Source organism: Panthera onca, chromosome A3, assembly GCF_046562875.1.
Source record: "Panthera onca isolate mPanOnc1 chromosome A3, mPanOnc1 haplotype 2, whole genome shotgun sequence".
Classification (NCBI taxonomy): Eukaryota; Metazoa; Chordata; class Mammalia; order Carnivora; family Felidae; genus Panthera; species Panthera onca.
Window position 1 is genome coordinate 135506537 of NC_138341.1, and position 281664 is coordinate 135788200.

Sequence of the window (281664 nt, forward strand, 5' to 3'; positions counted from 1 at the left end):
GACCCTGGGAACGGCTGACTTTGCCCAGCGAGACCGGTGTTGGGCTTCTGACCTCTAGGACTATGGGATATTAGATCCGTGTTGTTCTAAGCCACTAAGCGGGTGGTAGTTGGTTACGGCAGCTTGGCTCCAGCCCTGAATACCGGTGTGATCCCGGGCGAGCATCTGGCCAGCGTCGGCGACCTCGTATAGAAACAGTTTCTACCTCATAAGGTGGTCCATTGACTCACGTCCTATTTCTGGGTGCCGGCACCTCTGTGTCCCACGTCCGACCCGAGGAGCAACTCAGTGCGTGGTTACGACTGGCACGGCTGGAACCCGGTCCCTGCCACGGCAGGCCCTGCTGACAAGTCTGCTCCTTTGGTCTTGCTACGGAGGTGGGGGTGGTGGGTGGGGTCTGTGTCCCCTGAGCGTCAGCGAGAAAGGCGGAAGTGTCCCTGGGTCACGTGGGCGCTCCATTTGATTGGGCGTGGATGGACACACGCGCTTCTCTCTCCAGGACTTGAGGGCAGCCTTCGCCCAGTCGGGGGTGGAACCCACGGGACCGGGTTCTTGGTGATCTCGCGGGTTTGGTGACTTCTCTTCCTTCCCCCTCCTTTCCTTTTCCTTCCCTTTTCCCGCCCCTCCTCCTCTCCCCTCTCACTGTCTGTCTTCCGCGAGTAGGGGCTGCTTCGGGAGTGTGTGTGTTTTCTGTGTGTGCTTACGTGTGAGTGTGAAAGCCTATGTGTGAGTGTGGGCGCTTGCGGGTCAGTGTGAGAGCGTTATGTGTGTGCGCGCTTCTCTTTAGTAAACCTGGCACCTAAACCACCCACTCCTGGGTGGTCCCGGAGATGACCCCCCAAACCCTGTAGTATCCGGGAGCAAGAACAATCCCAACAGACAGTGAGCCCGTTTTGACAAGCCATCTCGCGGGGTGGACTTGGGGCCCTGAGGCCTCCCCGCCGAGGGCCTCTCCTCCTTGTTAGGGTCCTGTTCCCCCCTCCCTCCCCGGTCCTGGGGAGGCCAGATGGGTAGAGCTTGGGGCAGAGACCCAGGGCTTCCCAGAACCCTGCAGGAAGCCTTTGTCACGCCTTCTGGTTTCACAAGGTGGTCTTGGACTGCTGACTAGACCCACCGGGTTGGAGCCCAAGAAAACGGAGACTGGGTCCCCACGCGGGTCTGACCTCGGTGTAGAGTTTCATTCTGTTGGCCCGGGCGCGCCATGGTAAACACTTTCCAAAACTCTGGGGGCTCCCGCCATGGGCTAAAACCTCACAGCTGCCATGGAAACCACAGTCCTGGACCCCGGCCTCCCGACCCCACCCCTGGCTCCCATTCCACCTCCTCCAGAAGCCCCCATCACCGTCTCATTATGGGGTCCCCGTCAGAGACCCCCGGCCCACCTGCTGCACTTGGTTGATGGCTAGTGATGTCTGGATAGATCGGCAAAGAGGCGAAGGCGTTCATCTGACTTCAGCACAGAACTCGAGTCTCTTACGAACATACAATTTTGTCAATTCCCTCGCAAAAATCAAGCCCCCTGTGGTGCGTTTCATTGTCCCCCCCCCCCCCCGACAGATACATGCACCCAGATCCTTATTTGCGACCTTGTTGGGCATGAGGATCTTCACAGATGTGACTAAGGTGAGGGTCTGGAGGTGAGATCCTCCTGGATTAGGGAGGACCCTGGGTCTACTGACATGACTCCTCCTGTCAGACAGAGAGGAGACACACAGACACAGAGGAGGCAGCTCTGTGACGACGACGGCAGGGAGCGGGGCGAGGCGTCTCACGCAAACGATCGCCAGGGGTTGCTGACGGCCACCAGGAGCTGGGAGAGAGCCTGGAACAGACCGTTCCCCACAGACCTCAGAGGAACAGAGCCCTGCCAACGACACCTTGACTTTGGACTTCTGACCTCCAGAACTGTGGGAGAATACATTTCCGTCGTTTAAAGCCTTTGGGTTGTGGTCATTTGGCAGGCCCTCGGAATCCTATCCTCCTTACGGGCTCCAATGCCCCGCCCCGAGGAACGCCATCAACTCACCACAGACCCCCACCCCTCATCCGCCTTGAGGTCCAGTCTTTCACTGGGGATGTGGCCTGCCTCCATCTTCCCGGGGCCCCCCACCCACCCCCCTTGCTCTCAGCTGTCCTCTGTCTGCTTTCTGTGGCCCCTTGGAGAGCAGGCTTTGTTGTTCCACTGCTGCGGAAGGAGGACAATGTCTGGCCCAGCGTCTTCCCCCCTTCTTCCGGCTCTGGCGCCTTGGATTTCTTTTGGGGGGCTACCCCTCTCCGATTTTCAACCTGAGAGGTCGGCACAGAGCCCGTGACCCCAGGCTGGTCAGTTAGAGTATCTACCTTGTGGCCACTCTGGCTCATTTAGAGTTGGGTACCTAAGCCAGGGGGTCAAAGAGATGCAATCGTGCGGCTCTGAGTGTGGCTCTAATGAAGCAAGTCCTCTCCTTGGGTTGCCCGATCCGGGAGGCTGTGAAACAGGACCCACCATGAGCCACAGGCAGGGAGAGCCTGCCTAGGCATGCGACCAATGTGGAGGAAACCAGAGCCCAGGACGGAGCAAGATGCTGATAGTAGGTTTAACGTCCCTGGATCTTGCCATGCCTGAAATCCGCCCTATCGATCTAGATACGCGCTTTCTTGAATCAGTGTCGTCCCACAATGTGCCTTGAGCCACATTAAACTGGGTTTCGGCTCTTGTCAACCAAAAGAGCATCGTCGATAGAAGAAGGCATCCCGGACCTCCCTGCAGAGACGAACAAAAATAAGGGGCACAGGGAGAGTGTGTTCTTTCCAGCCAGCCCCAGTCATTTTGGGGTTCCTCTGGCCAAAGGCCACTTCCCTGGCTCTTGAGTCCCTACCGACCCCTCTCCCCCTGCTACTGTCTGTAGGGGTAACCAAACCGACCAGCGCTGATCCGGGAGTCATCCCCCCACCGCCACCCCACCCCCGGCCTCAGTCCTGCCTCCAGATCGCTGCTACGGTTTTCTGTCCTCAGAATCTAAGCCTGCTGTGTCCCACCCCCACCCCACTCGGTTCCCGGCTCCGTAGCTGCCTTCCTGCCTTGCTTGTGATTCGGTTGTTTACCTGCCGTCTCTGCTCCCAGACCTTGTGCCTGGGGAGGATTGTGGGCACAGACTGGGCACCCAGTGGATGCTGGCTGGATGCAGGACTCCACCAATGACCCTAGCTTCGGGGGCCCAGACCCACCCAGGGCGCCTGTGACGATGAGTCAGGCCTCATTGCAAGCACTTTGCATGGAACTTCATCAAGGAGGTGGCGTGAATGGCCTCCGTGCCCTGCAGACCAGGGCACGAGGGACCAGGCCGGGGAGGGGGGGACATTTGTATGCGGTCACAGACGGCTGGGATGTGGTGGGCTGGGGTGTGACGGCCGGGTTTCAAAACCCACGTTCTTAACAGGAAGAGAGGGGGAGGGAGAATGGGGGGGGGCGGGGAGAGAGAAAACGGAGAGAAGGTGGCTGCGTGGGTGTGTGCGTGAATTTGAGTGTCTGTGTGTGTATGGGGGGGGTTATGAGTGTGCACAGAGAGATGCGTGTGTGAATACGCGTGTGTACCCTCGAGGGTGTGTGTGTGTGTGTGTGTGTGTGTGTGTGTGTGGCATCGTCCAGGGCTGCCTGCCGGCTCGCCCGTTACCAGTGTGCATTTTTAATGCCGGTCTCATCAGCATGCGGCCGAGCTGACTCACCCCCACTCGCCGGGTGAGTCACCCCTCGTCTGAATGCAGACGTGGGGGCCGCGCCGGCACCGAATCCCCCGCTGGCCTCCGTTCTCGGCTGAAGCCCCCGCCGATCGCCCACACCCACGCCTGTGCTGCCCTTGTGTTGAAAGGGCCACTTCTTGAGGCGGGAGGAGAGATTGACAGGCTCGGAGGCCGTGGACGCGCTCCCTGGCCAGACACGAGACGGCGGAGGGCGAGCAGACGCGCCGCCCGGGCCGCCCCCGCCCCAGAGGCCCCCCGGGCGCGTCGTCCCCCGAGTGGGCAGCGGGGGCAGGGCCGGGAACACGGCAGCCCCGGCCCAGCGGGAGGGACCGACAGCAGACGGACAGACACACAACGAGACGCAGACAGATGGTGACAGGCGCTGCCCATGCTCCTCCGTAGCTGTTGGGACCACAGGAAATAGGTCCACGTTTATTTGTGTCCCGGGACACACGCCCCGCCCCTCCGGTCAGGGCCGCCCACTGCACCTGCGGGAGCTTTAACGTCAGGCCTGGCCTGCCTCCCCTGGTGGCCCCAGATGGGGAGGAGGCGGGGGGCAGGGGCAGAGTGGGGGGTGGAGGCCGCCCCGACCGCCCCCCGAAGATTCGCCTGCCACCCTACTCTCCATTCACCCCACTCCGGGAGGCCGCAGAGGTGAGCACGGTCTGTCACCCGGGTCCAAACGCCCAGACTGGCAGGGAGCGATACGATCACCCGTTTCCCCAATGAGCTTGACTTCGGGGGGCTGGAGGAACGATCTGTAGCACTTTTAAAGCCTTTTATAGGTCGGTCTGTTACCGCTGATGACAGAGAAAGAAATCACGCTATTAGGCGGCCAGAGCTCTAAAAGGTTGGGGTATTGGGTGTTTCTGATCAGAATGCTGTGCTGGGAATAAATGCCCGCGCCTGTCCTCGAGGGGCCGCGAGCTAAAGCCGCATCAAGGCACCTTGTGCCCTCGGCCCGAGGATGCACTTGACTGAGAACCTCGGCAGTTGTCTCTCCTGTGGCTGGGCCCGGGCCTGCCGAGGGCCCAGCTGGGGGATGGCCCACGTTTGGGATCAGAGACGGGTCTCCTGGGCAGGGGGGGACCCGCAAGATGGTAGCGCTGACACAACTGAAGGTCGTTCCGTCTCTCTTGATTGCCTCACGTGTCTCCCTTTCACCATCTTGTTCTCACTGCCTCGTCCTGGTGTCTCTGCTTTTCACCCCCACCTCCCTTCTCCTCTTACGCTCTTCCCTCCTCCAACTCCGCTCCTCTTTCCCTTCCTCTTCTGCACTGACTCCAACTCCACAGGCCTGACAAGAGCAGACGCTGCGGGTTCCTGGCCTTGCTGGTCCTGCCTCAGACTGAGAATCGGGTTCCTTCAGAAGACGTGTTGCGTCTGTTGAAGCTGGTTTTCTGGAAAGGCCTGTGGCGTATACATGGGCGACCACACGGTGGTACCCACCCTGGGTCACGAGGCTCATGTGATTCCCAGATGCGACCAACCACGTATAGGTTGGGGGGCGTCTCACTTCCCCGGGAGGAAGCCAGACATGGTCCCAGGTGGCATGGGTGCATGGCAGAGGGTGGCACGGCCCGTGGCAGAGCCCAGGAGAGAAGCCCAGACCCGGGTGGGGAGCCAAGATGGCCCTGAGCGGACGTGCAGAGGAACGGGTGGGCAGAGGGGCGGTGCCCCCAAGCATCACAGCGGAGCTGGCGTCGTGCTGGGCCTCTGGGCCCTGGAGCCATTCAGTCCGCCATGTTTTCCACCTCCCAGGTGAGGGGCTCCAGAACCAGGCCCTGGGTTTGCACTTTCCCTGGCAGGATGGGGGGCGGACAGACGGCAGGCCCTGGAAGTTTCTGTACCGGGCACGGCTCAGTCTCATCACGGCGGGCCAGTGGGGTGAAGGACCTCGGGGCTGCCAAGCGGTAGCTATTGTTCCTGTTTCTGGGAACTTCTCTCGCGCCAGCCTTGTCGCTGGGAGCATCCGGTCTAGGGTCTCTGGAAGGCTCTCCTCCGCTTCCTTCCTTCCAGCCTCATGTCCCGACAGCACCATGTGCCAGGGGGGCTCACGGAATATTGTTTTCCTTCAATAGCTCAAGCAGCCGATGAAATATTTGGTGACAGGTTCTTCACAAGGCCTGGCCCTCGGAAAGCCTGTCTTCAAATGACTGCCAGGGCCTTCAGTGCTGAGGCTGCCTTCCTTGGGGACCATCAGCATATGGAACTTATTTTTAATGTAATAGAACAACAGACTCCCCCTTCCTCTCCTCCCCCTGCCTCCTGCCATCGTTCCCGGCTGCCCCATAAACACGGGGCTGTTGCTACCTCTGGGGCTTTGTTGCTGCGTCCAGCCTGGAAAATCTCCTCCTCCCCGCCCCCACCCGCCCCCGGTTGGCTTGGCCAAACGTTCCCATGCCTCAGGGGCTATGCCAAGGCCCTGGCCGGACTAGGAAAGCTCCACAGATACGCTGACCCTTCCCATCTCCCCCTGTGGAGGGAACACCCAAGGGAACTTGCTCTCTCGGTGACAGGACCACCCTGGTCAGGCCTCGTGCTGCCATCATCGCCCCCACCTTGGCTGGTTCTCCACAGGATGCTTTATGTGATGTCCTCCCCGCCGCAAGGCCGTTTTCTTTTTCAGCTGTTTTTTTTTTTTTTTTTTTAATGTCTATTTATTTTTGAGAGAGAAAGAGAGCGCAAGCAGGGGGGATGGGCAGAGGGAGAAAGGGACAGAGGATCTGAAGCAGGCTCTGTGCTGACAGCAGAGAGCCTGATGTGGGGCTCGAACTCACAAACCCTGAGACCATGTCCTGAGCTGAAGTCGGACGCTTAACTGAGCCACCCAGACGCCCCGGCTCGTTTTACAGGCAAGGAAGCCGAGAGGCTGGCCCCCAGCGGAGTGGTGCAGTGGGGCCTCGACCCCAGTTCTGGCCCCACGGCCTGCCTCCTGCAGCCTCCGTGGGACCTCTCATCAAGGTTCTGTCACAGCTGCCTTTAAGACACAGCTGGGGGAGGGGCCGCACCAGTGGCTTTGCACCAGTGACAAGATTCGTCTTTGCAGATAGTAGCTTTTTCATGAGGGATTCAAGTCAGTTAGGTTCAAGGGGGGAGAGAAAAAGAGAGGGGAGGGCGGGGCATTGTGGCTAATTCAGTGCTCGGTGCATTTCTTCTCTCTGGGCCTCTCCCGGCTCCAGAAGCCCCCTCCCCAGCTGTGACGTCGCCGGCCAGCCCCTGCAGATGACAGTCTGTGATTCATGATCGGCCATCTGCTTTCTCACTGCCGGGGACAGCCAGAGCCCAGAGCGGGGGCCCACCCGGGCTAAAGGGTAGCTGCACCCTGACCCAGCACAGCCCTGGAAGGGCGGCAGACCTTTCTGGATTGTTTGCATCTTTGGAAATGCTGGCTGTCTCACCCAAGTCTGCAGATAGAGGCATCTCACCAGTCCGGGTTGGAGTTTCTAAACAGTCAGATAACCTTGCTCCCAGAGAAACAGCCTGAATGCCATTTATAGATAGCGACACGATTTAATGAGATAAAGCCTTGGGCATCCACGAACCAATTTATGGTGCTAGCCATGATGAAATGGCTGTTTTCTTAATAGATACCCAAACCGAACACAATCCAGAGCTCTAGAAGCTTCAGAGAAACTTCTCAGCTCTTGCCTCTTGAAATCTCGGGCAAAATCCAAACACTTGTCAATCCTATCACAGCCGTGAAAATGATGTGTTTTTGGAAGATTATGTGGGACCCATTTGCCAGGGGGGGAAATGCCCCAGCTGCTTTCGGGGCTCGAAGCCAGCGTCTTCGCCCTGGTTTCCCATAATGCAAACACCAGATTCCAATACCTCCTCCAGAGGGGAGATTTCAGATGAGTGGCTTGTCCTGGAGAAGCTTAAGCCCCTGGAGGAACAATAAATATCAACCTTCCACTGGTTCCCCATTTCCTTGAACTTGCTGGTTTTCTAAAGACACCCACGGGGGTTGACCATAGTAAGTGGGCAACTGAATGTCAGTCGCTCCTTAAAAATAACACTCTCCCCAGAACTCCTACCATCACGGGTCCCCCAGACAACAGCCCTTGTAGACCACACCTCCACCAGCCCCCTTTGAAAGGGCACAGTCACCCCCATGGTGTCTGTTCTGGCCAGCTTGAAAAAAAAAAAAAAATGGCTCCCTCCCCTGAGTTCCTAAAACATTAATCATCCCTACGATTCTCCGGGCAATTAATCATGTAATGTCTTGAATATCTCTTCTATTGTTGTATTGAACGGCTGTTTAACCCTTATCAGCAGTGAGGTTTTCGATACTTGTCTTTCTAACTAGACATGAACTTCCAGAGGCCTGGGCAGATCTCTCCCCTGCCCCTAGCCCAAATGTGCCCGGTCTTGCCACCGTCTGGGTTAGGCGTGCGTCTTCTTGTTAAGGATAAAGTGTTCCGGGGCGCCTGGGTGGCTCAGTCAGTTAAGCGTTCGACTCTTGGTTTCCACGCAGGTCACAATCTCATGGTTCATGAGTTTGAGCCCCACATCGGGCCGTGTGCTGACAGCATGGAGCCTACTTGGATTCTCCCTCTCTCTCTCTCTCTCTCTCTCTCTGCCCCTCCCCTGATCGCTTGCTCTCAAAATAAATGAATAAACTTAAAAAACATAAATAAATAAAGTGCTCCGCACAGAGATTGGTTCCTCATAAGTGCCCAATAAGGGCCACTGATAATTAGCATGATGATTAATGTTTTTGCTATTTGGCCTTCTCGCATAGTTATCAAGCACCTTTCCTGTGCCCGGCATTATGCCAGGTGCTTCAGAAGCCACCTGACAGTGGTGCCCATGGATTTGCTTGGAGAGTTCTGGAATCCAGGTGGACACTCCAGGCATCTTCCCTACTGAGGGATGCATTTATTCCCTGGCGAGAACGTTTTCTTTCCTCCAAGGCCCTCGGCCCTGTCAAGGACCCTTCAAATCTGGGCAAAGTTGGTTGTTTTTTGGTCTCAAGAGCTGTGTGTGGCTTTCAAAGAATAGAGGGTTTGTAGGCAGAAATGCGCATCAACTTCTCCCCCAAAAGAAGTCAGGAACCGCCAGCAGGGAGGTGGTGAGCCAGTGGGGTTCCGCGGGTCTGGGGTAGCTCAGAGAGGCCCTGAGTGGTGGCGGGAGGGGGTGGGGAGGGCACTGCTCACTGCAAGGTGGAGAAGACCTTCATTCTCAACAACTGCCCTTGGCCAAGACGGGAGGGAGATCCAGATAGACTCCAAGGGTCATACACATATATAATAAATACATATTTGTACAGTATATAGTATATATAAAATATATAAATATATTTTTAAAAATCTAAAACCCCTGTCATTTGCAATAATATAGTTATTACTGGACCATCTGATAGAGCTCCACCTATCAGATTTTTAAACGCTTCCTCTGGATGCTGTGTGGAGAAGCTTTGGGGGTGCTGGGTGTACCCCGGGAGCTCAGTGCCGGGGGGGGCGCTCCATAAGGGCAGAGGCTTTGGCTTCTCTGCCTGCTGAGCACACAGGTCATTATGTTTCTTTCCTGGTTCAGTTCTTTGCAGTAATCCCATCTGTGGGCTTTGTTACAGCAATCCAGGCCTGAAGTAAGAGGCTTATCTCCCAGGCTGTATATTATTCCATTCAAATCCTCACATTTTAAACCATGCTTCATTCCTGCCTGGGGTTTATGACTCTCCCGGGGTCCATTCTGCAGCCCACTTCCCAGCAAATCCGGATTCGGGGACAGCTGAGACCAGCCCCAGGCCCCAGAAGGAGAGAGACTGACATCTCCCCAGAGGGCCCCCGGCCCTAAGGACAATGGATCCTCTGTCAGCCTGTGGCAAACATTACAAGGACCTAAAGACGCTTTCCTGGCCCCAGTGCGCCTTTTAAGAAATGAAACAAGTTAAACACACACACACACACACACACACACACACACACCAAAAACAAAGCAAAAATTGGTGGTGATGATGATGATGATGGTGAAATCAAGGTGACCTTATCTCCATCTGGCCCCTAAAGAAAAGAAGGCAACGCAGGCCCTTTCTGAAGCCTCCCTGGAGAACGGGGTATGTGCAGACTCCACTGTGAGAGAGCCCCACTCTTAGGGGAGTGATGCCCACGGGGATAGTGAGCACGGGGAGCCCTGGCTGCTGATGTTACCCTCTCTTCCGGGGCATCTCGATCTGACGGCCGCCCTGGATGCTCAGGGATCCCCGCCCACAGCCGGCCACTGTCCTAAGGACCCCTGTAGTGGACCGAGTGGTGCCCCCGCAAATTTCACATCCACCTGGGACCTCAGCGACCTTATTTGGGAATAGGGCCGTTGCAGGTGTATTTAGTTAAGGATGTTGGGATGAAATTATCCTGGACAATCTAGGTGGGCCCTAAAGTCAATGACTGGTGTCCTTATTAGAAGAGGAGAGGACACCAAGGCACAGAAGGAAGAAGCCGGTGTGAAGATGGGGGCAGAGACTGATGGGATGGGGCCACAAGCTAAGGAACACCAGGAGCCACCAGAGTCTGGAAGAGACCAGGAAGGACCCTCCCTTGGGAGCCTGCAGAGGGCATGTGGCCCTGTCTACAAACTGATTTCATTAAAAAAAAGTTTTTTAATGTTTATTTATTTTTGAGAGAGAGAGAAACAGAGAGAGGGAGGGGGGAGGGGCAGAGAGAGAGAAGGAGACGCAGAATCCGAAGCAGGCTCCAGGCTCCGAGCTGTCAGCACGGAGCTTGATGTGGGGCTCAAACCCACGAACCATGAGATCATGACCTGATCCGAAGTCAGATGCTTAACCGACTGAGTCCCCCAGGCGCCCCACACCTTGATTTCAGACATCTGTCCTCCGGGACTGTGAGAGAGTAAATCCCTACTGTTGTCAGCCGCCCAGTTTATGGCACTCCGTGATAGCAGCCACACGAAACTAATATAACCCAGAGGAATCTGAAGTTGAACCTCTTTGGGAGAAGGTGGCAGAGAGCTGAGACCCTGGAGCCCGGCGCCGGTCCCGGCTAGGAAGCTGCAAAGGGGAGGGTGGACCCGTCTGTGGAGGGGACTGTTCCAGGCTGTGTGGGGCTCCGATAGCCAGCGACACTGGGGAAAATGGATGGCCCAGAGAACATTCCAAACAGCAGCCGAGGGCCCCCAGAACTTGGTCCCGATGCGGGCTGGGCTCCTAGTGTGTCCCCCATTGCTTCCTACTTGGGACCAGAGGTCCTGGAATGGTGGTGGCCAGAAGTCTCCCCGAGGAGCAGCGGCCGACCTTCCTGACCAAGCGAGAACCCCTCAGCTCTGAGCCCACGTGTGGGCTCAGCTCTCACCTGCCTCCCCCTCGGAGACCCTCTGCTAGAGGGACTCACTGAAATGTACCAGGCCCTAAGAGGGTCATGCAGTCTGGGTTTGAGTTCTGGCTCTCTTGCCCCCTAGCTGTGTGGCCTTGAACAAGGGACTTCCCTTCTCCGAGCTCCCTTTCCCCCTTTGTGAAATGATGGCTAAGCGCTCCGAGCCTCAGTTTCCCCCCCCTATCAAATGGAGATAAGAGTAACGCCTACCTCCTCAGGTAGACGGTCTACGGGGGTTTCGTGCAGGGGCTGCTGGTGGTGTTAACCCCACGTTCGGCGTGCCTGATTCCGGCACTCACCTGGAGGGAGCTGAGCCCCCACTGCATTCAGGCGGCCGGACACACGCAGAGGACCAGTGACGCACCGCAGGGGGACGCGGGTCGCTGCGAGAGTTCTGCCGTGTGAGAGTGACGGCAGCTTCAGCGTAGCGACCGGGGCTGCGTGAAATACGTAACGTAATTAGCTGTTCTGTGGAGAGGCTTTGCAAAGACCCCATCGTCCCCAGTCCCATCTGGGCTTTATTTCTTCTTCATTCTTTGCACCTCCAGGCAGTCTTTCAGGGTGGCCTTGGTGCAGGTGAGTGGCAACACGGCAGAAAGCCTAGGCCTGGCTCCCTGACCTGGCTGTCATCACCTGTGTCGTTGCCTCTCACGGTGCTTTGTATACAAGGGGTGGGTTTCTAATCCTCCCAAGACATGCAGAAGAGGACAGCATGATGTCTGTTATTCCACTGATCGCCAGGATTGATGGGATGCCTCTGGCTGGTCAAGCAGGTGACCCCTCATCTCCCAGAGTCTATGTCCTAATAGACCTTCCCAAGGAGGAACACCACCCCCCCCCCACCAGGGGCCCAGTGTCAAACAGAGAATTGGGGAGTTACACACACAGTGATCGATTGGCAATGTCTGCTCGGAGCACGGGAGGCGCGAGTGGGCACTGGCGTGCCATGTTTTTGCCATCATTCATAGCTGAGAACCTCATTCCCCCTCCCCAAAGCCCCATACATTTTCTAGGTCTTAACCCAGTGGCACGCACATGATGGATGCTAAAAATATTTGTTATTTGATCGATAGTTTATTCAGCAGCCGTTTTAGAGCCCGGTGACTGCAGGCTGGCTGAAGGGGGCGGGGGACACGAGAGGGCGGTGTTAGAAGCATCTGGCTGCCAGAGAGGATTCGGGCAATGTGCCCGACACAAAGGTCAACCGTCTTGCCAATCTGGGCACCGGGAGCCATTCCTCCTTTGCCTGGGAAGCTTCCCTGCTCAGGAAGGCACCTTTGCGGTCTCTGATTTCGTGAACTTGGTGCAAAGAAGCCGTGCTCGCCTCCCTCGAAGGCCCCGGAGTGCATGGCTCCTGCCCTCCCAGTGGAGGGAAAAAGGGATTCAGGTTCCGTTTGATAAACACTCTTATAAAAGCAGCCCTCAGCAGGCAGGAGAAAGGCCCTATTTAATGGGGCCTTGTCGGAGAGTCTGGAGCTTAAATTCGCTTCTTGAGAAAAGGAAAAATACCATATAGACCCATACCCACAAATTCATAAACGTGGGCGTGATTTATGAGCCCACATGTCAACCGGTGTTTTCTCGCAGTAACTGTGAAATCTTTCCTCCTCTCTGACCAAGACGTCAACAGTATGGTCCCTGTATACGGTTTCCCACTTTTTCCAGAGCCAAGAACCAGGAAAAAAAATTTTAAATGCGAGCGTACGAAAAGTAAAGGTCAGGCCATACCCAGCCAGTTTGGGGAGGCACATAGGGGAGCTTCGTCGAGGAGCCGCTGGGCCCCAACCAGGGCCACTAGTTCCTGACTGTGGGTGATCCCCGCCCCCCCCCCACGTTCCCGCAGCCTGTCCCTCTCCCTGCGGCTGGCGCTCATGAACACTCATCACGCTCCTGTAGGACACGGGGGAGCGTCCAGCAGGCTTCTCTGCAGCCCGGTTGCCTTTCCGAGCATCCACAGGAGGTGATATCCCTTCCGAAAACCAAGAGACAGGCGACCTGGTCGATGACACAGTCAGGTCCGGGCGGGTCCACCGCGTGTCTCCCAGGTTCCTCACAGTGTCCACGTGCGTGATCCAGCCCCTGAGTCACCGTCACATGGAGACGGTGACCAGCCACGGGGCCACCATCTAGAGCCCGAGGCGTGACAAGCAGGAAGATTCACCTGTACCGCCCCCCCGCCCCCCCACTGCGTCTTCATTCTCTTTCCTACTCTCCTCAAGGGTGGGTGGCCTGTGACACCTTTAAAAATAAAAGCGAGCGGAGAGAGAGTGCCAAAAGCGTTCCTGCAGCCTTTTCCACCAGAGCAAAGGGAGTTAGGCCAAGTGGAGAACCATGGTGGTTGAGAGGCCCGAAGAGTCAGAAAGAAGGAAATGTTCTCGGTGGTGACTCTTCCTGTCTCAGGAATTTCGGGAGAAGGGCCTCGGAATCCTCATCTCCTAGGCGGTAGCAAGGGCAGGCGACCACAGGGAGGGGGTAGTGAGACCACCCTGACCCCCCCCCCCACCCCCCCCGCCCCGCTCAGAACCTTCTCCGTGGAGATGTAGTTTGGAAGGCCTGAATGAACGCTTCCGTCCAGAGGGAGTGCTGCTAACCTCAGCCGTCAGGGGCACTGAACCTTCCCCACCTCAAGAGGACCCACTCGTACAGACCCCAGGGGTCGCCAAGAGCCTCATTAGATTCAGCCAGACCCACGGTCCTTCCCACAGCCTCTCAGGCTCTGCATCACCTTCTGGTCCCTGCTGTGTTTCTTCCCCATGCCCTCCCCCTCCCCCGCTTTTTTGTGAGTGCATCAGCCAGGCTCCCGCCCTCCTACTGTTCCCTCTCTAGGCGACACTCTTCCAGGATGGTCTCTCTGCTCCAACGTTACCCCCTCCTGGAGGCCTTCCCAGATCACCCTTCATGGGAATCTCCCGTCTGCCCAGAGGCAGGGCCCCTGGGTCACGCTGGCCGAAGCATCCCCAGCCATCAGCTCTGTGCCGGGCATGTAGCGGGTACTCTGTCAATGTCTGTTGACGACTGGGTCGCACGCTCCTGTTCCTGGGGACTTTGCGGAGGTTTGACCTCGGAGGACTTTCTTACAAGGTGCTCTCAGCTGAGTGGGTTGACGAATGTCATGGGTGACGTTAGTAGATCCCCTTCCCCCGGTTAATAGTGTGATCGAGGGGCTGGGTGTGGGCTCTGGAACCAGTCAGACCTGGGTTTCAGCCTGGCTCTACGTCTCTGTGACCTCAGGTCAGTCACATACAACCGCTTCTTTGTCTGCGGAATGGGGAGGCCTAGCGGCCCTGGCTTCCCCGTTGTGGGAGGCGATTCGTTTCAGGTGCTGAACTTAATTGTGGCTACAGCAGACACACACACACACACACACACACACACACCAGAAGGAACCTGTTTAGGCAGAGTTTCTTGAAAACCGGGATGCTGTTTCTCAATGAGCTGAGAGCCTGGGGTGTTCCTTTACCAGTATGCCCTTTGGGGGGGCCTCCAAATTGGGTGGCCCTCCAGGCGCCTCTCATTTTAAAAGATCAAGGAGCAATGAAAAAGCCTCTCCCTCCACACGGGGAACTCAGGCATAGGATTTGCGTGAAAAGCATCCCAAGGCATCCTTGTTTTGCCTTCAGACGCTCTCAGCCCCTCCCCTCCCCTTCCTATATGGTAAATGCTCAAGATTGTCCATTAGAACTTCCTTAACCGGAAACTAAAGAATTACAGGTTCGGTCACAGTTACATCTGCCCAGCACTGCCGTCAGGAGCCCGGAGAGCCCCACGCGGGCCAGGCCAGCCTCCGGGGAGGCCACGCTGCCCCGTCATCTGGTCATCTCGTGTTTCAGGCCTCCCGCAGCCCATCCCCCAGCTCGGGGAAAAAATGTCTGTCAATGATTCTCCCTTCTGGGCTCAGCTTTCAAGGAGCAAGGAAATTATCACGCCCGGGGGCTCTCTCCTATCACTCCGGATCCATCTGTTACCTGGAAAGTTCCTCCACGACCAGGGCCACTGGCCAAGGCGGACGCATTTGAGGAGAGATCCCCTCATTTCACACCACACCGCACCCTAAGCCCCTAGACCCGCCACCAGCTTGCCAGCGTGCGTGGCCTCGCGCCGAACTTCAGGCCCAAGTGCCCTTGGCAGGGATGCGACCCGGCCTCCGTAGCCCTGCACACGCTCTCCACACGGCCTGGGCTTCCGGACTGGCTCCCAGGCCAGGCCCGCTGAGCGTGGGGCCCGGCCATTCCCCGCAGCTCTGGTCGGGGCCCCGCTTTTCTCCCATCGTGAGGACGGCCTTTGCTCTCAGGAGGTTCATTCATTCATTTGCTATTCATTTATTCTTTCATTCGCTCAGCAAATATTTACAAAGCCCTCACTCTGCTTGAGCATAATATAGAAGTGAATTGGGTATACGAGGTCCCACGGCCCTTTGTGGCTCTGGGAGGGAGATAAGGAAATCCTTGCTTTTCAGCCTGTGGGGCTCTCCGCTCCTTGCCTGCCCGGCGTCTACTTCTCCTTCTTCGGGTAGGAAATTGTGATTTTCTTCGGGAAAGCATCCCCCCACCTCTGCCCCAGTCGGTGTGCTGGGGGAGAGGGCCCACCTCTGGCTCTCTCATGAGTAGGCGAACCAGGCTGGGCCGGATGGAGCCTCATTCTCCTGGTGAGAGCAACTAATTGGGTTGTGTGGCCGAAGTCAGGCCAATGAGACTCAGTTCTGGAACCTTTCCCGGAATGACCAATGAGTCCAGAAACACTAGTCAAGGCCAAAGAATCCATTCATTCTCCCATCAATCCGAGAAGACTTCCTGAAGGTAGAGTTTTAGGTCTTTAAATGACGGGAGACAAGTGAGGATGGCCAGCACCCCCACCAGGTGGTCAGTCACCTACTGACCCATCCACCCAACATCAGTCGGGGATGCACTGTGTACCAGACGGTTCCCAGAAAAGCTGGATGTGTTCTAAGTGTGTGTGGCCTGGCAAGAGGGCCTGAACCCTTTTACCAGCACGTAAATGGTTCCCTGCTTCCGTTCCCTCTGACCTGCACACCTCACCCGAACCCTTGCTTCTGAACTGGATAAGTGATTGCATCTCCAAAGTGAGAAATGGCGCCCATCCTTCCTGAGAGCCACACGCAAGAGATACTGGGCTTCGTAGAGGACTTTGGGAAGGCACTAAGTTGTCTCTGAGGGACAGGATAGTGCACTAAAGGGCTGCTCTGGGAGTTGAGCTGGGTTCAAGGCCAATGCTGGCACTGGGCAGCTGTGTGGCCTTGGACAAATGGCTTCACTTCTCTGGCCTGCATGGTCTCTGGGCGTCCATCGCATAACATTCGTTATTTCCAAATCAATTAGAAATGCTATGGCCAGGAGGCTTGGAACAGGAGCCAGAGTATGTGGGGCTGACCAGTGACCCCTTGGGAAGATGGCTGCCATCTGTCTTGTTTGAAGAGACGCTCCCTCTGCTGGACTTCCCCAAGGCCACCTCTCCCAAGCCAACCTCCCGACACCATGTCCTCCTTCCTGTTTTTCCTCTGTTCCAGGTGGAACAGGGTAGGAAAGTCTGTCAAATAAAGAGGTGATGTGGCTAATGGCATCCCAGGGAAATGAGGCATAAAACCACACGAGTTATTTGGCTTCACATAATTCTTTTATCAGGGGCCCTGGAAAGAACTCCTTAGAGGGAAGAAGTCTGATTTCTTTGGAAAGATGGAATTCTGGTGAAACGAGAAGGCAGTCGGGCCCTCCTAGCACTGATGCAGGATGGAAAGGACTGCAGGTTGGCCTGAGACAAAGACCAAGGATGTGAAATTCTCTCCTCCCCCCGCCCCCCGACACATCCACCCACACGCACCACGACCGTGTTTCTTCCCCACTTTTCTAAAAGTCACATGTGGGCCTTTACTTGGCCAACGTTGAAAGAGGCCTTGACCCCAGGATGCTCTTAGAGCAAAATCCAGTCTCCTGACTTTGACCTCCAAGGTCAACAGGGAGACCCGCGGCTCTGATCTCACCCAGCATGCTACGTGCCAGCCCACCGCACTCCTTCCTGTTCCTATGAGACTCGGGGCTCATCCTGCCTCCAAGCCTGTGACCTCAACATTCCCTCAGTGTGAGTGCTGTCTACGTGGTGGGTCCTGCTGCCCATCAGGGCGCAGGTCAACGCCACACGTTCCCAGAGGCCCTCCTGAAATATCCTGGTCTACACCCGCCGCTTACCCTTTGGTTTCCTCCTGGCACTTCTCAGTCTCTGAGTTCACGTTTTTTATTTTTTGCTTATTCTCTGCTTCCTCCTCCTAGAAAAGGGACCGTGGGAAGGCACCACCACCCCAAGCTGGCAACAGCACCTTCCAAATCTTGCAGGCATCTCCTTGTAGCCCAGACTCACTGTCAACAAGCAAGGAAGGAAATTCTAGGAAATACAATTCAGCGTGGCCACGCCCCTGGGATCTGAACGCCCCCACAGATTCGGTTGTTGAAATCTGAACCCCCCCAAAGTGATGGTGTTAGGAACTGGGGCCTTTGGGAGGAGATTAGGTTATGAGGGTGGAGTCCTCATGAATGGGATCAGCGCCCTTCCTTATAAAAGAGACCCCACAGAGCTCCGTGGCTTTAGCCACCGGAACATGACTGTGCAGGCACCTTGATCTGGGACCTCCAGCCTCCAGAACTGTGAGGAATAGATTTCTGTGGTTTACGAGCCCCCCCAGTCTGGGGTATTCTGTTACAACAGCATGGCCAGACTGAGACCACAAGTTCACACATTCAAAAGCCATCATCCTAGGTCCACATGATGCTGGCTGATGGGTGAGTGAGTGAGTGGTGTTGGAACCAAGTGTGAACTCAGCCCAGCACCTCATTCTCTGTGTGGTCCAGGCTTTGCTGACCCCACAGCTGCCTGTCCCAAGAGAACCTTCCTCCCAACCCTCCCCTGCGGTCTATCAACACCCTAGGCTGTCCACTCCACGCAGAAGACTATTTCTCTACCATCCACCTGGGTGGCCTTCAGCGCCTTTTAAAATTCAAACTTCGAGCCCTGCCTCCTTGTGGAGTCACTTCTCGCCAAGCCTGAGTGACAGCCTTCTTCTCTGTCTTCTTCTCCCTTCCCCTCCCTGGGAACCATCCAGCATTCCATGTTTCTTGTGCCTCTTTCCAGAGACAGCCTAGTCATTTACCAATGAAATTTATGTGTTTCTCACATGAAAGATGGCAAACAATATTTTTCTGGATCTTGCAATTTTTTTCTTTCTTTTTTTTAAGTTCCTTTATTTATAAATAAATATATAAATATATAAATATTTATATATTTATTTATATAAATATTTATTTATTTATTTATTCATAATAAGGTGGGGAGGGGCAGAGAGAGACGGAGAGAGGGAATCCCAAGCAGGCCTCATACTCATTGCAGAGCTCAATGCGGGGCTCAGTCCCATGAACCGTGAGATCATGACCTGAGCCAAAATCAGGAGTCGGATGCTCAACGAACTGAGCCACCCAGGTGCCCCTGCCATTTTTTTTTTTCTTAACACTGTATCTTGGAGACCTTTCCAAATCAATATATACTGAGCTGCTTTTTTTTTTTTTTTTTAACTGCTCCATGGGATTCCTTCTGGATGGACCATAATTTATTTAACTGGCCACTTTTTGTTGGAAATTCAGATCGATTCCATGTTTTTGCTCTGATAAACAACACTGCAGTGAACATCTTTGGACGTGCCCAGATCATGCCTCTGCCCCTTCGACATCCTGCCGATTTCTAGCGCTCCATGAGAAACCCTCCAAGAAGCTTGCTTAAATCTTTACTGAGTTGGGGGCTCCTGGGCGGCTGGGTCGGTTAAGCCTCTGACCTCAGCTCGGGTCATGATTTCACAGTTCGTGAGTTCGAGCCCCGCACCAGGCCCTGTGCTGACAGCTTGGAACCTGGAGCCTGCTTCCGATTCTGTGTCTCCCTCTCTCTCTTCCCCTTCCCCACTCACACTCTGTCTCTCTCTCTCCCTCTCTCTCTCTCTTTCTAAAATAAACATTAAATTTTTTTTTTTTTAAAAAAAGATCTTCCCCGAGCTGGGCTGGCTGCTCCCCTTTGGTCTCCGTGCACCTGGGGCGTCTGTCCACGGTAGCACTTACTATGAGATATTCCTGTGTCTGACTCTCCTTGGGTCTTGTGCATTCCTGAATCTCCAGCACCGTTCTCAGTGGCCAGCACCCAGCAGGCACACAGTAAGCGTTTGTGAACTGAGTAAACATCAAAATTCAAGCCTTGACTTCCAGGGCCCTCCAGATCTCGCTCTGCCATATTTTAGGTGTGCGTCCTCCTCCCCTCTCCCCACCTCGGGGTTCACCCGGCTCAGGCAGGCTCCCCTTTGTGCCATGCCCTCCCATTTCTGAAGCCTCTTCCCGTCCTTCAAGGCATAGGTTTTCCTCTACCTCCTTCATGAAGGAGGCCTCTGCTGAAATTATCAATCTCTCCCTTTTCTGAACCGTCGCTGCCTTTATAGTCACTTTGGCATATTTTTTCAAGCTCCATCGCTCACTAATTGTTTCCCGTCTGTTGGCTTTGTGTCCCCAGCTAGGCTGTGAGTTCTTTGAGAGCAGAGTATGTTACACAGACAGCTCTAACATCTCCCGCAGTGCTGGGCTCGTGGTAGGTGTTCAGTTCTTCCACATTGGTAAAGCGATTGGTCCCTTCACTGATTGACTCAGATCTTAATAACCGATTGCTGGAAATGGTCCTCGGGGCAACAAGGAGGCGCTAAACATCCTGATCCTGATAACCTTTGTCGTAGGAGATAGCACCCATGCAGAGGAGTCCGGGGGCGCTCGGCTTCTCTCCAGACCTACCCTAGCCTTCCCCACCCTCCTTGGAGTGGGCCTTGCGCGCGAGTGGCCCGCGGGTACCTCGAGGTGCACCACCCACTTCCCTGGCTCCTCCTGAGAAATGGAGCGTCCAGAGACAATCGAACGAGCCTCACCCAGACCCCACGTCCAGTCATATTTCCAGAGATAATTTGACACGAGTCCGACTCAATCAGCCTTTATTTCCATCAAGAAGACACGAATCGGGCTGTCGATGCCATCAGGGGAGAAGAGTGAAGTCACATCTAATACAGCCAAAGGAAACATTTAACTAGGTTTGCTACTGAACTTTGGAAAGAAAAAAAAGAGGAAGAGGGTACCAGGGACATGTGTTTATCACCGACAATCCAACCTTGAGACTCAAATTGATTTAGACGGCCAGCTGACGATGAGCTGGCCTTTCGAAGGGAGGAGGAGAAGTGCCAGTTGGAGACACAAAATTTAGCTGGATTTTTCCCCTCTGTCCCTTTCATCACAACCTTCTCGTTAGCCCAAATACCCCTTGAGGCCTTTGGGCTTACGGATGGCTCCCGATTACAGGTAGCAGACCCCGAAGACATCTGCCTGGACTCCGCTTGGCCCAGCCTCACAAACCTCACACCCTGACCCCTGGGCTGTGGTTGTAAAGAAGGATGCGTCTTCCTACTGTGATGCTTTTGATGCCTCCCAGCCCCCTCTGACCCCGGCGGGCCCACCTCGCCCCCCACCCCCCCATTCAGGATGTTCACATGTCATTCATTAGGTCATGCGCGATGTGTGAGTGCTTCCGCTGGCAGGCACTGGAGACTCAGAGGTGTGTAGGCCAGTGCCTGCCCTCCCCGAATCCCTGGCTAGTGGAGGCGACAGATGAGAGGACCCAAGACAAGATGGCATCTCCTGCAGGCCATGAATGAACGTGGTGCTTTGTGCTCCAAGAAGTGAAAGTGACTGATGTCCCCTGGCATGGCGGCATCTGGTTAGGAGTGGTATACTGGCTCGGGCAAAGAGGAGTTGCCTGCGGCGGATGGTGACAAAGGGGACCGAATCTACCTATGGGGACCAAATGACGAGTAGTGCCATTGATGGAGATCTGCAACAGAGGAGGAGCACCCCTAGATGGGAAGCCGGGGTTCCCCGTCGTGCCCTCAGGGGAGAATAGCGAAGTCACATCTAATAGAGAGCCAAAGAAAACTCTTCTCTAGGTCTGCTCCCGAACTTTGGAGAGAAAGCAAGACATAGAGGCGCCAGGGACTGGTGTGGCCTCTGTAGGACACCCAGGCAGCTTTGTGCGGCCGGAATGTGTTCAGAATGAGCCTACAGGTAGCCAGCACCTGAAACCACAGCAGGTTGATAGGACAAGAAAAGCAAGGACAGGGCGCCCGAGTGGCTCAGTCGATTGGGCGTCCAGCTCTGGATTTCGGCTCAGGTCATGATCCCGGGGTGGTGGGTTTGAGCCTTGTGTGGGGCTTCACGCTGAGTGTAGAGCCTGCTTGGGATTCTTTCTCTCTCCCTCTGTCCCTCCCCTGCTTGCTCGCAGGCTCTCTCTCTTTCCGAAAAAATAAATAAATAAAATAAGTAACTGAAAAAGGAAAGAAAGAAAGAAAAGCAAGGACAAAAGACTGGGGGCAAATCAGCATTCGGGGGCTGGGTGACAGAGGGATTGTGGAGGAGAACCAGTCACGCCCAAAGTTCTGGAAGTCAGGGGAGTGAGTTTCAAGGAAAGGCAGATGGTGATGTGTAAAGGGCACAGAGCAAGGATGGAAAACTGGCCTAAGGCAGAAATCTGTTGCATTTGAGCACCCAATATCCCTTTTCTTGGGTGCAACACACTGATCCCAAAAAAGGCAAATGTGTACTGTGTTGTGTTTGAGCGGCTCTGACCCTGACACCCTCACCTTCCTGAGTCCAGACGCGGTCACATGACTCAGGCCTGACTGATCAGATGATCGCTGCTTTCTGGCCTCAGTTGAGGGTTTAGGGTCTAGAGATAAGGATGTGACTCAGGACAGGTCAGTGAGAGTTAATTCTAGAACTTCTGCTGGACTCATTAGGGAAAAGTAGTGTCCTTCCTCTGGGGTTGCTATGCTGTGAGATACCAGAGCAGAGCTTCAAGATATCAATTTGCTACCTCCTGGGGAGAGCCAGCCTGAGCATGAAACCAACACAGAGGAAGGAAGGGCTGAGAGAGAGAGGGAGAGAGAGAGAGAGAGAGAGAGAGACGGCATCTGGAGAGGACTACAGCCCAGCTCTGTACTCGCCCATCACACAGCATACAACAAACAGGTCAGTGGCTACAGCCATGGGAAAAAACTAGAAATGGACGAGCCCTCTGTGTCTCAATACCTGTTACCATGAAAACACAATGATTTCCTTTATATTTTTCAAGGGTTGAGTCATGCAGGTCAGTCCTGCTTTGGCACATCGACTTATTGTTCCTGCCAAGGGAGATGGTTAAGATGAGAAGGTTGATTTATTTGAGTACATATGTGTCAACATTGTCCTGGAAAAAAAAAAGAGAGAGACAGAGAGAGACAGAGAGAGAGAGGAGTGCCGAAGATACGCTTTGCTGGTCTGAGCTACTATCAGAGAGGTCTCTTCCTCGGCCTCAAAGACCAAAAGCCATGAGGTTAGACGTTGATTGAGTCTTGAAGTTGACGGAGTGTGGGTACATGGTGTGATGGGCCTAGGGCCCTGGGAGAGGCCAGTCCTTTCCCAAGGACACGGGCAAGTAGTCGGGGGGGCTACTTTATACGGGGTGGGCTGGGACCTGACTCGTGAGAAGGAGCCAAGTCACATGGAGAGCCCAGGTGAGAGGGGCCAGCCCGTGGTAAGGTTTGAGGTAAGAAGGTCAGTGTGGCTGGAGTCACAGCCAGTGTTGGGGAGCGGGGCGGGGGGGGGGGGGGGGGGAGACAGGGTCACTGTACTCTCTATCTATGCCGCCCATTTAGGGTACCGACCGCCTGGTACTCTTGGGTACTTCAAACATTTAGTCTCGTCTTTCTCTCAATGCACCGATTCCCCCAAACATTTGTTACACCAGGCAACAGAGGGGACTAAATCTTGAAGGAAGAGTCAGCCAAGCCGACGGGGGAGACTTGAAATCCAGGCCCCGGAAAGCTTAGCCCCCCGGGGGGGGGCCTGTTGAGAAGGGCCTCGAATGCCAGGCCTCCATCCCAGGGGACGCGCCACCGTGTCGAGAAGGCACTTCAGCTACAGGCAGAACACAAGGAAATGTTGATATGTGAAAAAAAAAAAAAAAAGTAATGAAATCCGGAATTCTGGACCAATCAGCTACAGTCTGGTAGTACAGTAGAGCCAGGGGGTAATACGGTCCAAAGGCTTAAGAAGAGTGAGGAAAGTAACACCTAAAACGGACGCTATTCCATCAATTAACTTCATTTTTTTTTTTTTTTTCTCTGCCAACCACGAAAAGACCATCATTAGTTACTATTAGTGAGGGCCTGGCTTAGAGGGCACCTGTTTTCTGCTGAGCGTCGCTGGTGTGGGCCAGAGGGAGCCGTTCCGGGGCCTCAATCAGGCAGTGACATGATGAGCTCTGTGCTTTGGAAAGGTCACCGCGGCCGCAGCGTGGAAGCCGGCTGTAAGAACCGGCGTGTGCGGGTGGAGTCGGGGCACACAGCAAATCCCTTGAAGGCCAGGGTTTTGCTCCGTTTCACCCCTTCTGGCGGCGCCTGGCAAGAGCTAGACCCGGCCGCTGCCAGGTTTGTGGAAATGCCCACTGCACTGAACCGTCTGGTCTCAAAACCTGGTAAAATGGAGTCGGGACAAAACAGGACCGTTGCCTCTATCTGGAGCTCTTCTGCTTGGGAGAGGCGTCGTGGCTGAGGACAGAGCTAGGGGGAGTTCTCGGAGGTTGGAAACACTCAAGGTTTCGAGGAGCTGTTTGGGGAGACGGAACATCAAGTTCCTGTTTCCTAAATCTGGCCAGAACCTGCCTGTTATGCCAGATCTGTACAAACAGGGTATGTAGCAGGCTTTTGCTGTTCATCTTGATTAAAAAACAAAACAAAACAAAAAAAATGACCATCTGTCTTTCGATAGGCGCTAAAAAGGTCAAAGTCAAAAGGTGTCCACGTGAGACTGTTTAAACAGTCTCAAACATGAGAGTACATTATAGACACATCTGGATTCCCAAGCCACAGAACAGGAATCTTGCAAATGTGCTCGGAGCGTGCCCAGTTCCCACCGCGATGCCCTGCACTTTGGGGACGCTGCCTTCCGGGGAGAGCAGAGCCTGCGTGAGCAGGGCCTTCTGCGTGTCAGCAAGGCGGCTGCTGTCACAAACCGCGTTGCCCATTTGTGGAGCACTCACGCGATGCCGGGGCCACATAAGGGCTTCACCGGCCTCGTCGCCCCTACAACTTCTTCACCAGAGCGTCAGTCTCGCACTGCTGACCCACATCGTCTGACCACGAACTCGTCAGCGCTTGAAAACCTTCTCCGGCCCCTGCCGTCCTCTGGCTTCGGCCGGGAAATTCCATGTTTCTGGTTCCCTTCCACACTGATGAAGATGACAGGAACACAATAAAACACTTGTCTCCAAAAGTGACTTCTTGGATCCACTGGCAAAATGCTAGAAAGTGGGTATGAACGGAGCCCAAGAAACAGGACACCCAGGCTCTTTGAGCTCGGGGAGTATTACAGAATCCTATCCCGGGCCAAGAATGAGTCACAATGAAAGCTTTTAAAATATAAAACCATCAACCCAGATTTCAATTCCAAGGAAACACATACTTGGCCATGAGGGAATGCTTAAAAAAAAAAAAAAAAATCAGGCTTAAGCCACTTGACAGGAAAATTAAACAGCCAAGGAACATTCAAATAGAATGATTTACATCCTCCCCCCACCCCACCCCCCACTTCCAATACGGGTCACGGCATACATGGATACAGTCTCTGCCAGTGTGCCTGTCCCCTCCCGGGCCCTCTTCTTTTCACTTAACACTGTTTCATGCACACAATCCCGTGCCTGGCTGCGGCTGGCTTATAGCTGCACGGCATTGCCCTTGCCAATCTCTTGGATTCTTCATGATCCCCGTGCCGTTGGGCTCTTGGGCTGCTTGGGGTGGCTGTTTTGGGAATACGAGGATTTTTCTTCCATTATTTATGTGTGCGAGCACTGTTCATTTCTCTCAAACAAATGGAAGCCTGATTGATTTCCTAAGTGTAAGAACGAGATTGGCCCGCAATAAATATTTAAGACTGACCAGGAAGGGCGACCACCGTCTGCTGAAAAACAAGCCCGGGAATTACTTTGTTAAAAGCTTTCCCAGCGAAGGGGATGAATGAATAACCATCCTATATGGTATTTGCTCAGCATCTGATGGTTTACAGAGGTTTTCACCTATCTCACTTGATGTTCACAATAGCCCCAGAGAGGTAGACAGGGCACGGATTACAAGGATTATTAAAGCCCCACATTCCCCCCCTCGGCCCCCCCCCCCTTCTTAACAGATAAGGGCGCTAAAGGCTTAAAGTCATTCGACGGAGGTCAGACAGTTTGGGGACTAAAACGCGGGGCTCTCGTTCATTCATACGCATATTTAATAAATATCGATCCAGAGCCTCTTCCAAGCCAGGTGCGATGGCGGTGGGTACAAAGATGAATAAAACACGGCCCCTGCCAGGAGGCAGCCCGCGCTCTAGCCCCGGGGACAGAGAGCCTGTTGAAGTAAACAAGGGCCTGCTTTGCAAGGTGATGAGTGTGCTCAAGAGAAAGGAACAGCGTGCGGACCACATTTCTAATCTGATGTTCCGACCGAAACACCGGCTCGGTTGTTTATTCACAATATGTGTTCTCCGAGGGCGGACGGAGAGGGGGGCTTGACCGTGCGCCGGGAGGGGGGACCGGCGCGGGGGGGTGGATCACATCGCCGGGGGGCTGGTGGGGGACCAAACGAGCAAATAATTTTCGGGGTGCAGCCCGGCTCCCCGAATGGCCCCCGCACGAGCTAAGTCAGGGTCGGCGACCCCCCCCCCCTCCCGCCGCCGCCTCGCGCAGGGCGGGCGGCGGCGTGCGGGGTCGCGGGGTCCGCCGTCGCCCGGTTCCGCAAGCCGCAGCCCCTTCCCCGGCCCGGCTCTTCGGCGCTCCCGCTTCCTTCGCTTTGATGCATTTTTCTGGTTCCCCAAGGTCTTCCTGACGTTCATTTTTAGTTTCACGAGCGACACGTAGGAACGTGGTCCTTTAGAGCAGGGCGAGGACGTGAGGGGCGCCCCGGCCCGGGCCCCCCGCGGACGCGCCCCCGGCAGGTGTGGGCCGCGCGGCCGCCTCGGCGCCGCTGCCCCGGGAGCCGGCCCGGCCTCCGCTCCCCGCCGCGCTCGGCACGAGGAAACGCTCGCCACACACACGCGTGTGCCGAGTTGGGGCGACGCGGGAGCGGGTGCGGGCGTGAGGGCCCGCAGCCGGGGTCGGGGCGGCTTCGCGCGGCGGAGAGACCCCGCTGCCGCGACCCCCCGCCCGCGTGTCCTCCCCGCCGCCGCGCGGCTCCGCGACCCGGGCCCGCTGCCCCCCACGCCCCAGCCCACGTCCCCGCCGCGGCGCCCGGCTCGGGCCTCGGCCCCGGGTCACACGCCCGGCGGGGCTCGGGCCTCTCGGTACCCCGCGGGGCCCCTGCCCGGACACCCTCCCACCCCCAGCCCTGCCCCGGGCCGGCCGGACAGCGGGGCGCGCGGGGAGACCGTCGGGGCGACGGTGGGGCGCGGGGCCCGGGCCCCTCCGCGCAGGGAAACGGCGTTCGGGGAAGGAGGGTGGGGGGCCGTCAAAGTTTCGGGGAACTTTCCCACTCGAGATTGCACAACCCTGCAGTGCCCCCTACAGAAAGCGGCGGCCGGGGAGGGAGGGCGGGCGCCCCCCACGACCCCCGACTGCCGGCGGCGGCTCGGCCCCGGGCGGCCTGCAGCTCTGGCTTGGCTTTTTTTTTTTTTTTTTTTCCTCCTGGTTGTTTTTCGGATACATCTTTTTCTTTTTTTTTTTTTCACAGAATTGAAAAAAAAAGAAAGAAAAAAAAAAAAAAAAAAGCGAGCCGGAGCCGCCGCCTGCAGTGGAGCGTGCTCGGCCTCCAGAGGCAGTCGTCTCCAACTTTTCCTCTCCCGCCCCAACTCCGAGCGCGCCTCAAACTTCGCCCGTGTCGGCGCCCAAATTTGCCTGCCGCTCAACTCCACTCTAATGCGCGCGCCAAGGCCCCCGGCGGCGCTCTGCAGCCCCGGGGGCCGCGCTCCGGAGGCTCGGGCCCGCCCGCTGGCGCGCCCCCCGAGCCCCGGGCCCGGTGCGGGCAGGGGGAAAGCGGGCGCCCCGGGAGCACCCCGGGAGAGGGCGGAGCGCTCCCGTGCCCCGGGGCAGGGCTGGGGCAGGGAGCTCCCGCGCCCGGAACGTTGCGAGCAGGCCTTGCGAACGTCGCAGGGGGGCACTCGCGAGGGACGGACAGGAAGAGGGCCAGGGGGGACGCCAGAACCCGGGACCACAGCACGGAAACGGCCCGGGGCTGAGCTGCAGTCAGATCCGGGGATGGAGGGAGCCGGAGAAGAGGAGTGAGGAGGCCGGGGAGGCAGGCCCTGCTGCCCTCCTGGAGGCCGGCAGGCCGCTGTGGCAGTGGAGGACCGGGCCGCCCAGAGAGGGACGGGGTCAGGAGGTCGGGCCCGGGCCTCAGCAGGCCCAGACGAGGCCCAAGAAGGGAGTACCGGGCGCCCTGGAGTTCAGGGCCCAGGCCTTGCCTCGGCTTGTCCAAAGGAGGCCCCGGCCAGGCCTCTGGTGGGGAAACTGAGTCACAGGCAGCCCCCCCCCCCCCCTCCCCTTCCAGGGCACGGCCTGGACGCGTGTGAGCCAAGTTAGGGGTAGGGGGCCCAGCCCCTGGGGGGGTCTCCGAGACTAAGGGGGGTAGGGGGCTTCAGGGCCTCCCAGTCCACCGCCGGATTGGCGAGTGAGACGCTTGTAGATCCAAGGTTGGATTGGGGTGGGGTCTCTGGGACGTTGGCTAGCGAGGCGAGGATTGGGGGGATTTAAGTGCTTAGAGATCGAAGGCAGGCCTTGAGTAGGGGGAGTCAGACAATTGGAAAGCCGAGGTGGTTATTTGGGGAGGGGTCTCGAGCCCGCCTGGCTCGAGGCCTTGTCCAGGCAGGTGTCTGTGAAGGGTGGGCCCGACCCGGCCAGGCCAAGAGCAAGAAAAGTGAACAAACCAGGAGTGCTAAGTGGGCGGGGGGCCCCTGAGCGGGGGGTCACAAAGGGTGAGACATGGCCACCAGGCGTTTAACCGACGCTTTCTTGTTGTTGCGGAATAATTCCATCCAAAACCGGCAGCTGTTAGCCGAGCAAGTGAGTAGTCACACCACCTCCAGCCCTCTGCATTCACGTAGCGTTGCTGCGGTGAGTCTCCCGGCGGCCTCCGACACACGCACCGTGTGCACAGCGGCTCTGCCTGTCTGTCTGTCTCTTGTCTGTCTCTCTGTTTGAAAAAAAAAGAGAAGAAGAAGAATAAGACTAAGACTAATCGGAAGTGGAAGGTCTCTGGGCGAGGGGCCGGGGACGTGTATAACCCTGGATGGGGAAGAAAAAGCAAAAACAAAAACAGTTTCAGGCCCCTGCTCCACCTCTGCCTTTGCCCTCTCTCTCTCTCTCTCTTCACTTCCGCAGCCCTCCTCCCCCGCCTCCCTCCCGCCCCGGGCGTCACTGCCCGACCGGCCGCCTCCGATTTACATGTGCTTTAACCCGGAGATTTGGAAAAATTGGGGCCTTCCGGAAGCCTTTTTGTCTCGTTTTGTGTTTAAGCCCCCGCCCTCCCCCCCTCCCATACGGAGCCTCACTTTGGGTTGCAAGATCGCCGAGCCCGTATCTTTGCAAATGCACGACACCCTCCCCCAAATGAGGAAGCAGTTGGGGTGTGGGGGTGTGGGTGTGTGTGTGTGTGTGTGTGTGTGTGTGTGTGTTGTTGTTGTTTCACCCGTTTTCTTTTAATGGCCTCGCGGCCCTGTGTGGGGCCCTGTTCCCTAGGAATAATTGCTTCACTGTTTTTCCTGGGGGCTCCTGTTTGGGAGACTAAGGTGCTGGGTTCTTCGTTTTCCATTTCCCAGACAGGAAATTAAGCTTCTCCCTCCATTCGAACTTTAAAAAAAAAAAACCAAACATGTATGTATGTGAAAATTAACCTTCAGAATAGCACATGCTTTTTGATTTAATTAACCTGAACCTTTCTTTAGCGCAGCGGTAGGATCTTTTAGAGGGAGGGCCTGGGAAGATTGCCGAGGGGCTTTTTTTTGTTTGTTTTTGTCGAGGTCTACTTACCTTTTCTGAGCTTCAGTTTCTGGCTCTTTCTTGCTCTGGTAAATCAGGGCCCGGGCTGCATGGTCTGTCCAAGACAGTGATTAGCTCTGGAAGATCTTAAATTGAAAAGTGAAGTTAGGAAACTAGTTTGTAGTGGGGGGGGGGGGGGGTGCTCCTTGCTATAAACAGGCTAGGTTTGAATAGAAGCAGCCTTGGAGGATGAAGGAAATAAAGTCACCCCCAAACCAGACTCTGAGGGACTATACTTGAAATATCCAGCGCTGGGGACCTCACAGTTATTTCACCTATTAGGGACTGTATTACCTTTTATTTTTTTTCCTTTATGGCCTTACTGAATGCTTCAGAAAAATCATGCCATGTGTCTTGATGAGTGACAAAGACAGTTTTTCCTTTTTGTAACTCACAAGTGGAAAATGTCTTTGGCCATATTGCTTCTATGGAAAAGCTGTTGTAAGCCGCGTGTGCAGTTTCAGGAATAAAATCGTGCAAATTCAGGTCAAAAGGCGTAGAAAACAGGGACGGAGTATGTTTAGATTTGTATTTACTTAAGAATTTGAAGTTGTTTTTTGCATTTATAAACTGAAGAAGAAATTGTATTGTACCGAATGAAAACGGGCTAATTCCAGTGCTGATTTTTTGAAAAGAATGCTCTGAAATAAGCCAAGAATTAGGGAGTAGAAATTGAATTAATAAAATTCCTCAGTGGAACTTTAGTTTTATCAAATAAGATGTAAAAATTGCATATTCCTCAAATGCTTGGTTTTATGCTACCTGATGGGGGGGCGGGGTGGGGGGTGAACAACAGAACCAAAACTCGGGTTAATGTTTCTAAGGTATCGGTTTTAATTTATTGAAACAACGTTGTTTGCTTTTAAATTTTTCATCGTATAAAGTTCAAAACACCCTGAACTGTTGGGTAACATGAGACTTTTATTATCATTATTATTAATCATTAAGTCAGACAGTTTAAAAACCTGGTGTCTGAGCCGGGCAGCTTTTTAAAAGTGCATCTCTGAGTCAGACCGATTTTTAAATTGGTTTTCTAAGGTAGGCCATTAGAAAATACATGTATAAGCTAAGTCAAATAATTAAACATGGATGGCTAAAGTCTATAATTTGGAAAATTAGATATGTCAAAGAAGGTATAGATATATTTAGCTAACTCAGGCAATTTCTGGAAAATAGGTTTCTGAATCAAACTATACATATCTAAGTCAGAACATTAGAACGATATTTTCTGTATGTTTCACCATTTAAAATGTTACATAATGATATTAGTCTCTGAAATTTTTCTCAGCCTATAAGCAATCAGATCATTTAAAATATCCTTGTAGTCAATTCAGACTATCTAAAAAATAGAATTTGCAAGTAAACAAAAATGGTTTGCTTAAGTTAGAATTAAAAAGCCCCACCTAGTAATATTTTTAATTGTGTGCATTAAGAAAACACATGGCATGTCAAATTTTTCTCAAGTGTTCAGGGGTGAAGTAACACATCTTCAGTCTGCTTACAATCAATTCACCAGAAACTGTTCTGCACACACACACACACACACACAAAATCAAACATGACAAGATGTTAACATGACTAAGTAGAGGTATGATTTTTTCAACTTTTCTGGAAGTTGGAAAAGTGCTATAAGCATTTGGGTGGGGGGGGGGGGGGAGCCATGTCTAACACAATTTTTTAAAACTTTATCCAGTAACTTCTGCAGCATTTTTCACTGCATGTCTAGCTCATAGAAAATTTAACACCTCATTTCTGAATTGCAAATTTCAAAACCATGTAGCAAATCAAACAAAATCAAAGTTATTAAATTTGAATATGGACTGGGTCTTAGGTGACATTAAGAAATAATTAGTTAATTAAGCTAATCATAATTCATCAAATTTGTTAATTTTATTAGAGATACCTACTGAAATGTTGAGTAGTGAAATGAATAAAATGCCACTTTGTATATTTAACCCCCCACAAATGAAACAAATAAGGCAAAATGTTACTGGTTGTTAAGTCTACTGATGAATATGTGGGGTGACGTTATACATACATTTTACATATTTTTCAGTATGTTTGAAAAATTATAAATGAAAACTTAAAAGATATATACAGGGCATATTAAAAACGTGAGCAAAATAATTAAAAGGAGGCAGTTTGTAAATATCTGATAAAACTCAGATTCATGAAAAGGGAAGCAGCTAAATTCTAGAGTTTAATTTAAAAAAATCATAACCTGAAATTTCTAGTTCCCAGTTAGAAGAAAAAGCTGCAGAAGTAGATTTCCATGTGTGTTTGTTACCTCACACACAACCCAAAATAAATCAAAAAATCACATCGAACTGCTAGTTTGGGGGAGGGGGGTTAGGGGGGTTTTGTTTTCAAGTTTTAAAGCTGAATTTTCACATCCTTATTGAAGGAAAAGGCTGTGATTTTTTTGATTTGATTAGAAGGTTGTGTGCACGTGTGTACCTCACACACCTCAAAACACAGGACACCCAAAGCCATATCGTTCAAGAAACTTAAACATGCATTTCACTGCATCCTAGTTTAAGGGGAAAAAACCCAGAAGTTCTCGGGTGGCGACGGTGGGCTTGCCCTGTGCGCCCGTACACACGCATGCTGAAACAGGTTGATGCAGCATTCAGGCAAATATGTCACAGCTAAGCAGGAATTTAAGGAGGATGTGCAGCGACAAAGCAAGCCGAGTCCCCAGGGCCAGCAGAGACCTAAAGATCCTTGACCCGACATCCCAGCTGTGATAACCCTTATGCCTCCCTTCCTCGACCACATTCTGTGATGGCTACAGGGGAACCCAGCAGCCAGTCAGTCCCAAACAGCCTTTGCCTGCATGAACCCCAAGTCTGTACCTTGTATCCTGTGGTCCTAGCCCTGGTTCTGGCCCTCAGGGTCTCTGACACGGGAAGCCTCTTCCTTCTTCTGCCTGGTAACCCTGCAGCCTTCTCCTCGCCGAGAGCTTTCTCTATCCAGCTCAGCAGCCCCGGCTGACACAGCCTGGTTAAGTTTCTTGCCTGTGAATGAAATCTAGTTTTTCTCTATGCCTTTGAAAGTTTAGCAGCCAGAGCTGAACCAAATTCTCCTTAATTGTGGTTTTGCTTGTATTGGTATTGGTAAAACTAATTGTTAGAAACGGACAGGGGTTGATTTTGTTTGTTTTGTTTTGTTTTGTTTTTTAGACTTGCAGCAAAATGCAGTTGTTGGCGTTTCTCACTCATTGTGTTTGGGCCTCGGTCCTAGACCCCCCATCATTGTTGTGCCTCACGGCAGTGGGAAATAAAGGAAAAGAGCACTGGACTCTGAGTCTGGCAATTTAGGGTTAAGTCTCACTCTGTGGCTGACTCTCAGAATGTGTCTTTAGGCTCCTCGGTCTCTTCCGACATCTTTTGCCTTATTTATAAGTTGGGGGGTTTGAGTTAGGCGATTCCCGAGGGCCGTATGGATTCAACAATGCCTTCTTGAGTTCTGGTCCAGTGCGCGGTTTCCCCTGACCGAGGCACACAGCCCTAGGAGCCCTAGCTTCAATTTGAAAAGGAGAAGTAGTCAACAACGTCGCTGTGCCCGCTAGGCCAGCGTCGTGCAAAAATCCTTGGAAGTGGCTCCAGTACGTCGCTGACCTAACTTTGACGTTGTATCAGCCAAGCGCAGGGTTGAAGGCACCGCCTCACTCAAGCAGTTACAGGCAGCTTGGCTTTAAGGAGCTCAAATGAATTTACAAAGTAACATAATCATTCAGGAAAATGTGTGAAGTCTCAAACGAATGAATGAAAAGTAGTTGTTGAGTTGCTGTTCTGATCTTGATGAGGTGCCATATGACGCCTTTGGTCTGGAATGGGTCTAAGAGAGGGTTTGGAGCCACTTGGTTAGTGGTGACTTGCCTGATCTATCCTGTGCTTTAAGATAATGCGTAATCTATCAATGGAAGCTGGAGTTAATTGGTCTTAGATTAGTTTGAAACCACATTATTTTCAATAAAACATGGTGTGCTTTAGGGGGAGAAAAGATACTGAGGATTAACTAAGGTAATAAGAAACCTGGAGTCCTTCAGTCTTGACTGTAACGTTAAGCCGAGATTTATTGAGAGCTTACTATGTGCCTGGCTCTGGGCTCCGGGCATGTGGGCACCTTCTGTATGCAGCCTCACAGAGCTCTTGTCACACGGGTGTTGTTGTTTTTCTCACGATACAGATGAGGGAACTAAGGTTTGGAGGGCGTTAGGGAGCTTGTCCAGTGCCCCCCACCTAGAGAGTCCGGGAGCTGGGTGGGGCCTCGGGCCAACCTGGCCCCCGAGCCCTGTGCTAACCCACTGGGCTGCAGTACTGTTTGTCGCTGCACATCCCAGAATGTGGAAGGACCCATTGTTTAAGTCTTGGGGGTGTTTCTTCCTTACAGTAGGATAGCATCTTTCTGTGTCTTGCTTTCCAGCCACGCATAACTGCGTTTTTACTAGCATATTGAAGGTTCTAGTCCACACTGAGTCTGTTGGAAAATTAGTCCTCTGTCTTTAGAATCCAAGTATGAAATCATTGTATATTTCTCTTTAGAGCTGTTTGCTTTCCTGCCTCTAAAGATTCCCTTTGAGCAGCGAGGCTTACTTGAGAATAAGGGTACTTTGTTGGATAAAAGAGAAGCAAACTTTTATTTTGGCAGGAACGGAAATAAAGTAAATATCACGATAGCATAGACCTGTACTTCCAAGTCATTTTGCTCAACTTTTCCAGACTTCCTGAGTAAACACAGATGGGTTTCCACTTATTTTTCAGTTTTATGTAGAAAGTTCGTTAGACTATAAATTCCACATGCTACTTGGAGTTTTCAATATTTGCTTGGTTATATGCCATTGGCAGGGCAAAAACCTAGATTTAGACATTGTAAAGATTTAGAAGGTGGTGATGTGTAGTAACGTGTTTTCATTTGGCTGTATTTTGGTTTTTCCTCATGGTAATTCTAAATGTTTTAATTTGTTTCTTGACCAGATTTTCTGGTAATTTGATGGCAGGGGGAGTTTTGAACACCCTCTATTTTTAAGTAGCAAAACGGTGGGGGGGGGGGGGGGTAGGTGGGGACTCTTTGGGAAGCTGACCTCTGAATTTAATTCCCGATGTGTTACGGTAGTAGCTGACTATCACTAATAATTTCCTGAATTATTAATAAAATTAGAGATGCTGGGGGGGGGGGGGGCGGGGAAGAGGCCTGAACACCTGGGTCTGTCGTCCTCTTCTGAGCCATAAAGCTCTGTGGCGCTGGGAAAATGGATTTATACATTCTGCAGCTTAGTTTTCTTACTTACAACAAAAAGAGGCTTTATCTAGTCCGTGATTCTGATTTCACCTCTTATCAGCCAGTAATTGTAAAAACCGAAAGATCAGGGTGTGTGCTGGGTTAATAATCCAAGAGGACAGGCTCACGTGTAGCAGAGACCTTACCCGAGGCTCGCAGTGGTACTTTGTTCGAAGATTCGATGCCAAGTAGCCACTGCAGAAGGGACAGAGGTACAGGCTGAGATACCGAACTTAGGGGTTCTGCCCTCTGTCCTGTTCTATTAATAAAAACAATGCAGTGCTTTCTGCATGAAAATGTTAAGCTCTTAAAAAATAAGAACATTGTCTTTTTTTCTTCTTAAAGCAAAAGGTAATTAAATCAGATTTCCATTTGACACTGTCTTCTCTATTAAAATTTTCTAGTACTCCTGTTATGGCAGGGTGTGTATATAAATATCATTCTCTTTGTTCTCGTGGCAAGTTATGGAAGGAATGAAGACGACTTGCAGCTTTATAATGTCAGCTAATTGAATTTTTACGTGGAGGAATACTGCTTGATTACACTTTTTATTACTGTCATTGTTTAATAATATTTTGGTCCTGACAGACCAGTTTCATTTGCACTACTAATTTTTAAATAAGGAACTTACGTTTTTCAATTTTCTAAATTTACTGCTGAACATAAAAAAAAAACACAGTTGGTGATTGAAATTTACCACAAATTATTTCAGTGATCAATAACACAAAAAAGTAAAAAAAAAAAAGACCTAGTTCTTCAGATTATCTGTCATTGGTAAATATCTGTTCAGAAGCTAGAGTTCCGTGTCGATCTAAAAAAGAACCTTTAGTTTTCAACTGAAACTTAATCCTCTGGCTGCGGGTGCTTCTTCCTCCCTGTTCCCCCCTCAGGAAAATCTCTCGTTCTCGTTTTGTTTTGTCTTGTTTACTCGCTTCGATAATAGCTTTACCAATAACTGTGTGCTTTCTAGACTAATAATAATAAATGGCAAGCAAATGGGGAGAGTTTTTCTTTTCTCTTACCACCTGTGTCTCTCTCCGGGGAAGAAGGGTTTCTCGGCTGGCTTATTACCGCGGATAAAGCCGCGTCTGCGGGATTGAATTTGTAGAGACCTTACACGTGTGGTCACTCCAATATGATCTGAACGCAGCCATAGACCATTTCTGTGGGTTGTCCATTTGCTAATTCTGCTGCATTTGCAGGGCTCATTTACATGCTGAAACATACACTTATTTGACCCGGTAAAACTGCATTTTAGCTTTGCTCTCAAATTATTGTATCTTCCTAAGGGAAATTTAGAATATTGTATGTGGTATTTGATACTGATCGAACAGATTAGCATTATATTGTTGTGAGACTAAAGCAAGTGTATTTTATTTGCTTTATGGTATTTTAATTTTTACAACTGCTTATTGTTTCCTATCTCATTCACCGAAACAGCAATCACGGTAAATAAAAAAAAAATACATGTGTATTGATGTAGCTTTTTTTCTTTTTTTTTTAAAGGAGCAATCAAAAGGGGGAGATTTTTTAAATGCCTTGGTTAGTGGATCTTTATTTTTAGTCAACTTTAGAGCTGTTTAAAATCAAAGTGTTTCTCAACTGACCATGCCTTATCTGTCTGTCCCCATCCTTCTTTCTTTTTTGCTATCCCTAACTGGATGGGACTGATGGGAACAACATGTCTCTTCAGGAGCTGGACGAGGTATTGTGTTTTGAATATTTCTGTATGTTAGTTAATAAAATTATGTCTTTTTTTTTTTTTTAAGTCTTTGGTCATATACAGAATACTAACAGAGCTGATATACATTTTAGCGTTTCTTTTGATTACTCATAATTGTTGTGTTTATCAATTTGATCTTCAGGATGTCTTAATATATTTTCACCCCAGGTAAATTGGTGGCTTAGAGAAGAGTTTAAGGAACAATTATTTGCTACGCTTGGGAAAGTGTCTCAACTTGAGAAATAAATAGTAAAGGTTGAGTGAGCCTTTTCTTGAACTTACAAAAAGCCAGATCGTTTTTAGGATTGTGTGTATAACCCCCTGCTTTCTGCGAAGCGTGCTGCTTGCTTTCTGCGAAGCAAGGCTGCTCAGGTAGAGTGTGGAGGACATGGTGTCTGTCTGGCGAGAGCCGCAAGGAAGCGGGCTCACAACCTGGGGGCCCGCCGGGGAGGCTTCACGGTCACGGTCACGGTCACGTGCCGGGGCGAGGCCGGCGACCCTGTGTGTGTGCTCGTCATTGCGGGGTCCCCTCTTTGCCCCCTTCCCTTCCCAGCAGCGCACGTTCGGCCTTTTCAAGACTTAACCAGCAACTCACCGAGAAGTCGGACAGGGTGCACGTTCCTAGCACTGTAGTCTAGAGGCGCTAATGAAAGGGTCGAGGTAAAAGGGGATTGAACTGTGGCTGTCAGTCTTGTGTCTCTCTGACCCATTTCCGCTGTGGAAGGATAAAAATATTTTTTCCTGAGGGTAGACCTTTTAAAAAGTAACAGAGAGGAGGTATTTTGGGGTTTTGTTTATTGCGATTCGGATAGGACCACTGAGGTGGGATTCGGGTGACTGTCGTCAGCACCAGTTGGAGCTCCTAACTAGTAGATGAAGATCCCCCTGTACGTTCTACACGCTGTTTTAACGAGTCAGTAGTAGGAACACATGGGGAACAACCTGCTGCTGCATAGCCTTCGTCGAGAGCTGGTTAAAGAAATTGGATAGCATCCTGATTCCCTGTACCTCGAAGAGTGCGGTCCATCCGTGGGGCCGCAGCCTACTGAGCTCCGGGACGCATCACTGAGTGGGAAGGAGCCTGATGCAAACTAGCGTGGAAGCTGCGGTTCCCGCTCTTCTGGGTTTTGTTTTTGAGAAGAGCAACTCCCATTCACACTCGGGTGTGCTTAGAAATCTCTGAACAAAGTAAACAGTTAACAGTGGATCCCTTCCAGGAAAAGTCTGGGATGGAAGAGAAACTTCCTCTCTATCGCATACCCTTTTCTTAGGTTGGATATCTGCTTTTAAAACCTGTGCGTGCGCTACTTCTGCCGTTAAAAAACAACTAGTATTTGGGGCGCCCGGGTGGCTCCGTCGGTTGAGCGTCCGACTTCGGCTCAGGTCATGATCTCACGGTCCGTGGGTTCGAGCCCCGCGTCAGACTCTGTGCTGACAGCTCAGAGCCCGGAGCCTGCTTCCGATTCCGTGTCCCCTCCACCCCCCACCCCCACCCCGCTCTCTGCCCCTCCCCTTCTCACACTCTGTCTCTAAAAAATGAATAAATGTTTAAAAAAATATATTAAAACAAAACAGAAAAAACCCTACTATTTAAAAACAGCTACCCTTAAGCGAGTAGCTCATTGATCCCGGTGTCTTGGCCTCCCTGCCAGCACCGGGCCCGGGCCGGGGCCCCAGCCCTGGAGAGCTAGGAAGTGGCTGCAGCTCCCCGACAGTGGAGTTAAGCGTCTCTGGGGCACGGTGGACAGGATGTGCCTGGGTTTGCCGACCAGACTTGAAAGGCATGAAGGCCTGGGGCTGAGAGCGGAGGCCTTTTAGATTAGATGCAGCCCCTTCTTGAACAGTTGGGGGCTACGGCTCCCAGAAGGAAGTGTGAGATGGGGGATAGGTAACAAACCACAGAAGAACAGAAGTCAAAGAAACACTGGCCACTTTCCATGTGAGGAGCACATCTACGGTCATGTCACTTAGGGGTCTGCCCCGGGAGCCGAGTTCCAGTCTTGCCTCCCTCTTCAGAAACTGGCTACCCACAGTGGGAACCAGCAGGCCCTTCTGCTTTTCTTCTTAGCTTCTGGGTGTTTAAAGGGGGTCTCCACATCCTGTCACCAGAGACGCCGCCCGGAGGGCCACTTGGCCCCACGCGACTCCCGTGCTGTTGGGATTCTCTAGACTCAGTCAGCCTTCATTCTGGGTCCACATGGCCACCTCGTCCTCGTGAGCACTTCACTTGGCCCTTCTTGTCCTCTGTCCGGGACCGTTGTATCTTTTGTGAAGTTAGCTTCCAGAATCGTACGTGACCTGCGTTTTGTCTACTTCGTTCATTGCTTGTGTTTGTTGTTGACCCAGCTAATTACAGTGGCACATTTCTTACCGTTCCGCTCCAGGTGCCGGGTTAGGAGCTGGGGGCGTTGGGGCTCGGTGTCTGGAACCCTGCTTCACCACAACTGCCCCAGGGCTTGGGGTCGGCGTCTTCTGGGGATAGTGAGAGTGACACACGGGTTCTGGGCGTGAGTTAGAAGCCCACCCCTCTGGAGTTGAGGCCTGAGCAGAATTTCCTGACCGCAGCCCTTGGGTCTCCCAGAGTGAAGCCATCTGGTGGCACCTTACAGGGTGCCCACGGTAGACTGTCATTCTGCCCGGATCAACTTGAAAATCTGCGCCCTGGGGATCCCGCTCTGCGTCTTTCTCCACAAGTAGCAGTGGGGTGTCCCTAAGGAGGAAGCACACCCGCCGTTTACTTTCTTACCCAGAGAAGTGTCTGGCCCTCTGCTTCGTTCCCTGCTCTCATCTACTTCTCTTCCTATAACAAAGTCGTCTCCCAAGCCGTTGGGTCTTTATCCTGGGCAGGGCACGGTGACATAGTGGGGACATGGGGGCCGCAGGCTGGGCCCGCCGGTCACCTGCTTGGAAAGTCTCTACCCAGGGGGGCGGGCTTAGTGTCCATGTTTGTACAACAGGGGGCAGTCCCCTCCGAAGGCTTGTTGTTGGGATACAGGGCTCCAGTCAGGGGAAGGACGGCACCGACAGCACAGGCCATCATTGCTGCCTGAGTTTTTAAGGGTGTGAACGATAGTTGAGAGAAAAGGAAAATCCGTGAAACCAGCAGCATTTATATCTGGGTGGTAGGATTCTCTGATCTTTGTTTTTGTTCTCTTTTCTTTTTGTATCTTTCTGTTGTTTATTTTTCACACACTTAAAAATTAAGTGTCTCTTTTGGACATTTAGTGTCTCACAACCAGAAAAATTAGTCACTATTTAAATGATCACAGATTGAAAAATCAGACACACTGCAGTGCTGACACCCCCTGATTCTTTTTTATCCACGTGCTTTTTTACTCCCTCAAAAACCTGAGGTCTCTGAAGCCTAACCATCTGTGAGCAAAGTCCCCCAGCCATCTCGAGCCCAGCGAGTCGCGCTTGTGGTCTGACTTCATCATACACACCCCTGGGTTGTCTCACGTGGAGGCGAGAGCGGCCAGGCTGTGAGTTTCAGCGTCCCTTCAGGACTTGCTAAGTGCCCGCTGCCACAAACCATCCAGAATTGTCAGTATTGTTTCTCGTTACCAATCCATGATGACGGAACTTAGTTTATTTTATTTGTGTTCAGATAGGGGGTGGGGGGGGGGCATACGTCAGACTTTGCTAATCTCTGCAGAGGCTTTGCTATGTCCTTAATCTTACGGTACACCAAATCAGCCTTCTTGTAAAGGCAGGGTTTCCAAAGAGTAGAAAGGCTCTAGATTTGCGGCAGCCGGATTTATAAGAAGAGGATGCGTGTGTGCGCGTTCCTTCCGTAGATCGGGAACTTGTCCGTGCTGCCTGGTGCTCTTTAAGGGACAAGTGTCGGCATCTAAAGTGGACCAAGGGCAAAGGTGACTGTAGGGAAACCAGCAAGGAGCCCTGTGGGCGTGCGGTTTTGAACATCTGTTGGAATTTTCCTGCATCGATGACCCCGGGTCCAGCGCACCCCCAAATCAGAGCCCCAAATCAAAGACAAGAATTCTGAAATTCTCCTCAGAATTTTTACTGATTTTTTTTTTATTTAAAAAATACAGAAAAGTTTTTGTTTTTGTTTTTATCTCAGAAGCACAAGTTCATTTTAGAAAAGCTTTATAGACCAGGATCATCATATATTCAGAGAGGGGACTAAGTTGAAATTCAGCAAGGATAAGCAAGGAGAATAAAAAATCTGGCAGTTTTTTAAAAAGCCTGTCTTGACCGAAAGGGCAACTTGAAAACTGACAGGATCATCCTGGATCTTAAGAAAATAAGAAAACATGTTTTCAAATGTGAAGTGAGGTTGAAAGGGAGTGATTGTCTTGCATGTAACATAGATTTTGTTAATGTTCATATTTGTTTCTATTTCAAGTAGTTGACATTTCTCTTCAATTATGTTTTTCCCTTCTCAAAACGATGTGGGTTTTTTTTTTCATTTTGAATTCATACTGGTAAAATAAAGGACACATTTCATCTGAGTACTGCTGAATTTCTTTATCAGGACGAGCTATGGCTATAGACTATATGAGGAAAGGGACAATTTTTCCAATATTTAAAGTTTGCAGCCCCAAAGACTGCATAGACTATCTTACTGGCAAAATCCTGATCCAATGTGGGGAAGCCAGGGCCAGCTTTTTGAGCTGGGATCTGTCATTTTCGGGTAAGGATCTCCTAATTAGCAAGCTTCCTCAGAGCGTTGAAAGAGAACGTGTTGGCCCCAGTTTTAACTTATACGCATTTGGGGGGGGGGGGGGGCGGACACAACTCTTGGGTAAAACCGGGTACCGCTTAAAAGAGGTGGGTCCACTTCAGCTGACTTCACGTGTGATCGAAGTTTCAGAAGAGTTGATTTGTTTCGGAAAAGTCGATGCTGATTACCACGCAGGTAAATTTAGATGAATACCACCTCTGTATCTTTTTTAGTTTAATGTATTTTTATAAACAGTAAAAACAGTACAAAAAAGGTCATGAGCTTAAGAGCCTACATAAAGTATTACTCTATTGAAAACGATATACTGATAAAATATGGTCGATTAGATACTAAGCCAGCATCGAGGAAATCCTGTGACCCATGAAGAGGTGCCTTAGCAGTTTTGGGGTTTGCTCTGTATAAACAGCTGGAGGTTTGAGTTCGGGTTCTGCTCCAGGAGACCCACAGCTCCGTGTCCCGCGCGAGTTGGCCGTGTGGCCTGTCCCTCCTGCCTTGGTCAGTGTGTGCTGTGCAGAGATGCATACCTTTCCGTGACTTCAGAGCAGGAGTCTGAGGAATAAACAGCTCGGCTCCTCCCGGTCTCTCCCTGCTCTGTGTACGATGAGGTCTGAGCCCCGTTGCTGAACCCGCAGGTGGTCGGTGAGAGAGGCCGCTTTATGTTGAGACTCTTGTGCTCAGTGGGAGCTGGTCCTCTCTCCCGGGTACGGTTCGGCGGGGGGTGGATCCGGGACTGTGTTTTGTGGTGGTGTTTCAGTCTGAGGGCTGGCTCTCCCGATTCGTTTTCTTAGCAGATTGCAATTCTATTTCACGGGCCTGCCAAAATGAGTGGCAGCCCGTGGGGGAGATGGGGCCTCTGGAGTCATTGGACCCAGTTTTAATCTGTCACATAATAGCTCTGTGACCTTGGGCAAGCTACTTAACTTTTCTGAGTTTCAATTTCCTCATTTATAGATGGGAATAACAGTTCCTAGCTCATCTAGTTTCCGTGAGGATTAAAACAATAAAAAGAATATAAGATTCCTATTGGTGAACTCTTGAAAACAAACAGGGTGGCTGTGGTTGAGAATTGCCACTTTATGGACCCAGCGCCCCAGATTGTGCAGGTCGGATGCCACACAGTTTGTCTGTGACCTGAGATGACTCTGTGGTCCTGTAGGGTCCACGCGGTGGCGGGATGCTGGTGACTTAATCACGACTCAGAGACGCTCAGGGAGCAGTTACGAGGGTTCTGGTGTCTTCGGTGTGGTCATTGCACGCGGTGTGATCCGGGAACACACAGAATGTCCTAAGCCCGTGGGGGCAGGGCCTGGCAGGGGCGGGGATGGGGGGGGGGCAGCTGCGAGATGCCAATTTGCTTGTAGGAATTTTTCTGTAAACGGTTTAGCATAGAAGAATTAGGATATAAGAATTCTTTGTAGGTTTTTGCTTATGTCACATTTTTTCCCTTTATCTGTTGATTTTTAAATTTTGTCTTGTTTCTTTATTAGAAAAGCAAACAAGTATTTGCTGAATGAATGAAAGCATAACTTTAGGTACATGCAAGGAAGGGGGGAGAGAAAAGCAACATAAATTCTTCACCCAATTCCACAGTATGGTTTAGGGCATTTACAAAGTATTACCTGTAAAAGACTTTTATATTACTGTTTTCCATTATTTTTCAATCATCATTTGGATCTTTGGAAACTGGCATTTATAAATTCTGAACTCCGGAGGGCACCTCCAGATGGCTCTCAACCCGTTCACTGCCTCAAGGCAGGCCAGCGGCTTAACTCAGCCAGGCCCGGCCTTCCCTCCCCGGGCCTTCGGGGTTTTCGAAGCCCGTGTCTGAGACCCGGGAAAAGGACCAGAGCTCTGGGTATCATTTCAAAACAAGTGAAAACACCGTGTGCGGACCCTGAACTGAAGAAAGGAGGCGACGGGCAGACTCGCGTTGAGATTTTTGAGGGTTGCTTTTGCATGGCGGGTGATTCGCCGATCGTTTCAGGCGGTTCTTTGATACATTTTATCTCGTGGTTAATGACCTTGTGACCAAGGTGACTGGCTCAGTCCCGTTTCCAAAAGAAGCGAAACGTGTGTAAGTAAACCTTGCTCCTACTGAACATTTCGTGTGAGTTCCGTTTGTAGCCTCGTATTTTTTTTTTTTTTAACTTGTATCCGCTCGCATTAATTGTCGAGGTTCATGCCATCCTGTCCGTACGTAGTACTGGTAATGAGAGGTCTTTGTGTTAAGGCTCTTCTGTTGATTTTTTTTATTACATCTCTATAGCCAGATCAAGTCAAATTCATGTTCACAAGTATGTCCGAGAAAATTAAGAACTGGTGCATGAAAAGATAGGAAAACAATCCCAAATGCTAGCAGTACCAAAGCAAGCTTGTGACACAGGCAAGTGCACTTACTCCTACATTTCTTGGTCTTCTCAGGGAGTGACATTTAAAAGGGTGTGAGAGTGTGCTTATCAAAATGGAACCTGAGTAACTTTTTTCCCATGTCCCTTTCTCTCCCTGTAGCTTGCCGACGACCGTATGGCTCTGGTGTCGGGCATTAGCTTAGATCCAGAAGCAGCAGTCGGCGTGACAAAGCGGTCGCCCCCTAAATGGGTGGACGGAGTGGACGAAGTAAGTGGAATGTTAGTTTCACACGATCCTATTTTTTTAAGTAATGGTATGACGCCGACACGTGTAAAGGTGCTTTTGCCGTAAGAAGCGTGACGACACGGTGAACGCAGGCACCTGGAAGTAATCCCGCCTTCGGGTCGCTCGCCTTACACCCCACCGGAAAAGGGGGTGTGAGCCGGCGGTTTGGGCTCCAGTGGGAATGGCCTGGATTAGAGAGAGAGAGAGACTCGAGCACCATGTCATGAGCAGTGGGGTTTGAATTCCGATAACCTGAATGCAAAGTCGCTCACACGTCGGTGAGACTACAAGTTGGCTGAAGCCCGGACCCTGTGCTCTAGAGTGTAGCTGATCGTCTCAGAGGCAGACAGATGCCTGGCAGGCGGCCCTGCAGTTTTGGTGGTTTCGTTTGCGTAGATACAGTACGACGTTGGCCGCATCAAACAGAAAATGAAGGAATTAGCCAGCCTTCACGACCAGCATTTAAACAGGCCCACCCTGGACGACAGCAGTGAGCAGGAACACGCCATTGAAATCACCGCCCAAGAGATCACTCAGGTGAGGGTGGGACTGGGTCCCCAGGCCGGAGTGGGCAGTTCCTGGCCCCCTCAGAGGCCGGAGCGTGGCACAGCTCTCAGATCGCACCTCCCTTCCCCAGACTTACGCTTCCCAGCCCACAGCCCACCAAGAGACTTGAGACCCCGGGCTCCCCCAGGTTATCAGCCCGTGTCTCAGACGAGTGGGGACTGTTTCCCCAGTTGTCGGCACCTGCCACCGTGAGCTGATTTAAAAATAAACTCAGAGCATTGCCGAGTTCAGTCACTTGATCTAGAGATGTATACCTTCTTATGTTAGTGCTTACAAATTGTTCATGTTACAAAATGGTCCTCGTAATCGGAAAAGATTGGGAACTTGCGCTGCCCGAGGCTGGAGTGTGTTAGCATCTTCAAGAAACTTAGCACCCTAGAAACATTCCTTGTAAAATGTTAAATTTGAGCAATTAAAAAAAGTGTGTATTTATTTGAGAGAGAGAGAGAGAGAGACTGACTGAGCAGGAGAGGGACAGGGAGAGAGAGAGAGAGAGAGGGAGACACAGAATCCGCAGCAGGCTCCAGGCTCCGAGCTGTCAGCACAGAGCCCGACATGGGGCTCCCACCCACGAACCGTGAGATCATGACCTACGCCCAAGTGGGACGCTTAACCGACTGAGCCACCCAGGCGCCCCAAATTTGAGTACTTTTTAAATAATCTGAGCAGTGGGGAAACCTTAGTGTTTACATCGTTTACTTGTTTAAATCCCCTGGCGCTCAGAGGTTCTGGGCGCTGGGATGTTTGGGTCCTGGCTCTTCGCAGGGGGTCCGTGCCACGGCTCCCCTTCGCTCCCTTTGCTCCCTCTGCCTCCCGGTGTTCTCGTCGGCAAAGCGGGAACAGTAACAGTAACTGCAGCCTCGGGGTGGTGGCGGGGGCCTGGGGAGAGGACCGTAGTCCCAGAGCGGTGCGTGGCCGGGCGAAGGGCCGGAGGGGGTGTGTGCCCCGCCCCGCCCACAGCGTTTGGCCACGCCTGGGAGCCTCGGAGCCTCGGGTTGCTTTGGCCTGTGCGCCTTGGGTGACGCCGGCCTGTGCGAACAGAGCCTCTCCCGGCTCTCAGACCCGCGAGCGCAGCGGCAGTGGCACTCAGGCCCCTCCTCCACGGCTCGCTGGGAGCCGTGGCCTCCTTCTCCCAGCTCTTCCACAGGTGCCAGCGCGCCGTGCAGGCTCTGCCCGGCCGGGCCCACAGGGCCCGCTCCGACCAGGAGGAGCGGCTCCTTCGCAACGTCGTGGCCTCCCTGGCCCAGGCCCTGCAGGAGCTGTCGGCCAGCTTCCGGCACGCGCAGTCGGGCTACCTCAGACGTGAGTGTCCCCGGGAGTCATGGACGGGATTTCGAGGCATGAAAGTTCCAGCACTAGGACCGCTTTTTGTCTCCATCCTTCCTTTTGGCCGCTAGTTCTCCATTTCGTCCCGAGCCCTCCATCGCCACCCCTTGAGCACGTTTCACAGCTTATGCAACGAAAGGGACCCCCCCACCCCCAACACACACACACCGTGTGAAATGATGCCCGGACCGAGGCCGAGGACGGGGTGTCAGAACAGTTCACATGCAGCAAAAACAAAACTTACTCTTTGCCAAGCTCGAACAATGTGAAAAGCATTCTAGCACGTTGGCGAGGCCCGTAGCTTCCCAGATGTGGGGTTGGAGGACAGTGCGAACGCGGAGGTAAAAAGTTGCAATCACGCGGAAGCTTCATATTTGCAAAACAACTAAAGTATTCGAGTGCCTGAAAATCTTTTCTGGGAGTGGGTGAAATGCTGGCTGCTGGCTGTCCTGGCCAGTGATCCTCTCAGCCTGCCCTGCCCTTTCTTCCTGAACAGTGGGAAGTCTGGTGTCAGCCACGTCCGCGTTCGAATTACCTCATAAACTAGGTTTTTCCATATTACCACTGTAATCAGTAATATCCCCACATACTCAAAAAAAAAAACCGAAAAACCTAGTTCCCCCTCCATCTGACAACTGGCATATTTGTATTTTAATTTTATTACTTCTAAAACTTGATTAGGGCCATTTGGAATTGTTACTAGAGATGCTTCTGGAGAGAAATACGATTTTTTTAAAAAAATGTTTTGTAACAGCAGTGAGATTAAATATTTCTGCCTCACTTAGAGATGCTCAGATGGTTTCAGTGTCCTTTTGTCACTCACTTGGCGTCGAGTGAATGGTACCCATTTGCAGTGTGATTTTCGTCTTGAAAAACGCCAAATGCTTGCATATTGTTTTATGTTTATAATCTTTACTCTCCCCCCTCCCCCCCACCTCTGTTGGAGATAGGCTTCTTTTAAAGCTGCTGAGAGTATCTCCATTTTGACTGTTGAGTTTCACTCCAGATTTCCCCTTTTTAATGGCGGAGCAGTAACCAGGACGGTTTACGTATTCCAGTAAAGTGAATTCCTATCTATGATAGGCATGAAGAACCGAGAGGAAAGATCCCAGCATTTTTTTGATACAGCAGTACCACTAATGGATGATGGAGACGATAATACTCTCTATGACCGGGTACGTGAAGGGGCTGCAGAACTGACTGCTCCACGCCCGCGCTCCGCTCTGTTCCTTCTCTTCATAGACCGTTGGCTTGTGTGCGGTGAGATGGGTCAGCGCTGCTTCAGGTAGAGTCTGTGCAGCAGTTGGAGGAGCGGTCGTGGGGGCCGTACTGCTTCTCCCTCTGCAGAGGCTACGAGGAGACCTTGCGGTCTTGCCTTCCGGAACCTCCAGGAAAGCAGTCTGCCCACCCCCCTTGGGGAAGAACCCAGAGAAGCGCAGGGTTCATCCCGCCGGTTTTGCTCCTCGGCCCTTGCGGAGCGGCCCACGTGGGTTCACCCGCGTCCCCTGCTCGGGCCGGTCGTGCTTTAGACCCTGCGGCGTGTTTTAGGAGTTTGGATCTTGCCTGTCAGGGAAAAATCAGTGCTTGTGTGTTGTTTACCTGCTTTGTGGAAGTGTTTCCAGAATTCGTTCTTTGAATTACGTCTAACATCACACACCATCCCTTTCTGGAGGCGGGGCGGGGGGCGGGGGCGGACCCTAACGTACAAATCCTGTGTGTTTTGTTTCGCTAGGGTTTCACAGATGACCAGTTACTGCTGGTGGAACAGAACACGCTGATGGTGGAGGAGAGGGAGCGGGAGATACGCCAGATCGTGCAGTCCATTTCGGACCTGAATGAAATCTTTAGGGACTTAGGAGCGATGATCGTGGAGCAGGTACGCGGTTTAGCTCCCTCGTCATTGAGTTTTCCTGCCGTACCTCGGGTCCTTCTTCAGACTTCTGGTTCTGCATTCCCGTCGGGGAACAGAATTTGCCCCTCTCCCCCCACGTGTGCACGTATGTACACGTGTGCGTGCACGTTTACACAGGTACGCGTGCAGATTACGTACACGTGCTAACGTCACTCCCCATAAAAATACTGAGAGCTTTGTTTCTTTCTTTTTTTTTTTTTTGAAGTAAAAAACAAATATCAAAAGGTCTCCTATTCTCCCACCGAACTCCGAGGATGCTCAGGGGACCACCCCGCTTTGGGGGTCTGGTGCCCCCCACTCAGCAATGATTCTGGCAGTAGATAAAGTTTCCCTTCTAATTTTGGCAGGTTACTGCGTAATGGCAACGGGAACCACTAGCTTTCAAGTAGAATTAAATTGTTTGTTCGCTGTTACAATCTGATTACGGGGTTTTATTATCTTGCCAGCGGGGATTTGGGTCCTGATCCCCCTGCCACCAGCTGCAGAATGGAGTGTTGAGGCTGTGGAAGATCTAGTTACAATAATTACTCCCGTGGTTCCCAAGGAACTGCTCTTGCTATCTCTACTGATACAGCGTGTTCCATTAAGAGCCCTGTTCTTGCATGTAGCCTGGTGTTCCCTCCTTTCTGTGTGAACCGAGAGATTACACAATTAAAACCAGAATTCTCCTGGAGGCAAAGGTGTAATTTGACGCGGCGGATTGGAGCTCACTGTCTTTGCTCCGACCCACGGAAGCCTGCGTTGACGTGTGTAGACGTGATCGGCAATTTCCAGGCCTAATCATGGCTGGGTCTAGTTTAACCCGCGTTCTCTGCTTACCCGCATCCAAGTATTTATGCAGCGGATGGGCACAGAAGTCAGCCCTTCGCCTCTCAGAGCCTATTTCCACTGAACCGTGTGTTTGTTAAAGCCCCAGTAAGTCTGAATGTGGCATATCTTAGAGTGGCTAAATCCAAAAAAGAAATCTCAGTGTGTCAGTATTTCTGTCTCACCAGGTAGACTTTATTGTAACTAACACAGCACTCTGCCATTGAGTGCCTAATATCGCTTGGGGATGGATTCCAGAGCTTTCCATGTGCACCTTTACCACCCGGTGAAGTAAAACAGATAATCCTGTGCGTAACGACGTCTGCAGTGTGCCTTTCTCATTTTTGAAGTTCCGTTTTTCCCGTTGGGGTTGTTGATGGTCTGTAACTGTCATTTCTTACTCAGGGTACAGTCCTTGATAGAATTGACTATAATGTCGAGCAGTCCTGCATCAAAACCAAAGACGGCCTGAAGCAGCTTCACAAGGTAATGTCGGATGTTTCAGTAACCTAGAACTCGAGGAACTGTTCTCAGACACCAAGGCTTCCCAGGAGGACCCTCCGTGTAGCAGCACAGGGACGCACACCAGCGGCTTGTGTGGGGCCGGCCGTGGCGGTCGTTGCCCTTGCCCGGCAGGAAACGGTTCGAGGTGCACCTGACACGTGGGCCTGACGTTGCTGAGAACTCCCTCCCGTGACAGGAAATTATAAAGCAGTTGGGCTTTTCTTTCTGTCAGAAAGCATCTCGCTCTTTGACTCTCGTTTCAGGAAGTCAGGGGAACGGGCATCTGTTCGACGCGCGTCGAACATTCTGTTGGCTCGTTGGTGCTGACTCGGGGCTCTCTTGTTGTGACGCCCTTCTGATGGATTGCTGCTGGAGGGTCGTTCTGGAGCAGATAAAGTCTCATTCTCCCTTCTAGTTGCCACGGTGTCTCTGTGTGCTACCTTGAGAAAAGAGTCGTTTGTTGACGTGAGGCTAGCTCCCTTACTCTCTGCTGGGAAGGTAGCTCTTTCGGGAAGATCTTTCATGATACTTGTTAAAAATAAACGGGAAGCGTCTTCGAAGCCTGGTCGTCAGTGATGAGAAACACACACGTGCAGCCGAGTGGATCTCGTGTGTGACTAGGGGCCTGTGTGCTTTGAGAGGGACGAGGACGCTTCACAAAGGAGATAGATTTCTGTCCGTTTCCTTGTATCTTTGAGACCCAGTGACATTTGGAGCCACAGCATGAGCATTTTTCCAGTCCACTAACGTACCGCGCCGTCGCTTTGCGGAAGCTGGCTGCTCCCCGGCCGGGCGGTGTCGGGTGCACAGAAGGGGACGCCTGCCGAGGTCTGAGCAGAAGCCCTTGGCGCTCGCTGCCGCGGCAGGGTGGGAGTGAGACTCCCGGCACCTGGCGGGAACAAGAGGCCCGCCTCAGACGGGCCGAGGGCTCGAAGCTTGCGGACTCGTTTTGCCGCCAGCCTCGCGTACGGGGGTGACTGCCGACTCTGTGATACCCGGCTTCTGATACGCTGTTGTTAGAGTTTGTTCAATAAAAACTAGTGAAACGTGTCCTCTGATAGAACACAGACCACGGGCAAAGCTTTCTCCGCAGGAGCGTACAGATCCAGGGGGAACTAAGAACGTTGTTTCAGGGTCTACTTCATGAATCATTTTGAGAGGTTTTCAAGTCCCGTGCGGCATCCCTGGCGTTCCGGGTTCCTTGTCAGAGAAGTGAGCCAGCCCCGTGTTCCCTCTCCCGTCACGTTCTGTCAGCAGCGTGGCTGGCCGTTAGCCGGCCGTCACCTCCTCCGGGGCCGATGGAGCCTCGGGGGTGGCCGCGCACGGGCCCGACCGTCAAGACGGGCTGACCCGTCTAGGCCGCGGTTTCCTCCTGGTGGACGAGTGGCTCCCAGGGGGTAGGTGGGTTCACTTAGGAAGCAGAACTACCAGTCAGAAGGTTGGCGGGGAACATGGAAGTAAGACAGAAGGGGCCGGATCTTCTGGGCAGACGTGGCCATCAAGCTGCCGCCTTCTTGTCCTTCCCTGTGAAGTAGCCACCCCCCCCAGCTGCCCCCGGGGAAGCGCAGGGCGTGCTCTTCCTTTCTCTGGGCCAGTCCCCGAGAAGCCGAGGCGGGCCGCGCTTGGGTTTGTGCGCGGCAGGGGAGGTGTGACGGCCGGCGTGTCCGCCCCCTCTCCCGGCCTCCAGGCTGACGTGTGCGGGTAGGGTGTGTGCAGGGGGGTGCGGGGCTCGGCAGGCGCCTGCCTGTGGTGCCGGCAGAAGCACGGGGAGGGGGGACCGCGGGGGCGGGGGGGGGGGGTCTCTCTCTGCACTTGCTACCCGTGGCTCACTCCTTCCCATTCCCGGCTCAAAGGAGGGGTGTGCTCTTGTTTCCAAAGTCAGGGGAGGCGGAAAACACCCTCTGGGGGGCCGTCAGTCCCACGGGGGAACCGTAGCCAGTTGTCGGGCGTCATGGTGAAGGAGGTGCACGTCCGTCCGAGGAACCGTGTCCAGGAACGGGAGGCTCGGGTGGAAAGAGTGGCTCGTCGCCGACGGTGGGAGCAGGCGGGGAAGCGGGTCGGCCCGGCCCTGAGGCAGAGCCGTGGACTCCTCCTGCCAGCCTTTGCGTGACGGCGGATCCCGGGCCCGGGCTCTGGGGCAACCCCGGGGGAGATGGGTGGCTCCGGGACCGTGGCACTCGTCCACTCGTGTCGATTAATTGTGCCGGAATTGGCGGGCGGGATTCTGCTGACGTAGCCCGTGGCGGAGACGCCGGTTAGGCAGACGGACCCGCGAGCCCAGAACCGGAGGCGGGCGGGCTTGCTATTTGGCCTTTCGGGGAAATGACGGCCTCTCTCCCCTCCTCTTTCCGTAGGCAGAGCAGTATCAGAAGAAGAACCGGAAGATGCTTGTGATTTTAATATTATTTGTCATCATCATCGTCCTCATTGTTGTCCTGATCAGCGTGAAGTCTCGCTAGGCGGCCGTGCGGCCACGTGGGCCACCCGTGTGCGCTCCCGGGCACGAGGGGTCGGCCGCCCTGCGGGCACAGCGGAGGCGCGGGCTGCGGACCCCGTGGGGGCGGCGAGCGCCTGCCCGGACCCCTCGTCACGGTCGTGCTCCAGCAGGGGGATGAGCTGCTGTTTCTCCTTCATTGTCAAGAATTTAAGGACCTTTGATGCTGCTGCAGAATAGAGATTGAGTTCTGTCGTCGGTTATAATATATATTTTTTTTAGAAAGAGAAAATGAGTTGAATGTTTACAGGCACTCCGCAAGCTGTTCGATGTTGTATGTGCATATGCTATTTTTTTAGCAGTCATGTCTGAGCAGCATGTAGAAATAATTTTTGGAAACGTTTTTTAAAAACCATCTGGTTTTTAAGAAATTTGGTACCAAAAATTTATGAGTAGAGGCAAAAATGCCTCTTCATCTTTCTCTGTATATTTTCCAGTTGAAAACAAACTGAGAAGTCCTTTAAGAATTTATAATCCGTTCCCCATTAACTTAATTTAGCTTTTCCATCACTGTTAATGATCAGAGTAACAAAGTGTGAAAAATAAGAAACCATCATTGATGTTAATTAACACATTTAGATGGGCCAGTTAAAACAGCTTCATAAGTTTAAATTAATCGTAAATGGACTATTCCTCATTTAGAGTCTGTGCACTGCATTTTCTACTGTAAACCAAAAGGGGTTACCAAACAAAACCACCTAAATTTAAAAGTTGGTGATTTGAAGCAACCTCACCTGAAAACATGAAAAAGGGAAGCTTGGCCGTGTCATGAAAGTCGCCAGAATCAGCCAGTGTGCCCCTGTCCTCGTCCCCAGCCATCCTTGCTCAATCCATTACTTATGCACTAACTACATAATGACCTGTTCAAACTAGCCACCATTTAATGAACTGTGAATTTACACAGAGGCCATTCTAAATGGGTCACCCCATTTAGGATTAGCGGATCTCAAATTATTAACCAAACATCACTCCATTTCAAAGTAAAATATTCCACCAGGGGTATGATTTATCGGCTCTTGCGTTGCTACTTAACATGCCCAGAAAGTAAGCACGTTCCGACAGATGGTGAAAATCTTGATTAGAAGTCCCTCATTCGTGCGAGCATGAATCAGATCGCCAGAGTGGGACTTTGCCGTTTTCTTACCTATTATCACTATGGTGCTCGAATATATTCCCGGAACTGTAGAACAATGTGGAAAGCGATGATAGCTTTGAAAGCTCAACTTGTTCATGTTTTTACTTGGTCTTGAGACGCCAGTATAGTTCTAATGGTCTTTGTATAATTTTCGATGGCTTTTCCATTGTTTTGTACCTCTCCTGAGAAGTTTGTGAAGAGCGTGACCTCATTAAATGTGCTATGTTTTATTTGGATCAGTCACATAAAATGTGTCTTTAGAAGTGACTTTGAAGTCGTTTCCAGAAACTTAAATGCAAGTCCAGAGGTTCGGGTTGTCCACGCAGATCATGGTCTTAGCACCCACACCCATGCCCCAGCCTTCCCCTTCCCAAGTTCCCGGCCACCACTGGTTTTCTCACGACCGATGTGGCTGTAGGACGATCCGAAGGTGCCCCTGGCGTTTCAGGAAATCGCCTGGTATTCCCTGACCAACCATTATGTATTAGGCAAAAAGGTCAGGAAGTAAGAACCCACCTCCTTGATCACCCCTGACTTGTGGGGCTTCTGCAGATCTTGAGAAGAGCCGTAGGCATTTTCTAGTCACAGCGGGTTTTAATCCGGTGGGGCGAGTCGAGATGTTCCTCTAGACCGACTGCTCCCAGGAGCGGGGGGCCGTTCAAGGTCACGGGGCTTCCCTCCCCAGCGGTGGACAGTGGCGACAGGAGGCTCGGTGGTCTTAACGTGCAAGGCAAGGGACCCTTTAAGAAAGGATCGCCAGAAAAAAAAAAAAAAAAAAAGAAAGGATCACCATTTATTTATATTTATTTTCAGTTAACAGGGTGATCGGGGTTGGTTTTTGCCCCCCTCACCCACCAGGGTAAAGTAACGGACTGACAGAAGTGATCTTGAGGATCTCGAGTGAACTGAGAAAGCAGTGCAGTGCCACAGAAAGCCCCCCCCCGCTGTCTGCTGCCATCACCTTGTCCCCAGGCCACCTTGTCCCCAGGCGGGGAAGCGGCCCCAGGGCGCGTGCTCCTCAAAACACTGTATTTTTCTTTTGAGCCTTTACTTAGGGAAAGATCAGCAGCCTTGGGGGAAGTAAGAGTAGATTGGTCCTGGGGCCCTGGTACCTCAGGGTAACGGGTGATTCTCTGCCTCTGAAGGAGACGGGCTCCTTTTGCTCCAGACGGCCGTTGTCCCAGGGAGGGCCGGGCCATTCAGCTCTGTCGGGCTCTGGTGGTAATGATCGCCAGCCCGGTCTCTCCCCGCGCCTGGGACACGACCGACCGGAGAAAGGGGGTGGGGGGGAGGGGGAGGCTCCCTCTGGGCAGCCCTGGGCTCGGCCCCTGGACACCTGCCCCCTTGAACGTGTCCGGGGGTGGCTCCGTTGACGGGGCCGGAGAGGAGATAAGGAAACGTTTACCGTCAGGTCTCCAAAGCTCCTGATCTTTCCTGCGATTGTAACAAGTCTACTGTCTCTTGTTGTATTAATTTGGGGGTGGGGGGTGCTGGCTTCGCCATGGGCGTGAAGCGGTGTGTGTCTCTAATTTAACAGATTTACCGCTTTCTCTGCTAATTGAGAGAGCATTATTTATTTGTTTTGACATAAGTGCTTTCAGTGTTTTATCCTAGCTAATGGCTTCTTAAAGGTAATAAAACCCTTCCAACCTAATTGGTCAGATAAGACTTTTTTCCTTGTGTGCTTAAATAAAGCAATTAGTGAAGCGCTTCTATCCAAAATGACTTTTTTTTTTTTGTCCTTTTTTAAAACTAATTCACTGTTACTGGAAACTTTTTGTACAATAAAGCAATCATGCGGATTAAAGAGCATCCTGCCGTCCTAGTATTAATTTTAACGATGGGGCTCGTGTTTTCTTCCAATGCATCTGTGTTACAGGAGGGCCTCATCCGTTCTGTGATCGCTTGGGCCGATGACTATTTGTTCTGTGTCGGAGGCCTTGCCTCAGTGTCTGAAAGTCCATCCATCTGCCTAATGGACGCTCGCAAAGGGACCAATCTGTCTGCCATCCAGTAGACTAAAGGGAAGGTGCCGTAGAGGCAGATAATTATTTTCCTTATGAAAATGTATGCTTTATATACATACCAAGAAACATTAGGAGACCTTCAAATGAAATTGTGGTGTGTGCGCCTCGTCGAGAAGTAATTCTTACAGCTGGGCTCCGGGAGACTTGCATTTCTCAGTGACTGTGAATGTTTCCTATTCTGCTCCACTGAAAACTTGAGAGCGAGGCTTTGCCAGCTGAGCTCAAAGCCAGGACCTCGTTTCCCATCGAATGTGTTGTGTCCCGGGCTCCTCCTCAAAGGCCGGGCTGGGTCTTTGTCACCCAAGCGTTGTCTTACACGTCATCGAGGCATGATGGGGTGAGTCTTTTTCTTTTTAAGTTAAACGCCAGAGTCTGCACGGGAGCGGTCTGGCCCAGCAGTCCCCTTGGCCAACGAGGCATTCAGTCCTGGGCTGTTGCTGTTGCTTGTGACGATTAGTTGCCTTCAGAGCCTGTCGATGAACCACCCAAAAGAAGCAACCTTCTCTTGTGCCCTCACCTTGTGTTTTGGCTAGGAATTCTATCTCCCCAACTTGTTCAAAAGCCATTGGCTCTGTCCAAGAATCAAAGCCACCTCCCAAAGGGTAGACATTTGCCGTAGGCTTCAAGAACATTCTGACCAGCGATAACAACCTTGAAGAAACCCTCCACTTTGACGGGGACAGCCGTGTAGGTGGCAACGCTTGGGAACGCTCTGTAGGCTCCGCAGGGAGCCTTAGGAGAACGGGCTTCAGGAGCTCTGATCATCACCCAAAATGTGAGCAACCTCGAATTCTTCCCCGTTCTCCTGGAGCTGCAGTAAAATGACTTACCCAGCCCGGCATCACGGGTAGGATAGTGTGTTACTCTAACGTGCTGCCTTAACTTTGATCATCGGGCTCCCCTAGTCTCGTCAAAACCTGCGGGAACCAGATGGAGAGGCCCAGGTCACGTCTTCCCAGAAGGAACGTCTGATAGGCGGGTGTAGGGAGGTTAGGACAGAGCTGCCGTGTTGCTACTTCAACTGACTCGTGTAGCACGAGTTCCCGTGTCAGATTCTGAGATTCGGGCCGGGCCGACGTGGCTCGTTTGCCGTTAGCTACCTTCGAAACCTAGCAGCGCGGGTACCTGTAAATGTGGCTTCAGGTTGTTTGTCTCTGTGTGTGTTAGCCCTTAGAAACTCCTCATTTCCTCTCTCCAGATGGCCCCGACCACCCAGATGCCACCTCTGACCTCGTTGCCTGATGTTTTCGTTTAGTTTGGTTTTGGAATTGAGGTCAGTGATGGGCGTTCGTTCAGGTGACCTGATGGGGATGCGGGGTGGGCCCTGCTCAGAGGCTTCCAGCTCGTCTGAAAACGATCCAGATGTGGCACTCCGAGCCGGACGGCGGGCACGAGCTGTGTGCTTCACGCGTCTCGGCCTGACCGCACACCACCCTCAACTTCCTCCTACCGGTCTCCGGCGCGGCCTCCTGACGCCACAAAAGGACATTCCGCAGGGTCGAGTGGCAGAGACTCGTGCACAATTACCCGGTCAGTTGAGGCAAAAGAAAATGATCATTTGTCCAGTTGTCCGGGTGAGCTCTCTGGACCGTCCCGGATGCTCGGGATAGTCGTGTGGGCCCTCACTTCAGCTCCGTGATCTGGCTCAAAGGGACCCTTCGAATGAGATGCCATTCGATACGATGTACATTTGCATCAGACGTCGTGAAGATAGACCATTGGGTTGAGTGTCTTCTGCTTGTCAACTATTCTTATAGAATTGTTTGTAGCTTAATCATCCCAAGTGTGCCATTAGTGATCACCATTTCTCTCATTTTGTAGATGTAACGGAGGCAAAAGGGGCTCCAGTTTGGGTCACGTGGTCCCTCTTGGAGGAAGCGCTGAGGGAGTCACGTGGTTTTTTAACTTGACCTTCTGACTCGGGACCCCGTGGTGGACCTCCATTTTCATTGCCAGTTAGGCAGAGAGACCGTCTTCCTCTCCTCCCCCAACCAGCCCCCTTTCCCAGGTGGGGAAACCGAGACCCCCCCCCCCCCCCCCGCAAGAGGGCTCCTCAAGGTCACATGCCTAGTACAACCCAGGGCTGGAACTAGGATGTTCAGCGTTCTCATTTGCACACCCGGGTGCCACTTCTGCTTGTGCCATCTGGATTGTTCGTTTCTTTCCATAAAATCAAATGACCGTCTACGAGAAAGACTTAATGGCCAAGATGTGATGTGGTAAAGGCTTCCTCAAGGATTTTTTTCCTTATTACAAAGATCAGACCAGACTGAGGCTAAGAGAGATTTGCAAACAGCGGTATCTCATTATCCCTAGTTCAGTTTTTCGTGTAATTGGCGCGGAGAGATTACCGCTGATGTCTAAGCCGGCTGCCGAACAGAAAATAATGATTTTTCTGTGACATGACTCGGTGTGCACACGTGTGTGTACTTGGCGGTGTTTACGAAAGGTATATGTGTACATAAAATGCTTACCAAGATGGGTGATGTCATTTTAGAGTTGTAAATAACAAGAAATAGGCTTGAGCAAAACTGATCTTACAATTGCCTGAGAATGTAACACTTCATTTCCGCACTATGAAATGGCTAGAAATTGATTTTTTTTTTTTTAAATCCAATTAAGCCTCAAGGTTGGTTATCCATTTAAAAGGTCGGCTGAGTTAAACAATGACAGTACCGTCAGTTCATGCTAATAATTAAATTGACACAGAACTTGAGCGCTTTCCGTCGTGCCTCGTGGAGGCAGACATCCTGTGTGTTGCACAAAAATGTAAGGCAGAAGTCACCCCCCCACCCCCACCCCGTCCCCACCGGGGTGCCCGCACGCCAGCCGACCGTGAACCCTGACCGGGTCAGTCCGCAGGCCCCGGCCGCCTTCCCTGTGGCTTCTTCCCCTGGGATTCCCACAGAACACCCTGGAACGCCCTGGTGCCCACTCACCTCCCATCTCCCCCTTCTTCCGGCCCCGGGGCTGTTGGGAGGCGGAAAGTAACCTCTTTCAAAGAGAAAAAAGAGGGGTCTCTTAGCGCGTGTACCCTTGGTGTACCCACGAAACGACTCGATTTCACGCGCTGCCGAGTTTCTAATGGGACAAATAAATCACGTCTTAAAAATAGTACTTTACGGTGCGTATTGACCCTGTGTTCCCAATGTGTTAAGGAAAAGACTTCAGAATGTCTTTTTATGGTGCTCATAGGTGATGTTCAAGTATTTGAATTTATGAAGGTGTGAGGCGAGCCAGGAACCTGATTGGAACACTCTTTACCCTGTTGGGGCTGTAACGTCACTCTTGTTTTGTAAATTGCCGAGAAGGGATAAGTGGTCTTATTTCAAACCTAGCATTTTAACCTGCATCGTAATGTGAGTAAGGTTGCATCCGTTCAGTACTTTCCATCCGTAACTATGAGCCACCCTGAAAGATGGAACCTTCCAGAGTTAGTGAGAAAAAAAATGTATTGAAGTTCCCTCTCGGGGCCCTTAAGGCTAACAATTCCCGCTTAGTATTTCGTCCCCCACCACACTCCCTGCCTCACACTCCTCAGCTGCCAAAATCCTCAGGGACAGATGTGTGCTCCTGTCTTACTTTCCCAAAGATCCACGGTTAGCTAATGCCGATAGACGTGTTGCTCCACACAAGAGTGTTTCTGAGGAAAAAATGGGACTCAGGGTTTTCTTTTTTTTTTTTTTTTTTAAATTTTTGTACTTTTATTTATTTATTTATTTATTTATTTATTTATTTTAACGTTTATTTATTTTTGAGACAGAGACAGAGCATGAACGGGAGAGGGGCAGAGAGAGAGGGAGACACAGAATCGGAAGCAGGCTCCAGGCTCTGAGCCATCAGCCCAGAGCCCGACACGGGGCTCGAACTCACGGACCGTGAGATCGTGACCTGAGCCGAAGTCGGACGCCCAACCGACTGAGCCACCCAGGCGCCCCAGGACTCAGGGTTTTCAATATTGAATCATTTCTTTTTATTAAAAAATATATTTTTTTTTTTATGTTTATAAATGAGACAGAGAGAGACAGAACATGAGCGGGGGAGGGGCAGAGAGAGAGGGAGACACAGAGTCTGAAGCAGGGTCCCGGCTCCGAGCCGTCAGCACCGAGCCCGATGCGGGACTCGAACTCACGAATTGCGAGATCATGACCTACCTGAGCCGAAGTCGGAGGCTTAACCGACTTGAGCCACCCTGGCACCCCGAGATTGAATCATTTCTGATGCACTAGAGAAACATGCTACTTAAAAGGATCCTATAAGTGAAGGTTCTCCTAAAGAAAAGATTTCTTGATCAAAATAAACATTTACCCAACCTCATTTTGCTTTTCTGTACACCTTCTTTCCCATGTGCTAAGTTGCTTCAAGGGATGTGGAGCCACGCCCGGCCTGTTAATTACTTCTCGATTCCTTCCTGCGGGGTCACCCCGTCCCCAGGTCCCAGGTCTTCCATGTGCCCTTGAAGACTTCCGCGGCGACGGAAATAATTTTGCCGGTGTTCAGAGTAAATAAGAATGTGGTCCCCGAGACAGGAGGGTTATTACTGTCCGACCCCGCGGCCTCCCTGGGAGGATAATTTAGGCCCAGAGCAGCCAGCTCAGACCCTCATTTTCTGGAAAATTCCTAAAAACTGATGTTAGAAGGAATGCTTTTTGTTGTTAATAAGCGGTGCCTCTGGTACATTTTTATGAACGTTCTCTCATCCCACTGACACCAGAAGGTAAGAAGCGCTTTAGAGGAGATTGCAGAATGTGCTTTTTGAACAGAGTGCAAAAAGTACGTGCAGGATGCTGTCCTTTGTATAGATCCGTGAATACGTATAAACGCGTTTTGTTTTGTTTTGTTTTGTTTCAAAAAGAAACAGGAAGGATAAACCAACACCCGATAAAAATGGTCACCTCTGGGGGGAGGGGGGAGGGGAAAAGGAGTAGAAGGGACAGGGAACATCTTTGAGCACTCCTTCATGCGGTTTCAACACTTGAACCACATAAATGTTGTTCGTGGGGCGCCTGGGTGGCGCAGTCGGTTGAGCGACCACCTTCGGCTCAGGTCACTATCTCACGGTTCATGAGTTCGAGACCCGCGTCGGGCTCTGTGCCGACAGCTCACGGAGCCTGGAGCCCGCTGCGGATTCTGTGTCTCCCTCTCTCTCTGCCCCTCCCCCGCTCATGCTCTGTCTCTCTCTGTCTCAGAAATAAATATTAAAAATAAAGGAATAAATAATTGCTGTTCGTATTCAAAAAAGAAAATGAAAAAAATGAAAACAGCAAGCCCTTCAGTTCAATACAAACAGAGGCACAGTGACGAAGGAATGAGGTGAACACACACACAAAAGCCAAGTCAAGTGTTGCCCATCCCAGTGGGGTAATGCTGAGAACAAAAAGAAAGAACTCTCCAACTTGAGGCGGTGGGTTTGTTGCCACGAATGCTATGGAAAGAACACTCCAGTAGCCACAGAAGGGTGACCGGGGCCTCGGGGCCTCACTGTGGGAGAAGGAAGTACAAACATAGGGTGGGGCACGTGAGGACGAGCCCAGTAACACGGGCTTCGAATCGGAGGGATCCGTGTGAACCCACAATGTTAAAAAAAAAACAAACAAACCCAAATCCTCCTTCTGTCTACCAAAAGGATCGGGAACAGCGACAGCTGAGGAGCACTGAGCACACTTCCCACGCAGCACTGGGTTTCCAGATGGGAATCTAAACGGCCATTCCCCCGATTTCAAGAAGACAGGGCTCCCATGAGGCCTGGCAGACTCTTGATTTGGGGCAGGGAAGGAGCAGAGGGAGCCTGGGCATCATCAGCTCCTTCCAAAGAGGACAGAAGTCCTCAAAGACGGAATAGTGACACGTGGAAAAGACACGGGGGAGGGGCACCCGCGTGGCTCCGCGGGCTCAGGTCATCATCTCGCAGCTCGTGAGTTCGAGCCCCGCGTCTGGCTCTGTGCCGACAGCTCAGAGCCTGGAGCCTGGTTTGGATCCTGTGTCTCCCTCTCCCCCTCTGCCTCTCCCTCACTCACGCTCTTTCTAAAATAAATAAACACTAAAAAAAAAAAAAAAAAAAAAAGACACGGGGGGCTGGTGTGATGGGGCCCTGGCTGGCCTGAGTGGGGACAGTGACCGTGAAAAATCCAGACATACAGGATTATGTGAACTGGTCCTGGGGACAAGGGGAGGCCGGGAGGTCGCTACTCAAGACTTCCAGGTGGCAGGTGTGGGAGGGATGATCCAGCTAGAAAAATCGCCGTGTTGCAACCAATACTTGATTGACGCAGAGATCGTCACTGGCTGTGAAAGCTTTGGGGGGGGAGGTCGGGAAACAGAAGAGGTCACAGTCTCAGAGCGTCCATGCACTTTGAAGAGGAAACCGAGTTGAGCGCTATTAATTACGAAGAGGGAAATGGACCTTTACCGTGAAGAGATCTGGTCAACCCCGCTTATACCCAACAACCCACCTTGACTAGTAACAGGAGACACCTGGGTTACGTGGTTCCTGATGAGGCGCAGTGGGAAACACGACGTGTTTGACGCGAATCTAATCGTAAGGAAACACTCCTACGGATCCAGGCCGTGGGTCCCTCTATGAAACGTGTTAATGTCGGGAAACACAAAGGCAGGGATTGTTCGGGATTCAAGGAGACCAAAGAGAATGGACAACCAGGCGGAAGGCCTCGTCTTTATTTGGGTTCTGGATTTTAAAAAGGCAATGAAGGACATTTTGGGGACAATTAAACGCATTTCGGTGTGGACTGTAATAGTATAGCTTCAGTGTTCATTTTCCATGGGTACGATCAGGATATTATCGTGATTATATGGGCTCGTGTCCTTGTTCCTAAGAGATACACGCTGACATATTTAGTGTGTTTAGCGTATGCAACCAACTTTAAATAGTACAGGAAAAGACATATGTCCATGGACACACACACACACACACACACACACACATACATCATATGATCCAGGTAAAGGGTAAACAAGTGTTCACTATTTGTTTTTCAACTTTTCCAGAAGTTAGTGCATTTTTCAGAATTTCTAGAGAAATGTGATTTTCATGGCTATTAGTTCATTTTCAATCCTTCAGGGAACATTTGGCACAAATCTTCTGGGTGCCGTGCCTGACGCAGGATTTACAAAGGGTAACTGAGGTGCTCCCTGACACCCAGGCACTTACGGTGTGGCGAAGGAAGACGCAGACACGCACAGCACAGACCACGTTCTGCGAGGTCACGCGGGTGTCACCGTCTGTCCGTTCACTGGGGGCTCACCGCCCCACCGGCTGCTCCTGGAGCCAATCCTGCCTCCCTTCTGTCTGGGCGTGTGAAGCAGACCGTTGTCCACCAGGAATGAACCCTACCTTGCTTTCATGTTAGTCTTGACTGAGGCACTTCCACTGGCTCTGTGAGCCGCGAGTTCAAGTTCAAACAACGTGGCTCAGCGTACTTCTCACGCACGCTTTATGTGTGCACGTGAGCTTTTGACGGTTCTGAATGGACCGTGCTCTTCTGAACTGTGAACCCTCGCATGAACAAACCCCTTACCGGGGATCAGACTGCCTGGGACACCTCGGTTTGTCCTTGGCCGTCTCATCCCAGCTCAGTCTTCCCCAGGGACTGGATTTCTGAGTTTTACCACCCTCTTTGCTCCCGCAGCTCTGCACACACGCACGCGTGCACATCCCCACGCCCCACCGCTGCCACACATACCCACGTGCCATTGGACCCCCAAAGCCTGACCAGGCCTGGAGCCCTTGGGAACTGATGTTCAGTAAGTATCTGTTTGGACGAGCGACGATACTAGAAAGAACCAACAAGCGCTCCGAGGGGAATGAGTATTTCTCACATCAGAATAATGGAATCTGGGAATCTCGTGGCAATCAGTCTAAGCAGGCATCAGAGGGGGTTTACTACAGGCGTGAAATTAACAGATAAATGCGCATTTCATACCCCCAGAGCCATCTTACAGGGCATGAGCTCAGAAACGTGTTTTAGGATGTGAACGGCACCAAAAGCTTCCTCCGGAGTCCTGGGAATTTCATTCGGATTTCTTCCAGTTTTAGGGCTTGTTTCCCCAGCTGCTAAAGCCTGAACGCCCGGTTGAATTCGGGATGAGTCACACCCCATCAAAAACATACGTTACTTCTCGGGTTGCGTTAAAGATCTGGTAAGTTGTTTTAAATTTTTCATTCTTTCGAAGAAAATGAAGTTGAGGTGCATTTTTCATTGACAGTGAAATATATACTAAGCTGTGGATTAATACCTTCGTAAAAATGTATCTAAACAAAGCGCTGCCTGCCTTATTTATGTTGGAGTCCGTCCAGTCTGCGGTGCAAAGGGTAAGTACTTTCCTGGAATATATTTGTATCTGTCACAAGCTACATCTTGAGGAAACTGGCAGGCATTTGAAGTGAAATAACTCCTTAGCGGTCTGTTTAGTTTGGATTTCTTCGACTCGGGGTGGGGGGAGGGGACGCTTGGAAGGCAAAATCCGGACTATCTGCTCCTAACAAGCATCTAGCATTTTCCCTGGCTCTGTGTATCGCGAGTGTTCTCTAAACGCCTGTTGGGTTGGGTAATCTTGTTCATCCTGTCTTGGGGCTGTTGGGGTTATTCTCCTCTTAGATATGAAAGAATTCTCAAAGGAAAGAGTCTCTAGAATGATCTCTCTGCCAGCAGTTTCTCTCCCCCTCCAACTCCCTGCACTCAAACCTGCCAGAGCCGGCTTGCTAAAAGCGTGGCTTGGATCCTTCCGCGGGCAGAAGTCTCTGGAGTGAATCCCCGGCTTACAACCGCAGCCCTCTCCTTCCCGGTTCCCTGGGACCCTCTCCTCTCCCCCCGCCCCTCCCCCACCCCCGGGATTCAGAGCCCGGTGGACACGTGGCCACTCTGGGTCTGGGCTGCTCCTCCCGGGTTTCTCCCCCCTCAACGCCTTCCCGGCCCTGTTTGTGTGTGCCATTTCACCCTCCAGGACAAAGCCCCCGGCCCTCCCCCTCGGAGAAGATCCCCCTCAGCCTTCCCCCCCACTGCTGGAGTGCCCCGTGCCTCTCTGCAACGTATTTGCAAACAGAAAAAAACAGCCATAGATCTTCATACGGAGCTCTTCTCGTACCCTTTACAACGTGTGAAAACATTCAGCTGCTGTAAAACCTTTGGAGGAAAATAAGATCCAATTAGCGTCGACTTTCATGTGGGGAAAGCTGAGGGTTTTCGAAGGAATCCCTTTCGCTGATTCAACAACTGTTTTTCTTTCGGCACCTGCTCTGTGCTGGGCCCTGGAGCAAAGAGACTCAAGTCTCCAGAATGCTGATGCTCCGGTCTGGAGGGACCACCGGGGACCCTGCACCAGGGACCGTGACTCAAAACTGACAGGGACGACGAAGCTGTGGCTCGCGGGGGGCCTGGCCAGCAGCCGAGAGCCTTGGATGCCGAGCTAGGGGAGATGGCTTGGGTAATTTTGAAGGTTGATAATGAAAGAAACTCAACAGGGGAAAGGTGGCACATGAAACTAGCGTGCGGTAACAGAGAGGGGTGCCAACGGGCCCTTGAGCAATCAGGATGTGGGCAGGAGCCTAATTTTTAAATGAGCGTGGGTAGCGCTTCCTCATCCGGGTCATCACTCCCTGAGCCTTGTATCTGAGCTGCAGCGGGAGCTAAGACCCTTCCCAACCAGACACCCACCATCCACCCCATACCCCGGGGCCCCTCCACCACCCCACCACATGCCCCCCAGGCACTCTCCAGGTGTACCCCCCCCCCCCTTGCCTAGCCTTCCCTCCTCAATGAGGGGTGGCTCGGGTGCCGTCCTGGAAACCACCCGCTGCCCCTCCTCTGGTCTCGTCGCCTCCTCTCTCCCCAGGCGGGGTGGGAGGCTGTCAGATGACCCTTCCCGCCAAGGGGGTGGGCTGAAGAAGGGCCCTCCAGGGGACAGGGCCACGCCTGAGTTTATAACTGGCCATCCCAGAAGCAGTAACCTGGATGGAAACCCACATAATGACAGCCTACTCACATCCAGGACGCTGCCTGGAAAATAGTGGGGAGCCGATCAACGAACCCATCAAGCGAGGAGGAAGGAACCGATACTGCCCAGCAGGCCAGGCAGTGGGGCCTTGTCTAAGTCAGGGGCTGGCAGGGGTCCAGGCATCACCCGCGAGTGCAAACCTGACAGGTTGGGGGGGGGGGGGCGTGGGAAGGGCACGCACCCGCCAGCCTAGGATCACCCAGGACCACCGCTGGCAGCTGGGCCTGCTTAGGGCTCATCCAGACTGTGGTCCAGTGGGAGCTGCGTGGGTGGACTTGAGGTTGGGCCTGGGTCGTTTCAGGATATGCTGGAGGTCAGGGCCACCAGGGTGTGCTGGGGCTGGAGGCCAGGGCCTCTCCCTGGAAAAGCTATCCCGAGAGCTCTGTTTCCCTCACTTTGAAGGCAGGACCCACTGGGGGGCCTGTGGGGCTCAGGGCCTGCCTCGGCCGCCGCGGGGCCTGCTCGGCGGCGGTGGGGGCAGGGAAGGGGTGGCCCGCCGGGCTTCGGGGCCCGCCCCGGGATCGGGGCTGCTGGGTTTTCGGGCCCGCCCCGGGGATCCGGGCCTGCCCGGGGGCCTGCAGCCCGCCGGCATCTGGGGCCTACCCCGGGCCCGGGGCCGGGCTGCCGGTCGGGCGCCTGCCAGGCCGGGCCTGCAGGTCGGGGCCCGCCCCGGGGTCAGGGCGGCCCGCTCCGCCCCGCCGGCCCGGCGCCCCCTCGCGCCCCGGGCGGGCCCTGCACGTCTCGCGAGCGGCCCCGGAGCGGCGGGGGGAGGCGGGGCCGGGCAGGGCCGGGCAGGGCCGGGGCGGCGCCGAGGCCGGGGCCGGAGCGGAGCCCGAGCGGAGCGGGGCGGCGGCCGGGCCGGGCCGGGCCGGGTCTGGGGGGGGGGGGCGGGGTGGGGGCCCGCGGGCCGGCGGAAGATGGCGAACGTGGGGCTGCAGTTCCAGGCGAGCGCCGGGGACGCGGACCCGCAGAGCCGGCCGCTGCTGCTGCTCGGCCAGCTGCACCACCTGCACCGCGTGCCCTGGAGCCACGTCCGCGGGAAGCTGCAGCCCCGGGTCACCGAGGAGGTGAGCGGGCCGCGCGGCCGCCCGGAGGCCCCGCCCGGCGCCCGCAGGGGCGCGAGGCCAGCCCGGCGGCGCTGGGCGCCCCCCCCCACCTCGCCCCCCCTCCCCCCGCCCCGGGAGCCGCCTCCAGGGCGCCGCCGCCTTCGAGGGGCGCGCGCGGCCCCGCGGGGGAGGAGCCGGCCGCCCGCTTCCGGAAGTCCTCGCGGCGGCACCTGGCCGGGCCCACCCCGGTGCGGGCTGGCAGCTCGAAGCCAGGCGGCCCCCACGCCGGCCTTTTAAATCCCCAGCGTGTAATCCCACAAGGGTGGAATCGTGCCAGCAGACACACACACACGCACGCACGCACGCACGCTTAGCTCCAGCGAGATGCCACACATCTTAATTACGGATCGTGGGTGCCCCGGGGAAGCTGCAAAAGGGCCCTTTTGGCGACGCAAGCGCCCGCATGCAGGGCCGGGCTCCCGGCATGCGGGCTGTTTGAAGTCTGGTGTCTGTCTCTTGTCTCTCCCCTTCTGATCCAGCTCTGGCAGGCCGCGCTAAGCACGCTCAACCCCAACCCCACGGACAGCTGTCCCCTCTACCTGAACTATGCCACCGTGGCCGCCCTGCCCTCCAGGGTGAGCCGGCACAACAGCCCTTCCGCTGCCCACTTCGTCACCCGACTTGTGCGGACCTGCCTGCCGCCCGGGACCCATCGGTGCATCCTGGTGAGTGCCGGAGGCCATCCGCCTACCATCGGGGAGCGTGTGTCATGCCTGCTGGGCACCCAGGCTCGCGGTACCTCCCAGGTGGACATGGGGCCACAACCCAGGACACTGTAACCCCTGCTCACAGAAGGGAAGCTGAGGCCAGAGAGACTAGGCCATTTACCCCAGACCATTTTCGGTGGCAAATCTGAGACTCCTGAACCCATTCCCCTCGGCGTCCTCCTCTCCTGTCTCGGAGACGGTCCACATCTGGTGGCCGACGTGTCCCTTTCTCACGCAGTGAGGAAGTGGCTCCGGGCAGGCCCCTGCGCGGTGGCTGTGTTGGGGCCCCTCTGTCCACATTGTACCCACAGTGGCCTCTGGCCCAGCTTCGAGGCCCCAGCACTGCCTGAGTGCAGTCCCCGTGGGTTTGCCCCTCCTCACGGCTCTGCCTCTCTGTGCCGCAGATGGTGTGCGAGCGGTCGGACGCCTTCGCCTCCGCGTGCGCCCTGGCCCGGGCCTTCCCCCTCTTCACCCACCGCTCGGGGGCCTCGAGACGCACGGAGAAGAAGACAGTCACCGTGGAGTTTTTCCTGGTGGGACAAGACAACGGGCCAGTGGAGGTGTCCACTTTGCAAGTGGGTGTCTGCAGGCTCGGGCTGTGTCCCCTGGGCCTGTGCGAGCTGGGGGCAGCTGGAAGGGGAGTTGGGGAGCTCTGTGTCTCCCCCGCCTCCGTGGGGGGGGGGGGTGATGTGGCGCTGGGCTGCTGCAGCAGTTTCCCAGAAGGCCCCCGAGGCCTTTCCAGAGCCAGGCAGCTGCCCCCTCTCTGGGTGGGCTTCCTTTTCAGGATTCAGTCTGTTCGACCCGTATTTACCAAGCACCTAACCAGTGCCAGGCACTTTCACATTTCATACTAAGAATCCTGTCCGCGTGATTGCATTGGATCTTCAGAAGAATCCTTTTTTCTTTATAAAGTTTATTTATTCTTGAGATGGGGGAGGGGCAGAGAGAGAGGGGGAGAGAGAGAATCCCAAGCAGGCCCCACGCCCAGTGTGGAGCCGGAACTCCCGGCTCGATCCCACAAACCCTGAGATCGTGACCCGAGCGGAAATCAAAAGTCGGATGCTTCACCGACTGAGGCACCCAGGCGCCCGCAGGATAATCCTTTTTTGAGGTGAGGCAAGGCTGGGAGAGATGCTAAGTCAGAAGTCCTTGTGTGGGGGTTGGGTTCCTTTCCCGTGGCCTCACCCTCCTCGTCCCCGGCCAGACCGGGCTGTGCTTCCCACCCCCACCCTTCACTTCTGTCCCAGGCCAGCACCCCTCACCCTCCACCTGGATTCTCTGCTCCAGGAGGAGAGGCCATGCTTCCGTCTCCACCGTCTCGTAACAGCTCCTTTCCTTTCCTTCCATTCATCTCCAGACGTTGAAAACACACGGGCTCATTGTTTTGCCTTTCTGAACTCCCTTTTCCCCCTCAGCCCACCGAGTGGAGTTTCCACCCCACTTCCTGACATTGTTTTTTTAAGGGCCCTGTCTGCCGGACTGGGACCTTTGTCATCCCGTTTGTCATCCCTCCTGGAAGGGTCTGCCCCACCCAGGAGTCGTGCCTCCTTCCCACGTCCCCTGCGGCCTACAGCCATATCTTTATCCCTTTCCCGACCGTCCGGCATTCCCATCTCTGGGTTCCCGTAGGCCTGTGAGCTCATCCCTCAGACGGGCACCGATGACCACCTTCCCCTGCAGCTGCGGGGATCCCTTTGGAGTTCGGGCCTCTCTCCACCAGACCCCGGGGCTGCGAGCCTGAGCAGCACCCTGGACCCCCCCTCCCCCACTCCCCGACTCCTCCAAGCACTTCTCCCTCCCTCCCTGCCAGCCGGTGGGCTGACTTCCTGCTGGGCCTATGCCCTGCCAGGCTCCTACCTCCTCCTCAGCTTCCCTGTCCAGGTCCTTCCTGCTCTGGACCTGCCTGGTCTCGGTCCAGATTCTGCCCTCGTCCCTTCCCCCCGGGGCGGGGGCCTGGCCATCTGGCTGACATGGCCTCCCTCACAGTCAGGCCCTCTGCCTGCTGAGTGCGAGCACCATCCCACCTCGTGTGATACATCTTTGCTCAGCCTCTGTGCCCCACGTTGGGATGGAAGCTTCCAGAAGCTTCCGGTCTGTGGCCCCAGCACGGCCCGACCCGTGACGAGGGCCGCTGGGCTGGTGGGTCTCCTTGACCCCCGTCCAGGGCACCTTGCTCTGCCCACTGCCACTGCCACGGGGAACCCCCCCCCCCCCGCCCCCGCACCCCACTGCTCTCCTGGACCATTGCGGCAGCCTCCTCGCTGGTCTTGCTGCCTCCAGACGCTCGTCCTTCCTCTGGCCGCGTGAGCGCAGAGTTTTCCAGGGCTTGTCAGGTAGCAGGAACTGCTCTTAGCGCATGCACACCCGTGCTTAATCCTCTCGACAGCCTGTCTTGGGGCCTGTCCTTAATCCCATTGTAGAGCTGGGTAAACTGAGGCTTTGCAACATCAGGTGACTTAAGGGGGCCCCACCAGCAAGGGGCAGAGCCAGGTCTTAACCGCGGCCACCGTCTGTCAGTCCTCTGTCCCGTCTGTCTTGGATCATGAGCACAGGAGCTTCTGATAACCCGTGTGGCCCTTTCTATACCCTGGGGCCCCCCTCGACTCCCCTCCAGGTCCTCTTCCCGTCCGGGCTCCTGTGGCCTCTCCTCCCCTGTAGCGTTTAACCGAGTGGGGTGTTGCGATTTTCTGCTGGACCGGAGTACCGTGGACACGTTCAAATTCCCAGGGTTTAGTGTGGAGCCTGCCGCACAGCGGGAGCTCCCAGAAACGTGGGTGGAATGAAATGAATGAATGAATGAATGAACGCTTGATCCTGCTTTTGTGATGGGGAGGCTGAGGCACGAGGAGGCGCAGGCTCTTCACGAGGCTCTGGGGTGCCGGAGGGCGCCCGGAGCCTCCCCGGCCTCCCCCGCAGGTGCCGTCGGCCCTCTCGCCCGGCCGCGCCGCACCAGGAGCTCTGAGCTCGCGGGGGCCTGCTGGCCGAGCGCCTGGCCTCCTTCGAGACGAGTTCTGGGGCACTGACGCGCTTCCCAGACAGCAGCCCCGGGCTGCGTCACAGATGAGCAATGGTCTCTGCGACAGCCGCGGACAGGGACCCTCGGCCTCCCAGAGGAGAGCCCGCTGTCAGGCGGCGGGGACCACACGGTCACATCTCCTATCTGAGCTGTCCGGTCCTGCGTCTCTGCCTTTGAGGCTTTGGGGTGTAATTACCTGGGGATGGCAGGAGCTCTCTGAGCCATTCGGCAGGGCCTAGGAGGTGGCTGGGCAGGTGCCGTCGCCCCCGAGCCTGGCCTCCCCGACGCTGTGGGGCTGGGGAGGGCAATGACACGCTCCAGCTGTCTGTACCCCCGCTGCACCTGTGCCGTCGCTCTTCTGATCATGCCCCTTCCCTGCGCGCTGATGGAGGCAGCCGGCCAGCCCAGTGTCTGAAGCATGGGGTGGTGGTGGGGGGCGCGGGGTGGGGCAGGGGGCGCCGTGGGTGACAGCCAGGTGGAGACGAATGAGAAGGCAAAGAACTTCCAGGGTCGGTGTTAAAGCGAGAGCAGGACAGATGCTCTTGGCAGAAGTTAGAGGCAGGGCCTGGAGGGGTGGCTGGTGGCGGGGGCGGGCAGCGTCCGCATCGGAGCGCAGACACCCGTCTAGAGGGCGTCCCCCGTGCCGGGCTGAGTTTGGTGGACGGTGTCGGGTCCCTGCTCCCTCCTGGGCTCTGGGCCAACGTGTGAGCCGCACGAGGCAGGGTGGGGACCCCGTGCCCAGAGTGGTGTGGCATTGGATGGCCAGGAAGACAGGGCAGGGAGTCTGTGACACATTCACCTGGGGCTCAGGTGAGAAAAACGCCACCCTGATGGCCGGAGGGCCGGAAGGAGGGCCAGCGGGTCCAGGGGCACAGGGCAAAGAATACTTTTACTCTTTTGGGAAGGTCCAGAGAAGCTTCTGGGGGACACGGCCTTCAAGAGGCGCCACAAAGGATGGCCAGGGCCTTGACCAGAGGAGAGGGGAGGGTGTATTACAGCTCAGGCCGCAACAGGCCATGGGTGGCGTCTTTACAGATAGGTACTCCTCACAGTTGTGGGGGCTGGATGTCTGAGGTCAGGGTGGGGTGTGGTGGAGACTTCCTGATTGGTAGGTGGTCACCTTCTCGCCACGCCCTCCCTCTTCCTACTGAGGACTCTACTTCCACGGTGGGCCCCACCCTCCCGACCTCATGGCAACCTGATCCCCTCTCAAAGACTTCCTAATAGCATCACGTTGGGGGTTAGGGCCTCGAGGTACCAGTCTGGGGGCGACGCAGACGTTCGTTCAGTCAGGAGCAAAGGACAGCACTTCTCCCCAGCAGGGGACGTGGGATTGGCAGGTGCCAGGGGCGGGGATGCCCAGCGTGTGCTCAGGGCCAGGCCCAGGGGCCGCCTGCCCCCAGGATGAGGGGGTAAGCAGCAGAGGAGTCTTGGCAAGGAAGGTGGGTCCCACTGACGGCCGGCCGGGACGCCAGGCTGCAGGGCTATTGTGTCATCTGTGTTGGAGGCGAGGTACAGAGTCGCGCTGAACTTTCTGAAGGCTGCTGGATGGGTCACAGGCACTGGAGAGCAACAGCGGGCAGCGTGACCTGCCCCTCGAGGCCCTGTCAGCAGCCCCGAAACCTCCCCTCGGTGCTGCCGGTGCCTTTGGTCCCTGGGGGAACAGAGAGGGAGGGACAGCCTTTGCTGCCTGGTCCCAGGTCCCCGGTGACAGCCTCTGGTTTTCTTCCCCAGTGTTTAACAAACGCCACGGAAGGCGTGCGGCTGGCTGCCCGTATTGTGGACACTCCGTGTAATGAGATGAACACAGACACGTTCCTCGAGGTTCGTGGCCCAGGGGAGTCAGTCGTGCCAAGGTGGGGCCAGGGTGGGAGAAGCATTGGTGGACCCCGAGGAAGCCAGAGGAAACCCGAGGCCAGAGGGGACGGTGTCCGTAGTCACTGCACCTCGCCCAAGGAAGCGTGGGGCGGCTGTGGACGGGGTCCTGCTGTCCATCCAGCTGCGAGGGGCCAGCAGGCCTCGGCGGAGGGCGGAGGGGGGACAGAGCCTCCTCCATGAGGCCCCTCTGCAGGACTGCAGCCGTGAACCTGCAGGAAGTTGTAGTTTGGAGGCTGGGCCTTCTGTCCTGGATTTGATCACGCCCAAAGCCGAGAGAGCTGGGGCCCTGGCTCCCCTCCGCCACGCGGGCGTCGGCTCATCCCTGGCCCAGAGCCACGGCCTCGTCCTGATTGAAGCCATTTTCACGTGTCTTTGTGTTGCTTTTTCCATGATCGTGTCCAGGAGATTAAGAAAGTTGGAAAAGACCTGGGGATCACCCCAACGATCATCCGGGATGAGGAGCTGAAGACGAGAGGATTTGGAGGTGGGTAGAGCTGGGCCTCGAAGGCCGTGGCCTCAGGCCGGTCCTGGGTGCTGGGGGGCGAGGGTGGCGGTGGGTGGCACCGTGGGTCGCTTCAAGCTTCCCCTGAAAGAGGCCAGCCTGCGTCCAACCCCAAGGCCAGACCCCGGGAAGCGGACCGTCTCTGGGGGAGAAATGAGGCACTGATTCAGGTTCTGGTTTGGATTCTGGAAGCCACGGTGTCCGAGTCCTTCCGTGGCCTGCTCCCTGTCCACAAAGGCTACTGTCCTGGCTCCCTGGGCCAGCTCAGCAGGACCTTTCTGCTCCTCGAGTGCACAGGCCCACGTTCGCATCAGGGCCTCGTCTTTTTTTTTTTTTTAATTTTTTTTTTTTTAATTTACATCCAAGTTAGTTAGCATCTAGTGCGACGATGGTTTCAGGAGTAGATGCCTCAGTGCCCCTCCCCCATTTGGCCCATCCCCCCTCCCACAGCCCCTCCAGCAGCCCTCAGTTTGTTCTCCATATTTGTGAGTCTCTTCTGTTTCGTCCCCCTCCCTGTTTTTATATGATTTTTGTTTCCCTTCCCTTATGTTCCTCGGTTTTGTCTCTTAAAGTCCTCATACAAGTGAAGTCATAGGATTTTTGTCTTTCTCTGACTAATTTCACTTAGCATAATACCCTCCAGTTCCATCCACGAAGTTGCCAATGGCAGGATTTCATTCTTTTTGATTGCCGAGTAATACTCCATTGTATATATAGACCACATCTTCTTTCTCCATTCATCCATCGATGGACATTTGGGCTCTTTCCATACTTTGGCTACTGTTGATCGTGCTGCTATAAACATGGGGGTGCATGTGTCCCTTGGAAACGGCACCCCTGTATCCCTTGGATAAATGCCTAGTGGTGCAATTGCTGGGTCGTAGGGTAGTTCTATTTTTAATTTTTTGAGGAACCTCCATACTGTTTCCAGAGGGGCTGCACCAGCTCGCATTCCCAGCATTAGGGCCTCATCTTTACAGCTCTCTTTCTCTGAGTACTTCCCCGAGATGCTGTCATGGCAGGGCCATCATACCCTGCACACCTTGAGTGGAAGCCACCTTCTCAGAGGGCCTTTCCTAGCGGCCAGGCCCATCCTCCCCGCCCCCCAGGCACTAGGACAAGGTCCTCTCAGTCTCGCTGGGGGAGGGGCACTGTACTCTTGATATGTGGCTGCCAAACAAATGATTCCAGAAGGAAGGGCCACGCGGTCCTGTGGGCAGGGAATCGGGCACGGTTGAGCCGGGTGCTGGGTGCAGGGTCTCTCCTGGGCAGAGACCCAACATGTTGACTGGGGCGGCCATCATCTGAAGGCTCGACCGGGGCCGATGATGTGCTCTCTGTCACCGGGCCTCGGGTCTTTGCTGGCTGTCCCTTGTCACGAGGGCCTCTCCTTGAGCTGAGCTCACAGGCAGCAGCCGTTTCCCTCAAAGCACAGCTTCTGGGCGAGGAAGCGCGAACAGGCGAGGAAGAGCCAAGGTCTCTTTTTGTAACCCAGTCTCAGAAGTGGTATCTCGTCACTTCTGCTGAGTCCAGAACAAGTGGGACCTGAGGTTCTGTCCACACGTAGCGGGAGGGGCCCCACGTGCTCAAGAACGCCCGGAGGTGAGGGGCCCAGGGGGCTCTCTTGGAGGTGCCCACCACAAGACACACAAACCATCCACACAGGTGGAGGGAGAGGCTGCTCCTCTCGGGGAAGAATCTTCACAGAGGAGAGGACGTTTGCAGCGGGTCTTACAGGATGTGTAGGACTTTGTCCGGCAGCCATTATCAGCTGTCGTCTTGGTTTTCATGATTGTTCGGTCCGGTTCCTGGGGGACTTCGAGGCATGGTCTCTGCCCACGACAGGCTTTCTTGAGAAGATAGGAAATGGCATGGCTGCAGCGAGGCTGTGGTGGGAGTGAGCTTTGGAAAGGGTGGAGGGCTCGGGGTGGGAGAATGAGCGTGGGCTGGAGTGGCCTTGAAGCGTTATCCAAAAATCATTTCATTCTGCAATCGTGTTCTTTTCTTTCTGGGAATGATACAGGTTTTTTTCCCCTCAGTGGATTTTTTTTTTTTTTTTTTTTTTTTTTTTTTTTTTTTGCCTAACGATACTTCGCATAGAATTCATTTGCAGCCCCAGAGCTTTGGAACTAATTTGCATTCCCAATCCCACGCTGGCCAGGGGGCAGGAGAGGGGGCAGGTCGCTCGGGCTAGGACTGCACATGCTCCGGGAGAAATATCCACACGCCAGCGGCTGTATCCTGGGAGAGAGCTGGTGTTTCTGGGGGAGGGGGAGGGGGGGTGCTGCCGGGAGGTCTCTGCTCAGTTCGACCCGAGCCCAACTGACCCTGCCCCCGTGCTTTCTGTAGGAATCTACGGTGTTGGCAAAGCCGCCCTGCACCCCCCCGCACTTGCCGTCCTCAGCCACACCCCAGAAGGAGCCACCCAGACCATTGCGTGGGTGGGCAAAGGGATCGTCTACGACACCGGGGGTCTCAGCATCAAAGGGAAGGTGAGGTGCCGGGGGCCAGCGCTTGGACAGGGCCCGGGGGGGAGGAGGGTTGTAGGCAGGCCCATCACCTCTCAGGGGCGCCGGAGGAAGGCAGCAAGCGAGGTTTCTGGGACCTTGGCCTTGGGGCGTGCCTCTGGGGAGCCAAGTTCGGGAAGAATCGGCCGGGCTGATTCCTCTTCTGAGGGGGAGACGGTTTCGTGTCCACACTTCAAACAAAAAAATCTGGACGGGATCCAGAGAAAAGCCGCAGAAACAATGAAAAGGCTGGAAAACTAACCCAAGGAGGCAAGGTTTAAGGAATCGGTGGTTCCATCTGAAAAGAAGGGCGTGGGGTGGTGCCCACTGTCCCCACGACCATCCAGGGTTTCCACAGAACGCTTAGTGGGGGTCTGGGCGAGCCTGTGCGGAGGATAGGCCCCCTGGAGAAGGCCGGAGGGGTTTGGATCCCCAGGCAAGCCGCCTGCAGGTGTTCTGGTGAGGCCAGGTCTCAGAAGTCTGTCCTGTGGGCGGCCTTCAGGCGTGGCCGTGTCCGGAGGCCTGGGCACCCGTCGTGGCTCCGTCTCCCTCCTCCGCACCCGGCGCGTTCAGGCCTGCTGTGCACCGCGAGGCGAGGTGGCACCAGGAAGAGGAGGAGGGACACGTCTTCATCTGCTCACGTCACACACGCGCATTGAGCAACTACTGGGCACCCGGCCTGGGCTGGGCCCTCCAGCGCCAAGACCCAGAAGGCCTGGGAAGGAGCAGGCATGTGAAATCGGTGCCCCGGGAGACCTGGAAAAGGAGAGCCAACCTTCCCAGAGAGGACGCTTTAGAAGAGACGGGACAGGCCAAGCTCACGCCGAGCAGACACGGAGAGCTGGCAGCCGGCGGGGCTCGCAGATGTGTCCTGTTGGCCCAAGCGCCGGTCTATAATCTGAGTGAGTTACCAACGTGTACAAAACAGGAAGATTGTCACAGAAGGCGGGCTATTCGACCTTTGGTAAACTCAGCGGAACTGGCGGGACGGGTCCTCTGTCTCCCCCTGGCAGCCCTGGCTGGAGCCGGGAGGCGCCGCCCCGCGGATGAGGCGCGCACGGTGGGGTTCACCGCTGCTCCGGCGCTTTCTGACCTGAACCCCAGTGCTGGGCGCTATTTCGGTTAGCGGCTGTGTGCTGCCCTCCGCACCGACCGCTGGTCCGTCTAGTGCATTTGGTACCCAGAGTGGATGGCCTTTTTTTTTTTTTTAACATTTGTTTTTGAGAGACGGAGACAGAGCCCGAGCGGGAGAGGGGCAGAGAGAGAGAGGGAGACACAGAATCCGAAGTGGGCTCCAGGCCCTGCCCGACACGGGGCTCGAACCCAGGAGCCGTGAGATCGTGACCTGAGCCTGAGTCGGACACTTAACCGACTAAGCCCCCCAGGCGCCCCTGTTTTTTGTTTTTTGGTTTTTTGGTAACGTCCCTCCTCCTGTAAACAGCATTATTTTCAAGACTAATCAGGAAATGATCCAATAATAAAGGTTAAAAAAACCAAACACCTTCCATATGTATTATCATGCCAGTAAAAAATTGAAGTAAGTATTATAGGGCCGCTTGACTGGCTCAGTGGGTGAAGCGTGTGACTGTTGATCTCGGAGCTGTGAGGTCGAGCCCCATGCTGGGTGTAGAGATTACTTGAAAATAAACAAAGTGTAGGGGCGCCTGGGTGGCTCAGTCGGTTGAGCGACCGACTTCAGTTCGGGTCATGATCTCACAGTTTGTGAGTTCGAGCCCCGCGTCGGGCTCTGTGCTGACAGCTCAGAGCCCGGAGCCTGCTTCGGATTCTGTGTCTCCCCCTCTCTCTGCCCCTCCCCCACTCGTGCTCTGTCTCTCTGTGTCTCAGAAATAAATAAACATTAAAAAGGTTTTTTTTTGATAAATAAAGGGATAAATATTACAGTACACGTAAAGAAGACAGTAATACATCGACACTTTTAAATAACACTAACATGATGTTTTAGACAGAAAATAGCATATGTCTCCCTTGTGGTCTGTCGTGGTAACAGATGTTAGCATGACGGTGTCTGTTTTCAGGCCTTCGCTTCTGCAGATTTGTCTGGGATTTTATCCAAAGTGATCTTTTCCACATCTTTATGTCCATTGCCTGGACAGAGGTACCAGATTTGTGAGACTGTCTTCACTCGTGCTTGGTCCAAATCGGTCCAAAACCACGATCAATTTTAATTTTGAAGAGTTTCTCTTGCATGAAGCGGTCAATACACAGATACCCCATTTCCCACGAAACCCCAGAAATTGTGATATTGTCCATGTTTTCAGCCCTTCGAGATGGATTCTAGCGGCCTTCAAAGGTCTGCGGAGTGAAAACGTTTTAAACAAGTCCGGTGGTTCCCATAGACGGCGGGAGGCTGAAAGTCCCAGGCTCCCTGCACTCTTGGGTTCGCTTGGAGCCCACGGTTGCGGGCAGGACGCGTGGCACCGTGGGTGCCGACCCCACCTCCGTTCTCTGGTAGAGGGCACGTCGCGGAGTCTGTCCTGGTCAGGCCAGCTGTGCACCTGGCAGTTATTAGCATCCATGTAGAATGAGGTTTCTAAAAGGACACGTAATTACCATGGGTGGGTTCAAACCTTTTAATTGACACGATTAAAACTCACTTCAAGCCACGGATTTTTCGGGAGAAATATTTTACCACTGATGACAACAGGCAAACCGACTTTTAGTCTGTAAATTATTATTTTCAGACTCCAAAGACCGTGTCTCTCAGCCGTGACACTGGCTCTTGCCCTGGAGGCAGCTCAGTGCCAGCGGGGAGAATTGCAAGCTCCTTTCTCCTGGGATCAGATGCTTATTTGGGATGCTGGTTTGGTGGAGGGCCAGAGTGAGAAGCAGGGGCTGCTGAAGAATGAGGCATACGTTGCTGGGGGCACTGTCTCCAAAGACTTCAAAGGTAAATCAGGATCAGTGTGAATTTAGGTCTCAAATGTGTTAGTCTCAGAACCCCTTCCCCTCTCAAAAAGTATTGATCCTAAGGAGATTCTTTTAGAAGAGTGATGTCGGTTGATACTTACCCTACTAGAAATTAAAATTGGGGAGAGATCGTTGTTTATTTTAAAGTAACAGTGTAAACCCATTGCATGTTCATGTAAATATTTTACGAAAATAGCTGCATTTCCCCAAATGAAAAGAAGTCATTGAGAAGAGTGGCATTATGTGACATTTTGCCAGTCTCGTTCGCGTCTGCCTTACTAGAAGGCAGCCATGATCTTGTAGCTGCCTCTGCATTTAGTCTATCGTGATCTGTTGTTTTAGTTGAAATATAAAAAGAAAGTCTGGCCTCACTCATTTTGTAGTTGGAAAAGGGAGAAATATTTTAGTGCCCGTTACAAACACCCAAGGGCATTTTTCTTTGCTATTATTACACCAAAACTCGTCGAGGGAGAGCGTCTGTAAGCTTAGCGCTCGTGCGGGATCAGAAACCGTGGCAGTGTCTCTGTGCACTCTGTTATTACGGTCTGCCTCGAAGTCTGCATGATCTTGTGGCATCATGCATGGGCATTCAGAAGACACTGTCCCCGGAGTTATGCAGAACCTCCGAATTTTGACACAACATATACTATTTTAAAAAGTCACACTTGGTTCCACCACCCATGTCGTTGTATTTCTAAAAAATTTTAAGGAAATGTTTATTCATTTATTTGAGAGAGAGAGATGGAGAGTGAGCAGGGGAGGGGTACAGAGAGACAGAGTGAGAGAATCCTGAGCAGGCTCCACACTGTCAGCACAGAACCCGATGCGGGGCTCAAACCCACAAACGGTGAGACCATGACCTGAGCCAAAACCAAGAGTCAGACGTTCAGCCAAGTGAACCACCCAGGTGCCCCAACGTACGATATTTTTAAAAGCCACACTTGGTCCCACCATCCATCTCATTTTTAAAAATCGCTATTAAGAAGCTGTCACAGAGACAGATACAAGTTTTTCAAAATCATTATTTTTGCTTGAAAGCTCAGATTTTACCACCGGCAGCGACTACTGTCGGCTCTTCTGGAAGTGAGAGTTTCACTTTGTTCTTTTTTAAGAAAACATCTGCCATGGGGCGCCTGGGTGGCTCAGTCGGTTAAGCGTCCGACTTCAGCTCAGGTCGTGATCTCGCAGTTTGTGGGTTCAAGCCCCGCGTCGGGCTCTGTGCTGACAGCTCGGAGCCTGGAGCCTGCTTCGGATTCTGTGTCTCCCCCTCTCTCTGCCCCACCCCCGCTCGCACTCTGTCTCTCTCAATAATAAATAAAAAGTAAAAAAAAAAAAAAAAGAAAACATCTGCCAGACACCTAAGTCTGAATAAACCGGCACACGTCAGTGGTTCCTTGAGTCAAGCTCGGTGTTCAGGAGCGAAGTTCTCTAGCCGAGCAGAGAACTCGGCGACCGTCCCCAGCCCCGGCCCTGACCGCCCGGCGAGCGTCTGGCGAGAACAGGACCGCTCCACACGCACCTTCCATTCCATCACATGGAACATGGAAAACAGCTACACTCGGCAGTGGAGACTTGGAAAAGTTAATCATGTATCTGCATCGGCGAGGTGACAAGGGAGCTGGCCCCGCCATGCTTCTCTGCGGGACGGAGGCGAGTCCCGCGGCGGTCCGTGTCGTGGCCGCGGCCCAATGTTGCTTTGCCGCATCGTGTGACAGCCCCATGAGTGTCCCGGGCGGATGACATCTTCCTGCTACTCTGGGAAGCATCTCTTTTCTAAAACCAGGAAGAACGCGGTGGGGGACGGTCTGCAAAGCTCACGCAGTCAATTGAGGTGCATTTGCCACCTGGTGCTCCTTGTCTGTGGTCGGGAGGCCGCCCTGGTGACAGGGAGACACAATTTCAGAGACCATCTGGAGCTATCCTGTGCGGGCCGTTTTGCGAGTGGTTTGATTCCAGATCTGAGGCCCCGGTTTTTCCGTTTAAACAATCCTGTGCTTTCTCGCCGATTAGGTCAAAGAGACAGCTTATTTTCAATAGTGCTAGCCGGGTCATCTTCACTCAACTTAATTGTAAAAGCAGCTCAGTTTATGTCTAAAAATGCTTTCCATTAAAACCCGAGGCTTGTGTAATCCGATAAGGGTTCAAAAAAATCACCCGGTACGTTTCCGACCCATATCCTGCATCTGATGGCCTGTTGCGAATTTAAAGTATGAACTTGTCAATTAGAGCTGGGAGCCCATCAAATGGAAAAACGTGTAACCGCTCTCAGCCGGTTTGTAGAGAAATCACAGTTTCTCACAGTTACTTCTGCAGCATGAGGGCACCTGTGCCTGGCACGCCCCCCCCCCCCCCCCCCCCCCCCGCCTCCCCGTTAGATGTCGACAGAGCGGGCGGTGGGGTTGGGGACTGGTGACAGTGACCTTGGGGATGAGTTCGCGTTAACCTGAGCGCATTGTTGGAGACATTGATGTCGGGGAGCAGAGGGAGCTGGGGCCAGGTGGTGACAGGTGCAGGGAAGCCTGCCCCACAGCCCAGCAGCCCTGCCCGGACACCTCAAGCAAGCCTCGGAGGCCCCAGACCTCAGCTTCTTCCTCAAAAATTGGGCAGAGACACGGACAGAGAGAGCTGTTGCAGACAGACCCCAGGGGAACTTGGCAGCCTGGGGGTGGGTGGCCGGGTCGTAGGAGCCAGGCCACGGCCCACGTGGCAGGTCTGGGCAGCTCCCCGGCTCCCCTCCCTCCCACCTCTGGTTCATCAGGTGACCCCCAAAGCTCTGCTCCGGCAAAAGGGTCCCATCCCCTTTGGCCATTATGTCCCATCGCTTGTGGGGAACAGCTGCGTGACCGGCGGAGGGGGGGGGGGGGCGTTTCTTGGATTCTGTGTGAGCTCAGGGGACCTGGCACCAGGTCCTACAGGTCTGAGGGAGCCGCTCTGGGGTCCTAGTGTGCCAGGCAGGGGTGGGGCACTGCTGATGGCAGGCCAGCACCCACTCGTGCTCACTGCTGTCCTGGCCCCTTTGTGCCCCCTCCAGACCACCATGCCGGGGATGAAGAGGGACTGTGGGGGTGCTGCGGCTGTGCTGGGGGCCTTCAGAGCTGCCATCAAGCAGGTGAGTGTGGCCCCACCGTCTGCAGTCCTCGAGGAGGGGGACTCCCTGGGGGCGGGCTTGCTTTCCTCCCCCACCCCCCCACCCCTGAGACCCCACAGCTCGACACCTCTCTCCCTGCTCTGCGGGGGCTTCCTGCCTGCTGCTGGGGCCCCTCTGCCTGAGTGTCACCTGTCCTGAGTGCCACCTCTCCATAGAGTGTCACCTGTCCTGTCACCTGTCCTGAGAGTACCTCTACCTGAGTGTCACCTCTCCTGAGAGTGTCATTTGTCCTGAGAGTGTCACTTCTGCCTGAGTGTCACCTGTCCTGAGTGCCACCTCCCCATAGAGTGTCACCTCTGCCTGAGGGGCATGTCTGCCTGGGCACATTGCCTTTTCCTGAGTGTGTCCACCCATGCCCACCACTCAGGGTCTGGCTTGTGTCAGGCACCCCATGAGCGTGTGTTCGGTGAAGAAGCCCGACCTAAAACCACATGGCACGGACAGGGCCCTGTGCCGAGCTCATGAGCACCGGCCTTCCTGGGTGCCCCTCCTGCCACGACCCATCTGTGGGTCACATCATGAGAGTGCTGTCTGAGCCGGTGGGGACCCGGGGCCACTCTCTCCACAGAGAGACGGGCCATCTGGGTCCCTCACGGCCAGGAGGAGGACTGCCCTCTGGGATGGGGAGGGCCGCTCTGGAGCCGCCCCACCCGGCCTGCCTGCCCGCTCTCAGGGCCTGGGGTCAGGGTAGGGGTCTGGGGGGGGTGCCCAGCTGGCATTGGTGAGCCATGACCAGGTAGAATGGGACTGGATCTGCCTCGGGAATAGCCTGGGTGACCGCTTTGAGCAGAGACATCCGGGGGAGCAGAGGGGCCCCCAGCGCCCCCCCCCCCACCCCATACAACTGAGGTCGCTGAGCCCAGCTCACCCGCCAAGTGGGAGATCTTCCCGTCCGGGACACGTGCAGCCTCACGGAGCCCAACCATTGGGACCAGATTCCTGAGCAAGGGACCAGCCGGCTGTGGCTGTTCCTCCTGCGTCTGCCCCGAGGACGTGGCAGGCACCCACCTGTTGAAGGCCGTTCAGGAGGCCACCCCCGAGAGCACAGGCCCCTCAGGTGTTCCCAGGCATCGAGGCCTCGTCCCCAGGCACACAGGCAGCCACTCTTACGGGTGCATCACCTCATCCTGGCTGGTCTGCACCCATCAGAGGCCAGAGGCTCTAAAATGAGAGGAAGGACGGACTCCAGGGAGGCCTCAGGTGATGTCCTTCGGAGCCTAAAGTCCCCACGCCATAAAAAGTGTTTGTTCAACAGGGGCATGGGGTGCCCCGACCACCATGGCAGCTCACCTCCTTCAGGCTCCTTCTATGGGGCCTGGCCTTCACCTCACCACATACCAGACTTTCTTTCTCCTTCAAATGAAAACAAAAACAAAAAGGTCTTGGCAGAGTTTCCAATTCCGGCTGGTCAGGAGTCCAGCCCGTTGCCCGAGACGAGCAGACATCCCCTTGGCAGTGGGCGAGGGCGGGGGGGGTTCTCTGGGGGAAACAGTGCTCCCCTCCCCGGGTTACTTATTCATTCAACACTTTGTTCCCACTTATGGATGTGCAGATTCTTAGTTCACCCTGTGGGTTATAAGCCAGCATCACCATTACGTATTTTGTGGCTCACATCGAGGCCCACAAAAACTGGGGTTGAGGGTGGAGCCTCTAGGCCGTGGCCCGCGGCCTGAGAACCTCAAACCTCGGCCGCCTGCGGGTTTTCAGTCCCCCCCGCCCCCGGGGATCCCAAGACCCATGTGTCTCACCCCCCTCCCCAGTGCCCGGTAATACGAGCCCAAGGCCCTCAGCACCTCTAAGCTGGCCTTCCCCGTGGCGACCCCACACCAGAAGCAGCAGCACACCAGACCTTCTGAACGCAAAACTGGGTGGGAGGGCATCCGACAGGGTCAAGTTGGGGGCCGTGGTCTCTCCGCACCGCCCTGCTGTCCTGCTGTGCAGACTCCTCTCCGGGCCCAGACCCGACATGGCTCGCTCTGGGAAGACTTCAGGGCCCCCCCTCCCTCCGCGGCGGGATCCATTTCTCTAGCTTCGGAGCCCCTGGGGCCACCCTGTTGTCTCGAGGCCGCACGTTGTCACACTTGATTTGATCCCAGCCCCTCACTCCCACGGGGACGAGGACAGCTGGAGACGGGGGCACAGCCAGGCCGCAGGCCCCACGTGCTGGGAGGACGTCCGTGGTTAGGGGTCTTAGGGAGCTCTGAGCGGGTGGGGCGGGGGGGCTGGGACCGAGACTCTGGAAGCCGCGAACACTCATCCTCACACAGCCTGGCCGTGAGTGTGGTCCCAGCTGCTTCGGGGTCTTCGAGCCGACGGGCCGCCCCACGGTTTCGGCCCCAGGACGAGAGTGGGGTGCTCTCCCCAGGCACCGTGTTTTGGGTTCAGGCTCCACGCTGTCCCGGCCCGGTGCCACGGCCCCTGCCTGCCACAGGCCCGCGTTTACCTTCGATGGGGGTTCGGCACCTGTAGCGTGACACCTGCTCCGGAGAGCCCCAGCTGCCCCCCAGGCGAGGGGTTTTCTGGGGCAGGCTCAGGGCCCGTGTGGGGCAGAAACTGACTCAGCCTGTTCTGTGCACGTTTCTCTGCGTGCACACGTCACGTTTTGGCATCAGAAAACTAACTTCACGCCGAAACTTGGGCGAGGCAAGCTCTCCCCAACCCCCCATGCGCGCATCTGTGTGTAGCTTGCTCTTGTACGCCGATGCAGAGCTCAGAGGGTTTGTGCAGTGGGAGACATTGATCGCTGACCATGCGTTGTGGACGGGAGGCAGGGGCTGAGCCACCTGCCCGGCTCGTGCCCTGGGTAAGTGGGAGAGCCAGGAGGAAAGCCAGCAGCCCCGCTCCCGGGCTCATTCTCGAATTGCGTGGGCTCTGACAGGGGTGGCGAGACTCTCCCAGATGGGGTGCAGCCAGGACTGCCTGGGAGTGACGGGACAGTGCTCTCTGCTCCCCGGGGCTCCGTCTGTCTGCTGTCCACAGGGGTCAGAAAACTCTGGCCAGTTCTGTCTGTTCCACGCACTGCTAGCCGGTGTGACTGGAGCCTCTGCCCATGTTCCCTGCAGGGTTTCAAAGACAACCTCCACGCTGTGTTCTGCTTGGCCGAGAACTCAGTGGGTCCCAACGCTACGAGGCCAGACGATATCCACCTGCTGTACTCAGGAAAGTAAGGCTGGTTCCTTCACCCCCTGGCTGCCCTCTGGGCATGTGGGCCCTGCTGGACCTCGTGGGGGGCGGGGAGGGGCTCTCTTGCTGGACCTCGTGGTGGTGGGTGGGGGGCCTCTCCTTGCCAGGGCCAGGCTGGTCAGCCCTGACCCACGGCCGTCCTGGAGGCAGATTTCACCCTGCTTCTCCAGCCAGAGGCACATCCTGTGGGGAGGACGCCCTGTCACAGGAGCCCCTGGCCAGCAGGCTGCTTGCTCCCAGGGGTCCGGGGGCAGGTGGCGGGTCACATCGCTAGATGAGGTGTTGGGCTCCCTCAGGGTGCCTGGCTCAGGATCCACCCTGCCTTAGGGGGATGCGCCCTTCCCAACCTTTAGGCTTAACGTTCTTTGTGTGCCTGGAGCCCTGTCCCAACCCCACCCCCCACTCCACCTCCAGACCTCCTACTTGAGGGCTCTCCCTGCACTTCCCCCTTGGGATCGGCCCTCGAACTGCTTCCCAGTTGCAAAGGACACACTGAGAAGTCAGTGGGCAGCAGCTGAAGGAGCAGGTGGTCTAGATTCGCAATAGGAGAGTCTGCTCACCGCCCCGTACACGGGCGCCTGTCTGTAGGGTGACCCCCGGAGGGGCTCCCCCTTTTGTGTTTACCTAGTGCCAGGCTGTGTGGGCCCAGGGCTGGCCCAGTGCACGTCAGGCTACCCGCACAACCCTGTTCTCCCATCTTACGGACGAAGAAACCAAGGCACAGGGGGCTGCGTGGGGTTCCCTGGCTCACAGCTGGAGAGCAGTGGGGTGGGACTGACCCTGGCGTTACATCGCTGTAGGGGTGGGAGCGGCCCTGCCTTCCGGGGAGGGAAGCGGGCTCTAATGGGGTCCCCCCAGTTCCAAAGGGACTCTGTCCCAGTGCCCCAGGGAGCACCGTCCCTGAGCAGGGGTCTCTGCGGCATCCCAGGACTGTGGAAATCAACAACACTGACGCTGAGGGCAGGCTGGTCCTGGCGGATGGGGTGTCCTACGCCTGCAAGGACCTGGGTGCGGACATCATCCTGGACATAGCCACGCTGACCGGAGCGCAGGTGGGCCACCTCGACTCCTGGTACTGTCCCCCCCCCGCCGCCCCGCCCCGTCCTTGCAGCCCAGGGAGAGGTTGGGAGCTCGTCCCTGGCACCCAGTGGGAGGCAGGTGGCAAGGCCCATGGGCTGGGTCCCAGCGTCAGGACAGCTTAGGAACCGTCCTCCCTGGCGGCTCACGTGGCTCCCGGTTCTTTCTTTCTTTGCTCCTCGCTGCCCCTCTTGGCTTCTGTGTGCGCCCCGGGCCCCTGCTCTCCCGCGCGTGGCCGCTCCCCTGCGCTCCGCCCCTCCCTCTGCCCCGGCCACCCTCCCAGGGCATTGCCACGGGCAAGTACCACGCTGCGGTGCTCACCAACAGCGCGGAGTGGGAGGCGGCCTGCGTGAAGGCTGGGACGAGGTGCGGAGACCTGGTGCACCCACTGGTCTACTGCCCCGAGCTGCACTTCAGCGAGTTCACCTCGGCCGTAGCTGACATGAAGAACTCCGTGGCGGTAGGTGTGCGGTCCTCCCCCCTGCCCGGCCAGGTGGGGTGGGGCGGACCGAGGCCCAGGTGACCCCAGGACCCAGCAGCAGTGTGGACAAGGGCCCCCCAGGTGGGCCCCAGATCCGTGCTCAGGGTGGCAGCATCTGGAACGCGGTATGCACCTCTCCCTGGTCGCCCTGCCTCGGGTCCGTGCCAGAAGTTCCCTCCCCGCTCTGGGGTCTGCCTCCTCCATCAGCTCTTTCGCTGGCTCCGCAGCTCCCCGGGGTGAAGGCAGAACCCTTAATCCACACACGCGCAAAGCCCTTGGGGTCCCTCTCTGCAGTCCCCCACGCTGGGCACCCCTGCACCCCAAGCCCCCTCGTGCAGACACCAGGGGAGGCAGTGGCTGAGGAAGATGTGGTCCAGGGGGCATGGTGGGGGGGGGGGGGCATCCTCAGCGGGTCCGAGTGAACCCTGAACTCGCTTTGGTGGAGCCCCTCCCCCACACCCCCGCTGCTGGCAGCAGAAAGGTCACCGTTTATCCTTCTGTCCCCCTAGGACCGGGACAACAGCCCCAGCTCCTGTGCTGGCCTTTTCATCGCCTCACACATTGGCTTTGACTGGCCTGGGGTCTGGGTCCACCTGGACATCGCCGCGCCCGTGCACGCCGTGAGTCCAGGCTCCCCCGGGGTGTCCTCTCCCCGCCTGCCCCCCACACCCCCACCTGCACATACCGCACGCCGGCTTGGCCACTCCCACCCTCTCGTGCACCCAGAACCCCTCTCTGTCTCCGGGCTGAGCTCATCAGCAGCATTTCTGTGTGGAGGGTCACACTGCCTGTGGCCCGACCTCGGCCAGCCGTGCCCCTGGTCTCTGGTCTCCTCATCCCCGGAAATAGAGTGGCTGCTGCGCACGGCCCTTCTCCTCGGCTGGAGACCCCGGGCCTTCGGCTCACCCTTTATCCCACCCAAGAAGACCCCGGGGGTGGGGGCCAGAGGGCAAAGAGCCATCCCACCGCCTGACTCGGCTCTGAGTGTGGCAGGGTGGCAGGAGGGGGGCCACGGGCCGAGCGGGGGGTGGACGCCCTCACCCTGGCCCGGGAACCCCTTCCTGCACGGGTGGGCTTGCCGAGGGGGTCTGGCTCAGCCTGGCGGAGGGCTTCCAGCCTGCCCTTTGCCCACAGGGGGAGCGTGCCACGGGCTTTGGCGTGGCTCTCCTGCTGGCACTCTTCGGCCGGGCCTCTGAGGACCCTCTGCTGAACCTGGTGTCCCCACTTGGCTGTGAAGCGGATGCCCCGGAGGCCGACGCGGAGAGGGACTCCAAGAGGCGCAGGCTCGTGTGAGGCCGGCCGCTCCCCGGCCCCCTTGTGACACAAGGCTCTTTACCTCACTTTGCACTGATTAATTTTAAGCAATTGGAAGATTATACCTTAAGATAGGCTTTGGTTTGTTTTTATCTTTAGTTGTCACAGTGATAGAAACAGCTCCTTCGTTAAGACAGCTCAGGGTCTGGGGGATGGCCCGGGGGGGCGCTGGGGCTTGCGGCTGTTTGAGTTACCTGCCAGGCCTCCTGCCGGCTTCTGCACACGCTCCTCCCTGCAGGGGCCTCCGCACGCACGACCTTGAGGCTCCGGGATGCACAGATGACCCTGCCGCCTTGGCCAGGTGGCCTTTGGGCCTCCTGTCCCTGCTCGGTGCCCGCAGGGGGTGCCCGTGGCCTTATCCTTGGCCCCCAGCCCCCTCACATGGCATCCACGTCATGGAGAGCCCAGGCCGTGCTCCAGCCAGGGCAGCCGCTGCCTCCAGGCAGCCCACCCCTTTGAAAGGACGGAAGTAACTTGTTTCAGGGACCCAATTTTACGGAAGCAAGAGGAGCCTCTGGGCCCTTAGGAGTCCCTGGAGGGTGAAGTAAATATGGCCGCATCACATTACACCTATGTCTCTGCCTCGTCTTTCTCTCACCCTGGTTGGGAAACCCACCCTGAGGCCTGCCCGTGGCTCTGAGGCTCCCGGCCCTCCCGCCTTCTCAAAAACCGGTATCCAGCATCGAGATGCAGTGCGGCAACCTCGCTCTGGCCGATGAGAGCCCCGGGGTGTGGGAAGAGGACGGGGGTGGGGCCAGAGTCCTGGGTCGGTGCCCGCACAGCCCAGGCTGGTTGGTTTTCTGAGGTTTCACGGTGTGGGCTCCCAACGGGAGGCCCCTGGGGCTTTCTGGGACTCTCCCATGGTCCTGTGGTCTGCAGGGAGGGCTGTGCTCGCCCTACGTACATCACGAGGCGAGTACCATACTGAGTCGATCATAGGTGCTGAAGGACAGGCTGTCAGGAGACTCCCTCCCCCCACCAGCACCCTGTGTGGCAGGTGAGGCAGGACCTTTGTCCCCTCTTATGCTCTACCCCGGTGGGCTGCCTGAGCCCAGAGGAAGGCATCGGGGACTCTGGCACCACCTGGCATGGAGGAAGGGGCCACATTTCCTCGGGTGGGGACTGAGGGGGAGAATGTGGCTGTGGGACACAAGTCACCAGGCTGTGCCCTGGCCCCCTGACCACCTCATCCCTGCCCAAGGGTCCCTAGGCTCCCAAGTCCCTTCCCCAGCTCTGAATATCAAGGTGACTCTCTCTGGGCATAATCCCAAGCTAATATTTATCAACAGCCTGCTGTGTGCACAGTCCCAGCCGGGCCCGGAAAAGGCCGGGAGCAGCTCTGAGGTCCCAGCCCTGTCTGGGAAAGCCCTCACCCGACACGTGAACTCACAAATAGCAGTCACAAGGTGGTAGGTGGGCTCCATGAGGGGAGGGGAGGCGTGGTGGGTGGCCAGAAGGGCCGGGAGCCTTCACGGTTCATTAGCCTGCTTAATGGCCTCGAAATAGGGCAGCTCTCTCCAGCTTCCCTGAGATGCCCTGGAGGAGGCAGGGGTCACCGAGGTGGCCTTGCTCCTTCTCCGGGCAGCTGGCACTGTCCACTCCCCCCACCAGGGGGCTGCAGGATGCAGGGTCAAGGAGCAGGGGATGAACTGAGTCTCCCTTGTGCAAGCACAAAGGCAGCCTCAGGGCCAGGGACCCAGCTGGGGACCAGCTGCATGCCCGGCGTCAGGGGGACCGTGGGGGTGAGCCGATGGCTTCACTTTCCCAAGAGCCAAAGGGGCTTAGGACACGACGGCCGCTTCCTCTGGCCGCACCAGAGCCTCAGCAGCAGGGTCTGGGGGTGGCCAGTGGCGGGGGGCAGGCGGGCCCTGACGGAGCCACCCGATCGCGGTCTCCAGCAAACGGCACAAGAAGACGGAGCCTGGCAAAGGCCTGCTGTCCCAGCGTCCAGCTGACCCAGCGCACGGACCGGAAGATGGGGGTGCAGAGTCTGGGTGCCCCGGCCACACCAAGCGGCTCGAAGCACCTGCGTGCCCGAGAGGTGCTCTGTCACCGCCCACCCTGAGAGCCTGCCAAATGGGGGGGGAGGCCTGCAGGTGTCAGCACCCCCGTCCCAAGAGAGGAGGCCGCAGCCCTGCTCCGTGGGGTGGGACAGAGGAGCAAGCGCAGGCCCTCGTAGGCCAGGAGGCATCCTGCAGGTGGGTCTGGGAGGGGCTGCCTGGCCTGGAGCAGAGCACAGGTCACCTAGCAGGCAGGAATGAAGGAGGAGAGGCAGGAAATGTCTCTTTTGGTGGAGAGAATTCCCAGCTTCCTGCTGGGAACCAGCCAGCTTCTCCAGGGCTTGGCAAGCAGGTGGGGGGACAGCAAGACCCCACTCTGCTCTGTATCAGAGGACCTGGCCCAGATTCGGTCGTGAGTGCCTTGTGTAACGATAAAGCACAGGGCACACAGGCCTCTTGCCCTCCACCTCCCAGGGCGGTTCTGGGGAGCAGGGCGAGCAGGGGCCTGAGAGTGCTGAAAAACCCAGGGCTCGGGCAGGCTCTCAGGGCTGGGGGAGGCTGATGGGGCCCCCCCAGGAAGCCTCGGCGAGAGAGGATTTCTCAGCCCCGCTGCCTCTGCACTGGGCTCCCGGAAGCGGGGCTGCAGCCGGGAGGAACCGCAGGCTGACGTCGCGTCCTTGGGCACGCACAGACCGCGGGCCCGGGGCCGGGAGGGCCCCCCACCCCCTTGGCCCAGGTTGGAGGCGGCTGGTGCAGCGACTGCCCCTCCTGTCCGGCCTGGGTCACGAGAACCTGCCTGACCCCCAGACACCCACACGCGTTTGCACCCGTCACTTCCCATTCCCGTGCCACCAAAAATAGGGGGAGCGGACCTAATTCAGAGAAGTGGTTGAAACAGAATGATATCATTGCCATTCAGGGAATGCTGATCGTTCAGTCGTTCCAGAAAATCCCACCCCACCTCACAGCCCCACTTTAATTACCCACCCTCTGGCCAGGGCTGGCAATGCTCCCAGGAGACCTCTCGTGCTCCCCCCACAGGCAGTGCAGCCTCCGCTCGGGCACAGCATGGCCGGATGCCCCAGTGCAACCCGTCTTCTTGCTCTGTGCGGGGACTCCCTCCCCAGACCCCCTTCCTGTGGCACCTCCCGAGGGCCCTGTGTTTGCAGTCGGCCTGGAAGGGTCAACCTTGTCCCCTGGGGCACACTGGCGTGCCCCCTAAAACTCTCGGGCAGCCCCTGACGAGCACATCTGTGGCCCCAGCAGCCCCCTCCCCCGGTAGATGCTTATGGAGTTTGAATTTGCTACGTGATTCTCTGCCCAGAGCCCCTGTTCAGGCTGTGTTCCCTGGTGAACCGATGTTCCGCATTTTTGTTTATTTGTTTGTTCTTTAACAAAAGGTTGTTTTGGTTTGAAATTCAGCAAAAACACACGCTGTATTCGGCTTCCTCTCCATTCAGAATTCAGTAAATTAGTTGTTTTCCAGTCTGCTTCGAGTCCTTGCCTCAAATGAGCCTCCAACAAGATAATGCATTTAAAAGCCCTTGGAAAAGTACCAGGCCCCACGCACATGTGACACATTGTCATCATGCGAGCGGTTCGCTCAGCCCTGCGCCCCTCACCCCCCAGAGCTCAGCTCTGGAGAACGCTGGCCAGGCGGGGGTCCCTGCACCCACCCCGTGGATAGGGCTCCGGAGGGGACGCCCCCGGGGCCCGGGCCTGCTCTCCCTCCTGACGGCCCCTGGTTCTCTCTTCCCATCTGGGGGGCAGGGGGACAGGGACGTGAGGGCAGGAGCATCCGGGAAGCCAGTGCTCCCTCAAGACGTGCAACAGGTCCTTACGGACTTCCCACTGGGGGGCTGTTTTTGCTTGAGTTCCCACTGGGGTCCTGAGGGCTTTGGGGATGAGTCCAGGGAGGGAGCATTCTTCAGTCAGGAAAACAAAATGAAAAGCAAAACCCCCAGGTTGGAAAGCTCTGAGGCCTGATTTACATTCACCATGAGCACAGTGAGAACACTCACTGTGGGGGAGCCTCCGCCGCCTCGCCCTGCCCCCACCGGGCTGGGGGTGTAGGAGGCCTCCGCTCAGTCACAACTACAGGCCTCTTCTTAATGCGACGCTCTCCCTTTCTTCCGGCGGGGTTTCAGTGGATTTCCGCGGATTTTCTTCCAGTGGATTTCTGCGGTGTCCCCCAGCGTGCTTGGTGCAGGGTGGTGACGGACAGCTTCCTCATCCAGGGGTATCTATGCAGTGCCACCTGTATACAACCCCTGAAAAGCTCACCCCTCTTGTGGGAACCCTGCTCTGGGCCACGGTGGTTCCCAGCGGCCTCAAAGGGGGAGCCAGCCCTGAGGGAGGCTGGACGCAGACCACGCCCCCAGCACCCAGGGGGTTGGGGCTGAGTGAGGCAGGGTGCCGGAAGGATCCCGCAGGCCCACCTCAAATGCTCACTTTCTTGTACCAACCAGGGGGGCGTTCCTAGCAACCCCTGGAAGGGTTTCGTAAGCAGTGTGCCTAGCACACAGCGGGTTATCCTACGTCCACCCAGGGTGTGGGGTGTGGAAGCTAGTACCTGCTGGGAGGGGCTGGGGACCCTCCACCCAGGCGGCCCCTGCCCTGCACCTGATCGCTGCCTGCGGCCACACCTGTGTATCCTTAGCGGCAGGCGAGAGGGCAGCTGGGGGCAGGCTCCCAGCTGCCGGAAGGAAGGCCGGTGGGCCGAGCTCAGCACGGGGAGGGGGCGGGCGCCCGAGGACGCACGGTGCCCACACGGGGCGGTGGGAGCCCGGCTTGTCACCACCCCACGCTTGTCACCAGTTGCCCTGGAAAGCGTGCTGGCAAGGTTCTGAGGGCAGGCAGGCCACAGAGAGCTTTTGTTTGGGGGTTTTTTGTTTTGTTTTGGTTTGGTTTTTTTGTTTTGGAGCTTTTCAGGGACCTGTTAAACTCGGTTCACATGTAATGGGCCTCAGGTCAGAAGGGCCTGGTGAACACAGTCCTGGCAGCCTCCTGGGCCCCCAAGGAAGGGCCATTTCCTCCTGTGGATGCAAGACAGCGCAGTCCCATTTCCTCCCCAGCTCTGGTAAGAAAACTCACTATAAATAAACAGCCCACAGGCGGCAGTTGAACAGAGGGGACTATCCAGCAAGGGAGAGGGCTTGGGGAGAGGGCCAGCCGGGAAAACCTTTCTCAGGGAAACGAGATCTGAACTGAGATTGTAAGGATGAATGAGTTTTAAATGATGCGGAACATGGAAGAATAAAATCAGGCAGAGGGAGCTGCGTGCGTGCAAAGGCCCTGGGGTGGGAGCGGCCGTGGCAAGCTAGAGGCACAGAACCGAAGCCAGGTGGCTGGAAAGGAGAAACGGGCGCAGGGAGAGGCCGGGGTGGGTGGTGAGGTGGGGGTGATGAGCAGAGCTGGGGCGCACACCATCTTGCGGGACACTGGCGGGAGTGGTTTTCATTCCAAGAGCCGTGGGAGCCATTGAGGAGTTTGGAGCTGACAAGGGACAGGTTGAATCCATACCTTTCAGAGACCCTCTGTCTGGAGCTCAGCAGGGGCCTGCCCCCCAACACACACCCAACGGGGGACCTTCCTCCACACTCCGTTGTAGCTGGGGTAAATTCAAGCTGCAGTGAAGGAAGGCCCGAGCCTCTAAGGAGGGCCCGTGAGAGCAAACGCGGGAGGGGCTGCAGTTCCTAGGTCTCTGACCCCAAAGCCACATCCACCTCTCGGTGGGTGCCTCCACATCCCCACCTCCCACAGTGCAGGGGAAGCCGTGGCCCTCTGCTGCTCCCTGCACCTGCTCTGGTCAGGTGACCGAATCGCCCTGGGCGTCAGCCGCATCGTCATCGGGGAAAGGAGAGCGCGGTACCCACATCCACCCCGCAGGGGGCTGTAGAGGAAAAACAGTGTTGGCGGTCACGGAAAAGCCCATGGAGAGCGAGTGTAAACTCTTGACGAGACTAAAACACGACTGTTGGGGAGGCACCGATGAGCGGCCAGCAGTAACGTAAGGGGTCAGGCCTTGAAAGAAGGGGCGCACGTGGGAGAGACGCATGCTTCGGCGACTCCCTCCCCGAGGATGCCCCAGCCCTGCGCTCAGGGCGGCTGGAAGTCCCGCAGGGAGAGGGCCGGAGGGGGTTGGGGGGGGGGGAGCTCCGGGCTGCCGGGCAGAGGAACATCCTGGTGATGGGGGCCAGGGGGTGTCCTGCAGGGAAAGAAGCAAGGTCTGTGCTTAACATCCCCTTAAAGCTTGGCGTGATCGTTTCCAGCCATGATAGCGTAGAGGCCCTGGATTTGCCCTCCCGCCGTAAACAGGAAAAGCAGACATATGCAGAAAGCAGTGGGTTTTCAGACGCCAGGAAGCGGGCAGCACAAGAGCGTTCTCTCCGGGAGAACGGACGAGAATGCGGGGAGCCCTCCAGCTGCCCCAGCAGACGGCCCGCAGGGACTTGCGGGCCGTCCAGGGAGCAGGAGTCCACTCCGAGCCCAGTGGTCCTCCTGGGTTGGAGGGAGAGAGTCAGACATGCAGGAAGGACCGGGTGCCAGAGCACTGGATGCTGGAAGGCAGGTCGCCACCCGGAGAGAAAGCCATCGGGAGCTCTGCAGGGGCTCCCGACTCTCCACTGAGTCCTGCCCTACCCACAGCCGGGGCAGAGGGTGCCACGAGGGCTCCCGCAAGAGGGGCCTCCCCCCTGCAGTCCCACCCTGGCCTCCGAGCCGGCGGGATGTTCACTGGGCGCTTGCGGACAGCTCGCCGGGGCCCGGGAGGCCGAACGGACAGAGGAAGCACGGCCGCAGAAGGCAAGAAGGAGGTGGCACCCTGGACCCAGCTGGGTACACCGCCTGCTAACACAGAAGGGCGGGAGGGGAGCCGAGGGAGAAAAGCAACATCCTCCAGGGCATCTTTGACGGGATCCAGTCTCCCCACGTAACAAAAGCAAACAAAATGTCCAGGATGACAATCAGCATTACTCAGCATAGCAAGAACCAGGAAAATCTGACCAAGTCTCCAGGGAAAAGGCAATCAAGAGATGACATCCCTAAGGTGACCCAGATGTTGGAATTATTGGACAAAGACTCAGCAGCAGCTGTTCTAATTAGCCTTCACGAGGTAAAGCGGAACAGTCTGGAAATGAAGGGGAAAACCGGACATTCTGGCACAGAAAGACAAGCTCTAACAAAGAATCGCCAAATATGATGTGGCCTCCTGGGCCGAACCTTGGGACGAAGAAAAGGACGTTCGTGTAAAAACTGGCGGAAGCCGAATAAAGTCTGGGGTGTAGTTAGCAGGAACGTACCAAAGTTGGCGGCTTAGTTTTGGCAAACAGGCCACAGTACCCGGCAACGTAAGACACCAGCATTAGGGAAAACTGGGGGGAGGGGTATTTGGACACACTCGGTGTTTTTGAAGCCTTTCTGTAGATGTAAATATTGTTGAAAGAAAAGTTAATTTAAAACGAATCTGGGGCGCCTGGATGGCTCAGTCGGTTGAGCGTCTGACTTCGGCCCAGGTCGTGATTTCAGGGTTCGAAATCACGGGTTCGAAATTCAGGGTTCACGGGTTCAAGCCCCGCGTTGGGTTCGGTGCTGACAGCTCGGAGCCTGGAGTCCGCTTCAGATTCTGTGTCTCCCTCTCTCTCTGCCCCTCCCCACTGCTCGTGCTCCTTCTGTCTCAAAAATAAACATTAAAAATATATATATATATGAATCCAATCAAAATTTTAGAGCAGGGAAACAAAGTATCTGATATAAAAAATTTCACAGGGGATGGCCTAATAGAATGAGAATGACAGGAAGTTTGGAAACAAGATTCACAGATCTTGTCTCATCCGAAGAACTGAGAGAAAAAAACAAAACCTGAGCGTCTTGGGGACTAATTGACACTCTCACTGTTGAAATCCCTGAAAGGGAAGAGATTGGTGCAGAAAAAAAATTGAACTACTTTGTTGAGGTATGATTGACACAGAAAAAGCTATAGATATTTAATGCATTGAATTATAGATGTATAATCTATAAATTACAAAAGATTATATTTTAAGTTATAAACTATAGATAATTGGTGTGTTTGGAGTGGAGAATACACCTGTGATGTCATTGTCACTATCAATGACGTCCTTCCCCTGCCACCTGTAAGTCTCCCCCGCTTTCTCTGTCCTCTCTTGTGGTGAGAGCACCTGATAAGATCCACCCTTTTAGCAAGTTTTTAAAAGTATACAATGTGGTATTTTCTAAACTTTTTTTTTTTTTAAGTTTATTTACTTTGAGAGAGAGAGAGGGAGGAGCAGAGAGAAAGGGAGAGAGAGAATCCCAAGCAGGCTCCGTGCTGTCAGCGCAGAGCCCGACTCAGGGCTCGATCCCACAAACCGTGAGATCATGACCTGAGCTGAAATCAGGAGTCAGACCCTTAACCGACTGAGCCACCCCGGTGCCTCTATGGTATTCTTCATCGTAGGCCCTATATATTATTGGGCATCTCCACAATGTCTTTATTTTGAATGGCCCCCAAATTTGTAGTTTCTACTGAAATCCAAAAAAAATTTTTTTGAAAGAATAATGGCCAAACTTTCCCAAATAGATCAAAAAACCTAAATTTCCAGGTTCAAGAGGCTTACAGAATTCCAAACAGGATACACTCAAAGAACCCCCCCTACCACCCGCCGCCCCCCCCCACACACACACACATCAGAATGAAGTCACTGAAAACCAAAGATACAGAAAAATATTGAAGGTGGCCAGAGAAGAGGCATACGTTACATGGAGGGAAATAATGACTGAAGATTTCTCATCAGAAACAGTGGGGAAACAAAACAACATCTTTAAAAATAGGTGACTAAAGACCTGGCAACTGAGAATTGAAATCCAGCGAAGGCATTTTTCAAGAATGGAGGCAAAATAAAGACACACCCAGAAGAAAAACAACTTTGGAATTCATTCGCGGGGAGACCGGCTCTAAGAGAAATGCGGGAGAACGTTCCCCAGACAAGAAGAAAATGATACAGTGTAAGACTCACAGCATCAGCAATGAAGGAAGGGCAGCATTAGCAAAGGTGAATATTTGGGCAAATTGACTATTTTTTCTTTTTCCTCCGAAGCACTTTAAACTACATATGACATTAAAAAGCCACCGTGATGTTGGGAGAGTCAATGTCTGTAGATACAATGCACAGGACAGCTATGACAGAGGAGGCGAGGGGAGATAGCCTGGAGAAGGTAGAGGTTAATCTGTGAGTACATTTTACATGCAGTGGTAAAACATCAAATCTAAACAGACTGTGAAAAGTGAGGTACGTATACCCAAAGCAACAACTAAAAAGTAACAGAAAGAGAGCTAGCCAAAAGCCGTAGACAAAAAATAAATGAAACAAGGTTTCATTTATTTTGTTGAAAACAAGTTTTCAAATATTTCAAAAGGCAGAAAAGGCAACATGGGGGGAAAATGAGAAAGGTAGGAAAATCATAAAATGTTAAGATCTGACTTCAACTACAGCAATATTTGCATTAAATGTGAATGATCTAAACACAGGGATTAAAAACAGACATGACCAGATTGGATCCAAAAAAAAAGACCCAGTTAGATGTGGTCTATAAGAAATACACCTTAAATATAATTGTATAGGGACCGGCAAACTGGCCCATAGGCCACATGCAACCTATGCCCTGTTTTAAAAAACGGTTTTCACAAGTTTTAAGGGTTACAAAGGAGAGGAGGAGGAGGAAGAAACAGAAACCATAGCTCCCTCTCTCTCTGCCCCTCCCCCGTTCATGCTCTGTCTCTCTCTGTCTCAAAAATAAATAAACGTTAAAAAAAAAAAAAAATTAAAAAAAAAAAAGAAACCATAGGTGACCACAAAACCAAAAATATGTATTTACTGGCTCTTTACGGGAAAGGTTTGCGGGCTCATATTGATGGATTAAACATAAAGGAATGGAAAACAATATACCAAATTAATCCTAATCAAAATAAAGCAGAAGTGGCTACATTCATGTCAGAAAGAGAGGACTTCAAAGAAAACTACCAGGTCAAAATAAGGCTACTACGTGATGAGAGAAGACTCCGTTTCCAAAGACCCAACACTCCCAAATGTGGACGTCCCCGATGGCAGAGCCCCAAACCACGTGGGACAAAATCGGACTGAACTGAAAGAAGAAATAGACAACTCCACAATTATATTTGTGGACTTAATCGCTTCATTCTCAGTAATCAATGGCATAAGACAGAACATCAGCAAAAATATGAAAGATCTGGGTAATGTATCGGTTTGGTTCAGTTGATAGTTCTAGACCGCTGCAGCCAAGAGTAACAGAATACTTATTCCGTCCAAGTGCAAATGGGGCATTTATTAAAATAAGTCATATTCTGGGTCATGAAAAAACGAACCTTAACTTAGTTTTAGGAATCCAAATGAAAAGGAATTAAAATATTCTCTGACCATAACGGACGTAAACTGGAAATCAATCAAAGATATCTGGAAAATCCACAAACGTTGGGAAATTGAACAACATACATCTAAATAACCCATGGATCACATAGGAAGTATCAAGGAAATAATCTAGGATCCCACTGTAGAAACTGGAAAAAGAGCAAATTAAACCCAAGGAAAGAAGGAAAGAAATAATATATAGGAGCAGAAACCCATATAATTAAAAATAGAAAAATAGAGGAAGTAAGTGAACCCAAAAGTTATTTGAAAAGATCAGTACACTGGATGACTTTCTAGACAATCTGACCAAAATAAAGATATAAATTGTAAATATCCAAAAAAAAAAAAAAAAATGAAAGATGGCCTATCCCTGCAGGTGCTACAGATATTAAAAAGATAATAAGGTGATCTCTCTATGCCATAAATTCAATTTAGAAGATGTGGACGAGCTAATTGAAAGACACAAAACACCAAAACTCATTCAAGAAGAAAGAGATAACCTGGATATGCCTATATCTATTAAAGAAATTGAATTTTTAGTGTAAAATCTTCCAACAGCAAAAACTCCGGGCCCAGCTTATTTCCAAGGCAAGTCCTCCTCATCGTTTCATGAAGTAATAATATCAGTTCTGCTGAAGCTCTTCCAGAGACTAGAAGAGGGGAGAACACTTTCCAGCTCATTTTATGAGGCCAGCATTACCTTGATGTTACAACCAAAGATATTAGAAGGAAACCAAAGATCAACACACCTCATGAACGTGTACGCAGAAAGCATCAACAAAATATCGGTGAACCAAAAAAATACTGGTGAATCAAATCCAGCAACATACAAAATGGCAACGCGCGTCATTACCAAATGGGGTTTACTTGGTACGACACGGTACTTGACAAAATTGAACATCCACTTACGATAAAGATTCTCTAAACGAGGAACAAAAGGGTCCTTCCGTAACCTGGTGAAGGGCACCTACAAAACAAAACGGCAGCTAATATTGCACTTGATGGTGAAAGACAGAGTTTCTGTCTTAGCAGATGAAGAGGGTCCTGAAGGTGGATGGCAATGGTAGTACGTTAAGAATGTATTTAATACCACTGAAAGTATGCACTTAAAAACGATTGCATGGTAAATTTTTTATTTGTGTATTTTACCACAAATTTTTTTTTAAACGGGGGGAAAAAGTGCATTGTATAATCCCTGGTATGAACATTAAAAACAAAGCGTAGGGGTGCCTGGGTGGCTCAGTCGGTTGAGCATCCGACTTCGGCTCAGGTCACGATCTCACAGTTTGCGAGTTTGAGCCCCGCGTCAGGCTGTGTGCTGACAGCTCGGAGCCTGGAGCCTGGAGCCTGCTTTAGATCCTGTGTCTCCTTCTCTCTCTCTCTCAATAAATAAATAAATAAATAAATAAATAAATGTAAAAAAAAAAAAACAAACAAAGTGTAAAAGTGCATATTTTAAACAATAGCAAGGAACTGAAATGGACTATGAGAAATTAAAAAAAAAAAAATTTGTCAACCCAAGAGAAGGCAAAAAGCAGAGAAGAAAAAAAAAAAAGACACATTAAAAACACAGAGCAAAGGGTAGGCTTAAACCGACCTTATCAATCATTCTATTAAAATACAGATGGGCTAAACAACTCCAATTAAAAGGCAAATCTTGTCCAATTAGATTTAAAAATGCAAGCTCCAAGTATGTGTAATCTATAAGAAATAATTAAAACATAAAGACATAGTGGGTTAAAAGTAAAAGGATGGAGAAAAATAGACTATGCAAACAGCGAGCACAATTAAGTTGGTCTGGTTACACTAATATCACACAAAAAGTAGACTGTAAGAAGTATTACCAGAGATAAAACGCAATGTTTCATGATGGTAATGAAACCATTTTGCAGTCCATCAGGAAAGCATCACAATCACACATGTATACGTACTTAGTACCAAAATTTCAAAATACACGAAGTAAAACTTCGGTCGAGCCAAAGGGATAGAGAAATTCACAGTCATGAATGGATTTTTAACACGTCCTCTCTGAAACCAATAGTAACGCTAGACCCAAAAAATCAGCCTATAGAAGATTCTAGCGACGTTGTCAAGCACCTCTCCTTAGGGACCTTTGTGGAACACCAGACCCAGTAACTGTAGCATATCCCTTCTTTCATGTAAACGTGGAAAGACCTACGTGGCAAGGTCTGTGCATCAGGATAGACCGTATGCTGGGCCACAGAATGTCTGAGTACATTTCAAACGATTGAAAACTTGCAGAGGTGTTTTATCTTTCTATGAACACAGCGGAATTAAATTAGAAATCAATAAAAGAGATATACAGAAAAGCTCCCAAATACTTGGAAATTACACAACACGTGTTTAAATAACACATGGATCAAAGAGGAAATCACAAAGGAAATCTTAAACACTAAACCGAATCATCGCGAAAGTTCAACGTGCCAAAACTCATCAGATGCCGTTGAAGCAGTGGTGGAGGTCTACCTGTTGTTTTCGTTTGTAGTGGAAAAGAGAGAAAGGTTTCGAACTCGGTGATACAATTTGCCTTTCAGCAAATTAGCAAATTACGAGAGTGAAGAAACTAATAACGATAAAAGCAGAAACCCGTAAGGTAAAAACAAGCCACAGATAAGACGGGGGTGCCTGGGTGCCATACTCGATGCCTCACGCGTTGCGACATCTTCGCACCGCGGGTCTCGAGAGTCCAGACGGTTGCCGGCCCAGCGTGAGCTCCAGGCAATGGTCTCCCTGTTGGCTTCTCGAGGTGTTTTCCCGCTACCTCGATAGATTCCTTGGCCACATGTGGTGATCACCACTCAGGTAGCCTCAAGGGGAACCCTCTGCCAGTTGTCTAGTGTCTTCTCTGCGTTCGGCTTTCTCTCCTTTCCCTGACTCACAGGTCCTCACCGCTTGGCTTCCCCGAACCCCAAACTCTGCTCAGTTCATGGAGACCAGGACTCTGTTTGCATTGCCAGTCCCTGCGCTGTGGCCTTGAGACTCTCCAGCCACAAGGAAAAAAGAAAAAAAGAGGAAACGGAAAACAGATGGGAGATAGGAAAGCATGCGACAAGATCACTTAAACTCAACCGTATCCCTTCTCACATTAGCCGCAAATAGTCTAGACGCGCCAGTTAAAAAGAAGAGATTGCGGCCCTGGATGTAAAAAATAATACCCAACTCTGTGCTGCCCACCAGACACTCACTACAAGATTTATGAGGAGGAGTGAAAAGGTAGAGCGAGATATAATTCGAATGCTTCCAGAAAGAAGGCTGGAGCCTCTCGGCTGAATGCGACAAAGTGGGTTTACGGGTGAAGAATATTACAGGGCTAAAGAGGACCATTTCGTAGTGCTAAAGGGGACTGTTTATCAAGAGAACCTAATCGTCCTGAATATGCACACACCAAGTAATAGGGCTTCAAAAGCTGACAGATTTCAAAGGAGAAATAGACAAGTCCAGAGTTAATTGGGGTTTTCGGCAGCCTTCTCTTGATAATTGGTAAAACAGACAGAAAGTCAGGGAAGATATAGAACACTGTACCGTGAATGACCACAGTAGGAGACACGTTCTGTTCAAGGGCACCGAAAACATTCGTCACAATAGATCATACTGTGGACCGTAAAACAACGTGCAATAAATTCAGAAAGATTGAAATTATGCACATAATATTCTCTGAATGCAGCGGACTTAAATTAGAAATCCATATCAAAATATCTGGAAAATTGCAAACACGTAACACCAAAGTGTATACTTCTAAATAATCCATCAGTTAAAGAAGAAATCACAATAGAAAGGATGAAATATTTGAACTGACAAAAAATTGAAACACGGCTTCCAATTTGTGGGTTCAGAAGGAAACTTCAGACCGTAAAATACATATGTTAGAAAAGTAGGAAAAAACTTGAGTGACCTAAACTTCCACCTTAAAAAACAACAAGGAAAGGAAAGTGAACCCCAAATACAGGCGAAAGGTGAAAAACAATGCAGAAAACTCAGTAAAATCAAAAGCTTATTTTTTGAGAATGTCAGTAAAATTGGTAAATTTCTGTTCAGATTGATCAAGGAGAAAAAAGAAGATAGATATAAACTGCCAATAACAGAATTAGAGACCATCATTGAAGACCCAGTAGGATGAAAAGGGTATTAAGTGAATATTATGAACAAGGTCTGGTCGGTAAATTCAGTAACTGAGATCAAATGCACAAATTCCTTAAAAGCCACAGGCTACCGAACTCACTCAAGATGAAACGTATAACCTGAACAGTCCTATAACTGTTAAAAGAAATTGAATTTGAACTTTAAAACCTTTTCGCAAAGACAACTCCAAGCCCAAATAGCTTTGCTAGTGAATTCTCCTGAACATTTAAGGAAGAAATAATACCAATTCCATGCAAACTCATCCAGAAAATAGAAGTGAAGAGTACCCTTCAAAACTCATTTACAAAAGCCAGCACTGCTCTGAGATCAGAACCAGACAAACACGTTATAATAGTAGAAAGCGACAGAACAGTACCCCTCATGCACATAGATGCAAACCACCTCCAGAAGATCCTTGCGAATTGAATCCACGTATATGCGTGTAATATCTCATAACGAGGTGAGATTTATCTCGGGAACTCAGACCGGCTTAATATTAGAAGATAAATCAACGTAATTCCTATCTACAGACCAGAGACGAAAACCAGATGATCATCTCAACAGGTACAAAATTCAATATCCATCCACAGTAAAAACTCTCAGCGAGCTAGGAGTAGAAGGGATATTAACCCAATGATGAGCAACTACAGAAATCTTTAGCTAACGTCATAATTTACAATAAAGGATGGGATACTTTCTTAAGATTAACGTAATGCTGGGAGTTGAAGCTACCGTAATAAGGCAAGGCAAGGAAATAAAAGGCACACAGAGACTGCCAAGTATGGATAAAGCTGTCTCTATCTGCACGTGACTTGATGGTCTACGTATAACATTCGCATCAACTCCAAACCCCACCCCCCCACCGCCCAAACCTCCTACCAGTAATAAATGTTCAGCAAGGTTGCAAAACAGAAGATCTACGCGCAAACATCAATTGCATTTGTATCTGCTGGCAAAGAACGCGTGGAAACCAACATTTAAAACAGAATGCTGGGCTTCTGGTTTCCAGTCTGGCACAGAAGAAGCTAGAAGTTGCCGCTCTGTCCTGAAAGCAAGCACAAGCATGAACAGACTGAAAAAAATTGACAGGCTGTCTCAGGTCTGTCAGAGTGAGGTCACAGGGCAAACAGCAACTTGAAGAGACCAACAGGGAAAAACAGTGCATCACAACTCGCCGGGGCGGAAACCCACCCCCACGGACCTCTGGGGAGCCAGCGACCAGGTAGGGAAAACCAAAGTCTTAAATTGACAAACTGTGGGAGGCTTGGCGTGGACAAGTCAGAGAGACTCCAAGGGGACCCAGTCGCTGGGAGGCCCCATACGTTTGTGTATTTTACCTCTACAAGGTCGGCCAGACCCTCCCAGTGAGTATCAGAGAAAGATTCCCTCATCCTCCTGGCAGGGGCAGGAACCATTTTGAAATAAGACCGAGCACTGTGTTCTTGATAAGGTGTGACCTCTGAGAAACGGTTTAACCAGAGACTAACTTGCTAGGGTTTCATCTGCACCTTACTGACCGGGAGGAGGGAAATGCCAAACTCCAGCCCATAATAGCCATCCTGCCCCACCTAAGGAGTTGGGGGGAAATGAGAAGCATGTCTAAAGTTCACGGAAGGATGATCCATGAAAAGAAAAGTGACAGGCTATATTTCATCAAAATTAAAAATTTCTGCACTGTGAAAGACACTGTCAAAAAAAAAAAAAAAAAAAAGAAAAGAAAAGATAAGCCAAAGGCTGGGAGAAAATATATGCAAAAGGCATGTCTGATAAAGGAACTGTGCTCCCAAATATATGAGACTCTTGTTTCTAAATTTTTTAAATGTTTATTCATTTTTGGGAGACAGAGTGAGTGGGGGAGGGTCAGAGAGAGAGAGAGAGGGAGAGAGAGAGGGAGACACAGAATCGGAAGCAGGCTCCAGGCTCCGTGCTGTCAGCACAGAGCCTGCCGTGGGGCTCGAACTCACAGGCCGCGAGATCATGACCTGAGCCGAAGTCGGACGCTTGACCTACTGAGCCACCCAGGCGTCCCTGTAAGAGACTCTTAAAGCTCAACAACAAGAAAACAAACAGCTTGATTTCAAAATGGGCCAAAGACTGTAAGCAAAGACACCTCGTGCATGATATAAATATGGCAACTCAGCATATGAAGACCTGCCCCACGTCACGTCATCCAGGAAATGCAAACTGAAACAGGGAGATACCAGTACTCACCTCTTAGACCAAAACCCAGAGTACCAAAAACGCCGAATACGGGCGCGGGTGTGGAGGAGCAGGAACCCTCATTCATTGCCGGTGGGAACGCAAAATGGCGCGGCTACTTGGGGAGACTTGTTGGCAGTTCCTTCGGAAACTAAATGTGGTCCTACTAGGCCGACCCAGCAGTCGTGCTCCTTGGTTTTTACCCGAAGGAGTTGAAAATCCATGTTCACACAAAACTTGCACACGGATATTTGTAGCAGCTTTGTTGATAGTTACCAAAACAACCAAGATGTCCTTCAGCAGGTGAATGGATAAATGACCTGTAGTACATCCAAACAACAGAACATTATTCAGGGCCAAAAGGATATGAGCTCTCAAGCTACGAAGAAGAAATTTAAACGCATATTACTAAATGAAAAGAGCCGATCTGAAAAGGCTACATCCAATTATACGACGTTCTGGAGAAGGCAAAACTATGGAGACCGTAGAAAGAGCAGAGGTTGTGGGGCTAGGGGGGTAGGGAGGGGTGAGCAGGGGGAGCACAGAGGATTTTTAGGGCAGTGAAACCACCCTGGATGATACTATAATGGTGGGTACATATCATTGTACATTTGCCTGAACACCGCACCAAGAGTGAACCCTTCTGTAAACTATAGATTCTGGGTGATAAGGCTTGCTCGGTGTAGGTCATCAATTGTATCAAGTGACCCCCTCTTGGGGGGAGATACTGATAATGAAGGAGGATGTGCCCGTGGCCAGGGGGCATGTGGGAACTCTCTATGCCTTCTGCTCCGTTTGGCTGTGCCCCAAAAACTGCTCCCCAAAAAAAGTATTTTCAATGCAGCAGTATTTACAATTGCTCCAAGGAAAACAACGTACTTAGTGGCAACTTAAAAGACAAACAAACAAACAAGAAACCTGTGCAGAATCTAAATGCTGAAAATTATAAAATACTGAAGAACTGGAGATCTAACCAAATGGAGAAACGTGCCATTATTTATGGATTAGAAGATTCAATAGAAGAAAGATGTCGATTCACCCCAGACTGGTCTATGCGTTTAATGCAATTCCAATCCAAGTCCGAGTGTTGTTGTGGACATGGGAAAGGATATTCTAAAACGTACAGGGGCACTGGCCCTAAGACAGCTAAAACACGAAGAGCCAAGTAGGAAGAATGGCTTTACCTGACGTTAAGGCTTATTCTGGAGCTACAGGACTCCAGACAAGTGTGGGATTGGTGGAGGAGGACGAAGAACCCGGACACGGACCCACACGCACAGGCCTGACTGACTTCTGACAAAGGCGTGAGAGCTATTTCACAGAGGAAGGACGGCCTTTCCACTAGCGGTGCTGGAGGAGGAATTCGATCTCCATTGGCAAAATAACGAACCTTGAGCCAAATACTACACATCAAACATTTGGAAGAATACAAAAGGGAAAACCTTCAGAGTGTAGCACCAGGCAAAGAATTCTTCCGCTCGTTCTCCAAAGCATGATCTGTGGAAGGAAACACTGATAAAGTGAGCCCCATCACAATTTGAAAACTCTCCTCTGCCGAAGACTCTGTTAAGAAGACAAAAGGGCTACGAACTGTAAAAAAAAAAAAAATCTGCAAACCACATATCCAACAAACGACTTATGTCTAGAAGGCATAAGGAATCCTTGGAACTCTGAAAAGTCATAATACGGGCAAAAGATATGAATAGACATCTCACTGAAGGGGGTGTTGTAGAGAGCAAATAAACACACGCAGAGTTGTTCATCATCCTTAGCCATTAGGGAAATGCAAATGAAAACCCTAATGAGCCATCACGGTATGTCTATCAGAATGGCTTAAAAAACGGTGATAATATCAAATGCTGGCAAGGATGTAGAGAAACAGTTTATTTTTATTTATTTTGTTTTAATTTAATGTTGTATTTATTTTTGAGAGAGAGAGACAGAGTATGAGCAGGGAAGGGCGGGGAGAGAGGAAGACACAGAATCCGAAGCAGGCTCCAGGCTTCAAGCTGTCAGCACAGAGCTGACGTGGGGCTCGAACCCATGAACCGTGAGATCGTGACCTGAGCCAAAGTCAGACGCTCAACCAACTGAGCTACCCAGGCGCCCTGAGAAAGTTTATTGAACCATGCACCCAGCGACGCTCATCTGTATTGGTCCTTTTTTGTCTGTTATTTAGACAGAATGGCTTACAAAATGGTGATAATATCCAATGCCGGCAAGGATGTAAAGAAACCGGTTCACGTGTGCACTGATGGTGGGAGCGTGAAATGGCACAGCCAGTCTGGAAAACAACGTGGCGGCTTCTTATGAACCACAATTGCAACATGACCTAACAATTGCACACGTGGGCATTCATCCAGAGAAATGGAAACCTAACGCTTATATGGAAACCTGTACAAAAGGTTCACGGCGTCTTTATTCATAAGAGACAAAAAGGATGGGGCCCCTGGGTGGCTCAGTCGGTTGAGCATCCGACTTCGGCTCAGGTCACGATCTCACAGTTCGTGAGTTCGAGCCCCGCGTCAGGCTCGTTGCTGTCAGTGCAGAGCCTTCTTGGGATCGTCTGTCCACCCCCTCTCTCCACATACCCCCTCTGCTTGCACTCTCTCTCAAAAATAAAAAATAAACATTAAAAAAATATTTTAAAAATAATAGACAAAAAAACAATACAGATGAGCGTCACTGGGTGCATGGTTCAATAAACTATGGTATATCCATACCATGAAATACTACTCAGCAGCGAAAAGGAACTAATTGTTGACATATACCACAACTTGAATCGTGAGAGAATTATGTTGGGTGGGCCTCATCACAATGTAAAAAAAAAATTTTTTTAATTTTTTAAAATAAAAATTTTTTTTCAATGTTTTCCCAAAGGCACCGTTAAGAAAAGACGAAGGCAAGCCATGACCTGGGGGAGAAATATTTGCAAAACAGATAATTGACAAAAAGGCTTTTGTCCACAATATATAAAGACTTCTTACAATGCTTCAAAGAGAAGACAAAAAAAATTTTTCTAATGGCCTTAAGATTTGAACACATGTTTCACCAAAGAAGATACACAGATTGCAAATAAACACATGAAAAGATGTTCAATATCATCTGTCAGTCAGTAACTGCACATTGAAACTATAGTGTAAAATTTAAACTACAATAGAAAAACTATTACAGGATAAGGGTCCGTTAGAATGTCTACGTTTTTAAAAATTAGCCATGGAATGTTGGAGAAGGTAGAGAACAACTAGAATTCTCATTCAGTGCTGATAAGAACATAAAATTATATGATTACTTTGGAAAACAGTTTAAAAATTTCTTAAAAAGTTTAGGAAAACCTTACTATACAATCTCATTCTAGGGAGAGACATGAAATCATATAACCGTGCGAGGGTTTATACATAAATGTGGAGAGTAGTTTCATTGATTATGGGCAAAAACTGGAAACCACGTCAATGTTTATCACCAGGTGAACGAAGAAATACATTCTGGCATTTCTTTTTTTCTTTTTTAATTTTTTATTTATTTTTGAGAGAGACAGAGACGGAGCTTGAGCGGGGGAGGGGCAGAGAGAGAGGGAGGCACAGAATCGGAAGCAGGCTCCAGGCTCCGAGCGGTCAGCACAGAGCCCGATGCGGGGCTCGAACCCACAAGCTGTGAGATCATGACCTGAGCCGAGGTCAGACGCTCAACTGACTGAGCCACCCAGGCGCCATTTTGGCATTTCTTTAGAACATTATATTATTTAGCCGTAAAGAAGAACGAACTTGTGATGCGTGCAATAGTATGAATAAATCTCAAAGTCATGCCGAGTGAATTTGTCTATATATACTTCTGGAAAATGCAAACGAATTGATAGCTACAAAGTGCAGATCAGTGTTTGTATGGAAACGAGGGTAGAGACGGGAAAAGAGCTACTGTGGTGAGGCATGAGCAAACTTTAATGGGTGATGGCAATATTCGTTATCTCGATTGTGGCGAAGGTTTTACAGAGGTATGCGTGTGTCAGCACTCGTCAAATTGTAAACTTTAAGCATGTGCAGTTTATTATATGTCGATCCTAGTTCAATAAATCTCTTAAAATCCCTAGCAGAACTGATCTAGAAAGAATAAGGGGGGAAACTCACAAACTACCAGTATCTGAAATGAAACCTAAAACAAAAGAAACATAGGGGCGCCTGCGCGGCTCAGTCAGGCAGGCAGGCTGCCTTTGGCTCAGGACATGATCTCACAATTTGTGAGTTCGAGCCCCGTATCGGGCTCTCTGCTGACAGCGCAGGGCCCGCTTCAGATCCTCTGTTCCCCTTTCTCTCTGCCCGTCCCTGGCTTGCACACACACACACTCTCCCTCTCTCTCAAAGGTAAACGAAAGCTTTTTTAAAATGAAAATCAATTTAAAAATGTACCCCAAAAAGCCAAAACGAACGTAAAAGACATAAAGCGTAGGGTAGATATTATGAGAAACTCTATGACGATACATTCAACGACTTATATGAAGTGGATAAATCCCTTGAAAGACATTACTTACCCAAACTGATACAACCTGAAATAGACACTCTCAATTGTGCGATGCCTATTAACGGATTTGGATTTACTATTGGTTTCTTTTCACAAGGAAATTCGAGGCCCACAGTGTTTTACTGGCGAGTACTATTCAATACACAAAGAAAAAATAATAATGCAACTTTTACCCAAACTGTTAGAAAACCGAGAAGGAAGTATTTGTCAAATCGTCTTACGAAGTCAGCATAATCCTGACACCGGAAGCTGACAGAGGCATTATTAGAAAACTATAGACCAGTGTTCTTCATGAAACAGACTCGAAAATCCCTAACATAACATTAGCAAAATGAATTCAATGGTAGGAAAAATGATGCTGCATCGTAATTAAGGAGAGTTTTTTCAAGGAATGTAAAGGTCATGTAACATTTAAAATCAACCAATTCTAACTCACCATATTAATAAAATAAACAGGCAAAACCATATGGTCATTTCAAAGGTACAGAAAAGGTATCTGACAAAATTCAGTGCTTATTCATGACCAAAGCTGTCAGCAAACTTGGACAGAAGAGAACTTTTTCAATCTGATAAGGGATGTACGTATATGAAAATCCTAGTTCACGGTATGGCCACAGACCACCCCATAACAACAGAAACGAGCCAATCAAAAAGGAATGACTAGGCATATAGAGCTACCTAGCCAATAAGGGTAGAACCTGAGAAGAAACAAGGGAGAAGAAAGTGGGGGGCGGGGGCGACCCAAACCTTATAAAACAAAGACCCTAACCTGTGTCACAGGCATTCACTTTTGAATGCCTCCTCTCTGTAAAGAGAGCTTTCATACTATTCTTCCTTTCTGACCTTGTACTCTAATAAACTTTTGCCTAGAAAGAAAGAAAGAAAGAAAGAAAGAAAGAAAGAAAGAGGAAAAGAAGGAAGGAAGGGAAAGAAAGAAAAGAAAAAAGAAAAGAGAGAAAGAAAAGGAAAAGAAGGATAGAAAAGAGAAGGAAGGAAAGAAAAGAAAAGAAAAAAGAAAAGAAAAGGAAAAGAAGGAAAGAAGAGAGAAGGAAGGAAAGAAAAGGAAAAGAAAAGAAAAAAGAAAAGGAAAAGAAGGAAAGAAGAGAGAAGGAAGGAAAGAAAAGGAAAAGAAAAAAAAGAAAAGGAAAAGAAGGAAAGAAAAGAAGGAAAAGAAAAGAAAAAAAAGAAAGAAAGGAAAAGAAGGAAAGAAAAGAGAAGAGAAGGAAGGAAAGAAAAGAAGGAAAAGAAAAGAAAAGAAAAAAGAAAATAAATCCTAGTTGACATCTTATTTGTTTCCGAAACACCGAAGGCTTTTCCCCTAAAATTGGGAACAAGAAAAGAAAGTCCACCCTCACCACTATAATAAAGCAATAAAAATAAAAGTTGTATAGATTAGAAAGAAAACACGAGCCTCACCATGCAGATAGATGCTCTAACTCAAGGAAAATCTTAAAGAATATAGAAAAATAACCACTGCGACCAATAAGTACTGTTAATAAGGTCATTGGATAAAACATAGAAATCAATTCTTTTATTCTAGCAGCAACTAGTTGGAAATGAAATTTTGAAACGATTCCCCTGATAATAGCACCAAAAAACATGAAACACTTAATAATTTTAAAGGTGTGCACGACCTGCATATTAAAAAGTAAGAAACAGGGGCACCTGGGGGGCTCAGTCAGTTGAACGTCTGACTTCGGCTCAGGTCATGATCTCGCGGTCCGTGAGTTCGAGCCCCATGTCAGGCTCACTGCCATCAGCCTGTCAGCGCAGAGGCTACTTCAGAGCCTCTGCCCCCGTCTCTCTGCCCCTCCTCCACTTTCACTCTCCCAAAAATAAAATAAATATTTTAAAAAATAAAAAGTAGGAAACGATGCTAAGAGAAATGAAGGGTCTAAATGGATAAGTCATGGGGGTGGCCTGGAGCCTCAGTGTTGCTAAGGTGCGATTTCTTCCAAACCAAACTATGGATGTTTATCCTTTCAACACAATTCCAATCTGAGTATCAGTGAGACATTTTGTGGAACTGACAAATTGTTTCTCCAATTTAAAGGGAGATGCGAAGGACCTAGAATAGCCAAAACAGTCATGAAAATAAACAACCAAGATGGAGGACACACACTTCCTGCTTTCGAAACCCATCGAAAGCTACTGTAATCAAGCTGGTGTGGTATTGACAGAATCACAGAAATAGATCAATGGATCGTAATGAAGAATCCAGAGATAGATTTATATGCGTTCCGTCAATTGATTTTTCACAAAGGTGTCAAGGCAATGGCACCTTCAGTGAGAAAGAAATGTTTTTGCAGCAAATGGACTGGGAAAAGTAGGAAAACGTATGGGAAAAAATGAGCCTTGACCTCCACTTCACATCACACACAAAATTTAATTTGAGGTAGATCAGAGACCTAAATACACAAGCTAGAACTATGAAGTTTCTAGCAGAATACATATAGGAGTGCCTCCATAAACTTGAGGCAGGCAGATTTCTTAGGTCCCAGAAAACACTAGCCACAGAAAAGAAATATTGACAAATCGGACGTCTTCAAAATTAAAAATACCCCTGCTCATCAAAAGTCAACATTGAGTACATAAAAAGGCAGGTCACAGATAAGAAGAAAATATTTGCCGTACATGTATCTGATAAAGAACTTCTGTATCCAGAATATTGAAGGAATCCCGAAAATTCAATAAGAAACAAACAGAGAGCAAGACTTGAGTCGACCCTTCGCGAGGAAGACGCACACACGGACGACAAGCCCATGTAAAGTTGCTTAGTGTCATCAGTCGCCACGGAAACACACAAGCACAGTGAGATACCACTCACATCCATCAGAATGGTCAACATTCAAGAGATGAGTCCTGTCCTTTGCTGGCAAGGTTGTAGGGCGACTAGAACTCTCGGCGATGAAAGACGACACACCCACTTTGGAGACTGCATCGAAGCTTCATAAACAGCTAAACACCCAACCTTCCTCCCACGAAACCATTTCGTTCACTCAAGAGAAAAGAGAACACATGTCCATAAAAATGGGCACGACCAGAACGTCTACTAACACCAGAACGAACCAATTGTATAGATTTATACAATGAAGCACTGAGTAGGAAAGAAGAATAAACTGACACAGGCAACAATATGGGTGAATCTCAAAAGCTAACGAGCACCCATTCTCTGATTACACGTGGACGCGGTTCGTGAGCCGGGAGAATGCATCTACGCAAGGAGAACAATGGTTGCCGTGGGTATGGACCGGAAGGTCCACGAGGGCACTTTCTGGGACAATAGAAATGTTCTCTGTCTTGCTGGGAGTGGTGGTTGCATGGGTATGTCCGTTGCTCAAAACTCATTAAATTGTACACTTATCTGTGGATTTACTGCACGCAAATTTGGCCGCAATAAAAGAACGATCACGAATACATACTGCTGTCCAACCCTCAGCCAGCATCCCCCACCCTCGTCCACCCCCTTTAATGTTCCAAATTCACTCCTCAAAAACTCTGCCGCAAAGCACAAAATCACAAAGCAGAAAGATAATAAAAAGCCTGTTAACATAAGGCCAACGTATTTTGGGGACAAGTAACATATTGTCTGTCCCTCAGAAGGTCCACTTTTAAAACACGTTCTTTCTAGCCATGTAATTAAAAAGAAAACAAATGTCATTCTGTCTCACAAAATAAAACAAAGCAAACCATAGTGACTGATTTCTTTCTTTCTTTTTTTTTTTTTTAAGCAGGCAACCCTAATCTGTGTCGTCAGCAGTCAGGGCCGTGGCTTCTGCCGGGAGGGGTGGGTAGCCCCTGAGGGGGACGTGAGGGGCTTCCAGGCTACGGCCCATTTCTGTTTCTGGGTCTGGGTGCAGGTTATGATGGGTGTTCTGTTTGTGGAAAACGCATCATGCGTTGCACTTTATGTATGTTTGTGTACAGGTACGTATAGACGCTTTCCTCGATGTTTCTCGATTACACTTTCAGAGAATTAAAAACAAAAACAAATTAATCCCCAAAAGTCGATCGTGGCGAAAGGTTGGCAAACGATGGATCGACTCAAAATAGACATTGTTTTTTGAAAGCAGGAAGAGAAGAGGAGAGAGAAAGGATGGACGGACGGACACAGCGTCTCACACCCACACGGCCCTCTTCCAAGGTCAGTCATTCCGATTATCGTTGACACGTGGGCTCAGAACTTCTCATGCTCACTTGTGACGTCCCGCCCGCGGCTGGGGAGTCACGGCAGGGCCGAGGGTCCGGGTGGCGCCCGATTGTCTCTGACTGGTCCGGAAGGTGCTGGTGTGGATGGGATCACGTGGGACGCCTGCCCACGGCTGCTCAGTGGGCGGGGCCAATGGCAGGCTGGTGCGATTTGCGACGTTGGCAAGAACGATGTCCTCGGATCCGCAATTTGCTGGAAACTGCGCGGCGGGCTGGGGGCAAAGCGAGAGGCAGGGAACCTGCGTCGGGACCCGGTGCCGCCTCTTTTACCGTCACCTGGGTTCATCTTTGTGCTCTTGTTGCGTTGACGTGACTCCCCTTTCCCGTGCCAGGTTCGTTCTGTCTTCACAGCCGTGGCCTCACGGAATGTAAATATCTGGTAGGGATCTGGAAGACAGAGATGCGCACATGAGAACTGGTGCGTGGGGGCTTCTCCGGGAGACACTCACAGGATGGGGGCTGGCATCGCCGGGTCAGCGGGTCATAGTCCGCATCCGAGAAGGGGACCAGGCTCTGCCGCTGAGAGCCCACGGAGAAAGGAGCACGATCGGGGGCGTTTCGGGAAGCTGGGCGCGTTGTGCTGTCCTCCCTGGGTGGTGACGTGTGTCAGAACCAAGAACAGCAGAAATGAGTGGAGATGCCAGGAGGCCAGACTTGGCAAAGGGAAATCTCTTCTCTTTTGAGACTGGCAGGGAGAGAAGAGGGGAAGGGTCCATCTGGGGAGTGGCACAGCGAGAACAAAAGCTCAGAGGCTGGCGTGAGCGCTAAACCCACCTCTAGGACCGTAGCTGGGGAGGCGAGGGTTTCGGGCTGGGAGGCAGATGCCCGACCGCCCAGCCCCCTTCACCACCAACCCCGGGGACCCCCTTCCTCTCCACTTCGCCACCTCACAACCACCGATGGTGATCTGGACAGACAGATAACCTCCCAGGGACGCCGGGCAGGAGGAGGAGTGAGAAGTGGGTGCTGAGGTCGGGGGAACCCGGAAGTAGATGAGCTCCATTGCTTCGGGCACCTTGTCCTCCAAGGGGACTCGGCCATGTCAGGCTAAGTGTTTCTACCAGGGTGAGAAAAATGGCTCAGGGGGTGGGCCGTGCCTTAGCAGTGGACACATGGCCAAGTGTGACTTCCTGTCCCCAGCCCTTCCCCTTCTCACACCCCTCTGCCACTTCAGGAGATGTCGCCTTCTTAGCCTGGATTTTGGAGGCCCCATAGCCTCCAATTCCTTCTGGTCTCCCCCTATTAGTCTCCATACGCACGGGCCCCTCCTTTGCCCCCTGGAAACCCTTGGGGGATCCATTGCTCGTGCCCTCTCCTGCTCTTGTGCACTCTCTCTGCCTCTTACTTGGCCCTCAAGGCTTTATTCTAGTGTCTCCTGACTCCTGAAAACCCCCTGACCTTTCCCGTCCTGTCTCCAAGCAGAGTGGTCAGCCGTTGTGTGCCCCAGGACCCTGACCGGCCTCATGGTTCTGGGGGTCTGGATGTTCTCCAGCATGGACTATTGGCACGTTGTTCCCAGACACGTGCCCCCTTTCCTCGGTCCAGTGTTCAGTCCCTTGAGGGCTGGGCTGCCTCTGACACTTCCCTGAACCCCAAGACACACAGCAGGACATAGCCCCCGAGATCCGAAGCTGGAGGGGACTCTGCTGTCACTGTCACTGCCCCCTTGCCCTCTGGCCGCTGAGCACAGGCAGCCTGGAGGGTGCCACAAGCAGTCGGGTCTCTTCCGCCAGCCCCGCTCTGGCCAGCCGACGCCCCCGGTTCTTGGGGTGAGGGCCCAGGCTCGGATGGGTTCTCAAGGGAGGCCAGAAGCCCTGGACCAAGAGGAGGTGGCAGTTGTGGGGTCCCTAAAGAAGCCCACGTGGCCAACTCAGCTAAGGTGCCTCACAGTTCAGCCCCAGCCCCGTCTGTGTCTGGCTTTCACCTTAATTAGTAAGAGCTTTTCAGAGAAACAATCAAAGGACGACATAGCAACTTGGACAGGGCAGGGAAGGCAAGAGCCATTTTGGTAATGGAGTCCGTGGAATTACTATTCGAAAGAGAGACGGGGTGGAGGGGGTTGGAGAGAGAGAGAGACCACTCTCTGCTATTAAGAAAGCCAACGGCAAAGCGGTACTGCCATCCGCTCGGTTATTAAAGATCACTGATGGCCACCCCGCCCCCAGGAACAGAGCGAGATTGCACCTCCACGAACCCAGAGTTCCGGACACTTGTTCCCAGAAAACCAAAGTGCTGAGCTCAGCGGTCTGGGGAGAAATGTGCGGGCCCAGGGCTTGCTGGCTCACCCCAAAGGCCCAGGAGCCAAAGAGGATGATGGCGAAGCCGAGTGCCTCCACCAGGAGCGTGAGGACATACACACGGCACACCAGGCTGGTTGACAGGTGGGAGAGTTGAGGACAACACACAGATTCACTTTCCCAAAACCTGTATCTGCAAAGAACACGGAAGGAAGCCGCTCGGGCATTCAGGGACTGACCTCTGAGCAAACGCTAGGCTTCTTTCTCTCAACACCTTCATTTCCACCTCCAAGGGGACTGGTTGCTCATGGTCAAACCTCATAACTAACCCAACCACAAAACCTCCAGGGTTTCACCCAAAGGCAGGTCAGATGCAGACTGGCATGGTAGAATGGTCAGGTTCTAATCTTTACTGCTTGAAACAAAGCAAGTTGTTCTATTTCTAAGCCATAGGCTCCTCACCTGCTAAAGGGGATGATGAGCCCCGATCTGACTATGCCATGGGGTAGCTATAAGGCTAAAATGTTGGAGTGGATGCCAAACAGCACTGGAAATGAGAAAATACAGTGTACATGTTATTATCTGTAATATACTGGGAATCCTATGGACGAGCAAGAAGGCGGCAGGCAGGGAAGTGAATGGGTGTATGGGTAGGTGGGTGGGTGAGTAGATGGATGGATGATGGATGGATGGATGGATGGATGGATGGATGGATGGATGGATAAGTGGATGGATGGATAAGTGGGTGAGCGGGTGGATGGATGGGTAAGTGGATGGGTGGATGGGTGGGCAGGTGGGTGGATAGATGGATAAGTGGATGGATGGACGGACGGATGGATGGATGGATGGATGAGTGGGCAGGTGGGTGGATAGATGGATAAGTGGATGGATGGACGGATGGATGGACGGACGGATGGATGGATGGATGGATGGATGGATGGATGGATGGATGAGTGGGCGGGTGGGTGGGTGGATGGTTGGATGAATAGATGTGTTGGTGCGTTGGTGGATAGGTGGGAAGGCAGGTGGGTGGGTGGATGGTTGGATGAATAGATGTGTTGGTGCGTTGGTGGGTAGGTGGGAAGGCAGGTGGGTGGGCCCATGGATGGGAGATGGATAGATAGGTGGGTACATGGGAAGAAGGAAGGAAGGGTGGTTGGATACAGAGATGCTAGATCAATGGAAGAGAGGAGGCATGAAAAGATGGAAGGAAGGTGGTTGGCTAGATCAAAGATGGTTAGACGATGAATGATCGGACAGACAAAAGGAGACAAGTGTGAATTGCCAAAGGCCTGGACAAAAGCAAGGATGAACAAGTGACCTCCTGCAGTCCTACAGAGGGACCAGCGAGACAGAAGGATGGGTGTTCTCAGTAAAAGCAGGTGCCAGCCCAGCATCTGACTCCCACGTGTGCTCTTCCTGTGGCCTGGCCCCAGCTCCCAAGACCCGAGGGCCCAGGTCTTCCTCCCAGGGGCACATGGCTGCATAGCAACTGTGGACCCCTGCTTTTCAGGCCAGTTCTACCTCAGCCAGGGGGTTGTGAGCAAGGGGGAGACTCCCAGCTCATCGGCTTCCTCTCGGACTCTCTCACTACTACTCCCACTACTCCTGAATGAACTTCCTCATCACCTGTTAATGGCCAGCTTCCTGCTTTCTCCAGCGGCTTCTTCATCGTCCTTCCACTGAGTTCCTTTTCCCCGAGTGGGAACTCCCTGATGGGGCTCCCCCTCTTCCTGGATCCTGGGTCTTGCGGAACCCCTGGCAAGACACAATGACAGAGGCCTTTCCCCTTGACCTCTTCTTTCAGCAGCTATTTTAGCTGGGACCACCCTGCCCCCCACCTCGAGGCCAAGAGAGAAGGACCCAGTGCCACGTGGTTTCCACAAGTGGCTGAGCTTGGGCCGGGGGCTTGCTCTGTTGTCTCCCCTGATCTCAAGGGGTCAGGTCTGGACCCCAGGCTAGAGAGAGGGAAGCCTGGGGGGTGGCAGGGCGGGGGGGGGGGGGGGAACTTGGCGGGGAGGCACGTGCATGGGGCAAGGAGGAAGGCTGTGGTGGCCCTGGAAACAATGACCAACAGACCCGCTCCCAACCCAGGGATTTGGGGGCCCCAACGGCCCACGCTTTCCCAGACTCTGCAACTGGGTTGAGATGAATGAGTGTTTTCCCTTGGGCCAGACCTTGAAGGGCTGGGGCCCCGGGCAGGTGGAGGGCAGCCTCCATCTGCCTCCCGCTGTGCACTGTCCTCTCCAGAAGGCCTAGCGGGCTGGCAGTGACGGCTCCTGGGACCAGGGGTTCAGCTTGGCCTGTGTCTGGAGGTAGCCACCACCTGGAGCCCCTCCACCAGCTTCTTTTCTCTTCCTCCTGCTCTTTTCGGTTCTTCGCGATGGCCCTGGTCGGACGGCGGCCAGTCCCACAGCACCGAGCCCTGGTGGCAGGGGTGAGGCAAGCAGCGGAGAGCCACCCCCACCATCCCTGTGCGGCTCGCCGACAACACGCGCCTGCTCCCAGAGCCAGCGGGAGGCCGGGGCCACGTGAGGGACACACAGGGGAGTCTGCAGGAGGGAGGGCAAAGGACCAGGAGAAAGCGGACACTGCCTCCCAAGGGCAGGGCATCCCTTGCTGAAGCAGACCTCGCAAGGCAGGGGGGCCAGCACGCGGGCCTCAGCCTTGGGGCTCGGGGATGGGGGCCATAGAGCCCAGCCCCCTCTCTGCTCTAGCCACCCACACAGCCAGCCCACATCGGTCTGATGGTCGGCAAGGGCTCTAGCAGTCTTCTAAAAACATCCATCCGGGGGCTACTCCCAAACCAGAGGGGACGCGGCCACGGGAGGGTCCCCGGCAGGGGAACAGGGCACGAGGCATGCAGGTTCTCCCTGTACTCCTGGGACCCGACACTGGGATCCCGGCACCCTAAGAGCAGAGGTTGTGTTGTGGGCACGGCCACGTGCCCGGCACCTAAGATGGGCACCTGCACGGAGGAGCTGGCCAGGGGGGTGCCTGGGAAGAAGAGGAAGACCAGAAAGCAAGCCAGGAAGGGGGAGGCCCGGCAGCAAGAGGACGCTTCTCCAGGCTGCCTGGGAAAAGGGGGATGCACAGCCTTCTGTGAAACGGGGTGACCTCTCAGGCTGGCCTGGCTCAGCGTCCCATCCAGCCTTCCAGGGGAGGGAGCAGGGCATGAGGAAAGAGAGGCAGAGGGGCATGAAATAGGTCCCTGGCAGGAGGGTGCAAAGGGGCCTCCAGGGAAGGATAGGAAGGGGGGCAGATCAGGGAGCAAGGGACCCTGGAGGCCAGTAGAGCAGGCACCCCAGGGTGCAAGGACAGCTCCCAGGGCTGCGCACTAGGCAAGTGCTGCGTAAGATGCATAAGGTGAGCCACTCAGACTCCTGTGGGTGGGGGCCAGGGAAGAGGAAAGCCTCAAACCAAATGATTTCAAACTCCCCTGAAAAGAGAAGACTCTGGAATGGGGAACCGCGCCCCAGAGCAACCAGAGGGTGAAGCGGGCATATAGAGCACAGGGACCAGTGTCCACGGCCATGGCTCTGGGGCAGGGGCGGACCGCATCGGATCGAGGTCGCGGCTTCCTCCTCTGTAGCACGGTGACCATCCCTCTGGCCTCAGCCCGTCCACCTCGCTCCACAATGACCAGCAGATGACATCCTGCGAGGAAGGGAGCCCCCACGCCTTGGCCCCTGGTCTGAGGCCACCGTGCCTTCCCAGGGCCGGGGCGGGGGCTGCGGAGAGCAGGCCTGGCACCCGCAGCGGGGCCGCCCCCCCAGCCCCAATCAGATCTGGCAGAGACAATAGCTTCTGCCTAGCGATGCCAGCATATTGTTTTGTGGTCCAGGGAAAGAATCCAAAGCGTGAAAAATGTCTGGCCACAACAATGGCCTAACGAAGGCAAGAAGAAAGCGAGACATTCGTGGCAAACGGCCTGATGCAAACGCACGCGGGCAGACACACGCCACCTCGAAGCGAGCGCCCGGGAAAGCACCTGGTAAATGAGCACGGGCTTCGTGAACGTAAGGGATTGTTCTGGACGGCGGCAGAGGCTAGAGATTAAAAGGAAATAAAGAACCAGAAACCACCGTGAATACAGAAGTCGGCCCCATGCAACACTGCTGAAGGCTGGTCAACCTTCTTTAATTTCTTTGAGCTATTACCCCCTTTCTAATTTCTCCTGACATTTGTTGCCTACTAAATCAGTGTGATGCATGGTGGGCAGATTAAGAAGGTTCTCCCAGCCTGTCCCCTCGCCCAAGTGAGTCTCAGGGTAGTGATTTTGAGATTGTCTTTTTCTGCTGAAAATGCTCAAAAGTGGTTTTATTTCCTTTGGCAAAAGGAAAAGGTCACCCCAAGTTCCCAACCTTTTAATGCTGCTGGATTATCAAGCATCTCGGGGAGGGAAAGCGGTTATTCAGCCCAAACCAGGGAAGGAAAAAGCCGCATATGGAACGTCAGGGGGGTTGTTTAATGCTCCGGTTTCAGAAACTTCTAGAAGTACATGTTCTTTCAGCCAGGCTCATGCTTGGGGGGGGCGCCCGCCGGGAGGGGGTGGAGAGCGCCTCCAGCCCCCTGGGGGCGGGCAGGGGTGGCCACCACAGAGCTGTGCGGGGTGGGTAGCACTGTGGGCGGAAAAGCCCCTGTTCCGGGTGGGGTCAGGCCCTCATCTGAAATCCTGCCTGGGGCCCAACGCCCTCTCGGTTTCCTTGTCTGTAGAATTAGAGGGTTGGTCTAGACGGTCTTGAAAGCACTTTCCAATGTGACCCTCTGTCATTCTTTAAGCAGAAACACGTAGTTTTGCTAGTGAGTCTGAATGGGGAAGGAGAATCAGCCCCCAAGGTGAAAGCGTGAATGTAAAAAGCTACAGCCGTCTGTACCCGTGAAACCCTGGGAAGGATCACAGCCGGAAAAGTCCGGACGTGGTGTCCACGGTTCCCTCTGCATCGACGCCCTGTTCTGTGCTATGTTATCAGAAGCCCCTGCAGACAGTAGCCGAAGCTTCCCGAGCCTTGGGCAGGAACAGGTGGGTTTCACCCTGAGAACCACCTCAGGTTCAGCAGGAGTCAGGGGGGGACTCGTCCCGTGGGGGGGTCAGGAAGAGGCCACACGTATGTTAAAGAGTATTGTCCTCTCCTGGCCTAGAGCAGCTGTCGATAAGCGTGGAGGCAGGACATGTGGGCCCCAGTCGATGACCTTAGCCATGTCATTCGAAGCTCTCTGTCCCCGCTCTTAACAACCCGGGACCAAGCCTGACTTGCCTTCCAACCCCCCCGTCCAGAGACCCCAACGGAACGAAGGACAAGAAGGGAGATTAAACCATGCAGATTTGCCAGACGAAGCCCTTCCAGTGTGCGATGACATGAACTAAAAGTCAAATATTATACGAGTACTTGTAGGTGAATTAGATTTTATTGGAATCAGCTATAAGCAGTAAATCAAAATAGATCTGTTTCATTGGTAATTAGGAGGATCTATTTCTATACCAAAAAATGTGGCATGGGCTTTTCAAAGAATATTCCTTCCAGTGGATTGATTAAATATTCTTTATGATGGCATTTATTCGGTTTTTTTATTAAATGTTTTTCTAATGTTTATTTTGAGAGAGAGGGAGAGACAGAGTGCGAGCAAGGGAAGGGGCAGAGAGAGAGGGAGACACAGAATCCGGAACAGGCTCCAGGCTCTGAGCCGTCAGCACAGAGCCCAACACAGGGCTCGAACCCCCAAATGGTGAGATCGTGCCCTGAGCCGAAGTTGGCTGCTTAACCGACTGAGCCACCCAGGTGCCCCTATTAGTTTTAGGGGGGTTTTCTTGGTTTTTTTTTTTTTGTTTGTTTGTTTGTTTTAACACAAATCTGTCTTCTTCCCTCATCCAGTGCTAGGATACCAGAGGGTAGGGAGCCGGACTGGACAAGCCGAGGCCAGTAGCCCCTCCTGCAGGGGTGTGTTCAGTGATTCTGAAGGAGGAGACCCAGATCCAGGAAGCTCCCCTCCCTCCCCGTCCAGGCCTCTTGGGGGCAGGGAAGCAATAGTTCATTCAGACGGGCTTCTAAAAATGATGTGATGGGAGAAAGCACCTCGTGGCTGGTACTTAACTTTTGCTCTAATTAATTTCACGGACAGGCTGTCTTTCGAGTTTACAAATGTTGTGTCTGAGTCAGAAAGTGCATCAGAGGGAAAGAGCTCGTGGTGAATTATGTCCAAGATGCCAAAAAATGAAACTAAATTAAAATAATAGAAACACACACTGCCAGAGCCTACTGGGATAGACCCACGCGTGCTTGCTGTGCACCTACTATGTGTAAGGTGCCATAGGAGCACATCAACCACTTCCTTCTGACTCCTGCAAGCAAAGAGCGGAAGCACCAGAGGGTTCCGTTCTCTGGCTTCTCCCCACCCCAACGGCACGAGACACACAGCAAAGGCGTGCGGAGTGTTTGGGACGCTGGTAGGTGGGGTGCTTAGTCTGTTGGCAGGAGCTGTGTCTTCAAGGGGACCTCCCCTCGGCACCTACCTGTGTAAGAGGTCACTGCCATCCAAAAGCGTCTGCAAGGGCCTTGGGGTTGAGAGCCTGGCCCGCGGGGCAGACAAGTGGGGAGAGACGGAGAGAGGACAGAAGCCGAGAGCCTGCAACTCAGAACCGTCACAAAATAGCACAGCATCTTGGGCTTGGACACGGCCACCTGGAGCAAGGAGTCCCCAGCTAAGGGGCCCATGGCCCTAGATGGGGCGGGCGTGGCCCCTCCTTGAGAAACCCCAACATGTAAACTTCATTTTCCCAGTTCTCTAAATGGATCGGCTGTCACAGGAAGGTCGTCCATTATCAGGGGGCCTCATAGACTTGCTGGCCCCCTGTCTGCGAGAGACATCCTCCTCATCTTCCTGCTTATGCCTCCCCCCACAGCCCAGCGAGCCCCCGCAGCTGGGCACAACCACCTCTGTGGCCTCTCTAGACCCGGAAGACATCAGTTTTTAAAACCTTTGATGACCAATCAATTGCCTGTGCGTCCAAGGGCGTTCTAAAAGTTTTAAAGGCTTCTAGACTCTCTCATCTGGAATTTGCAATCGCTTGGGACGGGCTGAGGTTTACTTCTGCATTAGCAGCAGAGATTGCATGGCCTGCTTTAACAAGTCTCTTTGCTGATCCTGTGAGGCCGTTGTGTCCTAGACCCTGAACTGCCCAGCGAGAGGCCAACACAGCAGGTCCCTGTCCTCGCAGGTTCTCTCGTAGAGAGCAGAGGTGTCCCAGGGAGGGGCGTCTGGGGCACAGGGTCTGGATGAAAGCCCCTTCTGAGACGGCGGGGAATTTCAAAGGAGGACAGAGAGCCGGGAGGCTCCCCAGAGGGGCAGCTCGGTTGTCTGGAAGGATGGGTGGAAAGCCCTCCAGGCAGAGAGGCCTGGAGAAGGGACATTCCAAGCACGAGTTAAGCCATGTGCAACTCGGGGCACCAGGCTGGCTCAGTTGTAGAGCATGAGACTCTTGATCTCAAGGTTGTGAGTTTGAGCCCTGTGTTGGGTGTAGAGATTACCTAACATCTTTAAAAAAAAAAAAAAAAAAAAAAAATCACGTGCAATTCAAAGAACAGGGAACTCTGGGAATAAGACACCGCTCGGATCACCAAGGGCTCATGAGCCAGCTGAAGGTTGGGTTCATCGTGAAGGAGAGAGGAAAGCCTTGGAAGGGTTAAGAGAGGGGCAACAAGGGCAGGTGAGGGATGAATTGGGGTCAGGGCACAGAGGGCATCGGCTTGAGGAGCTGGTGGCAAGGAGAATTCGCTGATGGCACAGGCAAGAAATAATGGCAGTCTGGTTCAGGGCAGCAACCCGGGATGGGGGAGATAGGGCTGGAACCAGGAAACATTTCCAAACCAGCGCCCCGCCCCCCCGCCCTGATGTGACGAGTGAAGAAGAGAAACACACTAGCCATCATCCCCAGGACTGTACGCCCGGAGCTGGCTGGCCGGCTGGCTGCTGAGGACTTCGCGTGAGACCTGGGATTGGACTTTCATCGGCAAAGACCACACTGGGAGCAGCGAGAGAACCGGTTCGTGGTGGGGGAAGAAGATCGTGAACTTGGTTTCTTCAAGATGAGGGATGACGCCTACACAGGTAGGGACAGAAGCTCGGGACACGCACTGAACAAGAGATGCCGAGGACCCGGGAACGGTGTGGCAGGAGCCGGAGAGGAGTCTGAGTGAGCCAGCCTGTCACACGTCTGCGGGGGGGGGGACAGCTGGGACAGGACGCATGGCAACCCGGCCCAGGAGAGGGTGGCTGTGCCTGAGGACAAGAAGCCACTGCTCCGGGACACAGGACAGGGTCCCGGGGAAGGATTTGGGGGAGGAGAAATGGGTGTGCCTCCTGGGATGGGAGAGAACAAGCAGGTTGGTGAGACGGTGAGGGGACTGGGGGGTCGAGCGGGAGCTTGGGTTCAGATGGGCCGCCCGGGACCACCTGAGGCCGTGTTTCGACCGCGCAGCCCTGAGTTTCCCAGGCAGCGGGAAGGAGCGGTTCTTCCCAGAGGCCTTGGGCACCAGGTGGTGGACGGGCTGGGGTCTGGGGGCAGCTCAGGAGTGAGTCCACAGCACCTGGACGTCCACACCCACAGCGGCACCCGGCAGCGGAGCGTGGTGGCAGTGTGACCTCAGGCAAGCCACATGATGCTGTCTGGCCTCAGTTTCCTCTGGTGTCAAATGGGGATAATGTTATCCCCTCCCTGCCAGGCTCCTGCCCTGCCCACACGCCTGTCTCCCCATCCAGCTTGGGCTCCCAGCGGCCAGGTGTCTGTCGTTGTGTCCCCCCCGTCCATCCCACGCTGCCTCGGGCACACACAGCCACAGGAGAACAGAGGGAGGGTTCTAAGACAGGCTGGCTCAGAACTGTGACCGTGTGGCCCTCCTGGGCACTCCATTACCATTAGGCGGGCACACGGCACCTGCTCCATTCAGCCTTCCCAGGTGACTTTTTTGAAGGGGCCCATTTACAAAGTTCCAGCTCCTGTTTGCACCAGTTAAAGTGCACAGAAAAAGGGACCCCATCAACATCAACTGGGCTGCTTCCAACTTCTCTAAAAGCCCGATTTCCCATTCGACAGAAATTACTCCTGGTCCTGCCGTGGACCACTGTTATTCGACTCAGAGTATAATTTCACGGCATTAGCAAAAATGATCCCTTTTACAGGTCTATAAACGCCCTTGGCCCACAAAACAGTCTTGACCTTCAGAGAGACAGAGATTTCACGGTGTGTATGGGGGGGGGGCGGCGGGGCCTCTCACCTGAGACCCTCCCGGGGCAGGGAGGCTCCTTGGGGTGGAGGGCAATCTGCAGTGACCTTCGGGGCCCCCTCGCTGGGGGCCCGCCGGAAGCTGTGTGTGTTTCTGCGTTGATCTTCTATCGCAACGTACTTTTCCATTTGGTCAGGCAATCATCGGGTGTCTTCCTGGAGCAGGTGTTGAGACCCAGGTAACCCTTGGCTACCTGGGCGCCCCTCCTGCCGCTCCTCCTGACCGGGGCTGTCTGTGGGGTCTCCTGAAGGTGGTGGGGGTGGGTAGCAGCATCTCAGAGTGCTTTCTGGGGTGGCCTTTTTCCCTTCGGAGAAATTTCGTAGCTTCACCACCTTAAGGGAAAACGTGGAGGGAAGCCAGTGAGGGTAAGGAGGGGAAAGATGGGGGGACGTCTCCTTTTCATCGCAGGGACAGATTCCCGCCCCCCTCCTCCCCAGGGAGGTCCCCAAGGCTCGGCCAGGAGGTCTGGACGCAGGCTACTGTCTGCGTGCGCGGGGAGGGCGCACAGAGCAGGAGGCTCAGGCGGCGGAGGCCTTCGGCAGTCATTGCCAGGAGCTAATGCGAGGCATAAATCATCTGTCAGCTTACGGAGTGACTTTCAAAGTTGTTGGAATGGAATAATTAAAAGAAATTGATATCGTAAGAGAAAGCCACGTCCGCCGTCGCAAGGCCTTGCCTCGCTGACAGCTCGTTGCCACGCGCACTGCATTACCAGCAAGGCCGCGGGACGCGGTGCTCCCTCTGCTCGGCACTCAGGGCTCTGGCGACGCCCTCCCGAGGCACCTTCCCCAGCGCCCGGGAGAGCTGGGCCGCACCGGCCGCGGCCTGTGGGCAGGCTTCCCGCGGGTGGGCAGCAAGAGGAGTGGAGAAAGCCTCCCGTGGCTCATCAGCTCGCCACCACCAGGGACAGACCTAACCCCACCCAGGTGATCGGTGATGACCGATGAACCCCGGCCCCCAAACCCGCCACCACGTCTTTTCGTCAGCTTGCCTCTTGGAGACGTAGAAATGAAGTCCATCCGGGCCACCGGCTCAATAGCCAGGAGCTGCTGGACGGGAGCCCCCTGTGCTGTCCAAAGTGGGAGCTACAGGGTAAGCCAGTGGGCGCCAGGGCAGAACTGAGAGAGACCTTCTCTCTCTGAGCGCCCCCAGCCAGCCTCACCCCTCCTTCCACGCGAGGAGAGGGTGGCCTTGTTAAGGTCTGCTCTATACCAGGCACTGGTGTGGTTCCGTTTTGACCCATTAATCTTGCAGCAACCCTCTCCCTTAGCTTCTCTTATGAAGCCTCCTGGAGCAGATGGGGAAACTGAGGTCCAGAGAATTCAGTAACCAGATCAAGTTCACACCAGCCAGAGAGGGTAGAAGTGGACCTGATCCGAGGCCGCCCGAACTTGCCCCGAAGGACGGGTCATAGGAGACCACGAAGGGCGAATGCTCCGGAAAAGCTAACCTGCAGATGGGCAGGGATGAACCAGAAGAAGGGCGTGTCCGTCAGGAGGCCCCGCCTTGGTGCTGAGGTCGTCCCAGCTCTGATCCTGGATCCGGCACTTTCCAGCTGAGGGGCCTGGAGCCGGGTACTTGACCGCTTGATCGCCATCCTTAGCTGGACGTCCGATTCGGGGTTGTCGACATTGTGCCCGGCCTCCAGCCAGCCCTTGGTGAGCCCAGGTGCTGGGACGATGGCCGCCCTCTTGGCGTAAGGATGCCCCAGCCTCCCTCAAGCCCGGGGACCCAGGCGTATTCCGCCTTCTCTCTCCGGGTCTTGCAAGTGGGAGAAGCCCTCTGGGGGAGCCAGGGCGCACCCTGGCTCTCCCAGAAACGAGGCCCACTTCACGCTGGGATGAGCTGGGTGCCCCTTTCTTCCCTTACTTTGCAAACGCTACGCCGCGCTCCAAGCGTCTCTCGGAAAACTCAGCAGTTTCTTATTTAGGGTCGGGCTTGACTTGGTTCTTGCGTCTCTGAACTGTGACTAGCCGGTCGCCTCCCCAGGGGACTCTGCCAGCTGCCCTCACGGGCTGCTTTTTCTTCTGTGGCCTTGTTTTCCGTCTTGAACATGGCTCCTGGGTCCGCCTGGATTCTCTGCTCCGGGCCTCAACTCTGGCCTCGCCTGCTGAATCACACCAAAGAGAAACAAAATAGGTGGCCGTTGAGAATTCCGTCTGTCTTCGATTCACATTTTTATAAACGTATCTGTGCGTCCAGGGCAGGCGTGTCGATGGGCCGTGGAAATGAAGGTCCCCCTCAAACGCACATAACACCGCGGGCACTTTTGGGGAGTCGCTGGTACCCTACAGGCATTACCCTTGAATCCCGTGATCTTCGCTGCAGACGCTAAGAAGAGCAGGTCCGCCTAAAGAGCAAAGCCTCTCGAATTTGTATTGGCTCCTGTCTACCAGTTGTCAGGGTCCAGGGTTGAAGTCCGGTAAATGCCTCACTCGGGAAACCTTGGACACTCGGCAGACCATTTATTTATCTCTGGGCCTGACCCATGCGTTCCAAAGCTCAAGCCGTTGGGGAAAACAGGCTTGGAAAAATGCATATCCCACCCGCCCCCAATATCTCAGGCTAACAAGTTGGCCCTTCAGCAAGTATCCCATTGTCCAAATCGTGCGGACACCTCCATGATGCTCCCCCTTCATCGGCGCGTATAAAACATCCCCTATGCTTCCTATATGCGCCCATGACCTCATCTTTCCTGCACAGTCCACTTGCTTTCAATGGACCCAGTCACAAGCCGGAACCGTTTGACTCCAGCGTTTCCTAGCGGACCATCTGTTGGTCGCAATCAGCGCGCAAGCCCCGCTTTGCCGGTGGCGGTACCTCCACAGCGGCACCGCCCGCCGCCCTGGTCCCCCCGCACCTCTCCCCTTCCCTCCTCTGCCGTCCTCACCCCGGGAGCTCCCGCGAGTGCCCTGTGGGAGCTGCCGGGAGACGGTCATAAACCCGGCTCTGTTCTCCGGCAGTTTCAGGCCCAGCCGGGCCCAGACCCGCCTTTTCTTCCTTAAAGGTCACAAAATCTAATTAGAACGATTGCTAACTGTATATTCTCGTTGTCGGTAAGCCTCAAATAATAAAAATCAGACCAAATGAGACTAATCAAGGGAGATGGAAAATCGATGTCATATTTGTTCCAAGTAATTTCCTTTTAGAAGAGAAAGGGCTCTTAGGAGTGGTTTGCGAATTTAAAAGATGTTTACGGTTGCATCTAGACATCGGAACATCAAAGTCAACCCCAAACGGAATTTCGCTGGATGATCTCTCTCTTTATTCCCGGAAAAGCCAGGGCGGTGTGGTATAAAGGCTAAAACGGGGCGACAGCCTTTCTTGGGTCTGCTTTAAGTAGTTCTGGCTTTGCCAAAAACAAAAAAAAAAAAAAAATTGAAAAAGGGATCCCTTAAGACAGGAGCAAAAGGTCGGTAATACATGAAATTCTTTTCCCTTTCTTCAATATTTTTCTGAGTAGTTGCTTTCAACTGAATGCACACTTAAGAAAAAGCCCTAAATAATAAGAGAACAGAGATAAGCAAGGCATAGCAAAGAAGAGAACCGAAATCGTTCTTCAAATAACATATCCTTTTGCCCAGGATCCCCCTCGAGATAGTGGTTAATGACACCAGATAAGCACCCCGTTCTCCATTTGGTTCTGCGTATGCGTTCATGACAATGGGAGGGATCTGTACCAAGACGACCCGGTTGATCTGCTTTGCCGTGATTCCTTCGCACTTCCCCAAGAGCCGGAAAGGAGCCCCCTTAGAGGCGAGGCATCCTTAGCATCACACCCCGATCACAAGTAAACAAGCACCAGGCACCCACGGTGGCCAGCCTCCAGAGCAACAGCTGTCCCTCTTATAATTAGAAATTCCCCAGTGGAATCCAAATAGACCCAGGCTAAAGTTAAGTTCTTGGCCTCTTGTTCTGCAAAGTCTGACCTACCGCGTGTGGATCCAATCATGCCTTGGGCACACACGTCTTCTGTTGGCACGGAATGGGGGGCACGCTCCCTCACCCGTTGCCCCTCAAACCACGGGAGACATCCACTGGATGCGCATAGATCCTTGAGTCCATTTCAGAGAAAAGTTACCTGTTTGGGGCTTTGGCCAATTGTCTTTTATTTCTGCCTCAGTCCATCTGGATGATTCTTCTTCTTCACTGTTGGTCTCAGAGAGGCCGTAGCTACGCCATCTTGGATCGCCTGGAAACATATCCACAGAAAGCTTGGAACGCACGCCCTCCTGCCCCTTGGCCCACAGACCTCACGACAAGTCCGGCCCTGCCTGAGACATGTTTGCTATTTCGATGACACGGTGGGCGTGTTGTTTTTTGCATCATGAGATTTCCTCCCTTCTGGCAGGTTCTACCGCAGAAGGGAGCACTGTCGAAACAGGTTTACCTGTTCCCCTAACTGGATCTCAATTATGTATTCGCATGGACAGTTCATAGTTAGACCCCTGTGGATTTCTGTTCCCCTTTACTATCAATCCACCTCGTTAGCCACGGAATTTCCAAGCTCCAGTCTCTGCTACATATGCTCAGAGCCACTGAGCTCACATCGCTCATGGTAGGAGAGCACTCTGCCCCTGCTAGGTGGAGTGGGTCCTGCTTCTCCAGTGTCCCAAAGGGTACACGCTTAACTTCTCCTTTCTAATAGCTCTGGTGGGGCGGCAAGTGTGAGCCATCTGTCTGCCTCCTGGCCACATCCTTGCGTAAAATGACAGGCATTTCCTAGAGAGTGGGTCCTTTTTAGGGAACCCTGGCACTGGCAACCACCTGGCCCAACTGGCCCCCGATCCTCGGTCGTTGGAAGGGCTCTGCTCCAGGCAGCTGTGACCACTCCCCATCTTACTGGGAGGATGCTTCACCCAAGGCTGCCGCCATATTTCCTCTTTGTCATCCTCCACCGTGCCGAGATCATGAGGATGAGCATGATCCTGAACTGGAGCAAAGTTTATTCTTCTACTGAAGAAGTCAGAATCAACACCGTGGAACCTGTTAACCACCCCTCCACCTACCGCCCACCTTACAAAGGTATTCACTCGGACAAATTAATTAGTGCAAATAAAATGTGGAAACCGCCTAAATCTTTCCTTTCTTTCAAGAAAAGTCCCAGGGAGACTTTACTGGGCAACACGTTGGAAGACCAGTTCTAATGGCTTCACGAACTTGAAAGTACTAAAATGGAATATTTTTTTTCTTAAAAGCACCATAATTCAGTCTTGTCACTAATTCAGACAGTGTGTCCCCCAATTAGGAAGGTTAAACCATACATCACACTCTGCATATAAATTGCCAGATAAAACAGAATCATCTGGGTGGTTGGTAGCCAAGAGATGACATTATTTTCTTCAACTTGTTCAACCGAAAGAAAGAGAAAATCCAGTCCAATTTAAAAGTAACAACTTTTGAAAGAGATTTTATTTATTTCGTGACCAATAAAAAATGAAACGCCTTTCTTCTTTAGCCACCTGGCCCTTTGGGGAAATCGTGTTTCTGCAAAACCTCAAAACTGAAAGGCAGAAAATGTTATTTAATCCACAGATTTCCAGAGAACCAGGGATCAACCAGAAAGAACACTTCTGCACCGGGGGGTGGTTATTTTGCCGATGGGGAGGGGTCCCTCCTGCGACTTGAGGTTGGATTCGGAATTTTCCATCAAGGCACGATCCCAAATCTGAGCCCTTGAGATGTGTCAGACAGAAGGGTACTTCCATTACTGCTGTTCTCAAGGGAGAAATCCATGTTCTTGTTGGCTCCCAGAGGGGATGAGGGGGTCTGGGGGCCGGTGGTGGGTGGATCACTGTAATGTCCTTGTTTCAAGACCACTGGGGGGGCAGGTCACCTTTGACGCAAACCCTTCTCTCGGCTTCCTCTGTGGCCAGGCAGCTCATGCTAACCGCCAAGGCGTCAGGACTCCTGCGGGCTCACTGCAGAGCAGCAATTTTCTTTTGCTTTGCTTTGATTTTCTCCATCCTGGCAATTGAAGACAAACCAAGAAAGCCATTTTCTTCTCCACCAGTCAAAACACCTTTGCCATTTTGTCAGTTTCTGTGCTTGCCTTTTCCCCCCGATCCCAAGGTGGGGCAAGAGATGCCCAGACTTCCACCTCCACGTTCCCCTTCACTAAAAGGAGCCACGTCAACGCCCTACACCCAACAGCCAACACTTCATGCACCCGTGTGGACCGGGTGGTGTTCTAGGTGCTGTGCGGGGGGCCAGTGGTGGGAGAGACGAGAGAGCCAGGCTGCTCTCCGCTCCAGAAGACGGGGCACACGTTACAGGTGGGGTTTGGTAACCTCAGATCGGGAGGAGGGCTCAGGGTTGGGGAGTCTTTGCGAACTTACTTTGGGAATTCGCACTTAAGCCGGCAAGAAAGTACTTCCCAGCCCGCTCCCCAACTTCAGTCACGTGCACGCTGTGATTTTCCCCGTATCTTTTAATGTTTAAAGTTGACTAAAGTCATTTCACTTTTACTTTTAAGTTTATTTATTTATTTTGACAGAGTGCCAGTGGTGGGGGGCAGGGTGGAGGGGCAGAGACAGAGGAAGAGAGAGAGAATCCCAAGCAGGCTCCACACTGTCAGCACAGAGCCCGACGTGGGGCTCGAGCTCACCAACCGGGAGATCATGACCTGAGCCCGAGTCAGACGCTTAGCCGACGGAGCCACCCAGGTGCCCCAAAATCAATTCACTTTTTAAACTTGGCCTCATCCTAAGCAATAATATCCTTGAAATCGCTCCCCAGATGGCCTAGATATTCCTCCCTAACACGCGTTAAGATTAGCCTAACCTTTAAGCAAAAATACACTCACACGTGTTCCACCTAAAACCTTCCTGGGCAGCGCTCGGGGCGTGTGCATCACGGAGCACTGGAGGACAGAGCACGGTCCCGGCCAACTGGAGTAGCAGTAGCTTCTCTTAGCCTGGGACAGCTTGAACTCGGGCTCAGACCCAGGAAAGCAAGTGGCCTTTTGGGGGACAGTGAGTTTCACCAAAGCCGGGAGTCTGAGCTGCTAAGGGCTCAAAGCCTCCCCTCCTCATCTAAGAATGACATCAGGGGACAGATCATCTGGGGGAAACTCACGTTCCCATCCCACTCAAGACCCCTGCCTTTGTCTTCCCAGCTGGAAGAATCAGCCCTGCGATTTCTGCCCCTCTGCCCACTGACTGACCCACATTTACAGCTCGTTAGTGCCCCACACTCCGACCCTGGCACATTTCTGTTCTCGTGCAGTCTCTTCCTCTTGGTGGAATTCAAAGACAAGAGAAGGAAAGCAAAACGGGGAAGTCTGTCTCAAAGAAAGAAATAAGCAGTAAGAAATGGCCGATTCCTTGGGAGGACTGCCCTCCCAGGGAGGAGAAAGAAAAGCCGACTTAACCGGTCCCCGGCGACCGGTTGGGACCTCGTTGTCCCCCAGCCTTGCCTAAAGACAGCTCCAACAACACCCCTCTGTGTGCAGTGAATAAATAAATAAATCAGAGGAATCATCTTAGCCTCGACGACATCTCTGTGGTAACTTCTTTGTTGGTAAAATGTCACCATCAGTTTGTGCACTAAAATTCAAGATGAATCGCGTCGCTCATTCGTGTAACAAGCTAGGTCTAGCTGGCTGCTCGAAAGGAATCCTTTTTTTCCTTTTCTTCCCCCAAAAGCATAAACCTGCAGAGCACGAAGACCGAGTCTGGCTCAACAGACTGGGGACAGAACACTCAACAAACCATGGAAACTCTGTAGGGGAATACACTCTTGCAAGGTGCCGAAAACCTGGCCATGCTGGGCAGGATCTCAGCGTGAGAGGCTGTGGGGCTCGAAGGGACAGTTTGCTGGGTGTGCTGGGTGACATATCTGAATCCTGGAATGTCGGTCCGCGCCACCAAAACGGACGGTGGAACTGATTCTGCCCCTTCCCTTCGGCACAGTGTTAAAGCACAGCTCGAGGGCTTTCTCCAGGCTGTTGCTTCCATCAATGAAGGAGAAGGGACCCAGGGCTGTTAGATGATCAGGTTAGTAACAGATGAATAATCTGTCACTGTCAGGCTGTCTGGAAAGCCGGCCAAGCAGACACTGGAACAGGATGCGAGCCTTAGGCGGGGTGGAGAGGAGGTGCCCAGAGTTGTCCTGCGCCCCTGGAACCCTGCAGGGCCAGGCTGATTCTGCCCAGAAGTTACCCAGGCTCCCCTTTTGACGCTCAGCTGAACGTGTCCCCCATGGCCATGGAGTCACTACCGCTCCCCCAAAGATTGGCAAAGAGAGCCATCTTTGGCCCTCGCCCTTCCTCTGTGTTCAAAGATAGTATTGCCCAAGATCTCATGGCGCTACACCGTTTGAGGCCCCAAGGAGATAAGAGGACTGAGCCCCAGACTCGGGAGGAAGCAGCAGGTGCTGCAGAGGCGCTGGGAGGAAGGGCTGGAGTCAGTCCCGCTCTGCACCCTGCCCGCCCAGCTGCCCCCGGCCCGTGACTTGCTCCGAGCTTCTCTCCTCCTCCGCGGAGGGGAGCGGGGGGATGAGGCGATCTGAGGTTCCTGTGATTCCTAAAGGGTTGTGATTCTTTGACCCTTTGACTGAAGACTCCTTCTTGTCCAGCTGAGCCCCTGAGGTCCGGCGTCTCTATCCTTGGTTTCCCAGTACCTGGACGCCAAGACTTTGGTGGCCTCCAGATCCACTACCAGTAAGGGTGCCAATAGCTCGGGGAGGTCTGCCGCTGGATTAGCAGAAGGGCAAAATGCACAGCATCCCGAAGGATCCCCGCTTCCTCTTCCGGAGCTTCACGGGGCACATCCTTGGGGATGTCTGCACGGAAGACGGGAGAAACCGGGATTCTCGCGGCTGTGCCCGATGAGGCCACCACCCTGTATGGGAAGAGCCAGGGTTCCTTTGGGCAAACTTTTCGGGCTCCTGTGTTCTTTGCTCTCCTCCCTGCCCAGATGGTGAGTTTGCTGGGGGAATAAGTTGAGGCCTCTGTCCACACCTCCCTGGAGCCTGGGCCCACCCCCTCCCGGTTCCTTGACGCGATTCATGCTGAGAGCCGCCCTGGCGTCCCCTGTGGGGTAAATAGCGGAGGTGATTGACAGGGGTGAGACATGTAATCCGTGGGCTTGAGAACTTTCCATCACAGCACCACGCTGCGGTGCTCAGAAACCTACCCCCCGTGGCCCTAGCCCTAAGCCCCGGGGCTCGGTACCTTGTCTGTGAGGGATGAGATGTGATGTCACATATTTTCTTAACAAACCGAGAGAGAGGGGGAGAGAGGGAGAACCCAGCCCAGGATGTCACTCAGAGGCAAGAGTTCAAATAAACACATTTCTCCTTTTCCTTCATTCATAAAAGGAAGCCAGTTACAGCTCCAGTCGGGCAGAACCCAGGGTTCCGCCCTCGCCAAACAGGCCAGCAGCCTGGGAATTAGCGGGATGGCTGGAGTTTCACCAAATCTGCGGAAGAGCTGTTGGCCCCGGGTGAGAGTATCCCCGAAGGCCAGAGGCTGTTGGCTGGAGAGCACTGCCGCCCTTGACCTGACCTTGGGTCTCAGGGCAGACTCTGAGGTTGTGTTCTCTCTTTCCTTTTTGTTTGGTCCTGGACTCTCCCCGGAGAGAATGAACATGTCCCCATTTTTACTAGGGCTTTCCTCGATGTCCATTTAAAGAATAGTCTGGCGAGGGGCGCCTGGGTGGCTCAGTCGGTTGGGTGACCGACTTCACTTGGGTCATGATCTCATAGGTTGTGAGTTCGAGCTCCACGTCGGGCTCTGTGCGGACGGCTCGGAGCCTGGAGCCTGCTTCGGGTTCTGCGTCTCCCTCTCTCTCTGCCCCTCCCCCGCTCACGTTCTGTCTCTCTCCTTCAAAAATAACCATTAAAAAATCCTTTGAAAGAAAATAAAGAATAGTCTGGCGAAAGAGGCAAACGTAGCACGTGACCTGGGATCACATCCTGGGCCCAGTTGCTAGTAATCATGACGTGGCGGTCCTCAACGGTCTGGGGACAGCCACATCTGTCCCACATTTGGGCTACAGATTAGATGATACCAGGGATTGGAGTCAACTTTCGGAGGGTGTGCCGATGATCACGGGGTCAGGGAGGAGAATGCCTGTGTGTCTGTCTGCTCCTTCCCTTCCAGTGATTTTGCAAACACACGCACAAGTACAGATAAAGCAACATGGTAAAACAAACAACAGTCAATCTCGGGATGAGGATGTGGGTGACCATCAACTTTTCTGGGCGTTTGGCCTTATTTTCCTAATAAATCAGGTGGGCTTTGCATTAGCTGCTCCCCGGGGCCACGCCCATGCTGAGCTGGTGAACATTCTAGGGGCGGGCTCACCTACTTGGTTCTGGTACTGCAGAGTACAAGCCTAAGCCATGCACCAGCCACCAGTGGGGAACAGGAAACACCTTCAGGGATGCACACGCCCCTGCCCGCAGCAGAGAAGGCGGAAAAGACTCACCAGCTCTTGGTTTGCAACCTCCCCGGCGTGGCGTCACCAGCCAGCACCATCTACACTCGCCTCTGTCACCACAGCCTCGAGTATGCTCGTCGCCCAAGGTCTAATTACGCTCCTTCCCAAGAACATGATGAGGCGCTAACCCGGGGCCTGTGGAAGAATCTCATACGTTGAGAAGGACTAAGCATAAGAAATGGAGAGGCCACGAGACAGTCGCTGCCTTTCTCATCTCCTGTGTCCAGTGTTCTCGTCTGCAAAGCCACTCTGTCATCTCTGAGGTCTCCTTCCCGCTCTCACGACCTGTGATTTTTATCTAGGGAGACCTGTTGGCCATTAGAAGGATCCAGTCCTGAGATGCATGACACTAAGAGACGCTGTGGTGTCTCCACCCACGGAGATGCGACCAGATAAATTGGTAATACGAACGTCGCCATTACAGTAAAAGCTAGTTTACCTGACAGGCACTCACGCAGAAGTTTCAGGCCAAGGAGGGCCGGTATTCTGAGGGGTGACCCGAGGCTTCGAAACCTCCAAAGAATGACCCCATTATGCTGAGTGGGGTCCTGACGTGCGTCCGAGTTGGAGGTTGTGCGTGGGGCATGGCAGGTCAGACAGAGAATCAGCCCTGGGCGTCTGGAGATGGGAGCCCAGTGTCTCCTGGACGAGCCGACGGGGCTGGGCTGTCTCCATCTCTCGGAAACGTAAAGGCTTTACCCACCCAAGATGGGGGCAGGGGAGGGAGGCACCGAATAATCTCCTACAGTCCCTCCCGGTTTTCAGACCCATAGCTCCTCTAGCCTTCGGTCTGCTGGATTAATCCTCTTGGTTCCACGTAAGTCAGATGTGACTGGGCTTCAAGAGACCCCAGGCTAACAGGGCGCACTCTGGTACCGTGAACAAACATCAGACTCACGGGGCCATCGTCCCGGGTCATCAGCTGGATCAGAAAGCATGCTTTCTCTCGCGTTTCCTTCTGCCTCTTGGTTTCCTTTAAGCTCACGGCTCTTCAACATCAAAAGCTACTCCCAAAGCTGATCATTTTACATTTGTCCACCTTCGGCAAACATCTTTGCAAAAGGCCTTTTAAGATGACTGTTGGTTTTGGTAGTACCTTTCGTAGGGTATTAAGACCGTCAGGCTAGGAAAACAAAGAGCGACCTTGAAGGATGGGCTATCCCATACCAGCAGGAAGGTCTTAGTAGAAACCGCCAGTACCCGGGAAGCGACCGGGCGGCCCAGTGGCCGTGACCTTCCCAGGCTTTGGGAGAAGGAGGCTTCCGTGCAGCATGGAATATCCGAGGGCTGTCAGGTGCCCAACAGCCAAGACGTGGTTCCATGGGACTCCTGCAAGAAACGCCATTCCTGCACAAACTTTCACCGTGTCCCAACAGGACCTGGGGGACTGAAGAGGGAAGTGAAAAGCACAGACACAAACGTCCCCCCGCCCCAGGTCATCTGAAAAGAGAGGCACACGTACATCAGGAGAGGCAGCAAAACGCAGCGAGCAGCGGACCTCCAGAGACTCAGGACATGCCCACGAGATGGGAAGCTGCGTGAGGCCAGGGTCTTTCATAAAGTCAGGCTCCCGGAGGTACGAGTTGCCTTCAGTAAAACTCCCCATTTTTAGGTGTGTACTTCTTTGAGTTTTGGCAAATGCATACAGTCCCGTTCCCACCACCACAATCAAGACGTAGAAGATTTCTGTCATCCTCAACGTTTCCCGTGCCCTCTCTAGCCAACCCCCTCTGGGCAACCCGTGATCTGGTTTCTGCCCCTATGGCTTGCCTCGCCCCAAAGAGCACGTAAGTGGCACCAGTGTGCCCCCCCTTTTGTGTCTGGCGTGACGCTTCCGAGGGCCTTCCACATCACTGCACGCGTGAGCGATCCACTCCTTTTTATCGCTGAGCACCATTCGCCAGCCGCGCCATGATTCGCCCGCTCACTAGTGAATGGACGTTTGGGCTGCTTCCGTTTGTTCAGCGATGATGAGCGAACGTTCAGGTACAGGTTTTTGTGTGGAACTAAGTTTCCATCTCATCGGGGTGGAAGAGCTGGCAGGAGGATGGCTGGGTCAGGTGGTGAGCGAACACGTGACGTTCGAGGAAACCGGCCGGCTGTCCTCCAAAGTGGCTCTACCGTTTTGCCTTCCCAGTAGCGATGACTGAGAGTAGGGTTGCTCTTTCCAGCAACACGGCCCCTGGTATTAAGTTTCCGGTGTTTTGGTTTTAAATCTTAGCTATTCTAATGAGTGTGTAGTGACATCTCATTTTCATTTTTAATTTGAATTTCCCTAATGACTAATGATGTTGGACATCTTTTCAAAATGTGCTTATGGTCTCATTATCTTTTTTGATTAAGAGTCCGTTCAAATCTTTTGCCCATTTAAACACTTGTGTTGTTTTCTTCTTGAGCTGTAAAAATTCTTTATATATTCTGGATTCGAGCCCTTTAGTGGCCACGTAAATCTCTTCTTCCAGCCTGGGGCTTATCTTTGCGTGATTTTAACGGCGTCTTTCCAAGAACAGAAGCTTCTATATTTTGATGAACTCTAACTGATCAACTGTTTTCTACCATGGCTCATGCGTTTTGTGTCCTATTTAAATAATCTGCCTCCAATCCAAGGTCGCAAAGAATTTCTCCTATTTTTTTTCTCTCAAAGACGTTTTATAGTTTGGGGTTTCACATGTAGGTCTGCAATCCATTTCAAGTGAATTTTTGTACATAGTAAGAAGTATAGGTAAAGGTGGCTTTTTTGTGTGTGCTTTAGGGGTTTGAGGGGTTTGGGGACGTATCCAAAAACGTTCTGGCACTACTTGTAGAAATGCCGTCTTTTCCAAACTATGTGTTCCATCGATCCGGGAATCTGTTCGTCCACCAGCGACACACAATCTCGGTGACCGTGTTTCACAGTAAGACTTGAAATCAGGTAGTATTAGTGCTCCAGCCCTATGCTTCTTTTTTCAAAATCGTCTTGGTGCTTGGTCCTTCGCGTCTGTATACATTTGTCAATTTCTTTGGAAAAAAACCAAAAGCCTGCCAGGATAAGGGCAAGAGTCTTTTGTTCCTGTTGAATTCCTAGCGCCTCGAACAGTGCCTGGCACATATCGGTAAACGAGAAACATTTTGGAATGTAAGAAGGAGTGGATAGAACACGGGGAGGGGGGGACCCAGTCAACATATGGTACATATAGGAGGGGAGGCATTCAGAAGGTCATAGAAGATGGTAGAACTACTTTGGCAAACGCTCTGGCAGTTTCTTAAAGCAATGGATGTGCGTGTACCCCATGACCCAGCAATTCCACTCCTAGGCGTTTCTCCGGGGGAATGAAAACATATGTGCACAAAAACCCTGAGCCAGAATGTTCCTGGAAGGTTTATTCACATTAGCTCCAAGCTGGAGACCACCCAGATGTTCATCAACTCATCGGCGGGTAGCCCAAACGTGGAATAGTCACACCGTGGAATACTACTCAACAATAAAAAGAGACGATGTACGGAAACACACTACCAAATGGTTAGGTCTCAAAAACATCATGGCGAGCAAAAGAAGGCAGACGCCAAAACGTGCATACCATATGCTCCCACTTAGATGAGATTCTAAAATAGGTAAAACCAACCTATGATGCAGAAATCAGGTCAGTGGCCGCCTCCGGGAAGAAGTGACTGAGAAAAGGAACGAGGGAAATTTCTGGGATGACGGAAGCGTTCCGTGTCTTGTTCCGCACCCTTGGAAACAGGCTGAGATCGCTGAGATGTAAACATTTCACTGCATGTAAGTTGACGCACCGACTGAAATTTTTTAACTAAAAAAAAAAAAAAAAATCGCGGTAATTTCTTCTCCAAAGGAAGCAATTCCGGAGCCCACAGGGCTGAGAGGGAGCAAAGACTGGTCACCCACCAGAGTGCCGCGAACCAGGATCTCAGTTCTGAGCGGCAGAAACTACAGCTGGGGACGGGGTGGAGAGGGGCGAGGTCTTCTGGGCTTAGCTCCTGGCTGACCTCGCCGTTGTCCCCTGCCCACATACTCACGATGCTCTGTTCTCCTCCACAAACACTTGCCACCGCAGGGAGGCCGCCAGGAGAAGCCAGAGGTCAACTAGAAAGATCCCAATAAGGGGTCACGGTTCTTGGCAGTAGCCCAGTGGCCGTGAGCGTCCGAACGTTAACCTCATGAGTATCTACGTGCAAGGCGCTGCCATGGCAGCGGGAGCCCCTGGGGTGCGCTCAGGGTGCCTGTTTCATCCCGGCACAGTACAGGGGGGGCTTCCCTCGTCAGCCATCTCCTTGGACGGGGGCGCGGGACAGCAGTGCCGCGTGAGCATCCAGGAGTCGTGAGCAGCCCTGAAGCGTCACAAAGCCTGCAGGGCCCGCTCAGCGTGTGGGTCCAGAACCACAGAGCTTCCTGGTCCGCACGGAACGTGGCCGGCGCTCGCTTCTCAGGTAGGTGAAGGGCACACAGTGCGAGATGACCGGCATCTGATGGATAGAGGCGGATCAATGAAAAACTGGATTGGGCCTGGGACAGAATTCAGGGGAAAAGGTAAGAGGCGGAGGAAGGGTGAACGTGGATTACGTCCACGGTCCACAGCTCTGTCTTCTCACATGGGACGCAGCCGGCTTTCAAGAAGATGGATATTTTTGAGGCTAAGTGAGAAGGGCAAACCCCGAGGAGAACACAGAGGACCCACGTTTGGGTAGGTAAGCGCTGACTCCCCAAACCCAAGTTTGGGAAGGCCTTCGCTCGAGATGATATTTGGAAATCACATTCGCAAATCAGCTGTCCGCTTTTCATTTAGTATCTTACTAAGTCTCTGGATTTAAAACCTACTGAAAAGCCTACCCCCCACCCAGCACGCCATCGGAATAACGCGTATGAATTAAGATTCTCTCCAACGCAAGCATTTTTTAATTAGATTGAGACCTTGGAACCTGGTGACTGTATTTCTTCTCTGAGTGCCGTCTGGGTGATTACAAGAAGCTGAAATGGAGAAATATTGGAAAGAAGATTGGCAAAGAAGGAAGACTGAGATGGCCCTTGGCACGTCCTAGGTTCTCAACTGCCCGCCCGATCTGAAGTTCCCAAAGTGAAGAAGCTCTCAGACCCCCCTGAGTTCTCACAGAGTAACAACTTGGCATCCGGCTTCTTGGCAAAGTCCGAGAGATACAACCACTTAATGAGATTTGAATGTATTTCTGTACTTGTGATTCTCCATGGGTAATCTGTAAAGGAAGGAGCAATTTTCTTTTCGTCTTCATTATTTTTTGAAAGATCATTGAGTCTATGTTCTATTAAAGCTTCTTTCAAATCACAGGGCATGTCTAAGATGTCAGATAAGATTTCAAGGTCAAGAGAAGGACTTCTTCTTTTTTTTTTTTGGACACACTGAGAGGATGCTGGGAACGTCTTCAGAACCCTGAGGACTGAGCGGCCTGGGGAACCTGGCACTTCACCAGGACACCTGCCCGGGGGCCCCTTCGCCGTGGTCCTCAGAGGCGCCAGGTGGCACTCTGCAAGGGGGTACCGAAGTGGAGAGCGAGAGGGAGAAGCCAGCAAGAAGAGAGAAGCACAAAGAAAGGAAGGAAAAGGCGAGCGGAGAGTTTGGGGGAGGCTAGGAGAGAAGGGATGGCAGGAAGGGCCAGGCAGGCGGGAGGCAGGGGGGTGGAAAGCCAGAGCAGCTCCGGGAAGGAAACGCAATGGAGGCTGCAGAGACGGTCATGGAAACTCAGCCACCAACAGAACTGCATTTACTGGTTCTGGCGAACTGGGACCCGAGAGGAGGACAGAGGTTTTCAGTCTGACTCCAGACGAGATTTTTGAGTCTTCACTGTGTTGGGACAAGACAATCCAAGGAAAAGGCTACCCAGGTCCCCGTCCATGGACCCCGGCCCCTTTGGCCTGTGCCACCAAGGAGCTGTGAACCTCGATCGAGAACTGGCAACACCCTTTGTTTCCACCCCACCCCCCCCCCGCCCGGGGATGGCGGTGTCTGGCTGACTTAACCCAGCGGGACTGCCACCGCCCCGCCACCGCCACCGGGGACAGAGGCGGGCAGCGTTGGGGAAGCAGTGCACGCAGGTGGAAGGGGGCATGGCGCTTCCCCACCTCCTGCCCCTTTCATTTGAATTTGCTTTTTAGGACAGAGTCGCACCAACCGCTCCCCCAGGGGCAAGCCTGGGTCAGCTCGTGGGGCCTGCGTCTGCCCTCAGACCGAGTCGGTCTTAGAACAGGACGCCCCAGGGGTTGGGCCAAATCATTTCCAAAGCCCGATCGTTCCTCAATGCAGCGACTCTTTTGTAAAAAGGAATTGAGACAGAGGAGCCCCAGCCCCACCCCCACTCAAGGGAACCTCAGACATCCCGGGCAGAGTCAGCCTTTGCCAAAACTCAGCACTTCCCCCAGAAAGGTGCGTGGGTGACCGCGTTGTCTGGCTCACCTTTGCAGAGAGCAGGAGGCAGCCTGAGACACAGAAAACACTGAAAGGTCATAAGACTGACGAGAACAGCACAGTATCTGGGCCAGACCTCAGAGCAATTGCTTTTCTCCGCTGAAGATTCAACAAATAAATCAGCCAGATGACAATGGATGGAGGGAGCAGAAATCCATGCGCCGCCCTGTGGCATCGGGGGCGGCCACAGAACGCAGCCGAAATGCAGGATGAAAGACGCGAGACCAATAGCCACGAACGCCAACAAGTGCAGGGCCGGGGCGGGAATGGCCATCTTGGTCCCTGGGACAAGAAGGCTTGGGGGTTTGGGGACGGTGGGGAGTGGGGTCCGTGAATGCGTCCGTGCGTTACCGCTGCTTGTGCGAAGCACCCCACGGCCCAGAAATTCATTACAACCATTTGATGTATTAGCAAATTGGATAAATAACAAGACACGATTTGTTAAAGACTGTCCAGACAGAAAACGATTTGTTAAAGACTGTCCAGAGAGAAAACGAAGCAGAGTCAGTCAACCACAAGGTGATAAGAAGGCAGGCAGCGCTCTGACTCCACCGAGCTCTCAACGGGCCGGAGGTTTCGAAGGAAGGGAAAAGGGTGGAACCTGTGAGAAAGGTCGCTGGCTGTAAAACCGAGGGGTCCCCTCGGGCCGAAGACCCAGGCAGTCTGAGCACGGATGGGTCAACGGCTGCCTGCCGAAGATTTGAAACGTTGAAAATTCGCTGGCCGCCTTGGGAGAGGCCTACGAACCCGCCCCCCTGTTGTGAAAAATCAAGCATTTTTCTTGCCTTGCTGTTTTTTAAATAAGAACTGTTTCTCGGGGAAATTGAATCGTTGATGAGGGAGTGTTTCTCTTCATAGCAGTCCTTCAGTTAATTAATAAAGAAGACACAGTGGGCCTAGAATATCACCATTTGCAATGAAGCCCTGGGGACACCGTCAGCAACCTCGAGACTGCAAAAAATTCCGCAGCCGTGGACCAGGTTCCTTCAACCCACAAACTGCAGGGACGGAGAATCTATAGATTAAGAGCTTACATGCTGTATCGACCAAGCAACCCATCACGATGCGTGGACCTTATTTGGATCCTGGCTTGAACCGGCTGTCTTCTAAAGTTACGGGCTGATGAGGAAAATCTGGACACGCCCTGGGTATTTGAGGAGTTGCTCATTTTTTAGGTGCGCCGATGGTATCGGGGTCACGGTTTTCGAGGAGGTACACGGAAATATCCACGATGTTTGGCGTTTCCTTCAAAATAATCCGTGGGTGGGAGAACGGGTGGCGGGGAGATGAAAACAAGATGGGCCATGAGTCGGTAATTGCTGGAGATGGTGAGGGCTCCGTGGGGGGTTGTGACACTCTTCCCTCTGCTTGCGCATGTGACTGGTACTTACCTTGTTAAAATAAAGAAATAAAACAATCTAGGAAGTGGGGACGCGTACGGTGAGGTCACCTCACGCCCGAAACTTGTAAAATCCGCGGTTGGTTAAACACTGCCAACTGCTCGGTAGTCAAGACGTGCTTGAGTGATGGTGTCGGGACAGTGAGGGTCCCGGCAGGCCGTTCCGAAGGCGGTGGGCCTCTGATGCCGCCCGCTGTCCCCCACAAAGTCCCGGGGGCCAAGATGGCGAGCCGCCCCACCGAGCCAAGCCAGCCTGCGTCCGCGCCCACGGGAGTGGTGGCAAAGCCTCACCGCACACAGCTGCTGGTGTGCAAAGAGCTGAAATTTGCACCCAGACTCGCCGTCCTCGATTCCCCAGGAAAACCGTGGTTTGGAGGATCAAAGCCTTTTCCCAACCCAGCCAGCCCGCTGGCTCCTGGGAGTCAGCCCTCGTGCCGGCCCCGGCTCTGGCAAAGATGAGTGGCTGCTTGGAGACCCGGGCTGTCAGGACGACTAAATCATACCCCCCACGTTTCCCAAACACTTCCTTTCGTTTCTTCCTATCAGGGATGCTCTCCACAAATACCAAGGTATTGATTTTCCAATTGATCGGGGTAGAGAATGCCTCATACAGTTATGACTCTTGACAAGCTGGGAATAAAAAGCCGATCATAATGAGTTCATTTACTTTGCTTGATTATATTACTTTATAACACAATGTGTATACCATCACCCTTTCAAGGACGCCTCCCCTCTAAGCAGCCAGCTCTTAATAATGCTGCTGGTTAATGCTGAAATCCATCTTGCCGCATGATGTGTGAATTTAAAAATCATCCTTAGTGGGCCTCTCTCTCTCTCTCTCTCTTTTTAAATGCCATTGCCATGCTATGGAATCTTTCCTGCACCGAGGACGACTTGATTGATAGAATGAGAACCACTCAGATTCGGGTATAGGGTTTATAGAGGGTGTTTGTTGATGAATGATGGAGGGCGGGCGGGGGGGGGGGGGAATGCAGTGAAAGCCTAATTGTGGGTTATAAATATGCTGTATTTTCCCTATTGATTATATGACACAGAAATGAAAAGGATTACCTTATTAGGTCATATTTAGCCATAAGTGCGTCCTGTGTGCTTCAGCTTGGGACACTTGCGAGAGACTGACTAATTATTTGAGATGAAGAGTGAGGTCTGTTCGGGGCTCCAGACGGTCCAAGCACTGTCCCCGTTCCTACGCAGATGCCTTTCATGAGCCCTCATAGAGATTCTCTGTTCTGCCCAGCCCCCGATGGCTGTGCAGAGACCCTCCTGTGCGTTCTCTCAGCAAATTAGGGCATGAAGACTAAATAGTCTTCTGTCTGAGGAGCTGCACGGCTGGCTCATCCTTTTCCATAAGTTTTTGGGGGCAAGGTCTGGAGTCGAGTGGTAACCAACGGAGGCTGACGCTTCTTAAATTAAAACGCCTCACAAGGAAACTGCAGCTCCCCAGGACTCCCCGGGGAAATGAATCGGGGCTGGGGGCGGGGGCTCCGGGTGTCGCTCGCGGTGACCCGGAGGACCGCAGAGCGTGGCCCCGTGGAGCACCACAGAGGTTTGTTGTTAATCTTCTTGGGTAACTCGTTTACCAGAACGGATCGTGCCCTCGCAGTGTATATCGAACGCGGTCAGTTCTTCCCTGATGAGTGAGGTCGGCCTTCCGCCTCCTTCTGGGGCCCGGTGCCCCCCTGAGCTGCTTGTGTCTCACTCTGACCAGCATGGTCGGCCTCTTCCTCCATGACCGTGGCTCGGTGGCCCGAGGCCCCCGCATGGAACAGCACCCTGCCGACGCGTGTTCTCCTGGGAGAGCCAGAGCGAGCGGTCAAGGGGCCGATGCCAGGGTCGTGCCGGGAAGGTGCCAGGGAAGGGGGGTCCAGGACATAGGTGGTAGCAGCTTTTTATCACTACCAGCCGGTTTCCTGCACCTGAGATCTCTGGCCGGCCTCGCTCGCTCCCTCTGTGCCTAGACAGCCACGTGGGCTTCCTTTGATTTGCCGCTGAATTCCTCCTCTCTGTTCTAGACCGAGGCCCGGGAGTGCCCGACGGACCGGAGCGAGGGGAGCATATGTGGCCCGCTCTGCCGCACCTGCCGTCACTCCCCTCCGTCCTCTTCCCGGGGGACAGGTCGGCGGGGCGGGGGGTGGGCTTCTGTGCCTCGTGCTCCTCGGGTGCGACCTGGCCAAATCAGCTGTGCCAGCGGCCAAGTGGCGACCCTGAGACGGGGGGGGGGGGGGGGGGTCTCATTCTGGCCCGGCCATTCCTTCTCCGTGCGACCCTGCACGTCACATTCTCCGCCTCTTGGAGCCTCAGTATCCACCTCTGGCCTACGGGGCCGCAGCCCTTACTCCACACGAGTTGGGGTCAAAAGAGAGAGACCCTTGCAAACTCAGCACTTCTGGAAGGGGCTCCGGAAGGGGAGCGATCTGTCCTCCCGCTCATATGGGCGAGGCGCTACCGGGCTTCGATTTTGGCCGAGGTGTTTAATGGTCACTTCTGCTAACGGCCTGCCTTTAACGTCCCCTCTGTCCTTATTCATCCCTGGCTTTCCGAGCTGCCACGGAAACCTCTCTAGGCAAAACAGTAAACGTGAATGATAAGTCGGAGCCAGGTTCGTTCTCAGTAACATATAACTTGGCCACAAAAGCAATTACTTAATGCAGTGCTCCCGGGAGGGGCGGGGTGGGGTGGGGGGGTGGCGAGCTCACCAGGGAGGCGACTGTGTGCCAGGCCCGAGGCGGGCACTTCATCTTCTCGCTGGTGCGCGTGGATCCCAGAGGTGCGCAGTCTCCTCCACCCCGTTCGTCTGCACCTGCAAGTCACGGGCCCTTATTTCATCCCCCCGCCGTAGACAAGGCCACCGTTGGCCGTCACACCTCCTTGGGGCTCTGAGCCTCTCTGCCAGTGGCCACAGGTGGAGGATGGATTCTTCGGCAAACTTGGCCAGTGGGCGTGTCCTGTTTACCTGCTGCACCGTGGGGTCGACAGAAAATGGTGCCAGGGTACTTGGTGGGGTGTGTCCGGCCCATCCGTGGGCCGCAGAAGGGACCCAAGCCGCAAGATGGCCCGGGAAGGGCCTCTGGCTCTGACCCAGGCAGAACCCCGGGCCGTGTGGAAGGACCGGAAGACCCTTGTGGCACCTCGGCTCTTCTTTGCAAGGCCTCGAGGCCTCCTGCCTGTCTGCCTCCCCCAGCCTAGAGGGGAGGGCCAGTGAAGGAGCCCCCTGTGCGGAATGGGCCCACCTTTTCAAAGTCCCTTCCAGCTCCATCACCCCTCCGGGCTCGCCGGGCCTTGGACCAGGCTGGAGCTGCAGAGGGGTGACAGGACACAGTCTGCCAGCGGCCACAGCTGCCCCCGCCCCGGCCCCCCAACATTTGGGAAAGGAATAGATGGACGGAACGTGGCTCTTGGGCCAGTCCTCTGCGCCCCTCCTACCCAAGTCTCATCCCTGAAACGGCAGAGATTACGCCAGACGTTCTTTCCCCGGATCACTATGTTCTAGTGGTTCATGCAGCAACTCGCCTTCGAGAAGACTCCGCGAAGCCAGACGCTGGGAAAATTGAGACCCAGCCGTGCTCCAGCTCGGACAGAGCTCCTCTGGGCCACCACCTGGAGGGCATGACGCAGGGGACTCATCAGACAAACCGACAAGGCAAAGCGTTGGAGTCTGCGGGCCCCTTGGCTGGGTTCTACTCCCTGGGTGTGACCGGAGCATTTCAAATTAGGGGGGGAAATAAATGGGAGTTAAAAACATACCCACCGGACCCTCAATAACAGGAGGTCAGTGCTATGCAGAAGAAAGGGCACACAGGCCCCAAAACCTGACTCTGTGCCTCCCAGACGTGACAGGACCTGGTCCTCCTGAAAGGCCACAGGCCTCCTGCAGCGTGTGCCAGATGACTTGTGGGGACGCGAATCTAATGACGTGTGCTTCCAAGCCGTGCCACGGAAACACTTGAGTTCCATTAACCATTTCTAGAAGCTTCGGAAAAGCAGCCGGCAGCTTGCCGACTGCTGAGTCCCAATCACTCGTTCCCTCCTCTGGGGGGGGGGGGGGACAGAAAGGCTTTAACCGGCTGCCCCCGGGGATGCTGCGGGGTCCGGTTCTGCATTTGAGAGAGAGCCAGAACAAAGCACGGGGAACTAGGAAGTAGGTGGTGGTGGTGGTGTTTAAAGGATGCTATTTTCCGGTAATACTAACTGCCTATGGCACGGCCCTTCCATCCCCTCCACCGTAACACAGTCCTCCCGTGTTCCAAATGTCTGTGAACCCTCCCATCCCCCTCCAGAGGGGGGTGAGCAAACCGTTTCTACAAAAGGCCACATGGCACAGAGTGTGGACACGGGGTCATCCAGGCTCTGTCACGACTCAGCTCTACTCTTTTTCTTTTAATTTTTTTAATGTTTATTTATTTTTGAGAGAGAGAGACAGAGCACGAGCGGGGGAGGGGCAGAGAGAGAGGGAGACACAGAATCGGAAGCGGGCTCCAGGCTCCGAGCTGTCAGCGCAGAGCCCGACGCGGGGCTCGAACCCCCAAACCGCGAGATCATGACTTGAGCCCGAGTGGGATGCTTAACCGACTGAGCCACCCAGGCGCCCCGCAACTCAGCTCTGCTCTCGAGGCAAGAAAGCGGCCACAGGCAGTGGGTACGTGAGTGTGGCTTTATCTACAAACAGGAGGGTAGGATTTGGCACAGGGCCCACGGCGTGCTGACATGTATGAAGCACTTGGAATATGGCAGGCACCACGTCTTACGTTTCTTCTTTGGATCCCAAGCACAAGCTAAATCAAAGACACGCATGGGCTCAAATCATCTGTAAGCAGCTGGTTCCCCAACTAAGTAACACGGACTCCAGGAACCTCTGCCACTTTTAATTTGCAAATTGTGTTTTATTTTTTTCTCTGTTTTTATTTACATTTATGTATTTATTTTTGAGAGAGAGCGACAGAGAGAGAGAGTGTGTGTCAGCAGGAGAAGAGGAGGTGCAGAGAGAGAGAGGGAGAGAGAGAATCCCAAGCAGGATTCAGCGTGGAGCCCGACAGGGGGCTCGATCCCATGAACCAAGAGATCAGGACCTGAGCTGAAACCAAGAGTCTGAGGCTTAACCAACTGAGCCACCCGGGGGGGCCCACGAATGATGTTTTCATTGAAAGTGCAGAGGCATTCACCCACCATCCTGAATGTGCGGGTCCAGCTGATGTGAACTGCCCCCCCTCCGCCCCCCCATCTGGAGAGGGAAGGAAGACACGGCTGCTTGGGCCACAGCAAGTAGGCAGATGGCAGGTGGACGACTTCCCAGCCACCCCACATCTGGGACGGTTTGCACAAAATGTGAGAGTATGCTGACGCCGTGTTGAATCAGAGAATCAGGTCAGCAAGCTTGGTAGATTCTTTTTCCAATGCGTTAACTCTTTGCCTATATGCCCAGGATTCTTGGCAACACCAGAGAGCAACCCAGACGGCATCACGCAGAATCTTGGGGGGAAACGGCATCTCTAACCTGCTGATGCCTCCCCCCGCCCCAGGTTTCCATCCTCCCCTGTTCCCATTCATCCTGGACCACGCTGCTTGCTTTGTCTGCAGAGGCCTGAGCTCCCACCCCTCCCCCACCAGGTCCGAGGCTAAAAACCAAAGGCAGACCCTAACCCTTAGGCAGTTAAACGTAGGGAATCAAGTCCCAACTGCTGAGCCTATTTTATCGAAGCTCAGGCATGAAATGGGTCCAAGGCACAAGGCAATATGAGGAGGGGGTAGAGTCAAGGCCTTGGTCATTGGAAAAGTCCTCTGCGTGGCCTGGTCTGTTCCACACTGGTAAGCGTCACACGAATGCTTTTCTCGGGCATCGCGGACTCCAGGAGTCAAGCTGGAAGGAAGCGTTTGCCTTCCCGATTCAGTTCTTAATGCTTCCGAAGTTCCCACGGCGTCGCCTGGAGCCAGGGAGAGAAAGAGAGAGAGGGAGGGAGCCTCCTCTGTTTATAAAAAGTATTTGTTTCCTCTTGGATTTGTTTAAACAGCAAACTCTCCAACAGGTTTTTAATAGCGTATTCATTTATTATATTGGCTAGACCACGCGTGCGCACAGTCGAAACATAACTCAAGACGTACAGAAAGGGCGGACGGTGAAAAGTAACTGTTCTTTCCGCCTCTATCTCCCACCCCGTTACCGGCCTCTTGAATTCTTGCAAAGATAGGCTGTGTATGTGTCAGCATGCGTGTGCATGTATCTTTTCCCGAAACAAATGCTAGCACATTCCACGGATGGTGTTCTGCACTTTGCTTTCTGTGCTTGGCACTCTGTCTTGAAGCTGATCCCCTATCAGTGTATATATATCTCGCCGCTGAGACATAGCCTCATTTGTTTCGCCGGGGCCCGAGCGATAGGCATTCATTCACTGCTGGAATTTTTGTAAAGAACTAGATTAACACTCGATTGCACCGGGGAGGGCCGGCTGATCTGGTGCACCGGCCGCGGGGCTCAGGTGCTCAGCCGAGGACCCCCCGCAGGGGGAATTTTATTGATTTATTTTTTTTCTTTTTAGCGTTTATTTATTTTTGACAGAGAGAGAGAGAGAGACAGAGCATGAGCGGGGGAGGGGCAGAGAGAGAGAGAGAGAGGGAGGGAGACACAGAATCCGAAGCAGGCTCCTGGCCCCGAGCTGTCAGCACCGAGCCCCACGCAGGGCTCGAACTCGCCAAAGGCGAGATCGTGACCTGCGCCGAAGTCGGACGCTCAACCGACGGAGCCACCCGGGCGCCCCTCGGCAGGAAGAATTTTAAGGAAGAGCCTCACGTCTGCCAGGAGATGCACGTCGGTTTCCTGCGTGTTGCCGGGGGATACAGATCACAGGGCGCTCCCGTTGCCAGTACCGCGGGGGGGGGGGGCTGGTGCTCGCGTGCCGTTACCATGGCAACCTGGTCCCAACCATCATCCACCGCCTCTGCAAACCTTCACCCCTTGTACCATCTCACGGGCTGACCCGGCGGGGCCCTGGCGGCCTCAGAAGACCATGTTTTTCTCCCCACACTCTGTCCTCACCCCGCAGCCGGGCTCCTTCTGGTATCGAGTGTGTCCAGGCACGTTTCAGGGACAGGGAGCAGGCGGGGGGAGGGCGCCCCGCGGCCCCCAGGTGTGGCTTCCCGGCCCCCGGGGGACCCGTCTCTGTTTCTTTAGAGCTTCCACAGCCCGCCTTGGATCCCAGCAGAGCTGAGCACGAACCAAAAACAAACCGCACCATGTTGACAGAAAGGAATGTTTCACAACCCCGGGGGAATAAAAGAATCAATCTGTGGGTAGCACACAAAACACTGTGTGTACTTTTTCATGTAACCTGCTAGGGGCTTGCGCAGTGCGATCCGGAAGACAGATCTGGGCCTTCGGAGGACCACAGCCGCCTGCTTCATTTGTCTTGGTGATGAAATGAATCGCTTCGGCAACACGCGGCCTTTTAAGAGAATTCTGCGAAATACTCTAACGTATTAATGACTCAGTCTAAAAAATTAGGAGACCTTTAAGAGCCAAGTTTCACAGCCAGTGTCTTCGTTGAGGGTCCGGAATGGTGAAAACGGAAACAAGTAAAACGAAAACAAGGTAAACGAAGACAACTAAACCCTGAGGCACGTAAAAACATCCCACTGGTCTCACGCGGGGGCTAAAGGAGGTCCCCGCGAAAGCAAAGCGTCAACTCAAGGGAGCGCCAGCGAGCTTCCGACCCCAGAGGCATCAGGGAGGACACGACAGTCCCCCCCGCTGCCCGGGCCGCTGGCCCTGCAAAGACACTCCGAACCTAACCTTTCCCCACGGACTTCAAAAGAACCCCTACAAATGGATGACTCAGCAGATGGAAAGTAAATCTAATTCCCACCTCCCCTGGGCCGAGCCCGTCTCTGAGTCTATTAGCAGAATCTCCAAATGCTACCCCAGGGACACCGGTACCCTTCCATTTAATGGGAATATTATGCAGACTGGTGGTTCCTTAACATAATGAAGGTGGATGGCGCAAGCCCCCAGAGAGGCGGCAGGCAGAGGACAGGAGCAAACAGTGACAGTCCGTCCAATTACTCGGGACCCGCATCCCATGGCCTGGGGTCAGGGAGAGAGCCTTGAGGCTTGAAGAGCAGGCCCCTACCTGGGTTGCGCCCGACAGAGACACCTTCCTGGAGAGGCCCCTCAACCCTTCTGTCCAGAACCACACGGTATTGACAGGGAGGGACCCAGGCGTGGCTCCCACCGGCAACGCGGCGTGGCTTTGGGCCCAAAGGGGTTCTTTGGTTGGTGGGTGCACGTGACCCCGAGAAGGAAGCCCAGCACGCTCACGATGCCATCTGGGACGAACTCAGACTCACAGCTGAGATCGAGGGGTGCGAGAGTCCCACACAGTCCCAAGGTTGCAGCAGAAATGGTCTGGCAGCAAAATCTTGGTGGGCTCCCCCTCTTCCTGGAATTGTGGCTCCGCCCTCCCTCGACTTGGGAACTGGGGGTTCCCCCCCTCCCTGGACTTGGGGGGTTCCCACCTCCCCGGACTTGTGGCTCCGTCCTCCCTGGACTTGGGGGGTTCCCCCCTCCCCCGGACCTGTGGCTCCGCCCTCCCTGGACTTGGGGGGTTCCCCCCTCCCTGGACTTGTGGCTCTGCCCTCCCTGGACTTGGGGGCGTCCCCTCCCTCCCCCCCCCCCCACCCGACCTGCGGCTCCGCCCTCCCTGGACTCGGGGTCTGTCCCGGAAACTATGGAATGGGCAGAGGCACCTCCACAGACCTGGAGGCACTAAGAGCTTTGCAGAAGTGTCCGGAGAGCACAGAACCAACGAGAAGGGCCCCTGCCCCATACAATTGCCCAAGGCCTGAGACGGCAGGCCTTCTGGGGTTCCCTGCCGGCCTACCAGCAGCTCCTTCGGCAAACACGGGCCCTGGCCGAGTGACGGCTCGACTTCCTCTGCGGGCTTCTACCTGATGGCACATCGTCCCCTGACCCCAGAAGCCACGGATCCTGGTTATAGTGTATCTGCAGTTCAGACACGCTCCCTGATAAATGTACTGCAGTGATTACAGAAATGGACAGGCACCAGAGCCAGCCAGGGCGGGAGCGGCAGCAGCCGGAAGGGCCAAGGGAAGGTTTGGAAGTAAAAACTCCCTATGCAAAATCATCTTTTCCAACAGCAGTCTTCGCTGGCTGGAGCCCAAGCTCGTTCTTACGTGAGAGGCTAAGCAAGTCTTTATGAGGCACCAAAGTGAAGTCAGGGGTCGGTGCCCTGAGCTCAGTCACCTGCAGAAAGACAAAGCTGGGGGCTGGAGAAGGGCAGCACCCAGAGAGCTCGACGCCCTTGTGTGAGGAGTCCTGACTGTTCACCGAGCCACTGGCGGCGGGTCCCTCTCTCTGTGTCTCTCGCACATGCACCCTCTTTTCGACCTGGGCGTCAGACCTGCCAGGTCACCTGGAGCGAAGAGTCGACGTGTCTAGTCGTGGGCCAGCCTGTGTGACCTCACCGATCAGTGCACACGGCCTCCGTGGTCCTGTCTCGCCGTGGGAGCCCCTGTGCTCGCCACCACGGGAAGTGTGCTCCAAGGCAGCCTGCATGGAGGAGGCGTGGGGCCGGCCTCTGGCCTGCTTAGCTCTGTGGTTCTCCAGGCCCCCTCCCCCCAGCCCGAGCGCTGGGATATGCAAATGGCAAGGGTGCCCACAAAGCCAGAGTGTCGGGATGGGAAGGACCTGAGGTCACGGGGCCTCACCTTCCGTCTGCCCGGTCCCCGGAGGCTGCTGTACGGAACCGAACTGAGACCCGCCGCTCCCTGCACAGCGTCTAACACGGACTTCTGTCTTCTCCCCCTTCCGTCCTCACGCTATCGCTGCCAGGACGCATCAGCCAGCCCTGCCTAAACACGAGCCCCTGACTCGCTCCATTTGGGGCCGGGCTCTTATCTGAGCAACTGTAGGTATGAACTACATGTGCGGTGAGCTGCCCTCTGGGCACAGCCCGGCTGGGGCCAGAAGTCAGTGTGCAGGTGGGGGGCCAGCTGCGGGCAGGGGTACTGGGACGGGAAAGCAGAGCAGGGGCTGGGGGCTCAGGCGCACCTGATGCAGGCCACGCAGGACAGGAAGAGAGAGACGGAGACGGTCCGCACGCCGCCACCTTGCCGTCAAAGCTGATGACACGGCAACATGGATATAGATCCAGTCCTTGGCCAGGAGACCCGCGAGGGAGGAGCCTGGAATGCCCGCCAGGACATCATAGGGCCCTGTGCCAGAGTGGGGGAGGGGGAGCAGTCGGGCAGGCCCCCCGGTTCTGGCTCCCTTGCCTCTCCCTCACTCCTCCCGGCACCTGAAGACAGCACCAACATCCTGGGGCAACCAGCCGGGATGTCTGCTGCTTTGGGGTTTCTACCATGTTCCCTTCCAACAGGAGCTAGCATGGCCTGCGGTCACACGTCTCTCGCAGACAGGAGCCAGGGGGCTCCGGGGGTCTCGGGTGCTGAGAGAATTGGACCACAGGCATCTGGGGTCCGCTGGAGACCCCCCCCCCATGCTGCCTTCCCAAAGGCTGCGGAGACAGTGCACTCGGGGGTGGGACACTGGACCCGGAACAACGAAGGGTCAGAAGGCCTCCCCCAAAGACCCCCTGCTCGTCCCCACCGCCCGAGGGAATCACCCTTTTCAAGATGGGGGCTGTGAGTCCTATCCCGCTCTTGGCCAGAGAATTCCAGATCCAAAGTCTTGAAGGACACAGCCCAGCACCAGAAGAGCCCTCACCTGATGCTGGGCACCTGCCTGGATGACCAGCATGGTGACCCCGGATGAGCCTGCCCGGAGCTTCTGGGAGGAACCCGGGCCACCTGGGACCACTCCCTGCGTGTCCTTCCCAAGCTGCTAGGGAGGGAGGGGGCCGCCGGCTGAAGGCAGGCCAGGACGAGGGCCCTGGGAGATTCTTCACCTTGCCCCGAGATTCTGGGATTCTCGGGAGGAATGATTAACTTCAAAATATGCGCATAAATGTCCTTTGAAGCTCCTCGGGCGGGAGGCAGGCCATCCAGGGTCCTCACGACTCGTTCTTGCTTCTCCGGCTTCCTTGGCCCAAGCCAGCATCTGCCTCTCCAGGACCTGCTGCTGTAGCAGCAGCCAAAATAAAAATGCACAGAGACTCTGCAGTGGGAAACAAACAGTCACTTCATTGCTCACCCACAGCCTCCCTGGGATATGAATCATGAGTCTCCATCCTGTCGCTGAGTCCAGCAGTGGAGACAGACTTCTGTTTCCCTCAGAGCCCAGGGGAAGGGGGCATCGCTGGGGGGCCGGGGGACGGCCAGGACGTGTCCGCCTATGTCCTGGCGGGCACCTGCGTCACACCACCCGAGCCACAGCCCTCCGGGCCCACGAAGGTCACCTTGGAGGGGTCACGCTGCCCCTCCCCTCCCCATATCGTAGGCGAGGAATTTGGAGGGCTGGGGGTTCAGCCGAGGCAGAGCCCCAGGCCTCCGATCCCCTCACCGTCCCAAGCCCCCCCCCGGCGCCGTGGTCTGGTCTGCAGTGGAAAATCCCCAGGCCCCATCCCCACCCTGAGTGCCGGCAGAGAGGTGACCCTACCTTGGCACTCGAGGGGGAGACACGGCTGGGGGAGGGGGCGGGGGGTTCAGATCCAGGGTGGAGGGGGACTTAGAAACAGCTCCCCTGAGACACGCAGAGCCCCACCGCGAGTCCCAGACAATCCAGACCACACAGGTCGGAGCCCAGCCAGTCGGCGGGGGCGGTGCTCCCCACCTGTGGGTCAAGGCCGCACGGAGGCCCACGCTCCTCTCACGGGCACATCTTGGGGACCAGGCGTCCCAGAGCCTTCTTAGGACCCTGTTTCCACATCCAGCTTCTCCCACGCCTACCGGGAGCTGTCACTCTGTAACCCAAGGCCACCCTGCAGCCCACACTGATGCGGTCCCTCTCTCGAACCCGCTTTGGGTTGTGTCGCATTCTGCCAAAGTCAGAGCTCATCTGGAGCAGGCTGTTTGGGAACCGGGGGTCCCAGGACTCTCTCCCATTCTCGAAGCCACCATCCGGGGAGCCACGTGCCAATGTGACCGCAGGCACTGAGGCCCAGCCCCTGCTCAGAGATCCCCCCTCAACCTGCAAGACCCTTTCCCACAAGAAGACCTTTTTCCTTTTGAATGGTGATGAAAACTTGGCCATCCCAGCCACAGGGTCAAGCGGGAGGCACATCTGACCCCAGGTAGGCCTCCAGGCGACCCCGCCTGCCCTCGGGCCCCGGCCGGAGCAGCCCCAGCCCGTGTGGGATTCTTCATCACGGGTGCCGGGGGCCCTCCACCTCCCTGAGCCTTCACTCCAAGCGCCGGGACCGAAGACTCACGTCCTCCTTAAACATGAAGCCCCGCTGCCCCCAGGGGCCGCGTGGCGAGATAAAGCCCAAGGGGGCTCTGTCCCCAAGGCCACCCATCGAAGCAGCTGGTGAGGAGTGGGGAGCTGGGGTAGAGGAACAAATAAAGATACCGCTAGGTCCTGGGTCGGGGTTTTTCTCAGCCTCGGTCAGCAGAGTCTGAGCAGGCTGCACCCCAGAAATTCTCCGCATAAGTCCACGTGCCAGAGCCGGGCACACAACGGAAAGAGCCCGTGCCTTCCCCCTGCAGGCAGCCCCGGGCTCTGCCGCACCCACGGTGGCCGAGAAAGCCCCCCCCCTCCTGACCTCTAGGTTCAGAGGTGCCCCAAACATCCTGGGTCTCCCTCAGAAACTCTTCACGCTCCCCGCACCCACAAAGTCACCCGACGGCCTCGACAAGGGGCTCCAGCCCCAGGCACCCAGGCCTTTCCCGAGGGAGCGTCCGCGATCGGCTCGGGAAGCCGGAAGGGGCTGCTCGGCACCCCTGGGGATCAGCCCTAGGACACAGCTGTGCCTCAGGGCAAGGTGGCCCGGAGCCATGAGTCCCTGTAAGCAGTCCATGGTATTGCGTCACGCAGGAGGCCGTTATTGGGTGCCTTCTGTATGCCTCGCCTGTGCGGAGTGTCACAGGGACCCCCGAAGAGGTGGGCGTATCAGCTCTGGCCTCCAAGGTCCTGAAGTGTGGTTGGACAGAGACAGTCCCAAGAAATCACTGAGAACCAGATAAAATGGCGAGTGATCCTGTGGGTGTCTGCGCTTTTCGGGATCCCATGCCTGTTTCCCCACAAGAGGTGGGGGCAGGAGAGGGGGTGTGGGCTGCCCTCATACCCTTGGGTCGTCCCAGCCTCGCCTGCAAAGGAAAGGGTAGCACAGACCCTCTCACCCCCTGGCTGTTTTGCCCCCTGGGGCACGTGCGGCCGTGTCTGAGCCGTTTTTAGCTGTCACAACTGGGACACCCTGGGGGGTGGGGGGGATGGCACCAGATCTGGTGGGGGGGGGGGGAGTCCAGGGATGGCGCTCAGCTTCCCGCAGCGAGCAGGAGAGCCCCCAGCAGGGCAGCATCTGGCCCAGATGTTGACAGCACTGAGGTGCACAAACCCCGCTCTCACGCAGCAGTCAAGGGCGTGGATTTTAATGCAGCCAGACGTGGCTCCCGACGCGTGGACCCGGTCCGTAAGCCCTGCGACCCCGTGTCCTCCCCGGCAGGATGGGTGCACCTCATAGCACCTACGTAGGAGCTCGCTTCATCTTTGGGAGGAAGGGATGAGAAAGAAGGCGGATGTTCTGAAGTCTCCAGGGCAGAGCTTGGCTCACGGGTTTAAGTCATCGTTCCCGCCACCATTAGGAGCCTAAAAATCGCCAAACTGGGACAGGAAGTCATGAGCGTCGCAGCCCCAACCCAGATTTTTCTTGCCCAAAGAACACTCCCCAAGAGAATGTGGGCGGTGACCTGGCTTCTCCGGGGGGGCGGCCGCGGTGCCCCCACATGTGTGCATCCAGAACCCCTCTGACACAGGTGACGGGCCCCGCCTCCCAGGGTGCTGCGGGCTGAGCAAAGAGCCCCAGTCTGACCGTCCTCTCCAGAGACGGTCCCCTCCCGCTTCTGTTGTTGGCTCGGGAATTACCGGTTCTCGTGCTGCTACGAGCCTAGGGGCTGGGACAGATGGGAGGCCTCCCTCGGGGTGCGTGCATCTTGCCTGAGAATGGCTTGCTCTTTTCCAGCACCCAGAAAAACTGGTGTGCCCAGGCACAAGCCTTGCCCCCGGTGCCCTTCACGGTGCAGGAGGGGAAGGTCCTGCCAGCCCCCGCCTAGGAAGGGCGTCACCTGGCCAGGCATGGAGGGCTGCTCAGGGGCCGCCTGGATGGTGGCCTTCCTAGCACCAGCTATGAGACCGAGATGACAGAAGCCGGCAGGGAGGGCCGTTTTCTGCTAACCTGTGACGACCTGTACAAGTTCCACGGGAGACTGCAAACTCCAAGGGAGGTCACGCGGTCAGACTTGCGGTTTCTGAAAGCCTGTTTCCAATCCCGAGTCTTTTCTGCGTGTTTTCTCCCCCGCCTTCCTTCCGGCACCCTGAACCTGACCTGCACCCAAAGTGTTGCAATGGCCTCTTCGCTGCTCTTGCGCTCTCCCGCCCCGTCGCGCTCGTTCTTCATCGTGCTCCTGGAAGACTGATCCTGAGGTGTCTGCATTACAGGACCCCCTCCCTGCCACCGGCAAGCCCCACCCTCAGCACCGAGAGTCTCCATCATCACCGCCACCACGGCAGCGGCATTCAGGGCCCCTCCGTGGTCTTCACGGAGGCACCGAAGCTCCCCGGTCGCTCGAAGTTCTTGTCCGTCCATCCGTTCAAGCACATACAACAGTGAACAGAAACACCCCCCGTGCCTGCCTACAGTCCAGTAGAGGGACACTAGAGGGTCAAGTGTGGAATTACGGCTGTGATCGGAGAGGCCTGGAAGGCCAGGCAGCCTCCGGGGCAAGGTGATAATAGAGCTGAAGGACAGGATAGTGAGGCCTGAGTCCAGAGGGAAGTAAAACTGATCCTGAACATGCCTCTGGGCAAGGTTGGCGGGGCGGGGCCCCCGCCCAGAAAGCGAGGAGGAACAGCATCTGTTGTAAGACAGGGGAGGTCGTGTGGGGTCCTGGATGCCAAGCTGAGCATATCGGTCTTGATCCTAAGCGCCATGGGGAGCCCCTGAAGGCCTTCGGGGCGCAGGGGGCAGGGGGCGAGATGAGACTTGCTGAAAAGAACGTCTGTAGCTTCCGTGCAGAGACTAGCCCGGCAAGGACGGGAGCGTGCGGGCAGAGCAGTGGGGGCCACGCCGCAGAGGTCCAGGGAGGGTGGGAAGAGTGGGCTCCACGTGGAGGAGTGAACAGGGAAATGGAAGGTTCCAGAGAAATCAGGGCACTGCAAAATCATCCTTGTGTGCATAGACACGAGTTGAGGGTGAGGCAGAGAACCTGTTTGCAGAACATGGCTGGATGAAAACACCATTCCCTGAGGCGGGACATTCGGGAAGAAGGAGGCATCTGGAGTCTGGTTTGGGGGAGGTGAGGTCTGAGGGCCCCCAGGAGAGTCTGGCTCCATCCCGTGCTTTACCCGATGTTGTTTTTCAATCTGGGGGCCCCTCGTCTCACACCAAAACCTACATACGTGGCCTGGGAAATTTCCCCAGCCAGGAATGAGCTTCCCCACCCCCACCCCCACCCCCACATCTGCCTCCATCCAGCCTGTAGAGACCCAAAACCTATCCTTCAAGTCAGGCGCTTCCTCCAAGAAGCCCGGCCGGGTGAACCAGCTGGCAGCCGGCATCCATCCGACCCAGAGGTGCCCGGCCACTACCTTGCAAGACCAAGGCCAGCTGGACGTGCCGCCCCGTACCAGAAGGGAGTCTGCTTCGACCCCCTGCCCTGCAGGCTAAGTTCCAGAGGACAGAAACCCAGCCCTGCGGTCTCTATAGACCCCCAACCCCACGCCCGGGGGCTTGCCCGGAGCCGTCACTCAGCCCAAGTGTTAACAACAGCCTCCCCTCTGCTCCCCAGAGTCCCAGAGCCACATGTCCGCGTCCGTGTGTGCATTCCAAACAGGCTGCGGGGGGTGCCTGCTAAAACACCTTTCCATCTTGCGCTCAGGGCCGAGGTCAAGCAAATGGATCTGTGCAGAAATGCTCTTTAAAATGCATTACGTGCAGTTTAAAGAGACGCCCGCTGCTCGGTGAATTTCAAAAAGGAGCAAGCCAGTGATGAACGACCTCGTGTTGTTAGCAGGCTAAGGAGCGAGGGGCTCTGTCTGTCTGCCGGTAAATAAAGTGTGGTCATATGTCACCTTCGCGCTCTGCCGGAGGGAGGCTCCTCAACCTGTCGGACGGGAAAGCGCGGTTCCCAGGCCATCAGAGCATCATACAATAAGGTTCTGATTGGGATGAATTGTGGAAGGAGTCCCAGTGTGCGGGGAGGGGTCCCCACGCCCATCACGGGGTGGAGGGGGGGAGCAGGAGGGAGGGTCTCAGGTTCATGGCTCCTGGGCAGAGAGGAAACTTCTGGGAGACTGCCTCGAGGCACGGACAAGCACGGTTTGATTGGGGTTTTTTTGTTAACTATCCAGCAGCCGCTTTTTTCCAACTTTTCCATCCCGGGCGACGCGGTGAGACGGGTCTAAGGCAGTTTTCTCCTCGCCCGGCTTCGCGGGGGAAGAAATTAGTTCGAGTTCATCTATAGTATATTAATTACATGCCTCCGTTTGCTCGCCTCCTAGAGCTATCGGCGAAATGAAAACCACGGCGCGTTATTAACAAGCCAGTATTCAACACGCCCCGTGTCCAGAGCACCCTGTTAGGCACCGTGGGGAGATCAGAGAGCCCGCGAGGCCGCCACGGCGCTCCCGGGGTCTGCAAACAGATGCAGGGCGGCTCGGAAGCTATCGCGGAGCCACGCATCGCTGAGCCCGAAGTGACGGTCCCGACACTGAGCAGATGAACTGAGGAGAGCGCTCAGGCAGAGCAGTGACAGGAGCGCAGAGGAGCCCCGCGGCTCCCTCTCACTTCGGGGAATACGGCCGGCTGTTGGCAGATTTCCTTTCTCGTGTATTACAAACCCGTCCCGAGGTTCCTCTGGGCCTGGGCGCTCAGCGCCGTCACGGGGCTGTGCACAGACACAGATCCAAGATAAAGGATGGGCCCGTCCCGCCAAGGTGAGCGGGGCTACGATCACCCTGGAGAGACGGGTGTGGGCAATCATTCACACACCCTGTTCCTTCCGAGATGGACGGCTTCTCGTCGGGGCCGGGGAAGCTGGGTTTGTGACCTTGGGCAAGTTATTTGCTTCTGGGAGCTCCACCTCCCATCTGAGGACGGGTAGAGCCTGCCAAGTGGCACATCTGTCCCCAGCACATCTGTGGGCCCTCGCCGCACCTGCTGCTACAGTATTCCCACCCACGTTTGTCCTGAGAGGCAGCGCTTGATGTCTGGGCCACCGACTTGGCCTCGTGCAGAGAGGCCAGCGCCGCTCAGCTCCCTGGGCCAAGTGCTTGCGGGGGGCGGGGGGGAGGGGCGGGGGTCACGGCGCACAGTGCTGGGTGCCCGGCCGTCCTCCCGCACCATCCTGGCTTCCCGAGCTTCGGATTCTCCCGGTGGATTGTTCTAACTCAACTTGGGGCCATTTTTACGGCGGGCTTCCCGCCTCCCTCCTGCTGAGGGGACCGCAGAGCATGCTGTGAAGACAGCACACTGACCGGGTTTGGATTTGGGTTGTACCACCGCCGAACACGGGCATATCGCGACTGAGACTCCTCCCTGCCTCAGTCTCCTCATCTGCGGGATGAGGACGACGACCAGGTAAAGCACTTGAATCGGCACCTGACCGATTAGTTACTGATTGTGGCTATTACTATCCTCACGGTGCCAATTTGAAAAGAAAGCGTGTGGCTGCTGTGGCAGGTGCCTCCCGAGGAGGTCTTACTTGGTCTTCCTCGCTGCCCGCGGCTCTGGTCGCCATCCCTGCGCGGCGACCCTGGGCGGGGCGTCACCGGTCTTATCCTGATTCTGGAGGAAAGCGTGACTCGCGAATCCCGGCCGCCTCCGGAAGCCCACGGGTGAGACTGGCCGTCCTCCCCGCCCCCCCCCCCCCCCACCACGGGAAGAGACCACAGAGTAGAATATTCAAAATTGAGGCTTTCCCCCAGGAAATCCTGCCCCCGAGGTCTCGGGACCGTTGAGTAGGAATCCCTTCTGGAAATCACGGCGCTGCTCCACCCTGGGGGACGGGGACCGCTCTCTGCCATGGGGGTGGGGCCGTGAGCCACGCGTGGCTATTTGAAACACGCCAAACACGATAATCTCAGCAGCTAAGGAACATGCACAACTGTGGCAAGTAATCTGCCATTTTTCTCGCCTTCCGCAAGTTTGCAAAAGCTGGCGTGGGTTTTGCTCTGACACCACGTTGCAGTTTGGGGCGCTCAATTTGCATTTGGAAGTGCTTGATGTGGATTGAAGATTTCGGGAACCGTAAAGCCGAAAACACAGATAGACGCACCCGGGTTGTTCCAAACAAACTTCACAGTTGTCCAATAACTGAGCCAAGTGTTAGTTTTAAAATGTTCATTTTAATGAAGTAAAATGAAACATCTGTTCTTCAGTCGCATGAGCCACATTTCAAGTGCTCACAAAGCCGCACGTGGCTGGTGGCGGCTGATGGGACGGATAAAGAGCGGCTGCTTCAACATCACAGGGAGTTCTGCTCACTGGGCTCTAGAGCGGCTCTAGAACAGTGTGGGGGGAGGGGGGCTGCGTAGATGCGGACAGGCCTGTGCCACCAGTTCCACGATCCAGACAGAATTTCAGAGCAGGGACTCTGGGGACAGCCATGCACCCAGTTCTGGCCCTGCGCCTCCCACCAAAGCAGCCTACCCTCCTCGCTCCCCTGGGGCCCCCCTGGAGTTCCCTGGGGCTCCTGTTCAACCCAGTGAACAGCTATAATTCCTTACCGTTTCTTGCACAATAAACTGAAACTTGCCTCTTTGTACCTTACACCTTCCCACCTTCCTTCTGTTCCCTGGAGCTGAGCAGAGACAAGCTGACTGCCTCAGACACACCACAGGCCTTCAAACATTCCAAAGCACCTATCGCATCTCCTTAATCTTCTCATCCTGTATTCTAAACCATCACACCTTCTCTGGTTAGTGCCATGGGAGGAGAAACCTAGTAATCAACTATCAGTCATTCACACTTTAGCGAGAATTTGCTCATCAGCTTGCTTTCCTCTGTAGGAGCGGGCGGTTCCACGACTCAGGGGACAACTTACCCCAGGCCATGGGGGGCCCAGCGTTAGAGCAGGAGGACCAATGTATAGTAGGACAGCTACGGAATTAGAAGGTTCACAATCTCTGGCCATTTGAGGCCTGGATGGAGGGGAGCTTCCAGAACTCTGTGTGGTCGGTTCCGATGAGTGTAATCATTCCCAGCAGGCTGCATCCCAGAAAGCCAACCGGGAAGCCGCAAGATGCTGCCACGGAGGCCCCACATGTGGCCCCTTTAGCTTAGCCTTCTCTGCTCCAACCAGCCCTTTGCTTGGAGGGTAGAGCACCAGACTCGGAGCGGGGCATGAAGATAGTCAAGGGCATGCCACGGGCCCTCCCCTGCCGCTGCCTCAGACCAAACCCTTCTTAGATGGCCTTTCTTCCCTACTATGCCCCCAGGGTCAACGGCAGGGGCTTCCCACGTGCATTCCCACGGCCCCCTGCCCTTTCCCTGCTGTGGTAACGTGACACCATCCAGCTACTCATCTGTCTCCCCTGTCAGACACTGAGACCCCATCTGTCTCGGTTATTGTCCTCGGTGCCCGCCGCCTAACTGTTCGTCAGTTTCCCCGCAGAAGGGCTTCAGAACCCAGTCTGCGGGTAGAAAACCCGAAAGGGGGCTATGTCTTTCCCGCTCGTCCCTCTATCCCCTGGGCCAGGGTCTGCAGTATCATCAGATCTTAATTAAGCCTCGTTGAACGAATGACATGACATGACAGCAGGTGACCAGAAGTGGAGGTAGGCGGGGACGCCGGTCCTGTGTGGACACAGAGCCACAAGTCTCCGTCAGCCCAGTGCCCCTCTGGGATCCCTCCCAGGGACGGATGGCCCAGGTGGGTTCAAGCACACCCCCCAGCCTGCATCAACTGGGGGGGTTATAAGATTCTAAACTGGGGACATGCCAGGTAACTGGGCAGGTAGGGTTCATCTGTCCAAAGAGAGGTCTGCCTTTTGCCCAGGCTTCTGGGAGGAGGCCTCTAAGCCTTAGGAATGTCCTGCCTGATAGGGTGTCTTTGTTTACCTGGGGGCCTTGGGCCACACCAGGCAGTCTGTGCCGACAACATGATTTAGTGTGGGCGCCTCGGGCCACCCAGTATCAGCCTGACCTCTAGAGCGCCTGGAGACCGAGGTCAGCCAACGGGCCGTCAATCATGTCCACATGACCAAGCTCCTCCAAATACCCTGGGCGTTGGAGGCGTGGGGGGGCACCCGAGTGGGCAGGGCTCGTGCATGTGGGGATAGGAGCGGGCGCTGTCCGTGGTCCCAGCAGAGAGCCCCGCTGAGGCTCCTGCCCGGTGCCATCCCGGCCCTGCCCCTTTGCCGAACCACCGGTGCCTCTTTCAAGGGGATAAACCAAGAGCGCGAGGTTAAAGGCTTGCTGAGTTCTGACAGGACTTCTAGCAGATGATTGAACTTGGAGGTGGCCTTGTAGAGCCCCCTAGTATAGTGCGGTGACTTTGCACAAATTCACCGTCCGTCTGGGCCTATGTTTCCACCTCGAACCGAGGAGACGGGCAAAGAGTTTCTCTGGTCCTTCCGGGGGTATCTGCGTTGAGAGCGCGTGTGTGCACGCACACGCGTGGGTTTGAGAGGCAGGGACGAAGGGCTCGCCACGGAACCCAGGCACCGGTGGGCCTGCCCCCAGCGCGGCCCCTAAGTCTGTGCCCCAGAGAGTGGGCACAGCCACAGCTGACTCCGAGCCACATGTCCAGGGCCGGCTTCTACCGAGCAGCTATTCGGGTCTGGCCTCGCCCAGGTGACGACACTGCTGCCCGCAGGACCCACGCTCTCCGGGCCGGGGAGGCTCCTGAGGCCTGCCTGGAAGAGGAAGAGGAAGAGGCTGTGGCCCCAGGGGGCCTCGCCAGCTTGGGACTCAGCCTGGAGGTGACAGGGCCACCCAGGAGCGGGAGACACAGGACACCTTGTGTCCACCCAGCTGAGCCTGAGGGGAGGGGTGTGCAGCGAGTGTGGGGAGCGTCCGGCCTGGTGCCCGCCCCTCCCACCCACCCTCCCCACCTTCTAGATCTTTCCTCGCACCTCAGAAGGGCCAACCACCATTCCGCCTGCCCTGGGGGCTGTCTCCTCACCTCCCTCCTCACATCACTGAGCCTCTATCTCCTCCACAGAGGGGGGGGGGGGACGTGACAGAAACTTCCTCCTGTGGGAGGGGTGGGAATCTCATCTCAAGATTAGCATTATCGACATATTATTACTGCCAGCGTGACTATCAGACTACTTTATGCTAAGTATGGCGAACCGGCCCAGCCTGTGGCCAAGAGCCGGGCCCCCGGTGTCCGCGTGTTGAACTCCCAACTCCGCCATTTATCAGCCGTGGGACAGGTGAGCTACCTGCCCCGTGTGCGCGGCACCTTCCTCATCTCGAGGGCTGTTGTGAGATTCAACGGGTGAATATATGTGGATTCGTTTGTTATGTGGACCGCGTAGACGAGGCCACAGCCCAGTGGGTGCTGGCCGCGTGTTTTCTGTGTCGTGGCCGTCCCCCGCTGACCCCTCGGCAGCCCTTCTCTGTCCTCTGTTAGAGCCTCTGTGCCTCGGCTGTCTGCCCGCTGTCCACCCTGGGGGCCTGCTCCATCGCGGGTCCGGTCTCTGCAGGGGAGAGACCAGCCCTCGCGCTGCCCTGTGCGCAGGGGCCTCACCTCTGTGTTGGCATCCGAAGGCTCCTCGGTAAACGGGGGCCGGAGGATCTGAATTTACCCCCAAACGCTACCCCTCCCACTCCCTGGGCCGTGCCGCCTAATGACTCCACGATGCTCGATGACCCCCTCCCAAATGGCGCCTGCAGAAGAGGCAGCAGCCAAGGCCAAGGGCGGGTCGAGGGCAGGGCTGCTGCTTCCCCTTCAGTGCCTGGCGCTCGGCAGACACAAGGGCACTGTTGGAACAAAAGCACGTTGCATGGAGCAGTAGGGGCGTGACGTGAGCTCTGTCTCAGGTCCACGTCGAGAGGGGCGGGAGGTGCCGCAGCAGGGAGGGGAGAGGGGCTGAGGTGGCCCTGGGCAGATGGGGTCCCAGGGACACGGACAACTCCTCCGGGAGAAGAGCTGGGCTCTGAGGACCCCAGTGAGTAGCGTCCCAGACAGAAGCAGCCGCAGAGACGTGTTGCTCAGCACCAGGAGAAGAAAGCACTGGAAGGGCAGCGTAGGGGCCCAAGGGCACAGAGACAGAGGCCTTTCTCTTCCTAAGCGCTCACAAGTCTTGGGCTTTAAGATCACATACGTGCGGGGCGCCTGGGCGGCTCAGTCGGTTGACCGTCCGACTTCAGGTCACGATCTCAGCCCGGAGCCTGCTTCGGATTCTGTGTCTCCCTCTCTCTCTGCTCCTCCCCCACTCACACTCTGTCTCTCTCTCAAAAAGAAATAAATGTAAAAAAAAAAAAATTTTTTTTAAAAGATCACATGCATGCATTACTTTGCTGAAAAAGAAAACGTTGGAGCAGTACTCCACTTGCTTCTGGAATGGCTTATGCCAGGTTTGTCTGTAGGTCGCGATGGTGAAGCCGTCAAGTGGGAGGGGCGCGGCAGCTAGAGGGAACCAGGTGGAAGGATGTCCATCAGGACACGGAGAGGCCAGCACCGCAGATGCGCTCGGACGGACGCAGGCCTCGGCACAGGCAAGAAGGACACGCGGGACGTCGGCCCCTCACAGTTTACGGGAGGCGGGTGGCGGCCGGCGGCCAGGTGGCAGGTACTTTGCCTTCATTTGTAAGGATTTCACTTCTTCCAATGAGCATGGATTTCTATTATAATCGCAAAAGAGTTTATGCGATAAAAATATGTAAAAATCGATGTAGAGAAAATAAATGTAACTTCACGTTCTTGCTAAACCACTCCACTGCTCAAGAAACCCGGGAGGGAGGAGCCGGGGGGGTGGGGTGGGGGTCGGGAAACAAAGGAGGGAAGGGGGGTCTGCTAGGGAGCCAGAGTGGGGCCAGGAGAAGGGGACCCTCACCAGCTGGCCATCTCACTCTTGTGGTCGTGGACTTTCACGTAACATGGAATTTCTGTTAAAATGGCACTTCGATAACATGGGATTTCAGATGCATGGATTTCATATACATGAGATTTTAGATAACATGGAAATTCAGATACATGGAATTTCAGATGCATGGATTTCATACACATGGGATTTCAGATGACATGGAATTTCCGATGCATGGAATTTCAGATACTAGGAATTTTAGATACATGGAATTTCATATAACAAAGATAATTGTTTTAGGACAATTCTGTCCCACAAAATATTTGGGACAGACTTATACTCTAAAAGTGTCCGTTGTTCCTCTGAAACCCCAGGGTGACCAGGTGTTCAGTGTTTGAGTTTGCTTATTGGCAGCCCTGTGTTGGGGTGACCTGGGCCCCTTTGAGAGCTTGATAGAAGCCGTGGTCCTTCTGGAAAAGTGCCCTGACCCCACTCTGCAAACAATTCCAGGGAAGTCATGGAACCCTCTGACCGTCTATCCCTGGGTTTAGCCCGGGGCTCAGCAAACTTCTTCCGCAAAGGTCCGGGTAGTAAATGTCTTTAACAAAGGCAGCCACAGGCAACACACACACACACAGGCTGTACCACCAATAAAACATTATGGGAAAGTCACATTTCAGTTCCCATAAATAATTTCTGCATGTCAAGGAAAATCTTCTTCTGATTTTTTTTTTTTTTTCAAACCATTTAAAAATGTAAACACCGTCCCTAGCTGGGCGGGTCATAGTGTGCCCATGACTGCTCTCAAGCTCCCAGCGGGGTCTCCTCTTGCTCCCCATACACTCCTTCTCCCCATTCCTGCCGCAGCCCCCTTAGGATGAGGCGTGAACAGTTTGGGAGGTGGGGTTTTGTTTTGAGAAAATGGTTGTCAGGGAAGGAATGAGGGCAGGTCCCCATCTTTCTCTGATGACCGAACGACAGATGCACCCTCAGCCTTGGGCCTCCAGCATCAGTGCTACAGAGGAGGAAGGCAGAAGTGGTCTTCACCGTTGAGTGGCCCTTCGCAGCTGGCGGGAGAGGACACGGGTGTCCTGTGTGGCTCATAGGACGTTCTTGGTTCTTCCCGGAAGGAGGAAGGGGCAGAGACGGATGGTCCGGCACCATGGCAGGTCACAGGCAACTCTCCTCGTGATGCCAGACCCTGCCCTCAGCACTAGCTGGGTCCCTGGGGACACGCCTCCAACTGGGTGGTGGCTTTCTTGGGGTGTCCAGGAGGGCAGATTAAGTGGGCCACCTCTTCTGTCTCTTTCTTGCCACTCAGCTGTCCTTGAGATGTTTGCTGACTGGCCGCCCTTCTGGTAGAACACACCAGCCACCGGCCATCCAGCCCTCTGTGTCGGACCCAAGGCTGGGGCCGCGTTGGAGCTGTGGCACAGGTGCCCCACACCCACACAAGGGGTGCGACCTCCCAATTCAGGGGGAAACACAGACTAGCTTGGCAAAGGGCCAGCGGGAGTAGCATGGCCTCTTTCAAGTTCGGTGCACCTCCGCGGGGAAGGAGGGTCAGAAAGGGACAGGGAGTGAGGGTCTCACGAGGCTGGACGCCCTGAATTCAAAGGGCGGTGTTTGCCGCGGGACCTGGTTTACCCCCGTGTCCCGGGGGGCCTAGACTGCTGCTGACCCGGGGGAGGTGCTCAGCACATGTTGGTTGAGTGAATACACGACATCATGAGCTCCAACATTCCGTCCTTGGCTGTGTTGCCCTTAGAAAGTCTAAAAGCTCTTCCTGGGGCGCCTGGTTGGCTCAGTTGGTTAAGCTTCCAAGAGTTCTAGCCCTGAGTTGGGCTCTGTGCTGTGTGGAGCCTGCTTGGGATTCTCTCTCTCTCTCTCTCTCTCTCTCTCTCTCTCTCTCTCCCCCACACCGCCCCACCCCTACCCTACTTGCACCTTCTCTCTCTCTCTCTCTCTCTCTCTCTCTCTCCAAAGAAATAAGCTTTAAAAAATAAATAAATAAATGCTCTTCCTTTCACAAGACTTCGCCTTAGAAGGCGGTTCCCTTCTAATGCCCTTTCTGGGTAAAATACAAAGTGGCTATTTCCCTTCTAATTATTCTTTTTTTTTTTTTTTTTTTTTTTTTTTACTGCCCTATCAAATCCCAAATCTGGAGACCAATCTCTCAGTGTGTTCATTGCCTGGACCGGAGTTTCGGCGCAGCACCTGGAAATGGCCCGTATTTACGTCTCCCCTATAAACTACAAAAGGTTTTTTTCCACACAGGATGTTTCCGCCCTCCTCCGCCAGCTCTGGAAAACCAAGGCTCTGCAAAGTACTTCACGTCGACTCCAAGGAAGACACAGAGGACACTTTGGCTCAAGCCAACGAGTGAGAAGAGGCTTGTTTTGTTTTGTTTTGTTTTGTTTTGAAGGCTGCGCGACGGAATCTACAAATTCGGCCTATGTTTTTGTTCGCTCCCCCAAACCCCCCGGAAGGAGGCGTGCCGCGTGGGGTTGGCCGACCCGGAGGGATGGGGAATAGTGGAATCCGTTACACCCGAATCACACAGCTGGAGGAATGAAAAGCGAGCCAGGCCCGAAGTACCCTGGGTAGCCAGGCAGGAGAATGAGTGGCGAACAGATGTGCTGAAATTTCATTAAAGAGGGTCTTGAAAATCAACCTGTCGGGATTAGACGCTTGTTCTTTCCGAGTGATTTTTGAATTTTCAGGGGTTTTTCTTCCCCCCCGAAAGGAAATTCTATAGGTTCTTCTCCCCAATCAGTGGCCTGCCTTTGAAATTAACCATTTGTCTGGCTTTCACTCTGATTGGGATCATGTTCCTCCTCAGTCTCTCTGAAGTGCTATTTTTCTGGGTGTTACTCGCTTAGCCACACACAATGTAACTTCGAACGGTGATGGAAAAAAAATTAGCATTTCCAGTGAACGGGAAAGAATGCATCTGATTTCAAAACGTGTACTTAAGAAAGAAAAAGTGCAACCAAATTGATTCTCCCAACTCCATAGGGCTTGTTCTGCCAAGCCAAACCTGAAATTCATTTTTTGCAAAGGGACAACTTTATTTATGATTCTTTAGAGGAAGGAAATATGAAGATCCAGGCACAGGAAGGGGGAAAAAAAAAAAAAAGCATCTTGAGGATTTAATATAGCTTGGATTAATCAAAGCGCCTGCTTTTAAGCTGTGTGCCCCCACAGAGGAGTGAATTAATGAGCAATTTATGCAATGAATATATTTTTTTCTTTAATTATCTGGGTATTTCAGACGAGCGTGCTTCTTCTGACTTGAATTCTCCAGATACTTCTCTGAAATTTTAGCTTCACTTTGCATGGATAATTACCGCCTCCAGCTGTTCGGAGAGCAAATCTCAAGGAAGTGGAAACCTCTCCCAACCCCGACCCTCATGCAAATCAAGTGGGTTTGCTCGCCAGTCATCCTCAACTGTAGCCTGAATCCTTTTGAATGAAGAATCCATTTTGGAATTATCTTTAGGCCGGTGTCTCCTAGGTCGGTTTGGGGGAGAGGGGTTTTTAAATGAGAACGCGGACCCGGGACCCCGACCCCGGAGAGTCGGAACCAGCAGGTCTGGGGTGGGGCCCAGGGGCCTGTGCTTTTTTTAAAGGTCCGTGAACAGCGCGGCTAAGCACCCCCCCCCACCGCCCCCCTGCCGCCGCCGCTCTCCCCACTCACACCCGTTCAGTTAGGCAGGTTAGCCAGACGTTAGCAGGTTGGACGGCCTGCCCAGGGTCACCTCCAGACCCACGGCTGAACCCCAAAGGCTGAAATTACGGGAGCAGTGAGAAGCCAGACTTTCCTTTCTGGCAGCACAATCCAGACCCCCAAGAAATGTGGGGGGGCCCCTGGAGACAAGTCAACTTTGAGGTCTGTGTTGCTTCACGGGCCCCTGAGCAGGCTGGCCCCAGCTCTCAGGTTCCATGATTGTCCCCGCTTCCAGGAAATGGGGAGGGGACAGGGGACACTGGGTGGGTGGAACCCAGGCTGTGGCCTGGAGCACGTCAAGGTCAGTCTTATCTCCCCCCTGCAGCTTTACCAAAATGGACAGTCAGGTTTCCAGAAACAATAGGTGGGCACCACCAAGAAGCCGGGAGCTATTGAAAGCTCTGGGCGGCAGATATCTGTTGGTGGTTGCCCCTTCCGCTCACAAAAACAATCCTGGATCTTACCTGAGTGTGGGGGCAGGGCAGCGGGACTCCGACAGGGGGGGCGGCAGAGGTCGCATCTGAAGCCAGGGCCTCCAGGCCACCCAGCCGGCCACCCTGGTGTGGGTTTCGGGCACTCTGGTCTTTGGACGGCCCCTGCCCGTCCTCTCCTGGGCCCGTCCCCGACCAACCCCTCTTCTGAAGCCACAGGAGGGGACTCGGGGACCTGACCACCAGGGCAAGATCGGTGGAAAGACTGGATCCCTTTGGGGCCCTTCTCCCCTCTTGCCCAGCCCCTCTGGGTCTGAGGAGTCAGGATGTTCCAACAGGATCCCAGGTTCACGCCTTCCCACCGCGCCCCCCACTTGGGAGTAAAGGAGGGGGCCTGCTTCTGATGCAGGCTGCGACAGCCCCACACGGGCATCTCATCTCCCCCACCGAGAACTTTCGGGAAGCAGAAACCTCAAGTTCAGGAAAGTACGAGAGCGGCCTCTGCTTCCGGCCACCCCTCCCCTTTGCCACATTTCCATTAGCACCAAAATCACAGCCTCCAGGGCCTCCGAGGCTTCCCGGCTTGGATAATTGTTTCCTTATCTCCATTCACATTCACCTGCAACCTGCATTAGACCCTGCTGTATAAAACGGCGTCTTTCGGTACACGCGGCCAACTGAGTCCGGTGCCTGCCTCCCGGACCTCCACCCCGTGCCCACTCCTTCCTGTGTGTACTGGGCCCACGCCATTGTGACAGGGGGCCTGAGGAAGGCGGCCTCATACCCTCCCTGAGAATACTCTCCTGCTGCCTCGATGTCCCCACGTAGACAGGAGCTGATCTGGGTTAAGAATCGCCATCTTCTTGCCTTTCCCAAGCTCAGGCCTAATCAAAGTTGGACAGAAGGGTTCACTAGCCTTTCTAGGAGAAAATAACAACCCGGAAGGTGTGCGAGGTCTCCCGCACAGGAACCCAGGAGATAACCAGTCCCAAATAGCAGGCACTCTGGGTATAGGAGAGCTAGGGACCTGTGAAATACCGCCTCTGTGCAGCTGTGACTACACCCGGGCCCTCAGCCTGCTCTGCTAGGATTCTCTTTGCCCCAGTCAGGAGCAATCATCATGCCCTTCTCCACCGGAGCCACTGCCGTGCGTTTCTGAAACGTAATTCAGAGCTCACTTTTGGTTAAGTGCCCCATAAAGCAGTATCCCATCTCATCGATCAGCCAGTTTTAGACCATACATCTTCTGAGGGGAGTTTTATCCCAGGACCCATTTCTGGTGCTGTCTGCAACGTATCTGAGATGGGCTGCAGGCAGGGGTTGATCCAGCCAAACCCCGGGGTTCATCAGGCTTCTCTTATCAGCTTAGGAATCGTGGCACTCCGGGCATTAATTGACCCTGGAGAACGTGAACAACGCATCCCACAAATAGGAAGTACACATAAAGACACATCTGTACCTTATCAAACGTAATAACAGAAACTCTCACCAGCTCGCTTTAGGGAACTGGGGACCACGGAGGCAAGAGCCCACGACTAGACGGTGTTGGTGGATGTGTTACAGTGTGGAAGGCACCAAAGTAATACAGAATGTTAGCAACACACACACACACACACACACACACACAAAATCCTTAGAAAACTATCGCACATTTTGGTAAAATTCCGAGGTCCAGAGAGGGGCCTGGATCTCCCCAAGGCAACACACTTGAGCCCCTCATAGCAATTCACTGTGCCTGCCCCGTGATGTGTTTTTCAGAACAAATTAGCACGGTGTGTGGTTGGTTTGTGTTTTCTCGTAAAGGAAATGTAATTTTATATATTTATTTCTGAGCGCTTATTCCTGGTTCAAAAATCAAAACATACAAAAGGGTGTGCAAGGGAGGCGTCCTGTGGCCTCTCCCTCTCTCTCTCTCTCTCTGGCCTCCCCATCCCCCTCCTGGGAGCCAGCCAGCCTAGGGACATACTAGGTATATACAAGCTAATGCATACGTGTATATTTTTTCCTTTTTTTTTATAAACACAGATGGTAGCATACACTATAAACATTGTTCCCCCACCGTGGCTTCAACAATGTGGTGACGCATCTCCTCTCGCTGCGCAATGAGCCTCCGGGTTCTGTTTTTAGTGCCACACGGTAACTCCGTTGCAAGGAAGGAACGGGGCTTATTTAACCAGCCGTCCACGGCAGGCATCTACGTTGTTACCAGTCTGTTTCTATTACCAACCACTCGGCCATGAATAAACCTGTGTATTCATCATCCCCGGCCCCGTACAGGACATCGGAAGGATAAATTCCCGGCAGTGCAATTAGCAAGGGTTTTAGAGTGCTGTTCACATGTGTTTGTGATGTTCCTGTCCCAAGGGGATGGAGGTCTGGGCCAAGAAGGTCAACGTCAGGGGACATGAGCTCCAAAGAGTTGCGTTCTATTTTCTCTGTTTCAAGAAAATGCCTCTCCCCAGTCTGGATCTTTGGGAAAACAAAACAACCCAAAAAACAAAAACCGGTAATTCGACTGAGCTGCACACCCCCTGCCGGGGTTCTCCGTGAATTATGGATTTTTAAAAAGATGGGAAGGGCGGGGAGATATTGAATTTCCAACCTGGTTTTATCTTACTTCATTGGAAGTTCACCTGCCACGGCCGCTGCTTGAAGCGCTGGCGTGCGAAGCGGCATCCGGGGCACGTCTCGGGGCCTCCTCGCCATCGGCCGGTGGGTTTATGCGCTCCTGAGAAACACGAGCTCTCCGTGCTCCCTGCTGACGGGGCCGCTGGGGCACACAGCCTGCCTGCGTGTCGCTGTTTGTAGGAAAACAGGAGCCCCCGCCTCAGGCCCCACCACGGCCTAGTGGGAGCTCGAGTTGCCCAAAAGACCCAGGGGCTCCTGGACCCCCAGGGGTCCTGCTGTCGCGAGGTGCTGTCCTGGGCCGGGTAGCCACAAAGGAAACACTTTAAAAAAAATATATATATATATATATAATATAAAAATATATATATATTTTTTAACGTTTATTCATTTTTGAGAGACAGAGAGAGACAAAGTGTGAGTGGGGAAGGGGCAGAGAGAGGGAGACACAGGATCCGAAGCAGGCTTCAGGCTCCGAGCCATCCGCACAGAGCTCGACGCGGGGCCCGAACTCACGAACCGCCAGATCATGACCTGAGCCGAAGTCAGACGCTCAAACGACTGAGCCACCCAGGCGCCCCTCAAAGGGAACACTTTTGAAGATGGAAAACATGGGCAGTGACTCAGAAATGCAGCAGGTCTGTGCCCCGATTCAGAAGCCGGAATCATCTCTAGGAGGCCGTCACGTTAAGCCACCAAGCATGTCCACGCAGGGGTTCTGCGCAGCCCATGGTCTTGAGACTCACGCACTGGGCCATTTGGCCTTGACTGGAGACGTTTCGGGTCGTCAAGACTTGGGGGGAGGAGGGGAGCTATTAGCATCCTGTCGGGTAGAGGCCAGAGAAGCTCTATACACCCTACAATGCCCCCCCCCAACAGAGAATTACCCCGCCCCAATTACCAATAGTGCCTTGCTTGAGAAAGCTAGCCTCACCCCGGCACTGAGACGAAATCAAGATGGTCGGGGGACCAAATGCTATCTTTGAAAGGTGGAAGCATCTGGTCCTCTCCCCTGAGGGCGGGAGGCATCCTGGACCCGCTTCTGTTTCCCAATCTTTGGTACCCAGAAGGCCCCCACCGAGCACCCCACCCCCATCTCCTAAATGTCTGTGCTGCGAAAAATGTACACATCAGCTCAGAGGGGAAATATATGAGAGAAACAGTATCTCCGTATTCTTAACAATTTTTCTCCTCTGAGCTCAGAGAGCTTTTCCAGGACAACGTTACTTTATATTCCTATAATATAATGCAAGAAAGATTGCTCTTCTCACTTTCCAGATAGACATATTTTCCAGAGAGCTGTTCCTGACAGCTAGTTAGTGGGAGAACTGCATCAGAATCGATAAGTCCTGAATCCCTTTTTTTTTATTTTTACAAAACGAAAACAGCCCTTCTTTTTCCGATTATAAAAATGATACATGCACATTGTTCCTTAAAAAATTCAAACAGTACAGAAAAACATAAGGAAGAAAAATAAAAAATTACCCAAACCCTTTCACCAAGAGATAAACAAATGTAGACATTGTGGCACTTATCTTTCCAGCCCTGTCTGCGGGAGGGTGTGCCCGCATTTTACACACGTCATTTCTCCTGTTCCAGGCTGCCTCCACCTGCAGCTGACATTCTGGGCTGGATCATTCCCTGCCGTGAGGCCGTCCTGGGCACTGAAGGGTGTTCACCGGCATCCCCGGCCTCTACCCATTAGATGCTAAGAGCATCTCCCCATCCCTGAACTGTGAGAGCCAAAATGTCCCCAGACATGGCCCAATGTCCCTGGGGTGGGGGAGGGGGGGCCAAGGCTGAGCCTAGTTGAGAATCCCTGAGATAAACGGCATCATGTACCTACAGCTCTGTGTATACCCAATGTTTGGAGGGAGAGAAAAAAGGTTATGACTTTTGTGTCCTTTGGTATTTAGCATTAAAGGGGTGGGGGGTGGGGGAGGTCTGGGCCAGCCTGATATTTACGAGGTCAGGGCTTCAGGTAGATTACTTGACTTCTCCCAGCCTCACTTTTTGTCGTCTACAGAAACAGGGATAGGGCGCCTGTGTCAGGAATGACCCCAAGGTTCCATCCAAAGTTGTCCTTTGGGTGGTCTCACTGTGTACCTAGCTCGGTGCATCCTGCGGCAGGAACACCCCCCCCCCCTCCCCCGGACCGGAAGGAGGTTGGCCCCTTCCCAGGGAGGACAGGCCGGCTGCAGGGTGATTTATTCCAGGCACCGAGGCAAGAGGGGCAGCAGGTGCCTGGTGCAGACAGTGTCGTGAGCTTCTGTTTGTGGGCTTTGTTTTTAATTCAATTCTTTTGGAAAACAGATAAGCACACGTCTGCTTCAATCTACTGTGCTAGGTTTTTTCTTCTCTTGTAAACTTTGGTTTCTTTTGAGCTTTAGATATTAAAAAAAAAAAAAAAAAAGAGACAAATGTATGAGATCAGTTGGAGGTTTAAGCAAATTGGTTTATTCCACTGCCGGGGGAATTGGGGTGGATGAGTCACAGTCCTCGGCTAGTCGGATTTTTACAGAGTAGCGTATGGTTTCGATGCTGGTGAAAAGCCTCTGGGTCCTTGCTCTCCCCGCCCCCACGCATGTCCTTCCCCCACCTCTGTGCACACTCCCCTCGTCCTGGAAATGCAGAGCCCAGCACTGGGCGGTCAGGGCCATGTCTGCAGAGGGCCATGTCTGCAGACGGAAGCGCCCCTCCCCTCACCCATCCCAGCGGGATTTGGCTGAGCCGCTGACTGCTTCACAGAATGACCCCCACTCCTTAAAACATCAGTGCGACCCCCTGGCCTCAGGATAACAAGCACAATTCTTTCCAGGGCCCATAAGCCCTGCCTGGACTCCTCTTTCCCCCCTGCTCACCTGGCCTTCCTTGGGTCCTGCCTGCTCCCTCGGTCCCCTCCCACAGGGCCTTTGCACATGCAGTCCCGCCTCTTTGCCTGGTAATACCTCCCCGTCCTTTGTGCCTCGGCCCCACGTGGCATCCTCTGGGAAGGAAGGGACCAGCCCCTCTGTTGCACATCGTTGTTGGTAGCGATCTGACATGTGCTTCTGTGTTTATCCAATGAGTCCTGTTGGGCCACAAGCGCTTTGAGGGCGGAGGTCCTAATTTTGCTCAGTACTCTATTGTCAGTGTCAGTGTTTCACACGACGCTGGGCACAGTCAGTGAGCATTTGAAGGAAGGCAGGCAGGATGAAGGGAAGGCGGGAGGGGAGACCCCTCCATCTTTAAAAGCGTCATTTTTTTTTTCTTACCTTTAACATCCCAACCTGCCACATTCAAGTGGCTCGCGAATATCTTCGCTCTCTGCCTGCCCCCTCCGCCTCTCCTGGGGGCCCAAGGTGAGCATCTCCCATGTGGGCTGGGGGGGGGGGGGCACGTCCATTAAGCCACCTGCGATGGCTGTCCGCCACCAGCCAGCACGTGGGAGGAGGAACAAGTCAGCGTGTCCCCGGCACGAGGGACCGAATGGCCCGCTCCAGCCTTTCCGAGGGGCCGTCCCCCGCCCGTAATGGAGAAATTATGTGAGGCGTAATTTATAGTAAAAATCAAATGAACGTTAATTCTGGTGAGTCACCCATGCAGAAAGGGCACCCGGTGGCTGTGGACATGGGCTGCGGCTGAGGACAGCTAACTGTTTAATCAAAGGCAGAGAGGACCACAGCGTACATTGTGGTGCCTGAAGTTCGGGCGGGCGGGTGGGTGCTGCTGTCCGAGCCCCTTTCAGAACTCTTCCCAGAAGGAAGCTGGGCCTCAGGAAAGCAGTGTGGGGTGGGGGGGGAGGGTGCCCCCCCACAAGCTCCCCAGTCTGGGTATCGGACGGCAGGCACCGCCCTCACAGCCCCCGCCCGGGCCACAGGCATCACAGCTCGTTGTGAAGGACCAGGCCACAGATGGCTACCCGTTCGCAGGGGAGTGCGAATGCCCAGGACGCGGGCACGTTCTCTTTCTGAGATGGCATTGGTCCCAGTTCACCTCAGATTATGAGAACATCTTGCCTTTTGAGAAAGTGAACCACATCAGGGGAGTATGGAGAGATAATGTGGGGGCAGACGGGGCCTCCCCTGTATCTGCTTCTGCCCACAGAGCTCCCTGGGTTTTCTTCAACTTCTGCAAGCCACTGCCAGCGGCTGGGCAGGCCGGGCCCCATGGACACTCAGGGCCACGGGGACAGGGAGGCTCTGGAACCAGCGGTTCCAGCCCGAGGAGGCCTGGGCCTTTCCCCCCCGAGCGGTCCCGGGTGCACACACTGGGAGCGGGGGCTCTTCCGGGGCAAGAAAGCCCAGCCGCCCTCCTGGGCCCTGCCTCCGTCCCAACACTGCCCCTCTGGCCCACACCCTGTGTGGTCACAGCCAGGACCCCGGGCGCCTCCCAGATACCAACTCTCCTGCCTCACCGTGTGTCCAGCCCGCCAACCTCCTCCCTCCCGTCCGTTTCACCCACATGAGGGTGAACCTGGACACTGGCCAGGACGGGGACGACCCCGGCAGGCAGAGGGGAGCAGCCCCCGCCATGCAGCCTGCATTCAGGCAGAAGAGGAACCGCGTACATCGTAAACACGCACATGCTGGGAGTCATGGCACAGAGAAATGATCGGGATGGGGGGCGGGGGTGGGGATCCAGGGCCTACGTGGGCGTGCGGTCAGGGCCCATTTGGCCTCAGTTCTCTGCGTAGCCCAGAGCTGCATACAGGAGGGCCTGGGGCCTTGCTTTCTGTCTCTCAGAGGCTGGGCCACACACACCTGTATTTTAACGTTTATTTATTTTTGAGACAGAGAGAGACAGAGCATGAATGGGGGAGGGTCAGAGAGAGGGAGACACAGAATCCGAAGCAGGCTCCAGGCTCCGAGCTGTCAGCACAGAGCCCGACGCGGGGCTCGAACTCACGGACTGAGAGATCATGACCTGAGCGGAAGTCGGGCGCTCAACCGACTGAGCCACCCAGGCGCCCCACCTGTATTTTAAATAAACTTTCGGTGCGCCTGGGTGGCTCAGTCCATTAAGCGTCTGACTTCCGCTCAGGTCATGATCCCGTGGTTCGTAGGTTCGAGCCCCGCGTCGGACTCTGTGCTGACAGCTCGGAGCCTGGAGCCTGCTTCAGATTCTGTCTCCCTCTCTCTTTACCCCTCCCCTACCTGCGCATGCACTCTCTCTCTCAAAAGTGAATAAACGTTTTTAAAAAGTAAGTAGGTTTTTAATTTTAAAACAGTTTTAGATTTACAAAAAAGTTAGGAAGACGGTGCAGAGTTTCTGGGTGCTCAGCACCCGTTTTCTACTGCCGTTATGCTGCTGTGGTCGTTCGTCACAATTCATGAACCAACACTGACACGTTATTAACTGATCTCAACTCCACGTGTTATTCGGATCATGGGTGGTTTTCACCGAATGCCCTTTTTTTCTGTTGCAGGATCCCACCCGGGACACGTTACCCGCAGCTGTTACGTCTCCTCTTGGCTGTGAGTTTCTCAGATTTCTCCGGTTTTTGATGACCTTGACCATTTTGAAGGGTGCTGGTAGGTATTCTATAAAATGTCCCTGATGTTCGGTTGACGCTCATATTGGGGTGACGGATGTGGGAGGAAGCTCACAGACGTGAAGGTCTTCTCGTCCTGTCTGGGGCTGTGCGGGCAACGGGACTGTCACAGACCACGTGAGCCTTGGCCCCAGCGGGTGTGTGGTGCCCACTGTGGCCAAGGTTCTACTCTGCAGACTAAAGGGACGTGGAGTTACGTCCCCGCTTCCTGAGGGGCATTTACCTGAATTATTTGGAATTCTCCACACAAGGGATTGGTCTCTCGTACCCATTTCTCTGATTTCCGTTATTGGTAACCGTGTAGGCTCATGCATATTTATAGTATACACTGGGATCATAAGCCAGGGCTAGCTTGTTAGACTCTGCCACTCGGGGTGACTGGGAGCACTTCCGGGGGCTCCCGTGCCCTTTGCCATGCCGCCATTTTGGTTTTGGAGCACTTCCTCACCTTCCAACACTCTCCCCGGCTCGTCCGCAGCCCTTGCCTCAGCAGGCCCAGCAACAAGCTCTTGTTAACAAGAAGCCTGCTTGCTTCTACTGGACAAAGGCATCAGAGACCAAAGTCTGAGGGTGGGACACGCCTGCTGCTGGGGGAGTTGTTGTCCTAGGGCTTCCAGGGCCCCGAACAGAGAGCTAAGGAGCCGTGTATGTGCACTTGCCCACGATGCACACTGATCCAGAGCTACTCCTTGAACACCGAGCGGCCGCACTGGCGTGGGCGAGGGGGGGCGGGGAGGATGCTGGCTGTGCCACCGCCTGGGTGCAGGGGAACACTCAGAAGGGGAGGGGGCCGGAGCTGGACCAGGACGCTCTGTGCACACCCCCCCAGACCGTCTCCAAAGCCACTGGCTTAGAGCCCTCCCTGTGGCACGTGCCGTCTGGTGGCAAAGGCCCCGTTCTTTCCTCCCTCCCGTCTCCGGGGGGCGTCCCGCCGCGCCCTGGGCCTCCTCGTCCCATTTGCCTAGGCCCCCTTCTCTGCCTGGTACCTCACTGGCAGGGGCCACCCAAGCCTGGCTGTTAAAACCAGGGGTGGGGGGCAGAGCGGCCCGGGGGCCGAGTCTGTCACTAGGACACCACCCCCCCATTCCACGCTGATGCACACCTCGCGCCTCCCTGCAGAGCTGGGCTCCAGGGTGTCCTCAAGCCCAGAGGACTCCACATGGGCTCTGCTGTGATGGGGATGGGTGTCAGCTTCTCAACGAGGTCGGTTTACCAGAACGCACTTCCTCTACCGGGAAGGAGGCATCTGACTCTCAGCTCGCTCTGGGCCACCTCTCACTCCCATGCCTGTCCCACGCCCAGAGTGTCCCCTCAACCGTCAGGAAGCCACTCTGCACTCGGGATCTTCTTCAGTTGCCTTTTTCATCTTTCTGCTCTGTCCATCCATCCGTCCAGCCAGCAATTATTTCACCTAAATGCCTGCTCTGTTCCAAGTATGTGAGACAGGCCCTGCCCGTTGGGGTTCGGCCGGCCGGGGAAGCCAGGCATTAGGAGGATAAGTTTGAAGTTCCACATTCTGGCAAATGCCATGGAGGCAAAGAGCAAACTGTAATGGGAGAAGATGGGGGGGGTGGGGGGGGGGAACCTGGCTTGGCCTGGGTGGAGGCAGGGCATCGTGCTTCCCGAGAAGCCCCCCCAGCAGCAACCAAGGGAAACTGAGGAAGGCAGGTGAGCCACAGCCCTGTGCCTGCCTCTAGGACACCAGCAGGTGCAGAGCAGAGCTCTGTGCAGAACGGACACAGAGAAGGATGTTCATCCCACTCATTCTCAAACATCTACTTTTTTGATAATTTTTTAAAAAATGTTTATTTATTTTTGAGACAGAGAGAGACGGAGCATCGGCAGGGCAGGGACAGAGAGAGAGAGGGAGAGAGAGAATCCCAAGCAGGCTCTGTGCTGTCAGCGCTGAGCCCAAAGCGGGGTCTGATCTCACAAACTGAGTTCATGACCTGAGCCGAAGTTGGACACTTAACCGACTGGGCCCCCCGGGCGCCCTTCAGTTTCACACGTTGATTAGGCGCCTACTGCATACCACGGGAGGAGACCAAGCTGGAGAACGTAATAATCCTCAGGGCAGCTACAGCCCTCATCCTGCAAGCTCACAGACTCTAAGAGGTGGGAGCAAACACATTACTGGCAAAGGGACAGAGACGACAGGGGCTGTGATGCCGGTGACAGCTGGATGGCAGGGGGTGCTCCCTGCAGGCGGGAAGCCAGGGTGAGAGGGAGGCAGGCCCCAAGGAGAGGAGGAGCAGGCCCAGGTCCGGGTCTTCAGGCAGCTGGGGCCAAACGGCATGTGGGGCATGTGGGGGCAACGCAGGTGGTCAAGGCCAAGCTCAGAGAGGGGTTGTATTCGAAGTAGCCACCGGAGGCTTGGAGCAGAACAACAACACGGTCAGTGGCCTCTGGCCACCACGTGGGGGACCCGCCGGTGGAGTTGGGCCTCTGCGGGGGGGCGGGGGGGGGTGCAGGCAGACGGCGTGGCCTTTCCCTCGTGTGGCTCCCCGTGTCTCGCCTCCTGACCGCACAGCCCGTGGGTGCAGCACTCCTCCGAGCCTTTCAGGAAAGCCTCCACCCAACCCTCTGAATTGAGCACAACAGGATTGGGGGGGGCCCTCCGGAAGGACCCGCATCATCACCTCCCACCCAGGGCTGTGCCTCACACACCCTTCCCTGACTTCATCACGTGGCCCCGGGGGCTCCTGCCGCCCCTCCTCCCGGCCCTGCCCCACGTCGGAACCTAGGGTGCTCCCAGATGGACAAAGATGTCACAGGACTCCGGCGGCCCCTCTCTGCACCCCAAGGGCTTATGCGACCCATAAGCCAAAGGCCCGCGTGACACCTTTCCTCGTGGACCCCGCTCAAACACGCACACGGGGACCTGCCTTCCAGCCGGCTTCCCTTCCCGGTTCAAAGGCAGCGCTGTTTACTTTGAAGAAACGGCCTTCGAACGTGGGTTTGCCGGGGCCTTGGTGGCAGGCTCTGAGCACCAGGGAAAAGAACTTCATCACAGCTCTGTCGTGGCCTCACGCGCTGACAGCCGGCCTCAACATTTCATCTTCTGAAGGCTTCTCCCCGAAGGTTCTGTCGCTACCTTGGTTTGAGTGGCAGGCACGTGCCATGGTGCTGTCGTGCGTGGGGCCCCAGGAGAAGAGTCTGTGAACGATTGCCTAACTCGAGTGCTACGACGATGGGGGGCCCCCCGCCCAGTTCTGAACAAAAGCTGCAAATCAGAAAGGGGCTGTCAGCTGGCTCCTGAGCCGAGCACGAGGCTGGTCCTTCTCGGCCGTGGGAGACCGCGGGAGCACCACCTGCCTTCTGCCCTTGGCCTGCACCCTCCCGTGTCCTCCTCTGGGGCCCACAGCCTCCGGAGGTTCTGGCCTGACGGCACTGGCGGATCAGAAACACCAGCAGGAGTGGACGTGTCGCCTGGAATGTTCGCCGTGGTGCGGAGCAGACAGAAAATTCTGAATGTGGCCAGAGCTGGAAGAGGACATCCCCGCGTGGCCAGGACAGGGCCCTGTCGGGGGCTTGGGGCTCCCGAGTTCTCCTCCCTGGGGGGGGGGGGGGGGGCGGCTGGGGGAGGGCAGAAGGCTACAAACCTAACCGCCTGGCGCCCCAGACGAGCAGGGAGTGGGCGACAAGCCCGTGGCTACCTCAACCAAGGTCACTGCATTCCACATTTATTATGCAGCAGTACAAAGTGTTTGCTCTATACGTGTTCCATTATTAATTTTTCTTTAACAACAGATGGTCTGGAGGGTCCCGCTTTCACCTGATACATCTCGGCGGTAACCCGGTAGGGTAAAAGTCCTCTCAGCTCAGGTGGCTGTTGGGGGGGGGGGGTGCGAGGAGCCTCCACCGTGAGTTAATCAAGAAGCCTGGGGGTGAACCCAAAGTAAGCTCGGGCAAGGTGTTTGGGAGGGGCCCCCTTGCTGGGCCGTTCCTCAAAGCTAAATAGGACTCAACTCCCAAGTGACATCTGCAGACGATGAGGCACAGAAACCCTTCCGAACAACGGTTCTGGTAAGAGGCGAAGGCTGATCTCACCTCGTCTGTACAGACCCGTGTCTCTTAGCAAAACCTCGCTTCAGAGCAAAGGTTAAATTCCCATCGAGAAGAGGCTGAAGCTTCAAGGAGCATCGACACACAGTGCTGCCAGAGCTTTAGCGGGGACACGGCTGCTGGAGGCTCCGAGGACACCCGAGAACAAAGAGGCTGGGGACGGAAAGGATGAGAAGAGGGGGAAGGAAGCGTTAACAGGACGAACAAACCAGACACACAGACACGCGTGCACACACACGACGACATCCCACGGCCACACTCGGGTGGCTCTTCAGCTTGACGTCTCTCTTCCGAAGAACAGCCATCAGCACAACCCCTATTGAGGGGCCATCTTCGGACTGTTGTCTGTTGTGGACTGGAGAGAAGCAGAATGGTTCTGGAAGTGTGGCCCCTCTTCTGATGAGAGAGACCCGGCGCTTAATGAGATCGGCTGGGAGTCACGATCTCCAAGGCCTTCTGGTGGGACCTTGGACCAATCGCCGGCTCAGAGTTGACCTCAGAGCCTTGGCCGGTAAGAACAGACCACAAGAAGTCAAGCTCACAGAAGCCTTTAGGAAGGAGACAGAACCACGGCGGTCCCGATGATGCCGCAGAGCAGGGACAGAGGCTGGGGAACAGAGGGAACGAGGCAGTTGGATCTGGGGCCTCATGCACCGCGAAATGACTGGGCTGATGGAAACCCATCATCTCCGGACCCAACTGTCATTCCGGAAAGCCATGCAGGTGCCGTCACTTACCCGAGACCACACGGCCAGGTCCAGAGCAGGTCCAGGAAGCGTCCAGGGCCAAGGGGACCACAGGAACCCCCACCCAGGGATTCTCCTAAGGGGCATCGAAAGCCCCGTCAACATCATCACTGCAGCTCCGCCACCTAGTGGTGAGGGACTGGGGCACTTTGTGCCACCCCCTGAGCCCCCAGAAACGTCCCTCACCCAAAGAGAGGACAAGGGCGGGGCTGCAGGAGAACCTAGGGGTGTCCACAAGACCCCTTCACGGTGCACCCACAGGGAGCATGGGCCACCCACACACCCAATCCAGCGGCCCATTTTCATCATGGGCCTGAGGAGGGGCTTCAGGCACAGACCTCTCAAGGCTCACTGTCTTCCAGAAAGTTACAATCAGAAAACCCCTATGACACCGTATCAACAGGTCCTACTGCTCCTTCCAGAAGTGCTGGTGAGAGGGAAGGCACTGCTGGAAATCGGGTCACCACACGCACACTGGTGTCCATCTGGCCTGTGGCTGGTCTTCCTAACCATGACATCCCCCCTACCACCCACGCCCGTCGGCTCTCCAAGGCTGCCTTGCCCTGAGGCCATGTCTGCTCCAGGCTGGAAGGAACCAGCTCTCACCAGAGGCTGAGGACTATTCCAGAAGTACCCGAGACCCTCCTCTACATGGTCAAGAGAGAGGCCTCAGAGGGAAAGCCTTCCCCAGATTGGGCCACCTCAGGAAGCAGGCCCCAGCTAACCCAGCTCAGACCCTGGTCAAATTAGAGTGACCTTTGACCTGTGGCACATCCACAGGCCGGGGCCGCGAGCCTCCTAAATGCATCGCAAACATACTCATCATGACCACTGGCGGGTCCAGCCGGGCCTCCCGAGACCAGCTGGTCTCCCAGCCACTCCTCTGCCTCTGCCAACCCCTCTTCCACGGGGTAGCAGGAAAAAGCATTAGAAGATGTGGAATTCAGACCACGGCTTAGACTCCTCGGCACTCCACACGCCCTCACCCACCCCCGCTCGCCTCCCTCTCAACTCCTGCAGCCGGGCTGGCGTCCCTCTGTCCCTGGAGCCCACGGCCCGCTCTCCGCGACCCAGGGCCTACCCCCAACTGGCTCCAGGGAGGGCTCCTGCCTCAGCCCAAGCGTCATCCCAGACTCCTCCCTGGAGCACCCCCATATCTGCCAAGCAGCATTCAAAGGCAGTGGTTTAGAAGGCGGACTCTGGAGTTCAGACCCAGACTCTACTACTGTCCGCCTGGATGGCCTTGCACAAGTTATTTGACCTCCCTGAACCTCAGGTTCCCTGTAAAATCGCCATGAAGATGAAATCAACGTATTTCCCAAACATCTGGGAAAGAGGAAGTCCAGCGAAGGAGCAAACAGACCAGGAGGAAGGGCTTCTCCGAGTCTGAGCCTGGCTATGTGTACACAGGGAAGACTCCTCAGAAGAGGAGGGTCCCCCAAGCCTTCATACAGGTGGCCCCGGAGGCCCAGCTGGGTCACTGGTGCCACGGGGTCTTCCCAGGGGCCTGGACAAGGAAGAGGGAGTCTGAACTGCACAGGACAAGCAAGAGATTCTGCGCAGCAACAGGGATGAACTTGAGGGCCCCAAGACTCCCCCCCCGCCCCCCGCAACCGAACGCCCCCTTAGCCTTCCCTTCCCAGTGCTAAGAAGCCACATCCAGGTTCCAGACCCACCCTGGCCCCCTCGAGCCTTCCCAAGCCCCATCCTCGTGACCGAGAGGCCCAGAGCCACAAGGGCGTTGGCATCGCCACAGTAACTGGCCTAACCCCGTTGTGTTTCTGCTCAGGTTACTAAGGGGCCACGGGGAGAAAAGCGGGCAGCGAGCTGCCTCCGGGGGCCTGGCAGGGGCCTTCGTGAAAGCCCGCCGCCCCTTCCTTTGCTTCCCCCGTCCCAGGCCGGGCCACCCAGTGCTCTTCCATGAGCCCAGGTCTCCCGAGACCAATGTCAGGGCAAAGTCAAGGAGGCCCCAGCCAGCAAGTCAGTGGCTAATTCTGACGGCCCTCGCCCCTTCGGAGATAATAATAGCTCCACTTGACTGCAGAGACAGCAAGTGCAAATGCCTACAGAGGCCAGGCCCTGCTCAGAGGTGAGTGATGGGGCCAGGTGGCGCCCGGCGTGGTCGGCAGCTCGCCGACAGGGGGCAGCCGCCCCTCGGTTACGGCCGCCGGCGGACCAGTCCTGGCCGACCCGAGGCTCCCACAGGCCGAGAGAAGTCAACTCTCCAAAAGTTTTGGTAGCATCTCCTGGTATCCAAACGTTGGCGGCTACCAGGACTCCGACGTCAAAGACAATACCCTGTGCGGTTGAAACACAACATGTGTCCGGGCGGGATGGGCCTGGAGGGCGGTTTCCAAGCCGTTCCACGATGGCGGTTTTCCACAGATTCGCGTTTGCTAGTAACAACAGCAGCCACCATTTAGGGGCTTTTGCTCCTGAGCATCAGGTAGCTAACTCGTCCAGCTTAATCCTCCAGGAGCCCTGGTCCCTTCCCTCCGACTCGCGGGGGGAAAACCACCCGGGCAGATCAATGAGTTGCCCCAAGGGAGTGGGGCGGGCACTGGGGTGCTGAGGTCGGCGCTCAGTTCTGTAGGACACCAAAGCCAGGAACCTTGACCACAGGGTCGATTCCCCGGCCCGTTCCCCCGTGAGCTCGGGGGCTCCACCCTGCTGACCTCCCAGCTCTGGACGAGTCCTTGGCGTTTCCACCCATGTCCGCCTGCCCCTGACCCCACCCGCCAGGTGCCTACCGCTTACTCAAATGACCCTCCCGCTCTGTCGTCGCTGAACCTCACGCGCTGGGCTTCTTCCCAGGCACTAATCCTCCCCCCCGCTCTCCGGACCATATCCAGCCACGGTGGTGCGGTGTCCTCCAAATCCCCCTGCCCCTCTGGCCGGTGCCAGCGCAGGTTCCATTTGGCCTGTGACATTTAAAAATATCTGTCCAGCCTTGGCATATAGAACCCAATACCCCCAGCTGTTTAAATACCACCGCCTCGTTCGGCTGGCACATGCCTGTGCTTCCAGTAAAAGCGTAAGTTGACCCAGAACAACACGGGGCCACCCGAACCCTCTGTTCCAATCGTGCCCATCTTAATTTGGCTCCTCTGTCAAGTGCGCCGTCCGCCGGAGCCCATTCCTGACCCTACAAGGAGAAGGAGGCACAGGCCTGGGGGGGCTTTGAGCGGCAGGGCAAGGTGTGGGCCATCTGTGTGCCCGTGACACGGGAGCACATGCCTGGAGCATGGTGTGATGTCCGCCACAGCTGTCCCTCCCCTCTCCCTGGCTTCCGACCCCATCGGGCCCCACGGCCCTGCTATTAATACAGCGCGAAGAGGCCCGGCAGCTGGCCGTGGCCAAATCTTTCCACACGGACAGTGACAACTGACATCACACTGATTTGGGCTCTGTATGTTCCAAATGTGCATTCTTTTAGAAAGAGCAGAGCCGGGATTTGCCTGGTCACCAAAAACGGGTCTGCGCTACTTTGGGAATCGGAAAAGTGTCCAGCGATCAATGTGGGGGCCTCTACCGGGGGACCCAGGAGAGGGGCGGTGGCTCCAGGAGGTTCCTGGGGCTCCAGGGGTTGGCGTCTCCTCCCCTCGCGAGGGTGCCCTAGATCCGTGCAGGGATGGAGTGCCTCGGGGGTCGGGGGAGGGCCGGGGAGCAGGCTCAGCTACCTGACTTGCTCTCCTTGCGGGGAAGACACTGGCTTCCAGACCCCAGAAGAGTCCAGAAAGAGCTGGTGCAACGGTAGGATTTCCGGGCCAGGCCTTAAAAAGACACCCAAAGACGACGGAGGGGTGAAGGAGGCAGCAGTCGCTGACAGGCTACCGCAGCTGTGCGGGGCCCCGGGGTCTCACCTCCACCTCTGCACGCTTGGAAACCTCCGTAACGACAGGCTGACAAGTTTAAAAGTACGCACGTGAGAAAAGAGTCAACCAAAACGCAACAAAATTTGAATTCGACGTTCAAAAATACCCAACGCATATTCACAACACATGTGTGGAAAAAAAACCCCAACAAACTGCTGAGAACCTAGCACGTGCCAGGAACACTTCTCACTTGGTATGAAAGAAAGGGCAGGCGGGGAGCGGAGCCCCGGTGCGCCGGCCGGTCACAGCCTGGCCCGAAAACCACGTCCTCGGCCGGGACACGACGGGTCCCCTCCCCGCATGCCCTGGATTCATTTCAACTGTCCCATTCCATTGACCCATGGAGACCGTCTCAACACATACTTTTTAAATTTAGGACTTACAAGCACACAATGAGCCAACCTAAGCAAGACACAGCCGGGAACCGCATCCACTGGACGGCCTTTCTCCCCCGCCCTCGCCCACCTTCTGTGCCAAAGGAGCAGAGCCACAAATCTCCGGTTTATCACACGCGTGCCTCGAACATGTTCCTTTTATCGTGTACGTATTAGCCTAGTTTTGCTTGCCTTTGACCTGTCTGAAAAGCGTATCCTACCCCACTTCTGGATCTGTACTTTCAGGCACAGGCTCTTTTCTGGCATTTTCTGGCATCCACTCAAGAACCAAGCACATGATGGGAGAAAAGAGCCACCTCCCCCCCGCCCCAAATCCCCGGAAAAGCCCCTCATGAGAGAAAAGGCCTCAGCACAAAGCGGGGGAATGGGTGGGCCCCTGCGAGGCACGTCGGCAGGAAGTGGAAGGTGCCTGGGCTCGCGCTCCCGTTGTTTGGGACAGAGCTCTGCGGAGGCCAAGGGCATGGGTTAAAGCCTCACCGAGAAGCCTGTTTCTTGGCTGCGTCTGCAAACAAAAACACGTGAGGTGACGGCAAATGTCACGGTAAAGGCAGATCAAGACAACTACATCTGTCGATTTATTATTAGAAGGCAAATGTCACGGAAAGAAAATATGCCCCAAGTAATTCAGTCCTGTCGGAGCTCAACAGGCTTCAGCGGGTTGGAAGCAGAATTCTTCCTTCCCACCACCTCCTCAGCCAGGAGTTGCCTTACTAGATACCAGGGTCGAAATCTCCGTCCCCCTCGATGGTAAACGCCTGTTGGCAAGAATACGGCACACAGGACAGGAAGTCCACCTGTCATGCTATCTTTGCTAGGGTCCAGTCGGGGATTCTCCCCGGTGGATGAACGGACTCAGCCCCTCACTGCATGCTGCGGGGAAGACAGGGCCGCCCCGGACGAAGGCGGTGCCGAGGGGATTCTAAGGGGCCAAGAGCCAATGCTGTCCATTTTAAGAGCTATGCATTTATCTCCTTGCGCATTTAAAAAATTCTTAGCCAGAAGCCAAGTGATATTGGAATAATTTTCCTTTAAAACTAAATTCATTTACATAAATACAGCAAGTTGATTTAAAGAACCCCGTGAAGCGTAGCTATAGAACGGGAATAAGGCAAAAATCATCTAGCTAGTATGGAAACAACTGAAGTTTGAGCAAGGATCTCAATACTTCTAAAGGACTATAGATTTTTTTCTAATTTCTATAGTACTTTTGAAGTCAGAGAGTTTTTGACTACATTCTCTGCCTAAAAATGGCCATTCCCTCCATACTCCAGGCCACCTCCCACCTTCTCTGTTCCAGGCAAGCCACGTGTTGGGCACTTCCAATGGCCCTGCTAGAGAGGGTACACTGGGCCCTCAGCATGGAGTGCGTGGGTTGGGGGTGGGGGAGCGGGGAGGAGGGGCCCAGAGTCCTGGCCGCTGATGCTGAACCAAGCCCCCAACAACCATGTGGTCACTTACCTCGGCTCTCCGGTCAGAAACCCCCAGGAAAGGTCTCAGAGAAAGTTCCTGTTTTCTTTCTCCCCAGTTTGCTCTTTTCCTTGCGTTTCCACCATGACTTCAGAAACACAGTTGGGCAAATTTCCCTGTTCATGCAGAGAGTTCAACCAGTTTAACTAACAGGGGCTCCCACGGCAGACCTTTCTCTCTTCGGAGAGAAGCCTATTTTAAAACTAGTTGGAGATGGGGAGTTACTCTTTTAAACATGCTAAAAGTAATATCAATGTTAATCATGTCATTAATTTTATGTATATATGTAACAATGTTATCATATTAATAACAATACTAATATCACTATTAAGAAAACCTAGGACGCCCCTACAACTCAGTTTGCAGGAAAGCCCTGGTTAACCCGTCACGCCAGCACTCCCTCCAGTTACCGCGGCTTTTCACGCTCAAAAATGTCCGTGTTGGATGATAAATCATAAGGGAACTCTGGTTATGCGCTGTGACTACCTCGTCTATGCCGGCAACGAGCCAGGCAGGAAGGAGGGCGGGGGACAGGGGCCTCGATCTCAAAGGCTGGCTGGAGAGCATTCTTTCAATTGTGGTCATTCCCAATCTAAACTGTCTAGATCAGGGATCGGGGGAGGACGTCTACCAAGCAGGTTCAAAATGATCACGTGATCAGAGCACTGCTTAGAGTTCCCGAGGGGACACCGGCAAGAGCGGTGTGTCGATGCTGTGTCTCCGAGAACTGCGTCCCCTTCGTAAGAACTTGAAGAAACTGGGCGCAGAGCCTGTTCGGTGGCCTCTCGCCTCGTTTCCCTCAGTGAGGTCTCCCCCCACCTCCCTTGGTGGCAGGTCTGGGAAATCTATCTCACTGAAGTTCAACCGCCAAGGTCATGGCCCTCAGGAAAACAGCTCCAGGATCTGGCTCCAAATTGGAGGGGCTCTGGCCACAGACCTGGTGTCACTGCTCTCTTGGCCAGAGCAACTGGGTGGTGTGAGGACAGACACACACTGCTGGTGGGGACAGACTGGCAGTCTTGTACTAAAGGGAAAACTGAGTCAAAGCTCCGTGTCTACCCGTGACCTACCAGTCCTACCGCTTAAGATTGACCCTAGAGAAACCCCTGTAAACGTGTGCCCACAAGTGTGTGCCAGGACAGGGGACCGAGGAGAAATAAGCCAAAGTGGACATCAATTGGGAAGTGACTGTCAACGGTCTCCTACCGGGACCAGAGATGACAGGGTGACGACTGGAAAGAACAAGGGAGATCCTGGGTGAACCAACCAAGGGCCTCCAAGCTGACTCTGCCAAGTGACAGAAACGTGACTTGTGTTTTTTGCAACAAGGCATTTTTCTACGTGAAGCTGGTAGCCTCGGGGGAATTTGAGAGGTAGAGTATGGAGACCATGGCCGGTGGGGGCAGGCCATTAAAGCCGACGTTGGCCGTAGCCCCAGTCTCTATTATCAACTTATTTATGATAAACCGAACGCACACGCTCCACGTGTAATTAAACACTGCTTTTTTTTTTTTAAAGTAACAGACGGGAGAAGCTGCTGACACCTCACCGGTCTCACAGAGGAGGCATCTTGAAAAAGGGTCCTGAGAACGACGGATTTGCCTTTCTTGTACGTAATCCCCCTATTCTGGGGACCACCTTTGAGTGATAACCGGTGCTCTGGGACTTGGCCGGATTTTTGAATAACCAGCAGGAAAAGAGTGTCGCCAAATGATCTTAGCTTTAACCTTGCCCAAGTCCTTCCCGGCTGCCGTGTGGGCCTTGCCAGGCTTGAGAATTAAGGGCATGGTATAGTTCTATTTCGAGCTTTGAAACCACTCCCAGCCAGCTCTTGCTTTGCTCTTTCTTTAATAAGGAGCCGGCAGAATGTCAGTTCTAAAGTGATCAAGAGGGGAAGGCGAAGCTGTGAACTGTCCGTTTGGATGCTAACAAAAAATAGATCTGCTATCAGGGGGGTGGACATCCGAGCCCTCGGTTCACGTTCTGTGTCTCCGTGAAGATACTCCACTTGGTGTGCCGCACGGGGACCGAAGCAGGACGGTGAAGAACCCAGTCTAGGAGGGCTTCCACCACAAACCAGCAGGGCCGCCTTCTCCGAGCCTCCGTTTCCTCACCTGAACGACCAAGGGGCTACGACTCGATCTCCAGTCCCTCGCAGCACCGGACAGCTTCTATCCACAATGACTCTGGCTGGAAACTCAACTTGGGGGCCTCTCCTGTACTGCCCTTCCCACTAGACGACTCCGCTCCCACTCCAGCGCCTCCCCCCGGGGCTCTAGACCCGCCCCATCCTTCTGCCTGGTGGATTCCTCCTCACAGGTCGTGCGGCGCACTTCTAGCTCAACGAGCCAGGGACAGAACTCACCCTACTCCCCACCCCTGCGCCTTCAGCGAAAGGCACGGGCTTCCCTCTGGTTCTGGCCAGGCATCCTTCCTCACACAGCGGACTCCCTGAATCCATGCGGCTGCCAAGCCGTGCTAGTCAACTTCCCAAGTGACTCTCAAGGCCACTCTCACTACCACTGGTTTTATGCATTTATAGAACCATCGACCTTCCGTAGACCCAACTACTCCCATCATCTCTAGCTTCCTTCAAATTCCAGCCCCCGAGCCCATGGCCAGAGAGTTTTTTGAAACAGACGGCTTGACTGTGGCACCTCCCGGCCATCAGGACAAGGGTTTCCCACCATCCTAAGGGCGTTCAACACACAAGACTACACGTCGTCCTGGCGGGCCAGAGGCCCGACATGGCAGCCCCTGTCCACCCCCCAGACTCACTTCACTCTGTACCCCATGCTCGCGCTGACCTTCTGCAGGTTCCCCTCACGCGTTCGGTCCCTCCCAGCAGAGGGCCCGCGGACACGCTATTCCTGCCCTGGAACTGCACCCCCCCCCCCCCGCCCCCCCCTGCCGGCCACATGCTCATCCTTCAGTTCACGGCTCAAGTGTGCACGTATCATTTTCTCAGGGAAGTATTCCCTGACATGCCCAAATCTAGGACAGCTTCCTCTCCCGTACACTCTGAAAAAAGAAAACACGTTTCTTTTCCAGTGCCCTTAGCTTGGGCTGCAACAACACTCTCCTTAATATGATGATTCATTATTTCCAGATCCCCCACTGAACGCACCAAGTGGAGAGAACGAGTCTGATCCAGCTCACCAGCATATTCCCGGTGCCCAGCGCGTCCGTAGCGGGTCCTCGGTGCCTTTCTGGACCTCAAACCATGTACAGAAGCCACCACAGGGGAACCGGAAACGTGTATGGACAAAACCCGATGTGATTGGCCTCTCCAACTTTCCAGCAGGTGCTTTCTCACTGGGCTCCTTCCCATCTTTACCATCGCTCTCCTGCCTACTGGCTTTTGCCACCACCTTCGCCACCACCATCATCCCGACCACCACGGTCAGTGACAGCTGCCACCAGTCAAACGACTGGTTCGGAGTTTGCTTGTTACAGACCCGCTGCTAGGCACTCTCTATCTCTTTTCCTCATTTGATCCTCTCGGTAACCCTGGAAGGCAGGGGTTTGGGGACCTTTAAAAGGCCATTTTTGCAATTGAGGAGACGAAAAGCCAGACAGGTTAATGCCACCGGTCAGCTCTGAAGCAAAGGGTACAAGACGCACATCCAGGCCCATCTGGTCCCCAGTCTGGTTTCTCACCTCTTACCCCTCTCCACCTCTCTGTTGGGGCCCTCTCAGGAGATGCCACCTTGTTTCCTCTTAAAAGTCACCTAAATACTGTCAAAGAAAGGACATCGAGAGAAAACCCCTTTAAAAAAAGAAACACCATGAGGATGTCCCCATCCCGTCCCCTCTTTAGTAAAGGAGGAAGGACTCCACTCTGCCGTCAGAGAGCACGGAGAGGCACTAGGGAGGGTGAGAAGACCTAAAACATCAACCTGACGAAATGACATGACTGACCAGAAGAATACACCAAATTTATTTTTAAATAAAAACAGAAGCCCAGGGGCGCCTGGGTGGCTCAATCGGTTGAGCATCTGACTTTGGCTCAGGTCACGATCTCGCGGTTCCTGGCTTCGAGCCCCGCATCGGGCTCTGTGCTGACAGCTCAGAGCCTGGAGCCTGCTTCGGGAGCCTGCCCCTCCCCCTCCCTCCCTCCCTCCCTCTCTCTCTCAAAAATAATACACGTTTTAAAAGACCTTTTAAAAAAAAAGCCCAAAATGACCAAATATTACAAACTATACAGTCCAAGAGGACATGGGCTGGAAGTCCCTGATTTAGAGATTTCAGACAATGCTAAAATGTCAAAGAAATGTGAGCTGCCAACCTGGGGTTGCCAACTTATTTTTTTTAATGTTAAGTAAAATCGTTTAAAAAAATGAAATGAAAACAAAATTTTGAAAAAAAAAACCTAAAAAACTCTCAAAAATCTTAAAACAAAAAACTCAAATTACTATCTATTGTGATTCAAGAAGAGAGGACAGTGAAATACCAAGAGGAAGGAAGCTTATGTAGATTCCATTATCAAGAACAGTCTGCGGGGGGGCCCCTGACTGGCTCAGTCAGGAAGCCTGGGATTCTTGATCTTGGGATGGGAGTTCAAGCCCCACTTTGGGTGTAGAGATTCCTTAAAATCTTGGAAGGAAGGAAGGAAGGAAGGAAGGAAGGAAGGAAGGAAGGATGGATCACTGACTTCACCTCTCTCCCTCACGCAGGAATCCCTTCGACAAAATCGTCTGCACCCTTCACTGAGGGTTTGCTTGAGCAGGCTGCTGGCTGCCTCATAAACCAACCAATTCTAAAAGTCGCCGAATCTGAGAAAAACGCCCCCAAATCAATACTGTCCCTATAAACACATAAGAAACAGCCCGAAAATACAATAAAAAAAGAGAGCCCTTTCACAATGGCAACACAAGTAGCAAATGCTTGGGAGATACAGGATATATTTTCACATCTCAGACTCTACATGTGATGTACCAGAATCATGTCAAGAAAACACAAATCCTTAATGAGAGAGACAGAAACTCAAGTAAATGAAGAGTGAGGTCATACTGGGGCCTAAGGCTAAATGCAGAAAAGATGACAGTCTTCCCCAACTTAATTTATAGAGTGAATGCAATTCCAGTCAAAATATCACCAAGGTCATTACAGAACTTGATAAAAATGGTTCTTAAATTCTAGAGGAAAATAAATGGGCAAAACTATCAGAGGGTTCTGAGATAGTATGCCGTAAGAAGGCATTTGCCCCAGTAAAATACAGTATAAAACGATGATCATTAAGGCTGTAAACCAATCACAGTAAAACGCTGGGGAAAGATGTTACGATCTAACAAACGGAGCAGGAATACACTAGCTATCAGCTTTAAAAAAAAAAAAAAAAAAAATACACAAGCCACATTATGCCACAATAGTCTGGCTGGATGTTTTTCAAAACCCTCTTATCTCAAGTGTGGACAGGAAGTTTTAGGTTTAACTAATTAAGCAACATCAGGAAATTTCAAAGCGACAAAGATGAAGGTTTCCGACAATCGGAAAAAAAAAAAAAAAAACACCTTTCTGCTTCCTCTGTGTTTTCCCACGGCCATCTCAAGCCCCACTGTCTCCTTGCTGGCGTGTTTATTAATGACATCCTCTTGTCGGACTCTAAGCACGAGTGTGGGTGAGGGAGATGTGAGAGGCGGACGGACACGGATCTTCCGTCCGGGCTCCCGGGCCAGGGCCCTGCGCCCCGTGTCACCCAGCAGGCCCCACGCGGCCCGGGTTACCTGCTGGTTAGCTTCCTAATGACAAGGACTGTTCTCAAGGGCAATTGGGATTGAAGTCTGCACCGGCCTCAAAGCAAAAGAGACCCCTGCGCGTTGGAAAAACACGAGTCTTCTCTCGTTCCGTGGGGGAAGAGACGGCTGGCCGTGAGGCCGCGTCTAGACCAGCAAAGGGAAAAACTCCCAACGGACAATGATCTGCAGCCAAAACCATGAGTGGAAGGGGGAGACGCCACGGCCGGGCTAGGAGTTTTCGCTTCTGATTTTGCTCACTTCTGCTGTGTTATTCTCCCGAGTTTTAGGACATTGCCTTTAGCACGTGCGGCGTGGTGTCCCAACCGTGGGCCCCCCTGGAATCTGTACGGTCCCCGCACGGGGACGGGCCTGGAGATCGCCGGGGCCGCGTGTCTCGGGAGGAGGGAAGGGCCGGGGAGAAAAGACAAGGCGAACCCGGGGCCGCCCCCACAGGAAGCGGAGGTGGGCGCCGTGGAGTGCATGCAGCGCCGCATCACTCTCCCCCACGTCCGCCTGGGCAACGGCGCCCCGCAAAACCAAAGGGAGCCACACACCCCGACACCTGTGCCGGGCCGGATGCAGCTTCACCAGACCGACCGACCGCCTTTTGGAGAAACAAAGCCCGGCTCAAACAACAAACAATGCCTCGAATCCTCTTGAACTCAAAGCAGCGCTACAGTGAATGAGGCTGATTCCCCCCGTTACCAGGACGGCCTGATTACAGAGCCCAGAGCCATTTGCCTGAAGATAATTGCCTCAATTCCCCACTTCACTTCGCACGTATAGAAACAGTCCCAATCTGCCAGAGCCTCAGTGACTAGATGTGTAAAATTGGCCTAATCATATTTTGAAGAGCTCGAGCGGAAAGGGTTTCTATGAGCGTGAGCCTGAACCACGACACCAACTAAGAGTTTCTCCCCTCTGGGCTCGCTGCTCGCTTGCTCACTCCCCCACCAAGTCTGAAGGGGTGAGTCAGAGTCTCGGCGGATGGGAGAAAAACAATGTTGAGGCTCCGTGTCAGTGCTGCTGGCTGGGGGAAGAGGTGGGGTGGCCACGAGAGCGGGACGCAAGGTAAAACCACGCACCGGAGGACGTTCCGGGTGGCCCAGTCCTCTGCAAGCAGCAGCCCACCAGCCACAGCACGAGCCTGGTGTGCAGGGCAGGGGGCACGTCTGAGACCAGAACCGCCCGGACTGCGGGCGACTCGGGACACTGAGGTGTCAGCCGGCCGTGGGAAACAACCAGACGAGCTACAGTGTCAGTTGGGGGTGGGCAGATGGGCAGAACCCGACCCGATTTCGACAGGACGAAGGCCAGGCAAATGGCCAGAGTCCAGAGTGCAAACCAGGGACCATATGGAAGCGGAGAGCTAGGGCCAAAGCAGGGCAAGGCAGGCACCGTGACCAACAAGGACCTGCAGGCCCAAGCTTATGCTCTGTCTCCATGAGGGAGCTTCCAGACCCTTCCCGTTGGATCAGGAGCCTAGAAATCGCTCCTGTGGCAGAGGAGGGTGGGCAGGGAGGCTGGTGGGCGGGTGTTGGATTGGCGGGAGAACCTTGGTAGAGCACAAACCCAAGGGACGGCAAGGCCACTCTGGGAAGACACCTCCTAACGGCTCTGTACACGGGAACAGGGAGGGTTCACTTCTGATCCTGGCTCCCTGTAAAAACAAAGGACATACACAGGGTGCCATAACCCCAACGATGGCCCGGACACAATCCCGACGGGTCAAAAAGAAGGTTACTTTCCCCCTATCGTTTGCTTGAAGCTCCAGATGGCATTCCCCCCAAATCGCAAAATCAGGAGCTTGGGACTGTCACGGTTTGTACTGGTGAGAGCCCATCGATACCACCGCGGTCTGAATAACAGCAAAACAGCGCCCCAGAGACGTGAGCCAAATGCTTCTGTACTGTACCCAGACCTCTTTGGGGGCCAGGTGGGAGGGGCAGCACCAGATTCTCAGCGGGCCTGAGCCTCTGCGGCTCACTGCCACGGGGCAGGGGTGGGGGATACTTTAAACTCCCCGAATTCATTTCTACCCAAAAGAAAGTTTGTAAAGCTCTCCATCTTGACAAGCAGTCCTTTCCAACGGTTGTCCAAAAAAAAAAAAAAACAAAAAACAAAAAAAACCCCACATAATACGTTCAAGCGTGACTATACCCGCTCCCCTGGCAGAACAGAACCAATCTTTTACCTCATGTCTCATCTCGGAAGCTGTGTTGGTGTCTAGGGGACCCGTGACAATAGCCTGTCAAGCCTTTTGAGAACCCCCGTACTCCATCTCGGTCTCCCCCAGAGCGACAGCTCGTGCACGGTAGGCACACAGAACAGATGGACTGAGAGCCAGCCTCTCACGGCTTCTTACAAAACAAGAAAATCTCCAAAGTCAGACGAGGGGGGAAGAAAAAAACCCACCTTTTTCAGAAACCCACCAGATGAACTCCCCCTCTGCTCGCATAAACACTTCCTCAGCCTCTTCCCTCAGCAGCTTATGTACCTCGTGTAGGATTTGTTATTTCGGCACCTGTTGGCAGCCCCCTGTTTAGAATTTGGGGGCACCTCGCGCTGCACGCGTGTCGGGGGGGGGAGAGACCGCGGCTCATCCTCGATTACTACTGTCTCCCCCCCCACCCCCCCCACGGTGCCTGCGACAGCATCCCGCTCACGGAAGTGACTCAACTCCTCATGGCTGAAGAGTCAATTTCATTCCTAATTTCCGGGACGGCTCTGGGAGGCAGAGGAGGAGTACAGTTAATAGACTTCACTCATTTCTTTGCTCCGACAAGGGAGTTGTGGAGCCAAGCGCCTCAGAGCCCGGACCCGGCCATGAAAGCCGTGCACAGCGGACGGCCGCTTCCATCGCATACACCTGTTTGCTCATGTCCCGAAACTGCCACCCGAACATTCCTTCCTGTCACTGAGCCGCACGCACTTTCAAATGCTTCTAAAATAGAAGCAGACTCGGAAGGGCATGTCCATCAGTAGAGCCCCCAGCCCCTCTCCCAAGGTCTCCAAATGCCTCTCATGGAATCAGAATCCGAGTTGAAAAGAACTTTGGCACGCATCAAGTTCCAACTCTGCCCGGCTCATGAGTCCCACGGAAAACATCTCCAATATGTGCTCATCTGTCCTTTGATTTAACACCGCTTCTGACAAAGAGCCAACTGCTTCCTGACAGCCGTTCCATTTCAGGGCCCTAATTGTTAGAATATTCTTCCCGGGGTTGAGCTGAAATCTGCCTGTTGTAACTACTACCCATAGCTTATAATTTTGGCCTCTGCAGCCACATAAAATACATCTCAGTGCCCGTTCCACAGGACAATCCTTTAAGGGGCTGAAGACAATGTTCTCCACAATTCATCCCAATCAGAACCTTATTGTATGATGCTCTGATGGGCTGGGAACCGCGCTTTCCCGTCCGACGGGTTGAGGAGCCTCCCTCCGGCAGAGCGCGAAGGTGACATATGACCACACTTTATTTACCGGCAGACAGACAGAGCCCCTCGCTCCTTAGCCTGCTAACAACACGAGGTCGTTCATCACTGGCTTGCTCCTTTTTGAAATTCACTCTGCAGCAAGCACTTTTTAAAGTCATGCACGTAATGCATTTTAAACAGCATTTTCTGCCCAGATCCATTTGCTCGACCTCGGCCCTAAGTGCGAGATGGAACGGTATTTCAGTGCGGTCCTGCCGCTCCAGGAGCCCGTGCGGAACGCGTACCGAAATGTATTTGTAACCGTACAGGACTGGGGCTCTAAAATGCAGTGTTTTGTTAAATGTTCATTTGCTGATTAAAATGCATCTTGCAAAGAAAGTGCATTACTAATGCAGAATCTAGTCCAAAAATACGTATTATGTAACGCACATTTGTTAATAACGCAGGCAATCTCCGCGTATCTGTATTAGTGGATCGGCTCGCGGCTGCCATCTCCATTACAGGCATAGAGCACTCCTTCTGAAAAACGGAGTACTTTCTTATGAACCCTAAAGAATCATAATCCACCTCGTTGCTGACAGCTGGCATTCGTCTCCATTGAAAGGGCATTCACCAGCACCCATATATTCCTGATTTTTTTTTTTTTCCCAGTGTGCCTTGAAAAACCACTTGAACGATGTCTTTATGTTCCTTACACCGTCAGGGAGGCTGCGCTAATTGAAACGAATAAAGCAGGTGGGTCAACGTGAGTAAAACCTTTAGAGCCGTCCCTCCTCACCGGGGGCTGAGCGAGAAGGATTTGAGCTGGGCGGCTCCAAACAGCCCGTCCGGCGTCCCACACTAATTTCCACATGATGGTGGGAGCCAGGCGCTTGTGACAGTAAAACGCTTTCAGTTTCTCTGCACAGTGTGAGAGTGGGGCACAGCTAGACTACAGACATGTGTCCTTGTATGGGGTTTGCCAAATCAATGCCACTTGATTAGACCAATCAGTACTTGAATGCCACAAACTAACTCGAAGAACACAAGATGCAAGGGAGACACAGCCAAGAAGCCAGGTCAGGAACATTCTAGAATGTCCCCAGCCAAGATGCAGAAACAAACAAAAAAACCTCAACATGGCAAAAGCGGTGGCTAGAATCTTGCTAAGGTCTATACTCTGGATTTGACAGCTGTATGCGGGCATGGTGCTGGCGATACATGAGGATGAGTTCCACCAGGCCGCCTAACCGCTGTAGAGACAGGCAGGACTCTTTAGACACCAAGAAGGGAGCACCAGGAGGGAAAGCCTGGTAGACAAGCTCGAAAGGGAAACCAGAATTAATGAGAGGTCACGCCTCTCCAAAGCCCCCCCATATTGAGTCAAAGACAAAAGCAAAACAAACCAGCAAAACCCCACCTGTCCCAGGCAGAGCAACTTTGTTGACACATCCAGGGCCTCTAGGAAGACGATTTGGCTCTGAATTACACCACTGTGGTCCACACCTCACCAGGGAAGGCATCGTCCACAACCCAGAAGAAGCGGTCGGATCACAGAGGGAACTCAAAAGCTTCCGGAGGACCATCCTTTCCTGAGCAGAGATATAATAACTCCAGGGATCCCCCTTCAGGAGGACGCATTTGGTTTCGCAGGGCTGAGAAAGAGATGTATTCATTTCCTCCAACCTTTTAGCCTTCGGGGTTCAACAGGGTCTAGGGTGGGTAGCCACCACCTAGCCCCGAGACTCTGATTACCCGATAGTTTTCTCCTGCAGAACCCGAGCTGGATCAAGCATTGGTGGGCAAGGAGGGATTCTGAGTCGTTTAACGTTCTGATTACCAGCAGATTAGTCCTAACTAGCCTTTCCTTAATTAATGTAAGTTTTCGTTTTTCTTTCTTTCTTTCTTTCTTTCTTTCTTTCTTTTTTTTTAACTCCAGCACCTGGAGCAGAGCCGGGCGCATGCTAGGCAGTCAATAAATATTTGCCGAATGAATTAGCTTTGTTGAAAACCTATCTCTGTATGAAACGAAAGAGCTTTAAGGGGTACCCCATGAGATCTGCTTGATAGCTGACCAGCCTGCAGCGCCCCACAGGGGCAGAGAACTGACTAGACCTGCTGAGTATCAGCTTGGAACGACTTCTCTTAACTAGTGGTTCCAGCTAATTAAAGTCTGTCTTCCAGCGCCCGATCTCACCCAGAGCTCATGGCGGTCCACTGATGGGTTTGTGGACTTGCAACCCATCACCCCGCCTGTGGGGCCCTTCCTTGGAAAGATGTTTGTTTGTCCATGAGGTAATTAACCAGTTGAGACGGGGGGGGGGGGGGGGGGGGGGGGGGGGGGCGAGTATTTTTCCCAAACGCTCTTAATTACAGTCTCTGGAACAGATCCGCCAAAGGTGGTTTCCTGATTAATGACTGCCTGAGGTTACCATCCTCAAACTATTAAGCCCTTGGAAATCGCCTGTGGCTGGATCATTAATACCCACGCATAGACCCTCATTTCATTCCGCCGAGTATCTGCAACTTAGCGGTCTGGTTTTCAGCTTTATTTTACCGAGGATGCTGGAGCCGAGGAGGGGTATGGACCCCCTCGGAGAACCCATACCCACCCTAACCTGTGGCTAGCTCGCTCACTCGTTTTGTTCCTTGGCACCCGCCAGGGCCCCCGCCCCTCGCTTCGCCCCAATCCTTCCAAACAAGGTTCCCTCCTGCCACCTGCCGGCCCACTAGGGTCTGCGCCACGGGCTCAGCGCCACAGCGCAGCTCGCGGGGAGGCGCCCCCGCCTCCTTACTGCACATGCCCGGCTGAAGTCCGGGCGCGCAACTTTGCAGAACCTCTCCGCCGCGTCCCTCCCCGCCTCAGTCTCCTCATTCCTCTCCCAGGCGAGAGGACCAGCGGAGGCACCTCTCCCGGGTCTTAGACCGCAGAGTCTGAGACTTAGAGAGAGGAGCCTGGGAGGAGACAGACTCTCTCTTCCCCCTTTTCCCATCCCTTCTTCTTGCTCAGAGAGGCGAGCGGAGGCGCGGAGCTTTAGAAAGTTGAGTGGTCAGGAAGGTAGGTGCTTCCCTTTTTCCCCCTCACACCGAGGTGGGGCTGGGACCTCCGGACCCAGCTTCTCACCTCGTGGGGTGCACCCTTTTCGGCTGCAGCAGCCGATGCGCATCGGAGCCGCTCTCTGCAGAGCCAGAGGGCGGGTGGGCTTCCCGGTGTGCGCCTAAGAGAATGGATCGTAGGTCCCGGGCTCAGCAGTGGCGCCGAGCTCGCCACAACTACAACGATCTGTGCCCACCTATCGGCCGCCGGGCAGCCACCGCGCTCCTCTGGCTCTCCTGCTCCATCGCGCTCCTCCGCGCCCTTGCCACCTCCAACGCCCGCGCCCAGCAGCGCGCGGCCGCCCAGCAGCGCCGGAGCTTCCTTAACGCCCACCACCGCTCCGCCGCCCAGGCGTTCCCCGAGCCCCCCGAATCTGACCACGAGCACGAGGAGGCAGACCTCGAGCTGTCCCTCCCCGAGTGCCTAGAGTACGAGGAAGAGTTTGACTACGAATCCGAGAGCGAGACGGAGACCGAGTCTGAAATCGAATCCGAGACCGACTTCGAGACCGAGCCTGAGACCGCCCCCGCCACTGAGCCCGAGACCGAGCCCGAGGACGAGCGCGGCCCCGTGGTGCCCAAGCACACCACCTTCGGCCAATCTCTCACCGAGCGTCTGCACGCTCTGAGATTGCGGAGCCCCGACGCCTCCCCGAGTCGCGCGCAGCCCAGCACTCAGGAGCCCCAGAACCCCAGGCAGGGGGAGGAGCCCGAGCCCGAGCCCGAGGACAAGGATCCGAGGGACCCCGAGGAGTCCGAGGAGCCAAAGGAGGAGAAGAAGCAGCAGCAGCGCCGCTGCAAGCCGAAGAAGCCCACCCGCCGCGACCCATCCCCGGAGTCCCCTTCCAAAAGGGGACCCATCCCCATCCGGCGTCACTAATGGAGGACGCCGTCCAGATTCTCCTTGTTTTCTTTGACTCAGGTTAGTTGCCCACCGCTAAACTGGGGAAGCCTGGGGTCGGTGTGGGAGCCCGCGGGAGGAGAGGAGGGAGAAGGAGAGGCAGGTTAGGAGGAAGGCGGGAAGATAGCAGGCTCAGCTAGCCAGCCCGGGAGGTGGATGGGGGTGCCGCCGGCAGGCTGGGAAAGGCTCCCCTGGGCGCCGGGACTGCGCCGGGGGCGCCCAGGTGGCCAAAGGCTTGTTGCACGACGGTGCGCTCCTGGCGCCGGGCTGGAGACAGCCTGAGGTCTCCGAGCTGGTGTCCAGGACGCGCGCCCAGAATCCCCGGCGCGCCCCAGGTTTCCAGCTGCACACCGAAAAGGCACGGGTAAGTCACTTGTTTCATGCGCTCTTTTCCCCCTCTTAAACACTGGCCTCGAACCGGTTGGCCTTGGCAGGCGCCCGAAACGTGGTTCGGAGGTGCGCGCGCCAACTTTCACCGTGCGAGAGCGGCCGCGCCGTAGCGACACTGTTGCAGTGTGCGAAAAGTAATCACACCGGGATTGGGCGAGAACTCCGGAGACTGCCGGCTCCGGGAAAAGTCGCACGCGGCGCTTTAAGACACTCCGAGCCTGGAGCCCAGGTCCCAGCGCTGCCAATTTGGAGCCGCGGGACCTCGGCGCCAGTGCTCCCCGCGGCTGTGCGCTAGTCCTGGCCGCCACCACCCCTCTCCGGGCGCTCACGGGGCGGGAGTCCGCTGCAAAGAGCGTGCGCACCTGCCCGCGCGCTCCAGAGCCGACCTCCTCGGGACCGCCCGCGGTTCCCCACGAATCACGCGTACTTGGAGGGCTGGCAGAGAAGGTACGGGAGTCTTAGGGGGTGCCCCTACCGGCTACCAGGGTCAGTGGCGCGGGCTTGGTCACGTCGGGGCATCGCTAACCTTTTGGCGCAGCTGATCTGGCGGCGGGGCCGGGTGCAGCCTGGCTGGAGAGGTCTGGGGCTGTTTGCGCACGGACCTGGGGATAGAAGAGAGGGGCTAAGAGGCCCGCGAGGCGGTGCCGAGCGGAAAGGTAAAGCGGCACAAGGAACGGGGCTGGAGAGGGGATCGCGTCTTTCATCGGGGTACCCTACAATGCGTCCCCAAAGAGCACGGCACTACCGCGCCGGGGAAAGGTGTTGGATCCGATCCGACGCAAGTCCTTGGGGGATCGGTCAAGAGGGGGCAGGGGCCGGCGGCGGCTTCGGCAGCCTCGGGGAGGGGAGGCGGCGCACCGGCCATTTTCGGCTCGGGTGGAGCTAAGTTTGGAATCCGTAACCTGGAGGTGAAACCGCCCTGGTGTCCGAGCACAAAAACGGCTGCAATCCGGTCACGCATCTTCGGTGCGTAAAGTGTGTCATCTTCGGTGCGTAAAGTGTGTCTTACCTGCCAATCCTGGAGGAAAAGACTGACAAATGAAATGTATTTTACAGAACCTCACCCGGCATGGAAATTGATGTTTTCTTGGTGCGCGCGTGCGTCTCGCTTTGCGCGGGTTTGGGCTAGTCTGCGGAGAATGATTTGGGGGAAGGGGGGAGTGAACCGTTTTTAGGCTCGAAAGGAAAGGATCAGTCGGGTTCTTAAACTCCTAGGGGAAGGATGAGGCCGGAAGGAACACACTTTTCATGGTCCTCCTTCCAGGTCTCTTCTCCGGGAAAGGCGTCGCGGCGCCCCAGAACTTAGTTATGCTGGCTGCGGCGCGCAAATGGCTGCTGGATGCCTGTGTGTCTTCATTAGTATGGACCCGGAGGGCGGTTTGGTAGCAGGGGGCTTCCCTGGGCCGCGGGGAGGGGTCAGAAGTCGGAGGCTGCCGAGGTGGCGCAGCAGGGCCAGGCGCGCGCTGCCTTTGGCTTACCGGTGTGAAATTGCCTAAGTGAGATGGAGCTCTCCGAAGTTGAAATTTCTACTTCAGGTCACCAGTGGGCATATGGCTCCTTTCTGTGGCATTACGTGTTATTTTTTTCCTGTGGTAACGTCTTAGCAGCCTGCGTTCACCAAGTGCGACGTCTTTGGTGAATCTGCACAAGAAGCCAGGGTTTGCCTGGCTGGTTTTGGTGTGCTTTTTCCGTGCGTGCGGGAGCTGTCTTCCCAGACCGGGTGGTGGGGGCGGGGGCGGGGGCGGGGGGGGGGTCCGCTCGGCCTGCAGAGCTAGGTTTTTCATTGGAGGAATTAGCATGTTGCATGTTGCAGGGAGAATACACGAGGTTTTTAGGAAGTCCTCAGCGCCCCAGCCCACAACGTTCACCTCGGTCTTGGTCTGTGTTTGAACAAAAGCCTGGATGTTGAGACACTTGCTTTCCTGACTGTCAGCAATACACATCAAGCTCATTATTGGGGGTGGAAGTCCCCCGTCTAGGAACACACAGATAGTCTGCGCTGTTTCATAAAGTGCCTCCGTTGTGAAAGCCTGTGACCCACCCACACGCCCCTCCCCCACTCAGCTCCCTTCCCCCACCCTCCGCCCCACCCAACCTCCCCCACCCCCACCCCCACCCCTCCAGCCCTGTGTCAGGGCGGAACAGCCATCAGAGATGATCCAGAACCGCTGAGAAATATGCCAGACCCACCCCCACCCCCCCCCCGCCCCGCCCCCGAGGAAGTGCCCCCCCACCCCCCCAAGGAAGAGATTTTGCCCTACAGACACTTCAAACCCTCTAACTACCTGAGACACTGGGGCTCCACTACCTTTTTCTTTTCCCCAGAGGCATTTCTGGCAAGTTCTCCCAAGCATTCCCGACTCACTAGGCTCCAAATTGGCCCTTTGTCTCACCCAGTAAACTGGGGTTAGCATTTGAATGGGCTCACTTGGCTCCTTCAGTTTAGGTGGGGTGTGTCTGGTGAGGAAATTCGCTCAAAAAAAAAAAAAAAAAAACAAAAAAAAAAAAAACCCTGCAGGTTGAGCCCGTAAGTGAATTACTAGCCTGTTGTGGTTATTTCTCAGGAGGGGGGGGAGGGGAAGGAGGGGAGGAGGAGAATAAAGCTACTTAAATGTGATGGTCTGCTCTGGCATTAGGATTTTCCTTTGCTCCGTGGATCATTTACTTAATAGAAATTTGCTTTTTCTTGGACAGAGGTCCTCTTAAAACTCAACTTTCTGAGTTGGAAAATTAGAGCAGTGGTCACATGCTGTGTGCTGTCCAGCCATCTGGCCCAGGTTGACCTCGAAAGTTTGGCAAACAAAACTTTTCATTTATGTTTATCGGAACTCAAGAACCGGGAAGTGTAAAGTTTGGAATTGTTTTAAGAGGATGTTTCTTTAACGCACTCGAAGCTGGTTTTCGCCCCCGGAACTGCTTACAGCCGTTTCGCTCTTTAGCCCTCACTTTTAGCAGCTGGGATGGAAGAGTTCATGAGGAAGCTGAAACTTCCATGTGGGTAAGAATGAGGTCTTTTTTTTTTTTTTTAAATAATCTGAATGGCGTTTACTCAATTTACCTGTGTTATCACCGCTCTTCCTGCAGACGGAAGCTATTGAGAGGAAACTGAGCAGAAACCATGGTGTAGGGGAAAGCATGTATCTGTAACAACAACAACAACAAAAAACCAATTACTAAACTCAAATTAAGCTTCCAGAGGTGAGACGCCGGCTCAAGGGCTGCCCTGCTCTTAGAAATTGCCCAGCAACAGGGATCAGGCTCTCCCATTATATCTTTAATCCCCCTGTTCCAGAATGAGGGATGGGACACCTCGCCCTCCCTTCGGGGTTTTGACATTCATGACCATTTCCTGAATCTTGCTGCCCCACGAGTGGACAGCAGGACCTGTAAGCCCCAAGGACCTCTAGGCCTGGGCCAGCCCCAGCACCTCACTGCCTCAGTTTCCTCACACGGACAATGGAAGGAACTGAATGAGATGTTCACAGTATCCCCTTCAGCTCCAAATGCGTGCGGGCCGATGAAGCCCAGGCTTGCCCAGTCTCACTCCGTCCGTGACTTTAACGCTAACGGAGCCAAAAAAAAAAAAAAAAAAAAAAAAAAAAAAGTTCAAGGGTGACCAAATAAAAAGCACCGGTTGTGAAGGAATCTGTTTTGCGTTGTTCTCATTTTGATTCTATCCGATCTGTTTTTGAATGGGTGGCAAAAAAACGGTTCAAGGAGGCAAGTTAGGGAATACAGAATCCCACTGGGTCCTGTTACTAGCCTGAAGGGGAAAAATGGCCATCCTTCCGAGCAGATCTTTAAGTGTTTGTCTTGTGCCTGCTTGGTCCCCTCACCTGCTCTCCCCGATCTTCGATCTTCGTGTGTGAAAACAAGCTTTTCCGAGTGGGGGGAGCAGGGGGCCTGAAGCCAGCGTTACTGCAGCCTGGAGGTGATGCTACCTGCTCTGGGAGAGAGCGGTCGGACAGCAATGACTCGTGTCAAGTGACCACGAGTGCTTGAATGTATCATTCAGTCACTCGTAAGTGTCCTGATTAGGCCAGACCTGCCAACGCAGCTCCGAGGCTGCAGCTAGTTAGGATAAACCCATTTCCTTAGCTCCTGTGTTTGTTTTTATTATCCTTCCCTCCCAAGAGCTTTTTCAGACTTTTTTTTTCCTTAATTGCTTCTCTCCCATGAAATTTTAATACCATAGTTATAGAAATTTACTGTATATCTGTTTCTATACTGCAGGACCTTGTAATGGCTAAGATTTTTTTTTTTTTTTTTTTTTTTTTTTTTTGCACTTCCCCCTAAACCAATTTTCCTCCATGGCAAATGCACGGGCTAGCGGAGCAAATGGAGTTAAAAAGAAAAAAAAAATAGTAATGGTTGAACATCCCAGTTTTGGTGTTTTTTTTTGTTTTTTTTGTTTTTTGTTTTTTGGCTGCACATTACAAGGCTACATATAAGATAAATCTTACTAATGTTTGGTTTTCCCTTTTTAAAAAAAAATCTCACATCTCCCCCTCCCCCCCCCCCCCCCCCAGCCCCTGGTACCTATCCTGGTGCCGGTGCCCAGTCGGTTCACATAGCAGAGAAGCCAGAATAAACAGCCTAGTGACTTAGTTCTCCCAAGGCCAAGAGTCTGCAGTGCGGGGCCCCTGTCACCTGTTGACAACGCTCAGCCAGGAAAGGCAGGGCATCCAAGATCCAAGAGGAGCTGGCGCCACAGCCCCCGCCTGCCAGCAGACTCCCCATTGCAAGGTAGAACTGGGGAGGCCGCTTTCCTGGCTTTGCACGTGGACACAGCCTATTTTTATTCTATGAGCTTATTTTAGGGTAGGCAGGCTGCAAAGTAACGGGGGGGGGGGGGGGGGGGGGGGGTCAGCGTGCACAGATGGCAGTGGTGCCTGTTAACGTGCGGGAAGGTTTGCGAACAACAAAGGGAAAGGAAGGTGTTGGGGGATCACGGAGAAAACTGGAAGGTAGTGGGAGACACGACCAGTAGGGAAGGAACAGAAGAGAAGATTTGGACACAGGAGTCACAAAGCCCGTCCGTGTTAGAGCTATAAAGACTAGCACGCACAAATAAGGGGAGATTCAGGGACAAAGAGATTCAGGGGCAACTCCGTGGCCATCTTCAAAAATCTGGTGGCAGCAGAGGTAGCGTCGGGAACAGCATTTTTAATAGCCAGGCACAGCGGTGGAGGGCCACCCTGGGGCTTGCAGCTTAGGTACCCTTAAGGTCACCTCTCCCTGGAGGGTCTCTACGGTCTCCATTCCATAGGTACAGGGGAGTTTTTTGTACACGTGCCTCAGTGGCTTCAACCAAAATGAAAGATTTACAACCTAGGAAATGTCGTTTTATAGCTCAAATCCTAAATCTTGGATCTCAGTTCAGGGAGAGGCCCCGACTCTCACACTGGCCAAGGACGGTGGCCAGCTGAAGACAAGTTTCTCCTCCCCCAGGCGAGAGCCGGTTGCTGAATACTCTGGCTTACGTTGCTGTCTCCATTAGAGTTCAAGAGGAGAACGCACCCTGGGAAATTGAGGCTCTGCGCTAACATGAGACCCACCACTCCCCTTAAATGCAGGTTACGGGGGCGCCTGGGTGGCGCAGTCGGTTAAGCGTCCGACTTCAGCCAGGTCACGATCTCGCGGTCCGTGAGTTCGAGCCCCGCGTCAGGCTCTGGGCTGATGGCTCGGAGCCTGGAGCCTGTTTCCGATTCTGTGTGTCCCTCTCTCTCTGCCCCTCCCCCGTTCATGCTCTGTCTCTCTCTGTCTGTCCCAAAAATAAATAAAAAACGTTGAAAAAAAAAAAAAATGCAGGTTACGGTGCCCAGATGCTCCCAGAGTGCCTGGAAGTTCCGCCACGATTTCCCGGAATTTTAAACAGAGCTCCCGCTAAAGCCAGATTTATCTTCTGGGATTCCCTCTTGCCCTTCTAGTCCCCACTTTTACCCCTTTCTTAGTCCCCTTCCCGGGGCACTGTTCATCTTTTCTCCCCTCCACATTCTCTGCTGCATCATCAGCTAGCCTGGAGAAGGAACCCACAGCCCAGTTCCAGCGACTGTCGAGAATGTGCGGGCCCACCGCGCTAGCACAGGCCGTCAGAGGACGGCCATGTGCCTGGCCGCAGCAGAAGTGGGTAACCCTTCCAGGTCGAGGGCTGCTGAGTTTAGCTAGCGAGCTGAATGAAGGGGTCTGAATTCCCGGGAGGAGACCCTCCGCCCCTGGGGCTGCAGCACGGGGTTTGTTAATCTGAGCAGATCGAGTGTCTCCCTAAGTCTGGTTCGGCCCATCTGTAATCTCAGCCGTGCACCTGCCCCTGACCTCCATCTGAGGCGTTTTCTCTCCGGCTGGCGTTTGCCTGAAACAGCCTGGTCACGCAGACCCTTCTGCAGACAGGAGGCTGCTGCCTCCACCGGCCGAGGCTGGCAGAGGAGATGCTAGAATGGAGAAAGATGAGCACGGCAGGTCTTAACTGAACGGTGATTAACCGAACAGCTTCAAAGTCTTCTCGCACTCAGAAAACAATGGTCACCGGGAGGTAGAAAAACAGAACAGTTGCCGGAATCCTCTTGCCCGGGGTTCTCTCTCCTTTTGGCTTTTGCTTTTTCCTCCCAGCTGGTGAAAAGATTCTCCTTTTCTGCGTTCCAAAGAAATCCACGGACAGACAGCAATGACGGGAGTGGTCTGCAGAGAGTGCTCTTCTGCAGACGGCCCCCACCCCAAACGCTAGGCTAGGAGGAAATACCACTGCCAAAAAAAAAAAGGATCATTTTGCCCGGTTTCTGCTCCTTTCCCTCTCGACCACCTCCTTCTCTGCCTGCTTTGCTTTCTCTTTCTTGGATACGGGGATGAAATGAGAAAGTTGACAGGCAGCTACTTAAACTTTGGATGCGCCTTGTGCTTTTGGCAACGACTAAGAATCCCCGAATGTAAGCGTACTAACGGCCATCTGCGGAGTGTGACGTGTGCTGGTGCAGGTGTCAATATAGCAGGAAGATGGGAGTTTGGGAAGCCCAGGGCGCCACACGGGGTCACCGAGGCAGGGGGCCATGTCCCTACAGATGGCGACGGTGCTGTTCAGAGAGCCAAGAGTGAAGAAATACCTTCTTTCCGCAGGGGGTTACTCGCTTACAAAGAGCCGAGCCTACCTGAGGGACCTGGGCCTTTTGGTGAACGGGCGGACTTTCCTCAGAAATGCGGGTTAACTGAAACATAAGCAGTGTTTCCTCTCTTGACTTGTGGAGTGTAGGCAATCTATATTCTTTTTAAGTAGCAGTTTTAAGGATCTTTTTAAGGATACGCAGTTTCCCACAGACCTTCACCTGGACTTGACAGCCCGCCCTTTCCTTCTCTGATGGATACACCCGTCTCACTGCACGCCTTTGCTCCCGCTCGCTCCCTGTGGGGACAGGGCCCAGACCCTGGCACACAGTTTTTGCCCTTGACCCCAGCACCCCCTTCTCTGGGGCACCCTGTGACTAGCCTATCTTGCCTTCCTCTTCGTCATCGGTGTGAACTCATTCACTGACCTTCCTTCCTTGTTCCTGCTTATTCCTACGAGATACAGACCCCTTTCTCTGATAGAAATCCATCCAGAATTGGCACTGTGGCCTAGGCTACCCACTACCACCTGTCACTGGCCAATCTGCATCCAGGGCCAGGCCCCATTTCTGTCTTGAGCCAGAAAGCTCACCAGTCTAGAGTATGCTCACCAGACAGCACCTCCCCCCGCCCCCCGCCGCCCCCAGTCAACCCAGCAGCTAATCGCCCCCAGCTCTTACCCTAGCGGGGTCCTCAGGTCCCCGTGGCCAGGCCCGCCAGCTGCCGTTCGCGTCGGCCAGCTCCTCAAACATCTGGACGCACTTCTGAGGCGTCTCAAGTCCCACTGCTGATCTGTGATGCTTTCAGCTTTGAACCCCCTCACGTGAGTGATTTGAGGTTTCAGATTCTGGTGGCCAGTCCCTACGGAAGAAAAAAATTAGTAAGAGTAGACAATAGGGAGCATCGCAGGTAAACAGCGTAATGTTTTCTCCCTGGTCCTAATTTACCTTTCAATTACAATGATTCCTACTCCGATCTGAGGGTCCTTTCTCAGCCTACAGCAGTGGTTTCATCCGGGGGCGATATTTTGCCTCCCAGAGGACATCTGGCAAAATCTAACAGATTTTTGGCTGCTACAACTAAGGGGCTGCTACTGGCATCTAGTGGGTAGAGGCCAGGGATGCTGCTAACACCCTACAGTGCCCAGGACAGTCCACAGCAGAGAATGGTCTGGCCCCGATGTCTACAGCACAGAGGCTAAGAAGCCACAGTCCTGACTAGGTACATGGCTCTTCTTAGATCCTCCCCTCCCGTGTACCGCCCCCCCCCCCCCCCCCCCGCCAGTCCTTCCTAGCCCACTGCTCTCTCCCGAGGCAGCTTTTCTTCTCCTCTAGTGCGCTACTCCAGATTCTGTCACCAGATATATTCCTCCCCTTGAGGGTGGTATCTGAGCCCCTGATTCCATATCCTAGAAGGATGGTTGTCACTGTGAACTTGAGGTCTCGCGCTTCCTTCGACACTTCAGGCCCACGCTCTTAATTAACAGGCCGTGAAAAACCCCACTGCGACTCCCATCCTTCCTTCACCTCTGCCGAGTCCAAACCCAAATTGGCTCCGCCACCATGCCACCCCTCCCCAAGATCCTCCCCGCTTCCCCGTGTCACCTGTGTCCCCACCGTCCAGGCGCCACACTTTGGCTTCTCTACCTTTTGTGCCTTGGGAGCACAGGAGATGCTCGAGGGCCCTTTGGGAGCCCTCTTGAGTCCCCTCATTCAGCCTTGCTGCTTCCTTCACTGCATGTGGGTCTCCCCACCTTAAAGGTCAAGGCCAGCTACGGCGTCCTTTGTTCGCTCCGGTGGGACCATCCTCCACACTCCCTCCATCTTTACTAAAACTAAGCGCAAAGCCTCCCTTGCAGCACAATTGGCATTCATCATCTCCATTTCCTACCAGAACAGCCTCGAGAGTGCTTGCCCTGAAACTTCCTGGTATCCTCAGAGAGATCTGATCTCATTCGTCCCTCTTTACTCCCACTGCGCCTCCAAGACTCTGCGCTGTGGCCTGTCCTCTTTACCCAGCTTCCCCCTTTTGCTCCTGATGGGCCCACACCTATCATTCCACCCGCCCCCCCACCCCCCAATGGCAGCCAAGGGCCCTAGCCATCCACGGAGGCCCATTTGAAACGCCATTTTCCCCACCAACACTTTCGAGTCCCCCCCACCACCCCACCACCAGTAGAGGTCTTTCCTCTCATTTTTATGTTGCTTATCCTTTAGGATGGAGTGTTGGTATCTACCCGGCCTTTATCCCCTCAGTGTACGGGCTCCCCAGGCAAAGAACCAAAGATACCAAAGAGTTGAACAAAGGGGGTCCCAGACGCCCCTGAGGATGTCAAACAAAGAGACCCTGTACCCATTCCTTGATGAATAGTGCTTTGGGGAAGCAAGGCCCGGAACGGGAGCAACCCGTCCCTTTGGGGCTCCAAACCCCAATGTCTACTGACCTTCTACTTCGGCAGGGCGCAGCAGCCCTGGGGCCTCAACTCCTTTTCCGTCTGGGACTGCTCCTCTGCATCGGGGCAGTGAGCCCTCTCCCTCCTCAGGGTCCTGGCCCTCTACCTCCAGGCCCTGGACGTTTTCTTCCTTCTCGCCTGGTCTCAGCACCGGTTCCCCCGGACGGGAGGGTTTGCCCACCGCCACCTGCGAGACCTAGGGTTGACCCCTGTCAGCCCCCAACCTTCCCTTCCAGCCTTTGTGACTTGTGGCATCAGGAAGAGTGACCCCACGGCGCCAGCCGGCCTCGAGGCGTCCCAGGCCTGGCCGCCATACGCCCGCCCACCAACCGCTTCCAACCACCCCAGCAGCACAACCTCTTAGGGCGTTCCAACGCGGCGCCCCCTATTGGACCTCCCATTCATATCCGGTTTCCGGTCGGACGCCCCCTGCTCATTCGCCAGGCCACCTTGATTGGCGTGACCCCAGCCCAATGGTTGACCCGGCACTGGGGTCGGAGGGGAGTGAGTGGACGGTCGCGACCCAGTTGGCCCATTCAGTTGGACGCCCAGAGGGTTGAGCCGTCGCTCACGGGGATAGTTGGCCAAAGTTTGAGCCAAAGTTCAGTGTTGGCATTTCCAAGTGTGTAGACCCATGGAGCTGACCTGTCACGCCTTTGGGGGGCCCCACACGTTGCCCAGAGTCCGACTTGGTCAGCTTTCTCCCGCAGCACGGCCACGTGGGTGGTGGGTGCGGGACGGTGGTGCGCCGTGGCTGTGGTCCCATCGTTCTAAGAGGGATGCGTTGGACTTAACGAGATTGGACCGTGCGTGGTTCACCCGCCTGCGGCTCGTAGATACAGCCACCCGAGCTGTGTTCCCGCTCGCCGCCGCCCACCGCTCGTGAAACTCTTCCTGCCATCTCTCCCCCGCCCGCACGCCAGGCGACCACCTGCCTCATGCCCAGCTGCCTTGCCCCTACAGGTAGCTGGCAGGTCCGTGTCACCCGCTGGCGAGACAGCCCTCATGCCCACGTCCCGGGTCGTACGTGACCCGCAAGCAGCAACTCCCGCCCGCGCCCCCCCCCCCCTCCCCGCGGCTCAAATCCTTTCGCAGACACCAGACCCTAGACCCAGAGCAGTGCGCCTGCACGCGCCAAGCCCACCCCGCCGGTGCGGGTATTTACCCCAGCCGGCTCCAAACCCACACGAGCTTCGGCGACAGGAGCGCAGCCAGGCGACCGCTACACTTGTGGCCGGGCTTAATGCCGCGCCTCTGGGGGTTCTAGCAGTGGAAAAGTAAAGCGACTGCCCTGGGATACCCATAGCGAAAGGAGAAGGGCCGGAGGGGGGCTGGCGAGGGGCTGGCGAGGAACTGGGGCCGCGGACCGACCGACCCTGCAGCCGGCGCCCGCGGCCGAGAGCGGCACATCACAGCCGCTGCTGCCGGCGCGGCACAGTGTGTATCTTTGGGTTCTGTGCGCACAGGGTTGTCCAGTCTCTGAGACCACGCTAAGCCAGCCGCAGGTCCCAACACGAATCCCGCTAACCCTTCCCCAGAACAGTAGGACCCCCGGAACTCTGAGGCCTGCACCGGATGGGGTCTCTGCGTGTGTCCCGCGCCCCCCCACCCCCGTTCCGTGCCGCGGCAACTACCGCTTAGAGGGTCTCCGTGGTGCGCGCCCAAGACCCTCTTATTCCCCTGCATCATCGTCCACATAATCGGGGGGAAAACCCTGCCTGCGCCACTCTAGACTACCGCAGGGACCCCCAGAGTGTGATGGGGATGGGGGACATTGAGTGTTTTTACAGGAGCCAGCCTGGACAAACCGGCAAACAAACGCTGCAGAAGCGGTGGAAAGTACCCTAAGGCGTTTTAAAAACGAACTGTGGGCGCACACGCGGCAGCCCCTCGCCCCTCGCCTCTCTCCGCTCTGCCGGTGGGCTTACGACCACCTGTCGCATCCCCGCGCGCGCCCGTGCCCCCTTCCCACGCGCCCAAAGCCTGGCACTCCGGACTTGGAGCTCAAGATTGGAGGCTGCCCAGGTCTGGGGGCTGCGGCTCAGGGGTTCAGGGGTATCCTGGGGTGATGAAACCCTCCTGCGGTTCCCCCCTCCCCCGAGGAGAGTCATTTGGGTCTGGGAGGGAGGGTTTTCAGCTCCTGCGCTCAAGCAGCCCGGGCCCACGTCTTGCGTCACGTGTCCCGCAACGCAGGAGAGCTCTCTCTCTCTCTCTCTGGCCAGGGGATAAGAGAGGAGAAAGACTCCAAATCAGTCAGGGAGAGGAGTGGAAGGAGCCAAAACATCCCTGCGAGGCCTGCGCTCATCGGCCCCCTTACCCAAAGTCCGGGGCTGCCGGCGCCAGGATCCGGCTCCCGGAGCCGCCTTGGCATCGGGGCCGGCGTCCTCTGGTGGCAGAGAGCGAGCACTACGAGCGATTTTCGGACCGAATCGGCACGCTCCTCAGATCCAAGCAGGCGGGGCTGGCCTGGAGCAGAGAGACAGAAAGAGAGAGAGAGAAAGAGAGAGAGCGGAGGGGACAAAGGCAGGCCAAGAGGGGCGCCGAGGGGCAGCCTGAGGGGATAAAAAGTGGCCAGGAAGGAGCCAAAACTGCACCGGCAACAATAGACTTGCTTCCGCTTTGGTCTTGGGTTTGAGGCCCTCAAGCCCCAGACCTCAAGAGGGTTGGAAAGTGAGGTTGGAGAACTTTCTAGCTGATACTTTGAATTTTTTTGAAGATATTTTTTTCACCCTAGTTCGGTTGGGTGCTCCGTCTCACGGGGCCCCAAGTTTATTTTAAGAGTCCGCCACCGTGTTATGGGCGTGCGCAACTGCCTCGACGGCAATAATATGTCAGGACAACGCGATATCCCCCTTGAACTCGGGGAACAGCCCGAGCAACCACCTTTGGAGGCCCCAGGGGCAGCTGCCCCCAGTCCTGGGCCTGGCGCAGCCGAAGAGATGGAGACCGAACCGCCTCACAGCGAGCCCGTCCCCCTCGAGATTGAAGGCGAGGCCTGTGGACCCCCCGAGGTCTCCGGACCCAACTGCCAGGACCTGGGCCAGGCCATCGAGGAAACCAGAGCCCTCGGAGGCTACAGCCCACCTCCCGAGGAAGCCATGCCCTTCGAGGTCGAGCAGCCCAGCCCAGGAGGCTTCTGGCCTACCCTGGAGCAGCCCGGAGACACCACTGGGGCCCATGCAGGCCCTGAGGTCTTCAGCCCAGCGGTCATGGAGCCCGGAGCCTTCGATGATGCCACACCCGGCCTGGGAGGCTACAGCCCTCCACCTGAAGAAGCCATGCCCTTCGAGTTTGAGCAGCCTGCACAGGGAGGTTGCAGCCAGCCTCTCCTGCAGGTCTCAGACCTCGCTCCAGGAGGCCCAGGTGCAGGGGTCTTTAGCACTCCTCCCCAGGAGCCCGGAGCCCTTGAAGCCCTTGAAGCAACCACAGGCTTCAGAGGAGACTGTAGTCCTCCCCCTGAGGAGGCTATGCCATTTGAGTTTGATGGAGCAGCCTTTGGGGACGACAGCCCACCCCCCGGGCTCCCCCGAGCTATCCCACAAATCGACGGCGGCAGCATCGGCCAGCCCGCGGCAGTCGCGGTCCCGAGTGCGGTCCTCCTCGCTCCCGCCGCGAACGAGCCCCCCCTCTGGGTCCCCGGCGCCATCGGCAGCCCATCCCGAGAGGCTGTCAGATCTCCTCCACTCTTCGCGGGCGACGGCCCCCCGATGGAGATCTCCGGACCCCCGCTCGAGATTGGCAGCGCCCCCGTTGGGGTCGACGACGCTCCCGTCAACATGGACAGCCCCCCAATCGCGCTTGACGGCCCGCCCATCGAGGTCTCCGGAGCCCCAGTTAAGAGAGAGCGAGCAGAGGGAGAGAGACCCCCAGTTGAGGGAGAAGCAGCCGAGATGGAAGGAGGCTCAGCCGCCGCCTCTGCTGCAGGGAAAGGAAAAGTCCCCTCTCCCGGGGACGGAGCCCCAGCGGCCGGGGCCGACCCTGCTTCTCCAGCCGCCGGGGCAGCCCCAGCCGCCCCTGACGCTCCAGCCGCCGGGGCAGCCGCTGCCGCCCCTGCCGCTCCGGCCGCCGGGGCAGCTCCAGCCGCCAGGGCAGCTCCTGCCGCCCCTGCCGCTCCGGCCGCCGGGGCAGCCCCTGCCGCCCGGGCAGCCCCTGCCGCCCCTGCGTCTGGAGCCCGACCCAAGCTCCGCTTCCTCCGACCCCCCAGCCCCGAGATCCAGGCTGCCGATCCGCCTACTCCGCAGCCTACTCGCGCATTTGCCTGGCGGGGCAGGTCTGGCCGCGGCCGCGACGACGACGAGAGGTCGGTCAGCAGCGACGACGACCACAGCAGCGATGAATCCGACGATGGGACCTCCGGATGCCGCCGCTGGCTGCAGCCCCGGCGAAATCGCCGCCGCCGAAAGCCCCGGCGCAACTTGCTCCGCAAGTTCCTCCTGCAGGCCTTCGGGGGCTGCTTCGGCCGATCCGAGAGCCCCCAGCCCAAAGCCGCCCCCGGCCCCAAGGTCAAGAAGATTCCCCTGGCGGAGAAGCGCAGACAGATGCGCAAGGAAGCCCTGGAGAAGCGCGCCCAGAAGCGCGCAGAGAAGAAACGCAGCCAGCTCATCGACAAACAACTCCAGGAAGAAAAGATGGGGTACATGTGTACGCACCGCCTGCTGCTTCTAGGTAATGCGGCGGACTCTGCCCGCGGGGAGCAGGGCTGCCCGGTGGGGCTCGGGGCCTGGCTGCGGGAGGAGGGGGGTGTCCAGGCCGAGGCGGGAAGAGACTGCTAGAAAGTTCCAGCGAGGGGCCCGAACTTTGCCCTGGGAGCGGGAGGGGGCCTCGGCTGGGTGTGGGTGGTCGAAGTATGTGCCCTCCAGGGAGAAAAGTGGTGCCGAGCAACACTGAGGGTCGTTTCCGGCTGGACAAGCCAGCGCCAGCGACCGTAAGACGCCCCCGAGTCCTGGGGTGGGGGCCGGCAAGGAAGGCGGGGGCCTCAGGTGAGCCAGGAACTGCCGGGGAGGGGCCCCGGGGTCCCCCGGGCTGAGCCGCGGTTTGGGGCCGCGGGCGGGGGGAGGGGGGCTGGGGTCGTTGGGGAAAGGTGCGCCCCCGCCTCGCCTGGCCCTGCTGCTTGGACGCAGACAGCTTGTCGTTGGTGTCTGTTGGTGTCCATATTGTGTCCGCCTGTGCATGATATGCTCAAGTGTCCCCCAGTTCCCATCGCTGGCACCCCCAAATTACCCGCCGACCGTGTACTTGTACTGGGGAACGGGCTGTCTTGTGTTTTGCGCCATGGCGCGGGCAAAAACTTTCCGTGTTTGCACACACTCTGGAGGTACCTGAGCGCTGGCGCTCTGCGGCGGGCGGCGCGAAGACTGCGGAGGAGAAGGTGGTGGGGCATCTCGGGGAATGAGTTGGGCCCCTGGCGCGGGGGAGAGGGGGCCGCCTCTCGCCGGCCTCCATAACCTTTTTTCTGTGTGTCTTTCTCTCTTTTTTCCCTTTGCGCTAAGCGTTTCCTCACTTCTCATTCGTTCGCCAAACCCTCCCGCCTTTACGGTTGAAAAACCAGACACTCAGGTATCTGGGGCGTCGGGGGCGACACACGTTAAGTTCGATATTCTGCACACACTCAGCTCACCCGGGGTGGGGGGGGATGGAGGGAGGAGGGGGAAGAAAAGAAACAAACCAACAAACAACAACCGAAACCCCCACTTAATCTGCTAAAGGCAGGTCTGGATCCAAACCTACACGGGGCTGGTTCCAAGAGGGTGGGCGTGGCTGTGTTTAAAAAATATGAAATGATTTTTTTTTTCCTAGGGAAGAGCCCGAGGTAAGCCAATCATTTACGCTTTTACAAAGCACAGTAGGAGGGGCTTGGTTTAAAAAGAGTATTAGGCGTTGGGAGTGAAATGTTGTCTTGTCTCTGAAATGCAATTAAAATAAAAAAAAGTTTGTTTTTAAATGCTTCGAGTATATTTTAAGCATGTGGACGAAGTGTGGTAAAAACTGTGAATATGACTTGTGAAATATGTAAATGTGAATCTTTCCAAGCAGCTTTAGCTGGGGGCAAAGAGGATCAAAGGTAACATCCTCTGCCAATGGACTTGGGATACCAAGAAATGTAAAAAGGTCTTGTGTTCTTTAAGCACATCGGATATGTCCCGCCACCCTCCGCCTTCCCCTCCTTCTCTTCATCTTTGCCACCTCTCCGCGCCCCCTCCCCTCTCTAGGGCCCTCCCCCCCACCTCCCTCCCTCCCTCCCTTGCCCTCCCCCCTCCCCCTTCCCCTCCCCTCCTCTCCTTCCCCTCCCCTCCTCTCCTTCCCCTCCCCTCCTCTCCTTCCCCTCCCCTCCTCTCCTTCCCCTCTTCCAGCCTTACCTCAGCTCCCATCTGAGACATGGGCTTCTCGTGTCACACCGGTCATTAGAGCGGTCGTTAGCGGTGGTCTGCATGTGTGGCTTGAATGAAAATTTCCCAAGTGAAGCTCACAGTCTAAATTTCTTTATTGTGTTCTCTAAGACCTTTCAAGGGATTTGAAGATCACAATGTCTAAAGCCGTGCTCCATTTGTTTGTTACCTATCATATAACGTGTGATGGTTTTTTAGTAATGACATCAGGCACGTGACTGTTTGCTTTTGTGACACGTGTGCCTTTCACACATCACAGTTTTAAATGCAGTGGTCATTAGCTGTGCCCACCCGGGGATATCACGACATCATCATTTTCCCAAACACCAATAGAAGGGAAGCAGCTTTAAACGTGGGATGTCCCAACTCCGCTGAAGCCACAGACAGAGCCCTTAAATGACAAGGCTCTGTGTTTCTGCGGACGACTGGTTTTGCCATCACAGTCTCATTGCAGTATTCCAAGCGTAGCCCCGAGAAGCTGGCCTCTGGTGAGGAGGGGACACGAGGGGGTACAGACGGGAAGCCAGGTGACCGTGTCCACCTGACCCCTAGTTGGCGCGTCCCTGACACGCTGGGGCCTCAGTTGCCTTGTTTGTGCAGTGAAGCTTTCCCAGCAGACCTCCATGTGTGGAGACCCCTATTCTGGGGGCGGGGTGGGGGGTGGGGGTGTCAGCACAGTCCCCTCAAACCAGGACTGTTGGCTTCAACCACAGATTATGCAAACGCCAGTCCTGCCGCAAACCGTCCACGTCTGGGGCCAGGTCTTAAGAATATCAGAAGCTTAATTTGCTCACCCTTGTTTTGTATCCAGGGTGAAAAATTCACCTTAATGAAAAGAAATTTGCTGGGGTCATCCTACGATTGCCCTGACTCTGCTCTCAGGGTGCCACGGGTCCAGAAGCCCTGACCTCAGGCTACATCAGACATGAGCCTGAACTAGGCAGCCAGCGTCACCTGCTGCAGTAAATGCCATTTGTCCAACCGGGCTCATTTCCCGCCAGGCTTCATTCTGCCAAAGTGGCGAGAGAGGTCCCCCATCTCGGTGAGGAGGAGGGTGGGGGAGGAAGGATGAGGACTTACTTACCTTTAGGACAAGAGTTCTCACTAACAGTCAAATCCTAGCATCCTAACCTAAAACAAGACATCCATATAGTCCTGCCGCTGAAAATGCAGGTCAAAAGACCATCCTTTGATATGGTTCCTGATTTGTGACGTGCTTAACAATTGTGTGTGTGTGTGTGTGTGTGTGTGTGTGTGTATAGATACCATTTCCATTTTTCCTGCCCAAACACTTTAACCACATTGCAGGGAACTTTTTAGAGGAGATAGGTAGGTAGGTAGATCATCAATAACATGACTGAAATTCTAGAATATGTAAGAGAGGAAGCTTTTTTCTTATCTAACAGTATTCAGTAATAGACTATTTCCATGTTTTTGGAAACCCAACTTGGGTATGAATCCCCCATTTTTTAAGAATTGAGGGGCTTGTAGATGAGAATTTTGTAGTATCTGCTACATTTATTAAAAGCGTTCGGGTAAATGCTGTATATAATAATGGCCATCCTGCCATGACACTTTATTTATACAGTGAATCTCAATTAATTGTATGATAATTTATGGCACCAGGTGCAACAAGGCTACATTGCGTCCCATCAAGCAGGAGCGCCTCCCCCCCGCCCCCAGCACAGCCATTTTTCTGGATTCAGAATGCCTCCACTGAACTCTTTGGTGCAGTGAGAAGGACATAGCTTATCAGGCCACCAAATCTGTAGAATTGAGAGAGACTTTTACGATTTTCTCTGTCTCCCACTAGTATTTCATGCTTCTCAGAGGCCAAAATTCTTCCTTGCCTTTCAAAATTTGCCAAAAAAAAAAAAAAAAGTTTTCTATACAGGTAGGTTCCTCTTTATAATTTGCCCACATCATGTGTATCGTGGGAACCTGAAATCAGGCAAAGAAAAGTAGGGTTCCTGGGCCTTTTGCATACCACCCCCCCTCCTGACTTGAAAGGATAGCCTCCCTGCCTTCAGGTATTAGTAAGCAGTAATAGTAATGATCACATAGCCATGATACCGCATCCTTTCTGTATTTTCTGTATTTTTAAAAGCCTTTCATCTAAGTCACATTTGCCCTTTGAAACGGCCTTGGGCAATAAAAATGTGATAGGACCCCATTTCATAGGCAAATAAACCAAAAGCTCAGAGATTAAAATGTCAGGGACTTTTGCTCAAAGACTGCAAGGTAAGTGAAGGAATCGAAAGTTCCTAATTCGGATGAGACGGCGCTTAACACAAGCTGTGGTCATAAGCGATAACGCGTTGTGTAAATGTAAAGCATGATTGTTAAGAGTGCTGTGTGCTCTTCAAATCCCTTGTCAAACGACAGGTGCCTAGTAGGTCTGCTTTCTGAAGTGTAGCCAAGCCCGACAGATCCTGGGTTATAAATGTCCATTGAGTGTACGTGAACCGTGAGCTCCCCCGTTTCTGAGATAACCTGTCATCGCTATGGTGATCTTTGGTTTCCACATTTGCTTTAACTCATCTGCCAACACTGCAGTCTTTGTTTGTTGGGCTTTTTTTTTTTTTTTTTTTTTTCTGTTTTCACTGCAGGTTTTCTTAGGAATCTTGTTTAAATCCTCTGTGGTTTCCTTCACTGGGGTCTAAAGCTTTCCTTCTTACTCAGAGTTCCAATAATAATAATAATAATAATAATAATAATAATAATACAACAATAGATGTACTTTTATGCATAGGTGCCCTACATTTTTAGTGTTAGACTAACAGACTGTTTAAAATCATCTTGGCCTGGATCGAATAACCCTATTACAATAATTCTTGTTTAATAGTCTTCCTAGTGATTTTTTTTTTTAAGTAATCTTTACTTTTAGTTGGGGCGAATTCCTACTTACCAAGAGTCAGTACATAGCCTTAGAATGATCACCTTTGACTTTTATGCAGGAATGCTGGTATTAAGCACAAATAAATATATGGATACTTTTTTTAAGAGAAGGTAGCCTAATTGCCTAGATTTGAAACTTCTCATACTGTCATGCCTCTCCTTCTTTTCAGAGTCAGTTTTCCCACCAAATAAAACTGACCCTCACCCCCAGCAAAGCTGTGGCACTTCCAATGCCTCTACCTAAAGTAACTTTCAGGAGGTACAGAGACGGCCTTTCACTCAACAGAATTAAAGTTGGTCTCTACGCTTGGTTTCTTTAACTGGTGGCAAAGGGGTTCTTTCCAGACCCACCTCGTGCCTCCTGGGGTTCCTGGTGGAATGTGAAATTAACATGCCATGTGTCCATTTCAAAGTCCCCTTTTGCAGGAAGATTAGGAATTTTCAAAATAGGAGGGGCAGGGCCAATTGGTATGAGAGGGTTGCCCCCTACCAAGTGAAACAGTCAGCCTCATTAACCCTCTCCAGCCCTGGTGGTCCCGCAGTAACAGGAACTCTGAGACCGTGGCCCTGCTGCGCTCTCCTTTAACAGACTTCATTGGGTTATACCAGAAGGGACTTTGTCCCATCAGGTTCCTATTCTGGCCTGTGGTCACCTTGGGCAGGAGACCCTGACCTCTTCAGGGAAGGAGACTCAGCCTGAGTCTGTCCCTCTTTGGAGAGATTCTCCTACCGGAGAATCAGCAAATCCCCAGTGGCCTTTCCCAAAATGAAGAGGAGAGGTGGGGTACCCCAGATACAAACTACCACGGAGGCCAGGGAGCCTCGGAATGAGGGAGGAGAGGGCCATTTCCAGAAGCCGAGGAAGAGACATTATTCTTCCTGGATTCTTCTAAAGAGAGGACCAGATACTACAAGTGAAGTTTTCCCTCTAGAAATTCTCAACCCAGTGCCACATGTAAGTGCCCAATAAATGGTAACCATTGTTTTTAGAAATTTACTTCTCAGACTTTTCTCTCCCTGCTCCAGGTAAGATTTTTTTGGGGGGGAGGGGGTTCTGTTTTCTATATTCCCCACGAGACGGCTACTTGTAAGTTCTAAAAGTACTAGGCGCCCATTCTTTCTGTCTCTACCTTTCAGAGTACGCTCTTTGTCCACATTTTATAAGTAAAGGTCAACTCGAGCAGGAGACAGACGACACCTGCCAAATTTATGACTGCGTGAAGTCACTCTCAGGCGAGTGACCTGGCCAAAAGATGAGGGGAGATTTTTTTTTTTTTTTGCTTGTCCTGAAAAAGTTTCCCCCACCCCCCACTCCCCACCCTTCTCTTTTTATTATTTATATTATCCTCCTCTCGATAAACCAACTCCAGACTGTGGTTGAACCCAGGGACCTGAGCACAGATAGATCGTTCTATGTTTACCATACATGCAAAAAAAAAAAAAAAAAAAAAAAAAGATTGTTTTTAGTTTTCCTTCCCGACAGCCAGATGGTGAAGCAGGCCGGCCAGTGGGGACTGAAGAAGAGACCTCCAACAATGAGGTAGGAACCACAAGAAAAAGCAATGTTTGACTTTCAATTCTTGTCGATCAACACACACTCCATTGAGACGTAGGATGCTCTCTGGTCCCCGACAAACGGCACCCACAGGTGCTCCCCCTGCACAGCGGGGGGCTGTGACACAGGCAGAATGTTCAGGAACCGATCTGTGACAGAGCAGTGAAGATGAAGAGAAAGTGTGCCTCTCTCGTACTCCCTTAGAGGGAAAATCCCAAATTGCTTTGTAGAGTGATTTGTTAAACCTCAGGAGAATTCGGGAGCCTTTGACTCGTGGAGCTCTGCCCACAGAACTTGAACATTAGATCTTACTAAATGCTTCCTAATGATTCACTTTGGGGCGAGGAAAGAGGTGTAAAGGTATAAATTGTTATCTGATCCCCAATTTATTATGAGTCAGTCAGCGTTTCCCACATCTCACACATTTGGTGTGTGGGACAGAGTTAAGTACCTGAAGCTTCCTTCAGTGCGTTGAAAAAGGGAAGGAAAAGGTCTTGTACCCACTCTCTAAGGAGTGCCATGGTCCAGCCCCGTGTCACCAGGAGACCACAGTCGCGTCTCCCCGGGAGGTCATCGGGGCGAGAGGCTCGCCCTTGATTACCACGGCCCTTGCCTCCCCCAGCCGACAAACCTTGTAGCCTCTCTCCTCGTTCCATTTTGAACAATTTTTCCTTTCATCAAACTGATTGCTAGCGTGTAGATGACTGTGAGATTTTTTTTTTTACAGGGAGCCCAGATTCAGGTAAGTTTGCAGGATTTTTGCAAAGAAGGAATAACGCTTATGTTGATAGCCCAAAACTAAAGCCAGGCGGTATGATGGAGGCCGAGGCCGAGGCGGCCTGTTTCACCGGCCTTGGCCCAATTGCAAAAGGGAAATAAAAACCCCAACCTGTCCAGAGTAGATGGCATTACTCAGGAAGGATATGGGTATTGAGATTCCTGGGCACGTGAACACGTTGTTCTCACCAGGTGTCATCTTCTTGTCTGTGGTCACTCCTGAGTGTCCAAAGGACTTAAGCAAAAGCCTCTGAGGTCCTCATTTATAACAAGTCAGACATTTGTCATCAGTCCCTGAGCTTTTTGGCCTTGGGCTTCTCCATCTTAGAAAGTGTGCATCTTAATTCCTTACAGCCCTGTCTGTATAGGTACCTCAGGCCTGCAAGGTGCTTAATTAACATATGAACGAAATCACATCCGTCATTCAGGGGTCTTTCTGTCCACTGCCCCCACAGGGATGAGTTTTTCAACGAGTGACTTTAGTAGGGCCCAGAGATGCCGAAGGTGAGTTGATATTTCAGGTGGCCACTAGATGGTGAGGCGGCGTAAGGCAGAAGAAATGTGTCACATCTATGATTAAATGAGAGGGGAAGGGGACAGGCTGCGGGGGATGGGGGAGGGTCCTGCTCTGCTCTCACCCCCACCCAAGAAAGCCACATCTAACAGGCCCCAAAGCTTCGGTCAAACCCGGCCTTTTGTTTTTAAGCTGTGACATCTCCCTGTTGGCTCTGCCCTAGGGTTTTCCAAGCATTTTAGGGGCTGTGTCTTACAGGAGGGCCCTCATAGCAGTCATATTGATATTCTGTCACGAAAGCTGCCTGTTGGAGGCACCGTAGGATGTCTAGCAGCATCCCTGACCTCTGCCTACTGGATGCCCACCTCTCTCTGTCTCTGTCTCTCTCTGTCTCTCTCTGTCTTTCTCTCTCACACGCACGCACACGCACGCACACCCACGCACACCAACCCCCGAACCCCACTACGTACAGACACATTGTGACAATCAGAACTGTCTCCAGTCATTGCCAATGTGCTCTGGGGTTGATAACAGACTGCCCTAACGTTATCAATATCCAATTCTGGGCAAGACAGAGATCATACATGTCATAACCTGAACACCTTAAAAAGAGAAGATACCTTCAGGGAAAAGGTTGTTGACTTCAGTTACTAATAACCAGTCCGAAATGTTTACTGCAATGGTAGCAATCCTGCATTCTTGGGTGGAAGTCATTTCCAAAAAATCTCAGAAAAGAAGGCGACCCAGATGACCCGACACAGAACAGGAAAGGGCATGATTCCAGGGAAGAAGGTAATGAATTGGTCTAAGACTCTGATTAACGAGGTCAGTCCCATAGCTAATCAATGGGCCGGGATAAATCAAGGCTTAAATAGATTTTAACCCTTCCATGATCACTCCTGCCACTCCGAGGTTCTTTCGGGGGCCTCTATCTGTCGCAGGCTGGGAATTCTCCCTCTGTCTTGTGTCTACGAAATCAACTCCCTCTGCAGCCTAGAGAAGGATGCCAGGGTAATCAGGACTGGTGCTCAGATGGCAGTTAATATATCCGCGCTGGGATGGCTGGGCCCCACGTTGCGTATGTCTCCCGCAGAACATTAATGGAATCTTAAATTGGGAGCACGCACGCACACGCGAGAATATAGACTCCGTCAGCTGGGTCGCCTCAGTCCCGGGTCCACAGGGAGCCAGCCCACCGCACGGAGGTGACCCATAACCTTTAGCCACTGATACTTCAAGGCAGGAAGTTACCTTTGCAGGGAGCTGGGGGGCAGTGGAAGAAATGCCTCTGAATGACTCCCTAAGGAAGGTAAAACAGGATCTTCTAGAAGTAAAACGTACTTGTGCCAATAGAAGTAATAACCCAAGGACGTTTCCTGATGGAGAGTCTTGTACTTGGTCTTTGATAAGACGGTTGACGCCCCCTGGGCCATGCTAGGGCAGGTTCTATAAGCAGTATCTCTTGTAATAATCGTAACAAGACGAAATCATAATTTTAGTTTTGAACAGCGGCCCGACACCCCCCTCCCCCACTACCTCGCACCTAAACAGCCTCTCCCCCAGGTAGTTGTAATGGAAGAAGACTTTCTTGCTTCTTTCCTGTATTTTGAGCCCAACGCATTTACATTCTGGCCCCTCTCTTTTGACAGAACTTTTAGATGTTACAGATTCATCAGAAACTTAATTTTTCTTAAGCAAAGTGGTTTTTTTCTTTTTTTTTTTTTTTTCTTAGAGTGTTTGGAATTTGTGATCTTTAAGTTAGTTGCAAAGTCCAGAAGGGGGGGGGGGGGAGTAAGAGAATAACTACTCTCCCCCCACAGACGTCTGTACGAATTGAAACACTTTTGCCTTTAGTATAAGGATTACTTTTGGGGGAGGGGCGGAAAGTGATTGGTAGTTTGATAAATTATATATTGGACGTGTACATTTAAAGATATCCTTTTTTTAGATATTTCAAGTTTAGCTAAGTGAAGTGCTCCCCTAACTAACACATCCTTATTACAGAATCCTCGAAATATTACCCAAGGCGTGTTTTTTGAATGTTGATTTTGACATCTTGCCTGGGACCAAGTACAATATCTTTCCAAGGAAATGCTTAGAAGGCTCCGGGCAGAACCCAGAAACAAATGCCAGACATTAGGGGAAAATTTTTAAAAGTTGGGCTGCCAGAAGACTAATAGCTATTTATAATTAAACATTTCTGTGATTTCACTTCTTCCTTTTCAGCTGCTAAAAGGGAAGCGTATTAGATCATTTTGTTTTACAAACAAATGACCAGGGCTGGTTTTAAGATGGACACTGGCAGGAGGGTTTCCCCTTTCCGAGTGGGAGTTTGGGGAACTTTTCCTGATGGGATCCAGTCGTTTTGGAGCACTCTTAGGAAATCATTTATCGTGGGGTGGTTTGGCATCGGTGATGGTTCTTTGCACGTTGCTCTGATGGGGGAGGGAGTCTGATCTGATGGGGGAGGGGGTGGGCAGAGGATCCTCAACTTTTCTTGGAGGGCCCTAGGAGAGTGGAAAGAGAGCACTGGCTTAGGCGTTAGGGGATTCTCATTCCTGGGACCTTGGTTGTTTCTAGCGCTCTAATTCCAGGATTCCATGAATTTGCCAAGTGACATCCAGAAAGGGCCAAAGTCTGATTCTGAAAAGTGTTGACAAGGCTTCGTTTTGTGATGATTCTGCCTAGTAGTCCTGGGGTCCTGCCATGGTCAAGGGAGGGACTTAAATTTGACGGGTGGTCCAAGAGAAAACCAGGCGGTATCTCTGGGTTCATTTTATGTGTAACGAGGTGGGAGGTGGGCAGGGCTGGGGAAAAGGATTCTGGGTAGAGGACAGCAGAACCCTTGCAGACGTCTTCACCTGAGAGTTGAGCTGACAGGGGGCGGAGGGCTCTCTTTTCTTTTTCTTTCTGGTCCTGAAACCTTGACTCCCCAGAGATGGGGTCTGACTTCACAGATGAGGGCAGGCTCAAAACTGGGAGCTGACCTTTCATCCTGGAGGAGGAAGGGGTCAAGAAAAGACCATTGGGGCTAATCCTGTTCCCCGCCCCCCCCCCCCGCCCCCCCGAGATCTGCCCAGCTCAGAAATGGGAGCAGAAATCAGCCTTCTGGGGAGATTCTCTTACTGCTTTCTTGCTTTCCTTTTACTTCTCCTCTCTTTTGCGATTTCTTAAAACATGAGATTCTTGTTTTAGGGGCGTTTCTGAGCAGCAGAGAGCTGGCTTTGAGGGAAAGAGGTGAGAACCCCCAGTATTTGGGGCTGGGAAGTAAAATAAACAGCAAAATGGAGCAAAACTGTTCAGAGCTGGCCGGCAGATGGCACTCGGCTTTTACTGTTGGGAGCCTGGCTTTTGGAAACTCACCGTGTCCTCTGCCTCAGGCGGGCCTCTGTGACCCCTTCCCTAATCCTCTTTCTCAGGGCCTAGGGATAGTCGGCAAGACTTTTTCAGCTGGACAGTTGGTATCTGAGGACAAATTCCCGTCACTTTCAACTAGCGGCTCCGGAGACCCGAGCCAAGGGCCGGAAAAAACCACTATCACTGTGACCTCCACATTCCTAGCCCCTGCATGTGCCCTGGTTCTTCTAGGCACGGGCCCTGACACCTTGGGCAAATGGCTTGATCTTCTGGGTCCCAGTTTTCCTCATCTGAACAATTAGACGTGTGTCCTCCTCACGGTGAAACTTTATTTCTCTTGTAAAAAGTTTCGCTAGAACAGGTATGCCACCCCCCCACCCCCCACAGGTCCTTTCCAAAATGGCAGACGGTACAGGAAAGTTTAGGCCAATCCGTTGTCCTTCGGTAAATAATTAGCAACGTCTGGGTACCCATTGCTAGGAGAATCTTTGCAGGAAGCAGAGGTGAGTGGCGTATCTTTCCCACCCCGGTCGGGGGCTAGAGAAGAGATTCGGAGGTGGGCAGAGTCCCTTTTCTAGCAGGGAAACCCAGGGATCCTTCCTGGAGGAGTTAGCGTTTGAGACAGTATAGGAAGATTCAATATTGTCTCTCTTACGAGAGAAGGTGTTGGCTGAGGGTGAATTCCTACTGTTCTTTCAGTCGCCGGGGAGTCACTGGGGTTTTCAGAGCCTCTGAGATTTCAGGCCTAGTTTTAGTTTTTCATTTCAGCCCCTCTCTACTCCTCAGTGCCACAGACCCACAAGGCACCGAGGGCATTCTTATCGACTGAGGCTTTCCTGCCTCGGGATGGGACCCCATCTTCTACTTCAGGATGTGGGGCAGGCCCTGTCTGCCTTCTTCCGGCCAAGATTCCATGGAGGGGAAGCTGGCCCCGACAGCATCTGGGGCCAGGTTTCCTGGTTCCAAAAAGAACAGGCACCCTTTGGCCAGTTCTTTCCGCCCCCCCCCCCTCCCCTCCCTGCCCGCAGCGGCTATAAAATCATGAGGTCATCCGTTTGAGAAGGGCCATGTGAGCTTCTCACGCGAGGGCTTACGAAGTCTTGTAATGGGAATTCGTTTCTTTCCAACGAAACTTATCCTCTGCACACGTGCCTAGATACTTTCCCTCACTCTTTTATCGTTGAAAAGTCAAAGGAACTGAACAAAATGTATTAATTTCAGGCGTAAGCTTCCCCCACCCTGCTATTAAAATTCTTCTAAGTTAACAAACTTGGTTCTAACATTCCTGCCTTAAGCCCATAATCTTCTGGGACTTCTTTAAAGCCTTTTTTGCTCAGTTCGCTCCCCACACCTCCCAACTTCTAGCCCTGAACCTTGGCCAGGGCTAGTGACCACGGTCACCCCTGGGGGTGTTACTCCGGATGTTGGGGGTCCTGGGGAACAGGACAGGTGGGCTGCTGCCCCTGTTGGGAAACACCTTTTCTGGGCCGTGAGAGCTCCTCTCCCACCAGAGGTCAGCAAAGAGCTCAGAATGGCTAAGCCCGCTGGCAGGAAGTGGGATCACTTAGAATTCTCTAGATGGAATGTAGGAAGCCCAAACGCAAAAAAGCCCCACCTTTCAGGGATATCTTAGGTTGGGGTCTCATTTTGTCCTGGGTCCCTGGGGGGATCAGTGTTAACACCGATCCCGCCGTTCTGTGCTTTGAGGGGAACATGGGGCTCTGGTCTGTTCATTTGGTGGGTTTCTTTGCCAGTGTGTGCACCCCCCCCCCCCCACTACATACACACACAGACACCCCTTTTCCTTATAGGGGACCTCGCCCTCTAGAGCTCAGAGCCTCCCACATGTGACCACGCCGCCCACTTGGGTTGCCCACAGGACTGGGAATCTGCACCCCATACTTTCCCTGGCCCCTTTCCCTTTCTCTTCCAGAGGGTTGTATTTACTGTAAAAATGACATTATAATGTTCCAGGAAATCCCCCTACCCCGCCCTTATCCTGCCATGATTTTACTTTATCTTTATCTCCTGTTCTTCAGCCAAATGTATGGATATTTCTAGAGAGAGTATTAAGCACAGTATACAAACCATTCTGTGTCTGTTCACCCCCCCAACACACACACACACACACACACACACACACACACACTGATTTCCTCAGATGTTTTCCCACATTCTCCATTGCGCCTTCCACATCTTCTGCTCGCCTAGTCCTTCTAGTCCTTTCTCCAGGGTGGGAAAAGGGGAAAAGGAATCTGAACTCCCTTCCTTTGTGTTTACTCCTCTGAACTTGTAAAATCCCAGAATGCTTGTGAACTACTCACAAGTTAAAAACCCAACTCCCCTTAGCCTGATCTTTACTGTTGAAAGAGCAAGAGAAAAAAAGAAGGGGCAGAAGGAAGTTAAGGGTCAAATACAGAGACTAAATGACATTTTTTTAAAAAGCGAGAAAGAGAAAAGGCACCTCTCCTAAATTTAGCTCTAAGCCTCAGACAGACGAGGTCCCTGCCCTCTGGGAACTTCTAGTCGAGAAGGGCGGAGAAGGGAAGATCTGATTCCAAGTGCGGGCTGTGCCAGCAGGCAGAGTGGATGGAAGGCGGCCAACCCCTGGGAGTGGCCAGCAGAGCTGAGGGCCTGACCCGGGGCAGGAGTGGGGAGGCACCATCACTCCCTGTCCCTCTGCACCCCCAGGGTCCCACATTGGTGCCAGGAGCTCACTGAGAGAAACAGGGGCTGGGTGTGTGTGTGTGTGTGTGTGTGTGTGTGTGCGTGTGTGTACGTACCTGCGTGAGCGGGCCAGGGACAGCGACTCCGACCATCACCTCCATTGCACACAGTAGGCCCTTTCCGCCTCCCCAGTTTCCTTTCCCATCCAATGGTGATTGTCCAATTTTTGGATTTTTTTTTTTTTTTTTTAATTAGTAACAAGCCCCTTCTAACACAACCTGATTTTCCAAGCCGTTTTTCACATGCCTACCCCACCCGGTGGCTTGGTTTTGCTTTACGACATCTGGCGCACGGTGCACCTTTTTGTCCTTCCAAAAAAAAGCCAGTCTTCACGAGTTCTTTGATTCGATAATTAGTCAAAGCGAAACAAAGCAAATCATAAGTTAAAAGCAAACGCCCTGTACGTTACGTATACGTCTCGGATGTTGAGGAAATCCTTAGAAGTTTACAGGTTGCTGTCCTGGAGAATTTGGCTTCAGCCAGACCGAGTATAGGCATTGTTTTCTTTTTTTTTTTTCCTTCCTTCCTCCCTTCCTTCCTTTCTTCCCGCCGCCCCCCCCCCCTTTGGAAAAACAAGTTTTATTCTCCTGGGTATGTTCATTAGAGAAGGGAGACATTCTATTCAGTAAGGAAGAATGGGGGGAGGAAGGGGGGAGCAGGGCTGTGCTGGAGGAGGCTCACAAGATTGATGGTTCTGTCTGGGGCGGTCAAGAGTGACCACCACACCCAGGTGCACATCTCTCTGGCTGTACCGAGGAACAACAGAACTTCAGCTTCCTGGAGTTAGTGGGGAAAATATTCTGCCAGCTGCCTCTCTGTCCTGGGCTTTATTCATTAACTCAAGTGAGAAAAAAAAAAAAATCAAAGTCTTGTCCTAATCTGTTGTGGCGGGACCCCAGTCTCCTAAGTTTTTGCCTTGTTTTTTTTTTTAAAAGCACAGCCCACGGAGGCAGAAGGCATTTGCTGGGTTGACCATGCTTGAGTCTGCTCTCAAGGGTTAGCTGCTTCTCTCCATCAGGAAAAGTTCACACTCTTCCCAAGTGCCGAGAGTTAGAAATGTGTTACTAATTGATTTGACCTAAATTTGTATTGCTTTGAGACTTAGCAAATGGTCGATTAGGGGCCAGTGGGGGGGCGGGGGACAATTGCTGTTCTAATGGCCAAGAAAAGGGACTCGCCACGAATATGTTTATAAAATGGGCCTTCTATGACATTTAGGAATTGTTGGGGGGAGAAGGGGGTCGTGGTTGTTCTTCAGAAAAAGAGAAGGGTGGCTGGGAAATGTTTAATGGGAATTGAGCACAAACTGAGATGCCTGGTTGAAGAAAATCGTGGTTCCAAATGAAAACAGTTGTCACAAATTAATTTTTCAAATTCTTGACTCTTGGCAGATCTGAGGTTTACCTCATAGGCAGATTGTGTCCAACTTGGCAAAGAACATGGAACGTTGCCTGGTTCGTGGGGCAGATGTACCCATTTTCCCTCGCTGATAAGTTATCTCCTAATGTGAGGGGTAAATTGAATGTTGAAACAGCTTTGTTTCCTTTTTGCCTTTCTAGTAGCATCTCTTAGCTTGCAGTAGCCGTGGGTGTGTCTGCCAAGCCTCTCAGAAGGATGAACTCCTTGCCGGGTCGGTGAGTTTGCCTTAATTTGGGCATTTTCATTCATTCGTTCATTCATTCATTCGGTTGTTCAATACACATGTATTGAGTGCCTGAGGTGTGCCCTTCCCCACGGGGAAGACAAAGGTATAAGACTGCGGCTCCTTTGATGGTCTTAGAAGCAGAACGAACCCAAGAAGTCTCTCCTGACGAATTAAATGGTGCACGGATAGAACAGTTAAGATCAGATGGAAAGACTCAAAAAACTGACTTCAGAAACCTTCTCCAAGCTGGTTGAGCAAACCTAATCAGGGCTCACGTAAATGATTGCTCTCTGAGAACTAAAACGCAGGGAACCTGCAAGGTCTGCTTGGGTCAAAACAAACAACAGAGTCTCCATGTTGGACAGGCACCACCATTGGGATTTCAGGCTGAGGCTGAAACTTTGTACCCTGGCAGGGATGGAGCCTTCTAGAGTGGGTCACAGTGCGGGCCCCATGGGTGATGGGGCATCCTCCCTGGTTCTGAAACAAGGCCTTCCTCCACAGCTGTAACCAGGGGGTGGCTGGCGTGCCGGGGGGACAGGCTTGCTTTCTCAAGGGCTGCAGAGGCCTGGCTGGGGCTGGTGCAGGGAAATGCCCCTAGTCAGCCTCTCTCTCTTTTCTGCTCTGTCTGGAACCAAGCTGTGCCTTCCAGAATCTTCTAGGACTGAAAACTCTCTTAGGGGATGGGCCCAAAGTGTTTCACCCAACCTTAGAGTCCTCTTTGAGATTCCTCTCTGAGAGCGGGCTGGGAAAGTGCTCAGAGTGTGCTGCCACGGGTCCTGATGGACAGTGGAGTGTTTCCATTTTAGCTTCTAGGCTGCCCTTTATGTTAGCTCCGAACCTCCATCTTAGGTCCAGGCCTCCATCTTAGGTCCAGGCCTCCATCTTGGACCCTGAGCTTTGTGCCTCTTCTCTCTGTTCTCTGATGCAGATGGAAATACTCTATAGTCAAGCAGTATAATTGATTCCCAGTCATTGTGGAAGGAAAACACACCTTGAATTCCAGAATTAATTTCCAGCTCTCTTTTAACAAATACCTTTATCTATTCATTGCCCTTGGAATCGTGTCTTACCCATAGGCTTCCTGTAATGCTCACCACATACGTGATCTTTCTATAAAGAAAAAAAAATGTTTTGTTTTGTTTTTAATATGTGGGTATCTGCAGATAGAGATGCTTTACTTTAGATCTAAGGCCAGGGAAACGCTTTAGTGTAGACCACCGGACTGAAGGAGCTCCTGGATGACAGATTGGATTTGTTCCATGCGTGCATTTCAGATTTACAGAATTAAGTTTCAGCCCCCCTACCCCACCCCTGCCCCGCCCGACCTTGTTTGCACCCGAGGGGCTCACTGAGCCATCAACGCGACCAAAAACTTGTTTTCAGGACATAAACCGAAGCTTGTTTGCCAGATCAGAAAAATCAGTCGCCCAAGTTCCTTTGAAAGCGTCCTTTATTACAAGTGGCCGCCTCCATAAATGAATTAGTTCTGTGCAATTGCTTTTCCACTGCCAGCCTGATGCTACTCTGCTAATCCCGACCGAGCTGTCAGGATACTTGCAAAGCGGCGTCTGTCCTCAGGGAATTGATTGAAAGAGAGGAGGACGCCAAGGCCCAGAGACTTTCAGTGAGCCCCCGATCCTACAGCTGGGACTTGGGCCCTGGTTTCAGAGTCCCCTTTCAGAGAGACCTGAAGCAGGGATGGGTGCCTGTGTTTTGCGTTCTGGGCGCCCTAAGATGAGCCTGCGACAAAAACAAATTTGAGACGCGGAGATTTGACCCCAAGCCCCCTTACCTCCCTGCAGGTGGCTGTGTTCGGTTCAGTTAATCCCATTAGCTGGCAAAGGCTTACAGGGCTACCCTTAAGGGAAATTTGCATTTTAATAAAGAGCTCTCTGAGGCCCAAAAAGCAGAGAGCCACATTTTTTTTTAATGTTTATTTATTTTTGAGAGAGAGAGAGAGAGAGAGAGAGAGAGAGAGAGAGAGACAGAGACAGAGCATGAGTGGGGGAGGGGCAGAGAGAGAGGGAGACACAGAATCCGAAGCAGGCTTCAGTCTCCCAGCCATCAGCACAGAGCCCGACGTGGGGGTCGAACCCACGAACTGTGAGATCATGACCTGAGCCAAAGTCGGACACTCAACCGAGCTGAAGTCGGACGCTTAACCGACTGAGCCACCCAGGCGCCCCCAGAGAGCCACATTTTTAATGATGGAGCCCCGAAAAGTAGAATTCTAACTGGAGGCATTGGGAAAGGCTAGGGGAGGGGGCCCTTGGACAGTGGGCTTCCCTCCTCACTCCTTGTCCCGGTTGTACCCCCATTCTCCCCAGCCCAGCACCCCCAATGCAGTGGATTCACTGAATTGGCTTTTTCCCTTGTGACCCTCTAGGACTTGGGGGTCCCTCCCCCCCTCCCAGCTCGCCAGGTACAACCACGCGACCTTACTGGTTTCCGCTTGGCAGCTGGGGGGGAGGGTGCACGCGGGGCGGGGGGCATCTGAGTGGCAGTCAGGTCCAGATCGAAGCCTTCAGGTGCCTGACTCATTTCAGCTCAGATCGATAAGAACAAGCCCGTGTTTTTTCCTCTAGCGTCCACGGCTATGACACACAGAACAGTCAGGAAATAAAAGGCTCGAGTGCTATATGGTTGTTTTCCTTTCTTTAAAAAAGGAGGGGGAGAAAACACGTCGGGGGTGGCGGGGAAGAGGAGCAAAGAGGCAGGAGGCCAGGCCAGGACAATAACCGGCAGCCGAACCAGCCTTGTTGCCGAGATGCGACATCAACAGCCCCCCCCAACTGTCCTGCGTTACAGCCTCGGGAAAAACTGGTGCTTAGTGACACTCGGGTTGATTTCACACCTTAGCTTCCAGTTACTCAGAGATGCATTAACAACTAATGATTCAACGGAGGGAGGCCTGGATTGCCATTTTGACTTGCCAGATATTAGCATACCCTCATAGAAACCCGGAAGCCTGCCAGTTAAGCTCCCCAGTGTAACTCAAAAGGGGCCCTTCCAAGATGTGTGATCTTTAGGAAAAGGAAATTAAGCTCATTTTGAAAGCTCCTGACATACGAGTTTCCTTAAAATGAAAGTAGTTGAAGGCTGGGATGAATATTATGATTTCCTCACGTAACACGTATTTGAACACATGTCATGGATTCCACCGGCAGAGCTCGAAGCTACTCAGGGCCGTGGGTTCTCTCTTCTGGCTTCTTTTTCCTTTTTTCTGGTCTTCCTCTTTGTTTTCTTCTTTGCCCTCTTTTGTGTTCTCACACGCCGACGCGTGCCCTACCTGAAATGCTCTTTTCGGAAAGTTCTGTGAGGGCCGACGGGATCAGAGTCACATTCTCACAAAATGACATGAGACGCCATTGCCAGGACTTTAGCAAGAGCCCTAAACACTGCAGTGTCCGTGACAGGCAAGGAGTGTCACCCAGCGGCTCAGTGGCGCTCGGCTAGGAGGAGGAGGGCATTTAATTATGCGTGTAAGTTACAGCTTTATTTCAAACACAAACACGCAGGCCGAGGACGGTATTAAATACGCAGTCACGCTTTCCCTGTGAGCGTGAAAGGCATTTGGATTTTATCTTCCCAGATCCAGAACCTATTACCTTCCTCCCAAACAGCTTCCTCCTGCCCCTTAGATAAGTCAACGGGGAGAATCAGCCTCCAAATGCGGCTGGATTGTGCACCCTGACAATGACTGGTAATTAGGGAGCCCGCGTGGATGGGAGCCCAGAGGTAGCCGCGGCCGCCAGTCCTGCCCGTTAAGATGGCTTCGCCAGCACCTTGCCGCAGAGAGAGGCCGCTCCAAACATCGATTCTCTCCCCCCCCCCACCCCCCCAAGGTTAGGATTCTGCTTCGAACTCTCTGCTTCCAGCTAAAATTTCCATCCCCGAAGGGTCTGATTTCTGGCGGAGAAAGGACCACTTTAGCAAATGAGAGAAGAGAAATGAGGGGGTCATTTCAACTGCGGCAAAAATCAGCCATGCCATTTTCCCTGACAGCACTTTAATTATGATGAAAGAACAAGATGGTTTTTGGTTTTTACAGAGGAGGCTGGGGGCGGGGGGAAGGGAAGGGGCCTCTGGAAGAGGTGCCGGCTGCAGAGCCTGTCACCCAGTGATGGATGCTCCGGGAGGGGGAGCGCCCCCCTGCCCTTGGCCCCCGGGCCCCTCCCCAGCCCCCTCCCCCCGGGTCACGCCTTGCTGTGAAGTGTGAATAGGAAGGGCCCACAGGACAGAGCTCAGCAAGCTGCTGGGGGGTGGCCTCTGCCTTCCCTTCCATGCGGGTGAGCTGTTACTTTCACCCCGAGGAGCCTGTCTTCTCCACCGGCTTTGAAAGCCGGGGAGGGATTTTGAGCGGTCACACACCCCACTGTTGAAAATAATGTTTTTCTTTACAGTCAGGTGCGTGACTCGGATGGACGAGCAAGGGCCTTGGCGCCGCAGGGAGGGCCGGGGACCGATGCTCTCTGATGGGCAGAGAGGCCGTGTTTTGGAGTGAGGAGAGAGTTAGCAAAGCAGGTGTTGGCCTTCATTTGGCTCAGGCAAGGATCGGGGAAGGAGCCCCGTTTCCCCCCCTCCCACCCTCCTGGGCTTGTCTGTAATCCCCACCCTGACCTTAGGCACTGAGCCCATAGGGAGCCCCCCCAAGTGGGTTGCTGCACCCCCTGAAGGTGGCCCTGGAACTCGAGTCTGGCAGCGTTTAGAGAGAAACAAAAGTGAAAAGGAGACTCTCTCAGCTGCATACGGCCTCGGCTCCTGTGAATGTGGACGTAGGCTAGAGAAGAGCAAAACACACCCAGGTTAGCTGAGGGGTCCCCAGGGATGAAGGGAGCAGAGGAAAGAGAAAACAGACCCGGAAGGTGCATGATTTCCTGCCACCTTTCACCTCCCTCGTCCCTTTTAGGGCTCTTTCATGCCCTGCAACGTACAGAGCAGACAGCTTCCTGAGCCTCCAGCACAGAATCACACAGAACAGGAGAGATGATTTGAACCTGCTCATCTAGGCTGCTTTTGTGTAACCGAATTACACAATGTCTCTGCTCAAAGTGATGTCGCTGCCGAAAGCGCCCCTCGGCCTTGAATTAAACACCGGTGGGCATTATTTCCCTCCCAGGAGGCACCCTCTGCGGTGACGTCCCCCAGACAATTTGCGATTTTTCTGGGCTCCTTATCCCCCTCACTAAAAACTGGCATGCTGCTGGAGACACTTCCGATGTTGACGATTATTAACGGGCAGCAGATAATGAAACAGCGCGGACTTAGGGCTTTGTGGTGGATGAATTACGGACATTTACAAGTAACCCCACTTTATTTCTTGCATTTAACAAGAGGATTAACAAGCGAAATGCAACATGTGCAGACTCTTAAGAGGAGGGGCCAGCGGTCTGGAAATGGTGAGGCAGGACTGCAGGCTGGGCTGAGATGCCTCCTTCCCCTAGAACAAGCGCAGTCTCCCCAAGCCGAGATGCAAATCCTTGCTCTAGCTAGACACGCGGCGGATCTGCCCGCTGCAGAGGTGGATCGTGGAGGCGCCATGATCCTGCTGATTTCAATGGACCAGTTGAGGGGAGAACGTTAGAAAAATATGCTTAAACCCATTCCCCTCCCTTTTTTGCTTGGAAAATAATATTAGGAGCCGGCAGTTTCGTCGGCAAGGAGAAACATTCCAGGACAGCATCTTGACTTACAAACCTTGGGGTAGTTTGACATTTTATTTTATAGCTTGGAGGAGAAAAAGAAAACAGATAAGGTACAGAAGCTGGCAGAGTGGGGGGGGGGGGGGGGGGCGGTCCAGGCTAGCCCACTGTAGGAGACTGTGCCTTTCCAACGTCAGAAGAGGGACAGAGTGAGGATTTCATCCCCTCTTTGAAAGAAATGGGCCCTTCGGAAAAGGAAAACATCCCATTCTTTTGAGAAACACAGTGAAGTGATCGGTTAATGTCAAGCCATGGTGGTCATAATCCTATCTGCAGAATTGGTCTTGTTTTTCACGTCAGAATTAATATTGGTTGGGATTAGATGGCTTCTTAATTTAGACCATTTACATTTTATACAGTGCTAAAAAGGAGGGCTCGAGCCACTTTCTGGCAACAGCAACACCAAATAAACAGGAACAATGTAAGCCTTAAAAACATCCATTCTTTCTGCTATGGCTTTGTTCTGGCAAATTCTGAGTCACTCACCACAATCTGAAAACTCGGATTTTCATTGCTAGGAAAATGGAACGCCTTCCACCATCCTATGACTTCTTATTGCCCCCAAATGTCTCTTCTGGTGACCTTCTTGACTTGAGTTTTTGTCTTCTTCACACTGAAGCATCCAATGGATTTGGTCAAAAATGGAATTGTGAAAAGGCATCTGGTTGTTTCGTCTACAGACAGCCAGTTTGCCTGAATATTTCAGGGGAACAGCTCATCCAACCACCTACCCTGACTTCACCCCAACACAGCCCAAATGCCGTAGATCAACTTATTTTTTGGAACCAGAGGGAAGAGACCGTAGAAGCGAGGCTGCGCTCTGAGGGACGAGGAAGACAGGGCATGAACAAGGTGTTGGAGGGTCCTGCTTTCTCTGCCGTGGCCATCTGAAGTCTGCAGAGGGACGCTGGGGGTGCAGTGGCAAGCCGGTCCTTACAGCCCGGCTCGGGGAGGCAGGCTGGGGCAAGGGACATCTTTATGACTTGGCTCTCGGCACCATCATCACCGAGGTCAAGATTTGTCTGGTGCCTGCAGCCATCTTAGAATTTAGAGGAAGCTGAAGTCACGCCTGCCCTTGTTTTGCCTTAGGTTACAACCAGCTCAGTCGCACCAGGAAAAAAAAAATAATAAGGATGAGAAATGTAGCTTTTATGGAAAAAGAAAAAAATGTCCATGATTCAGTTTCTCAAAAAAGCTGACACCCCCCCCTCCTTTTATCTCACCGTCCCCCAAACTAGAACAGGATCATCAATCTTCTCTCCTTTTCTTTCTTTCTCCTGTGGATAGCAAATTTAGACTCTCCAGGCTACGTTGTTTTTTTTTCCCCCCGGATCTTTCAACGCGGTAAACAGCCAGGCAGGTGGAGGAGGAAGGGGATGAGGAGAGGCAGGGGAAGGGTACCGGCTGCCTTGTCACACATCCCTTGTGTGCTGCAGCCTTGTGGATTTCATTTCTGTTTGCAGACAGCTCAGCCCAGAGCGGAGCATTGCTATTACCCCCAGATACTGTCTCTAACCCGTCTTTCTTCCTTTCCCTCCGGGGTGCGTGCAGGACAGAGCCCAGATGTGCTCAAACCCCCAGAACCACCCAGCCTTGATCCTTTATTTTTATGTCAGAGTTACAGAACCTTGAAAATGTGTTTTCAGCAGTTTACCACATACCGAGAATTTCAGGAGAAAAAGGTCAAAAATTGATGACTTAGATTTATTAGTAGCCCCATTAGGCAGACCTCAGAATTCTAATAATGGGTGTTTGCCGGACAAATCAATGTCACGTTTCTGAAAGGAAGAGAGTGACAGCTGGGTGATTTCACAGAATTACCAGGTATTGGAAGGAAGGTTAAGCAAGGGTTCAATTACGATAAATGAGAGTGATTTTTCTCGTTTGTTTCCCTGGGGTTTGCGTGCCGCTATAGCTTTTAAAAAATTTTTCATTTGCAAGACGTGCTGTTTGGCTTTACACGTTTTAGAAGCGACGCGTGTTTTTTTCTCCCCAAATCTCCTGCCTTTGGCATCCATTTTAGAGACGAGATTTTTTGCGGCAGGCTTCCCTCCTTTGGTCCTTTTTCCTCTTTCTTTTTACCGAGTCCCCTCTCTGCTTTCTGTACCGTCAGTAAATCTCGCAGATAACATGGTGACGTTACGCCAGGTTGAGGAAAACACGTTTATTTAACACATTTAAGAACGTGTAAGGGAAATGGAATACACAGGTATTTTATATCTAAGATTCCAACATGAAGTGTCCTTGGGGATCACGTCAGTTAGTCAACAATTTGGTTTTCCCACATTTTGCATTCAGCCAGCTCATTGAAATGATGTGTTTAGAGTGCTTACTGACCTAATTAATAGCAAACCATCTAGGAGACTCTCTTTTAAGGCTGAGAAGGATTTTCAGTTACCCTGCTCTGGGGCGCCCCCCTGAGGCACTGGGTTAATAACATCATAGTAGGAATTGGGGGTCTGTTAGGTTTTCCTAGACTTGGGGATGCTTTTAGTGGCTGTGAGTAAACGAAGTGTCCATTTAACTTGCGGATTAGAGGTCTTCGGGTCCCAACTAAGTTTTATATCAGCTTCCTTGGAAAGGTTCTTTCACGGCTCTGCTCTGTGGGATCCAGCTCTGGGGAGCCGATGATGAAGGAAATCCTGGTGCTCACGAGGCAGAGATTACCTGTTAAGGGTAGGAAGCAGAAAAGCCTGACACTGCTTTCAGCCGGTCGACACCTTCCACCATCTTCTTAGAAGCAGCGTTACTAGAACCAGTCTCCAAAGTGGCAGCATCTGGTCCCCTACCGTCAGCCCCTATTGCCAAGAGACAGGGGCCCAGTGCACACGGGGGACGGACCAAGGAAAGCCTTGTGAAGGATCCATGTCGGCTCGACAAAAAGCCTGGCCGCCTTCCTTCCCTCTGTAGACCGGGACGCCCTGTGGGAGTCGTCAACTGTGCCCAGGCCAGACTGACATTCCAGAGTGGCCCTCTGACCAGCATGCTGACATCAGCCCAGAACGCCCAAGGTTTGGTCTAGAGCCTTACTTGGCTTCCTCCACTGCTGCCAAGTTCCCATGAAAATCCGCTGCCTTCGCAGGTGACCGCTGACTTCTCACCCCAGAGGGGACCCCCGGACTCCGTGGAGCCGGTGCCCCGCGGCCCCCACCCCCAAGGTGCTTGCGCCTCGTACACGTGAAGGGCTAGTTTTCTAGAGATTTCATTTCTTGGCGTTAGGTCACTGCAACCCTGGGGTAAAAATAGGTATAATTAGTATGTTGCAGATTAGACTCCGTGTTTCTAGCTTGGTGCCACTTCGCCACTTCCTCTAATAATACCAATTTTGGTGACACGTCTCCTAGAATCCCGGGCTCGCTTCGGTTGCTAAAACCCTCCAAGAGGCGGTTATAGGACAGACCTGTTTGCTTGAAAACCTGGAAGGGTTTGGTCCTGATCAGTTCTCTCGGCTCCCACCTTGTCTTTCCCCCACCTCGCAGGGTCTGGATCTCCTTGTTTTATGTTCAGGGAGCGATGCCTCCATTTTCCGCGCGCCCCCCCCCCCCCCCCACCACCCCGAGGCTGGCGTTTTTGTTGATGGCTGAGCACACATGGTCTTCTGTGTCTGTGGCGAAAGGCACTTTCCTGGCTGGCTCCAGAGTCCCCTACCAATTAATCGGTGGGGAAAATCTGAGTGGGGCACCACTTGAGCCAAGCTGGGCATTCATTAAGTACACCTGTCACTCGAGCCGGTGTCCAAAATCCAGCCCTGCGGGGCACAGCTGTGGCATTATTTCAGCCTGAGCAATTCAGTATTTAATGTTCCTTAGAAAAATAAATCATTCCAAGCTGCTACTGTTCACCTATTAACCCTTAGGGGATTTCAGAGCGGCGGGGGCGGGGGGGGGGGGGGGGGTGGTTCTAACCCACAGCTCCCTTGGCTTTGCAGGGATAGCTCGTCCTTCCCAATGCTGGCTTGTACAAGACGCTTCCCACATAGGGGAGAACAGGGGCAGTGCAACCCGCATCCTCTCGCTGTGCTACAGCCACCGCCTTCTCCCGGGGTGGGGAGGGGGGAGAAGTTAGACCTTCATTTCATCGATGCCTTTACCTGCATAGTACAGGTATTGCTTTCTCCAGGTGGCCAACTTCCTTTCTTTCCGCGGTCGCTTCCATTAGCCTGCCATCGTTGGCAAGTCATAATTTACAATTAAGGAAGTGTGTGAGGGGGGGCGTGGGGGGGGTTCATCAATAATCCGATCTTCTCATTTTATGTAAATGGACCCCCAAAGCAGTTTGTCCTCCCGATCGCTGGGCCCTTCTGTCACCTGGGTCTTAATAAATGAACCGGCCATCTGCGATTAATCCACGCGGTACAAGTCGTGAAAGCCGAGTTGTGTGCCTCCTGAAAGAAATCGGCTATATTTAGGTTTCGAGGCAATCCTGCTTTGTGTTCTTTGTAAAGTCAGCGACATTCTTTCAATTTTTTCAGTGTAATTAGCACAAAAGGGGCCCGTAATCTGAGAAGGTAGTAGGGACTCAGGCAACGGAGAGGCAGGAATGTTCAAGAAAGCTGCCCAGCAGCTTTCACAGCCCGGGCAGCGTGCAGAGACCCCGAGACGCGGCTGCGGGTAGAACTGAGGTCTGGAGCTCGTGGAAGCCTCTCCTTTTCATCTGATCCCCAGACCGGGGGCAAATGGCCGATGCTTTGGCCAAATGGTTTTCTCCTCCTAACTTGCAGTGGTTGGCAAAGACCCGGGGAAGCCACCGTGCCAATAGGGCTGTGCTGCTGTTGAGCGGGCTCCCGCCAGGCCGGCGGGGTGCGGTGCACCCCTGCAGACCCCAGCACCCGAGGGAGGGTGTCGGGGGGGGGGGTGCAGCCTGGGCATCTCACCAAATGGTGGCTGAATGGAGATTGGGGGGGAGGGGAGGGGGGCAGCCGGGAGGAGAGCTGGGGCTTGCTTGGAGCCTCAGTGCAGAGCAGAAGGCCGCCTTCCCCGTCTGGGAGCTAGGCTGTTTGTGCCCCCTCAAAATAAAAACCCGGGCAGATAGGTGGACCTGAAGTATAATTACACATTTTTTCTAATTCAGTCTCAACGTGTGTGGGCAAACACAAGAAGATGAAAAGGTAGACCCATTCCTAGATGAAGGAGACACGTGACTAATTATGTCCCATTAATTGCTTAATTCAGGGTTTACCAACAGCAGGTAGAAGTGAGCCTCGGGAGGGGTTCCAGCGGGGAAGGCCAGCGCCCAGGCCTGGCCGGAACCTCGGGCATCTGAAACACAGGCTGGTCGGTAGTTGCAAGGCTGTTTGAAAGGGGTCGCCGACGTTCCGTTGGTAGGTCGATCAAGTAAAACCCGAGATGTAAAACTTGTATCTCGAAGTCGTTGCGTTGGTACGTAGGTAAAGCCAAAGCAGCATTTAATGAAAGGAAATTTATTACCCGGTGAAGCCAGAGCGTTTGACTGTCTAAACTCTTGATTACAGGGGGCTAAATTTGAAGAATTGAACGTGATGGCAAAAACCTAAAATCTTTAAAATCAGAGCAATTAAAGGGCTTCTTTGTATCTGAGGAGGTCTTATTAGGATGCCACTCTATTGATTGGGCCGACTGGCTTTTTGTTTCTTCCTGTTGATCCTTGTTTAGTAGGATGTTGGATCAAAATGTCACTTAAATAAGGCACCTCGAAAATGAAAACAGAAGTTAGCCGGCCCTCCTTCCATCACTCCCCATCCTGGATGAGTCTCCATCCTCATGGCCAACGCAAAAGCTCTAAGCCACAGGCTTTGCCATTACCTTGGCCCTCAAGAAAAAATTTCCCCCCACGGGGAGTTAAAAATACTTTATGTTTAGGGGAATTAATCTTCCTGCTCTCAAGCAGTTAACGCTTGTACAGCTCTTTTTTTTTTTTTTTTTTTTTTTTTAACCCAATTACAAACTCCAGTCAGTGGATCCATGGGTCTCTGTTTGATGTCATTGTGCCCCAAGTCCAAAGCGTGTCCATCTAGAATCTTCAGTCAAGGCTACCATGGGTATCATTGTATTTAGATATAAGTTTAAAATTTTTTTAATGTTTATTTATTTTTGAGAGAGAGAGAGAGAGAGCGAGCACGAGTGGGGGAGGGGCAGAGAAAGAGGGAGACACAGAGTCCGAAGCAGGCTCCAGGCTCAGAGCTGTCAGCACAGAGCCCGACGCAGGGCTTGAATCCACCAACAGTGAGATCATGACCTGAGCTGAAGTCTGGCGCTTAACCGACTGAGCCACCCAGGCGCCCCCTAGATTTAAGTTTTAAAAGGAACAGAGGGGCAGGGGTCCTCTGATTTCAGCTCAGGCCATATCTCGCAGTTCGCGGGATCAAGTCCCATGTGGTGCTCCGTGGCTCACTCTCTGCCTCTCCCTTGCTCATGCTTGATATCTCTCTCTCTCTCTCTCTCTCTCTCTCTCTCTCTCTCAAAATAAATAAACTTAAAAAAATAAAATGAAAGGAACAGAGTAAAGCCTATAGTCTCCTTTTGACCGGTTCCGCCTTTTAAGGTCGGTGGTGACTTTGTTAAAAGTCTACTCCCAACCACTCTGGGACTCTTGGGGATGTTGGGAGGAAGGCACTAACAGCCTTGGCGACTGGGCATCCGTGGAGACCAGAAAGCTCCCCTCATAAATGGGGCCCACTCATCAGAGTCCAAAAAGTTCCATGAAGGTGCAGAAAATCCCAGGTGCCTTCACAGTTGTGCACCGTGGTCTACCACAGATGCTTGAATGGCGTCTTAACGCACTGGCTCGAGGAACTGGGTCCAAACGCTTTGGCCAGGGTGCTCCCCACAGTCTGTTTGGATTAGCTGTGTTTTAAATTTGCAACAGATTGTTTTGGAATTAGTCAACGGAAACGAAAGCGGGCAAGTTCATGTGGCAGGTAGTTAATTCTTGGACTTCGAATCTTCTGAGATGAAGTTTTACTAACTTGAACATCATGTGTCATCTAGAACGCAAGTTGAGAAGTACACTGTGATTGAAGTCACTAACTAGGGAATATGACAAGAAAAAATGCCCTGGGTCATCGCTAGGTTAGATTTTAAGGACTCTGTGGCCATAAGCGATAGAACCTCTTTCGCAGGGATTCCCTGGCTCTTGTGTGGCACGTTCATCATCTGTACGGCACAGGCTTCACGTCACATCCATTTGCAACAATTTCATCCTACTTAAATAAAGCGCAGAAGGTGCCTTAAAGACCAAAAACACTGTGCGGAGGCATTAAATGCTATTAAAATCTTCTAGCTGAGGTTTCTGTTTCAGTGGAAACCTATTTATTGTTTCCTAGGCTATTAAAATATTATTATATTTTCTCTGGGCTCTTTCCATGACCCCAGCTGATGAAAGGCCAAGAACACCCTTGTCCAAAAACTGAATTACATCATTAAGTGTAACAATATTTTCACGATTCCGAGCTATAGTGAGTATAAAAGCAGACAAGGCATTCTTGCTCAGACAGGAAAATGTAAAAGAGCCAAGGAACACATCCATCCGTAAATACGAAGCTTACAAGACCACAAAACTCAAACTCGGACACGTGAATTCGCCGTCAAATGTGGCGCTGGAAGGACCCGTCGCTAGGCCGTCGCTCTGGGTAGCATGTGACAGCATCTGTCTCACCCAGTTGTATCATTAGGAGACCTCGTGTTTTAGGTTAAGGGTGCGTCATCCCAATTTGCTGGCTTTGGAAGGAAGCAGGTCACCTGAGCCAGGGACCTGTGCCCTCCCTGGACGTTTGATGCCCGGGACATTCTGGCCCTTTGCTCCTCTCTGGAGCCTGAAGTTTCCACGACCTCCATCTCTCCCTGAGCCAAACGAGAGGCCCCCTCCATTAAACAAAACAAAACAAAACAAAACTCTAGTCTGAGCTGTTCCAAGAATTATGCTAATGGATCGCTTGTACTTTCAAAGCGTAAACCAGGTCCTTAAAATGGCAACGACCTATTAGAATAAATTACTAATTCATATGAAAAGGTCACGCATGGTGGCCTCCAAATGTGAAAGCCCTTTTTAAAAATTAAAACTTTTAAGGCCAGGGGTAGGTCAAATGCGAGACGGAAGACTATAGCCGGTGTCAGCTCACCACACCAATTAAGTAAAATCTCGTCTTTCCGTTTGTGTTGGGTGAAAACAGAAAGCCGGACAGACCACAACGAGCTTGTGTTTCAGGGCGCTCGGTGCCATTTGCTTACCTGTAAACCCTTGATTCCACCTGCTGTCGTTTATTTACAAAGTAGATGCCTTGTGCGTCCGCCAGCGGCCACAACGCCATATAGGTGAAGCCTACGCCGAAACAAAACAAAAGCCCCTGGAGGGTGGCCTGCTGGGTTAGAAGTCGAAACGAGTGAAGCCCTGACCTTGCTGGATACGTTTCCGGGACAATAGCCCCCATTGTGCCTTTGCCTGGAATATGTGTCTGTGTGTGACATGGGACAGCTTCACCCCTTTCAGAGTTCAGGTGTGATGTTTATCGAGAAGGGGGGAGACGGTAACCCAGCTCCAGGATTTCCAAATAAGGAGACTCAGCAGTAGAGTCACCCCAGTGATGTGTAGCTACTGGCAGAAGTATGGAGGCCGTCTGTATTGGTCACCCTTTAGCTTGTTCCTCTTAAATACAGTGTATTTGTGTTTTGCCACATTAGAAGCAGGAAGGAAGATGCTTTTGAACAAATGGAGCGTAACAGAAACTTCTGGCCTGTTCCTCCTCCTTATCCGTCTTTGCCAGTTTTCAAAAATGACGATCAGTTCGTCGAATTCAATCAAGAAGTTTTTATTGAATAGGGGAAGATAACCAGTCGTTTCGGGGCTAGTCGGTGAATGATTGTGAGTGAGCCGTGACCCCTTCAAAAAGCCTTGGAATCCTTGCCCGTGAGGCCTTCCCGTCCAAGCGGCCTCCAGGAGCATTTGGGTCTATCCCTTTAACATCTTCATCCACTTGGGTTTAGGGGAAAAGCATTAACATCCAACATATCTCTTTGGAGCTCTTTTCAAAAGAAGGTGCATTTTGGGGGTGGAAGGGAGGCCAGGCCGCAGCCGGAAGTGTGATGGGAGACGTGGCTCCCTCTGCGTGCGTGTGCGCTGGGAAGGCGCGCTCAGCAGTTCGCGGAGGTTGGAGAAGGTTGGAGGCCCTCGGAGGCCTAGCAGCTGCAGGTTATGAGGGTCCGGAGCGGCTTTTGCTTCCTGTTCTTCGTGCCCAGGGTCTTTAGCGACTTTGCGTTGCCCTCTGTTGTCTTTCAGAGCCATAAAAAAAAAAAAAAGGGGGGGGGGGCCTTGTAGAGCAGGGATAGAGGTGTTACCTGACGGGGCCAAGAGAAATAATAGGTAACCTCTCCTTCTCTCCACCTCTTCTTACTTTTTGGCAAAGGGGGATTTCAGTGGTTCGGTTGAATGGTTAACAGTGTCCTTCTGCTTTCAAAGAAAACTTAGAATGTTACAGACAGTGTACTCAAGGCCTCTGGAAGGATCCACAGCCCCCACCCCTCCCGGTACCCCTAGGTATGGTAAGCGTGCTTCCCGTTTACAGGTGGGCTTCTTTCCTTCCTTTTTCCCGAGGCAGCCCACGCTTTCCTGACTGTTGAGAAAGTCAGATAAGGCCAAAAGTAAGGGAGAGAGTTTCCTGACCACTTTGCCTGTCTGGGTTTCCTGGCAGGTAGGCCGGCCACGCACCCAAGGCAGTCACCGAGTCTTATTAGCCTTATCACCTGGGCACCAGGTGGGCCACATGGCCCGACCACCTGTTGAATGGATGAATGAATGAATGAAAGAATGAACTGTACCCAAGCAGACACCCGTGTGGCAGCAAGTGACTCATCCAGGGTCCCAGGAAAAAAAGTGAGCGACGGCTCTGAGGAACTTTAGCGTCGCTGCCCTGAACCCCAGTGCGCTCCTACCACGTCCTGGGGTGGGGACACTTGAAAGTTTTCCAACAAATTCGTGGTCAATAAACTACTTCTCCGTCTGTTGCAGGGGCTCCCCCGCAGTGCCCGGGCCGGGCCGCGGGCCTCCAGGACACCCCTCGGCCCTCCACCCCTCCGGCCTGGGAGGACGCCGCCGCCGCGCACCAACTCTGCGGCCTCCGGCCACCGCCGCTCGGCTCTCGCGCGCGCATCGCCGGCGCGCCGCCCGCCTCCTGCTCCTTGGCGGTAGGGCTGGCTTTGCGCTCGCACAGCGCCTCTCACCGCAAGAGCGAAACCCTTTCCAGGCGTCGCGATTAATTAGTCTTGCCGACACCTAGCTTCCACGGGCACGCGCCGCCGGGGAAGGGAGGGGTGGGGTGGCGGTCCCCGCGCGCGCTAACCGGGAAACTGGAGGTAAGGAGGCGCGCAACAGGGGTAAGCGCCGCCGTCGCACACTTTGTACGCCGCCCAGGGCTACACCACTCACCGAAAATTGGGAGGCAGGTCTGGGAGGCGGGGTCCGGCGCCCACCGCCTTGGGCGGCCCCGCGCCCCGCGCCGCCGCGCCCCCCGCGCCCCCCGCCCACACCCGCACCACCCGCACGGTGGCCCGCACCCCCTGGGTGCGCGGCGGCCCGTTTGGGTGCGTCCCCGGCGGGCCGATTTTTCGGCTTCCCCTTCGCTTTATAGGGGCCGCCGCTGTGGGTCCGTCCTCTGAAGAGGCTGGGGCGTCATCGGGCTGGTTAGGAGCGCCGGTCTTCGGCGGGGACACTCAGTCGCGTCGGCACCGCGGAGCGGGCTGCGTCAGGTGGCTGGCCCGGCGCGGCACTCGCCCGCCCGCCCGCTCGCTCACTCACTCGCTCGCCCGCTCGCTCGCTGGCTCTCCGGCTCGGGGCTGCGGCGCCGGCTGGAGCGAACCCCTGTCCCGGCGCGGGGCGGCGGCGGGCGGCCGGCCGGCAGGCAGGCAGGCAGGCAGGCAGGCACTGCCTTGCGTGTGAGTGCCTCTCACTCACATGTAAGTCCGGGTGCACCGTGGCCTCCCGCGGAAGTGCGAGTAGCCCGGCGCGGGGCAAGAGCCGCCGGGGCCGGGACGGGGCAGGGGCGCCCCGGCGCCGCCGCCCTGCCCCGCGCCTGCCGGGCACCCCCCAATTCTCTCTTTTCTCTTTTCTCCTCTCCATTGGCGTGCCCAAGAGCCAAACCGAGGAGCGCCTGAGGGTAACAGCAAACTCGTGCCATCGCGCCTCTGCACTTTTCTTTTTTGAGTTGTTTGACATTTCTCGGTGCTTTTTGGTTTCTCGCTGTTGTTGGGTGCTTTTTGGTTTGTTCTCACCCCTTTTTTTCGTTTGCTCATCCTTTTTGGCGCTAACTCTTAGGCAGCCCGCCCAGCAGCCCGAAGCCCGGGCCAGCCGCGCTCCGCGGCCCCGGGGGCAGCGCAGCGGCGGGGATCGCAGCCGACTCCCCCCCGACACGGGGCGCACGGGGTCCGGCCAGGCCGAGGCCGGGGGCAAGCAGGGCGCCCGGGCCAGGCGAGAGCCCGGCACCCCGAGGTGGCCGAGCCACCATGCTGAAGATGGCCATGAAGATCAAAGCCCGAGCGGCGGAGAGCGAGAAGAAGACGGCGGCGGCTGCGGCCGAGGTGGCTGCCGAAGCTGCGGCGGCGGCTGCGGCGCTGGCCGAGCCGAGAGAGCCGCTCGCGCCGCGGAAGAGCGGGGACTCCGAGAGGACCCCGAAGAGCGCGGCGCGGGAGGCGCCCCCGAGAAGTTCCTGACCGAAAAGGAGCGCAGGAAGATGGAGAAGAAGCTGCTGGAGCAGCGAAGAAAAGAGGAGAAGAAGAAGGAGAAGGAGAGGAAGAAGCTGGAGAAGATGCAGAAGAAGAAGAAGAAGAAGACGGCGCCCGAAGCCCGGGAGGAGGCCCGAGGCCCGGAGGCCGCCGCCGCTGCCGCCGCCGCCGCCGCCGACGAGGGCGCCGCGGAGGGCGCCGGCGGGGTCGGCGAGGGCGCCGGCGGCGGGGGCACGAGTAGGGCCTGGGCCGCGTGGGACACGGACTCGGGCGACGAGGACGACGCCTACTACACGGCGCCGCGCGTGGGGGGCGTCGTGTGGCGGCCCGGGCCGCTGAAGGCCGGCGCGCTGAGCGCCCACCTGCCGCTCGTGGTCTTCCTGGTCTTCTCGGTGCGCAGCCCCTCGTGGGTGCTCAACTTCCTGCTGCAGAAGCGCACGGAGCAGGGCCGCGGCTGCGGCTTCGTGTTCGGCGCGACCTGCTGCTTCCGAGTGTTCCTGGGCTGCGCCTTCTTCTCCTACTTGGGCGGCCGCGCCAAGCGCAGAGGCCGCGGGCGCTCGGGGGCCAGCGGTGCCTTCGGCCCGGGCAGTGGCGCCCGGCGCCGGGGGCGCGACGAGCGGCTCATCTAGTCAGACCCCCGCCCCCCGCCCCCCGCCGCCCCCACCAGAAACCACCATCGCTGTGTAGTGTGGATTTTTATTCAGTATTTGTGTGTGTGTGTTTGGACACATTTTCCTTTTCGGTTGCTCTGTCCTTTGGTTCGTGCTCGCCTCGCTTTTTCCACACTCCCTGCTCTCTGGTTCTCTCTGTGTCTCTCTCTCTCTCTCTCTCTCTCTTTTCGAAAATTTTCCGAAGTCCGGGCTCGGGCTGGCGCTCCCTCCCCTTCCGCCCACCCCGGCCCCTCGGCGGCGCCCGCGGGAGGAGGGGGGGTGGGGGGGACTCGGCCTTGGGGGCCGCAAGGGCTACGCGGCCCGGGGGGTGGAGCGTTGGCGTCGTGCGAGGGGTCGTCACTGGCTCGGGGCCGCCCCCTCTCCCCCCCCCCCTTTCCCGTGGCCGGGCCCTCCCGGGGGCCCGAGCCAGGGAGGGGGGCGGGGGGGCGGCTCCCCGGCCCGTCCCGTCCCGGGCCGGGCGCGGGCGGAGGGACCCCCCTTCCCGGGCACCCGGGGAGTGGGGGGGGGGGGGGACGCCTCCCTCCGCCAGCTCCCGCCCTCCCCGCCGCCGCGGCCGCTGCCGCGGCTGCTCCTCATCCCTCCTCCTCCTCCTCCTCCTCCTCCTTCCACCCCCCTCGCCGCCGCCGCCTCCTCCTCCTCCCCCCGCCTCCCCCCGCCCGCTGCAAAGCTTTGGGTCGGGGCGGCGGCGGGCCCGGGCCGAGGCAATAAGAGCGGCGGCGGCGGCAGCGGCGGCAGCAGCTCCCGCAGCTCCTGCTCTGGTCCGCCTCGGCCCGGCGGCGGCCATCAGCCCCCTCGGCCTCGGCTCGAGGGGCGGGGAGCGACGCGCTCCCCTCGGTCCGACCGCCACCACCCTCCCCGCGCGCTCCGCGGCCCGCGCCCCGTAGTCCGCCCCGCGCGCTCCTCCCCGAGGAGCCGAGCCCGCGCCCGGCCCGCCCGCCCGGCGCTGCCCCGGCCCTCCCGGCCCCGCGTGAGGCCGCCCGCGCCCGGCCCCGCCGCCGCCGCCGCCGCCGCCGCAGCCCGGCCGCGCCCCGCGCCCCGCCGCCGCCGCCGCCATGGGCTGCCTCGGAAACAGTAAGACCGAGGACCAGCGCAACGAGGAGAAGGCGCAGCGCGAGGCCAACAAAAAGATCGAGAAACAGCTGCAGAAGGACAAGCAGGTCTACCGGGCCACGCACCGCCTGCTGCTGCTGGGTAAGGGCGGGGCGGGGGGCGCCGGCCCCGGCCCGGCCCGGGGGCCCCTCGGGGCGCCCCGCAGGCCGCGCGCGCCGAGCCCGCCCCCCGCCCCGGGCGCGCGCTCCCGAGCCCGCCGCCCGCTCGCGGGCTCTGTCTCTGGGGGGCGAGGCCGGAAGGGGGACCCCGGGGCGCAGATTCGGCCGGGCGGGGGCGGGGGGGGCTCAAAAGGGGGCGGGGGGCCGCGGCGGCGCGGGCGCGGGGCCCCCTCCCCTGGCCCGCCCGTTCTCCGTCTCTGTTTCTCTCTCTCTCGCCCTCCCCCTTGCTCTTTTTCCTCTCTCTGTTTTCCGCGAGGCCTACACGACGCCGGGGGTTTGGGTGCATGTTGGGGAGGGGGAGGGGGAGCCCCACAGGGCTCGGGAGACTGCGACAAAAAGAGGGTTTCGGGGACAGGAAATGGGGTGGCGGGCAGAGGGAGGGGGACCCGCCTCCGTGGGGTGTGTGATTTGTTGGGAGACGGAGAAGAAAAGAGGGGCCAGAGAGGAGGGGGTGACGTGGGGGGGGGGGGCCGCCGCGGTGGCGGAGGGGACCTCGCCGAGGGGAGGCTGTGGCGAGGGAAGTGGCCGAGGAGAGTGGGGGGGGGGGGGCGGGTGACATCAGCCCCTCGGAAGGGATCGGAGTGGTAAAGGTGGTGCAGTGAGGGGGAGGGGGCGCGGGCGAGTCGTGGCGCCGGAGTGGGGGGGGGGGGGGCGGGGAGGAGGGAGCGCGGCGGCCGCTGGGCGCGACTCGGTGCGTTTCGGGCAGGACACACTGTGTGCGCGGAGCAGACGTGTCCCGGGCCGGGGCCGGCCGTGGAAGGAAGAGAAGGAGAATCAAATAAAATGAGACCAAAAAAAAAAAAAAAAAAAAAAAAAATGGAGTTAGTACGCTAAGTGCCCAGTGAAACCAAATGACACGTCATTTTTACAGTATGACCTTTTTTTCCCCTTCCAGACATGCAGGCTTTTTGAAAAGCAAAGAGAATTAATTGTAGCACAGCCCCCTCCCGCCCCCCCCCACGACACACACACACACACACACACACACACACACACACACATTAACACACGCGCGCACACACATTTTCCTGTTGGTTGGCCACATTGAGAGTGCTTTGTGAAAAAGGAAAAAAAAAGACATTCATAAATCAGAACTGGAAAATGACATTTGTCTGTAAATGGCTTCTTGGTCTGGAAATGGCGTGGGGTTTTTTTGTTTGTTTTTTTGTGTTTGTTTTGGTTTTTTGTCCTTCTCAAGGTGGGAGGGGGCATTGAGAGCGCTTTAAGGAGAAGACTTTTTTTCCAGGTGGAAGGAGATGGACAGACGTTAATTAGTTGTTTGTCAAGTGACATTTGGTTGTTTGGTTTTGGGTTTTCTCTTGATTGCGGTTTTTCCTCTTTGGCCAAAAAAAAAAAAAAAGGCGGGGAGGTGGGGGTTGTTAACTATAAGGACATGGCCTCTCCTCTTTTCTTAAAGGTGCTGATGGGGGGGGGGGGGGGAGGCAAAGTAAAACATAAGCACAAAAGAAATTGTTGAAATGACCACAAGAATGACACAAACATTAATTAGCATGGAAGTTTTCCACTTCCTTAGTAATTTGGCTGAGTTAATTTGTGAATTTGCGAGGTTAAACCCTAGTTCATGGTCACACTTCAAAAACAGTTTGACTATAAAGAATAAAGACGTAAAAGGCCGATTTTTTCCTTTGTGGTGGTGTTTGGTTTGCTGTTTCTGGATGGGTCACCTCTTTGTTCTCCTGGGTCCAGATTTATATAAAGCAGAAAATTATTAAGTGGAAATGAGTCTGGTGTTCTGTGCATTTGCAATTTCAATAATTAAATGATACATATGTTGAAGTCTTGCCTACAGCTTCTGAAGGTAGAATTATGCTATGTGAATATTAATATGCATATAACTTGATTTCAAAGTATCAGCTTGGAAAAGTCTAGAATCTTTTCCTGGGAATGCCATCTTGTTACCTGAATACTAATTAGAAACAAGTGTGACACTTAACAGTGCCTTCAATTTCTAACACCTTTGCTCTGTGAACACAAAGTCTCCACTTAATTTCAGACTGTTACTCTGAATACACCTTTTACATCCCTGTGGGCTAATTTTCCCCAGGTGTCCTAGTCTATATGGCTACATATTACCATGATTGATTGATAGCCTCTGGCAGGGGGGGTCTGCAACCAAAGTAATAAGCCCCCCCCCCCAAGAGGAAACCTCATGATGCCCAAAATGCATCTTAATGACATAAATGTGGAAACTGAGGCACAAATCTGTGCCTGTAAGAGAGAGGTGGTGCACATTTTCACACTTCTGACAGAAGAATTTGGAGGTTCTGATTAATGCCTTGTATTCTCTGCACGGAATCTCTTAATAGTGCCTTTAATATTTTAATTTATTAGACTTGGGCTCATTAAGATAGAGTGTTTGCTTTGAAATCAATGTTTCTGTGGAAACTAATTTTAACTTTTACAGATATTGATTACAGCCTTGTGAAAAAGCAAGAGAAGGAGGAATGCTTTGCCCTCTGGGCAGTAAAACAAAAACAATTAATAAAATTAAAACTGAAAAAGGGGGGGGTAAAAAAAAAAACAGATTTGTGTGGGAGGAGGGCAAAAAATTTTTCACATACACAGTACTTGTTCAAGAGAGTATACATTTGCAAAAAAAAAAAGAATGAAAAAAATAGCAATCCTCCTCCTTGCTGGGTGGAACTGTGCTTTTTCCATAAAATATATGTTTACAAATGAAAGGTGATTTAAAATGGAGGCATGTGCTCCTTTTTACTGTTTAGTGGAGAAGGGCTCGAGGAATCTGAAAATCTAGTGGCTCCCTCATGATTAAAGTCCTGTCCTTTTAACAGTACTTTTCATAGTTGTTGCTGCATGAGAATGTGGTCGTTTTCAAGCACTATATTTGATACCAAAACGTATTTTTCGAGAAGATGACATAAACTGGATGGTCTTCCATTTTCCACCCCCCCCCCCACCCCCCACCCCCCGCAACATGGTGGTTGTATCCAAAGAGAATTTATCTTTAGGAAGATACCCTTTGCGGAAAAGGAGGATAAATGGAAGATTGCGGGTTGGGGTTGATTTTTGAGTAGCCCGAGGGGAGAAAAGCTGTCCATTAAAGAAGCTGAATCGTGAAAATTTGCGGGAGGGAAATGCTGCGTCAGTCCGTGAGCTGAAGACAGCGGTGTCTGGGCATTGTTTGTGAATCCTGGGTGTTTTAACCGTGAAACCTCTGACAAACCGGGAATTCTGTGGCTATCTACATGTATGTGTATGTTTCACCAGTGAATGCTATTCAGTTTCAGTTTTGACTTCCAAGTTTCTCCCCCCCACCCCCTCAAATGACAAAATTGCGTCATCCTGTCTTTGCCCCCCCCCCCCTTGCTTTCCCACCCCACAAATTTGAAAACAACCAAAACAAAACAAAACCCTGAAAACAGCAAGCCCTTTAATTCTTGTTACTGTGATGGTGAAAACACTGCAGGTAGACACAGAGTTGGACATGTTACTTCATTTTCTCTGCGTCGAAATGTCAAGGAAGATTGCAAGTCTGTTATTTTGTTTGGTGTTTTTGTGTTTCCTGTTGTTGTCGTGTTGTTGTTGTTTTGCGTGCTGCTTCTGTGGAAAACACGGCAGCCCTCTTCCCTGCCCAAAGTGTGTAAAATGCCTCCCTCATAACCTGAGACTTACTTTCATTTTCTAGGTGCTGGAGAATCTGGTAAAAGCACCATTGTGAAGCAAATGAGGATTCTGCATGTTAATGGGTTTAATGGAGAGTAAGTGTCAACTCTGTGCTGGGGCACAATAAGATTAACACGTTTTATACTAACCTTTAGGAAGTTTAGGTAGATTTTGGGGGCTGGGCAGCCAATTTTCACTTAATTTTTTCAGCCTACATAGGAGAAAATCCAGGGAAGAGCTCTTTGGAGATTCGCCACCCCCCCCCTTAGACTCTTTGGTGCAGCAATAAATAATAAAAGTAATAATAAAGCACCAGTGTTGTTGTAAAACTATCCCCCTCTCCCCCCACCCCCCACCCCCCCACCAGGGAGAGAGCACCTGGCTGGCCCCATGACAGGTCTGTTGCAGACCTGCCCAAATTTTGGTGCAGTGGGTCTCTGACATAGCTGACACCTGCTGTGACCACCCCCCTTTTCAGGCAACCTGACCACTGCAGAGAAGCGCCCCCCCCCCCCCCAGCAGATTTCAGCGCAATGCGCCATTGTGGAATGTATTAAACTATTAGGGAGAACATTGTTTCAGTAATATTCTCACATGAAAACAAAGTTGAAGGAGACAGCCTTTGTTAATAATTCCTCATTCCCTCACCGTCCTCCCCCCGCGCCCCCCCCCCCCCGGAAATTAACATTATGGGCAAATCATTGTTTCCCTTTCTAAAAATCAGTAGTCTTGCCTAGAGAAAGAAGATGGAGACTGGGAGTTAGGTACTTCCGGCTGGGTCAAGGGGCATTTTTGCCTTTGAAAAGTCCTTCGAGGCATCTTGGTACAGGACAATGTGACAATACCACAGTGAGAATAAAGATGAAAAGAGAGTGCGTGTACTAGGGATGTAAGAAATGGGGGGTCACGCTTGCCATGAAAAACATGCAAACAGAGGGGAGCGCTCAATACACTCAGAATTTGCTTTTTCTGCCCGGACCCCAGATGGGCCCTTCCCATGTGAAACAGAAGGACCTAAATCTGCCAGCCTCTGTTCTCACGGGATGACAGCGGTTAACCTTACAAACACCTGAAGACACTAGTTTACAATTACTAGCTGGTTAGCAATCCCATTCCCTTTCTTAAACCTGGATTCAGTTGAAAACTTGTCTCAGTTTGGTTTCATGGGTGGGGGGGGCGGCGGACATTGAGTCAAGGTCGCATAGTTTAATTCAGTTATGCGCCAAAAGCCCCCAAAACAAACCAATAAAGAGGCAGTTACTGACACCTACTATGCACCAAGCACCAGGCAAACAAAGATCAATTTTATCACCTTTCAGAGGTATGAGGACTGCGCCTGAAGGCAGCTCTTTATGGAACATTCTAGAATTTCTTAGGTCACATAATCGGGGCTAAGGATGATGTCACACATGCAAATGGACGGTTTAGTTTAGGATGCTCTTTATCCTTGAACCTCGAATTCAGAAGGATGGGCTGTTTTACCAGTTGTATGAATGGCTCCTTATCAATATGGATATACAGGCGGTTAATTGAATAGCTCGCTTGCAGTTCTTAATTCCTGACACACCCTTCAATAAAGCCCTCTTACCAGAGATTGCCATCGGTTGATAAACAAAAAGCCAGAAACCGACTTTTTAGCTATGTGAATTTGTAATTTAAAGAAAAATCTTGCATAATTATTTCCCTTGCATCTTGCCGGGGAGTGCTTCTTCATGAGGCTAGTTAAGCAAAAATGATTTGACCATGTACCCTCTAGATAAATATTTTGATTAAAACTGGACATGGCTAGCATTTTTAAAAGGATGCAGCAGCCACTGTTTACCTTAGCTCGAGTCCAGTAGAAGATAGGACATCCTTGCAATAATTTACTTAAGGTTTTATTACTCTACAGACTGCCCTACGGTGTTTTAATTTTTAGAGCAAGGATTCTCCTCCCTTAGCGAGCCAGTCTGTAATGCACATGAGGCATTTAAACCAGAACTTCTCTTTTCTATTTTCTTTTTAAAAAGAGGAAGCGACATTCCCAGTTTGCCTGCCTTGTAGAGGAAGCCATAGGTAATCTCTGAGGACGTTAAATTTAGCCCGTGGAAGTGACATACAGGGGAATTCTTCGTGTGAGTCTAGAAACCTTATTTTTATCTCCTTCAACTGAGCCTCCTTTTTTCTTTTTCCTCACTGCGGTATTGCAACAAAAGCGGTTTCCTTCTTCACTAGGAATTCCCTATGAAATGGTGACATCCATCCACTAAAGGGTGTTCTGCGTGGTGCAGGGGCCTTCTCCTCCTCGCTCCCGTAAATGTGCGCTTTGTTAGGGCTGGGCTAAGCTATGAAATTTGCCTTAACTATCCGCAGACTGCCGTGCTGGTTACATTTTGAGAGTAAGGTGTACTATTAATCTGACCTTCAGAAATACAGAGGTCAAGTGCGGATTTTCCTAACTCAAAGCTAACTCTTCCTTACATTTAGTGCCAGGGCAGGGGTGGGGGGGGGGGCGGGGGGAAGGAGTGCCATTAACACTGGTTGAGCTAATAAGCTAATCAATTAAAAAACTCTGTAGAACGCTTAGCCGTCCTGCCCTTCCTACCTTCAAGGAGAAATTCCTACCATTTATGAAGATTGGGTTTTGTTTTGTTTTGTTGGGTTTTGTTTGTTTTTTGGAGGTGTAGTGAGTTTTGTTCTTTTAATTTTTTTTCTTTTTTTTTTTTTTTTTTTTTTGCTGTCTCACAGTTCAGACATAGTTTTAATTGATGACAGTTATCAGGAACGAGTCTATATAAATAAAAACATTTCATAGGTAGTTTCCCTGACCTCAAGAAGGGAGGAAATTAATACTGCACCAGGAAATCATGGGCAAAAATCACCCGTACCTCTGCCTTTGTGTGTTCAGATACAACATGGTAAAAGATTGAGATCTGGGAGAATCCAGGAGCCTTATGCGCGGCTCTGTTCTCCAAAGAATTGTGAGATAAATCACTGCTTTATCTCCCTAATGCATGTACATTTAGTGAAAGCACAAGAAAATAATTATCCGTCCCTTCTGTATACCCTACCGGAGAGTCTCCAGAGGGCTCGGCTAATCCTGCGGCAGAGGTGTGGTGTTCTTTCCTCCACGGCCTCCAGTCTCAGTGGACATTGCAACTTAGCCAGAAAGGCGGCTAAGAATTAGCGGGAGGATGGTGACCGTTTGTTTAGGAATGTAGAGAGGCTGTGTGGGGTTTTTGGGAAATTGCGGTGCCTTGCAGATTAGGTGAGCTTTCAATCTCTCTTTAAAAGGGGCGGCGAAGAGGACCCGCAGGCTGCCAGGAGCAACAGCGATGGGTAGGCACATTCAAAACCACAACAACTTTGTAACAAACAAACAAACATGAAGATCATCCTGGGAAACTGAGGGCAGAGCCCCGGGGAGAAAACAAAACTCATCTCGGGGGCCATCAGCCATCTTGGTATACATGTTTGCACATGACACGTAATCTCTTCACATTTCGGAGCAAGTGCAGTGCAAAACATAATTTTTTTTTTTTTTCTGGCCATCCTTTAAATGTAATTAAATCCAGGTGGGGGAAAGTTAACAGATTTCAGCTTTAGACGATCAGTTTAAGGTTTCGAGTATTGACGTTTTTCCATATGGTTTCTGTTTCTCCACCCACCCCACCCCCCAGCTCTCCGTTTGAATTGGCTACTCGTTTTTAAAACTAGACTAAATTCCATCCACCCGCTGCTTGGTCTGATGTTAAAATTTCAGACTTTTCGGAGAGGAAAAAAAAAAATCTTTTTCCTCGATTAAGATACATGGTGCTGCACCGTCTATAATTTGGGGAGGGGGGAAAAAAAAAACACCTCGGCACCTTGAGGAGGTCATTGTTAAGAATGGTCTCGAAAAGCCTCTGATCTTTTAAAACTTCTCAAATGTAGGTTAACCAGAGGCACTTTGCGTTAGCCAGTGGATAGGTAATTCACGATGGCATCCGCTTTTTATTTTTTTTTTCCCCCATTCATTATCAGTTTTGTTTTTCTTCACTTCTTACATCCCCGCTGCCCATCACACGCCGACATGCACACGCATGCCAGGTAGCCATCGCAGCTCAGCTATTTCTCATGAGAGCACGCAGAGCCGACTGACCCAGCCTAGGGCATCTCAAAGAAATAGCTTCTGTGGCCGGGGGTGGGGCGGGGCAAAGGATACCGGGGTGGACAAAGTGACTTACACATGTCTGTTCATCTGTTTCTTTTAGAATGTATTGTCCCTAGATGGTGGCTACAGTTTCTCCTCTTCCCGGCTATGCTATCCCACTTTGCATGCTGGAATTGCCTGGTCTTAGAAACCTCTAATAAGAATACTATTCTGTTGTGGGGGGGAGGGGGATGGGGCCCTACCACCTAACCTCTAAAGATAACTGAAAACAAAACAAAACAAAAAAACCAAAAAAAAAGCACAAAAACCCACAAAACCACAAAAAAAAAAAAAATGGAATGAAATCCTTAATTGGCAAAAATGTAGTGTAACAGCAATCAAAAAAAGGCATCTACATAAAAGTGACTAACTGACCGTTTACTGTACCAAAAGTTGGCATCTGAGAACTATGACAAGCCCATATTGACCCCCCGACTCTGTACTAGATGCTGTGCTAGACCCCCGAACCCTACTAACACCTGCCTGCACTTCTGTGACTCTGTTCTGCAAGTAAATATAAGTATTAACATACGTGATAAATAAAAATTCTCTGCATGTTTCAGCAATCCCTGTATCCTGCGTCTGTCTTCTGTCTTTCTTCTTTTGTCTGTCCTTTCCCACAAAGGCACAAAGAGAAAGGTGTAGGACCGAAAGAAACTTAATACAGCGTAGCCTTCCCCCACCACTTGGTTAGCTGAAGGGGGGGAGGGAAGGGACTTTTAAAATAAAACCCCAGGCGATAGGCTTCGCGGACACACTGGGGGAGGGAGGGGGCCACGTCCCCAAAGCATTTCCAGCCCCACCCAGTGTTTTAGTCCATCAGATCAAAAGTGTGGCGGTTGATACATAACTTGGCTTTGTTAAGTAGTTTAGAGACATCTGAGGAATTTGCTCTGAATTTCACAATCAACGTTAAATTCATTAAGCGATAGTAAAAATGATGATAGACCTGCCAGCCCCGGTATAATGTCTCCATCTACATAGTAATTGCTTCAATGGAAGAATTTTATGTTTTAGTATTACACACCCGAATTAGATTTCAGATTTCTGTTTTAGCTGTTTTATACTTGATCTACTCCCACACCTATTCACATACGTAGATGAATACTGAACACGTTCTCAAAATATCCGTATTTAAGACTGGAAGTTTTCCAATTACCATACTACTACTTAGACCAAAATATCAAACCGAATGAAAGAACCTCCTTTCTGGAAGGACTCGCCTCTTGCTCCACGTGCATTTGGGTAGTTAATACCCGGACGTCTCTAATTTCAACTACTGTGGGACCTTGAAAGCTAGGGTGACGTCATGGCTCTCGTTACCATGGAAATGGAGCCTGTTTTTAATGAATGGGATTTGTCCCGTGGGGTTCTAGGTAAACCTGGGCCTGTGTGCGAACATTCGGGGCAAACGCGCATCCTTTCAACATTTCTGACGTCTACGTAACTGACTCGGACTCTAGCACCAAGTCTGGACGTGGTTCCCGATTTCAGAAATGAGCTTCAGTGGTGCACACACACGAGCAGAAAGGTCCCACAGGGCTCGGGGCTCCCGTCCCTTTCCATGGAGGGTGGCGGCAGTAAGCAGGAGTCTGGGGGCCAGGGGCACCCTTGCCATCGGGGCGTGGATGCCACGCTCCTGGTTTGCAGGACCCCTCTTGCTGTCCTGCCTGTTCCTCAAATTCTCCTGACTCCCAGCACTTGTAAGTGGCCGTGAGGGGGTTCCTTCCTGGTACGGTCTTTTACCCCCAGCCTCCCCCACTGATAAGAACACCTGTAAACCAGCTTTTTAGTCTGACGTTAAAAGCAGTTGCTCCAAAGCCAGGGTAACAGAAAGCGGGCTGACCCTGCCTGGGAAACGGGGGAAATGAAGTCAGGAAGTGTGGACCCACCCCTCAGATCGATAGGCAGATCTTTATTTTGGTAAGAATGAAATACTTAATGCTAGCTATGACCGCTCCTTGAAAAAAGTCACGAGCGGGATCTTCGGAGGTGGGCGCGGAGCTGTTGGCAGGCGAGCACGTGGCCGCCCCCCTCCCCCTTCGAGAGCTCTCTTCTCCACTCCGCACTCCTAACCATGCTGCCAGGCTGCGGATGCTGTCACTCCCCCTCCGCGTCTTCCCTACACTAACCCACTGTCGCGTGCTGCTCCTGAGGGGCCACGGGGTTAATTTCTACCCCCGTGCCGGGACTCCTGGTGAAATCAACCAACTGAAAGCGTCAAAAATGAGGAATTTTGACATTTTCTCTAAAAATTATACACAGCAAGGAAAAGTGAGCCCCGTCCCCTCTCCTGCCTCTGGCGCACTTTTCAGCCTCAGTTTCCTCTGGGAGGGGGGAGCACCTTAACCTCCCCGTGACCGTGCTGTCTCGTCCCGGGGCTCAGTACACCGTAGGTATGTCCTGGATATTGGCTCCATGCCCCCCACCCAACGCCACAAGGTTGAGGCAATGGGTGGATTAAGATTTATACCCCAAGCAAGAGGTCCTTCTTACCCCTGAAGACACAAACTCTAGAATGTTCTTTGGTCGTGTCTCCAATGGAGGACAGTTGCCGGAAGACCCCTACAGCACTGGAGTTGATGTCACTGGGTGTAAACATTCCTCCAGGGGACCCCAGAAGCCAAAGGGTGTGACCTTTACTTATGGTCCCAGTGACCCTGAATAAAGATCACCATGTCCTATATGACTTACATTCGGGTCATAATTAAAAGGCCACTCAACCTCTAACCTCCAACCCCCCACCCCAGCACACGAGTCCCAGACCATACAGACTTCTGGGGGCAGAATCTCATTTTATCCCCATTTACATTGAGGGACCAATGTATATTATCACGTAGGAATGTCGTTGCTAGCTGACATGATGACTTAATAAAAATGGCCTCAAAGCCTCAGAATCTGTAATCTCACCATCTGCGTTCACTGGTTCTCTGTATACTAAGCCAGTGACCAAGTAAGCCCCAAGAAGAACCGTGAAACTTTTTCTCCTCCCTAGTATGTGACTGACATCACCCTCTTCCCCCCCAACACAAACACACACACACACACACACACACCCGCACACACAGGGATGTTGATAAGGGCCAGGAGGAGCCTTTTAGGAAGTGTCGGTGTGCAATGGGGGCTTCAAAAAAAAAAAAAAAACTGGAACCACACCTGAAATAGTCCATGAACCAGGTCTGACTTCTGGTACAGTAGCCTTGATTCTTATCTCGATGCCAATTTGCTAATCTCCCCCAATCGGGCGTGTCCTCGGGACACATTTGGGAGGTTATAATTTGAAACCACCTTTATTCAGGAACCTCCAATCTGTACAGATCTGAATCCGCAGGTCTTTCAAGAACAGAATACTATGCTTTTAGTTGGAATATCTTGACTAAAGAGACGCTGTTCGCCAATGTGATGCAATATGATTTCTTTTTCTTTTCAATCCCACTGTAGTGAGAAGGCAACCAAAGTGCAGGACATCAAAAACAACCTGAAAGAGGCCATCGAAGTATGTGTTTGGGTCCTTTGTCTCGTTCTTCTCTTAGCTCCCCTTTCAGATAGTGCTGTCCCCCTGACTGCTTTGCTAAATCATTTGCAGACCATCGTGGCCGCCATGAGCAACCTGGTCCCCCCCGTGGAGCTGGCCAACCCTGAGAACCAGTTCAGAGTGGACTACATTCTGAGCGTGATGAACGTGCCCGACTTTGATTTCCCTCCCGTAAGCTAAGCTCTTGAATCATTCCTTTGCCCCCTCCCCTGTACAGTGGGCGGCACAGGGTGATGAGCTCTGGTGACCGGTCACCGGTGTATCGCATATAGGCACACCTGTGTCAGAGCCACAGTTCGGGCCGAACACATTTCTGTGATGCTGATTCTTATAAAAAAGTGAATTCCATTAGGGCTCAAAATCCTAATCATCATTAGGGCTTTGCTCAAGATGGGTGAGTGGAATTCTGTCACGCCTTGTAAATCTCCCCCCCCCCCCCCACAAGTAAGCATCACACTTTATTCTCACGACGTTAGATGGTAGGTTTTTATAAAGGAAAACGTCGTGAGCTGTGGCAGCCTTAATTATTCCCTCGTACACGTCTTGTGACAAACAAAACCGTATGTTAAATATGGCACACAAATGCTAATTGTCCAGTTAAATGAAAGTATCCAAAGATACCAAGGAACGCAGAAGTGAAGTGCGAGCCCTGGGTTTTATAAATGGAAGACATTCTCCTTTTAAACAGTTTACTATTTGACCTTTATTAAAGTTTTTTTTTTCTTTTTATTTTTCTCTAAAGTCAGCGCTTGCCTTGGGGCAGATGAAACCTTTTTTCTTTCTTTTTTTTTTTTTCCTTTGAAAAAAGAAAGGACTTTCACCTAAATTATAACTTGGGAGAGTTTCTTCTGCCCATCCTGGTTGATGTGCAGGACCCTGTTTACAAAGGTTCTCTGTTCCATAAAGAACTATTTTTAGGGAGCACAGAAGGAGCCATACCCAAACATACGTTTTGACCCCTCTACTGTAGGGGAAGATTAGTTTATAAGAGGGGGACGGGAAACAAGATGGGAAGATGCACCAGTTTATAAGGCCCAGAAGGAAAAGACTTGTCTACAGTTAGAACAATGAGTTATTGTTGCCTTTTGTCAGGCTTTCCTGGGAATTTGTGTTTGTGTATTTTAAATGGGCTTGGCTGCAAACTTACGCTAGCAGGGAAGCAGTATTCATAAGTATGGCTAGGTGAATTTTTTTTTTTAAATAGCGTGTTTGAAGAAAACTCCAGCAGTAAGAACAATATACATAATGCATGTTTCTAATAGAGGGGAAAATGGCAGCCTATTGAAAATGCACCAGAACAGTAACCTTTTATCAGTCGTGCCGACATCTGAACTTTGTGTCCCCTACCTACCTTTAATCTTTCTCTTGGCTGAATTCACACTGAAGAAAAACCCTCTCTTGCCTTGTAAGGGAAGACTGCCCCCATAGAATTAAAAATGTGTTCAAATGACACGTGAATCATAACCGATTGCAATTTAAAACGACACAGTTTATTTGCTCCTTTGTTCCCATTAGGACCCTTCCCAAAGGACAGGCACTGACAGGGCCACGTTTGCCAGTGGTTCCCAACCATATTACTTTTTTGGTAAAATTCAAATTTTCCTGGAAGGGAACTTCATCCCAAGCACATCTTACAAATGAAATATCTTGTTTTCACAACACTGAATCATTTCTTGGCATATTCTCCTAATGCAGATTAATGTATATCTTTCCCATATAAGCAATTGTGTAAAGAAGGAAAATTATTCGGTAGGTGACTGTGTCCCGCACCCCCCCCCGCCCCCCCAAAAAAAAATACACCTAGGAAAACTACCCAAGACCCGTAATTCACAAGAAGAGACAGCAGGAATTAATTACTCTGGCTTTTAATTACGTTTCGCAAATTGAGTGAAAAGCCTTTTGAGCATGAAGTCGTTAACTTGGCTCTCAACTGGGAATCCCACCCCGTACTGGTCACACAGTGGACCGTGGTGTGGGGGTTAGGGGGGCAGCGCGGTGACGGCCTGGGCACAAGCTCATCGGTGCTCTCTCTCGTGTGTCTCAGGAATTCTACGAGCACGCCAAGGCTCTGTGGGAGGACGAAGGAGTGCGTGCCTGCTATGAGCGCTCCAATGAGTACCAGCTGATTGACTGCGCCCAGTAGTGAGTAACCTCTCTCCTGCCTCCGCACACGGGACGGGCACGCCTCGAGAAAGTGCTAGAAGCCTCTACTCCCGCTTGTCAAGTTCTTTGCGGAAGAGTTGCGTTCACAGAGGCCAGCCAGTCATTCTCACCTGCACTTAGAAAGTTCTAGTTGGAGTCATTTGTTCTATAAAGCCCTTAATTACACTTTTTTAGTGCAGCGACATTATTTTATATAAACAATTAGTGCCTTTTAGAGCAAAATGATAATTACTTGCAAAAAGGTGACGCTCGGAATTAATTAGCTTGAGGTAATTAATTGGATTGACCTCCAAGCTTTTAGAAAGAGCGGGCAGCTCTCGTACTTTGAATAATGTAAAAATGTTGTATTTTATTGCTATAATTTAAAAACCAAGGGAAATGGTGAGGACAAAAACATACCTCCCCCCTCCTCGGTAGCTAGCGGTTGCCTTGCTATTTCTGCCATCAGGTAAGTGACTACAGTTAGTCGAGTTAGGTTTTGTGTTGAATTCCATGTCCTACCCTTACCCATCCACACCGGGCTTCGATTCAAGGATGCTTCCCCCTATGGGGGGGGGGGGGGTCCTTCTCTGTCCCCCCTTCCCGTGGACATGACAACACATACCTGGAGAGTTGCCTTTTAAATAGCTTACCACCTCCCTCATCCTGTACATGTTAGATAGCAAATGCATGATGGTCAGAGCCGTAAAAAAATTCTTAACATTGCCTGTTGGCTGCTGTTGCACAAACATGCTAAGGGGTCGCAGTTAAAATATTCGGAAGCTGGAGTGTCTTGTGACCGGGCAGGTGGGGGGTGGGGGAGGCAAAAGACATTTGTGGGGTTTCAACCTTTCTTCTATAGGTAGCTGAAACTCAGAAATGGCTTTGCTATTAGGTAGAAAATCCGAAGTACTCAGGACCAGGGTTCCAGGCTGGCTCACCAGAAGCTGAAATTGCGTTACTGAGGAATTTATTGTGAATACCAGTTGAATAAATAGGAGGCAGGAAGAGGTAGCAGCAAACAAACAGCAAGTTCCCTAGAATCCTGTTATCTACAAATCACAGAGGCACTTGGTAGGGTCTGTGAAACCTATCAATTTATCTTTCCCTGGTCCCGCCTTCCCATAGGAAGTGCACAGTGGATTATTTCCACTTGTCACATAGAGGGCTATTTCATGGCTGGGTATGCAGGCAAATCTGTGTATTTTCTCAAGGACAGAAAAACAGTCCATCTTGGCCAGTCCCTGTGACCCCAACCCCCTACCACTTCTTCAACAAAGTCCCTGATTTTCTCAAAAGTTTGAACTGAAAGCTGGAAGTGCTAATTATAGTAACTCAAAACAAATGGAAATCCTGGAATTGTTTGCGTTTTGTATTTTGGATCCAAGTCAGAAGTACAGGTACAAGATTAGGAGGGTTTAACCCTCCCAGCTTTCAGTGCTCTGGAAGGGGGAGGGCGTGACAGTTTCATTAACAGTAATTTAGCCAGCATTTTTTTTTGTTTTGTTTTGTTTTTATTTCACACCATTTAAGTTTTCTTTTAAAGCAGCGTTAAACTGCTCCTGCAAGTTTATCAGAAAATGGCAACATTTGCACCGTTTATGGAAAGTTTTAAGGAAACCGGTGGGGGGGGGGGGGGGTTGTGGAGTGAACATGGCTTAAAACTTTTAAAATGTCTTCCCTGGCGGGATGATTGGAACAGCCCTCTGTGCACACTGACCAGCATGTTTCTGGTTGAACTGCCTTTATGTTCAGGTTGCCATACGGGTACCTTGACTATTTCTTAAGCTGCCTATTTTTATTTGTTGAGCTGGGGTTTGGCTGGCCCCGCTCCAGATGTCTCTCTCACAAGATTTGGTGCTGATGATCTATTTATAGAACTGTGGTTCTGTTGCCATGGCAACGTGCTGGAGGCCAGGGCGGCTGGGGAGCTATTTCTGGACTGGTGCTCTAATGTAGGACTGATTGGGCAAGTTAGTATATCCTCTAAGCCAGACTAACTCTAAAGTGGTAAAAAGGAAGGGGGGAAGAAAACTCACAGAATTTTGTTAAGTAGACTTTTCTCTCTCGGGGAGTTTCTTTTCTGATTAGCCCACTTTTAAAACAAATTCCAAGCCCCCTTCCCTCTCCCCCCCCCCCCCCAAAAAATAACCCCCTGGTTTTAAACTTAATTTTCCATATTAATTAAATGACCCCAATCTTTCCAAAGTTAGTTTTCCTAATGGTGCCCAGTGAAGCAACTCGGGCTGGACCATCCTTGCTTTGGGAAGAAAGTTATGGCCACTGCCTGCTCCTCACGGAGAGCCTCCTTAGCGTGCATGATGGGCTCCGGGGCTCTGGGCCCCTCTTCTGTGCAGGACCCTTGCCATGGGAAGATCCATAACCTGGATGGCTGTGAGGTTTCTGAAAAACGCAAAGTCCCCTATCTGGAGTGTTGTATTTCATGGACCCAACAGAACGGAAGGGCACTGTGTGCTTATTTCCTGTTCGGTGTGGTTAGGGCAGAAAGGGGCCCTTTGTGTCCGCCTCCTTTGTTCTCTTTTAATAAGCGAGATTCTTAAAAAGTAGGAGGAAGGGATGCCCGTTCTGAGTAATTCAAACAATCTCATTTTCATGAGTCCCTGGAGGGGAAAATCCTTGCTGCTTTTAAGTGTGCCATTTTACTGTTTACCCAAAAAAAGTGGAATGAAGCGGGGCAGCATACAGTTTTTGAATTCCTTGTCATTTTAGTCAAGGCCAGATAACTTGAAAATTTTAAATTTTTAGTCCTTATCAACGGCACAAGCTCAGATAGGCCTGATTTCGGGCCCTCTGCCGGCTGCCGGGCGCGGAACTGAGACCAGAGCCAGCCCTGCTCTCGTCCCGTGCTCTCCCTGTAGGCCGGGGCCCCCCAGCAAGAGTCCATTTTCCCGGTTCCTAGATCTACCAGCCAGACAGGTTGACCTTAAACGCTGCCTGCGCTAACCCCTCATAGGCATCGAGGCCTAAGCGTGAACGACAAGGCCCCCACTGACTTCCTGCGCCAAACTACCACACCGTCGTTTCCACTGAGCTCAACTAACTGTACAGCGAGGCGGGACTTGCGGGCAAATGCGGCATATGAGCTCTTGGAACACCCCGGTGTGTCTGTCTTTTCCTCCCAGCTTCCTGGACAAGATCGATGTCATCAAGCAGGCCGACTACGTGCCCAGTGACCAGGTATACAGAGGACTTGGAGCCCCCTTTCCAAGCTCGTCGGGATCTCTGTGCCCGGTGGGCGGTTGTTAATATCCCAGTTGGATTTGGTGAGACCCACTGACCCGGGTTTTGTTTTTAGGATCTGCTTCGCTGCCGCGTCCTGACTTCTGGAATCTTTGAGACCAAGTTCCAGGTGGACAAAGTCAACTTCCAGTAAGTGAACGATCCCCTTCTCAGAACGGACGCGTTTGCTTCTGTCCCGCCAGCAGCAGAGTGGCGGGACGGTGTCAGCCCTGTGGGGTGACCGGGTGTCCTCTGTCTCCTGCAGCATGTTCGACGTGGGTGGCCAGCGTGACGAGCGCCGCAAATGGATCCAGTGCTTCAACGGTACGCAGGCCGCGAGGAGCTCTGCTCCGGGGACGCTCCGCTCTCTTGACCGGTAAAGGTCATTCTCGCCTCTAACCCACACTGCTTCTGCTTTCTTGGGCCGCAGATGTGACTGCCATTATCTTCGTGGTGGCCAGCAGCAGCTACAACATGGTCATTCGGGAGGACAATCAGACCAACCGCCTGCAGGAGGCTCTGAACCTCTTCAAGAGCATCTGGAACAACAGGTGTGTGGTGCCCCGCCCCCCGGCTTCTCCCAGTTCTCTCACCCCGGGGTCCTGTCCCCGATCCCCAGGCCCCGTGCAAGCGCGTCAACCCCTTAGCGCGTCCTTTTCCCGGACCTTAAACCTGCACCCTCTCTGCCAGATGGCTGCGCACCATCTCCGTGATCCTGTTCCTCAACAAGCAAGACCTGCTCGCTGAGAAAGTCCTCGCTGGAAAATCGAAAATTGAGGACTACTTTCCAGAATTTGCTCGCTACACTACTCCCGAGGACGGTACGTACGACCTCCCGCCGAGGGCCGGGCCCTTCTCGGGTTCACGGGGCCTGTACGCTCACGAATGTGCCGGACGTGTCCGTTCCCGGAGGGTTTTCATGCCAGTGGAGTTTAAGAGTCCCCTCAATGAACAACCTCTAGAAGAAAGGAAGCCTCTCTGCGTTCCCGCCCCCAGACTCTAAGGGAGCTTGCGGGGAAGCAAGAGAAGCTTCTTTCTGCCTATTTGCCTATGGAGAAATGAAGGGGCCCCGGGGATGCCAGCTCTCTGGCTCTGCTCGCTGAATGACCTTACCCCGATTTTTCTGTTCTTCGTAGCTACTCCCGAGCCCGGAGAGGACCCACGCGTGACCCGGGCCAAGTACTTCATCCGTGACGAATTTCTGGTGAGTAGAGCCCCTCCTCTGGTTCTCTCTCGTTCTTTTTCTCAGCGGTGTGAATTGACTGACTTCAGTGTGGGGACTGACCTCTCCAGTTCCCTTTGGTTTCACCAAGGACCGGTGTGAACTTTAGTGGAACCTCGGTAGCTGGTCGATCGTCTGCGGTAGGCGCCCCGCGGGCGACGGTGGGGACGGTGTGGTCTGACTGTGTGGTCTTGTGTTTGCGCCACAGAGAATCAGCACTGCCAGTGGAGACGGGCGTCACTACTGCTATCCCCACTTCACCTGCGCCGTGGACACCGAGAACATCCGCCGTGTGTTCAACGACTGCCGTGACATCATTCAGCGCATGCACCTTCGTCAGTACGAGCTGCTCTAAGAAGGGAACACCCAAATTTAAGTCAAGCCTTAAGCACAATTAATTAAGAGTGAAACGTAATTGTACACGCAGTTGATCACCCACCATAGGGCATGATTAACAACGCAGCCTTTCCTTTTCCCCCCAAGTGATTTTGCGAAATCCCCTCTTCCCTTCAGCTTGCTTAAATATTCCAAATTTAGAAAGCTTAAGGCGGCCTACAGAGAAAAAGAAAAAAAAACAAAGGCCACAAAAGTTCCCTCTCTCTTTCAGTGAATAAAATAACAGCAGCAAACAGAAATAATGAAATAAAAGAAATAAATGAAATAAAAGAAATAAATGAAATAAATGAAATAAATATTGTCTTGTGCAGCATTAAAAAAAATCAAAATAAAAATTAAATGTGAGCAAAAGGATGTGAGTCCTGCCAGTCATTTACGGTTTCGAGCAAAAGCCCCCTCGTTCGTGGTCTTGACCACGTATCAGAAGTCGTTAACCTAACGTGGGTTTCTGAAAACAATTTGCAGATAAAGTCCACCCCTGCCCTGGACCCAAGCCCGGGCCCCACACAAAACCATTAGCCCGTGTAAAGAATTCGGCCTTGACCATCGATGGCCGCCGCCTCCGTTCGATCAACCTCCCTTGTACATGTCTTCACAGTGTGCCTGCTGGACCTAGAGTCTCCCCCAAATGGGTGTCAGGTCTGGGGCTCCCCGGCTAGCTGGAGGATATGGACTCAGTCATGTGGGGGGAAATGGGAGGAAGTCAGTGTTGCCGATGCACGAGGGAAGGTGGGGTTACTCGTGAGACGGTGTGCGACGTGGGCCCGGAGCCAATCACCCCGTCGTGCACGTTACATATCTTACGATTCTGTCGGTTATCCCTCGAAGCTGGGGACACGATGGAACGGGAGCCATCGAATAGAAAGACACGGTTTTGAAACAAATGGTTAAACATTTGGGGGGAAACTTAAGCTGGATCCCTACCTTGTTCCATACACCAGGGAATTTTATGTGGCTCAATCATATGATTAAATACAAACAAGTACTTGAAAAAGGGTATTTTTACAGTTAAAATACTGGTTTGTAGAAGGCCTAAGCGTGACCTAATATCCAAAAGCCACGGGGGTGGGGTGGACTATACCATACGAAGATTACATGAAACAAAATATGAATGGGGTGGAGACTGGGTGAAGATCTCTAACAAAGAGTTGATTTCCCCAATAAGCACGATACTCTTAAAAGCTAATCAACGGTCGTAGAAATGCAAAGTATGCGAACATACAGTTTAAAAAAGAAGACACAATTAACATCAGGAAAAATGGGGAGTCTCCTAATGCACGACAAAGTTGCACTGTTGGCGGTGGGGGTGGTCAGCCTTCATAGGCCCCACGTGAAACTCATTAAAGCTATAATGAACCGTGGCTTGAACCTGGGGTCTACTGGAGCCCCCTTGATCTTCATCCCCGGGCTCATCCCTTGAGCTTGTGGTCCCCCCCCCCCCCCCCCCAGCACTGCTTCCTGGAGCAGCAGGAGGAACTGCACCACCAACCACCGCACCCTCTGAAACTGGTCAAATGAAATATTAAGTTGATTCTGTAAATCAGACCAAAACTCCACTTGTTTTCCAGGTAAAGTTAATCCGAACCAAATTAATCCTCTAGCATACATAGCTCATCAGAAGTGAGCAAAATATAAGCCCCAAGGAGGGCAGAGAAAGTAGCAAATAACCTATTTCCATAAACCCTTCGAAAGCTTCCTATGTAATATTCCATGCACATGAAAACTGTGTGTATGCTATGCAGATTTAGTCGCAAAACAACCCTCAAAAGCCCCCCCAAATACACACTCCCCCAAATTAACAGCAATCTACGTAAGAGATTATGCAAATACGGCCAAAGACCAGCCCACCAATCCCATCATCCTCCAAAGTACTCCAAATACATAACTAAAACCTGTGTACCAGCCATCAAGACCACAGCCCACCAAGATGACCGACTCTTCCAAAATGGCTGCCTGTATGCCCCCTCCGTAGAAATCTGAATAATCCACGTAAGATTACCGTAACACTAGCCACAGATCCATCCAAATTAGCAAACCAATCCTCAGGCCATAGAGCAGTTACACCAAGAACATGATACCCCAGAACCCTACCCCCCTCGCTGGTCCACACTGGCAGACACTGTATAATGACCTCCAGAGGGAGGGTCATAAAAGTCACAATTATCCAGTACCTATTATGTGCCAACCACTGCCCAATGAGCTTGTTTTGGCCATCACCACCATTTTACCAAGGAGTCAACAGAGGCCTAGAGAGGCCAAAGCACCTTGCTACAAGAAACATGGCTAGTAAACAGGGAAAATGGGCTTCAAACTCAGGTAGCCAAACCCCACTGCTTGACTACCACACCATACTGTCCTTCTAGAAGATACAGAAAAAAGAGGGAAGGGTCTCCTTTGTTCTTTCCAGGATGCCAGCTGTCAGGAGTCCATGACTTGTGACCCCAAAGGGAAATCCTGCAGGGCTCTCCTGGATTCCAGAGCCAGTCAGGTGGTCATGGGACAGATGGGTTGGTGATGGTGCAGGGAGGGGGTCCTGTTCCCTCAGAGAGTGGCGTTGGACATACTCCTGCCCTCCCACCAGTTCAGAGGTTTGCTGTGGGGCCGCTGTCAGTCACTCAAATGTGTCTGAGGGTTCCTTCTATTCCTCAGGACTTACTCCTTCTACTTAAAACATTCCCATTTCTGTTTTCCCTCTGAGCTGGCCCCAAACATAACCTGTAGAGGGCTACTTTAAAATCTAAAATCTAAGATCTTCAGAAAGCCAAATAATTATGAAGAATTTCATTTAAATCTTTGATTACAAGTAGCCATTAGTTTTTAAAATTTCAGCTGAATTTTACATCTCTGTTTCTACAGGTAACAGTTTGTTAATCACGATGTTTTAGGTATCACTTTTGTTATTCACGGTGTCTTAGATACCACTTTCCAAAGGTACATAGACTATATATAACCACAGACCTTTTAGAGAATAAATAAAAACACAGTAATAAACCACCAAGCCCCCAATAAGGCCTAATAGGAGGAGGGTCTAGAATTGAGCATAATCTTTTTTTTATTATTTTTTTAATGTTTTATTTATTTTTGAGACAGAGAGAGACAGAGCATGAACGGGGGAGGGGCAGAGAGAGAGGGAGACACAGAACCCGAACAGGCTCCAGGCTCCGAGCCATCAGCCCAGAGCCCGACGCGGGGCTCGAACTCCCGAACCGCAAGATCACGACTTGAGCCGAAGTCGGGCGCTCAACCGACTGAGCCACCCAGGCGCCCCGAGCGTAACCTTTATCCATCTTCATTTTTATTTAAATGTGGGCAAAATCACACCCCCAAAATGACCACCACTGCAAAACCCTCCTATGTCAAATGGCATTCTCTTCTAATAGTTTCTTGGACATCTGGTCATCTCTTTATACAACAAATGTATGGGGATCCCGTGTGGGACCTCAGCCAGCCACGGAGAGTTTTGCTCTCGTGGGGTTTCTATTCTATCAGGGGAGGCATACATTTACTAAATAAATAATCAAAAGAATTCCAGATGGTGACAACATCTCTGAGCTAACGACAAGACTGGGGCAATAGGGAATGGGAAGTATTTGGGAGGGATTCCACTTGAGGTAGAACAGCCAGAGAGGGCCTCTCGAGGAAGGTGACTTTTCTTATGGGAATGCAAAAGATGAGAAGGGGCTAGCCATCCATATATGAGTAGCTAACATCGGTATTTTATATTAATATTGATTATTAAAGCATTATGATTGGGGCATCTGGCTGGCTCGGTCGGTGGAGCACGCATTTCTTGATCTTGGGGTCATGAGTTCAAGCCCACATTGGGTGTAGCGATTATTTAAATAAATAAAAAACTAAAAAAAAAAAACAAAAAAACACATTATAATTAACACTTATGGGTTACTTTACCATGGGATTAAGTGCTGTCCTAGGCCCTTTTTGTGGACTATCTCATTTAATCTCTTTGAAACCCTTTGAGGATGCGTCCTATCATCTGTACAAGATGTACCCAATCTGTACCCCACTGTACAAAATTGTGAAAAGTGATATCTAAAACACTCTGAATAATTTATGCAAATTATGCTTTTAACAACAGTTACACTAAAAACGCCACTGCAGTAAGCACTTAATTTGAGGGATTGCTACCCAGGTTCCTATTTTAGAGTTAGGGGATTTGGTGTCTCTGTGATAATCTTTCTGTGCTTAATTAAACACTCATATACTATGAACAACTCAAGTTTTCTGGTTTTGTCTCATTTATCCTCTGTATCGGTTAAGAATGTGTCCGGCTGCACATAACAGACCCCTGACCTGGAGTGGCACGGATGAAAAGAGGCTTGTAACTCACTTCACAAGAATCCTGAAGAATTCTGAGGGTGGTTTCTGATGTTATTTAAGCAGCTCATCAATGGCAGGCCGGGGCCTCCACGATTCTCTTGGCTTCTCTCTCAGGCTCACAAGATTAGGTATCACATCTTAGCCCAAGGCAGAGAGGACAGGGACAGACAGCCCAGCCGACTCCCTCTTTTATCAGGAATGCAAATGCTTTATAGCTGCCCTTCCATTTTCTCCACCATGTGAAATACACACAGATGCCTGGATAGCAAGATAGTTAGATGGCTAGATAAGTAGCTAGGTAGCTGGGCAGACAGAAAAATATATATTTAATAACAATATCTCACACACACACACACACACACACACACACACACACACACGATCGATAATTTCCTGTGGCACAGACCCTGAAGGAACATCTAGAAAGATATATCGAGTCCCTGCAGTTTTTAAGGATTGGGGAAGAAGACAGGAAGAAACTTTCAAATCATAAGAGATTAATTTGTAGAATTCTATGTAAATCAGTTTGAAAGCCTAGATGAAATAGATGGTTGTCCAGAAAAAACAATGTATCTCAAAACTGACCCCAGGGGAGACTAAATAAATAAATAAATTAATTAACTAATTCTAAGCAAATCAGTTACCATAATACAGAGCCTAGTGAAGCACCGTGACAAGAAGAAGGCTTGGGGCTCTTGCTGGAGTGGGGAGGCAGTGAGTGGAAGGAAACATGAGGGAGGCTTTGGGGGCATCTGTTTGTAGACCTAACTGCTGATTAAACAACTGTGAGAAAATTGATTGAGCTATACACCTATGATTCGTGCAGATTTCAGTCTGCATACTTAACAAAGGTATACTCTGAAGTGAGAGAAAGGAAGAAGGCACCAGACCCAGGTCGTTTCACAGAGAATTCTACGACACTGTTCAAGATCAAATAATTCTAATGCTGCTTAAATTATTCCAGAGTATAACCAAAAGAAAATTTCAAAGTTATTATTGTAAAGCAAGTATAACATGGGTTCTAAAACATGCCAAACACCGCATCCGAAAATAAAATTATAGACCAATCTCACTTATGGTATCAGTGTGAAAATCTTAAAATAGAAGCAAACAGAATCCAATATTACACTTAAAAAATAATACATCCTGGGGCGCCTGGGTGTCTCAGTCGGTTGGGCATCCGACTCTGGCTCAGGTCACGATCTCATGGTTTGTGAGTTCAAGCCCCACGTCAGGCTCTGTGCTGACAGCTCAGAGCCTGGAGCCTGCTTTGGATTCTGTGTCTCCTTCTCTCTCTGCCCCTCCCCCACTTATGCTCTGTCTCTATCAAAAATAAATAAACGTAAAAAAATTTAAAAAAATAATAATAATACATCATGCCTAGGGGAGATGTATTCTACAAATGCAAGGTTGGTTCAATATTAGCAGAACAGCAATATGTGCCAAAATTTAATACCCATTTATATTTTTGGAAATCCAATAAAACAGTAATCAATGGGTGCCTTCTTAATGTAATGACTACATGTATACTATATATATATATATATATGTTATATATATATATGTAACATATATATATAACATGTATATATATTCTATATATATATAATGTATATATATTCTATATATATATATAACATATATATATATTCTATATATATATATATATAAAACATATCTGTATAATATATATGGTACACCGTATATGTGCATATATAGTACCTAAAATATACTTTATCTCCTACATGTTTTATATATTAATATACTAAATATTATAAACATATTAATTATATTTAACTATATTATTTATATTAATAATTGATTATGCAACCAATTACTATAGACATATTAAATATCTATAAAATTTTTTTTCTCCCCAAACCAACATTTTACTTAATGAGAAACCTCTAAAAGCAGGAACAAGCAGGAACCTCTAATGTCAGGAACAAGAAACAAAAAAGACAAGGATGCCATATTGCCCTACTATTTATCATTGTATTGGAAATACACGCTAATTCAACTAGACAAAAGAAAGCAATTAAAGGCTTGAGAACTCGAAAGAAAGAAGTAAAACTTCTATTTTTATCTTTCACTGCAAATGATGTAAGTATCATGAGTCCCTCCAAAAAAATCCACAGAAAAATTACTAAAAAGTAAGAATGTAGGAAAGAACAGGTTTATGAGACCAACATGAAAAATCAGTAGTCTTTCAACAATGGATGGAACAGCCAGACAGGAAGTCAATAAACAGCTGACATGAACAATACTATCGACCAAGCGGACCTAACAGATATATACAGAACTTTCTTCTGAGCAGGAACAGGATAAATCAACGTTAGGTCACAAATTTAAGAAGACCAAAATTATTCTAAGTGTCTTTCCCATCCAAAATGAAATAAAACTAGAAATCACTAAGTAACAGTAAGAAATGAGAAAATTCAAATATGTAGAAACTAAACAATACATTCTTGAATGACTTTAGGGTCAAAGAGGAAATTAAAAGGAATTTTAAGATTTTTATTTATTGTTTGTTTTAAAGAAATTTTTTTAGGTTTATTGATTTGTTTTGGGAGAGACAGAGACAGTGCAAGTGGGGGAGGGACAGAGAGAGGAGGAGACAGAGAACCCCAAGCAGGCTCCACGCTGCCAGCACGGAGCCCGATGTGGGGACCAAACCCACAAAACTGCGAGATCATGACCTGTACCAGAACCAAGAGCTGGACGCCTAGCCAACTGAGCCACCCAGGTCAGGTGGCCCAGATTTTCTTTTTAAGTAACCTCTACACCCAACACGGAGCTCCGAACCCACAACCCTGAGACCAAGAGTCACGTGCTCCACCAACTGAGCCAGCCAGGCACCCCGAGGGGAATTTTAGAAGTACCTTGAGACAGACAAAAATGAAGATACAACACACCAAAACCTAAGGGATGCAGCGAACAGACTACTAAGGGGGACGTTTATAGTGATCAACACCTACATTAAACAAGAGGAAAGATCTCAAAATAAACAACCTAACTTTACACCTCAAGGAACTAGAGAAAACAAACTAAGCATAAAGCTAGCAAAAGAAAGGAAATAATAAGATATGGGCAGACATATATCAAATATAAAAACAACAGGAAAGAAATCCCAGAAGCTGGTTCTTTGAGAAGATAAACAAAAGCAACAAACCCTTAGCCAGACTAAGAAAAAAAGGGAGAAGACTCGGGAGCATGTGGCTGGCTCAGTCTGTGGAGAAAGTGACTTTTGATCTCGAGGTCCTGGGTTTGAGTCCCAACTTGGGTGCAGAAATTGCTCAAAAATAATTTTTTTTTTTTAAAAAAGAGAAAAGACTCAAATTTAAAAAATCAGAAATGGGGGCACCTGGGTGGCTCAGTCAGTTAAGCGTCCGACTTCGGCTCAGGTCATGATCTCGTGATTCGTGAGTTCAAGCCCCGCGTCCGGCTCTGTGCTGAAAGCCCGGAGCCTGGAGCCCGGAGCCTGCTTCGGAGTCTGTGTCTCCCCCTCTCTCTGTCCCTCCCATGCTCTGTCTCTCTCTCTGGTCTCTCAATAATAAACATTAAAAAATTAAAAAAAAAAAAAAGAAATAAGAGTTATAAGGGAATATTATGAACAATTCTATGCCAACAAACTGGATAACGCAGAAGCAGATAAATTCTTAGAAACATATAACCTACCAAAACTGAGTAAGAAGAAACAGAAAGCCTGAACAAACCAATAACAATGCAGGAGACCGTATCAGTAATCAAAACTCTCCCAACAAAGAAAAGCCCAGGACCAGATGGCTTCATGGGTGAATTCTACCAAACATTCCAAAATAACAGAGAAAGAGGGAAGACATCCAAACTCATTTTATGAACCCAGTATCATCCTGACACCAAAGCCAGATAAAGATACCACAAGAAAAGAAAACTACAGGCCAGTATCTCTGATGAACACAGATGCAGAAATCCTCAGTGAAATCTAACAAACCAAACTTAACAGCACACTGAAAGGATCATACACCATGACCCAGTGGGATTTAGCCCTTTAAGATGCAAAGATAATTCAATATATGCCAATCAATCAATGTGATACAATACATTAACAAAATGAAGGATAAAAAATTACATGAGCATCTCAACTGATGCAGAAAAACATTTGACAAAGTTCAATATCCACTCACGAGAAAAACTCTCAACAAAATAGGTACAGAAGGAACTCACCTCAACCCGGTAAAGGTCAACATGAAAAAAGTCCACAGCTAATACCATAATCAATGGGGGGAAACTCAAAGCTTTGTCCTCCAAGATCCAGTACAAGGCAAGAATGCTAACTCTTGCCACTTCTGTTCAGCATAGCACTGGAAATTGTAGCCAGAACAATTAGACAAGAAAAAGAAGTAAAAGTCATTCAAACTGGAAAGGAAGAAGCAGACGTATCTCTGTTTGCAGGTGACTGGATTCACATATGTGGAAAACTCTAAAGACTCAAAAACAAAAACTGTTAGAATAAATGAACTCAGCAAACCTGCAAAATTAAAAATCAACACATAAAAATTAGCCACGTTTCTCTACACGAACAACAAACTATCCAAAGAGGAAGTTAATTTTTTTGTTAAGTTTTTTAACGTTTATTTATTTTTGACAGAAAGAGAGAGAGAGACAGAGCATGAGAAAGGGAGGGGCAGAGAGGGAGACACAGAATCCGAAGCCGGCTCCAGGCTCCGAGCCGTCAGCCCAGAGCCCGACGCGGGGCCCGAACCCACAAACCGCGAGATCGTGACCTGAGCCGAAGTCGGTGGCTCAACCGACTGAGCCCCCCAGGCGCCCCAGCGACAGAAATGTTTGAACTCTCCTCCCACACCAGAGCCCTTTTCAGTTTGGCCTCAGAAGCCAGAAACCAGCTGTTCCTGGAGGAAAGAAGGTTAACGACACAGGGGGTGCTATGCTACAAGAATAGACTCAAGATGCAGTAGCCACTGAACTTGGTATCTTGGGAATGGAGACTGCTACTGTCAGAGGCAGACAACCAGAGACCTACAACTACTTGCTTGCTAAGAAACTTAAGAGGAAACGTCAAGAACATACACAAAAGAATTAGCCAAACATGTAGATGAATATATGCACGGTGGCAAAAAAAAGGAGGGGGTCAAAGGAAGAGGAAAATGGGCAAGGTCATCTCGCACAGAAACAACCCGTTAAAGAGAGTCTGGGGGACAGACTAGAAATGAACTATCAAGGCCGGTAGGAGATCGCAGAGGGACGATCTGCAAGAGAAAGTGGCTGATGAAATTTCATTCAGGTTGCAGAAACCAAAGAGAGATCTGATAAGCAGTGAGGCTGACTGGGGAACAAAGGGTCAGCTGAACTTCTGATGGAAACCGCTGAAGTCGCCTCAATGGCGGCCTTTCCACAATGCACGCTGGTTGAAGACCAGGTGGCGTTTTCCTGAATCTCCTGAAACCCATTCCCAGTGTCGATGAGGAACAAATTAAGGACGTGTTCTGCGCTGGAAATCAAAAGGAGTATGAACATAAAAAGGCTGCTTGGAAGAGAGGAACACAAGCGTTGGGGGAAAAAAAGGTGAAACAAACTATTTAACAATCTAGATGTTCCACAAGTTGACAAGACATGACGAGAAACTTCTGCAAGTGATATGAATGAGGGGCTGGCCTCTCTCTCTCTTTTTAATGTTTATTTTTGAGCGAGAGAGAGAGCGCGCGTGCAAGCAGGGGAGGGGCAGAGAGAGAGGGAGACGCAGAATCCAAAGCAGGGCTCCAGGCTCTGAGCTGCCGGCACAGAGCTCGACGCGGGGCTCGAACTCATAGACTGCGAGATGATGACCTGAGCTGAAGTCAGACGCTTGCTTAACCGACTGAGCCACCCAGGCGCCCCTGGGGCTGGCCTCTCTCGACAAGCCCCTGGGAGGCCGGGGAGAGACAAAGGTGGCCGCAGAGAAGCCATCAAGGTTGATGATTCTCACGATTTGGACTGGGTATCTTTCAGTACATTTTGAAGCATAAGCCTTTCTAAAATAACATTGTAATAAGCCATTTCTACTGAGATTGCTTTGTTTCACTTTGCACTGATAAACATAAAAATCTGGACAGAAAGAACTGTTTTCTTGTTTAAAAAAGAATTGCATTTGTGGGGAAATGAATGTTATTGACAGAAACATTTCTCAAGTCTGACAAAATACTTAAAAGTATATAGCAGAGGATTTAACTTCTCAATCTGTTGTATGTGTTGTTACTAATCGATAATTACTTTTGGCCAGGCCATAGTAACAGGCCGTTTAAAAATGCTTCCTTTTTCTGATTTATCATTGCAGTGAATTATGATTGATTTCAAAACATTCAATTAAAGGATCTTAATAAGGCACATAAATTGTTAAGCTATTACAAATGCATTCAAAATTTAGTTTTTCTGCGTTCTAAGAACTTTTAGGCAATTTTAAGGATAGAGACTAAAATTAAAATAGGTTCCTACTGATGGCTTTTCCCCCTTATTTGTCCAGAAGTAAATTAACATCAGAAGCTTTTCAAAGCAGTATTGTTTCTTAACTTTAACTTTGTTTTCGACTTCTTTTTAATTAGCTTGACCATACACTAAATACTACATGTGATCCGTACCTGTGTAATCACCATGGACATTTAAAAATTTTGCAGTGGTTGCCTGCCTAAGACTACTTTGCCTTATGTTTAAAACGTTGGGTATTAAAAATGTTACATTGGAAAAAAAGAAAAGAAAAGAGAAAGAAAGAAAGAAAGAAAGAAAGAAAGAAAGAAAGAAAGAAAGAAAAGAAAAGAAAAGAAAAGAAAAGAAAAGAAAAGAAGGAAGGAAATCCCATTCACAACAGCAACAACAACAAAAAAATAAAATACTTATGTATAAACTTAACCAAAGAGGTGAAAGACTGGTACACTGAAATTATAAAATGTTAATGAAGGAAATTAAAGACAACACAGGTGAATGGAAAGACATCCCATGTTCATGGACTGGGAAATAAATATTGTTAAAATGTCTGTACTACCCCAAATTATCTACAAATTCAATGTACTCTCTAGCAAAATCCCAAAGGCATTTTTTACAGAAATAGAAAAAAAATCCTAAAATTATTGTGGAACAAAACACTTCAAAATAATCAAAGCTATCACGAATAAGAAGAAAAACGCTAAAGGCATCACACTTTAAAATATATTTCAAAACATATTACAAAGCTACAGTAATCAAAACACTATGGTGCTGACATAAAAATGGACATATAGACCAATGGAACAGCATAGAGAGCCCCAAAATAAATCCTCACATCCATGGTCAATTGATTTTTGACAAGAGTACTAATGAAGAACAGGACAATCTCTTTACTAAAGGGTATAGGGAAAACAGGATATCCACATGCCAAAGAATGAAATTGGACTCTTATCTCACACCATATACACAAATCAACTTAAAATGGATTGAAGACATAAATGTAAGAGCAATTCTAATTAATGGAAGAAAACATAGTGGAACAGCTTATAGACTGGTTTGGACAATGATTTTTTGGATATCGCCAAAAGCACAGCCAGCAAAAGCACAACAGAGACAAACAGGATGACATCAAACTAAAAGCCTTCTGCAGAGCAACAGAAACCATGAACAGAGTGAAAAGGCAACCAACCTATGGAACGGGAGAATGTATGTGCAAACCATACATCTGATAAGGGGTTAATAGGCAAAATATATATCCAAAATCATAGCAAAAAACCCAAATAACCCAATTACAAAATAGACAAAGGACCTGAATAGATATTTCTCAAAAGAAGAAACACAAATGACCGAAAGGTATATAAAAGGTGTTCAATATCACTGATCACCAGAGAAATGCAAGTCAAAACTTCCATAAGACATCACCTTACACCTATCAGAACGGCTGTTGTCCAAAAGGCAAAAAGATAAGTGTTGATGAGGATGTGTGGAATAGGAAATCCTTGTACGCTGCTGATGGCAATGTAAATTGGTACAGCCGTTACGGAAAACCTCAAAAATTAAAACAGAACGAACTCATGATCCAGCAACCCCACTTCTAGGCAGAGAGCCAAAAGGAATGTAATCAGTATCTTGAAGAGAGATTTACTCTCCCGTGTTCACTGGTGTTACAATAACCACGACAAGGAAACAACCTAAGTCTGTCTAGAGATGAACGGATAAAGAAAATGTTGCACAGACACACAACAGAATACTACTCAGTCTTAAAAAAGAAGGAAGTCCTTGGGGCACCTGGGGGGCTCTGTTGGTTGAGCGTCTGACTTCAGCTCAGGTCATGATCTCCCGGTTGGTGAGTTCGAGCCCCACGTCGGGCTCTGTGCCGACAGCTCAGAGCCTGGAGCCTGCTTCGGATTCCGTGTCTCCCTGTCTCTCTGCCCCTCCCCTGCTCATCCTCAGTCTGTCTCCCTCCCTCCCTCTCTCTCTCTGTCTCTCTCAAAATAAATAAAACATTCTAAAAAAAATGAACTCTTTTATGTGTGACAGGGAATTAAAGGTCTGAAGGAATTCTAACCTTTTAGGTGTACCCACTGAAAGAAAATAACGATGCTCCCAGATAATCTAGCCGGGTGGAGGGCAGGGTGGGAGAGGGAGCAAGGGCATGCCGGTAATGGCCCAAGGGCAGGCTCCCTGGCACAGAGGTGGGGGCAGGGGAGTCCTGGTCTGTAGTATTTGCCGATTTCCGCGACGTAAGCACGCCCATCGCTCCCAGTAGTACACCCCCCAGCACGGAGTTGGGAAGGGAGGAGCTCTTGGCAGAAGGGGCGACACAGCTACAGCACGTCACCAAGGAGGGCAGAGGCGAAACGGGACGGGCTGGGACTGGATATGTGCTGAAACCGAGTGATGCGGATGGGGGTTCGTTACACTATTCTCTCTAAATTTGTTTACTGAGCTATCACAGACATAACACTGTATTCGTTTTAGGTGCACCACATAATGATTTGATATATGTATATATATCCCAAAACCATCATCAGAGGAAGTTTAGTCAACATCCAACACCACTCATAGTTACAAAACCTTTCTTTTCCTGTGATGACCACTTTTAAGACCTACCCTCTCAGGAGCTTCCAAACACACAATACAGGACAGTAAACTATCTTCACCATGCTGTACATTACAATCCCACGTCATCCTGTATATTCTTGACATTTCAACCAAAAATTTAAAAAGAAAAATCCTTGGGATACCTGGGTGGCTCAGTCGGTTCAGGGTCTGACTCTCGATTTCGGCTCAGGTCATGATCTCAGGGTTCGTGAGTTCGAGCCCC

General features: G+C 52.9%; 5 protein-coding genes, 4 long non-coding RNA genes and 2 pseudogenes across 23 annotated transcripts; 8 read left to right on the forward strand and 3 right to left on the reverse strand.

Annotated features, from left to right (window-relative positions):
• The first annotated feature begins 27318 nt into the window (after positions 1–27318).
• STX16 (syntaxin 16) lies at positions 27319–54079 on the forward strand. Of its 5 annotated transcripts, XM_060621188.3 has the most exons (10): positions 27319–28250; positions 35964–35999; positions 36151–36162; positions 43397–43504; positions 43919–44059; positions 45226–45391; positions 46499–46590; positions 47148–47291; positions 48540–48620; positions 50993–54079. In XM_060621188.3, exons 1-10 carry the CDS (start codon positions 28119–28121, stop codon positions 51095–51097), a joined length of 1017 nt encoding a protein of 338 aa, XP_060477171.1. In that variant the 5' UTR covers positions 27319–28118; the 3' UTR covers positions 51098–54079. The 5 variants fall into 5 exon arrangements, with proteins under 5 accessions (XP_060477171.1, XP_060477129.1, XP_060477145.1 ...); XM_060621146.3 differs by lacking the exon at positions 35964–35999 and having other exon boundaries at positions 27320–28250; XM_060621178.3 differs by lacking the exons at positions 35964–35999; positions 36151–36162 and adding an exon at positions 43155–43271 and having other exon boundaries at positions 27324–28199.
• Positions 54080–65175: 11096 nt separating this feature from the next.
• On the forward strand, positions 65176–86719 carry NPEPL1 (aminopeptidase like 1). The gene is made up of 12 exons (XM_060621198.3): positions 65176–65372; positions 65891–66076; positions 66523–66693; positions 70869–70958; positions 71415–71496; positions 73864–74006; positions 79981–80058; positions 83160–83260; positions 84209–84332; positions 84641–84817; positions 85348–85458; positions 85973–86719. Exons 1-12 carry the CDS (start codon positions 65223–65225, stop codon positions 86129–86131), a joined length of 1572 nt encoding a protein of 523 aa, XP_060477181.1. The 5' UTR covers positions 65176–65222; the 3' UTR covers positions 86132–86719.
• A 4188-nt stretch (positions 86720–90907) lies between these two features.
• LOC145715336 (uncharacterized) lies at positions 90908–177012 on the forward strand. Its single transcript, XR_014137377.1, has 3 exons — positions 90908–91231; positions 111500–111573; positions 176741–177012. It is a non-coding gene; the product is annotated as an uncharacterized LOC145715336 (long non-coding RNA).
• On the forward strand, positions 121837–130637 carry LOC132670796 (uncharacterized). Its single transcript, XR_009606924.2, has 2 exons — positions 121837–121981; positions 130274–130637. It is a non-coding gene; the product is annotated as an uncharacterized LOC132670796 (long non-coding RNA).
• Positions 177013–180506: 3494 nt separating the features above from the next.
• LOC145715382 (uncharacterized) lies at positions 180507–211274 on the reverse strand. Of its 8 annotated transcripts, none has more exons than XR_014137498.1 (7): positions 210494–210876; positions 208731–208911; positions 204014–204096; positions 201482–201557; positions 187406–187530; positions 186425–186449; positions 180509–181084 (listed from the first exon to the last, which is right to left on the reverse strand). XR_014137498.1 is itself a non-coding variant. In XM_081795371.1 (5 exons), exons 1-5 carry the CDS (start codon positions 211266–211268, stop codon positions 181033–181035), a joined length of 513 nt encoding a protein of 170 aa, XP_081651497.1. In that variant the 5' UTR covers positions 211269–211274; the 3' UTR covers positions 180507–181032. The 8 variants fall into 8 exon arrangements, 1 of the variants encoding a protein (XP_081651497.1); XR_014137500.1 differs by lacking the exons at positions 180509–181084; positions 186425–186449 and adding exons at positions 186470–186702; positions 202434–202596 and having other exon boundaries at positions 210494–210877; XR_014137499.1 differs by lacking the exons at positions 186425–186449; positions 187406–187530 and adding an exon at positions 202434–202596 and having other exon boundaries at positions 180508–181084.
• LOC132670804 (neuroendocrine secretory protein 55) lies at positions 199767–200544 on the forward strand. Its single transcript, XM_060621214.3, has one exon. It carries the CDS (start codon positions 199795–199797, stop codon positions 200542–200544), a length of 750 nt encoding a protein of 249 aa, XP_060477197.2. The 5' UTR covers positions 199767–199794.
• Positions 211275–212840: 1566 nt separating the features above from the next.
• Positions 212841–215468, forward strand: LOC145715381 (guanine nucleotide-binding protein G(s) subunit alpha isoforms XLas pseudogene; annotated as a pseudogene).
• A 34003-nt stretch (positions 215469–249471) lies between these two features.
• Positions 249472–268226, forward strand: LOC132670906 (guanine nucleotide-binding protein G(s) subunit alpha). 4 transcript variants are annotated; one of them, XM_081795368.1, is made up of 13 exons: positions 249472–249615; positions 253360–253432; positions 256611–256655; positions 260950–261004; positions 261095–261214; positions 263088–263185; positions 266329–266383; positions 266502–266575; positions 266691–266749; positions 266856–266976; positions 267116–267246; positions 267562–267629; positions 267856–268226. In XM_081795368.1, the coding sequence occupies exons 1-13, from the start codon at positions 249477–249479 to the stop codon at positions 268000–268002; spliced, it is 1185 nt and encodes a 394-aa protein (XP_081651494.1). In that variant the 5' UTR covers positions 249472–249476; the 3' UTR covers positions 268003–268226. The 4 variants fall into 4 exon arrangements, with proteins under 4 accessions (XP_081651494.1, XP_081651493.1, XP_081651495.1 ...); XM_081795367.1 differs by having other exon boundaries at positions 256611–256654; positions 260946–261004; XM_081795369.1 differs by lacking the exon at positions 256611–256655 and having other exon boundaries at positions 260947–261004.
• LOC132670914 (uncharacterized) lies at positions 259404–260244 on the reverse strand. The gene is made up of 2 exons (XR_009606935.2): positions 260005–260244; positions 259404–259702 (listed from the first exon to the last, which is right to left on the reverse strand). It is a non-coding gene; the product is annotated as an uncharacterized LOC132670914 (long non-coding RNA).
• Positions 262893–267627, reverse strand: LOC144615856 (uncharacterized). Its single transcript, XR_013554470.1, has 2 exons — positions 267539–267627; positions 262893–263316 (listed from the first exon to the last, which is right to left on the reverse strand). It is a non-coding gene; the product is annotated as an uncharacterized LOC144615856 (long non-coding RNA).
• Positions 268227–268592: 366 nt separating the features above from the next.
• LOC132672447 (phosphorylated adapter RNA export protein pseudogene) lies at positions 268593–278067 on the forward strand (annotated as a pseudogene).
• Positions 278068–281664: the final 3597 nt, after the last annotated feature.

Bases quoted from the DNA above. Each gene is read 5' to 3' on its own strand.
- NPEPL1 (XM_060621198.3), top strand. From the start codon at position 65,223: ATGGCGAACGTGGGGCTGCAGTTCCAGGCGAGCGCCGGGGACGCGGAC. The intron at 66,077-66,522 runs GTGAGTGCCGGA...TCTGTGCCGCAG, and splicing joins GGACCCATCGGTGCATCCTG to ATGGTGTGCGAGCGGTCGGA. The intron at 83,261-84,208 runs GTAAGGCTGGTT...GCGGCATCCCAG, and splicing joins CACCTGCTGTACTCAGGAAA to GACTGTGGAAATCAACAACA.
- LOC132670906 (XM_081795367.1), top strand. From the start codon at position 249,477: ATGGGCTGCCTCGGAAACAGTAAGACCGAGGACCAGCGCAACGAGGAG. The intron at 266,750-266,855 runs GTACGCAGGCCG...CTTGGGCCGCAG, and splicing joins ATGGATCCAGTGCTTCAACG to ATGTGACTGCCATTATCTTC. The intron at 267,247-267,561 runs GTACGTACGACC...TGTTCTTCGTAG, and splicing joins CTACACTACTCCCGAGGACG to CTACTCCCGAGCCCGGAGAG.
- STX16 (XM_060621188.3), top strand. From the start codon at position 28,119: ATGGCCACCAGGCGTTTAACCGACGCTTTCTTGTTGTTGCGGAATAAT. The intron at 44,060-45,225 runs GTGAGGGTGGGA...TCCTTCTCCCAG, and splicing joins CCGCCCAAGAGATCACTCAG to CTCTTCCACAGGTGCCAGCG. The intron at 46,591-47,147 runs GTACGTGAAGGG...TTGTTTCGCTAG, and splicing joins ATAATACTCTCTATGACCGG to GGTTTCACAGATGACCAGTT.
- LOC145715382 (XM_081795371.1), bottom strand. From the start codon at position 211,268: ATGGGACCACAGCCACGGCGCACCACCGTCCCGCACCCACCACCCACG. The intron at 204,097-208,730 runs GTAAGAGCTGGG...TTGTTGTTACAG, and splicing joins GACCTGAGGACCCCGCTAGG to ATACATGCTTTCCCCTACAC. The intron at 201,558-204,013 runs GTAAATTGAGTA...TTCTATCCCCAG, and splicing joins GAAGAGCGGTGATAACACAG to GTCCGTGCGCAAACAGCCCC.
- LOC132670804 (XM_060621214.3), top strand. From the start codon at position 199,795: ATGGATCGTAGGTCCCGGGCTCAGCAGTGGCGCCGAGCTCGCCACAAC.